The sequence below is a fragment of the Cyprinus carpio genome, chromosome A3, assembly GCF_018340385.1.
Source record: "Cyprinus carpio isolate SPL01 chromosome A3, ASM1834038v1, whole genome shotgun sequence".
Lineage (NCBI taxonomy): Eukaryota > Metazoa > Chordata > Actinopteri > Cypriniformes > Cyprinidae > Cyprinus > Cyprinus carpio.
Genome location: NC_056574.1, coordinates 23,351,808 through 23,598,434, shown reverse-complemented (window position 1 = coordinate 23,598,434; position 246,627 = coordinate 23,351,808). Strand labels below are relative to the sequence as shown.

General features: G+C 37.8%; 7 protein-coding genes, 3 long non-coding RNA genes, 1 other non-coding gene and 1 pseudogene across 23 annotated transcripts; 5 read left to right on the top strand and 7 right to left on the bottom strand.

Annotated features, from left to right (window-relative positions):
- Positions 1–3,974: 3,974 nt before the first annotated feature.
- Positions 3,975–38,620, bottom strand: LOC109080631 (synaptotagmin-C-like). Of its 2 annotated transcripts, none has more exons than XM_042725130.1 (13): positions 38,405–38,620; positions 30,281–30,665; positions 29,745–30,164; positions 21,447–21,851; positions 21,203–21,311; positions 20,506–20,688; positions 16,566–16,692; positions 16,016–16,234; positions 13,079–13,199; positions 12,388–12,559; positions 8,454–8,583; positions 6,605–6,695; positions 3,975–5,843 (listed from the first exon to the last, which is right to left on the bottom strand). In XM_042725130.1, the coding sequence occupies exons 3-12, from the start codon at positions 29,887–29,889 to the stop codon at positions 6,609–6,611; spliced, it is 1,698 nt and encodes a 565-aa protein (XP_042581064.1). In that variant the 5' UTR covers positions 29,890–30,164; positions 30,281–30,665; positions 38,405–38,620; the 3' UTR covers positions 3,975–5,843; positions 6,605–6,608. The 2 variants fall into 2 exon arrangements, with proteins under 2 accessions (XP_042581064.1, XP_042581055.1); XM_042725121.1 differs by having other exon boundaries at positions 30,302–30,665.
- Positions 38,621–62,537: 23,917 nt separating this feature from the next.
- On the bottom strand, positions 62,538–80,431 carry LOC109079759 (annotated as a pseudogene).
- LOC122137514 lies at positions 65,560–66,261 on the top strand. The gene is made up of 3 exons (XR_006154918.1): positions 65,560–65,679; positions 65,857–66,139; positions 66,227–66,261. It is a non-coding gene; the product is annotated as an uncharacterized LOC122137514 (long non-coding RNA).
- Positions 80,432–81,958: 1,527 nt separating the features above from the next.
- LOC109056435 lies at positions 81,959–83,191 on the top strand. The gene is made up of 3 exons (XR_006154912.1): positions 81,959–82,007; positions 82,329–82,361; positions 82,562–83,191. It is a non-coding gene; the product is annotated as an uncharacterized LOC109056435 (long non-coding RNA).
- On the top strand, positions 82,407–82,496 carry LOC122139150. Its single transcript, XR_006156022.1, has one exon. It is a non-coding gene; the product is annotated as a small nucleolar RNA SNORD88 (small nucleolar RNA).
- A 653-nt stretch (positions 83,192–83,844) lies between the features above and the next one.
- Positions 83,845–168,879, bottom strand: LOC109055600 (SH3 and multiple ankyrin repeat domains protein 1-like). 9 transcript variants are annotated; one of them, XR_006154906.1, is made up of 29 exons: positions 168,348–168,873; positions 137,366–137,902; positions 127,923–128,126; positions 126,630–126,701; positions 126,337–126,445; positions 124,436–124,590; positions 124,155–124,322; positions 121,874–121,990; positions 121,480–121,557; positions 120,757–120,823; positions 120,205–120,374; positions 119,434–119,558; positions 119,108–119,256; positions 117,162–117,275; positions 116,648–116,723; positions 100,623–100,705; positions 99,995–100,119; positions 99,716–99,851; positions 99,539–99,619; positions 94,851–94,859; positions 94,550–94,576; positions 94,394–94,450; positions 93,662–93,774; positions 93,344–93,464; positions 88,813–92,377; positions 88,487–88,492; positions 87,463–88,362; positions 86,482–87,184; positions 83,845–84,857 (listed from the first exon to the last, which is right to left on the bottom strand). XR_006154906.1 is itself a non-coding variant. In XM_042725085.1 (29 exons), the coding sequence occupies exons 2-28, from the start codon at positions 137,849–137,851 to the stop codon at positions 86,501–86,503; spliced, it is 7,377 nt and encodes a 2,458-aa protein (XP_042581019.1). In that variant the 5' UTR covers positions 137,852–137,902; positions 168,348–168,879; the 3' UTR covers positions 83,845–84,857; positions 86,482–86,500. The 9 variants fall into 9 exon arrangements, 8 of the variants coding, with proteins under 8 accessions (XP_042581019.1, XP_042580989.1, XP_042580974.1 ...); XM_042725085.1 differs by having other exon boundaries at positions 86,482–86,564; positions 168,348–168,879; XM_042725055.1 differs by having other exon boundaries at positions 83,845–87,184; positions 168,348–168,383; positions 168,552–168,873.
- LOC122137511 lies at positions 111,894–114,394 on the top strand. Its single transcript, XR_006154917.1, has 3 exons — positions 111,894–113,169; positions 113,624–113,703; positions 113,992–114,394. It is a non-coding gene; the product is annotated as an uncharacterized LOC122137511 (long non-coding RNA).
- Positions 168,880–174,455: 5,576 nt separating the features above from the next.
- Positions 174,456–189,700, bottom strand: LOC109060235 (serine-rich adhesin for platelets-like). Of its 4 annotated transcripts, XM_042725016.1 has the most exons (11): positions 189,178–189,700; positions 186,991–187,123; positions 185,085–185,250; positions 184,517–184,626; positions 184,192–184,355; positions 184,067–184,086; positions 182,097–182,233; positions 181,714–181,874; positions 180,757–181,491; positions 180,577–180,681; positions 174,456–180,435 (listed from the first exon to the last, which is right to left on the bottom strand). In XM_042725016.1, the coding sequence occupies exons 2-11, from the start codon at positions 187,101–187,103 to the stop codon at positions 175,955–175,957; spliced, it is 6,192 nt and encodes a 2,063-aa protein (XP_042580950.1). In that variant the 5' UTR covers positions 187,104–187,123; positions 189,178–189,700; the 3' UTR covers positions 174,456–175,954. The 4 variants fall into 4 exon arrangements, with proteins under 4 accessions (XP_042580950.1, XP_042580941.1, XP_042580932.1 ...); XM_042725007.1 differs by having other exon boundaries at positions 180,577–181,491; XM_042724998.1 differs by having other exon boundaries at positions 174,456–180,681; positions 189,178–189,699.
- Positions 189,701–192,971: 3,271 nt separating this feature from the next.
- Positions 192,972–212,430, bottom strand: LOC109055627 (serine/threonine-protein phosphatase alpha-2 isoform-like). Its single transcript, XM_042724982.1, has 7 exons — positions 211,931–212,430; positions 200,753–200,884; positions 200,398–200,628; positions 200,178–200,282; positions 194,654–194,877; positions 194,437–194,571; positions 192,972–193,487 (listed from the first exon to the last, which is right to left on the bottom strand). Exons 1-7 carry the CDS (start codon positions 211,983–211,985, stop codon positions 193,374–193,376), a joined length of 996 nt encoding a protein of 331 aa, XP_042580916.1. The 5' UTR covers positions 211,986–212,430; the 3' UTR covers positions 192,972–193,373.
- Positions 212,431–216,688: 4,258 nt separating this feature from the next.
- LOC109060640 (claudin-4-like) lies at positions 216,689–220,133 on the top strand. The gene is made up of 3 exons (XM_042724972.1): positions 216,689–216,818; positions 218,635–218,767; positions 219,153–220,133. Exons 2-3 carry the CDS (start codon positions 218,636–218,638, stop codon positions 219,654–219,656), a joined length of 636 nt encoding a protein of 211 aa, XP_042580906.1. The 5' UTR covers positions 216,689–216,818; position 218,635; the 3' UTR covers positions 219,657–220,133.
- LOC109060405 (coronin-1C-A-like) lies at positions 220,126–228,158 on the bottom strand. Its single transcript, XM_019077578.2, has 11 exons — positions 228,003–228,158; positions 226,214–226,417; positions 224,045–224,167; positions 223,105–223,234; positions 222,694–222,875; positions 221,986–222,105; positions 221,804–221,908; positions 221,551–221,696; positions 221,386–221,443; positions 220,614–220,829; positions 220,126–220,509 (listed from the first exon to the last, which is right to left on the bottom strand). Exons 2-11 carry the CDS (start codon positions 226,409–226,411, stop codon positions 220,420–220,422), a joined length of 1,368 nt encoding a protein of 455 aa, XP_018933123.1. The 5' UTR covers positions 226,412–226,417; positions 228,003–228,158; the 3' UTR covers positions 220,126–220,419.
- A 4,498-nt stretch (positions 228,159–232,656) lies between these two features.
- On the bottom strand, positions 232,657–244,117 carry LOC109076431 (progestin and adipoQ receptor family member 4-like). Its single transcript, XM_042724960.1, has 3 exons — positions 242,363–244,117; positions 235,124–235,342; positions 232,657–233,763 (listed from the first exon to the last, which is right to left on the bottom strand). The coding sequence occupies exons 1-3, from the start codon at positions 242,526–242,528 to the stop codon at positions 233,330–233,332; spliced, it is 819 nt and encodes a 272-aa protein (XP_042580894.1). The 5' UTR covers positions 242,529–244,117; the 3' UTR covers positions 232,657–233,329.
- Between the last annotated feature and the right edge of the window lie 2,510 nt (positions 244,118–246,627).

Here is a 246,627-nt window from a genome sequence, read left to right as displayed (position 1 = left end):
CCGCCCCAGAGACAGCTTTTGTACCTTTTTGTCTGAGTGGTGTGTAGCTATAACAATCAGCTCTTCTGCATCACTCAGAGCATTTATGCATTCCACTTCAAAATCGCACAAAATGTTGTCTTGTTTCCGGATGTCCGACATTATTCCCAGGAGAGGTGTCCTCCAGGTGGCACTGATTAAAACACGAAGCCTTTACTGGTGCTCTCTGCTGGGAGAAGAGAGCCATCTGGAACTCACACCAGGCGACCAGAGCGTACAGAACACGCCCGTATACAGACCACCACTATCTGGATCACTGGGACTACAATAATGTGCCTCCTAGGTACATTTGTCAGGTCACAGGTGAGATAAAACAGGTGCACGATCACCTACACAACACCAAACACTCCTACATTATTACACTAATATTTTCCCAGAATATTCACGGTTGTCATTACAGAAATGAATCTCGATCTCGAAATGGATGTCTTTCCCTGAGGCTGTGAAAATGAACATTCTCGGTTACAGTCCCAGCTATTAGCAGTAGGCTAATGATAATTGCACAATGCTACTAATTTCAGTCGATCATTTTTTCTTTTCCCATAGTGATAAAAACAGCTCTTCACAACGCCCGCTCCTCAAGTTTTTCTCTTCTGATCTCTCTCTCTTTCTCTATACCATCTCTCTTTCAGCTCAGTGAGCCGGGTGAGATATCTTTCTGACTAAATGATTTTTTTTTTTTGCACTGTGGGAACGTTGCCATGGAGACTGCGGCCCCCCGACCCTCACCCCTCAGCGTGCGCGCGCGCGCGCGCACTCGTGTGTATTGGGGAATGGTTCGTTGTGCTAACTGGCGTGTCTTCACCTCAGCAGCGTCTCCGGCTGACTGCGCTTCTCATGCTGCTCGCACATGGCCGATGTGTTGCTGGTGTCTCGGTGTGCATGTGTACCGGATCGGTCCACCTCTTCCTCTGTTTTCTCTTCGTTCTTGTATTCTCATCATTACAAACCCTGCATGGCCACGGAATCATTTTTAAGGAATGTCCCGGGTTCAATGCAAGCTCAGTCGGCAGCATTTGTGGCATAATGTTTCTTTCATTCATAAATGAAACGGGGCGGGGGATCTTTTTATTATTATTATTATTATTTTAAATAAAGTATAAAGAAATAGGACAGTGAAGGAACTTCTGGGAAGTAATAATTATTTGCAAATAATATTTTGAAATATGGACACGTGCACTTTTATTTGCATGCCTAAAATGTCCAAAACGCAAAGAGTTTATTGTCTCGTAAAAGAACCATACTGTATATGAGAAAAAAAAAAGTTGAGTAGTTCTCATCTGGATAATTTACATCTGGTCGTTTAACATTTCTATCGTAGTTGTCAAATATGAAATGTTTCAACGTTTCTTTCAACATTAAAACTAACGCTTCGCGCTCTGCTTCTGTGAACAGTAAACACTTTGATTTGTTTGGAAGTCACTGGTCAACGCGGCAAAATCTAAGTTTGGAAATCTTTTACTCTCAGGAGAAATGACCAAGTTTCAAGACTTTTTTTTCTCTCAGTTAATGAGAATGCTGACAGGAAGTAGAACGAATTATTATTTCGTGCACTTGATTTACTTTTTCCCTTTTATGTCATGTGCCGAACTCCATAGGCTACTTTTCTGTGTAATGGTAACCTTTTTTTTTTTACTTCTGAAACTGAGAATTTTAACATTTACAGTATGACCCCATTCACGTTTATTGTAAGTGCATCACTGTAACCCAAGACTACATTAATTTTTGAAGTGAACATCATGCCACATATGTCAGTGGAGCTTAACTTGCATTGGACCTGAGTTAAGGAATATTTATTTAATTCCATTCCCATAATAGTTTTTCTCCAGCTATTCTCAAACATTTATCCTCTTACCGCTCTTTTCACATTGTTTGACACGGGCCCTAGGCATAAATTGCTTAGAATATAGTAATATTAGAAGTCATTCATTGATTTTTTTAAAGACTAGTCATTACTTTTTAGAAGTTAGTGCATAAAAAATTGATTGGTCAAATTTAATAATTTTGGCCAGACTAGGTCTTAAGATACCGTTTTAACTTAATGGCTGAGTTGATGAAAATGGCTCCTGTTTTCTTGTCAAGATTTACCCCCTGCTCTTCTCCGTAGCACATTTGTAGTCTTCACCACATGCATAATTCCCTGCACCTGTGTCAGAGAGTGCTGACTCTGGCTGTTCTGCGTGCAGTGAGACTCAGATGAACAGTGCATTAGACTCACGTGAATGAATGAGAAGTCAAGATGGATGTCGAAGAATCAGGCAGTAACAAATTAAACCCTCTAAGATTCACACCACATGGGTGCAATTAACTCCAGGAAGTTGTGTGACCGGAAAAGCCATAAAGATACAACGTGATCTGAAGAACGAGGCTGAGGTGGAGAAAGGCCAGGTTTGATTTATGGATATGACACGTGTGGTTGTGAGTGCGTTAGCGTGCCTACGGAAATACAGAAAAACACAATGCTCCACAAATGCATTTATATAAAGTGGGCCCACAATAAAGAATGGTGAGAATTATGATGGCGAATAAATGAACATAAGTGAACAGCAGGAGGGAGAAGGGAGTGAGACACAAAGTAAGAGGTAGTCAGAATGATCAGGTTGATTCACAACCCATTACATGAACACAAAAAGCTGTATCACACATAACACATTGCAATGATTTTTCATACATGTTTTATTTCAGCCGTCATCACTCCAACCTTAGAATCATCTTCTTATCATTCACATAATCATCCTCCTAAAAGTTGTTTTTTTTTTTTGCTTTTTTTCAGCTGAAATGTTCTCTTGCCCTGACTGCATTTAATTTTTTATCTTTCTCTAAGTCTCAGCTTAATCTGAACATATAAAAAAGTAAACCTTTTCAAAGAAAACTAAAAAAGCAAACAAACAAAGAAAAATATATCCAGAAACTGTAATACCATCTCAAAGAGGATATACAATATTAACAACATTAATCATCAATGCTTCGATGATATAGAACAGGTTGCTAGGTCAACATGTTTGTTATTAGTAGTGTTAGTATCAAGTTCATCGTCAGTTTTTTTTTGTGTGTGTTGAGCATCACTTATTAAATTATCATTGCATCAAGTTGACATCATCCATGTTAATATAAGCATGCAAACACATTTCCTCAGGATCATTCAGAATTGCACTGACATAGAGAGACAGAGGAAAGAGGGGAGACAAACAGAGAGAGAAAAATATGGCCTGGGGTGAACCGAAGAGAAAGCTATATCATATATCGAAAGCTATACTGATGAAGGGGTCAGAGGTCACTCTACAGGGATCGTGCCTCCACAGTGTAAGATCTAAGGCAGCAGAAGAGATGGGCCTGGAGACAGAAGCTGAAGACTGTGGGTCGATACCACATCCACGTGTATGACGGAATCAATGGCCTCTTAGAAAACAACAAGTGCTGATATACGATAACAGACTAAGAACTGAGCACACACCGGCGAGAGAGTGTGTGTGTGCACATCCGAGGCCTGGCATGTGATTAATAATGGAAACAGAGAAAATACGAGCTCAGGGGGGTACAGTGGGAAATAATTATACTGATGCATATTTCAATAACATGAGTGTTAGTGGTAATACAGTATTCCTCCATTGAGGGATATGTGCGGTAGCATTGGCAGTGGTTGAACTGCGATATTAAAGAGACAGTCCATCTAAAATGGAAAAGTGGTTGAACTGCGATATTAAAGAGACAGTCTGTTTTAAATGGATGATTATGGTGTCTTTTATAATCCGTATTTTGATTTCAATTGTGTTTGACTTTATTAGGATTTTGTGAAGAAAATTGATTTTGGGTTCCACAGATGAAAGTCATACAGGTTTGGAATGGCATGAGGATGAGTAAATGACAGATTTTTCATTTCTGGGTGGATTATCCTTTTCATAGAGGCAGTGACCCTGGATATTAAGGGTATGTGAATTGAGTGCTTTGGCCACTATAATATTTCTGACTAGAGAAGCAGTGACCTTAATAAACATATACGGGAAAAAAAGCATCTGAAGTCAGTTTGTAATGTAAAATTATATAAGTAATTTGTGGCCCTAAAACAATAAAAGACATGCCCCCCTCTTTGTCTCTGTTTGCAAGGAATGCTCAGACAGAAAAGATAGTCACATTAAGATAATAAAGAGAGAACCAGTTTGTCTCCCCCGCCCCCCTTTTCTTTTAAAGACAATGGAAAAACTTCCAACATTTTATTCCTCAAAAGCTGTGGCCACCAGGTTTGTCCCCTCGTACACACAGAGCACATTTACAAAAAAAGAAAAGCACACCCAACACGAGAACACAGATCAGGCTAGGGACATGTTTCAGTGACGAGCTGGTTAGGGACACAACAGAGACAGGTCACTATCACATTCGACAGAGAACAACTGAAATGCGCATCTGAGAAACAGACCCTGTCCCTACCAAGTGCAACAGGTCCTACACAAGAAATAGTTTCTCTAAGACACAGGACAGAAGACACTTGATTGTTCAAAATGAGATTTTCTCTGTGCAGGACAAAGGACGGGAAGTGGAGACATACACAGGGTCACGGTGACATATACTGACACACAGGCATACACGCGCACACACAAACCGACGAGCAAATGCGTATCGACACAAAAGAGCACTCCTACAAACACATAGGATACACGGGAGGAAAAAGAGGATGAACGTGTGTGTCTTTCCAAAGCGGTCCTCTTGGCAGAAGGATGATGGAGAGCACACACTTCCTCTTTTGAAATTAAAAATGTCTTAAGAGAAAAAAAAATAAAAAAATCCTGGCGTGGTATAAAAATAAAATACTATGGCCAGATCTTTTCCCCGTAGGATATGTTTCCAGAAAGTGCACACAAATCCAAGGTCCTTCTCAGTTAGGGTCCTCTGGCAATGTTTGAAATCAAGGATAGCTCCCTTTGGAAGAGTTCTCAGTGGGATTCAGTCTGCCAGTGTCCATGTCAGGGAAACATACTCTCCAATCATTTCATTCAGTATCTGGTAGAACAAAAAGAATGGTTGGACTCTAGATATCAAACGAAAAAAGGAAACACTGCTGATCTCAATGAGCTCCAAGCAGAAGGTGATAAAAATGGAAAAGGCAGAGGGACACATTTCAATACTGCACGACACAATTTGGCCAATGTATCCGTCCTAATTTCTCCTTCTCCAGATGGGAAAGGTCATAAAGTAGTCCTCCTCTCCAGAGAAACAGGAAACAGTTGCAAGGATTCTGCATTGGCAGAGAAGACCACTCCAAGAACTTGCAGCTACTTGTCGGACTGAAAACACCTTGTAGAGATTTTCTATAGCTACACACAGACACCCGTACAAACTCACGTACACACATGCGCTCACACATACACAGAAACATTCGTGGTCCATAATCTATCAGGTCTCTCCTGATTATTATTATTATTATTATTATTTTAAGTAATTAAAATCTCATTTTTTGTAGGCTCAGTTTCAAATAACTAAATAAAGATTATCTATTTAAAGTGGGAATGTTTTTTCATATTTCCCCTGAATAAATCATGACATATTTTGACTTTAACATCATTCCTGAAGCAAAACCATCCATGCCAGTTATTTTGTTACGATTTCATGTGTATGTCTGTTTGTGTGTGTGTGATTTGTGTCTGGTCTAGTCTAGTTATTTTTCTATATATTGTGTTGGGTCTGCAGGGTTGATTTAGAGGAAAAGCACTAACACAGGCACATTCTCTTCTCTGGTTCTTTCTTGATAAAGTATTATTCACAGATGAAAAGAAAGAATGTATTTCTGTTGCTAAAAAGATAATGCTGACCTGAGAAAAAGAAACAGAGAGACAGAAAAAAAACACTGTTAACCATATAAACACAAACAGTAAGTTACATAAACACAAAAAGCTTGAGCGAACAGATGGCTGCATTCATAGTGTATGGGAATGACAACCGCATTTAATATCAGATGCGACTGTTAAATAGCTCAGAAAAGCAACTTGATTGGTGTCACATGAACAAATCACTGTTTTGAACAATTTTGTTTAGAAAGTCATGAATAAATATTAAAGATTGTGCCTTTTTAAACACCAGAAAGCACCACAATTAACATGATAAAAACGAGTGATAAAAGAAGTTAATAAAGGAGTCCAACTGAGGAGCAAGTTGATGTGGCAAATATTAATTAATCAATAGTGGCCTCAAATGCTGTTTTAATATTTTTTGTAGACTGCAGAATTTGTGTTGCACTCAGACCTCGAAACAAGCTTATATCTTCAATTCGTCTTTATCTGTGAGTTACCAGAAGAAAAAAAATGGCTTGGAGTCCTGAAAATTTAGGTTATACAATGCAGTTGTTAATAACACAGCTGTGAGAACCTGACCATGTTTAGCACTCGACTCACAGCCATATCCTGCTGCTGTGTAAACATAGCCATTGATGTTTTTTTTTCAATGTGTTAGTTCATGAATGAAACCTGAAGTACTCCAGTGTAACACACTGATGCATTCACCCACACAGACCCAATATGTGAGGAAGTACCCTTCTATTTACAGCATGTGTTTATGTTTATGTGTGGGTACTCACATCTCTACTCAGAGTGAGGGCTGTCCACCACTATGTGTGGCTTAGGGGAGGCTGTGGCACTCTTTGACACGTATGCATTTATGGATTTCTCCTGTGAAACATCAATGAACATACATTATTATTCAGAAGGTGATTTCGTACATATAATAAATGATCAAAGAAATGTATGATTTATTATATTGTATCTTTTCAGTATTAACTGTAACCACAGATATTGTCATCTGGATTACATAATCAGATTCCAAAAAATGTGTACTCGTGACTGAATTATATTACATTTTAAAATGCTCAGATTTCAGTTTTCACTTTTTTATGGATTGCATGATTACATATTATTCATAAATAGCACAAATGATTGATTTTCCTTTTTCAAGTTCCCTTTTCAAAATTCTTACTGTTTGACTATATTCACAATCTAGAATAGCCATGAAAATGTCATGTAAATAAATTAATGATGCATGCTTCTAAATTCAGGGGTTCCAAATTCTGGTCCTGGAGAACACAACACTGCACGTTTTTGAGCAGTGCAAATTAGCATTAACTTGCACATAAGCAGAACTGGTGACAGAAGTAATGGTGCCAATATCAGTAAACTCACTACCATAAACCTTAGTAAATCACCTTGCATGATTTATTTAAATACTCTCCTCCCATAAATTTTGCATCTGAAAGGGAAACTACAAATGCATATGCAACAAGGTTAGCTACAAAAATAACTGTCCACGCATTTTCATTGCTAATGTTTCACTGCGTACCTCTAGTAAACCCTGACAGTAGTTTTTTAAGGCAAAAAAGGGTTTCTGCTGGTGCAAGCTATTAGTAAATCTGTCTCACATACAAAGAAAAAAAAATTGACTCAAAATTTCATGTTTATTTATTTATTAGGTAAGTAGCCATGTAATAGGAAAGATTATGTGCAATCAGTCGCAAAAAAAAAAAAAAAACGCTTCAGGCGTCCTGATCCTGCTGTGGAGATTTAATATGTAATACATTAGCCCTTACATAAAACTCTTATTTTATATAACCACAAGAAAGATAAGTGTTGTACTAATTAAGATTATAAGGTCTATTATAGGACATTATAAATGCATTATCGTGCATTGCAAATACCTTTATTTTAATGCATTATATATTCCCAGAAAGGTTTTCTTTTTCGATTTAGGTTTTCTTTCTTTCTAGATTTTCTTTTAGTCTTTTTTAGCAACATTTTAGTAGCTGATACCAATACTTGTGAAAATCTGGTTTCACAATTTCAATACCACAGCAATATTCAAAGTTTAAATTTTTTCAATAATGTATTAACAAATTAAATGAAAACAAAAGAACGTTGTTATTTTTCAATTAAAGAAGCATTGATGTGAATTATTCAGTCAACGAGTAAGTGGTCTGCCAATGTTTTCTGATTAATGCTGTCAACATAATAGACAGCAGCAACTGTATTAGACTGTATTCACACTACAAGGTCTAATGCACACATCCCTTTTTTCCCCATTTGTTTACATTCACTTAAAACATAACTACATTAACATCTCACCCAGATGGGGATTTTAACTAAAACTGCATTTGACTGTGAAGTGCAAGCACACTTTACAGGGCGTGTGGGCAAATAAAAACCTAAATAAATACTTTTGACAACCATAGTCTTTTTTTAAGACAAGTGAACCTTGAACGGTATATACTTAAAAAGACAGACATGTATCAGGTGTGAAGGTTAAAGGCATTTTAACAAGGACTTGGCTTGTATAGAGCACACTGCCTATACAAAATAACACACAGCACACATTGATTGATTTTCACATGCTCACTCACACACACACACACACACACTCCATGCGGTCACGCTGTCTACCTCCACCAGCTGGTGCCAGTGTTCAATAGGCTTGCGGGGATTCGCCAGCATGGCTGTCCAGTGCTCCCTTCCCGGTCCATCAGCATCACTGCCCACACGGCACATCCCGATCACCTCATTATGACCAATACTGAGAGACAGAGAGAGAGAGAGTGGGAGGGAGAGAGTGAATTAATGCAGTTAGGCTAAGAAATGAAGGAGAACCACAGACCAGTGCATCCATTACAACAAATGGGCAAGAGAGAGAGAATGAAAGATGGCAAAGAGACACAAGAGAACATGAGGAGCTAGAAAGCACAAAGTAACAAGATAAAAAATGAGGCCTATTTGGCATCATATAATTAGAAAGATGCAGACAGGACCTTAGTGTCATATAGCAACCTGCCCATTAAGACACACACACTCAGAAACACTGAGAGTTTCCACACGCAGTCCTTTAATTACACAGACACAGACTGAGAGATCACATAATTACACAGACAAACAGAGAACAGAAGGAGAGAGAGACAGAGGTACATTCCAATTACTGAATTACAGAGATAAACAAAATGAGGCAAGTGCACAGGGAATGGATTCAATGATTTGAGTGAAAATTTGTCACAGGGGGCAGATGGGTAGTCGTTTATGACAGGTCTACTGATTACTGAGATAAAGAAAACATGAGAGAGAAGATTAGAAGAGAGAGAGGTGTCATAATCACTTAATTACTAGAAAAGTGAGTATGAAAAGCTGCTCAAGTGAAGGTGGAATAACAAGCGGGTTCAATAAGTGGAACAGAAATAAATCTTTCCTCCTGCATTTATTGTTGATCAGAGACATGGACAGAAAATAAATGACATTCATGCATGCTGTTCACTGTCAAGCAGTATGAATAGAAAAGAAAAGTACTCCATAGTTTCTGTGTGTCATGTGACAGGCCTGGATTTGTATAAAGACATCAGGGTATAACTTTATAAAGACCTACTTTCATGAGTGTAACTTCTCTATCGCAATAGTGGTGACATACTTAAAGGCAGCGTATGTGATTTGGTTCAAAAACAAATTTCTTTGTCTTTGTAAAATATCTTTGCTGTCAATGAATAAAAGTATAATTTCTTCAAACAAATTGTACTGACCCCCAAAGTTTGAACAGTAGTGCAGATAAATAAAACTGTCCTTTCATATAATTTTAATGAAAACAAAGAGGCACAAATAAATGAGTCACTGATTCACTTGAGCTCCCGAGTCTATTTTTTAAAATTGAAATATTGAGATAAATGCTGCTGTGCACTGTTTGTACACAGTTATATTAATCATTTAGCTTTTAGTATAAATGTATTTGGCTAATTTAATGCTGTCATCCTAATTCAGATCTTAATTTTGTGCCAAATAAATAGCTTGGACAGTTAACAATTGGACAATTAAACTGAATTAACCCCTGTACATACCTTCAATGTAGCTACTTTTTGTAAGCTGCTTGAAGCATAGCTAACTTTTTTTTTTAAATGGTAGCTAGACTGTAGTTTAAAGCAGCTCCACCAACACTGCCACTAAATCAAGTCATGCTCAAAGAAATGAGTGCCACCAAGAGTTATGTCCTGCCTTTATTTTAATAACAATACTGCCAAAATAAATCAGTCAAGCTTTAGTGAAGACTTAAAGTCGTTGTGTTGCAAAAGCCTGAAATCATATGAATTACATCAGTTTTATGAAGTAGTCAGCAAGCCATGAACAACATTTCTTCATCTCAAACAAAAATAACTTGCTTTGCCTGCTCCTGTGTAACGTCATCCACAGTAATGCCAGTTTAAATAGAGAAACACTAAAATATTGCCAAATGGCTTGTTTAGCATGTCAGATACATGTAAGAAATGACTATTATCCAGCCAATAATGCTTCTCAATGGAGCGTTTAGCACAGATGGCATAGATCAAAGCTAAGAGCAATTCATCAGCCGCTATCTGTGGCTCACAGATGAGCTGCTTCATTAGAAGGAGCTGCTGGTGTGCCACGTGCCACTGGGAAGAGATGAAATCATGGAGAGCATAGACAAACATATTTGGGAAACTCGGATGTGGATTTCCTCAGAACTGAAAGCGGTTCTTAAAATAGAATCTGATACACGATTGGTACGCACCTGATTTTGCAAGTCATATTTCGTTCCACAAAAGCACACAAAATATGGCTATAAAAGTGGGATTAGATGACATGACACACCTAGCAGTACATATACTTCATTTTAAAAAAGTAAAAAACAATACAAAAGCTAGACATAAATGCCATTGCGAAGGTCTATCATACTGAAGAGCTGCAAGAAGAGCTCCAAACATACAGAAGAGGTGACTTAAGTTGTGCCCACCAGACAAGAAACACTCGCTGTGTTACAGAGCGTCTCACCACCAGACACCACTTCCATTAGTTTTAAGCCATCATGTATATTCATGAAGTGTCTGTCTTTATGGAAAACAGTGCAGACGTCCACCAGGAGTAGTCTGACACTCAGGCGCATAAGGCCCTATGTTCCGTGGAGCACATACACATACAAATATGGACAACAGGAATTCTAATTCACCAATTAAACAACAAACTCTCTCATTAGTGTCAGTCACACAGATCCTTAAATGCATGAAAAGATCATACTTCATTCAGTTTTCCACTGCTAATTTCTCAACAATGTAGTAAAATGCACTATTCTGGTCTATTCTGAAAAACTGTAATTAAATTAATTGATTCATTGATATTAATTGTAATTTAATATTAAACCTTATACTTCGCTGATGTTGAATGCTTGAATCTGATTGTCTGATGAATGTACTAAGGTGTGCAATTATTTTCAGGGAAACGCATGGCTAAAGTAGTTCCAGGCAGGTTCTGACCGCATTACATGTCCATATCACTTCGCCCAAATGATTTCAGTTACTTCAAAGGTCCTTACAGCATACAACAGCAAAAGAACCAAAACCCACAACATATCATTTAAAAAATGACAAATTATTTCCATGTTTTAACCACAATTTTTTTTTTATTATGTATGAAAAGCACATACTCTATTTCTCCCACTCTCTCTCCCACTCAAACACGCACACACATAGTGTACAGCACTGACACACACTTGCACACATGGAAACATACACGCTGCTCTGACAATTTTATCAGTGAATAGTTTAGCAACCTAAAAGCTACATGTCATTTCTCACCAATAACAGCACTGTTCTTGAAGCAGATAAACTTCAAGTTTTACTTTTAGTAGAGACACTGCTGCCGAACACTGCTGAGAGATGCACAGACTCAGGTAATTCACACACTTAATTTCTCTCTCTATCTCTATCTCTCTCTCTCTCTCTCTCTGTCTCTCTGAAGAGACCCTTCTTCTATATACTGCTGAGAGATGCAGTCTCTCTTTCTCTCTCTCTCTCTCTCTCTCTCTCTCAGCAATCTCTCTCTCTCTCAGTTGTCTCTCTCTCTCTCTCTCTCTTCATATCTGTATCTCTCTTATTATATGTGCTAGTCTGCTCTCAACGATACACTGAATTATTACAAAAAGGTGTAACTGCCAGTACGCTTCGCATTGTGGTTGCATCACCACCTCTGCTGTGCATTATTTTCCAATAATTCAACAATTATTCCTTCCCCAATAATTGCAAACGTATTCTTTCTGACTCCAAACTTCGGAATGGTAACATATATTACACTGGAGAAATATTACAATAGAAAAGTATTTACACAACTGGACTCTGTTGAATATCTCCCACAGAACTTCAATAAATGCTTTATTCTTTCAACAAATGGAAAATCCATGTGTTCCTGAATAGGTTCTGTGAGACATAGCCTGTAAGCATGCCTAAAGTTACAAGTGGGCACTTCCTGTCAAGCCTCATATCCAAGCAGGGAGCTTGATGTGTTGCAGCATGTCTCAGAGCCCATCACAGCATGAAAAAGACAGTCATGATCTTACCAGTCGTAGTCCATGACGGCGATGATGAGCGACACATTGTCAATGTTCTCGTTGGGGATATCAAAGACCAGAGCCTCATTATACGTAGGATTGAGAGTATTCTTCTTTATGGACGTCTTCCTCTTTTTCAGCCTTCGACCTTCACAAACCAGAGATGCCTTTACATATGGATCTGAAAAAAAAGCAAGAACAGAAAATTTGTCAAAGAAATAGCAACGGCAGGACATAACGCATCGATAACATTAAAAATGAATGCTAGTAATGACATCAATAATTATCGTGCTAGCAATAATGATACATTAACATTACTTTTTCATAATGCACCGGGATAGTGCAACATAATCATGTCCTATAAGAGGAATCTTTATTACATTACTTTAAGCCTTGCTGTGATAATTAAATAAGCTAACATTAATTAAAGATGTCGCTTGTTCTTATGACTGTGATGTTGATACCTTTATTTGACTTTTTAGAAGTGCTATTTGATATTCAGAACTTTCAGAACTGATGGTTTTTTGACCTTTAATGTTATTTCATTATTCACATGCTGGATGTGTTACACCAAGGTTATTAATGAGCAGCAGTTTCATCACGTCTCAATGTCAACAATGTCTGAGGCGCTAATGAGGTATCGCTGTTAATTATGAGGGAATTAGAGGAATGGCAGGGGATCACGAGCGGGACCAGGTACCTGAGAAGCCCGTGAGGTCCATGGCTTTCAGATTGGTGGCCTTAATGATGGTGACGGTCAGTCGGCCAGCTGTTGGCAGGTAACACAGTGAGAAGTTCAGCTCGCCCAGATCAGCTTTCTCCTGCAGACACCAAAACACATCGAAAGGTCCAAAATTAACTTTGAAGTTACATTGTGAGTAATGCAAATGGTGAAAGTAATGCACACAAATAAGGAAATTCATGGAAAAAAAATTATTACACCGTCTTTCTTGAAATGTTTTAAAAATGTATTTGCCCTTTTATTAAGACACAAGGATAAACTGAAGGAATTTCTGTGGCTTTTAATGCTTAGTCAAACATTTTTAAAGGATTTCTCTATGTTCAATTCAAACACAGCTCTATAGACAGCATCTCCACAGAATTCGTTTTAACTCGTCCTTGAATTTTTACAAACAAGAAGAAAATCATGTTTACAGTAATGCACTTGCAATGAAAGTCCATGGAACTGCACTTTAATAAACACTAAAAACGCACTTTTTGGGAGTACATCCACAGGTTATGACCATGTAAATCCGATAAACTCCGTCTACAACTTAGCAAGCAAGACAACTGCAAAAAGACTGTTCTGAAGTATATGTGTTAAGATGCTACGCATGTTTTTTCTCTTACACTCGTGGTTGAACTTTTCATCTTTCTCTCAAGTTCTTGTTCTGCCAGACAGAATTAATCATCAGCTATGATGAAAAAAGAACAAGGGTAGGAGAGGTAAACAAAAAGAGCTACAATATTTTATCAAAAACGTCAAGCGTCTGAGATACATCTCCAAGAACTATAGGAGCTGCCAGCTTTGGGTCTGGGTCCGTAAACGTGATATGAATGCAGCGTTATGTTTTTTTGTTGTTGTTGTTACACTCCAGCATTTTAAAAAACGTAATATAACCCAAATATTTATTTTTTTGAACCAGCTGAGTAGGTAAATCTGCTAATGCCACCTAAGCAGCCGATTGGCTGAATCCTGCATTTGAATCCATCATTTCATTTATATCCATTCACATGTCAGACACACAAATGTCAGAAACATACTAAAATCCAGCATGCATCACTGAATACTTTTTAAATTAGTCTTGTCAGACAGAATAGATGGTGCCTAATGTATCTTCTTTCCTTCATTTGACCTAGTCGTGCTGTGGAAAATTTAATCTACCTTATTTAAGCACACAGCAGCTTGTGTTTGATTTGATTTATTCTCTCTGTTCCCCAGAGGTACAAACACATTTTAAAATAACAATATTCTATGATCATGATAAAAATGTTTCTAAAAACTGCTCCATTAAGATGCAGTGGCAATTTCTGAAGTGCTCTTGAAAAAAGCTCCTTTGCACAGTTGACCTTCACTAATTTCATGTCATTTTCTCTGGAAGAACGAGCACATGCATCACTAGATCACCTCACACCTCTGCTACCAACATCCCCAAGGACACATCATCATCATCAACTTAGCATGTAATCACGCATGATTTTCAATTGTGAAAAACGTCTCAAGAATATAAAATAAGGTTTTCAATTCCACCTAAGTGAGACATGCAAGTACCATAAAATATACCACCATTATCAAAAAATCTGTCCTGGCTAAGGTTCTCGTGAAATCTAGCACAATTTCTTGGGTGAAATTCACTAAACCGTGTTTGAGTGCAAAACCTTGCATCTAAAACCACATACCACTTGAAAAACAGTTTTACAGGCACTATAGGCAAAAAAAAGCGTTGAATTTAATTTTAAATGACTTGTTTTAGACCTAACTGATTTAATATATAAAAAATTGTTTTGTTTGTATAAGTGAATGTTTTCAGGCAATATTAAATAATATTTTTGACTTAAATTAAAAAATCATTTAAGTTCATTTAATATTTTTTCAGTGTTGACTCAATAAAGATTTGCTTTATTCTTAAAACTCAGTGTTATTTGTCTTGCGTAATTAAACATTGCATATGTACTGCCCAGGGAAAGCAGGGGATGTAATTTTGTGCATATTTTTATTGATGACAGCAGTAATTTGTCAAATGATGATCAAGTAAAGGAGTAGAGTGTTATATCTTGGCACATATCCAGAAGTTTGGTGTAGTCAAGCGCACTTTGAGCATTTCCTATTGAGGTGTTGGCTTGATGCCGATCTGTTCAATGCGAGTGCTTTGACATTTTGAGCAGTGGTGCTCATAGCAGGCCCAGGTCATGTTGCCGTCCTGTTCCCGTCTCTCATCTCTACTACTGTGTATAGCAATAAATTTAGCAAAAAAAGTGATCACTGTTCAGCATGGCTATTCAGCTCAGGTCCTTGATGGCCACTTTCCTGCAGGGTTTAGATTTAACCACAGTCTAATGCCTATCAACAAGCTTATCAACTGTTCACCCAAAATAGAAATTCTGTCATCATTTATTCACCCAACCTGTATGATTTTCTTTCTTCTGTGGAACACAAACAAATTTTGTCCACATAATGGAAGTCAATGGTCACCAAACAGACCATGATTCTTAAAAATATTTTCTTTTTTGTAGTGTCAAAGAAAGTCAGTCATACCAGTTCAGAACGCTTTTTGGGTGAAGGATTTCTTGAAAATTACACGCAGGTGTGTTTGATTAGTGTTGTAACTCAACTCCCCGGGACAACGGCCCTCCAGGACTGAAGCTGAATAGCCCTGCTGTACGGTCTCAGCATAGTATGTCAGATCGTGACAGTCGAACATCTGTTGTAGTGTAGCGGTCTGCATCCTTCATAACCTAGCACCCAGAACCGGTGTTTGTGGCGTTACCTAATTTGCATAAATCTTTCAGCAAATCACATACTAAAACTCAGACAGCATGTGCAAATACACAACGCTATCAACTACTCACTCTCACCGACTCCCTTTGTATTTAAGGTCTAATGAACCTTTAATATGTGTTTGTGTCATTATCTCACCGTGGTTCCTTCTATGATGTCTCTCCAAACTGGCTTCTCCCCGGTGCCCTCGCTGAAGTCCAGCAGGTTATCCACCACCACTTGACCTATGAGGTCATGTCTGGTGAAACGATCAAAGTCGTAGACGGAGAAGTGGAGCTTGCGCGAGTGCAGCTCCGCCAGGGGCACGCCGAACTGGAACGTCTCATTAAAAACCGGGTTGAGAGTTTTTCTGTGCACCTGCAAACCAGAGCCATGAAAAGACCGAGTGGAAATGAGAGAAAGTGAAGGAAATTAGATAAGCGGAGGAGCTGAGAGGGAAAAGTGAGCGAAGGGAGTGAACAAGAGATTGGTTAACATCAAAACTGCAAATGCATAGAGTTAATTCAAAATCCACTGCCTTATATACATGTATTTTTAGATGAACTAGGGCACTGGGAAAAAAATCACACAGGCAGACTGAGAAACGCAACCAGATCTTAATGAGTCCTAAGAGGGTCTGCCATCTGAACAGTGGATTATTGTAATAGCAGGGAGCTGACTGCTGTCTCGCTAGGATAAAAAAAAGTACCTTGGTCTGAAATTTCTTCTTCCTGTCAGGCAGTAAGTAGATCTTGACATAAGGATCGGAGAAACCATTGGCATCCTTCGCCGGGAGGTCCAGGGCTTTCAGTATCTTAACCACCAGCTGCTCCGTGCTGTAAGAAAGACATGTCAGCGTCACCGTAATTCACTTTGAACTATCTGGAAATTCTTGCGCTCGCTAGCCTGGGTGTGAGTTCATTTCAGCGTCATCTAACCGGCAATGACAAGAGCGTGGGTTTATGTTGAAATAGGCTGACATCCAGGCCAGTATCAGGACAGCACTGCAGCACTGAGTTCAGTGAGGCTCAATGGCTGTCAGGTTCAGGAAAACAGGGGAAAAAAAGGAGGTGCCAATTGTACAACCCAGCTCAATGGCTTGGAATTGACAGATGGACGGAGCCGTACTTGATCTGCGCAAGCTAAATGGATCTTGTAAGGATGTGAATATATGAGATAATACATCCCTGATGTGAATATAAAGACATGAATATTTGATGCGTAATGCAATGACTGTGGCCTCCAACACCGGACTTTATAAATAATCCAGAGCTTATTACGAGGCAAACCATAGGTCATTTCATGGTTAGGCTGCAGCGGGGTTGTTGCGGTCTGGTGCCAAGAACAGCACGACTTTGAACTTCTGAAGCGCGACGCACACCCAGTGTTTGTGCAGATGTAAATAAGAGAGGCGGGGGAAGTTCTGTGGTTGCTAATCAGGCCTTGTTAGAATGTGTCTCTCAGTGTTAACAAATGCGTCACCCTTTCATTAGGACACGCAAACAAATCAACAACACTGGGGGAGGAAAAACACAAGCAGAAATCCAATACGGCCTTAGACTGACATGTCGATCATAAAGAATGTGCAATGACATGGTACAAATCTCAATTAATCAGGATGGAAGCAAATAAGTTAATCATGTGATATTATCATCCAATCTGTAAGTAACAAATGCCATCATTCATTATTGTATAATCATATCAAGACAAGGATTAAAGGGCTATTCACACTGACAGCAATTTTAAGAGATTCATTGACTTGTGCAAATAAACAGCATGTGCAATATAATTGGTCTATAGTTTCATATATATATATATATATATATATATATATATATATATATATATATATTTATATATATATATAAAACGATTCACAGAAAATATTTCCACAAAAATATGAAGCAATGTTTTTAACTTTAATAATAATATGAAATGTTTCTTGTGCAGCAAATCAGCATATTAGAATCATTTATGAAGGATTATGGGACACTGAAGACTAGAGTAATGGCTGCTGAAAATTCAGCTTTGTCATCACATGAACAAATTACATTTTAAAATATATTAAATGACAGGCAGAAGAGTTATGGTAATATGGTCTGATGAGTTGTGTAGATGAAAATAACATTTTAAACATGATTCAGATGCAATTATAAGCACAGAAATAACCAATGCAAGTGCAAATGATTCACCCCTGAAATTGTTAGACAGCGGTCGAGTCGGACTGCCTACTAGCAACCAACAGCACAGAGACTCTAAAATATCCTGCGATTTAATTACTGTCAGCATGTGTGGGCCAAAAGACATAGGCTACTTGCTAAAGTAAAATTACATCATATTGCAAAATTTAAGGTTTGAAAAAAAAAAAATGGCCCAGATGCATTTTGAGCTGTCCAGTCTAATATACAATATACATTATATCAGTTTGGCTGAATTAGAAATGAATCTCACGGCAAGTGGCACGCAGCACAATAGCACACTTTAAATCAGGCTGGTCTTTAGAAATGTATGGTGCCATTAGCACTCAGCTTTATGAAAATATAATTGAAAATGACAGGTTCTGTCTTGCCCACATTAGAGCGAGCATTTAAAGCCAGCCCTTAGCCCCCCCACCCCAGTCATGTGTTCCACCGCACACCGGCTTTTCATTATTCAGTGACAGGCTCCTTGACCCACCCCCCTTGACCCCCACCCCCCCCACCACAATATCACTGCAAAACAAAAATCTCTAACAAAAGTCATGCACATGCTGTCTGAAAGCAGTCGTCCTGAAAACGCAATGATCTCAGTTGGAATCAGACAAATAGACAGATAAATTAAAATAAATCATAAAACAACATTTGGCTCTAACCCTCATAGACAATGGGTTAGAAATAGCTGCTACTCCCTTCGCGTCACATGTGTTATCAGCCTACTGCTGTGCTGATAGAAAGCTACGTCCCACCGGATGCGACTCTGACAGACAGTGTCAACCTACCAGCTATTCCCAAAATGCTTGTACATATTCGTGACATATTCACATTGATATTTTGCAAACGCAACAGCATAGCAGGAGGTGTGATGATGTCAATTAAACACACGGGGATGAGAAACAATCTTGGCCGCTAGTTCTCATGTTTCATGTAAACACTGAGTAACAGTTCCGGTTGCATTTGCTTTAAAAAGAAATCAAAATTCTGTTCATTTACTCACACTAGAGGTGGGTGAAATGATTAAAAAAAATTATATCATGATATGAGTCATTTCATTTCACATTAACAATATATAGTTATTTTTGCCGAAAAAAAGCTTTTTAAAATACCAAAACTTTAGATGACACTGAAATTTCATGATTCTCACAGCAAAAACTAATACTACCGTACCTAATATAAGTAAAAAGTTCTCAAGTTCATGAGACAAGTAAACCTTCAGGACTAAAAAATGGATTAAAGAAACTAATAACAAGCAATAGGACAAAGAAATAGAATTGAACAAAAATACAAATGTGTAAAGTTAATATTTGTGAAAATGGCAATTTGACTTTTGATTTTTGGGTGTATTTGACAATTTAAGTGCAATGAGCAGCCAAAATGACCTTGATTCTGTACCCAGATGCTGTGTGACTGGTGGCTTTATGCATTTATACTGATAGGGCTTAAAAACACATGCAGATCGCAAATGTTTGTGACTGCAACATCATTTGAGTGTAACCGCTAATCCAAAACTGGCTGACAAAGTTCTACCAGTTTATCGTGTCTACCATTATATTACTCATCCCCAGCTCAACTTGATTGTTTCAAACCCTCTTTCTTCCAAACACAAATGATGTTAAGCAGAATGTCTAAGTTGCTCCTTTCCATTCAATGAAAGTGAAGAGTGACTACGGCTGTTCATTAAATGTACAGTAGAAGAGCAGCTTGTAACATTGTGCTAAACATCTCCTTATTTGTTCCACAGAAGAAAGAAAGATTTAAAACGTCAGGTTTAAAAAGGTTTAAAACAACATGAGGCAACAGCAAAACTTTTATTTATAGGTGAACTATACATTTTATTCAAAAGATTTCCATCTCATGGGCACACGCAATCCTGACATACTCACCTTAGAACTCACAGTAGAACAAAATAGACCGATAATACAATGAACAGGGACAGAGGTGTCAAATCATTTATTTGAACTACTCCCTATGTGTAAGGAATGAGATATCAATCTCCACTCACCCATCTTCATCTCTTTTTATCTCCCTCGGCCTACTCTGTAATTCTGCCCATAATACAGTGCTGTGTTATTATGTGTTGACAGGCTGTGCTGTTTAAAGTGGCTGGTCATATATAATTCATGAGTGAAACAGCCTCTCCCTCCTTCATTTCTCAAACATCAGCACTTTCCACCATTCTAATGTCCCTCTGTGTGACGGCAAAATAAAGGACCCAGTCTGACGTGCACAGGCTGCCCACGGCAGGCCTGACTATAACTCATTGTGCTGACTGCTACTCCCCTGCTTCTTTCTCCAGCTCGCCTTTTCAATTGTGAGCCCCGCTGATGCAATCTATTTATAAAACACTGATGTATTGAGAGGCATGGATCCACATTGTGTGACAATCCCATATTACTGTAGATTCTTCCCCGTGGGGAGAGGAGGTAATGGCGGGATGGATTCGAGTGGACTCACTTGAAGGCGTAGCGCAGGAGGAAGCTGATTTTGCCGCAGGTGTCGCCTTGTTTGCCATCCCCCTGGTCTCCCTGGCGCAGCCGGTAAAGTTCTGGTTTGATCTGCCCGATGCTGGTCAGCTGGTCACTCTTCTCCTCACCATGGAAATCTGGGCTGGAAAGCTGGTGAGTCATGGGCTTAGGCCTGGAGAGAGACCAGAGGGTGAACACATTCACACATGCGCATGTATAGCCAAACACAGTGACTGGTAGGGAGAAACTAAACATCTTCAGATGATATTTCACCCCAAAATCAAAAGAAGGCCTATTTGAACCTTTTGGATTTTTTGCATTGCATTTTCGTTTTGATAAAATTCTGATTACTAATTTAAATGAGGGAGAGAGGTAGGTGGAAATGTTGTTGATGAAAAAAATTATTTTTTGTTTTTTTTGATGTCAAGCATTTACTCATTGTGGTATCGTTGCATTGTCTTTAAGTTAAGCTAACTTAAGTAATTCAACCAGTAAGGTTGCTTCAAAGTCATGGTCATGAAAATAAGAAATATTTGAGTCTGTTCTATTTAGACCTTTAAAAAAACCCCACTATATTTTACTTCAATATAACATTCTGCAAGACACAAACCACACACTCACTCCATCATCCTGTAACACACACACATAGAAACCACAGACAGGTACAAGAAGAGAAGGTCACTGACCTGGCGGTGACCTGCTGCTGGGTGTGGGCATTGGGCAGATCTTTCGCAGCTGAGACTCCTTCTGTTGCCGGGGGCAACTCGGGAGATGTCTGGCTCAACTTAAGGTTTGCTGAAAAAGTGAGAAACCATAAGCCATAGATGAAAGGAGTAGTTAAGATAATTGAGTATAATTAACAAAAATCACTGTCTTTAAGGTCTCACAAAGAGTGCTTCTGAGTTTGATACACAGCAGACTTTTGCTCACCAGCATTGTTGGGGTTAGAGTCCATGTCTAGGTAAGAATGCTCCTGCATCTCCTGTGGACCTCCAACCACACCCCCCACTACCAGCCCCCCTCCGCCCTCCACCCCCATTAGGTCGGAGAAATGGGGGTGATGCTGACCATGCTGCGAGAGTGAGGGATACAGCGAGGAAGAAGAGTGAGTATCTTTCCTCTGCAATAAGGGAGGAAGGAGAGAGGCACCCCCTCCACCTCCAACCCCACCCAAACCGGCACCGCCGGGCAGGAGCCCCGACGTCAAGCTCAGACCCCCGCCTTCCTTATCTCTCCACGGCAACCAGCAGAGCTTCCATGAGACGAAGAGAGAGACAGACAGCAGCACGATGCCACAGAACGTTACAATGACGGAGAGCAGACTCACTGAGATCTCTGAAACAGAGAGAGAGGGAGAGGGAGAGGGAGAGGAGAGTTTGATTTATTACAACCTTGAGAAGTAACAAAAATTGCAAGGAATTTAATGATTCTGGTTCAAATTCCAATGAACGCTTCCGGTTCCTTTATAATTACACTAATGATTCTTTTAGGACTTGAATAATTGGTTCTTACTGTATCCAAAACACATTTACTTTATATTAAAAAAAAGTAACGATTATAGTTAAAATTTCAATGAAAGCTTCCGGTTCCTAATATTTACACCAATGATTCTATTAAGACAAAATAACTGGTCCTAACTATATACTAAGCATGTATACTAAATTCTATGTATATATAATATACATACTTATATATACTGTACAGATATACAACCAAAACTCATCTACTAAATCAAAATCAATAACCTAATAAAAAAGTTTTGTTACATAATTTATATTTTGTTAAAGTTCCATTCAAAACAGTTCAGAATATCTATATTTAAACATTAGTTTATTTTAAATACACAAAGTTATACATATTCAATGGATACAAAAAAACACATGCACCAAACTACTGTAATGAGTAAAAAAAACTTCAGAGCAATTTGTAAAAGATATAAGTATATTTATATTTAATTAATATTAGTATTTCAAAATTTCAGATTGTTATACAAAAACAGTCATATATTACATTGATTTAAGTATCACAAGCCTTAAGTAGCCTACACACAGCACTCAGTCATTCTCGGTTCATTTCGAGTTGTGGTTCAGTGATCGATTCAGTCAGTGAGTGAGTCATTAGACTGATTCAAACTGACAACTCACTGTCCGTTCATTATAAAGAACAGATTTTGTGACTAAATTTGTGACTAAATAATTTTGCAATCTTCCTCCCTCATCACATTCAATTCACATTGCAAACTCACAACTCTGCCACAACATTATTTCCTTTCCATAGCGCCGTAGATTCAGCAGCCGTTCAGGAATACATCATCGGCAGATGAATGCAGACATTCAAGAACAATAAATGGAAACGAACATGATGGAAATAAATCGGTTACAGTATTTTTTAAAAAAAATGCAACTAAGTTCTCAGTTCCCAACTCTAGGTAACAAGCTTGATGCATAACACTGAGATATTTGAAAAGAAAAAAATGTGCAAATGAGGTAGCGTTGGCAGACAGATGCTGCGCTTGGGGAATGACTGGGAGAAACTGTAGGAAGTGCAGAGAGAGAGAGACGATCAGAAGGAGAAAAAGGAAAGGAGATGACGCATTGTGCCTGTAAATTACCACCGGCTCTCCCAACATTCACTAGCTCTTATCTGAATACGAAGCCAAGAAAACGATGGATTTATTTCCAAGCAGAAAAAGTGTCAATGCCAATGCCAATTTCCACAAAGATGTCCTCTAAACTGTGATTAAGCCTTATGACTCTGTCTCTCACAGGGTATGAGGTTTCAATCATGCAGCCTTTAATAACAATTTCTAAGCGTGTGCATGAGTGAGTCACTTGAAAAAATTAGACTTTGGCAACTCGGTTTCAGCACCAGGCTGAGTAGAACAGCTACTCTCCAACACACTGGGACAAACAAGTGCCTGCCAATCAAGAAAAACAAAGGGCCTGTCTGTCAGCCTGCCTCTCGAGAGCTCTATTCAGATCCCACACCCACATAGTTCCTCCGCTTACCCTGCACTCACATCACTTCCTCAGACGCAACACCCACCAGCTCTAAAAGCCCCCAGGGTGGTTCTACCTTGAGCTACTCTGTAATATCTATTATGCAAGGAGGTTATATGACTATCAGCTCGCCCTTTATTTTCCTTTCTGTCATGTCGTCTTTCTCAGTTTTTGTTCCACCATATTTGCTTCTGCTCCCAACTACTCTGTTTTAATCCATGCATTGCTCACAAATTTGCAGGTCTCCAAAGAATCAGTCAGGGTTGGGCAAAATTCAGAACTGGATCCCTTTCAGTTTAGAATTTTAATTGAATTGGCTACGTCTTACAGGAAGTTGTAAAGGAATTTTAACTTGAATAACAGGAAGAAAAATTCTTTGGACTGCAGACAGTCATAAAACAGGGATTTCAGTAATCCAACAAAGAAGAAAAAGTTCAATGTCTGAATCATGTGGTTTGGCTCCTCTTTAGAAGCCTTTGGTAAAATTTGAATATTGTGAGAAATTGTGTTCTTCCACCATGCTTCATTACATGGGAGGAGTATATAATACATTAATTATATAACATGTTAAAGAAATAAGGTTATATTCAAACAGTAGAACAAAATGTTAATGTACAAATCTCTCTCTATGTACATGATTTAAAGGTAAATATATAATTGTGGATTGTACTGTACAGTATATTAAAACTGTTTTACTGAATGCATATAATATATAAATCTACCTCCTTAAATTCATCTTTGGTTTTCATCCTGAGCGTTTCAATAAATACACATAAAGCATAATGTTAGTATGGTAAAAAGTATAAAGATTGTATAAAGATTCAAATCTAAATCTAAATTGACAGCTGTCTTTTACAATTTAAAAACCCATGTTTTAGACAGAAACATAAGGTTAAAAATAGTACTTTTTCCTGTTTCACTTTGTTACTGTATGCTTGACAGCATTAATACCCTTCAGCAATAGTGCACATATGGGCCATACTACTGTATAAGCAAACAATTAAGACATTTTGATTTCATTTCTGAAACCTTTGCATGACTGCATACAGACACAATCTCTTCTGAAACATTACAGGAAAGACATTATGCTTTCCATCCTAATCTAGCACCATCTTCATCATTTGTCTCCTTTGCAGTTCTTTCTCCTCCTCCATCTTACTCCTCTTCTCTCAACCCTCTCATCCTCCCTCTTGCTGTTTTCTTCTTCCTTTCGCTGTACTTTCTGTCTCTCTTTGGTGAATAATTCATCAGTCTCTGTATGTCAGTAATCACTACTTGTTCAAAGATATGATCAGAGAGAGAGACAGAGGGAGGAGAGAAGGGACTGATCTGTCAGCTTGAAGAACAAGACGCAGATGGAGAGAGTGAAAAAAAGGTAAATAGGAGGCGAAAACGGAAGTGAGTGGGACAGGAAAGGAGATCAGAGATATGAATGGAGGAAAGAGGGAACTGGAGAGAGAAAGCAGTGAAAATCATAAAGGCGAGCGAGAGGAAGGCGATGGTGATCAAACACTGGTTCTTAATCGGTGAGCTGCAGGTGACCTGAGTTTGTAAAGGATTAAAAAAGAATTAAATAAGCACATTCATAATTCTTGATAAATAATAATAGATTTCATAATAAATTCTAAATGTAGACATTTAAAACATTCAAAATATAAAAGGCAAAATGCACCAACATTAATTACCTAATAATAAACTAAAAACAAAAATTAATTTTGTTAACATTTCTTATATTTCTGTTGTCTCACTTCAGTAACATTGCTACCTGCCATATGCTTATGTACATAAATGTTCGGTCCACTCTATTCAGGTTCATTAGCTACAAGATGTTAATTTTAATGAAATGTGAACAATGGCAAAATTATGGATTGCTAAAAGAGAGGCTGTTTTAAAACAGCCTCAAGTTTCAAGGCTATAAACTAAGAATAATTTATATACTACTTAAAAATGTAGACAGTTGTTGTTTTTCCCCAGACTTCGAGTGTTTGGTAGGCCACAAATTTTGTTTTAATGTGGTCCACCAGCTGAAAACATTTGAGAACCACTGTGATAAAGGATGGAAAAAAAGACCTAACTATGTTTTATGCAATTTCTAGCTGGTCATTAATTGCTCACTAGCTGATGCAAGCTGGTCATCAGCTGGTTGACTAGCGACCATGATCCAAAAACCAACATGACCACTTTGAAACAGGAAACGAGCAGCTTGGACCAGCAAATGACCAGTTTAGACCAGTTAGAAGCCACATATTCACTGCTTTTTCCATCCTTTATCACAGTGGTTCTCAAACTCTGAAACTTCAGTTGGTGGACAGCAGTAAAACAAAAACTGTGTACCACACATCACTACAGCTACCTAAATATTTAAGTAGCATATAAATTATTTTCAGTTTGTAGTCTTGAAACAGCTTCTCTTTTAGCGACCTATAATTTCGCCATTGTTCATGTTTCATTTAAATTAATATCTTGAAGCTAGTGAACATTAATACAGTGAACTAAACTGAACTGAACTGAACATTTACGTTATAAGCATGTTATGCTATTGAAGTCGGACGACAGAACCGCTACCATGTCCCAAACCACAGCTGCCAGTTTTAAGTGGATTTTCCAGCAGGAAGCTGACAAAGAGGAAGAATGAAAAGAAAAAGAAAAAAAAGTACATATCAGAGGAAAGAGGGAGATTGGGAAAGGGGGAGTGGCCAGAAGGGAGCTAACAGATTAGTGTACATGCTGAAGCAGACACATTGGCTGACTGGTCAAGATAACACATTCACTCAACACATCAAAGGTGAGGAAAGAGAGAGATAGCGCCAGAGAGAGGTTAATAAAGTCCGCAAGCATTCCCGTGAGAAAAACAGGCCTGGAAAAAAAGGACAGTGATGGAGAGAGAGAGAGGGAAGGATGGCTGGTGCGAGAGAGGCAGAATTGCAGGAATGAAAGATGTGGAGCCAAACAAATGGACACTGATGGAGAGAGAACTAAACACAGGAAGGGGTTTGGGATTAGAAAGGTTAATGTATCGATCTGCTTGCAAAGAAAAAAGACTGTTTGGAAGCAGTATATTTTGGGAGGGAGTTTGATTTACAAACTCTGGGTTGGCTGAACCAGGAGGATCAGCGTTCTGCCCCACTGCTAAGCTTTCATTTCATCTTGTCTCACAGACTTTTCCACACCATCACCACCTCCTAAAGAGATGGGTAGGGTTGTAGCATTAACTGTGTACTTAATTTGGTTGCATCGTTTCTTCTTAAAGCAAGAGCAGCTAGTAATTTGTTAGCTTTCCATGCAGGATCGTGCAGTTGCATAATGTGACATTAACTTTTATATATCCAATAAACCTTCAAGTTTGTAAACCAGTGTAGTCTTGAATGCAAAATTCTTTTTCTAAACACGCATTTTTATTCTTTTGCCTTACAACTTCTACAATAATAATAAAATTATACATTCCTTGAGTTTCAAAAATATACAAAGACAGGACATAAAATAAATACACATATGAAATATGTATTACATAATGAATATTTAAATATTTTAAATAATAAATGTGTGTGTGTATATATATATATATATATATATATATATATATATATATATATATATATATATATATATATGAGATAGTTCTGTGCTCACCAAGGCTGTATTTATTTGAAGTTAATTGGATTATAAAGGATTAGCAATTAATAGGGTTGAAGTAAATACACTTTTATTCATGTGTTTGAGTATGTTTTTTTTGATTTGTAATAGTCTTATTCTTTCTAATATGCTGTTGTGCTGCTTAATATTTTGTGAAAACTATTAAACATTTTTTTAAATTAAAAAAATACAGAATTTACTTGAAAATTTTTTTTTGTAACAATGTAAAAGTTTTTACTGTGACTTTTGATCAATTTAATGCATCCGTGCTTAAAAGGATATTACCCATAAATTAAAATTCTGTCATCATTTACTCAACCTCATGTTGTACCAAACCTGTCCGAGTTTCTTTCTACTGCTGAACATAAGAAGATATTTTTGAAGAATTATCAGGTGAAGTTGACCAATGATTTCTATAGTATTTTTTTCTATACTATGGAAGTCAATGGCTGTTTGGTTACTAACATTAATATCAAAACATTTTCTTTTGCATTCATTAGAAGAAAGAAAGAAAATTACACAGGTTTAAAACAAATGGAGGGTGAATAAATGAAGACAGAATTTAAATTTTTGCCTGAACTATCCCTTTAAAAAAGTATTTAAAAAATCCTACTGTCCCTGAACTTTTCAATGGTGAGTCATTTACAAAGTATTTTATTGTTACTTTATGCTAAAATTAACTTGACACCCTGCCGCTATAGAGGAGTCAAACGTTAGAGTCACTTTGGGTTTTATCCTGAGCTTGCTATAAATAAATACAAAAAAATAAATACACTTTAATAGAAAATAGAGAGTGGCAAAATGTCTTCGGATAAAGCCGCAAATCCAAATCGAAATGTTCAATCCTGCTTTACAACTGAGCGGTAACTGACCGTAGCATATACAGAGACTCAGGGTTAAAAATAGTCTGTTTCACCTTGTTACACTATGCTTGACAGCATGACTACCCTTCAGCTGTAGTGCACATATGGGCCATACTGTGAGTACAGAAGAGTTTAAAGAGCCTAAGGCAGCTTCCCTTAGTTCTCCACTAATTAATACTACGGTATGCTGCCCGTCCTGCTCAGCTATGCATGTCACTTTTTTGCAATGCATTCAGCAAAACAACATCATGAACCATGTTTCTATTAGCTACGTTAGTGCTTTCCAGCTTTTGATCACCAGGTAAAGGTGTCAGATGTTTTCTTTAGCAGATGGTTTGTATGACTTGAGTTGCTCACTTTGCTTACAAAAGTGAGATTTAGACTATCATTCACACAATTTATTTAAAATCATGTATTATATTGCAGTCCCTTATAAAGTTATCAGCCACTGACATGTTTTTATGCCATTTTTACATGTATTTGGTGCTTGCTGAGTGATCATTTTCCTCTAGCGTTGCATAACTTGGAAATTTGGTATAATATCATTATTTATATTGCGTTCTTCCTTGGACAAATTGCTTGTGTTACACAACTTGTAAGTTGTGGCTAAAAGCCTCTGCTAAATGAATGCAAAAAATAAACGTAATTTTGGACCCCGCTTCTAACATATCTTTCATGATACAAAATGCAGGATTCAATCCAGCACCGCCCTAATAACTAATGACCGACATTTAATGACTGACAAAACCTGTTAATGTAAGCAAATGTCAAGAATCTATTCAAAATGGTTGTATTCATTAGAATAAACATAGATATTTTTAATTGGTGTCCACTGAAGAAATAAAGTCAAACATGTTTGTAAATGATGAAAACAATTTCGCTTTTGGATGAACTATCCTTTTAAGAAATAAAGACAATGATTAGCTTTAACTGACAGACTCCTCCATTTTGGTGATTGTTGGGTGCTTGGAGACCCCAGGAAGGAAAGCCTACGCAGTTTAATTTTTTCCCCTTCTTTTCACAAGGAGCTTAGAGCCATTTCAATTACCTGCAGTTGTGCCATTTCATATTTAAGATAATGCAAGTCCAATTCCATTTCAATCACTGGGCACTTGGGAATTTAAACAATAATGACTAAATCTGTAAACAGGACAGTCTCACTCTGAACACAGCATCCAGCCATAACACCTGTGGTGGGCATGGCATGAATACAAATAAAAATGGCCAGACGCAATTACATGAATGAGCAGCGTTTACCAGAGAGGCTCTTTCCTGGTTTCATGACTCAGTGAGGTGGGATGATGATGAAAATGAACCTTTTAGGCCATTTGTCAGGTCCAAGTCAATATTTTGGTTAGAAGTCAGACTTAAATTATTGCCATTCAAGCTTTGAATAGGCTTTAAAGTGATAGTTCACCCTAAAATTAAAATTCTGTCATCATTTATGACCCGCCCTCCTGTCGTTCCAAACCTGTAAAACTTTCTTCTGTGAAACTGCAGAAGACTTAGCTAGAATATAAGTCATATGGACCACTGTTATGATGCCTTTGAGCTCTTTTTGTAGTCCCCATTCACTGTTACTTCATGGACAAGAGAGCGACTGGCACAATGACCGCTTTTGAGTACCATGGAGAAAATTAGTAAATCAGACTGATTCGTAACAACATGAAAGTGAGTAGAATGCTAATTTTTTGGATCAACCATCCTTTTAACAGGTTGTGCTATGCTCTTACCTGTTTTCAGTTGACCGTTACGTCTTATCAGGTGGATGAACTCCTGACAGCTGGCACTCTGGCTCAGGCCTCCAGACCGGAAGCACAGTTCCTCCACCAGCACCAACGCCTTCTTACAAAGGTCGTCTTCCCAGTCCCCCGACATCCTCCAATCCGCATCGCACACCCACCCTGCACTCAACCAATCGCGGCGCAGCTCTTACCGCCCACACCAACTGGACGGCGCCTGAGCGGAGAGGGTGTGTCTGGCCACTTTCTGCCAATTCAGATGATACAGGAGCTCGTTTTGGATTCTGAAGGACAAAGTTTCGACAAGGAGCCGAGACGGTCTCTTTATGACCATTAATTGAAAGCTTTAACGGTTGCTAAACCCATTGGTAAGTGTGTCACAATCACTCTTTTCAATAATAACATAGGCTCCTGGGGGGGGGGGCAGGAGAGAGGGAAAAAAAGAAGAAATTAGAGCAAGGGAGGAGAAGACAATGCATGCATTCATTATGTAAAATCCATTATTGAATTGAATGTGCTTTGCTCACAAGATGTTTTTGTCCACATACTTGTTATACAGGATGACAACAACATCCCTGAGTCCTTGTCACGGTGAAGAAGGTCAAAACCAATTCAATTCACATAGATATTAAGAATTTGCTCAATGGATAAACAGCGAGACTCTATTTAGGTCTGTTGTTCAGAAAGCATAGCCAAGATTTTGTGGACTATTACTTTCAGCTAAATCATCAGTCAGGGAAGAGGGGAGTGTTTGCAGGCTCAGTCCTTAAAGCAGCATCAGGGCAGGGTTGAATTTGAAATGTATGGTCTATTTCCACTAAGTTTCTCTCTTTGTGTTTCCATTCAAGCCTTACGGCTCATTGTGGTCCATGGCTGTATTTCTGGAATGTTCTACAGGAGCCTTGGACCTGCCTGAAAAGAGAGGGAGAGTGTGTGAGAGACGGAGAGAGAAAGAGAGAGAAAATGAGGAACACATCATTAAAAAAAGTGCTGTAAAAAAATTATGGTTAAATTATCAAGGCAACCCGCTGTGCTTGCAGAGCTCAATAGCATGCAGAGAAGAACCAGTCATTCTGGATATCGGTTTCTTCCAAAAGACAGACAGCTCTCCTTGTACAGTGCATCTTGGGAACGAGGATGTGGTCAACCACAAAACAAGTTTATCTTGTAAGCTGTTGTTGCATGATACTCTGAAGATTAAAGGTGACAAGTAATTTCGATGCTAAACATGTAATGTTAATTTGAGCTGCCCGATAACATTGGCTGAACCAATGATGTAAGGTTTGGGCGGGGCTATATGTTTGGTCAATAATTATTGCAGTCTCTTTTTTGTGATTCTGTTTGATATCTTTAAAGCTAAAGTGTGAAATATCAGCACCACTAGTGTGAGAACTGTATAATAATTAATGCTTTCAAACCATTGGTCTGATTAAATGATAACCCCACCCCAAACTCACACTATTGGTTGTGCTGGTATGTTGTTGAGTCAGGATGACATCCTGTAATAATACCTGTTCACAAATACTAAACTGGGATTAGTTTTAGAATTATTATACTGAATCCAAATAAGTATTGCAGACAAAACATACGCTACTATTTAAAAATTTGGAGTCTGTACGATTTAATTTTTGGAAAGAAGTCTCTTATGCATTTATTTGTTGAGAAATGTGGTAAAATATTGTCAAAAATATTTTTATAATTTGAAATAACTGCTTCTATTTTATTTTATTTTGTACTTAAGTTTATTTAGAAGTATCCTTGCCAAAAAGAACAACAAAAAAAATCAAGAAAGGAAAGCATTTTAACACTGTAATTCAGTTAGACTTCACCTTTATGATTATCACTGAGTCCTGACAGAGTGCAACGCAACAAGATTCTAGTGACAGGCAATTTGTCTGTCCACACCAAATGTGAAAATGGGGCGTGACACAACACAATCACACAACACAGAACAGTTCTCACAGCACACTGCAGATGAAGAGCATTGAAAACACTTAAACAACCCTTTTTTTTCATGCTTTTGAATGGGCAAACTTTGAACCTTCATGTAGAGGATAAATGCACTTAAGGTTCACGTTAAGTAGGTCAATATTCACAACATTTTATTACATCAACACCACAGCACTAGACAGAGTTCATCAATTTGTAATTTCAAGAAGCTTTTCGGTAATGGATTAGAATACAGGTCAGATCTACACTAAGGAGTACAGCTACCAGCACTTTTTCTATAAAGAGGACTTTAATGCTGTGTTACCATAAAGACTGCAGTAATTACATTTTTTGCTATCTAGTTTACAATGATCAAAATGTTATGATTTTTGAATTACAAAGAATCTAAAATACATGTTACAAATCTGTGTTTTCACAATTCAGACAGCATTGAGGAAAACATGTTGTAGTGGATTCATCAGCTGACTCTGAGGGACTGTGTGTGTATAATTTGTCAGCATGAGGATCTATATCTATGAGATTCCTTTGTTCTGTGCTCATTCTGTCTCACAAAACCAGGTCAAAGCTCCACCTTTCATTTGCCTTCTCTTTCGCTCTGTGTCTCAGCTCTCCTCCAAGTGTTTCTTTCCACCCCTCTCGGTCTCTCCGTCTTCATCCCCTTTCTGCATCAACTAAAACGGTGCAAGCCCAGAAGAATTGTGTAAATCTATCAATATGCAAATCGATTCAATGATTGTCTGCTTTCATCAGAGACTTTTTTCAAGCCAGTGAAATCCCTCAAGAAGTCTGATCTGTTTCTCTCTGATGGGACACCTCCTCTTATTGAGCCGATCGTCCATCGATCATTCTGATAGACTATTCTTTCATGCTTTTTGGGTCTGTAAAATGTCATTGGTCTTACATTGTAAGGTGGATGGTTTCTCTCCAGCTAGCTGTGTCTGTTCTATCCATCTTTCCCGTTCAGATCCATCAATCAATCAGTCAAAGCCTTAAGTACAGCTATAAGTCACTCGGGGGCAGCACTCAGGTCAAGATGTTCACCCACACACTCATACAATCCTTGCCTAATCAGCGTGCTCAAGTGGTCCACCAGTCCGGAGTGTCATCTAAAGAAAACCCAAACAGACTGAGGTCCATTTAACTGTCTATTTAAATGAGCCTCAGATTAGTTCAGATTAGCCTTCTTTCTTTAAAAGAAAATACTGAACTCTGAGCGTCGTAACTTTGCAGACATTGTTTATACTCTAACAACAGCAACATTACACACTAACTAAAGTTCAAAAAGTGAAATCATAATCAACTACCCTTTTAAAAATGCTGCTCAATCTGAAAGATGGCTGTCTGGCAGCGAACTCCAGTGTCACTGTTCAGAAATGCCAGGTCGATTGATAATGAAGTTAGAGAGGAACTGAGAGGGGAGAGTGGGTGAAAGAAAGAGGCAATGAAAGAGAAAGCAACAGCAAGACATAAACTACAAGGCTTTAGAACAAAAAGAAGTCTGAAGGGCATATAGCATGTGGCCTTGGAGTCCAGACAGAAAAAGGTTTGTGATGCAAGTGTAAACGTCTAGAGGACAGGCATTTACAAATGATATGCTATAATAAAACTACACCGGCGCTCTGGGGCATTATGGGCTGTGCATATGGAAAAAAAGCCGGAACAGAATAATGTGGCGGTAAAATCCATGCAAGTGACACCGACATGAAACACGCGGACAACAGAACGTGAAACCGGTCTCAGACATTCCATTGACTGCTGCCCAGGTCTCAATCAATATCTCCAGGAAAAGCAATACCCCACAACAGGGACCCCAGAAACCTCTTTGGTCACTGTCCAATCACACGCAAGCCAGACACAATTGCCACAATCTAACCATGTCATAAAGGCCACAAAAGCCCCTGCCAATCACACACTAGAGATGAAAACGTATAATAAAATGCAATGATTATATGGGTATGTACACCGACACAAACAACCAGAAAGGTCAATGTTCAGAGGCATCCATCAAAATGGCCATAATTGCATTGCTATTAAATATGGAAACATTTGAAGGTTGCAGCACTGTTTGGTGTCTAGACAATTCATGCAACACCCAAACGTCAAATTTCAACCAGAAAGCAGAAAGATCAGCTCAACAATAAGTGAATCCAAAGCAGAAGAGATGATCTTAGTTGAGCACTTGATGATGATAAAAATACAAATAAAATCAATAACAACACTTTACATTCCAACTAAAAACCATTTGAAAATGTTCCTTTGTAAATTCAGTTTAATCACAAAATGAACAATAAATTTGAATCAGATTATCATGAAAAAAACAACAACAACAACAACAAAAAAACATCAGACACAGTAGTGTGGACTTCACTGTTAACAAGCAAATGCATAATATTTATATTTTAATTTATTTTATCTTTTTTTAATTAATATTTTATTTTTAAAAAATAATTAAAATTAAAATCAAATAACATTTAAAGGGGTCATGACATGGTTTTTTTTTATTTTATTATTATGGTCCCCTAGGTGCAATTATAGTATTACTATAGTTTAAAAATAAAAAAAAAATTAAAATGTAGTGAATTATGACATTTTCCCACCCTGTTTCTCATCCTTTGATTCAAACAGTCTGTTTTTGGGTTGTTTCTCCTTTAAGAGTTCAGTATTAACGCCCGCTGTTATGATTGGCTAACGACAGTGCCTATATGGATCAATTATTAACGCCCCCAGCCAGAACATTTGCGGATTGAGCGTAACTGTTTAGTAGCGGGTGATGCATTCGAAGCGATGGCTCTTGCAATGATAAAAACTTATATGTTTGAGCACATCTGCGTGCCATTGTAATTTTCCTGTACACAGACCCACTCGCTGTCCGTCGACTGAACACTTGTGAGGCGCGCGGCGTGACAACGATACGAAATGAGTGTAGTTGTCTTGTGCTGGAGGCGGTCATATGCAAATGGTTGGAACGTCACTTCGCACCGTGACGTCACTTCTTACCATGGATCCAGAACGAGCTGTATTATTTTTGATTAAATAAATGGCTCGTTTATAATGGGGAGGACGTCTTAAGCTATGAAACTTGCTGGACGTTTTAATGGTACAAAGACCTCTTATATTTCAAAAGATCAAGGCAAATTTGGTTTCTCATTTCATGACCCCTTTAAAGTTTATAAATGTTAAACATTTTCCAGTACTTCAAAAATAATAATTACAATAATAAAGTGCAAAAGCAAATTTGGTTTATTATATTTATTTATTTATTTTTGTAGATTGTCAATCATTAATAATCACCTTTTTTGACTATTAACACTATAAACAATGCAAGCCTAATAAAAGGTCACAGGAACAGAGGTGCAGCTTTAATTTAAAAGCTGAATGTCCTCTAAAAATGGCACACAAGTCATCATTTCACGTTTATATCAATTCGGACATGACTAAAAGCGATGATGCCCGAGTGGATGAATTTTTTAATTTGTAATTAGTCTATTTCCACCAGTTTGATCCATTCAAGCGTATTTGCAGACGTTTTGGCGGGCATGAGCTTGCGTGACAAATGAGGCCGTCCTACAATATAGCTGCTCCTAATAACCTTTAAATAACTGCAGCCAACATTTGCAAATGTGGGTTGTCGCAAGGCAAGTTACTGACAATGATAATGTTGCTGACTATTCATGCATAAGACACCCGGGATTCACTACACAACTGTCAGGTGTCTAGAGTCGAGATGACTATTTCTGTCAATGGTAAGTTTGTGATAACGTAAGAAAAGTAATTTTAATGTTTTGCCACTTGCTTGAGCAAATTAATATATAAATCTAGAAGTAAATGCAAAAGTAAAAGCATTGAATAATGTGTTGCTTATATTTATTGTGTTTAAACATGTCTGTTAAAGATTGTATTACTGTACTGTGTAAAAAAAATAATAATAATTGCAATGCTGAAAAAGCTATTTCAGTGACAATGTTTGGATTTGAAATCAAAATAATGGATAAATGTTGTGTTTGTGCCTTTGTGGTAAACAGCCAAGGATCAGTAGCGGACTCTTGTGTGGAAGCACAATCCGTGCTGCTTCCCCTCTCGCAAGAGTCACCTAAGAGGGGAACTGCCCCCATTTTCAAAAATGAAATTCAGTCCCTGAATGAATTTCTAAAAATCCTGATTGGAGTATCAATATATATATATATATATATATATATTTCTGAATGAATTTCTAAAAATCCTGATTGGAGTATCAATATATATATATATAGTTATTGATAAATGATAAATGATAAAAAGATAAAAAGAAGCCTTTAAAAAGATCGGTATCGGTGATCGGATCGGCAGATACTGCTTTTTGTGATCGGTGATCAGCAGCTTATTGGCATTGAATGTTTTAGCACCACTAAGATACATTGAGAATAACAAATGTACATTTTAGGCAAATATGAGGCACATTCCACATTCCGTATGTACTAAGCATTTGCAGTTTCCATAATCACCTGTCTCCTTTTGAAGTTTTCCCGCCTTTCCACTTTTCTCAATGGAAACCTGCCTTACAACTTCCCTTATTCCCCTGAAATTGATAGATGTGACTGAGACTAATTGTAAAAGAAAAATGATGGCTAATCCCTTTCTTCTCAACTGAGGCTATGAATTTGAACACTTCTATTGACAAGGGATGTAAATCCATTAAGTATAAGCAATAGGATATGAGAGTAATTTCTTAATTAAGCCGTTGTGGTTTTTCTTTCTCTCCTTCTTTTTATGTTCCCTTTTTTTCTCACACTCACTGTATCACCTCCATGCCTGTGGTCTTATCTGCAATGTCATCGGGAGTCTAATCTGCTTTTGTTTTCTGTAAGACTGTTGCTTTTTTTTTTTTAACCTGTCGGAAGATAACAGTAATTCTCTTTTCCCCTCTGGCTTCAAAACAAAATGTTTCCAGACTTCCTGCAAAGTGGAAATGAATGAATAAATGATAACAACGCTGTTTTAGTAGACTCATGTAGCAATTTCTTTTCATCTCCCTGTCTCCCTCCAATGCCGTCACTCTCTTGCTTTTCTAACCCATCCTACCTCTTTTGTCGCCTGGTACCATGTCACTCCCTTAAATCACTGGAATGCACTGGAAGAGGAAACCAGGCTAAACGGCCATCAGTGCGGTCACAACCTCTGCTTATGAACACTCAGCCAGATCACTGCGTCATCTCATCGTCTTGCTCATATCTGCCATGATACTGTGAGTTCCTGGACACATTCTTCATCCTCTCTGGTTTCCGGCTTATTCACTGGATAATAAACACATATCAAAACTGCCCTGCCATCGGCTGCTGTCATTTACACAACCAGACATCCACCGCTGGCCAAAGACAGGGGTGATATTACATATCCCTGTAAAAAAGATACTTTAGGCCTTTGTGGCCTGTGGCTGCAAGCTGGGGTAGCTTAGAGCATGCTGTCACTGTTTTCAAAAACAGTCTACCATGTACAAAACAGTTGCAAATGGACATTGCAGGTAAAAGTCTGCTTCAAGTTAGCCTCAGGGACAGATGGAATCTGCAGACTTTATCAGCACGGATTTAATGGAATTCTGTGGAACAGGTGATAAAGCACTAGTTGAAAGCATAATCAAATTAGCCCAAGTAATTAATAAACAAATTCACAAGGGGGGTGGGAAGTTTCTAAAATTATTTGAATGACACTCGTCCCAATTCCGAGGACATCTGCAAATTTCATGTGGGCCTGGTTTCCCCCTCCCATCCTCTCTCTCTTCTCCGCTCTGCTGTCCGGGACCTCAGAGTATCTAAATTATCTATAACATCACACAGGAAAACACAGGCAAAAGAAAGAGCAGTGAGTGGTGCGAGGAACCCTGGGATACTGGTGACGCTCTGTGCCAGCCCTTAAGATTCAGCTCCCACACAGATAGAGCGTAGAGGGAAGCTCTCAGCAGCCCAACAGCCAGGCAACGTCATCACCCGCTCCGTCACATTGTGGGGGGAATTAATCGCCCCCTCATATGGCTTTCACCATTGCCGTTATATGCTGTCAGTGAGCGAAGGAGAGGATTCCTGTGACGGTTCCATATGGATGTATTAATATTTGCATAATTATGGTCCTGTGCCTGATAGAAGCCCATGTAAACCTGCCTTTGAAGACTGTGGGGGGGTTGAAGAGGAGGGAAGCAGCTTCATATGTACATTTCACATCCTTTCCTCTTGAATATGCAGATTAAGCATGTAGAGTAGGAAATATGGAAGTTAAGAACAGAATTACATAAGTGACAGTATCTGACTGATAATCCTTCTATGCAATGTTGCACACACACATATATATGCACATCTGAAAATGCGGGGTCACGATGCTCAGCACATATTCATGCATGATTTTGCAGTTGATAAATGAAGATTGCTGAAGCCGCTGATTGGTTTTTGCACGACGATACCGGACAGACGTACAGACCTTTCCAACACATAAACGCGCGCGCACAAATACACAGATATTTTATGGATAACCTGAACACAACAATCCGTAGAGAGTCTGTACCGTTTCAAGCAATGCAGATCTCAAACGGAACGACTGTCTACATCATATCCACACTCTCTCTTCCGAGCTCACATTTATCCAAATATTAATTTTCTCATGCGACGCCTTACAACAGCAACATCATAACATCCGCCCCGCACACCCAAAGACAGATAAAGGCTGAAATACCGCACCTGGGACAGAAGAATACCAAAGGGTAGACCGAGAGGGACAGAGGAGGTGTCTCTCCGCTCCCCTCTTCCTCCTCTCTTTCTGTGTTTTCGCTTGTCTTCACAGCCTCGTTTTTTCTCTCTATTTCACTCTCTGCCCTCCCTCCCTTTTCCCTCCTTCGCCTTGTGCACGGAATACTAAACGAGCCTCGTCTCCGCTCACGGGCTCCAGTGCGCGTGCAGTGCTAAACACATACTGATGTATGAGAGAGAGAGAGAGTGAGAGAGAGAGAGAGAGAGAGAGAGAGAGAGAGAATATTGGGCGGAGGGCTGAGATCTCCCATACTTGTATGAAAAAGTTATTCTTTTATATACAGTTATACAGTGGCGGCTGGTGAAAAATTTTCTAGGTATAGGGCGCAACGTCCAACAGTTTTAACATACATCCCAGTCTGATTCATCCCATCAGTGGCGGCTGGTGAATTTTTTTTCTAGGTAGGGCACTACATCCGAATTGTTAGCGTACATCCCGGTATGATTTTTCCCATTAGGCCTATATAACAAAAGGAGAAGTACTTTAAACATTTTAAATAAAGAGAATTGTTTTACCAAGGTAAAGACTGAGGATGATTCCCACAAAACTATTTTCTGCAAGCTTTTTTTTTTTTCAAGATATATATTTTTTTTAATTTTCATAATTCACAATTTATGTAGGCTATACAGCACAACAGCAAAAACGGTGAGGAAAAAAAATTCTACATTTGTTTAGAGAGCATTTTCTATACATACAGTAGAGAAAAAAACAACAATTTAATATGCAATACCAAACAGGACCACACGGAGACGCAAACAGACCACTACACCAGTCGCCTTAACCTGACTGTACATAGATATATACCGATCCATTTAGAAATATTAAACAGAGCAAAACACAAATTTATAAAGTAAATATAACATTTGTCGAATATGGTGTTCTGAAGGCAGTTCGACATCAACAGTGAACCTCTGTCCGAGTGATTTTTGCCAATATGTAAACGTCACTGACCATTGCAAACTCCGATAAAAACATGCTTCTTCAGCAAGTGTCCATTATGAAACACTTGCCAGACATGTGACCATTACTGAAATGTGCTGGTGCAAAAAGCTTTCGGAGATCGCACAGACACGGTCTGATGTTGCACATTAATAATAATGGACTCACGCGTGTCTAATAATATAGGACTCCTGCATGTCACTGTAATCATCTTTATCTCCATTACAATCGTCATCCATCTAAACTTCACTGGTTATCTTTATTCAGCCCATACAGACTACAGTCATGGCCAAAAGTTTTGACAGTGACATAAATTTAGTGTTTTGCAAAGTTTGCTGCTTCAGTATTTGTAGATTATTTTTTCACGTTTCTATGGTATACTGAAAACCAATGATAAGCATATCATATTTTTTAAAGGCTTTTATTGGCAATATATATATATAGACTCTTGTTCTTCATAACCTCTGCAATTCGCTCTGGCATGCTGGATATTAGTTTCATGGGCCAAATTCTGACTGATGGTGATCCATTCTTGTCTTATTAGTTCTCAGAGTTGATCACAGTTTGTGGGCTTCTGTTTGTCCACTTGCCTTTTGAGGACTGACCACAGATTTTCCTGATGTCCCAAACAGTCAGAAGGGAGCTTCATCAGTGAAGATAACTTTGCACCATTCTTCTGCTGTTCAATCCTTGTACTTTCTGCAGAATTTCAGAATTTTCAGGAGTTTTTCTTGGAGAGAAGTGGCTTCTTTGCTGCCCTTCTTGACACCAGGCCATTGTCCAAAAGTCTTGGCCTCACTGTACGTGCAGATGCTCTCAAACCAACCTGCTGCCATTCCTGAGCATGCTCTGCACTGGTGGTCAGGCATGTGCAAACGGGGGTGCGGTGGGTGCTTGAGAACCTGCCCCTTTTCCCCTTGATGTCCAAAGTGCCCTTTTGTCAAGGCAATTTTTTTTTTTGAAGGCATGCCCAATCTAACTATTAGTCAAATTAATGATTTATAATTTAGCAGTAAATAAAATGATCCACATGATGACCTTTCACCTGACGATCTCATCCGGGACAATCCCTCACGTTCAGACACCTTCAGTAATTTAGCGCACTACCAGATACTCCAATAACGCCCACGGCTGCCGGTAAGTGGAGTTCCCAACGGAGCGGTGTGCTTGTATACTTATATTATTAAGTTATTATTATTTTACAAGAACGAGGTGAAGAGAGCATGCACAGCTGTTGTTTATATTGCTGTGTGTAGCCTGTGGAAGTAAGGTTAGCTGCAGCAAGGGGCTGTATTATTTTAGTTCAATATTTTCCTAATGACAATTTTATGATTGGTTTATAAAGGCTACTACGAACACAATTTTCTCATTTTTATCACAGAATAAGGCAGGAAATATATTTTATAGTTTCTATTCTAAATGATGTCAAATAGTACTGCATTATTCATATAGTTTATTTTTTTAATACCTGGAGATAACATGAAAAACACACATAAACCATATTTTTTCGCAATCATGTGTTTATTGTCTTCAGGTTTCATCAGTAAAAACGTTTCTGCTTTTTATTCAGCTCAGCTACAGTGATTGCCGGATGCTTTTGTGCATGGCTGCGTCCGAAAGCTCTAAAATACTGCCTTCGGAGGCAGCATTCCAAGGCAGGAAGGCATCAAGGTACATCCAAATACAAATTCTGCTTTACTTCCTATTTCCAGAGGTACCTTCTTCTGATCGATTTTTGAAGGCAGCATAGATGTATCCTTCGCTGCCTTTGATATCCCACAAACCTGTGCGTTCCATTCCACGATGGTTGAGCTAAAAAATAAAGATGGTGTCTGAAAGTTGCGTTTGGTGGTCAGTTTGTGTGTAAATGTATATTTCTGACTAACTTTTTGCACTTTTGATGTTATTTCTAGCAAGAAATTAGTATTATAGTAATTAAATAGTTGTTTAGTTATCACCAAAACTCGTTCTGTTTTGTTGTAGATCATTAAACCGTTACACTGCCTCAGAAGTCTGTCCGAAATCAGTTACATGAGGTGCCTTTCGTGCAAAAACGCTGACTGCAAAGTCATTGCCTCATACGACAGCGAGGCAGCAAGTCAGCTGCCTAAGTTTTCGGATGCAGCTTGAGAACAGTCTGGGCGATTCTCTGCCAGAGTGAAATCTGCCAAAAAGGGGTGGTTCTCCACAGAACATAACTTGATGCTGATTAGACTATATATCCAGAGGCAGAACAAGCTGTCTAGAATAGTGACAGCTGTAATAGAAAAAAAATCCTCCCTTTGCACTTGTGAAGAATGAAGAAACTGCCCAGTATAACAAAAGGTAAAGTATAAACACTTGAAACATTTTAAATAAAGATAATTGTATTACCAAGTTCAAGATTAAGTTTGAGGATGATTCTCACAAAAATTATGAAAGAATTCATAATCAGAGTCTGAGAGCCGCTCCCCCTTCGCTACCTAATTAAAGCTGCGACAGTTGAGTTGGACAGTTGGACGGGCAGCTGACGAAACACTACTCATAGGCCTACTGGCCTTATTTATTACTTCACTGTAAATCACAAATATATCACAAAAATGTGTTGTAGTGTTTTGTTTTAAAATACTTTTAGACATATGTTTAGCTAACTGTGCAAAACCTGGAAAGATTGGCCCTCTAAAAATGTAATAAATCAGTACATGTCTAAAGTTCTTATTTCCCTCTAAAATAGTCAACCCCATGAAAATCACACAGATGTGAGATTATCCTGTCAGTCTAATTATATAAATTAGACTGACAGGATAATCTCCTATATTTGGATTCATTAGCTACAACAGTTCCTATGTAATTATTTCAGATAGGATAAAAATGCGGGCTGTATTAATATATCCAACTTATAGCCAAGGGTGCTTTGTGATCAGATCAAAATCAGTTTAGGTACGGCATAACCTGAGCATATGCAAATCACTCTGTGTAAACTGTCCAACATTACAGTCTTCCAGGGGCATTAATATAGACACTACAAATAATCATTACTAAAGGTGCTATAATCCTACTAAGAAATATGAGCATCTGTCAACACACAATGAATACAAATGGCCATAATGCGCTACTAATCGGAGATTATTGAAGTTATCGGGAAAGCCAATCATACTGATCATATGCCGTAATCGAAGATATGATGACAGTATCTCACACATGTACAGCTGCACTGAAAATTCATACAGTGTGAAGCACAGGAAGCCTGTGCCCCGAAATCCTTAGTTTTAACACCATTTAGAACTGCAAATAGTCAATTCACAAGTGCACAACTCTTTTTATATAATAGTAGCAGCTGTTTAGCTGTCATTATAAATCCAGGTAATCAAGGTGTTCCAGAAACACGAATGCCTCCTGATGATTTATGTTCTGTCCTGTAGAGTATTGATGAGGATTCTGTTGAAATAAAGGGTGCATAGAGAAGTAGCCTGAAGCACTGAGTATGATGATTGGGGTATAAATGAGTGTAAACAGCTGCCTCTGCTAACTGTCAGAGCAGTGCACACTGAGAGACAGAGGAAGACAACAGGAGAGGACAGGGCAGAGAGAGACTGAGAGAGCACAGCAGCAAGGCTATCGAGAGAAAAATAGGAAGGGAGATGGAAGACTAAAAGACAGACTGAAAAAGAGAGAGAGAGAGAGAGAGAGAGAGAGAGAGAGAGAGAGGTTAGAGAGAAGAGGAGATCTTAGACAAAAAGGGCTCAGAGAGAGGAAACTGAAAGCTTGGCCTCAGGCGGCAGCCGCTGTCCTTACTGAGGTCGTGTCACTGAGGGAACATGTACTGGCACTGCTCCTGGTTCCCACTAGGAAATTATATTTACACATTCATGCACACAGAAATGTACGTATACTTGGACACTCACACCTTTCTGGCAGAGGAAATGTTACGATTCAGCTGTGGATAGGTTTTTAGTAATGGTGTTGCCCAAAATATTGAGACCATGAAGAGGTGCACAATGTGATTTATACAAGCAGAAAGTGTTCCTGGATATTCTTATTCAGAAATGGGTAAAAAAATTACTGGAACCGAAAGCTTGTCATGACATTCTGTTCCAACTGTTTTTCTATGTGTACTTTCTTCCACCAATGCTGCTCAACAGGGGCACATTTTCAAAGTGTGTGTGTGTAAGCAAAAGCCCCGATATTATTAATATCAGATTCCCAGATATCGGACCACTACTTCAGGCTCACTGTCAGACCACCATCATATATTAAACTTGCCTGATCACTGAACTGGATTAAATCTTATTTAACACAGCCTAATTCAATTTGGTTTCATATACCAAAGGCTATATTTGAGAGTTGGTGGGTTAGCATTTTTGTTAAAATGCGATTTTGAGATTTCTAAATTGCCTTTTAAGCTTTCGAATTTCCACAAACAGATATTGCAATACTGAAAAATTATATTTACCTACAGCTTTACACCACATGAAGCCACCTTTTGGAATAATATAATTATTAAAATAAATAGGTAGAAGCTATTTAAACAAGAATAGTTTGAAAACCAGCTCTGACTAAAATTCAATGACATCAAGGCTGTAATGTGATTGGCACGCATGATCCACCAAGTTGACCGTTATGCTTTCTCCAATTGTAAGTAAAACAGACCCTCTCATCACATTAATGCACTTTCACGCTACAACCTTGTCTTTAAAAGAAACCTTTAATTTTCCCTTATCAAAAGTGCAGGGGTCGATTGCTGTCTTTTCAAAACTGTGGGGGTCGTGACCCCCTGTCCCCGTGTCAATGGCGTGCCTGCTGCTCAACCAGTGTAGTAGGCTATGATTCACCAATGAATACTGTGATGCGTGTAATTTGTGATTCTGACTGTTTTGAGACAGTTTTTTAAATTAATGAATCTAACGATTCATTTACTGACTTAATCATCCTTCAAGTACTAAAGAAAATAATATGATTTTTTAGTTAATTTTTCAAATAATTGTATTAATTGCAAATAATTGACTTAAGCTGGCTGCACACTAGACGATTTTCAAATCTTACCCGATTTTAAAACCACGGGAGACCACAGACAAGAAGACAGTTCAACCGATTTTTAGCTTTATAATCCTCTGAAAGCACACAGTACAGTAGATGAGCCGACCAGACCACGAGACCACACACTTGATGATTGTAGGAACGAGATCAAACGTGACTAGAGAAGAAAAACAAAGAGAGGACAATCATTGTTGTCAGCTGACTCTCCCAGCATGCGTTCTGTTTCACAGTGAAAAACAAAGTATAGAAAATAATATGGATGATGTTCTCTGCTTTCATGGCATTTGTGGCTGCCAGGTTTCATCCGGTAGGTGACGCTTGCTGGCTCTCATTGGCTATCGCGGGTATCACGTCAGAGGCAGCCCGATCAAGAGTTTAAATATCAAATCAAAGCTCCATCTCAGTTGGGAGCAGTTAAATATTCGTAATGACACCACACAATAGAGTATTTTTTGGACAAAAAATTTGCTTGCGACAAGCAGCGAATCAGGCCATAGTCATTCATCTTTAAGCACTATGCCCCTCACCAATACGTCATTTGGAACAACCAAGACATTGTAGTGTAGTGAGGAAAACATTTTGATTGTTTCCCAGTTATTTAACTCAGAAGGTCTTCTAAGTTACGAGGAATTCTTTTGTAAATTTAATTTTCCAGTAACTCCCAAAGAATTCTCCATTGTCATGGATGCTATTCATAAAGGAATATGCTTTTAAGGGACTCTGTAAGATCATCCAGCACTTTATCTATTTCTTTAGACCCATTTGAAATGCCAGTAAGAAAACTATGCTTTTTGTCACATCCTTCATCACGTAACTATAAGATTAGATCGCTTTTTCAAAAGGAGCTTGTAACAACTCCATATGTGATGTCTTATTGGAAGAATGTGGTTGATCATATTGACTGGAAAAAAGTATGGACTCTGTCTTCGAAATACATAATAACTAACAAGGTTAGAGAAATCTCATCCAAACTGTTACACAGATTTTACCCAGCTAAAGTGTTTTTGAAAAGATTTAAGTCAGACATTGATACAAGTTGTTCTTTTGTGGTGACCCTAATGAAACTGATATGCATATAATTTGGGATTGTCCTCACACACAGCTATTTTGGATTGAATGCCCTAATGTTATCAATCACAGTTTGCTCCAGGGATTCTCTCTGCTTTTTAAGGATGTACTGTTTGGCTTCTTTAATATACAAAAAGACAAAATGAATGAATATTTTATTATTAACTTATTATTACTTCTTGCAAAATGTCATATTCAAAGCAGTAAATTTTCTCATCAAAATCCTTTATATATTGTTTTAGAAAAAGAGGTTCAACAATATATCCAAACTATTTTATCTTCCAAAATCTTAATGCTTTTATAACACTTATTTATTTAATCGTTTTAATTTGTTTTGTTAAACCTTTCATTTTGTATTTATTTATTGTTACATACATTTATTTTGAGGCCCCTTTTGTCCATGCACACATCGAGAAATATGTCCATATTATCTTTATATTAGAATTGAAAAACAAAAGGTTCTTTGGCCAGTTGCTGGTCATCAGCCATTTTGGCATGTGAAAGCTGAAGAAGAGCTTTCTTCTGGTCTTCCTCTTTCAGCTGGAGGAACCTCAGCTCTTTCACCAAACCTCTGAAGACACAGAGGTTTTTCTGCAGCCATCCAACTGCAGTGTGCAGGTCTTTTGTTATCCTTGGCTCCTGAATGAGGTACAAACAAATGGAATGAAGTGTTGGAAACACATAATACTAAAAAGTCATGAGCTTTAGTCAGGATGTAGCAAGCATTATCTGCAGATTTCAGTCTGCTGCTCTTCCAGCACTTGCACACAGGGAGGACATGTTTCCTGTGAAAAAAATATAGTAATTTGTAGTCTGCTGGACAGAATAAAACATTAGCGAGAAAATGATTTTCCAAGAGAATGAGGCACCACCATTTTAGTATTAGAGGAAAATAAAATAAGGAAAAGCAAATATTACATCAAAATGAATTAGATCCCAATGATCTTTTTAAACAACACCTTACAGCTGTGAAATCAAAGGTCATCTCAAGGATCATATACAGAGCATACTGAAAAAACAATTTAATACAGAGGTCAAGGAAAGCACTTTTGTTTATCCATTCTATTAAAAACAAAGTTATATGATCTATTTAATCTAATTAATCACAAACTACATTTGGCTGTGAAATAAATAATTTATTTGATTCAACATAAAATTTATTACACGTTTAGGCTACAACGGCCTAACATAAACTATTCAACATAAAAGTAGATAATTTGAGAAACATCTCCATCTTTTCATTCATGCAATGGAAGTTGTTGGTAACCAAAACAGCTTTGTTACCAACAGTCTTCAAAATACCTTCTTTTATGTTCCACAAAAGAAAGTAAGTCATTCAGGTTTGAGTAAATGATGACATAATTATTTTTTGGGGGGTGAATAATCCCTTTAAAGTGTACCCCCCCCCCCCCCCCCCCCCTTAATGAAATAATACTCTAAATAAGAAACTAAAATTTCATTCATTCGATTCGTTCAAACGGCTGATTCATTCAGGAATTCAGTAAACGGTTCACTTTATGAACGGGCTTTTGAATCATTGGTTCAACTGATTCGTTCAAAATGCGGATTCATTCAAAAAAATAACACCGCTGTGTTGCTCTAAGATGCACAACAATTCTGCTGTGGCTTTATAGGTAATATTTTTGTTGGGAAAACAGAGCAAAAATAGACAATACTGTGTTATATTGTATAGTATAACACAATAATATAATTACACAATAATATAGTATATAATACCCAATAATATAATTGTGTTATATTGTAAAATATAACATAATATTAACTTCTTATTTACTGAATTGTTGTGTAAAATCACATTTGGGACTCATGTGATTGCTTTCACTGCTCGTGTGATATCGCTTATAAATAACTCATACAGGAGCATTTTTGCCCTGATATCTTGAATTTCAGGGCATAACTTCATTTATGGAGTTGTTGCCCTGCATCATAACAAAGTTCCTTTCTATAGTCTTTGATCATATTTGATCATTACACACACACACACACACACACACACACATGAAAAACACCTTTTATGAAAAAGCCTTATAAATTTCACCTTGTTTTTGATCAGCTACCTCATCTATCTTTCATCTGATTAAATCGTTATTAAAAAAATGCTGACTTGACATCAACATAGATTAAAACTTTGAAATGATCCAAAACACTATGTGGCACTATGCTTAGTAAGATAACTTTTGCTCCTCCACTTCCGGCTTGATGCTGTGACATAAGGGTTCTGCGGTTCTGCTGGGGATTATTGGGGGGTTAAATCGTCTTGTGTGCGGCCAGCCTTAATTGTTTGATTGCTCAAATTGGTCTCCAACAAATTAATTCTTCATATGTACAATTCATACAAATCAGTCTAATGACTCATTCATTCAATGAACTGTTCTTCAAGTACAAAATTAATTGGTAATGTATTTTAAGTGGGTTCTTTAAATGAGCTATAATAAGTAATTAATTTATGGAATTTATATAAACCAGTCTAATTAGATGTCTAATCAGATGCTTAAGTCAGTTCTTTTTTATTAATTGGCCAAAAAGACTCAGCAAATCATTCCTGAACTTGGAGTTCTGTATATGTATGAAGTTGCTACTCATATGCTGAGGCATCATGCCCATTCAAACCGAGGGCAGATTTTCGAGCCAAGTGGGTTTGGAATGCAGCTTCCAAAAGACAAAAATAGCCGAATAATATTTTTTTATATTTGATACAATCACATGGGTGTGATGTGCGGCACATCACCAGCTGCTAAATTCAAATCTGCATTTGCTGGCTGGTGCTTAGCCAGAGACAGACACGTTTGTACAGTATACAATAAGCAAGTACTGCACATTATAAACAATCACACATGATTCTGTTGAGCTTATGAATGCAATGACCAATCAGAGGCGAGATGAGTCATCGCTGAAACACTGGAGTTTTGTTCAGTGCGCTCGTCGCTGACTGAATTCTGCTCTCTGGTGAAATAATTCTCTCATCAGAAACAACGAAGTGCAGATGTGCGTACGATGTAAGTAAGATATGATCTTATGTAAGTAAGATTTCACAATGTAAACAGCTTCAGTGATTAATGGGAGTTTCTGAGAGTGCTTGAACTCTGGCTAGACTGAAGTCAGTGATAATGTTCTATGATAATGTAAATGTTCCTTGATCTCTTTCTGTACAGGGAAAGTGTTATAATTAGTAGCTATCAATGTTTTTATTAAATTCACGTTAAATACAAAGTCAATCGTATTAAAAATATTTTATGGCATTGCACCCATATCTGGTAGGCCTACTTAAGTAAAAAGACAGGTTTTATGTGTAATTAATAGATTACACCAACATTAGTCTACTTTCCCCATCGCCCGTTATAGATCAACTAACATGATCTATAAAGGTGCAAAATGTATTTACTACACATATTTGATTTTAGTTGGTTGTTTAGTAATTCTTATGGTACTTTTGTTGTCTGTATTTGTATTGATGTGTTTAATGAATTGTTTATAATTCTTACAACTCACATCACTATTCCTGGATCAACATCCATTGTTGCTAATGGAACAAGATTACTGTCAACCAATACAGCCACAACATACCTTTAAAATCCGAGAGCAATAAATGGGTGATGTAGATCCAAGAACATGCCCTACTTGTGTGAATCGTGTTAAGCATGAAGAGCCATCTAACGTGATGTTTAACCTTATTTTTATCTATTTTGTCTCCTGACTCTGTTGACAAAATCTCACACCAGACTTGAGAGATACAGCAAGGTGGCGCACCGTGCAAATAATGATAACATCTCAAGCCTCAGTGCCTAAGTTCACCTCTCATCCGCAACAGTTTGTCTGCCCTCTTTCACTGGATTGCTCCTTTTGGAGTTCTTCATTTTATTTTGTTACCATGACAACTGTCTCTAAGTGAGTCGCCCACATCTCTCATTCCCTTTCCTCTTTCATTTTTTTTTTTTACTTTCCTTGCAGTGACTTTCATCTTTCTGTCTTCTCGACTCATTCCCCTACTCTTTCTTGCACCATCACTGCAACTCTCAGTTTTCCCCTATTCAGACTTACCCCCAATTTTTTTCTCTTTCTCACCACTGTAATATATGGTACAGATTTATGTTCAGTCTTCTTCACTACAGTCTGCTATAAAATATTTATGCTTCATTCCAACATCTCCACCATAGAGTTTCAGTGCTGAGGTGCTTCTGGCTTTTTTTCCCCTTCCTGACATAGTGTCTGTCTAAAACTGCAACCAGGATGACAAAGATCAATAAGCAAAAGATTTAAAAAATCAGTTTGCAACAGATTAAACATCAAATACATCACCTAAATTGACATCAAAACATGAACTATGTCCTATCAAAACAAACATGCAGCAGGGAAAAAGGCTATCTTTGTAAAGTATTTTCTTCATGATTTTACTAATCAGTTAGCTATCCAATCATAACAAGATCAAAAGTAAATGCCCTCCAAGATGTAGATATATAGCAATCCAACATATGTGGTTTGAGTGGAATAAGATGTGACATACTCAAGTTTAAATATATATAGTTTAGGCCACATAAGTAAACTTCACTCATCACAGATGGCAATTTGCAATCTAACAACTTTTATGCACATGAAATATAATTACAATGAAAAAACTAAGGCATGGTTGTTTCAGTAAAATAGATTTTTAGTGTGACAGTTATGCACACACACACACACAAAAACACTGAAAAATAAGGCTTTAGGTCACATACTGTAAGTAAAAATTTACTCATCCCAAGTGGCTTTAAGTCAACAATACAGATTGTTTCAAAGCAGCTTTCCATTACTAAACCAGAGTTACTGTTTTACATTCATCAATTATTTAACTAATTCAATTTCAGCTGTAATGCAGCTCTACAGAAGACAATAGTATCATTATTCAGCTCAATTTACTTCAGTGATGTTTCAATTCAGTTCAATAAATGTGTCAATTTTGCAAGGTTCTTCAAATTTTAAACAAGCTCAATAAAGCAATAGTGTCAGTGTTTGGTTGTCAGTTGATTAAATTTAAAGTCAGTCGATTCAGTGTTTATTCAATTCAGTTTAATAACAGTGTTAATGTTGCAAAGTTAGTGTCATTATTTAGCTCAGTTCGGTTCCAAAGTTCAGTTGATCCAATAGTGTCAGTGTAGTTAAACAGAAAATACTGCTGAACATTATCTGCCTTTTAAACCCCAACTTCACTATCCGGAAGTTTATAAGTGAAGAAACCACACTTGAACAAGCAATCATGAATGAGATGCACTAATGAAGTATTTGCCCTATGGGGCTAAGAAAGCATTTGAACAAAAATGTTGCTGCCTGGCATTAGCATCATCAACATCATCACAATATGGAAGTTTGGAAATGTCGTAAACCGCACTTGAACGGCAGTCATGAATGAGACGGTCATGAATAGAGTAATTGCAAATCTTAGATGTTGAACTAAAAAGTTTACTGCAGAATTTAGCATATAGCCAAGAAATAGTAGATTAAGCTTCTATCCGAGACATTTTTTGGCCAAGTGTAAACTGAACACTCGTATCATATTAGATCTCAGTTGATCGATTAAAGAGCATGAAATGACAGTATAAATGAACCCTATGTTGCAAAGAAGTCATGCCTACCTATGTGAAAAAGAGAGAAAAAAGCATCCCTCAGACTTATTTGTCATGATTATGTCCCTTTCCTTTTAAGCTAAAGAGAAAAGTGATGAATATGAATATTCAATCCTCTGGCATACTTCGTCTCGTGTGTGGCTGTTTGCATGGGAGTAATAGAGTGGCTGAAAAAACAGCGAGTGCACTTCACCTGAAGCAGTCATCTCTTCAGCATCTCTCTTCAAAGCAAATAGTGTTATTCACACATTTCTCACCCCCAGGGACACACTGTGGCAAAGGCAGAGTGGTGGCATAGGGAGGCAACTGCGTTCACATGGGCTGATGTTTTTCACCACTGAATCAAGGGGCTCTATATATCACGCTGCTCTGGCTAAACTGCTCTGCTGTTCAGATGTCCATTTTAAACCTTGATGCATTGCTGACTGTATGGAGTTGGCCAGCATGCCACTAAAGCACTCTGCTTGGAGAGGGGAATTAGAATCGGGAGTTCTCTGCAGGGGTATGAAAGTACATGGAGGAGAGATTTAAAGGTGACACAGGTTAGCAGACACTCAAACACTGCCAAATTCAAATAGATGCAGGAATGATTGAAGAGACAGGCTGTTCTCCATTCTAATCTCTAGTTGCCTATGTTGTGAATCAGTAGATTGTGGACACAAGTTTGCACACTAGAAAGTAGGGATAGGGAAAACTACATATTTTCAAAATAGACTAGTCGGTTAGTTGAGTCAACTCTAAATCATAAGAAGTTCAAAAACAGCCAGACCAAGTGCAGTATAATGGAACAGAATGAAGGGGTCTATTAAACTAGACTATTTTTAACATGACATTTCCATCTGATTGTGTATGGTGCTTTAAAGGGAATAAAATTAACGATGCAACTTTTCTAAGAGGGTTGATGAGAAAACTGTTCAAACAGCTACAGCAAATAAAGCATGCATGTATAAATGAATAAGCAAACAAACAAACATTTACTGTACACGGATGCATTAAACTGATCAAAAGTAACAGTGAAGACATTTATATTTTTGCTAAAGGTTTCTATTTCAAATAAATGCTTTTGAACTTTCTATACATCAAAGAATCCTGAAATAATATCATAGTTTTCACAAAAAAATAGTAAGCAGCACAACTGTTTGCCACATTGGCAGTAATAAGAAATGTTTCTTAAGCACCAGATCAGCATATTAGAATGATTTCTGAAGGATCATGTAACACTGAATACTGGATATAAAGCTTATACTGGATGATTGTCAACCTTTCATGTCATCCTTTTAGCTACGAGGGCCTTGATCTACTAAAGAGTAGAGCACTCATGTCACATGATCTCATTATGATGTAACACATTCAAGTGTATCCAGCATTTTTTTCACCCAAACTGATAAACATAATGACATTCAGATATTAAACTAATATAATACACATAAGACTGCAGAAAATACATAAATGAACAAATAAATCAAAAGATGTATGGGGGGATTTCATCTGTTTAATCTGCTATTTTAATCTCGCAACTCCAATTCTTGTATAATACTGTACCTTTGCAGTTTGCAAGACTGTTTCCATTGGATGCATATAAGGGAATAAATATAAATTCTGCTTATTCTCTGATGATGTGAGAGTCCTTTTCTGTTCCTAATAAGTGCTCCTGATCAGATTGTGTAACCCTGCTGAAAAAGTTGCGACAGATTGTTTGACATTGTCTATCTCGCATGTCGGACTGTGTGATACATAGTAGTCAAGACTTTGGTCACGACTGACAGCACTTACTGACTGTTTTACGGTATTGGCCCACGTCACACATCACTACAATGATAGCAACTCACCTGGGAATTGTATTTCCTCTTCTATCTCTCTCCAGGTGCATTCTGGGAATTTCAATTTCAGTGAACTGGAACCATTTTGACAATGGGACACTCCTAAAAATGGCCATATTAAGATATCCTGAGAAATGCAGAGAAGAGCCTTCCTGTTGAACCTAGTTGTGAGAGAAACAGATAAAAACGAAGGATATAAAAGACAAAAATTTTGAGAAAAAAATCTCAAGGAGGAGGAGGAGGGGGAAGACAGGGTGGTGTGGGACCTGAAGGAATTGAAAAAAAAAATGAAGCAAATGAAAAAAGGCTTTGTTTATTTGTTGTGTCAGGGATGTTTGGTTTCACAAGCTAATGGGAAGCAATTAGACAGCTGCCAATTAAGCATGACCATTAGACTGTGACTGAGAGGATGGGGAAAAGACAGAAATACTGATGAGGGATGGAGCACAGTGACAGGAGACTGCTGGGCTTTAGGGGAGAACAAGGGAAGAAAAAACACAGAGTAATTATTACAGACAGAAACTTCTGGAAACCTAACAAAGCGCTACAGTGTTTATCTCTGTCTGTAAACTAGGAGCCCTCAGGGCCACCTGAATACAAGCACTCTGAGTGCTGTTGGTCAGTCAGTGTTAAACCCATGTGCATGATATCTCCCTTAACATGTTGGAGTTGTGGAAACAGAGCCATTAATGTGGCAAATAAGCTACATGCTCACTCAGCCATTGTGCCCGGCGCTGGGGAGCTCCACTCTTCAGGCAGAACAGTCACACTGTGGAGGAGCAGAAATCTGGAGACAAGTGTGTCTATGTGTGTGTGTTTGTGTACATGTAGTCCAGCAGGGGGTGCTACTCTCAGTTCTTGCTCTGTCTCTGTGAGGGTTCCACTCAGCCATCTGGCTCTCAGCTGAAGAATTGATGCTGAAGTAATGATTAACCTCTACAGCGCTCCAGCTCTCTGCTAATGGAGGCTATTTCTCTCTCTCTCTTGGCCCTTCTCCCTCCTGCTGCTACCTGAGACTGGTCACTCAGAAAGAATGAACTGATGGGTGTCTAGGGGTGTACAACCATAATTATAGGGGAGGCCGGGGCTACTTTTCTTTCAGAGAGGATTTTCCCCCCATACCCAGATGGGGCAAGTTGTCACATGTGTTTTAAATGTATATTTCTGTCAGGACCACTATCGTCAAAGATGACTGACAATTAGCATACAGTTTGGATTGGCGGTATGGCTCTGTTCTGGGCAAGAACTCCTTATGCATCCATGCAGCCAAGCATGGATAAGAGCAGAGCAGGGAGAGCAGCAATAACCCCCCAAAAACAAAACCATATGCTGATATCCCCCAACACAAACTGACAGCGAAAATCTCAAGGCCTTAAGCAACAAGCAAGTAGTCCTTACCCAATGACCCAATGCCAGAAGCCTTAAGAACAAGCATATTACCAATACAACTAGATAGAACAAGCATGACCAATAACCTGACTTCAGCTGAATAATGACAGTTTACCATTTCTCTTTGGAGCTGTGCCACAGCAGAAATGATTCAGAAATGAAGATCGTTATTTCCTGTCTATCACAGCAAAGCTGCTTGAATCTGCTGTATACTGCTATATAATGCTATATAAATAAAGGCTACTTGACTTGATAGGTTAAAGCACAGCATGTTACAGCAACAAGAATGTTGCCAATGACAACACACATTGGCAATATGATCGCATAAACCTAGCACAAGCATTTTACTGAAAATGACTAAATAGGCCCAAGCAACATGGAAAGCCTTAGCAACAAGCATGTTGCAAGTAAACCGAGAGCATTAAAAAGGAACTCAGCTTAGCTTTGTAAAGACATTCAGAGATGAATGGAGAATGAAATATAGCCAGCTGTGAGATGGATGCTTGATCTCTTGATATCCTACTTGATGCGGGAAGTCCATGTCAGTAATGCAGCGATGGAAGAAGCAATGCTAACTCAGCCACTTCCAAATCAGGCTGCTTATGATCAATGCAGTGAATTCACGTGATCAAGTTCACAAACTTTAATGAATCTGAGGTGCAGTCTATGAGGGGAACGAATTCCTCTCACTAAATTCCCAATTGCACAATTCCTAGTGAGATGGTGTTTTGCCTGCCGCATTCACCATTTAATTAGCTATTGAGCAACGCGAAGCTGCTGATAATACTGAAGGACCTTATATATGGATGCTTTGATAGGTGTCGTATCCTTATAAGTATATGTGGATCAGATGAGAGTCAGCTGATACGAACTTGACTAACTTGACCTGCCAGAACTTACACTACACTTGGTATTTAATTCATTAATCACAATATTTGTTGAACAAAAATATTTGCTGATATTTTTGTTACTTTTGACTTTTTTCATGTTTCATCTATCTATCTATCTATCTATACAAACTAACATTCAAAGTTTATCTTTACAAACTTTGCTTTAGTTAAAGTTACAGTAATATCTAGTTAAATTACAGAAATAGATTTTAAAATCTATTTTCTTACATTCAAATATGAATTGCAACTCTGCATTATGTTTGCTACCTTAATTCAAATTCAATTCAAATTACAGTAATTGTAAATAAAAAGGTATTCTTTTTTATTATTGTTATTTTTGAATGGTACACAGCATGGTTCAATGAACTGTATCTTTTTTCTGGGGAAATGAGTGCTGAAATGCGGAATAGCTTTTTCCAAAGCAATAAGGTATGTTCCTACACAGAACTCTTTTTAAAATAAATCTACCCTGAGAAATAATTAAAAAGAGTGCTATGTAGCTCCAGTTTTCCCTATACACATTCACACATACTCACATATGCTTCAGAGCATGCCTATCTAAGCCTTCAGCTTGTTTTAGAACACTGCACACACACACACACACACACACACACACAAAAAGACTATATTAAGTCCCTCTTCTCTGTGGCCAGCCAAACTCTTATTTAATTAGGCTAATTAAGAAGCTAGAATAACCATTTTCCTTATTACTCATAATTGTGTGCAGATAAACAATTGAGCAGACACATGAAGCCAGCACAAGTTCATTTCCCTTAACTGACCCAGTACACACACATTTTCTTGCTGTCTCTCCCACTCGTGCTGTTAGTGTAAAAGATGACTTGAAGCTCCACTTCGTTCCGTCAGAGTTTTTATATGATGTGACACAATAAGCTTCTTAACACATGAGGGTTCTGAAAGTATGGGGAAAACGAAACAACGAGGATGAGTGTCCTATACCAAACTTTCCTCAATTCACAGGCTTTTAGATGTCTACATTTTTAGATATTTAAGAGACCTGCAGGTTGTCTAACAGTATTAACAGTTTCAGTACCAGGTAAAGAGCTTTAGAGATGGTACTGGATGAGATATGAGATACCAGACCATCAACACTGTGCCCTTGAAAAGGGAATGCAGTTACAATAAAAAGAACCCTTGAATGTGTCATAAAATAGACAGTTTGATTAAACACATAACACACAAAAATTAACCATTTTCAAATCATTACTGAAAAAATGAAGTGCATTTTTGTTCAAAGTGGAAAAAGTTTGTGAACCCTTAGATTTAATAACTGGTTGACCCTCAATAACCTCCACAAAATGTTTCTTGTAATTGCTGGTCAGAGGCACAAAGATCAAGAGGAATTTTGTCCCATTCCTCTCTACAAAAGTGTTTAATTTCAACAATATCTTTTGGATGTCAGGTGAGAAATTTTCTCTTGATGTCGTCACAAAGTTTCTGCAGTAGGAAAATTAAACATAAATCTCATAATTTACCCACTTTCATTTTGTTCAAAACCTAACTGCCTTTTTTGTTCAGTGGAACATAAACATTTTTTTTATTAGAAAAAAAAAATAATTTCCAAGCTGCTCCTCTACAACAAAAGTTGATAGCAACAAAAACATAAAAGTACAATATATTCCAAGTTTAAGGTTTCAGATGACACAAGTATTAATAATAAGGATTCAAATGATGTTCATTTTGGGGTGAGGTAACCAATCAGTATTTTCCCAGCCATTCCCAGCTTTATGTCATATGTCAGGTAATAATAAACAACCAGCAAAAAACTCAACATCTATGTGCTGGTCTCTCAGTTTCCTCTGCAACACCATTTATTTGTACCCTAACTGGGCTACATGGGATTAGGCTAAAGTGTGATTGGATGACACATCTAGTGGTCTTATAACTCTCCTCTTTCTCAGCACAGCTCCAGGGTCAGGGTGACTGATTAACCTGTCCTCTTGGTGGAAATTTTCTTTTCTTCGGATGCCAATTTCAGCCTAAAATCTTTTGTATTTGTCTAATAATGGTAGCAGGGGTCAGGGAGCTTTGCTGTACACCAGTGTCGACTGATGTCTTGCTTTAAATTGAAGCTTTTCTTTCAGCATTTCAAAGCTTTCTTATGGTTCTTGTGCATGATTAGTCACTATGCTTTTTTCAGAATACTGTTATAAACATATGCTGTAAGGAAGTGTTATGTACAGCCAGCCGATCATTATCAGAAAATAAACCCAGGCAGGGTGACCTGGTATCACCCTGAAGGGGTTTATTTTGCAATAATGACTAACTGACTTTACATCATCCCACTTATTACATTGCTTCTCACAAAATAAATAAACATTTGGACATGAAATATTGATTTAAGTTGAAATTATTTTATAATCTTATCTGTATATTATTTTAAAGCGTCCACTAATGAAAGCATAGTCCACTACCACGTAAAAAAAATAAATAAAAAAGGCAGCCTAACAACAAGATCAACATTCTCCAACAACATTACAGTCGTATAAAGAGTCTAATGAGGTCATTTTTACTAATCAATAATTGAGACGCAATTACATGTTTGCATGAAACAAAAGAATGTGAGTCCGTGGTTTGACATGAAAGTAGTGCTGGTTTCAGTTACTCAGATTTGCGTATATGAAGTGTTGCCACATATGAGGGAAAATAGAGGACAACAGTCGGGGTCCAGGGAATAAAAATCCTTTTTTTCAACATGGGATCTAATTTTTAACGATAAAAGCATGCTGTGAGCTATAAGGTCGTTAACTGTAATGGTATGCCTTTATTGAAGCTGTCAGTCTGCATTTTCTACCTTTTTTTTTAATAGTGGTGTTTAATAGCATGGGGAAAAAATACTTCTGGAATCAAGACAGCTAAAAAAGTGGATGGGCATAAAATAACAATTAAATACCACAATTAAAGGGGTAGTTTACAAAATAATGAAAATTCCGTCATCATTTACTCATCCTCAAGTTGTTCCAAACCTGTATGAGTTTCTTTCTTCAAAAGAAGGTATTTTAAAGAACTTTGGTAACAAAACAGTTGACGGTAGCCATTGACTTCTAAATATTATGGAAGTCAATGGCTACCATCAACTATATGGTTACCAACATGTCTTCTTTCATGCTCAACAGAAGAAAGAAACTGCGTCCAACAGCTAAAAGACATTCATGCAGGCCAGGAATTACTTGAGGAAATGATGACAGAATCTTAATTTTTGGTTGAACTAATCAGAATCAAGTACTCCAGAGATCAGTGTAATAATCTGCAATTATCGATTATTATTTAGTGACATGTTCCTGTGTAAAATTACACATAGAAACACACTAAAATATCTATTTTAGTTCAAGGGAAAATATAAACTTACACAGAGCTCATCAAACACAGAAGGATATAATCTCCATGTTTCTGGGTGACTGTGTTTCCCTTTGTCGTTCTATTTCTCTCTCTTTCATACACACACACACACACGACAGTGAGGGGGAGCCTGTGAAGGACAGATTGCTGAACTGCTCATATGCTGTGTGCCTCGCTGGAAGAGCGTGAATCACCCCCCACACACACACAGCCTAGCCATACACATTTATGTGGATTTAACACAGACGCATGGAATTAAAATCATCAACATACATCAACGCATGTTTGCACAAAGCATTAGTAGACTTGATTACATGACGATTTAAATAAACATAAATATAGACCTCCACAGTCAAGATGAGAAGCTTCAGAAAACGACGCGCTCCGCACGCGCATAATGATTGGTTCAATTGATTAATCGATTAACTGATTTTTCCGTACATTTCTGTAATTTTTTGTAACATTTTTTGTAACATTTTTACTTGCCTCTGTACAAAAACAAACATTATGATACTGGGTTGCCACTTGATGTCCAATATAAAATCTTGGTCTCGAGGCAAACCCGGTCGAGACCCAGTTGTGTTTGATGTCAGCGTTTATGGGTTTAGCAGTGACAGACCATCAGTTCTCAAAGCTAATTGCTTCATAAATCAACAGCGCCCTCTGCTGTCTCACACCATCTCTTACGCCACAGCAGAATGTAGGCCTTGCTATGTATTTCTATAGAAGTTATATAACAATTACCCAATTGAAATGATAAACAGAGCACATCCGTATTGTGAAATAATCAGCTTATGAGAACATGCTGGCAGGCAAATGATGGAATCTGAGAGGCGCTTGGTGTCCGTTGAAAATAATATTGATATATAAAAGCATTCCAGTCGACCAGCATAGTTCAGTTTGGAATACAGTGTTCTTACGGACAGACAGTAGAACACAGCGTTCACAGCATATATAAATATCTTTATTCTCTTTGCTTAGACTGATTGCCATGTACTGCAGAAATAGTGTCGCTATTCCATTTTGAGTGTGAGATGTTTAGTTCTCGCTGAATAAATATTAATCTTATGACCTTGAATATCATTTAACTTCATGATCTTGGCAGGAATCAGTACATATTAAAGAAATAAACATAAAACATATACAATTATATATATAAACACAAATACATACATACATACATACAGGTGCATCTCAATAAATTAGAATGTCATAGAAAAGTTCATTTATTTCAGTAATTCAACTCAAATTGTAAAACCTGTGTATTGAATAAATTCAATGCACACAGACTGAAGTAGTTTAAGTCTTTGGTTCTTTTAATTGTGATGATTTTGGCTCACATTTAACAAAAACCCACCAATTCACTTCAAATTGTAAAACCTGTGTTTTTTATTAAGACCAGAAAAAAATAAATAAAAAAAAAAACCTTTTTAGTGAATTGTTGGCCTTCTGGAAAGTATGTTCATTTACTGTATATGTACTCAGTACTTGGTAGGGGCAACTGATTTAATACACGAGTTTCACAATTTGAGTTGAATTACTGAAATAAATTAACTTTTCCACAACATTCGAATTTTTTGAGCTGCACCTGTATACATAAATGCTGCTTGCATGACAAGTAACCCATCATTGTGTACAAAAATATCATCACAATAATTGGAAGGTGTATTTTAGCTTTTTTCTTTTTTTATTTTGAAGAAATGTAGATATCTGCATGAAAGCAGTTTTAAAGTTTTTTAATTTATTATTTTAAGATGAATTTATTTTTTTATTTTTTTAAAAATAGCTGCTAGTGTGGTAGTTTAAAATCCTTGAGTGTCCTGTTTGGTGAAAGTACCCAGCCAAGTAGCAAGAGTGCTGCCAGCACTGAGCACAGTGATGGAGGTGCTACATTTGGACAGTCAGTAGGGCGGCAATCATCCCAGCATCTGGGATTTAAGAAATGTGGATAAAAAGAATGATCTAGACCTTTTTTTTTTTAGGCTAATAAGTAGGCTCCCTCCTCATTGCTGTTCTCAGGTATTGACTAGTTTCTGTGACATATGCAGTGAGAGTAAGTATGCACATTTTTTTTGGACGAAATTGGTTGCGTCATTGACCTACTCATAGCTTATGCCAGCTTTACTTAGCCTGAGCATGATTATTTTCCCTGTGAGGAATTATGCAGACAGCCAGCAGAAATCAGCACATTTATGGGCTGTGCTTATTTTTGCAAACGGGAAAGGTTAATGTTGCTCAAAACTGTGGGTAAGGAATTGACCCTAGGAAATCAGGCTCAGAGTGGGAACATTTCTGACTCATGTACTCATGATGCACGATAAGTATGTAGGCCTATGTGAGTGAAAATGTGTGTGACAACCACTCAGGGCAACACACTGAATGATCTGACACTATTAAAAGATGTGCTGCAGGGTCCAGTGGAACTGAAATCCTGAGATATGTGAGCAGGCTGACTCATATATGAGTCCACACACATATAACTTTATCTGTCTATCTATCTACATATCTATTGTTTTATATATATATATATAAATAACTGAGGACATAACATAGACTATTGTTTTCTAATGTTTTAATTTTCAAAGAAAACGTATTTATTACGTGATTTTCTGCAATAACGCATTAAACTGATCAAAAAGCGACAGTTTTGTAATGTTACAAAATATTACTTTTTTTGTTTTCTACACATTATAGAATCCTGGGGGGGAAAAGTATTTAATGTGTTGTAGTTTCCACCAAAATGTTAAAGGGATACTTCATCGCAAAATGAAAATTTTGTCATTATTCACTTACCCCCATGTCGTTCCAATCCGTTAAAGCTTCGTTCGTCTTCGGAACACAATTTAAGATATTTTGGATGAAAACCGGGAGACTTGTGACTGTCCCATAGACTGCCAAATAAATAACAGTGTCAAGGTCCAGGAAAGTATGAAAAGCTTCGTCAGAATAGTCCATCTGCCATCAGTGATTCAACCGTAGCATTATGAAGTGACGAGAATACTTTTTGTACACAAAGAAAACCAAAATAACAACTTTATTCAACAATTCCTCTCCTCTCTGTCTCTTCAAATCAGCGCAGCACCATTTTGACAATTCTGAGCAGTACGCAGGCTGCTTACTCTCTTCTGTGTCAGCCGCGCCACAAGGATATGTTTTTTACGTGTATTTACTCTTTGGTTTGAAAGCAAACAGCGCATCAGTGCAACGCTGCTGACACAGAAGAGCAAAGGTTTGTCAAAATGGCGCTACGCTGATTTGACAGTCTATGGGACAGTCTCAAACCTCCCGGTTTTCATCCAAAATATCTTAAATTGTGTTCCGAAAATGAACAAAGCTTTTATGGGTTTGGAATGACATGGGGGTAAGTGATAAATGACAAAATTTTCATTTTGCGGTGGAGTATCCCTTTAAGCACAACTCTTCTCAACATTGATAATAATTAGAAATGTTTCTTAAGCAGCAAATCAGCATATTGATTCCTGAAGGATCATGTGACACTGAAGACTGGAGTAATGATGCTGAGACTTCAGCTTTGCCATCACAGGTATTAAGTACATTTTATAATATATTAAAATAGAAAAGAGTTATTTTAAATTGCAATAACATTACACTTTTTTATTGCATTTTAAATCATAAGAGACTTCTTTCAAATACAACAAAATACAATAAAAATGTTTAAAATTAAAAAGTTATTGTAAATTGTAATAATATTTTACAATATTACTATTTTTACCGTATTTTTGATCAAATAAATGCAGCCTTGGTGAGCATGAGATTTTTTTTTAAATATTGTCCCCAAATTTTAGCTGAGCATTACACCCCCACACACACCAATATTTATTTACAGCTCCATATATTTGCACCAGCATGTGGCCTCAGGACATGCACAGAGTGAAATATGAACTGCAAAAATAAAATGTCTCTATGTATAATAATGTGTAAGATGATTAATAAGAACAAGACTCACAGTAATAAGTATCCCTTTTAATACTGCTAGCGTTCGCATTAGATTAGTGATGGTGCATAAAATACTGCCCTGATCCAATGTAATTTACTCGCACTCCGGCACAAACAAACATTGTGCTCATTTGCATACATTTTCTTTGGTTAGACTGACATCTTAAAACACAATAGAAATACACAAGAGGGGACCATAATGGGTCCCATGGCTATCACTTTAAAGTGGTGTTGATTAGTACTGCCTCTGTGAATCTAAAATTACTAAATGTGAGACAAGTGACATTTAACAACAAGACCAAAGCGGATGAAATATAGCATATTATCATACAGTACCTATTAACACCTTGCAGCTGTAGATGGAAATCATAACCATCCGGCCCCTTTTACACAGCCATCAGATATAATATAATTCTCGTCAGAAGAAATATGTCATTGATAAAATGGAAATAATCTTTGGTGTGAGACATTGTCATTAAAATACTTTGTAGGTTCATGCAAGCATCAAGTCAATGCAGTTAATTTTCTCTCTATATATATATTAGAGGATCTTGAAACCTATTCGTATTATAACGTATAAAATTCTCTGTATATTTTGACTTAAAGCTACAATGTGACACACAATAAAATTGAATATTACAATGTTCTCAAGTAAGATCGTAGTAAAATAAGCATTTTGTCGTTCTGATCCCAATGCACTTAATTCAACTCTAAACCTGTACCTGTGTACCATCTGTCATCTGTTCAGAGAAAACAAAGCAATCATCAATAAAATGGCTGTGTTGCAGGCTTAAACCTGGGCGCCTGTAGGCATTTATGGATTCCAGAGCTGGAGCTTGATGCTGTCCTGTGGTTTTAAACCACCTCCACGTAGTTAGCAGGATAAAGGCCCTCTTTCCCTCCGTCCATCATGCCTCTGCACCAACCCTGATCATCCTCATCCTCAATCTTCAGAAACTCCTCACCTGAACACACACACACAGAAAGAAAGCGTCAGAGGTGGTACACATATCATACAGACACAAAATATATGAATACACAAACATTAACAAGGGCAACTGACCTGCTTTGAAGGAGAGTTCATCTGTCTCCTGTCCAGCGTAGTCATAGAGAGCTCTGACTCTCACTCCTCCAATCATTACACTGAGATGAGGAGGGAAAACAGACAGTCAGTTAAACAAGCCCCATCTTAAAAATGTTACTGACCACTTCTACCTTAGCAACTGTCATTATCCACTAAGCCTTTGCTCTTTTCTAATGCAAATCTTGTATGTTTGGATAGTTTTGATCAAAACTTTGTGTTGCCTTTTTGTTGGATAATTATGAAAGCCAATTTCTGCCACATAAGAAAAAAATCATTTGTAAATCATAAGAGATAAAAAGTCAAAATGATGACATGCTCATAATTATGAGATAAAAAGTCCAAATTATGAGATTAAAAGTCATAATTATAAACAAATCTTCTAATAATTATGACTTTTCATTTAATAATTTCCAATATGTTAAATTTGGAGTTTTTACTTTTAGTTTCTCATAATTTCAACTTGTTTGTCATAATTATATGAGGTTTTATGTCATATTTCTGATTAACCAAAGCTTTTTTCTTTTCTTGGTCTTCCATTGTAATACATCAAAGAAACTTAACTCCTTATTTGTTTATTTCTTAAATATAAACCTTTTAGGAACCATATAATTTACAAAACTAATCTGTGAAACACTAGACCAAAAGAAGGATAGTAAATGAAGTTAATGAGGACAAGACAATTTTAGGGTCCATTTTTTCCACATTTGACTAAAAAGGATACCAAAAACTATAACATTTCAGACTATTACTGTCCTTGGATAGGTTTAAACAGAATGTAACACGTTGTTGCCAGAGCACTTATAATACACAGAGAAGATAAAAGTTGATTTATTGCCTTTTTCAAATCTTCCTGAGAAGTCATGAAATCTGTGCACTACAATATGTGTCACCTATTATTCTCAAATCATGCAGAAGCATGTAGAACATCGAGCATTAGTAAGAATTTAATGTTATTAACTTAACATCATTTCATTTACATATTGATTCAGATTATTGTACTGTATTGTTGATAGCAATTAAATGATTCACAGAACCATAGTACTATGTTGTAGAAATGTTATCACTTGTAATGTGACATCTGTAAAGTTTTTTCTCTTTCAAGTTGACTGTGATCAACATTTGCCTCAATTCTGATTCACAGTCTCCACAGTCTTACTCACAATACTGCATAAATTATTGATTTTTGTAAAGAAAAACAGCCAGAATGTTCTGCAATGTCACAATTCATTCTAGTATTGAATATAATATTTAATCAGTGTTTGCTTCTGTATTTTACTGAAAATTTTTTACTGAAAACTCATTCCTTGTCAAGTTTGTCTGAGCAATAGTATCCAAGGGGACTGAGCTTTGTAATGGGTCGATACACAGCAGCAAGCAATGACAAGGCCTGAAGTTCGAAAAGGCCTAGTTGAGTTGGTTGTAGAAAAAAAAAAAAAAAAAAAAGATAAAAACACACTAAATGAAACTGGGATCCGCTTGATCTTCAATCATCATCATTATTAGCACAGCAGAAGTCTTCTCTTGCAAATGTTTTTAACACTTTTTCATTTGTTTCACACATTTTTCACACCCTTTTTCAAAACAGTTACCACAGATCTCATTGAAAGGCCCCAAACTCTATTGGATTCACTGTGTTGAACAAAAGAAAAAAATCTATTCACAGCTGATAGAAACTACTTCCATAATTATAAATCTCTATGCACCTGTGTGAAACTCATTTGACACAACTCTTCAATCAGCAATCAGTCCTCATCCATCTATAAAAGATGCCACCTCTGTGTTGCTATTTGCAAGCATGGATCAAATGAGGCCATAGGCATGGAAGGAGAGTAAGAGGCCATGGCAGAGGGGCCCGAGGAAGAGGAGTTTGTATGCGTGGTGGAGGAGCTGCAGCAGCAAGAGGACAAAATCGAGCTCAAGTTTTCAAATGAAATTCGGGTTCGAAATTATTGACCATGTCATCAATCATGGCTTGTCCTTTAGAAAGGCTGGAGAAAGGGTCCAGCCCATTCTGAGTCGGAGCACTGTGGCATCTATTGTCAGGCTTTTTCGGAATGAGAACAGGTAATTCACAGTGTTACTGTAATGTATACCACTGTGTATTTCAGCTTTACTGTATTGCCCTGTTAGCAGAACAAACTGTGTCTACAGTAATGCAGATGTTTTAAATCAAACCCCATTTATGTGACTCTCATACAGTAATGTCAATTTTGACATGCTTTTTTTGCTTTTACTTTATAGAATCCACACATTGCCACACACTGGTGGCAGAGGAAAGATATTTAGTATTGAACAGGAGTCTGCCATTGTAGATATGGTAGTGGCAAACAATGCAATCAGACTGCGTGAAATCCAGGCAGCAGTAATTGCAGATCAGGGAGCATTTAGGAATATAAACAGTGTGAGTTTGGCAACTATAGATCGAGTCCTTAAACGAAACCATGTCAGAATGAAGCAGCTGTACAGAGTTCCATTTCAAAGAAACTCTGACATTGTAAAGGAGGCACGATTCCAGTATGTGCAGGTACAGATTTTTTTTTGTAATACCTTTGTTTACCATAGTTACATGCGACTGGAATAATTTTCTTTATGAATTTGCTCTTTCTCTTAGAGAATAATGGAGCTTGAAGCTGAAGGGGCCACATCACAAATTCATTTTTGTGGATGAAGCCGGCTTCAACCTCTGTAAAGTGAGGCGACGCGGGAGGAACATTATTGGGCAGAGGGCCACTGTCACAGTGCCAGGTCAGAGGGGTGCCAATATCACCATGTGTGCTGCCATCTCCAATGATGGAGTCCTTTGCCACATACCAACTATTGGCCCATACAATACAGAACGCCTCATCACATTTCTTGATGCATTGAAAGACTTACTGATTCCACCCGAAGAGAGAGGGCTGTTGAGGCCTGGCATGACTCTGTATGTCATAATTTGGGACAATGTGGCTTTCCACCACTCTCGCCTTGTGAATGAATGGTTTGCAGCACAGCCTCGTATTATGATACAATTCCTCCCTGCATACTCGCCTTTTCTGAACCCAATCGAGGAGTTCTTCTCTCTGCTTGGAGGTGGAAGGTGTATGATCACCGGCCATATGAGCAGATGCCCCTCCTGGAGGCAATGAATGCTGGTTGCCTGGCAATAGGTGCAGAGGACCTGCCAGGGATGGATACGCCATGCAAGGAGGTATTTCCCTCGGTGCATTGCAGGGGAAAACATTCAATGCGATGTTGATGAGAACCTGTGGCATAAATCGTCAAGAACGAATGGACTAAATGTGAAAGATAAAATGTTATATATCTTTTTTTTTTTTTTTTTTTTTTTTTTTTTTTTTTTAAAGGTATTTATTTCCACCCATAAGTTTCCTTTGGTAGCTTTTTTTTTTTTCCAGTATCCATTTGAGTTTTGTAAAGTATCATATTTCATATTGATGGCTGCATTTTGTATTTTTGTTGTCCATTGTGTAATGATTGATTGAAAGAATAAATTAATTTGACCACAAGTTGTGGTGTTTTGATGGAAATATTTGCTTATGTTTGCATGTTTTTAATGTTTTGTGAGTGTTAGAGCATTTTGCTAACAAAATGAGTCATTTTGGCCATTGAGCTTCAGTTTTATCCTGTGTGTTAACGGTTTTGAAAATGTGATGTCAGAGTGGGCAAATGTATTTAAGCAATCGAGAAAAACTGTAACAGTCAGGCAGCCTAGCGCTGTGAAGCCCCACAGCAAACATCACTGTTTGGGTAGTAACTGACCTTCTCTGTCTCCATCACTACAAAAAAATCTCAAACTTTCTGCTCCACCTCCTTCCTTCCCTTTTTATGCTTCTTGTCTGGAGTCCACTCCTGAAATAGAAAGAGAGCGAGAGACAGAATGAGTGAAGGAGTAAATGTGGGTTTTGGCACAACAGAATACAGTCTATTTGAAGACGTGTCTCTGTGAGATACATAAATATCACGGATAACAACAAAGATGTCACTCTAACACCCTCAAGAATGCATTAACCTCAAAACTTTAGTTTAAAACAAACCTTAAGCCTAAAGTGTTACGGTTTGTTTTTGCTATGGACAATATGAATGTGGCTTACTGCACATTTCTCTTTGTGTATAATCCACCTTATTTTTAATGTAAGAGCAAGTGTGATCATTCCTAACTTTAATGTGCAAGGCGTCTAATTATTTTAGTTGTAAGTTCTGCTGCTTGATATTGCCAACTAATATTTGTTATCATATTATTTTTATTTATTATTTTAACTTAATTACTTATTCTACTTTACTTACAGAAGATAATGAATCTGAAGTCTTGCACATTAACAGAAAATAGCTTACTTCTGTATCTCAAGATAAGGTGGATAAAGCAGGGGAAAAGTCTCGGGGATTTTGTGAAGAAGGATCCAGAATATCAGAGATACGTGAGGTCGGGCTCTTTTAAAACAGGCCATTATGCCACCATCTAGAAACCAACCAGAACACCCTAACAACTGCATCTCAGTACCATGGCAACCACAACACCCTCATGGCAGTGAGTTGTGCACAAGCAATCACCACTCAGATTTTCTTTAGAAAACGTAAAAATTATGTTTTAGCTAATGTTTGTCGATGTAAATGCATTTGCAATATTAACTGTATTTATCTACCTGAAACTGAGGCCAGTCAGTGGGCATTCCTGGCCCGTGTGTATTCTTCCACCAGTGTAAATCTTCCTGCTCGCTGATGGACATCAGAGTGTTATGGAGCTCATTGTACACAGCTTTTATGCTAACAGAGAGAGAGAGAGAGAGAGAGAGAGATAGAGAGAGGAGAGAGAGAGAGAGAGTGAGAGAGAAGCGGAGAGAGAGAGGAGAGGAGAGGGAGAGAGAGAGAGAGAGAGAGAGAGACAGACTGAGAGAGAGAGAGAGAGAGAGAGAGAGAGAGAGAGAGAGAGAGAGAGAGAGAGAGAGAGAGAGAGAGAGAGAGAGAGAGAGGAGAGAGAGAGAGAGATGAGAGAGGGAGAAATGTAGTGAGAGAGAGAGAGAGAGAGGAAGAGAGAGGGGAGAAAAGGATGAGATAGAGAGAGAGGAGGAGAGAGAGAGAGAGAGAGAGAGAGAGAGAGATTGAGAGAGAGAGAGAGAGAGAGAGAGTACGAGAAATGAAATAGACAGAAACTGAGATTTGACTGGTATAACCCTTCTCACACACCTCTCGTTGTTGGTGACATCCAAGTGTCTGTGGATGGACAGGAAAGCCTGTTTGAGGAAGCTTATCCTCTTCCTCTCCTCCTCTTGTGATTGGTCAAAGATAGACTCCATTTCCTCCATGTAGCGTGGAGCATAACGCGTCACTTCCTCAAGAACCTTCTCATAGCGGGCTCGCACCTGCAAACAGGAATTTGCAGCCAGTCAGATGGGTTGTGTTTATGTGCCACTTCAGGCTGAACTGGATATTGAATGCCACTTCAAAACAATTTTGGGGTAACACTTTACAATAAGGGTCCGTTAGTTAATGTATTAATTAGCATGAACAATGCATTTATTACAGTATTCATTAATCTTTGTTAATGTTAGTTTATGAAAATACAGTCGTTCATTGTTAGTTCATGTTGATTCACAGGGCATTAACTAATGTTAACAAGCACAACTTTTGATTTTAATAATGCATTAGTAAATGTTGAAATTAACATATTAAGTAAGGTTAATAAATGCTGTAGAAGTATTGTTCATTCTTAGTTCATGTTAACTAATGTAGTTAACTAATGTTAACTAATGAACCTTCTTGTAAAGTGTTACCCAATTTTGAAGTTGTCCAAGCAGTTTTTTTCCAAACAAAAAAAATGCATGGTTAACTTTTTATAAATAACTATAAAATATATACAGTGCCCTCCACTAATATTGGCATTCTTGGTAAATATGAGCGAAGGTGGCTGTGAAAGATAAATCTTCATCATTTATCTTTTTGATCTTTCATTCAAAAAATTCAAACTTTTCATTGAAGTGAAACAATTGAAAGTGGAGGAAACTCATTTTGAAATAAATGCTTTTCTGCAATGCATATTGGCCACAATTATTGGCACTCCTAGAAATTCTTATGAGTAAAATAATTATTAATAATTTCCATTTATATTTACATTTTAACACACCAGGGATACTAGGGGCATGAAATTGTCCAGCCATGACTTCCTGTTTCACAGGATTATAAATATGAGGAACACAAAGGCCAAATTTCCTTAATCCTCCATCACAAGGAGTAAAACCAAAGAATACAGTTCTGATGTACAGCACAAGATTGTTGAGCTTGACAAAATAGAAAGTGGCTGTAAGAAAATAGCTAAAGCATTGAAAATCCCCATTTTCACCATTCAGGCAATAATTAAAAAGTGAAAGTATAGTGTACCAATTTGTGCTCTGCATTTATCCCATCCAAGTGCACACACACAGCATTGAGTAGTAAACAAACACAGCCCAGAGCAGTGGGCAGCCATTTGTACTGTGGCACCCAGGGAGCATCAGGGGGTTCGGTGCCTTGTTCAAGGGTCTCACCTCAGATGTGGTACTGAAGGTGGAAGAGATTGCTGAGACTCAAACCCACAACCTTTGGTTTACAAGTCTGACTCTCTAACCATTAGGCCACGACTGCCCCACAGCAGTTCCAATCAACTAAAGATGTTACAAATCTGCCTGGAAGAGGAAGTGTCTATACTGTCCTAATGCATGATGAGGAGAAGAGATTTTGTGGTCAAAGACTCTCTGAGGATCACAGCTAGAGAATTGCAGAGATTAGTTGAGTCTTGGTGTCAGAAACAAAATGTATCAAACAGACCCTACATCACCACATGTTGTTCAGGAAGGTTTCAAGAAAAACCCTTCTCACTCATTCAAAAACAAACTCCAGTATATTCAGTTTTCAACTTCAAATAGGGGTGTGTTTTATATTTAGTTGGATGTAAAATAGAGAAGTTTTTTGGCAGCAAACCCACCAGATGGCTTTGGTGCAAACAGGGATAAAAAGTACCCCGGCACTGGCTTCTATAGTGCTGGGATATTTAATGTTGTGGGCCAGAGGTCCTGGACATCTTGTTCAGATACATGTGCATCATCGATTCTATCAAATACTAACAGAAGAAAAAAATCTAAACCTGACTGCCTCTGTTAGAAATCTTACAATGGGCCGTGTTTGGATCTTCCATCAGGACAATGATTCAAAATAAACATCAAAATTAACACAAAAATATCCAGTTCCCCCTGAACTGAATCCTATAGAAAAGGAGTGGGGTGAACTGAAGAGAAGAAGCACCAACATGGAGCTTGGAATCTGAAGGATCTGGAGAGATTCTGTGTGAAGGAATGGTCTCTGCTCTCTTGTCTGGTGTTCTCCAAACTCATTAGGTATGATAGGTGAAGGCTAAGAGCTGTTTTATTGCAAAAAAACAATATTTCACAATATAAATTATTTTACTGTATTTTTAATCAAAAAAACATACAAACAAAAAAAAACATAATGGTCCATCTACCAGATCGGATTTCAACTCGGGTCCTCTTGAATGCCCATCAAAAATGTCACACGACAAATAAGACTAGATTTACACACATTAGGAATTACTAAATTGTAAAAACACAGTGCTGTAGATTAATTCTTGATCATTAATTGTGCAATATATTGCATGATTTCATTGCATCATTAAGCAACCTGCAAATGTAAACAGTTTTTTTTTTTTCTGCTTCTCTTCCTGACTCGGATGATAAAAGACAATTTGAAACCCTCTGCTATTTTCTTTCTCTCTTTCTGATTCTTTCTGATAGTCTCCCCCACACAGCACTCACTTTCTCTGTCTCCTGGTGAGCCAGTTCGGTCTCTTCCTGGATCTTCCTCTGTTTCTCAATGGCAATGTCAGGGTTGCCTTGGGCATGGGTCTCCCGCTCACGAGCCATGTGCTCCTTACGGCAAGCTTTGTGAAATGCTGACTTGGCCTTCTCTAGCTGCCACAAAAAAACACACATCAGATTCAAGTAGGACAGGCGTTAGTGTTACACACTCTATACATTCATTTTCAAAAATTCAACAGTTCATTAAACATTTATCTTGAGACATTTTTTGTCCCTACAATACTGTGTACAGAACAAATAAAATTAGTAAAATTGTGACCCCAGAACTACAACGCTTGCATTACCTTCTTCAGTCTCTTGGTCCAGGGCTTCTGAGCACGTGAGAAACCAGTTTCAAAATCCTGGGACTCTTTGAAACCTCCAAATATCTTCTTATGGAAAGTCTCCTTCTGCCACGTCCGGATGCGATCTCCGTCCTCTGACACCAGAGCACGGCAGATGGAGGAGTGCAGTGAGGAGAAGCGGTCAGCAGAAGAGAGGAAACACTGCCAAGCTTGTAACAGGGAGCCGTAGAGAGGACCTGGACAAAGATGAAGACAAACATATTCATGAAATTAATGAGAGGACCATTTAAGGTCACAAAAAGAAACTTCTTCATCAGATACTAAACTAAAGATGTGGGCATCTCACATAAAACACAAGTCATAGCTCCTTAACTATATGATATTTGTGCAGCTCTCAACAAAAGACTTAGTCTCTTACATTATCTTCAAAATACTACTCATACTAATCTTTTTTCAGTATGCAGTATGAACAATATGCAAAATTTGATGTGCATTTAAAACCAACATTTGCTAAAATGTGGGAAATATTGTATCTCACAATGCAGTTCAAATTTGTTGTTTCATTTCCAGAGTGGCATACAGCATAACATATCACCTGTGATTACTACTTTCTCCTTCTCATTATTTATTTATTATTTGATCATTCTGTCAAAACTGAACTCATTCTCAGACTAAATTTGATTTAATAAAATTCATAATAATAATTTTTATTCCCGAGATGAACTTGAATTGAACAACATAGTGAAGTCACATGACAACATTATAGCATGTGCTTAGCATAGTTCTAAGATTAATTAAATAAACATAAGGTAAACACTGAGGTAAGCATAAGCTCAATAAAATATTTATTGTTATTTACCCCATACTATTTTATAAATATTATGCAGTATACAGTAAGCAATTTGCTTGTATTGTTTGTCAAAAATATCAAAATGCAAATGATAATGCAAAATCATCATCATAACTGAACATGATGAATTAAAATAGTGAGGTCATGTCACAATCATTTAGCATACTAGCATTACTGTAAAGTTGTAAAGTAAATAACAAAACATTTATCATTTACTATTATGCATACTTTTTTAACAACATGCAATATACAGTATATACTGCACAGGATGCAATAAGAAATATGATAGTATGGTGTCCTAAACATTTAACGGTTGATTGAAAATTCAAAATAATAATTTTATATTATTTTATTTTAATGTTATTTTTTAATCATAATAAAATAATCAGGAAACTAACCACTGACTGTTCCTCAACTTGTTGAATTAAATAACAGTCAGGTCATGTTAAAATCATTTAGCATTAATGTTATAAGAAAACAACATATGTAAATGTGACAAATAATTTACAATTATTTACTCTTATGAATGCTATTTTTTTATATAATAAGCAATATACATTTATTTCATAATCTGATTTCCCCCTCCACTTTCCATTGTTTTACTTCAATGATAGGTCAGAATTTTGTGCAATTTTGAATGACAGATCAAAATTTTGCTCATATTTACCAAGGGTGCCAATATCAGTGGAGGGTACTGTATATTAATATAATAAATGAATACAAATGCTGTTATTTAGAACATACTTTTCATTTTCAGTCCTGGAAAAAAAAAGAATAAGCAACACTGTTTTCAAAATCGATAATAATAATAAATTTTTCTTGAGCACCAAATCAGCATGGAATAAACTGCATTTTAAAATATATTAAAATAATAATAAAAAATAATTAACATTTGTAATTGTAACTTACAATTGTAAGTTGTAATAATATTTCACAATATAAATGTTTTTTACTGTATCTTTAATCATATATATATATATATATATATATATATATATATATATATATATATATATATATATATATATATATATATATATATATATATATATATATATATTATTGGTCCATATATCGGATAGGATTTCAGCCAGGTCTTCTTGAATGCCAATCAAAAATGTCACTTTACACGTATTAGGGATTACTAAATTGTTAAAACACAAGTACAGTCTCTGGTTTTTTTCTTTGCATTTTATTGATTGATTATAATATACAGTACTTACTGCACAGTACGCAGGAAGCAGTATGTTTTCTGTTCAGAACATCTTGATCAAAAATGCAGTACTCACTGGCATCCACTAGGGGTTTCCACTTGGTACTCCATTCGCTAAGCTGCTGCGCGTACTGTCTCTCGACCCTGGCCCTCTCTTGGAAACATGCCACTATATCATTACATGCCTGGAAGGCGTCTTCGGTCCTCTTCACTGTCCGGTGGTAATTCCCTGGCTGAGACACAGACAGACAGAGCATGGATGAAACTGTTAATTAAAGGTACATTGTAAAATATAGAGGGAAAAGAAAATGAAAGAATAGCACTTAGCGCTAAAGGTTTGTAGGCTGTTTAAGAGGTCAAGAGTGAGGTATTTACTATACGACAGAGGGAAGATGTCCCTCTTTCCTCTGAGGGACAGGCCTCATTTTTTTTTCCAGCAGGGTCACTGAGTTTGTTTGCTATGGATTGGACAAGTTAGCAGTATCGAGTGAGGTTTGTTTCTAATATAAACATCCAAAGACAACATGTGGTGTGGAAAACCAGAACACAATTCAAACATCTGCGAATAGATGAGTACCAGCGAGTCGAGAGAATTTAGGCCACGGTAAGTGGGACATCACATGGACAGCGCAGTGAAAGGGGTTGATTAACTGTAATAACACAATAAATGAGAGAGAATGAGGGAGGAGGGCGAACATAAAGACATTTCCAGAATGGGTGTCATGTTTGCTGATGTGGAGTGTGTTCTTCCATTTTATTAGCGGCTTTATTAGATGCATCTCTCTCCTCTACATCTTCCTTCTGTGTTATTCTTTGTCACCTCTTCCTCTTTCTCTCTCTCTTAGCTGTGGTTTGCACCACATATTGTCCCCAGTCTGAGAACAAAAGTAAAAACAGCTGAGGAATCTCAACTCCGGCCAAGAGCGGTGCAGCGCAGCACCTGCCAACCAATCAGAGAATCACAGAAATCAAACAAATAACACAATCCCTGTCAAACGGAATAAAACATTCAGCTGGACTCAAAGCTGTACAATATTTAAACAGAACTGTTTTACTGATCAAACAAGCCTATTTAAACCAACCCCATTCAACTCTGGCTGAAACTTTTTTGCATTTCATCACTGCAATGTACAGCCAGTGCTGCGGTTAACCAATCACAGCGTCTAGGATGAACTCAAAAACCCTACAGCGCTCATTTCTGGTCAGCGGCCAGCCAATTAAAAGGTAGGACATGCAACAAAACCCTTGAAGGCTACTGTATAGCAGTGTGGTTGTTGTAAACTGACAGAACATCACTGGTCAGAGCATTTCACCCAAAACTGTAGCACTGGCCCAGCTCCAGATGGGATGGCAACTCAGCAAAAAGAGCTGAGGCTAAAAAGAGAGCTGAGGAGAATCTTAAACAGCTTCATATTGCTCTCAAAGAGCTCTAGATGTCATTGCTAATAACAACAAATCACCACAGGAAACTCTATAAATATTCATCAGATTAAACTCACTTACAATGTATATGTGGGATACAATTACATGCATATTCAGTTACTGTAGATGCAAAACTACTTTTTAGCAATGAATATACATTTTAATGATCATTTGGTACTGTAGATGACTGCAGAGAAGTACTTATAGGCTTATTAGCCATTTCCACTCCCTAATATATATATATATATGTATATATATTCATTCATATATATTCAATTATATTCAATTATATTTAGACATTCATAATGTCTAAATATAATTGAATAAAAAGCATATATATATATATATATATATATATATCTATATATATATATATATATATATATATATATATATATATATATATATATATATATATATATTTGCTTTTTTTTCAATTATATTTAGACATTATGAATGACACTAATAAAAGTAAATTTTATCTGCAGCTCAACTACCTAGACAGCACAAGTACATCTGTAAGATGTCTGCTAAAAATCTGGGAAACATCTGCTGTGTAATTTGATAAACATCTTAGAATAAGATTTAAATGCATTCTAATAAATGTCTATTTGACATCTTACAGGAAACATCTTAGAGACGTTGAGTACATGTGCAATTAGGGTGAGTGCTTTTCTGTCAGGTGCTGGAGCCACCTTCCGTAGAAATTAATGCCACTGCCACCACAAATTTTTAGAAAAGCCACAGCAAAATCAGTCATTTTAGACTGCAAAAATCTGAAAAAAGTCCCGCAAAATCCTGGAGGGACTGCTAAATATAAGTTTGAACATGAGCATGACAGTAAATAGTGCCTATACAGTATGTAACTATATATACAGTATCATCATATAATTACATTATTAGTATCATAAGAACCTATTAGGAATATTTTACCTACTGCACTAATATAAAACAGAAAACTAATGTTCAAAATTTGACACATGAGCAAATACACCTAATTTTTATCCATAAGGTGTTTAAAATTAAGACAGAAAGACTTCTGAACATGCCAAATGTCAAAATACTACAGAATTGCGACAGTCTAAAAAATACTGTGAGTATTACTGAGTACTATTTTCCAACATTTCTAAAGGTATTAAAAGGCAAGGTTGTGCATGATTCCCAGCAGCACTGGAGGGCAGAAAAGCAAACCAAATAGGGAGCTGAGAGACAAAAGCTGAGCTAATTAAAATGGGTGGAGGCACAGTGGATGAAATTTACAGACTGAGATTAAAGAACCATAAAACATGCTGCAGTAGTCTCAAAGAAGTGAAATAGACTTCACTTGAATATTAATCTTCATTTGGTTAATGTAGAGTGTTCCGACACTTTTGTGAAGCGTTCCACTTAATGTCCAAACAAATCTTGTCATCTGTTGTTGCTCCAACTGTTTAGGTGTTAAAACCAAGTCAAGCTACATCGCCCACGTGCATGTCTGCTAACACATACATAACAAAGCAGAAGCAGATGGTATTTTCTAGAGGCCCGTCACCCGTCTGAGTCATTGCTGTCCTTCCTCCCCCTCTCACTTACCATCCAGAAGCTCTGATTGTTGGCATCCTCAGGGCCTGTCTCTGCCGAGAGCGTTGACATGATGAAGTCTGGAATAGAGATTTGACAAACAACATGTTAAGGCATTAAAGGTGTACTCATTTTCCTCATTAAAACAGTTTTACAGAAAAAGTAGTTAATAGTACCTTTGAACAATGTTTAAAATCAGCTATATTCACATGGGATGACCACTGCAGTGTTTTTTTCTACATAGGACGGGTCGCCTTATGGAAGCCGCCATGTTGAGATCACATGACAAGCTCAATGCTACTCACTTCACCTCAGTAACCCCCTGTTATTGGTTACTTCATTTGTGGAATACATTTATCCTTGCTGACTAATAAATATCACATTTCTGCAGTGGCATGATAGCCAAAAAACATTTGTGCATCCACACCACTTGGTGTCAGTATAAGTCCAAAATGTCTGGTGCAACAAACAAAAACAGTTACTGATACATCTTTAGAACAAAATTACTAGTAGTTTTTTCTTCATTTAGCTGGGAGAAATAGAGGTAAGTAGTTGGGCTAGTACTCTCCGTTTGACATGCCAGAGGGACAAATGGCTGGAATTTATTTCTAGCTTGTCTTAACAGGCAGACAATAGTCAGATATGTGTGACAGAGCTGAATCACATACTGTGCCTAAAAACATGCTGGGAAGACCTTGTGTTTTACAAGCTTTCTTCTATTTAAACTAAAGTTTACAAACTGCATCGGGAAGTGCATGGCTCCAACAAACAAGTTTAATGATCTTGAAGTCTAGTTCTTGAAGAAAGGAGGGTAGTTATGTTCAAGGTTTTTTCCAGAGGACAAAAGAGGTTTCTGGATGAAAAATGTATTACTGACTAGTTAAAGGTGCTGTATGTAGGATTGACACCGAGTGGTTGAACTAAGATTGACGACACAAATAGGAACGAGCGCAATTGACGATGAATGGAATGAAATACGCAGTGTTTTCTGCCAACTGGCAACCCGGGTAAACTGGCAGTAGGCGGGTTTCATAAACCAAAACAAAGCTCACATTCCGGCCCGAAACGCACATTTTCAAAAGAGAATAACCGAAGGTAGCATTGTTTTTCAGATAAACAAGTATGTTAACTTGGCATGTTTCTTAAACATCTGCAAACATATTGTGGTATTTTTATGCTTTAGTTGAGTGAAAGTCTTACATACAGCACCTTTAAAGTGTAAAAAATGAAATGGCTCGGAGCAGATGTAAGTGTTGAAGAGGGTTATAGTCAGACAGATGCCTAATACTCTCTCTTAATACTCTCCACTGCTATCTGCCTTTATCTAGAGCTCTGGGCTTTGACATTTGAGCCATCCCAAAATAAACAGGGGTGAAAGTTCACCAACACAAACACACACACACACACACACACACACACACACACACAAATAAACTTCTCTTCTGTAACCACATATTCATGAGCTCTTTGACACAAATGCTTGCAAATACAAGCACATGTGGCCCACACAGGAACATGCTTGAGCTGCCCTGAACACACACATGCCAGAAACACACGCCATTGACAGCACACCATGCATTTGTTTCTGTAAATGCAATAAACCACATTTTGTCACAAGACATGGGGAGAGAACAAGATGACAGAAGGGAAGTGCATGAACAAGCTGTTATTTGTCTTTTCTACTCTCTCTCTCTCTCCCTGGGCCTCAGTGCATTATCCCACATGGTCTCTTCTTATCGCTTTTTCCCACTGCAGGGGTCATGGGTAGAAGAAATCACTTTATATTTGAACTTTAACCCCACTTCCTGTCCCGCCTCTGTTCCTCTCCCTCCAGACAGACTTGTGCTCTCAGAGAATATGAGCAGGGACGAGCTTAAAGGGACATTTCACCCAAAAATTTTAAATTCTGTGTTTAATTTCTTATCCTTTTGTTATTCTAAATCTGTTCGATTTTGTTTTGGGAAAGGAGGCAAAAGCACCATAAATAAATAAATAAACATTTGAATGAATCGTTCATAAATCAGACTGATCCAGTTCTGAAAATTGAGATGTAATGGAAATAATAGATAATTTCTTTCATATTGTGACATACTGTACATCAGAGTGAAACAGATTTTGAAAAAAGAAAAATATATATATGTATAGGGCAGGGACTTGGTTCTATCCAGTGCTTTTTAATTTAATAGAGGCAGATGTAAAGGCAGGTTTTTAGTCAACTGTAAGAAAAAGGCGGGTTTTATGCAGACTCAATGACTGGAGAAATCCGACATATGTCACAAGAGAGAAATCTGTCATTTTCCTGAAAGATTCAGATATGACATTGTAATTAAAAATGATCAAATACATTAATAATAAAAATGTAACATCCATGGATGAATCATACAATATGATGCATTTAGAAAATAAATAAGATTTTCAGTGAATAAATATCTAAATTTCATTCTGTCTTTCACTCAAAACATAAATTCAGAAAATGTATAGAAAATATATTGCACAAGGCAATTTTCTATATTTTTATCAGGCTCTTTTACATCACTTTAGAAGATTACACAATTTCATCTTCATTCACAACTGCATGGGGGGAAAAATCATCTACCTTCATCAAAAGTTCTCCTTTTTTGTTCCAAAGAAGACAGAAAGTTATGTGGGTTTAAAGCAACATGAGAGTGTCTATGTGATAACAGTGTTTTCATTTTTTTCCCCGCTGTTGCCTGTTTGCATTCAACCTTTTGTGTGAGGTTAACCTATAACAGTCTCCAGAAGGGTTTAATCTTCATAACCCATCTCTGTGGGTCACACTGGACCCTCACACAAATGTATGTACTATTAAATAAAAGGATAAACACATCTGCTTGACTTAATTAAATGATCACTGTCTGGGGATAAAAGCAGAAAAACACTATCTAGAACAGCAGGTTATAAAAAACTGGATTTTAGAGAAGACAAATGAACATTCAAAATGGAGATCAAAAACTATTTGAAAGTTTTGAAAGGTCCTGTAACTGGAGAGGAGGGAATGACCCATTTGTCTGAAAATATCATCATGACGTTGCTATGAATCTCTCTCTTCTCTCGTTTTCTCTTTTCTCCCCATTTTCAAAGCCCCTCAAACCCCTACACCCCTCACCCACCCTGGCTCTCTTTTGCTCTCCTCCCCCTGTCCCCGTTTTGAGTGTCACTCAACACACACCCACACACTGAAGAAATATATAGCAACTTATGAATGCATCAGACAGAAATAGTATATGAATTCTGCAGAACTCATCAATTCAGTGTGATCCAACTTGACACAAACACATAATAAATAATAGATAGACAGAGAAAAAATACACAGCAGACTCACCTCTAACTTTTTCAGGGAAAGTTTCCTTTTAGTTTACACTTTCCTTTTTTTGACGCAACAGATCAGCTCTTTTCTGCGGGCTTTTCCACTTCTAAGACCACCATATGGTTATGGTGTGTTCTGGACACACTCTTTCTTCTGCTCTCTGTCTTTGACCCACTGTCAGTGTTTAATGAGGTGGCTTCCTGTCACTTTCTTTCTCTCCTCTCCTCTCCTCCCTCTCTCTAGATCCCCCTTCTTTCCAAAGCAGCTGCGGGCGAACAGACTTTTCGCTCTGTGGATCATACTACATGACAACACTCCTCCCTCTCCCTGTCTCTCTCTCTTTCTCCCTCTCCCTCTCATTTAAGCACAGAGTTGCTCCCCACAGTAATGAAATGAATTCAGTCCAGACAATTAGTTTGGATGTGTTTAATTCTTAAATAACCCTAAAGAGACGCATACCTGTTGCACACTTTTTTACTTACCCACCTAATTAAAGATTTCATGGTAATAAAAATAAGGTTAAAAGAAGGCCTCATTTCATTAACATTAGTTAATGCATTACTGATGTGAAAAAACAATAAGCAATATATTTTACAGCCTTTATTAACGTTTGTTACTGTTAATTAAAAATGTCCATATTAGTTGACAATGCATTAACTAATGTTAACAGATACAACTTTCAATTTTAATAATGGATTAGTAAATGTTGAGAATAAGAAGCTAAGATGAATAAATGCTGTTAAAGTAGGCCTGTTGTTCATTCATGGTTCATGTTAACTAATATAGGTAAGTAATGTTTACAAATGAAACCTTATCATAAAGTGTTACAGATTTCATTTTCTGTGAATTTTTGTCATTTGTAACAACTACATTTATTACTATAACAACTTACCTACCTCATAAGTGCTTAATCTCACAGTTCCCATGGTCTCCAGAGGTCCGCACAGCAGCTGCCTGGCACTGGCACATCCAGTGCTTCTTAGGAGGGGAGATGAGAGAAGACCCTCAGATTTTGTTGAACAAAGGTCTGTGACTCAGTAATACAAGTATGGCAGCTGTTGTACACGCTGACAAGAGCCTATTCCAAATAGCTCGGCATGCATGGTTCAGTTATATTTTTATAATCTCAGCATTAGTAATAGCATTTTGAGAATTAATATAATGAAGCCCCTATGTTCTATCTCTGTGCTATTCTTAAAAGCCAGTGTGTGTCAGGGGTCAACTATCCCACCCTCGCCCCTCTCCACAGAATCACATAATAATAACAATAACAACCTATCATTTCACAATATTTTACATATTTACTGTATTACATTTAGCTGCTAGAAAACAATAAAAAATAAATCTAAAAATAAATTATATGAATAAAATTATATTATTATATTTTAAAGAAAGTTTAAATAAAGTATAGAAATATCTCAAAAGCCTGTATAGTATCTGTAGATCCAGTGATAAAATTCTTGCTTTTAAAGGTCTAAAACCTGTCCCCGTATACAACCAAATACATCTTTAAAAGTATACAACTCTTGATGAGCCAATAAAAATAGTTTAATCTCAAACTTGTAATATAAAATATACTACTCCAAATTCAGCGGAGACAATTTAGAAAAAAAGGTGAATAAAATTAATAATAATAATAATAATAATAATAATAATAATAATAATAATAATAATAATAATAATAATAATACAAATAAACCGTCTAACAACAAAAATAAATATCTATTTTAAACGGCATAGCTCTGTGTGATTGAATTTTGTAAAGGCGCTATTAACGGACGCCTAAAGGCAGGTCCTACTGAGGATATAAAAGCGCGACACTGCGAGTGGACGAGTCCTCAGTCTGCCGCGGTGGGATGTGATGATGAGTGTGTGGGTAAGTGGTTCCTCCCCAACCTCTTCTCTCATTGTTAAGCACGTGTTTAGTGTTTTATCAGGGATTTATGTCGTAATGATCATTAACACAAGACTACTGTAGGTTAATGCACTTTTATTTGGATAAATTGTATAGTCAGTGCTACCGTCACCACGTGGCGTGCCTAGATGTAACGTTACTCCCCAAGTGAGAGGATAGCGTAAGAATTTTATATAAATTTGATTACTGCCTTTAAAGTTGTCTTTAAGATGTGTGTGTGTGTGTGGCGAGTAATTAAAATCTTTTAATGTTAAACTTATGGACATCTTTTTATTTTTGCAGAAGACCCGAGTGTAACGTCACTGCTGTTCAGAGGTGAGATGCAGCCTAATCTCTTTATAATAAACTATGGTTTGTAAAGTGCCTCTGTGATGTTTTAGCACTGGGCTCTGAACTCATGTGAAGATGCAGTGCGGTTCTGCTCCTGACATGGCAGAATCTGAGAAGCGCTGTTGAAGTGGAATCAAAAGCAATTAAATGCGACATGCATAAAACTTTTTTTTTTATGTTTACAGAGTGGAATCTGGCGACATGTGACTGAGCTGTGGACGAGTTTCTGCGAATGCCGTTTAATCTTTAAAAATCTTATTTCCACAATACGAATTCTGGTAATGCTTGTATAAATATAGCTTTTATATTTTTGTTCTACTAGTGTGTTGGCTTTTTTTTTTTAACATTAAATGTGACTTTGAAACCCATCAAGCTTGCTGTCTTCAGATTACTTTATTTGGAAAATGCTGTTAAAGTAGAGCTTCCACGGTCTTCTAAAATGGTTGATTTATAGTTTATGGTACGTTTTAACATTGGGCTTAATCTAAAGAGTAATTGAAGAGTAAAATTGGCTTAAAAAAAAAACCTGGAAAGGTGAACCCTGTTAAACTGAAGTTTTTATATAGGCCACATGGTTTTTCAGATAATCATGGTGACGATCCTGTCCTGGAAGGGGCCACCTTCCTGCAGAGTTTAGCTCTGACCCAAAGTATCACAGCTACTAGCTAATCTGGTTCACCAGGGTTCTGCAAAATACTGCGGTCAGATCTTTTAGGAAGTGTCTTAGATTTGACTTTGTATAGATTTGTTTTGAAGTGTCCATTCATGTAAATAATAAAATAGTTGCCTTTTAGTCTTTTTTTTTTTTTTTTTTTTTTAGTATTACAAAAACAAGGGTTGGAATTGTGGCCCTCAAGGATGCAGGCTTAGAACCCCCCGTTGCAAATTAATTAAAAACCAATTTATTTTGTATAGTGCTTTTCATAATGCAATAGTGCTTCACTGTATGTAGAGAAAAATTGCAGAAAAACACTAGTGGGCACATAATTGGATAACTAACAATCAATGAGTTAAGGAGGAACATGATTGAGCAGCAGGCAGAGCCCATTCTCCTGGCATAGGAGGTCATACAAGGCTTGTAAGTAAAATGTGTAAACATCTTGCTGCCATTAAAAGCTTCGCAAGATATGGCTTATGAAAAAATGAAGAAAATTTGGCTCTTGAGGTAGTACTGAATCGCTTAACATTACTGTTGGAAATGGGCAGGACCTGGAGGATTTGTAGCTTCACTACTCAGGACAAAGCTGGTACAACCATCACAAAAATCATTCAGAAATCTATACACCATTTTAAGAACTGGCAAATTTGTGTAAAATTTGCTGTTATTTTGGCTTATGCATTATATATGCAAACGTGTTGTCAAATATCTTTAGCTTATTAAACATTTATCAGGATGTAAACGAACTGTATAAGGTATATATCCATATACCAAAAAATCAAATGTTATAGTAAACAAACCACAAGCCACTCAGAGTAATTCCTGCATCTTTTATTATAATTCTAATAACCTTAAGTCATTTCTTAAAACATTTGTATTTCATATGTGTATATGAATATGTATAATCGCATACACATATATATTCTGTAAATAACCTCTTATCTGTTCATAGTTCATTTTCTTCAATTTAAAAAAAAAAAAAAAAAAAGATGCTTTCTGCACACCCTGGACAGCTACTGCATCAGTTGCCCCTGTGTGTGATCCATGAACTTGTCTTAGGTCGCACTGCCCAGACCCTTTAATGGCTATGTGATCTTCAATATGTATGTATCCTCAGCATGATTCTGCCTATCTCTGGAGCATGAAAGCATGTCTGAATACTGTTAGAAGCTGTAATAATGACAATCTAAGCTGCAGGAATTGAGGACTGAACAAAGAGTGAAATATTTCCCTCTCCCAAACAGAAAAAGGTAGTTTATTTTTTATGTATTTTATGTTTTATTAGTATTGGAATTTTATTTTTAATTTTTTTTTTTGCATGGTCCAATCCTTCATTCAGCACTCGACTGAAATTGTCAAGGATGTGAGAAGTGTGACTTTTACTCCACCTAGTGGACAATATTGAAAAGTGAGAATATTAACCATTCATCAGGGTACAGTAGCTGCTATTGAAGCAATTTGGTTTGATGAATTTGACTGGAAAGATGAGACAACAGGGAACACAGGATGTGTAGAAAGCATGATTCAATTACACGTTAAACATTTGGAAGACAGAGATTCTTTAAAACTTGGAATCCTTTTTTTCCATCTCAGAATGTTAATTTCTTTCATTGTCCTTACTGTTATCAACATCACTATACTTACCAGTCTTAAACATCAAAAATACAATAAGTTCTTCAATCTTTTTGTCCATTATGGTTGATTAAGGTAAAGCGAGCACTGTGATGAATGATGTGATGAATCCCACACTCATTCTGAGAAGACAAACAGATGCAAGATGGGCAAGGCAGAGGGAGATGAAGGGGGGAATGGTCTTGATGGTCCTGAAAGAGACAGACAGGAAGATAACATTAAGCTGAAGGCATTGATGGTTTGGACTGAAGGTTGACAGCAGATTAAAGGAACATAAAAGAAGAGGAATGGCTCATGAAAAGTGCAATGTGATGATGAGGAGCCCTTTTAATTGATTGAGCAACTATTTGTGATGTGGGAGATGAGGGCTGGAGGTCACTAGATTTACTTATAAATTGTGTAATGGAATATGAATGTAACGTGTATCTACTGCCACAGACAGTAAACTTCTTGATAGTCCTTGCATACAAATTGATGACAATAATTTTGTGTTGGAAGGGGAAAAGAAGGAGCGTGAGGAACAGTGTAAGATATGAGTATCTTGTCTCTAATTTAAGTCCTAGAGGTACCAAAGATCTGAACATGTTGCATGTGATCTCAAAAAAAAAAAAAAGGAATTTCAAGCAGAAACACCTGTTCAGCGTTTGTGCTCACAAACAAACAAGAAACACTGCAGCTTATAGCAATTACAGCAAGGACGATGAAAACAGTGACTGCAATAAATATCATTATCTCTTGTTAAATCAACAACAGAACTCCAGACCCACTTAGAGTTTAAAAACTGTTATAGGAACAATCATCGTATTAAAACAGATATTAGCACATCCTTCACCCATGTCAGAGTGCATGTTCGTCTTGCCTCGCCTCCATAGAAAGAGTGTTTTTTGGAAGGAGAGAGAGAGAGTGACTTGGAAAGAAATACAGGCAGTTTGGATTTCCCTCTCCCTTGTCTCCATATTGTCTCCTCTTTTAAAATGGAGGCTTGATATCGTTGATAGGTTCATTGAAAGTCATCATCTCTATATTTTGAGAGTCTGTGGTAAAAATGTTGATAAATTTTCAGTCTATATATATATATATATATATATATATATATATATATATATATATACTTTTCTTTTTACAATGTTGTATAATCTTCTTTCTTTAAAATAAAATATATATATATTTTTTTTTGCCTTATAGCATTATCTTCATCTTGTATCCATACATTGATATTTCATTGTGTCCCATTATGTGTTATATAAGTAAAAGAGATGAGTATATCGTCATCGACAGATTTTGACGTACATTTATGTATGTTGCTATCAGTAGTCTGAGGATGTACTGAGTGCATGTGTGTGAGTGGTAGAGCGCTTTTGTGGCTGTTATGTTGGTCTGGGCACTTATTTTTGCTACGGGTTTGTAATACAGTGACCAGTCTGTATGTCTTATAATGAAATTATATATATATATATATATATATATATATATATATATATATATATATATATATATATATATATATATATATATATATATATATATATATATATATATATATATATAACTTATATATAACTATATATAACTTCATTATAAGACATGAGAAAGTAAAGAAGTTCTAGTGAAATACAAGATAAGCACAAGCCCCAATCTGGCTTCGGCAAAATAGAATCCCTCCATTGGTGAGGTAAAAACACCTAACAAATCACGGTCATGCCTCTAGTGATAACCTTTCACATTATCAAGTATGCGCACACACACATTCACACACAAACAACAGGAACCCAAGCATAAACACAATCTTACCAAATAAGTGTAAGTTAAACTGACCTCTATTTTAAGGGCTTCCCTAGTCATACCAGACAGGAGGTTTGTCATTACTTGTCCTCCCTGCATTGGTCTCCATGGACCTACTTTAAAAATGAGACCATCAGTAAATATTTGCCGGTAATACAGACTCAGCTCTGAGAAAAAGAGAAAGATAGCAAAGGAGGTTTCAATATCTCTCTTTCTCCCTATCTCTTCCTACAGAAAAACAGGAAATAGCATTTTAATTGTTTCCCTCAAATTATTTGGCTCAGGTATGTAGTATGTTACCTTCTCTTGTTGAACCTGGGTATCCTTATAGAGTTAGATTCCAATATTTGATTCATTTATTTCCATTTTATTCACCTTGTGAGTGCCTGCAAGCTCAAACTAAGTGTGTTCTGTTTAAATGTTGATCTGTACGGATGGGTATGTGGGTGTTCATGTTTTTGTTGACTGAAACACACGTAAGCGCAGGCATGTTCACAGTTCGACAGGCCTTCAATGCTCTCTGTTTCTCCTGTATCTCTCCATCTGTGAGTCGGCAGTTTGATGTTGAAGTCATCTCTTCCTGCATTTTTCTTAATTCAGGGAATAATCTCTGATGGCAGCAGTTGTCAACTCATCTTTCTTGTCCTCTCAACTCCGGTTGGCCTCATCTCTCCTTCTGTCTGTCCGTTCATCTCGGGAGGAGAGGGCAGAAATGGGGAAAGTGCTAGAAGACAGCCTGACGATAGGGGGGAAGGTGGAAAGTATAAGGAAATATTTTTTCTCTCGTTTGCCCGCATCCCCCTTTCTGCTCTCCTTCTCTTGCCCCATGCCATCCTGGACCTCATGCAGTAGTTCAGTCCAAATGTTCCAAGAAGTTAGCGATGAATAGCATATCAATGTTTTACCTCATCTATACTAGCTTTTTTATTCATGCACTACCCCTTTCTCATCCTAATCCCTCTGTCACTGTCCTCCCTTGCGTCTCCTTGCCTCCCCTTCTGTCTCTCCTCTCACCTGTCCATCACTCTCCTGAGCGCTCTCTCTATGTTCATGCGATGGCCAACCCTGGTCACACCCAAGTCCAGGTAGTCGTCCTTGGTTAAAGAGGGCAGGTGCGTGCCATCAATCTCGTTGTCTAGGAAGCGCTCCCTGTGCTCACTCAGGTTCAGGTAGCCCAGCCAATCAGCAACATCGTACTTGGTCCAGTATGGGAGGGGTTTGGAGGCAAAGGGTTTGGTGGGTGAAGGAGGTGGGAGGTGTGGATAACTTAGGCAAGTGGGTGGAGGAATGGGGTGGAGTGGTGGGGATGATGTCCCTGACAGGAAGTGGGTGGGGGACAAGGAGCGAGAAACCATCAGAGAGGAATTTGGAGGTGGAGCCCCCGAGGGGGCAAAGAGAGGGGGAGAGGGGGAGAAGTAGGGGTCCCCAAGAGGATTGGCAGGTGAGGGTGGAGTAATAGAACCACGGAGGTCATACAAGCTGCTGTAGAGGGGCGTGGTGGGGAGAATGGGAAGGGAAGAGGGGCGGGGAGGGCCAAGCTTGGGGCGGTCAGAGGGAGAAATTAATGGGCTGGGTGCTCGTCTGCGCTGAGCGTGATGTGACTCTGCCTTACGTGAATCTCGACTGGGGATAAATTGAAACTCCAGGGCTTTGGTGCGGTAAACAGGCCGGTGTTTGGGTGAGGTGGGGTACGGTGAATATGAAGAGGGTGAAACAGGTGAGTGGGATCGGGGAGGAGGCTGGGATGAGGCAGCAGGGGGCTGAGGTGAAGGAGATCGAGCCCAGTTTGGGTAGAGCGGCTGGGAAGAAGGGGTGGGGGAGGGAGACAAGGCAGGCTGAGAGAGCTGAACAGGAGATGGGGAGCTAGAGCGGACAGAGGGAGGACTCAGTGCACCTGTGGAGTCCTCTGAGAACCTGAAATGAGAGAAAATGCAACACAAATTAAGGCAAAAGAATAAGAGAGGACAAAAAGAGAAAAAAGAGAAAAAAAGAGTTTGACAGTAAAGAGAATGAGAGAGCAGTATATTGCAGCAGTTACCTGTGTCTGATGTGGGACAGACAGATGTACATGGACAGTGCAATAAAAAGCAGAAATCACAAAAGAGAGGAACAGTTTAAACAGACACAGTTGCACAATACACACAGAGTTCATTGGTGTTTGAGACACTGATAATAAAATGGCAGTTACAAAGCTATTTTCACACATTATGTTACTCTGAATATCCCAGGAGTTCATGGCATACCAAATCACACAATGCTTGTGCAGCTTAGAGATTCTCATGCCACATCCCTCCTTTCAAGGCCACCATGCAGACATTTACACAAAATCATGCACATATACCTATACTGATAACACACAAATACCTATGTCTGCTCAGTGATCTCTGAGCTCCCCAGTTCTCTGTTCCTTTGCTCCTCTGTTGTAATTTGGTGCTTAGTTCATTGATGATGCTTGCCTTCATACCGGACATGGGAGGATGTAGTTTACGTGCCTCCACATATGTCCCCCCAGTCTGAACCCCTCCCTCCACTATGGACTGCGCCGCTCCGGCCGACCCATCACCCCACAGCGGTTTTATCTCTGGAGTGCGGGGCCGGTCAAAGTACATTACAGAGGAGCGAGCGATCCCTGGCCCTTCCCTCATTCCATAGCCATCACGGGCATTTACATCCTCCTCCTCTCCATCTTCTGCCTCATCCTCCTCCTCTTCCTCCTCCCTACGACGGTGGTATGCAGGGGGTGCCGTGCTGGTTTGATGTTGAAGATCTCCAGCCCGGCTCCCTTCTCTGTACCTCTGTGTTTTTGGGTAGGTGGATGCAGTGCTTGCAGCTTTGGCATTGTGCATTTCAAAAGTCTGTCCATCAAGATAGCTCATGTAAGACTCTAAAAATTCAGCCCCACTTGTTCTGTCGGCATCTGTTGCCCCAACTCTCTCGCCAGCTCCACCTATGCTACCCATCCCTGCTCTCTCCAACCTTTCTCTGACCCCACTACCACTGCGTGCAAGGATGTTGTCTAAGTGATGGTCGCTGCTGCTTCGGCTATCCAGCTCCTCAATCCCAGAATCCACCACTGTCTCCTGGGACTCGCCACTCTTAGCTGCAGCGGCACTGGGTGGTGGATGATGCTCTGCACTGGGCCGCCTGCTACCCCCTGTAGCTACTGTTGAGACAGTTGCTAAGCGTGTGTGTGGTGTGACCGCAGCAGCAGCAGTAGTAGAAGAGATGACAGTTGTAGAAGCAGTTGTGGAATAGCTTGCGGTCACAGTTGGGGCGCCTCTGAGAGATACAGAAGTTGCTGGGGTGGATGTTGCTGCTGGAGGACCCCGGTAGGCAGGTGGAGCTGGAATAGAGAGAGGAGGTGGTGTGGGAGAAGAGGAGCGTCTGGCTAAATTTGTACTGTTGTATAAGTGCTGTGACTGAGATAGGCCAAACGGTCTATGGTAGGAGGTGGGTGGTGGCGGAGGTGATACAGAAGGAGGTGGAGGCGGCCCAGAAGGCTGCAAGGTGGAGGGGGAGGGAGGGGGTAGTGGGTTGGGGGAAGATGAAGAGGGAGAGGGGGCTGACTGGGTGAGGTTGGCAACCTCACTGTCATAGGAAGTAAGGCTGGAAGTTGTAGAATCTCCTGCCTGCGGTGAGGGCAGGGGTGTATGAGGTGGGAACCCAGTCATAAAGGAGTCTTTTGGAGGGGGAGGAGGTGGTGGGGGAGGTGGTGGTGGAGCATGGAGCTGCTGGCGGGCTGTCACATTGTGAGACAACATTGCAGAATAACCTAAACCACGATCAAAACTATTGGCAAACTCCAGAGGTGGAGGGAGTGGATCAGCAAACACAAACTCATCATCAACATCTACTGAGGGAGCTGGGGGAGGGAGAACCATCAAACCTGTGCCACTTTCACCTTCACCTGCAGCTCCTGTTGAAGGACGTGTAGGGGCTGTTGTTGGAGTTGGAGAAGGTGGTGTCAAGGAAAGGATGTATGCACCAGCCTCACTCTCCATCCTCAAGAACGAGGGGCGTCGAGGCTGCTGGGTTGTTGGCTGTGTGGATTGCTGCTGTAACTGGGTCTGAGCTTTTTCTATCTCTTTTTCCCTCTCTCTTTCTCGTGACCTCTCTCTCTGACGCTCTCGTTCACGCTCCTTGTAGGTGGGCTGATAGTGCTGAGATTGATAGTGGTGTGTGTGGACAGTTTTATCCTCAGAGAAACGAACCCTTAGGCCTTCTCTGGGAGCAGAGGTGCCAGCAACCTCCCTATCTGCACGCTCTCCAACCCCTGCTTCCTCACCCCAGCTGCTTCCTGCTCCACGCAGGATCCTGGGAGATGGAGGCCGAGTGGATGTGGTGGTGGCAGCTAGCGATGAGGAGGTAACAAGGTACGAGGAGGAGCTTGAGGACTGAGCAGCAGAGGAGGTTGCAGAGGAAGACGAGGCCATTGAGTAAGAGATGTGTGAAGTAGGTTGTGCAGTGGATGAGGGAAAGGCCCCAATGTTGGACAACTGACGGCTAAAATGATGTTCAGTGGTCCTCTCCCTGCGTATGCGACCATCATCTTTCAAGGCACGCTCCCGTGCAGCCAATGCCAACCCTAGTGGGGATGAAGGGTCCAGAACTTTTCCCGTTAAGGGGTGTATGAAAGTTGTGGTGGAGGTTTGCTGCTGCTGCTGTTGTCGGCCTCCCGCCCCATAGAAGTCAGCAGGTACAGACTTAGGCTGGTAATCCCCAGGAGGAGCAGGTGAGGAGTACTCCGGCAGGCCAAAGGCAGGAGGCATACTGCGTGTGTGGTGGATAAAAGTATCACCTGAGAACATGCCTTCATCTATAGATTTGGATGGTCGCAGGCGTGGTGAAGGCTGGGAACTCAGCTGCTGCTGGGAAGTCTGGGTCCGTCCTCCCGCTTCTCCTGCTCCACCCAACTCTTCCTCAGCAGAAAGAAAAAAGGAGGCACTCTTCCGTCGTGCTTCATGAAATCGTTCTCGATCCCTGCGAGCTGCCCCTACAATGGCAGCACCAAACTGGCTGGTAAAGTCCAAACTCTCTTGAGTACGAAGTGATGGCAGTGATGGGGGTGGTGGAGCAGGTCTAGATGGAGGGGCTGGCGGTGGAACGGTGGGCGCAGGTGGGGGAACAACAGGTTGGGGTTTAGAACTGTCACTCTCTCCTGGAGGAGCCAGTTCAGCCTCCATGCTGCTGCCTTGGCTACTGCGACCACTGCTGCTGGTGGAAGGGGCTTTAACGATGATTGTTGGGATAGGAATTGAGCTCTTCTCCACTGATCCCTTCCCTTCCAGTGTGCCCTGGCCCTGACGCAAATCCTCTACCTTTGACTGTTTCACCAAGGGCACCTTCCCTCTCCGGGCACCACCTTTTGGCACACCACCTGCCCCTGCTCCTACCCCTATCACACTGCGGTCCACTCTGGAAGGTTGGCTCTGAGTAGTCTGCTGCTGTTGGGGAATAACAGTAGCAACACTAGTGGGTGGGACTGCATTGCTGTAGCCCCTTCTCAGTGCTGAAGCCTTGGCCCCTGCTGCTCCTCCAGCCCCTGCAAGGTCCCCTGTGTACCCAATCACCTTCCTGGAGGCAGTCCTACTTGGCACAGAGGGGTGGGCTTGAGCATGGGAGTAAGGGAGGTCCCCAGTTCCAGACCCAGCAGGTGGTCCAGGGGACCTGTCTCTGGGTCCATGAGTGACATGCACTGACTGCGAGTAGAGCTGAAAATGTGCAGAAGAGGAAGTGGATTGGGACACAGAAACAGACGGCTGCTGGGATGTCTTGCCCCTAAAGCCAAGAGGGGGAGCTGAGGAGAAAGGGGGCTCAGGGGGAGCTGTAGTAGGGGGAGGAGGGATGTCATCTGGCCCAGGTACTGAAAGACTGCGGGCAAACTTCATGGCTGGAGGATGAAGGAGCTGCTTCTCCTCCTCTGGAACACCTGCAGAAAAAGAAAACCAAAAAGAGAGATGAAATATATTTTCAAGGAAATAAATGAAGGGAGTATGTATAGAAAATAGTGTTACAAAACAACAAAGACAAAAGAAAAATATGTTTGAGAGAGAAAGAGAATGTACATCAGCTGTATGTGATGGAAAGATATCTTTATTTCCTAAAAATGAGCAGAGGACAATAAAATGGGATATTGAAATGAGACCATCTTGTAGTATGTCCGTCTGTCTGCTTGTCTGTTTTTACCATAACTCGGCAATCTCTCAGCAGTAACATGTACAAGCCATTCACCTCTCTATTTCTGAAATGCTGTTTTGTGTCAGTGCAGACCGGTTTTAGTTACAGTGTGTTATACAAGCACAAATGCAATACATATACATAAAATTGTCCTGATGAAAAAAAGAAGCGACACAAATACACAACAGCTATATCTCGTGGCATGCAAAATAAACAAATGCTGTTGTTTTTTAATGTAAAAAAAAGTTTCCAATTGTGCAACCCAAGAAAGTGAACATTTTAATATTGAACATTTAAGCACGTTGACATTGCCAGCTTTACATATTTATATGGAACAGAAAACATTTCTTATAATACAGATAGTGTGCTACTGTAATTATCTTGGTGGTTATAAATGGGCTGTAAATGTTATAGTCCAACCAAGAATGAACACTGATGCTGAGCACCAGAAGAAATAAATCTTATTCACCTTTGTTATGGCAACTGGTCTCTCCAGTAACCCAGTCAAACCTCTGACAAGATTCTTATGGACTGCTTCAACAAACTGAAATGTACGGTCTCTATTCTAGAGCAATAAAGCATTACAGATGATAAGCATTAAAGCAAATCCACAGCTGCACTCTTTTGAGTGCTCTAAACGCACGTACCATAGACGTACAGCAGTATGGTTATACAGACAGGTGGGCAGACAGACAGATGGACTAACAGACAGCCTCACCGATGGACTTTTGTCGCAGCATACCGTGCGGGGGGCCATGGCCAGACATAAATTGACCACGGTCATATCCTAACCCTGCCCCAGATGATGTCATCCCCATTCCCACTTGTTCGAAACTTGGCTGCCAAAATACATGGAAAGAAAGACCATTATAAACATTATGCACCAATTTTTAAAATAATTAAATTTGCTAAACAATTTCTGCAAAAAATATAGCTAAGTAAATCCAGAGCACCATCTAATAAATTTCATTTCATAATCATCAGTGGTCTTAGTGATCTTTAATAACTACTTCAATGGTCTCATTCACAAACACACCTCATTATAAAAGCCTCTGCCCCGTTCTCTTTTTACCCCTTGTACCCGGGGCCCTGGGGCCTCATTGGTACTGATAGTCTGCTGTGCTGCTGCTAAAATCTCATCCAGTTTATCTGACATAGAATAAAAGAGAGAGGGAAATAAATAAATCAATTATTACTTAATTAATTTACTAACTATTTATTCTTAGATTGAATTGGAAGGATTTAGCTTGGATTTTAAGGAGATGTTTACCCAACAAATGATAACTCTGTCATCATTGCTCACCCATGTGTCTTTGAAACCCATTCTTTCTTCCATCGAATAAAAGGGATTTATTTATAGCAGAATAACAAATCTACTCTTTTCCATACAATGAAAGTAAATTGTGGTCATGCCTTTCGAGCATGATTTTCAATGAATAATAGAATAAATTTCAGCCTATACTATAGCTTACACAAAACTATCATATGGCTTCAAAAGGCTTGGAATATTGTTCATAAGACTTGGACTAGGACTATTTTATGATGCTTTGTTGTTGTTGCTGTTGTTTTTGTTCCTGCCCATTTTCACTGTATGAAATAGCGTGGCTCAGACATTCTGATAAATATCTCTTTGGTGCTCAGTCATACAATGATGTAGCAGTGAATAACTGATGACAGGCTATTAATTTTTGGGTGAACTGTCCCTTGATTTCTTAACTTTATGTATGACTAGATGACAGTCCTTTTGTATAAAACCAATTACTCTTACTCAAAGCCATCTGATAAACTGTCCTCTTCTTCTCTGTAGCTTGTGAAGACTCGAACTCTGTAACAGATGGACAGATTTAATCCCATAAGAAATATTTGCAGACCCATTAGGTCAAGTGTCTCATACAATACAGACAAAGTGGACAAAGTGCTTTACCTGATTTTTTTTTCCATGGGGCAGAGGCTGTGATCAAGCAAACAGAGAGTCAATGTAAGGTGGAACACCATCAGCTTGTAGTAAAACTGTATGACCTGTTAATGCTGCAATCACATTTCCATCAACTAACAAGTAGCAAGAGATTAAACACTTTTTCATTTAGGTCAAGCACTTCAAACAAATAAACAAACAAACAGAAAAAAACAACACTCATTTCCAAGATGCACACAAAATGCACTCCCAGTCCTATACACATGCAACCTTAGCAAAACACTTGAAGTGAAACAGAAGTGTCTCTTACCTCTGTCCACTGCGTATGGAATGCAAGGAAAGACAGAAAGATTATGGAGGTTATTAGGCAAGTTAGTTAGGGTTTCAATCAATCAACTACAAAACAACCCGTGTGACAAAAGTGTGCAGGAAAGGTTCAAAAAAGCCACAAGTGAGTATGTAGGGATTGTGTATGTTTGTGTAGGTGTTTCTGTAAGCATATTAAGCTGAGGGATTCTAGGGGAATTATAGAAGGGGTTGATCTGCTTGCATGTTAAAAAATTAATCATCTGTCCATTTGTATTCCTAGAGTTGATTTTGTCTTTCTTTTTACATTTAGGTGCTGCTGCCTGTTTTATAAGGTACCAGTGCAGCAAGACATTCATGCTAGAGCAATCTCAGCTATCTTTAGAGCATGGCAGCCAGTGAGGTGGGACACTCCACCAGGTGGAGAGGTGAGTACATCTGAAAAGGTGAGTTCTTCACTCACATAACATAATACCTGCACACATTAAACACCTGAGACACCTGCAGTACACTGAGAAGTTACAACAGTAGCACATTAGAATCACACTGATCAAGTTATAATAACGGAGCATTAGCTTAAACAGCATTAAATGTAACAGCAGACATGCATTACTCTTGTGGCCTACATTAGTCTCCAGACCTCTGGCATTAAGTCTGTTCTACACAGTAGTTTATTCTGGACAAAAACACCCACTTAGACAGAAAGGCACCACTTGGCCAACATGTAAAAAAACAATCACAATTGGCTTTTTATAAAGTGTTAATAGTGTATAATAAAAAATTTTTTATATAATTAAATTTTGTTGATTTGTAGAATGAAATTAAGTTTGAAAATGTTTTTGTTTTATAAAGGTGCATTTACTCGCTGCAACTTATAACATCCAAGTGAAAGATACAACACCAACATGTCAGAAAATTTTTTAATAAAAAAACAGAATCACTAAGGATCACCCCCTCCTAAAAATGACTTGTAAACTCAGTCAGGTGTAGCCAATATAAAGTTGTGGACAGGCTAAAGGCAGGAGATGGATACAAAAAAAATAAAAATAAAAAAAAATAAATCAAAGGCTTTCTCATTGCCTAGAAGCACAGTCTATTATTAAGAAGTGAAAGGTATTTGGTAAAACACAGACCCTCCCTGGATCAGGATGTCCCTCCAAACCGGATGAAAGTCAGGAGGAAACTGCTCAGAGAGGCGACCAAGAGTCCTTCAGCAACTCTGAAGCAGCTGCAGGAATTCATGACAAAGAGTTATCATTGTGTGCATGTGACAGTAATATCACAAATTCTGCACAAATGTGGCTTGTATTGTGGGTTTTATAGAAAAAAGCCACTCCTCAAGAAAGGCCACATGCAGTCACAACTGAGCTTTCCCAAAACATACCTTTTAGATTCTGAGGCAGATGAGACTAAAATTTAATTATTTGTCCTCAACACCAAGCGATATGTCTGACGGAAATCCTATACAGTTTATCATCCAAATAACAGCATTCCTCCAGTAAAGCATGGAGGTGCTAATGTCCTGTTATGAGGGTGTTTCTCTGCAGCAGGGACTGAGAACTTGTCAGGATACAAAGAAAAATGGATGGGGCAAAATACCATCAAATTCTTGAGAACAATCTGCTGGCCTCCGCCAGAAAGTTGTCAGTGGGAAGAAGGATAACCTTCCAACATGACAATGACCCAAAGCACACAGCAAAACTGAGCACACAGTGGTTGAAGGAGAAAAAGGTGACTGTCCTTGCGTGGCCTAGAGCAGACTCAAACCCCACAGAAAATCTGTGGAATGACTCGAAGACTGCAGTCCACAAAGGCTCACCCTCAAATTTACCTGAACTTGAGCAGTTCTGTAAAGAAGAGTGGTCAAATATTGCAAAGTCTAGATGTGCAAAGTTAGTAGAGACAGAGACAGAGGCAGCTGGGTAAATGAGTAAATACAGCTGGATAAAATAAAACTGTGTCCGACTTCATTTCAGGCTGCAATGCAACAAAATGTGATTATTTTAAAGGGGTGATTCTTTCACTGTATATTTAGGGGTGGGTAAATCAGATTTGTTTTCATAGAAAAAAAAGCCTATTTATTAATAAGTAACAATTTGGCATCCTGTGATTGTTTGTGATCATTATATTTTGTTGACATTACCTTTTTAAAAAATTTGGGTCAGTAAGATTAAAAAAACAAATGTTTTTGTAAGAGGACTCGTACGCTCACCAAGACTGCATTTATTTGATCTGAAATACAGTAAAAACAGTACTATTGTGATTTTTTTTTTTGGATTAAAATAACAGGTTTATATTTTAATATATTTAATTTATAAATGTCATGTATGAAGGCAGAATTTTTAGCAGAAATCAATCCAGTGTCACATGATCATTACAGAAATCATTCTAATATGCTGCTTTAATAAACTTTTCGTATTATTACCAATGTTAAAAACTGCTTAATATTTTTGTGGGAAATGGAACACATTTTTTCAGGATTCTATAATAAATTGAAAACTCAAAAGAACAGCATTTATTTGAAAAAGGAAGTCACAATGTAACAATATAAAGATCTTTACAGTCCCTTTTGATGAATTTTGATCACATTTTGACCGCTGTGATATTACTGACCCCAAACTTTGAATAATAGTGTATACTGTATATATATTGGCCTCTTTTACTTATCATAACAGTATCAATATGACAGCTGATATATTGTCCCTCTGTACTGAATATACAGTTGTGCACGTATGTCCTGTTTACATGGTACTAAGTGCTTAGAATAAACTATGAATATCTTGTAAAAATTAAATACTTGGCAAACTGGTTACATCTAGCTTGCTTAGAAGTGTTCGTTGTAAACATGACTATGTTTATGATGTACTATATTTAAAACCTGTTCCCGATTTTCACCAGAACCTGCGTAGAAGCCTGCCAATTTGATTGAGTGCTATAACAAGTACTCACTATTACTGAACTGCATTACCCTCACATTAACCCTGACTACTGAATTATGGGAACTGGGCTGAGGAGAGAATTGAGCATTTACAGTAGCCACTAGGTTCTGTGAGCTCTGAGAATATTGCTTGGGCTGAAGAGAAGGGAGAAGGGAAAACATGCCTCAGTGGACTACAAGATGTGATTTTGACTAATAAGCTGTGTTTGTCTTGGTGGTGGGCAGTTGAAATGATCTCGTCTGATCCTCTCAATGTTATATAAGCCCGATTGGTAAACTAAATGATTGTCAGTGATGGTGACACCTTGAGCAAGCACACACTGTGCCTCTCTAGCAATGCCCACTGCCCGCTGCATTACTACAGCAACACGCGCTGCACTCAGAAACCTGTTTCTCTGAGAGCTAGAGATGTGTGACTACAAGGAGGGTGGTTTAGATTGAGATTTAGAGTTAAAGCTAAGAGGGGTTGCAGGTGTAGGATTGAGGGATAAGGTGGAAGCTGGGGGGATATAAGGGTTGGGTGGGGACAGTTTTTAGGGGGTTACCTGTAGTGGGGGTGCTGGTAGTGACAGTGTGGAACTTCTGAAAGAACAGTGAAAGAACATTCTTAATGCTGTCTCTCTCGCTCTCTTTCTTTCAAACTATTCTATTTGGCTCTTTCATCCTCTCTTGGACTTCTCTCTTCACTGTCTTCTCTCTCATCTTACTCTCTTTCTCGCTCTCTCTAAATCTTCTGGTTCTGTCCTCTAGTGCAGTGATTCCCAGCTGAGGATGTGTAAACCCAGGGGTTACATAAGCAGGGAGTGCTTAAAAGATTTTGTTTTTTTGCTAAACCCATAAGACAGAAATTACACCTTAAAAATATTAGGGGTGATAATAGATTAAAATATTTGTTTACAATTATTTATCATGATTTGTTTTGTACTATTTGTATGTAATAATACTATATACACTACTGTTCAAAATGTTTTTTTTATTTTTTATAATTTGATACTTTCATTCAGCAAGGATGCATTACATTGATCAAAAATGACAGTAAGACATAAATACCATTACAAGTGATTTCTATTTAAAAAAAATAAAAAACAGTTTTTTTAAACTTTCTATTAATAAGAGCCCTGATAAAATGACATTTATTAAGCCACACAAATATTAAGCAGCACAACACTGTGCTAGATTTCTTAACTTAATGTATGACTAGATGTATGACAGTGAAACTTTTTCAACATTGATAATAATAAGAAATGTTTCTTGCAGCAAATCAGTATATCAGAAAGATTTCTAAAGGATCATGTGACACTGAAAACTGGAGTAATGGCTTCTGAAGACTGGAGTAAAATTCAGCTTTGCTAAATTAGATTTTTAAATATACTGAGAAAACAGCTATTTTAAATTGTTATAATATTTTACAATATTACTGTTTTTGCTGTATTTTGCTCAAATAAATGCAGCCTTGGTAAGCATATGACACTTCTTTAAAAAATATTTAAAGAGTCTTAATGAGCCCAAACTTCTGAACAGTAGGGTATGTACTACATAAAAACACCTGACAGAGGCAGATTCTGTGTCACTTGGTAGAATGATAATTGTAAATGATATCCAGCATAATATGAATTCAAGTGAAACATTTCTGGTTTGTGTTGATTAAGGGATAATTGAGTCGTAGTGAGGGGGCTGTAAGGGTCAAAAAGGTTGGGAAACACTGCACTAGCTTTTCCTCCCATTCTTCTATCCTCCCATTTCCCACATCTTACCCATCTCTTCCAGTTCTGATGTCATGGATTTGGAACGCAGAGCGATAGCTGGTGTGCTCAGCCTTTTACTCTGCTGTGGGACTGTGTGGAGAGAGAGAGAGAGAGAGAGTCACTGGTGTCATGATCATCATGTGATGCTTCACTGTTGTCTCTGCTGTGTGAATTTGTTTTTCTTACTTTTCTTTCTGACCCCTTCCTCCATATCAGGGTTTCGGGTAACCATGACAACCTTGACCATGAGGCTGTTGCCGCCTTGTCTGATCATATTGACCACCTGCCTGTGTCCCACCTTAACCACATTCTGACCATTCACCTGGAAAAGAGATAGAAACAATATACAGAAAGATACAGAAAGGGAAAGTGAGATCTTGAGTAATGAGGACAGTTCTTGAGAGACTTCAAGTAATTATAAAAAGGGAAGGACAGAATATAAGTTCCATGATGTTCTGCAGACACCTCGATAAGGAAGTCTCCCATTCGCAGACCAGCTCTCCAAGCCACGCCTCCCTCGTCGACAGACTCAAGGTACTGCAGTGCTGGAAAAGCTGGGGTGGGAGTGAACTCTTCTATAGGGGTCTGAGCTACAAAAAGAGGACATTTATATAATCAGTGCAGCATGCATGTCCAGAATGTTCTATTGAAGTTTACAACACATGGACAATTATGAGAAAGCACAAAAAAAAAGTGATAAAAGATTAGTGCTAAAAGATAAATGTTCTCATTTCGGAATGCACCAGTATAAATGTGTGTGTAACAGATAAAGAGCATGAGTGAATGTGCCCTCTTATGCAGTGTGTGAATTATTTAAAAAATTTCGGGGGGTCGATTTATTAAAAGCATTTTTTGTCAGTAGTTTTTGGGGCACAGTCATTTTTGGGTAATGTCACACAACTTTAGCCATCAGCTTTAAAGACATTAAATATGTTTTAAACAAAATCGAAAGTTTTTTGTGATATATTTGTGATAATCCTGTTAATGAGTGTCTATTCACATAATGACAAATCTGCCATCTAACTTTGATGCTTATTAAAATGGTGAAACATATATTTATATGTAAAAATGATATATTGCACCCTGCTCTTACCCTTGGCTCCTCTCAGCACAAAGCCAAAACCTTCATTGTCTTTTTTCTGCAGGAGGACTGTCTTCTCCTTGATTATGTAGTCACTGAAGGAAGGAAAGAAGGATGCAATGAAAGAAAGAATAGAGAGATTAGAGGATAGAAAAGGCAGATAAAAGAGGACAGAAGACACGCACTCCACTGCATCAGGAAAACTCTTAAATCCTATTGAAAAAAAAAAAAGCTACTGAGTGAAGGGGTTGGGGTAGGTCAGAGGCCAGAGAAAAGCGGAGTACAGTGTATGAACGCATACATTACAGCACAGCCTATACTGATTTTTTAAAGGTGAAGTGTGCCATTTTTCAGTGCTAAAAATTCTTCTATGCCAATTTAATGTGCTTTTTAACAGTAGGGAGGCACAGATCTCACATATGAATGAAAAAATATATACTTACTGTATCTTTATTTTATTTTGTGACTGCAACGTTGCTTCTATAAGCTGATTTTTGCATTTAATAAAACTACACGCTGAAATTGCACTAAAAAAAATCAACCAATGTCAACCAAGAATCAACCAAAATGAACACTTTTCAGCAGGAATACATACATTTTTACAAAAGATTTCCATTTCAAATAAATGGTGTTCTTTTGAGTTTTCTATTAATCAAAAAAAATCTAACCCACCCAAAATGAATGGTAGTGTAAGTTTTACACATATATTATATAAGTAAGCCATTTGTTGGTTGGCGTACACTTCCTGTTCCTATAATACTGAAAACTGTCCCACTAATGGTTTCCTTTCACAGTAGAGCCCATCTGACTGACACCACAGCTTTGTTTACAATACTCTGGCATCCACGATCTTTCGTCAACAAGTGCACTGCAGTTCAGAACACAATATCCCCATCCTTCAGCTCTGTGTTGAGGAGACTTAACCAACTGTATCCTTTCACTGCCCAAGGACCAGAAGGGAGAGACTAGGGGTATGGACCGAGTCACAATATTGTGCCAAACTTGAATGTAGCTCTAAGGTCACACAGCAGAAGACAGGCAGGAAAAGTCCATCCACTGCAGTAACACAATCAAGTTGTCCTGTAGTTAGGAAAAAGAGACTGCAGATCTTCTATGTGATGTTTGTATGTGTAATGGGCACTGTAAGTGAGATGTTGGCGGTTGCCCGAGCAACGGCCAGAACTGGATATAAGAACTAGCCAGACCAATATGTAGACATGCACAGTGTGTGATACAGTACACACACTTGGCAACCATATTGAACTGAATTAGTCATTCAGCATTCCAATGTTCACCTCGAAGGGATCTCAATAAAACACCCCAGCATAATGTTTTCAAAATCAAACCAGTGTAAGCTGGGCCAAGTACATAGCTGGCCACAGCAAGAATATAAAAAAAAATGGCAAAAGCCTGATTATGTCTGAGATCACGTCTATATTAAGGCAAAGGTCTGTTTGCTTGGAATAGTAAAAGGTGGAGCAATCCAATCTCAATCCATCTTTCAGAGGCTTGCAGAGACACTGAACATTTGACACAGAATCCACAGAGATCTTGTGAGATCTATACAGTACATCAATCTTTTGCATACAAAAATCTCACTGGATTATTACAATTAACAACAAAAGGAATGTTTGGAAATGTAAACTGATATTTCCGACTGACATGCAACAGAAAAAGATAGAAATAACTGACTTGAAACCGTTTTTTGTTGGTGAAAATACTAATGGCCTAAGACTTTTGCACAGTAGTGTGTGTCTTTTACACATTGTAGTATATATTGTTGTATTAATAGTTTGATTAGTGTGATGTGTAAACTTCAAAAACCAACACACTTTATGCACTCAACTGTTGCAGTTTTCATTATATAGAATATAGAGCCGTTTGTCAGACTTCAAAATTGGAAGATTAAAAAAAAAAAATCATACACTAGACAGCTGAGTACATAGTATAAGTGCACTGTGTATAGTATGTCATTTGGACACAACTCATATGTTTATGCTTCTTAATGAGTGTATACGGAACTCCAGAATGATTCATGAGCAGTTGAAATGATTTACAGTTCCTTCAGTCATTATATCACTCACTGTCATTCAGTCACTGCTCTGATATATTTGTGAGTGTCTGAAGTCAGTAGACAGTTATGCTGATACTTAGATGGTATAGGTTTCAGCGAGTTAGATGAGTCAGTTACTGTGTTAGTGAGTCAGTGTGGTTGTTTGTCCAACAGTGTCTCTGCCAGTCCATGAGTCATATGGCCAGTGATTTCATGAATCATGTGCAGCAGCTCTGATAAACGCCATCAGAAATGCTGCCTTCGTGCTATAAAGCTCCAAACCCAAACGCTGTAGGTGTGCATGTACAGCCCAAAGCCATGTGTCTTATTTCATCCAGGATGAAGTGCTTTGGGGAATCTTAATGTGTCAGTGGCATTAAGGCAGGGTTTGACTCTAAGGTCAGTGTAAGAGAGATTCAGGCCAGTGTTGTGTTTGTGATGTTAATTGTTGTACAAGTGCAATTTGCAGTTGTGCAAGTGGAAAACAATCAAGCAAGACTCACACACAGACTCACAACCGAACCCGCATACTGTATATTAATAAGTGCACTACACGTGTGAGTGTATTAAACTATAACACTCTCCTAGCATGCCCTTGGCTGCCCTTGGGTTGAAAATCATGATAATTAAGAGCCTGAAATGTGGTGTAGGATTTCAGGTATGGCACTTTAGTTTAGTGAGCCTTAGTGTTGGGAGATATGCTCTATAGTCATATCGTCCTATCAGAATATGAGATAGGGCTGGGCAATATGGCCAAAAGTCTCTGTATTTTCTAGTTGAATTGCGACATATATTATATATCTCAGTATTTTCCACATTTTGATATTTGAATGAAAAAAAATATTTGTATTCATTTGAATTTTTTTTATTTTACATCCTGCCCAATGTTTTCCAGTGAAACAATGTTCATATTAAAAGCTATTAAAACAAATATAGTGAATGTAACCATGTACTTTATGCTATATAATAGCCTATATGCATACAAAGGGTTAAAATCACATTACATTCTAACATTGCAACATTACAATTTAAAAACAAACATAATGCTTCTTAAGGCAGAACTTAAATTCAATAAAAAATAATTAATGAATAAAATAAAAAAGCACACACTAATTGTATTAGTATTTTGATTATCCAATTACAATATTCTAACTTTACAGTTAGGCTGCTGCTATCGTAAGAATACACATACTTGTAGGTTTAAAATTCTACATATGGCACATTTATTATTCAACAAGAAATATTTTAGCAAAATGTATATTTTACTGTAATTATTATTTTTTTATTATTGCGTTATTATTTCACTGCGTAACTCTGATTGGCGCGCATGCCCGTGGCCGCGCTCGTTCACTAAAATCTGTAAAGTTTGGCAGAGAATCGCATGCAGGAGGCTCATCCACTCCTGAGGACTTTCAAACATTTAAAGATGGAGAATATACCTGTGAAATGTAAGTTTAGCACTGAGGAAAACAGCAGATCTCAAACGCATTAAACAGCGCACGTACACACAATGTACATAGCCTACATATCGTTAGTAAAAAATATATCGATATACCGCCCAGATTATTTAATGATTCACTTTCTTAGTTTCATAGGCGAAGAGTGAACCAACTCCAGGGTAAGGCTAAAAGCAGCCTAATGTTAGTGTAATCTACTGAATATTGTTGCACATTAGCCTATATCTTTTTAGTCAAGTAGCATATGGATGTCATATAATAAAATATTTGTATTATGACTGAATTAGTATTTAACATGATAACAATTTAATAAAACGTCGCAAGTTACTACTAGTTATTAATGTTACCAATGCTTATATTATGTCGTTATAATAAGTGAAGCTATCTACACTGTATGATGAATAAATCTCGTATACTTACATCGTACATCTGCACTTTGTTGTTTATAACGAGAGAATTCGCGAGGGAGCAGAATTCAGTCAGCAAGCGAGCACACTCGACATCAAAACCTTGGGTTTTCAGTGATGACTCATCTGAACGCCTCTGATTGGCCATTGCATTCATAAGCTCAACAGAATCGTGTGTGATTGGTTATAATGCTCTACAGCAACACTGTTAAAACGTGTATAAAGAAATATGATGGAACAAATAAGCCATAATATTAATTAGATATAAAAAAAAAATACTAGCCTGATAATAATAATCATAATAATCATCATAATAATAATACATTGTCTTAATATCATCAAATGTATCAGCCATAAGTGATCTATCGACAATACACGATACTATCTATCGGCACAACCCCAGTGAACCTGCAAACATTTATACAGGTAATATACAGGTGCATCTCAATAAATTAGAATGTCGTGGAAAAGTTCATTTATTTCAGTAATTCAACTCAAATTTTGAAACTCGTGTATTAAATAAATTCAATGCACACAGACTGAAGTAGTTTAAGTCTTTGGTTCTTTTATTTGTGATGATTTTGGCTCACATTTAACAAAAACCCACCAATTCACTATCTCAACAAATTAGAATACTTCATAAGACCAATAAAAAAAAAATTGTGAAATGTTGGCCTTTTGGAAAGTATGTTAATTTACTGTACATGTACTCAATACTTGGTAGGGGCTCCTTTTGCTTTAATTAATCAGTTTGTGGCACTGCTGAGGTGGTATGGAAGCCCAGGTTTCTTTGACAGTGGCCTTCAGCTCATCTGCATTTTTTGGTCTCTTGTTTCTCATTTTCCTCTTGACAATACCCCGCAGATTCTCTATGGGGTGTAGGTCTGGTGAGTTTGCTGGCCAGTCAATCACACCAGCACTATGGTCATTTAACCAACTTTTGGTGCTTTTGGCAGTGTGGGCAAATGAAATCAGCATCTTCAAAAAGCTGGTCAGCAGAAGGAAGCATGAAGTGCTCCAAAATTTCTTGGTAAACGGGTGCAGTGACTTTAGTTTTCAAAAAACACAATGGACTAACACCAGCAGATGACATTGCACCCCAAATCATCACAGACTGTGGAAACTTAACACTGGACTTCAAGTAACTTGTGCTATGAGCTTCTCCAACCTTCCTCCAGACTCTAGGACCTTAGTTTCCAAATGAAATACAAAACTTGCTCTCATCTGAAAAGAGGACTTTGGACCACTGGGCAACAGTCCAGTTCTTCTTCTCCTTAGCCCAGGTAGGACGCCTCTGATGTTGTATGTGGTTCAGGAGTAGCTTAACAAGAGGAATACGACAACTGTAGGCAAGTTCTGTGGCTCTTAATGCTCAAAAAAGTTCACTCAATTTCTTGAATCGATTTTGCTTGACAATCCTCATAAGGCTTCAGTTCTCTCTGTTGGTTGTGCATCTTTTTCTTCCACACTTTTTCCTTCCACTCAACTTTCTGTTAACATGCTTGGGAACAGCACTCTGTGAACAGCCAGCTTCTTTGGCAATGAATGTTTGTGGCTTACCCTCCTTGTGAAGGGTGTCAATGATTGTCTTTTGGACAACTGATAGATCAGCAGTCTTCCCCATGATTGTGTAGCCTAGTGAACCAAACTGAGAGACCATTTTGAAGGCTCAGGAAACCTTTGCAGGTGTTTTGAGTTGATTAGCTGATTTGCATGTCACCATATAATAATTTGTTGAGATAGTGAATTGGTGGTTTTTTGTTAAATGTGAGCCAAAATCATCACAATTAAAAGAACAAAAGACTTAAACTACTTCAGTCTGTGTGCATTGAATTTATTTAATACACGAGTTTCGCAGTTTGAGTTGAATTACTGAAATAAATGAACTTTTCCATGACATTCTAATTTTTGGATTCATCCTGTATATATGCAATATCTTTATGGGCTATGTTGAAAAAAAAATATTTGTTTTGCCAAGTAAAAGTGTCACTTTGAAGCCATAGTATCTGTGTTGCCAGTTTGGTTGCACTCTAAGTCTGTGTGAGTGCTTGTGTGTGTCAGGTGCCAGTCAGGTGCTAGTGAGATATTGTTTCAACTGTACCATACTGTACCCACATGCTGATAGTCACACTGTACACAGGCTCAGCCCTCAACCCACTCCATCTGTTCATTTCTCTCTCTCTTTTTCTCCTCTCTCGTTCCTTGAATGCTTACAAGCTCCAGTCTCCATCTAAAAGCCAAATGTAAAAGCTTTTATTTGAACCTCTTAGAGAACAGGGACCCGAGGCCAGGGGGTCGCTCATATCTCCCTGTGAACTCTATCAGTAACTCCTCTGTGCGTCACCTCCTACCCTGCTTTCTATCTCAGTCCTCTCTTCTCTCCAACAGTCCGTCCGCACTCCTCCTCACATATCTTCCATCGCGCCTGCACAGAGGGATGCCAACGGTGGCCATTCTCCATTTCACCCACTCATCCCTGCCCAGATCGAAAACAAGCCAGGAATGAATTGATGTGCAGAAAGTGATAGTCTCGCTTCAAGTTGGCACTCCCTATTTAAAGTTACAGACATCTCACACATTATGAGCATTAGGTTAATCCTATATATACAGTGATACAGACAGTTTATAGAGTAGCCGCATCCGTAACTACTGTGCATGCGGTGAATCCTACGCAATCTCAATATACAAATATTAAAACATTACACAATCTTCATAGTGACCAACCAACACCCAGCCATATTGCAGGGACTATAACATGCCAAAGTTGTATTTGTCAAACTTGATGTGAGTTTCCGGTCTAATAACAGCCAACACATGATAACATCACTGCACATCGCACAAAAACACTGTACTAGATCAGCACCACATCAAACTGAGCACATTCCACAATAAAAGCAGCAGGGGTTACGTGAAACCAGCACAAGTGTCCCCTTGTGAGTGATCATTCTTAATTTCTTGAATGTACACATGCAAATCATGCATACGGTGTGTATGATCACACACACACCCAACAGAAGAACCCAAAAGCATCAATCCCGTCCAGTGAAGCAAACTCCTCTAAATCAGCAGCTAAGAGAGCCCAACACATTCTCTCTCCGTCCCACACACACATACACATGCTCACACACGCAGTAACACACACCGGTTTAGCATTCTGTCCATCAAAGCAGCGGTGTATCTGGCTGGAGGCAGACATTGTATTCTGCGGCCGTTAACAGAGACAGAAGCTGCAATTCACACAGACACACACACGCATGTAGCAGTGGAGACGCGCTACGCTGGCTAATGCACGAGTGAGCGCTCACTCTTCTGCACATAGACACGCACACGTTCGTACGCGTGTATTGCAACACATCCCTGCCTGTCGATCCACTCCATCACTCCGGCTCATTCCTTGCACACATGCAGCGCTCTCTCTAGCCCACCTCCCTCCCTCCCTACCAACCGTGAGAAAAACATGAAAACAGCCAGTACCTGTAAATGAACCAGACGCTGCGATTCATAGGGCCTAGCGACGGCCAGGATGACGAGAGGGAGAGGGAGAGAGAGAGATCCTCCTCTCCGCATCCTCCCATCGCCATTTCCCCCCCCTCCTCCTCCTCCTCCACCTCCTCCTCCTACTGCTGCTCCTCTTCCAGCCAGAGAACAGCAAGCGAGAGCCGTGCAAGGGGAGGAGAGGAGGAGAGAGAGACGGAGAGAGTGAGAACGAGGGCCTATCTCTCCCAACCCTTTCATACTTAAGACGGAGAAAGGGAGCGAGAGAGAGAGAGAGAGCGATGGTTCACTGTGACTGCGACAGAGGAGGAGGGAGAGCTTGCAAGGCAAGGAGAAAGAAAGGGAGGGAGGGTGAGATAGAGGGACAGAGAGAGAATGTGTGGTTGGAAGACATGGTTTAGCATGGAAGAGGAGAGAACTGATGTAATTTGATGAAGGGAGAGAGGGAGAGGGGCTTGAGGTGACTGAGTTTGTTTGCTGATTAGCTAATGCATGCATTGAATGTAAAGGACGCAGAGAGGCCATTCACACAGGAAGCGTTTTAGCATTTTAATAAAGCTAGGAATGAATGGCAGGTGTCTTGAGACACGTTGTTACAGCATTTAAACTGTTTTAACACATCATTCCAGCTCAAAAACCCAACAGTGCACTCATGGCGAGAGACACTTAAAAAAATCAGCAAGACGCACCGTAATGGTCACAAGCATTTATCTAGGGCCTGTTTAGTTAGAAAAAAAAAAACAGCACATGGCTAATGTGTGCATATGCACACCTGCTGCAGAATACTGTAGGAGATCAAAACATTGGGAAGGTGCAATTGAAATGCCAAACACCAGTTTCACTGTCACACACTCTCTGTCGCTCTTTACTCCTCCCTCTCATGTATACATCTGCCTCTTCTTCTCTTCTTCAGCAGCCATGTGAGTTGAACAGAGCGATGTTTCTATGACTGCCTCCACTAGTCACTGTTTTCCCATTCATAAAACTGGCAGCAGCATTTGAGAGGTAGAGAGAGACATGGAACAAACGAGAGAGAGAGAGATAGAGCACTCTCTAGTGCTTTTGTCAGGTAGCCGTAGAGCACTACAGCTCTGAACCACCGTCCGCCTGTTACATCAATATCACCAGCTACTGAATGAACATTTGTCTTTTATTGCTACACATTTTTCAATGCTGTTGCCTGTGGTCAACCTTATTCACAATCTTTGGATTCATTGTATACTGATTGACATATAAAACAGCAGTCTGAGGGAATGTGATATCTGGATTTTCGGTCATTTTGAAAATTTTGTACATACAAATACAATAGTCAAGACAGCAGAAGTGTGACTTTACTGACCTTAATCATGGAACAAACACTAGGATAAATATTTTTTTAGTATTAGCCATATTAAGAATGATAAGACATGCTAACTTTACTCAATTCAGTGGTTAGCTGCTTTTTATTACTATATGTGCATCTAGCATTGTTTTTCCCCCTACTGTTACGACCAAACCCCATCCCTTTTTCAGCCTGCAATCCACTAGTTGAGAACAACTGATCTAAACCAGTAGCTACACTACTATTCAAAAGTTTGGGATTAGTAAGCTTTTTCTTTTCTTTTTTTTTTTTTTAAGAACTCCGTTATGCTTACTTAGACTGCATTTATTTGTATTAATATTACAGTTAAACAGTAATATTAAATAAAAGTATTACAATTTGAAATAACTTTTTGATTTTAATATTTTTTAATATGTAATTTATTCTGGTGATGGCAAAATTGAATTTTCAGCATTATTCTTCCAGTATTCAGTGTCACATGATCCTTCAGAAATCATTCTAATATGTTGAAACATTTCTTACTATTATCAATGTTAAAAGCAGCAATATTTCTGTGAAAACTGTGATTTATTTTTAAACATAATTTGTTTGTAAAATTTTAAATGACTTTACTGTCACTTTTCCTTGCTGAATTAATTTATTTAAAAAAATCTTACTGACCACAAACTTTTGAATGGTAGCGTTATATTCCTAGTATACAGTATTTACAGTGTACAGTATTTTTATGGAAAAACAAAGTATACTTGTCAGAAATATCACCTTTAAGTTTTTCTTTGTCCTAGTAATCACATTGTCTCTTGCTTTCAAACCAGTTCTTAAATAATACCTTTGCAAACACAATGTAATTACATTGGATAACATTTAGATAAAACATTTTTATTCAGTTTGAAAGAGATGAAGACCATATTCCTTAGTAAAAAAAAAAAAAAAATGTTTAAAATTTTTTTTAAACTTATCTTCTAATGGACTAAGGGACACAAAACTCGTGGGGTCTTAAAAATTTACTGCAAAAAACATCCTAGTAATATGACTAAATTTGCATTCCATAATGTATTTTAAAAGTATTAATAAAAAAAGTTACTGTAAAACCTTCAAAAATGTAAGGGATATTGTCTAATTAAGTTAACTTTAAAATGCATAAAACAACACAATAAGTATTTTGTGCAGTGTTAAGTATGACTGATTTATAATTAATAATTGAATAAAATAATATACGTAATTACATAAAATTAATTAGCTGTAAAAAAGTAATTGGCGTGTTAATGAGCTCAATGTTTGTAATGGTCTAAGAGTCTCTGCATGTTAATCAGACTAATAAGCAGACCATGGGTCAGTGACATTAGCCACCATGCTCCGTGTACCATTGGTACATGTTTGAGTAATCACTGTCACACAAGCAATAAGAGTGAGAGAGATTAATATAAATCTCACTAGCCACTGGACAGAGCCGAGCGGATCTGTTTACTCACACGACCGACTGATAGTGCAGCTATCGGGAGTGTATGTGGGTATTGCTCTTGTCTGCGGTGTATTTTTCATCCTCCTCCGAACCTGTTGCTCTGTTCCTGTCTCTGGACCATGGCAGATGCATACACTTCCACACCCATCTGCTTCCTTTTCTGCCTTCTGTCCATCTGACCTTTGTTCCTTCCTCTTCCTCTGCTTGTCCTCCCACACCTATCACACTCTGTCCCTCTCTGACCTTTATTTTTTTCTGTCCTCTCTTATTATCATAGTTCTACACTGACACTGCCTCTTATTTCTGCAATGACCTTGAGTAGAGGCTGAAAACCACTAAAATCATGCTGCCTTTTGTCAAAGGGATAGTTTACCCAAAATTACAATTTTGTCATCACTTACTTACACTCATATGAGTTTTTTTTTTTTTTTTTTTTTGGGAAACAAAATGTCCAAGCTGTACTTTTCCTTACAAGCACTTAGCACTTTTTCCTTACTTAGCAAGAGTTTCAGTAAATCACAACTTTGAATTTGAATCATGACAAATCTTCACACAAATCTTATCATATGGCTTTCAATGAAGAAAATAGTGCACAAGTTGTAAATAATATTGTTTTGGTAATTTATGGAGCTTGACAGACCCTAGACCAGTGGTTCTCAACCTCAAAAAAATATTTCAAGAGCCTACACTCCTAGTTTCAGTAAATTAAATTGTAATTAATTGATTTAATAAGCTTTGAATGTTCTGAGAGGTTTAATAAGAGTTGTTCTTCAGGGTTATCACTCTTTTTAACCAATGCATTTTCATGACATTTCTAGTTGTTCATGATTTACTGAATAAATAAATAAATAAATAAATAAATAAATAAATAAATAAATAAATAAATAAATATTTATATTAATAATTGTTTTGTCCTTATTTAAATAGTTTTAAGTTCTCCTGAAGCCCCCTTAGAGGGTTTCTGATGCTATTTGAGAACCACTGCCCTACACTGGAAATAAAAAGGTAAATTAACTGGTCTATTCTAAATGAACTTGTTTTAGGTCCAAAATATTATTTAATAGCACTGAATCAACCAAAATATATTAAACTAATTTTAATGGGTAGAAACAGCTCTTTAAGGTAACAATTGCAGTTTACCACATTTTACAGTAGAGTCTCCTTTAATCTAAAAAAAGCGAGCAGCTTGGTCATTCAGCTAATCTTCTCATAGGGTTTTGGAACAAAATGATGACTCTTTAGGTTGAACTATCCCTTTAAAAACAAGCACACAAATGTACCCACCAGAAGGAGGTAGAGAGAGACCCCTCCCCCTCCCCCTGTCACCTCCCTCTTCTTTAACAATGTCTGTAAACAAAGCAGAACCTATGAATGGAGGTGGAGAGTGAGTGAGGGAATCGAAAAAGAGGGAAACGTAGCCACGCATCTCTCAGGAGAAACACAGTCAGAGATGAGAGAACTGAGAAGAGAAAGACATGGACAAGAAGAGGAAGAGAGCTAAATCGGAAAGAAAAAAAAAAGAACTCACATCATCTCTGTCAAAGCCTCTTTCGTTGGATGTCGATGTTGGTCCCTGCTGCCCTCCCCCTCCGTCTCCCTCTGCCTCCTTCGCTCTCTACGGCATTGCTGGATCCACAATCTACTGCCTTATTCTCTTTCTACAACTCTCACACTCTTTCTGTCCTCCAGCATGGTAGACTACACCACACCGGTGTTCATTCAGAGTATGTGTGTGTTGAAGAGAGTGAGAGAGAGAGGAGAGGAGAAAGAGCAAGAGCGAGTAAAAGAGAGGGAGAATCAGCAGGAAGAGAGGGGGTAAGGAAGTGTGGATAGTGGCAGAAGGCATATTTGTGCCTGTACAGTACAGTATGTATTTGTACACGTGTTCCCATATCTGTATCGATGCCAGAAAACCTGCTGGCACGTTTTCAGTGAAAGACTGCGCAGCCGTGTTTGTGAGGACTCTTTCGGTGAACTTTTACCTGAATAAACTGTACGTCCTTGACCCTATTACACAGATCACTGGCCTATAAAGAGATCACGTGTGCTGGGAAGGGAAAAAGAGACTGCTGCAGGGTGCTCAGGGACAGGGACGCTGGAATTGTGACACAGTTGAGCTCGCACAGACCAAAGGAAGACAAGGAGCAGAGAAGGATGATGGAGACAGAGGAAGTTGCTATTAAAATGACTCTGCGAGGGAAGGACAATGACGGAGGTGGTGAAGCGATGGCAGAAAGGACACAGTGATATGTGGGGTTCTGGAAACGTGGAGCTGAGATGAGAACAGAAGAGCTGAGAGGCTGGAGAAACAATAGAGACAGCTTGATGAACAGAAAGAAAGAATGTTTTTATAGCATTTTAATCTAGGTTAATATAATCTTACAAATATATTTTTTGATTGTTATTTGATGTTCATTAATAAAACATTAAGTACAAATTTATAGAGCTCAAAAATTTATTAATGTAATTTTGAATATGTAGAATTATATATACTAGATTTATGCATGTATATATTTATATATATATATATATATATGTGTATGTGTGTGTGTGTGTGTGTGTGTTTCATCTATCTATCTATCTGTCTATCAGTAGACACTAAAATGCAAAATGCATGATGAAAAAAAGTTCACTACTACACTAACATAACATGTTTCAAACTGTATAAAGTTTTTTTTTTTCCTTTGGTCATGTTAATAGCTGCAAGATGCTTCTGTATCCATTTATTCATCCATGTATTCATCTCTTTCTTTCTCTCTCTCTCTCTCTCTCTCTCTCTCTCTCTCTCTCTCTCTCTCTCTCTCTCTCCCTTCCTCTTTAGTGCCCTTCATAGTCTGACCTCCAGATGGAGTCACCACAGGGGTGGGAGGGTGATGGAGAGAATATGAAAGAGTGCAGGGGGTGAGTAAAATGGGAGGAATTAAAAGAGAGAGAGGGAGCGCAAGGGAGAGTTTGAGCGGGACGAGGGGGTGACAAAGCCAAAAATAGAGGGGTGAAAAAATTATTAGAAACTGAAAACACAGTAAAAAGTATCCATTTGTGTGTTTGTTAGTGTATTTCTACATGTGCGTGAATGGGAGCAAGCGAGTGTGACCAGCAAGATTCAGACTATAAATTAAAAAATATGATTTATAATGAGTATATTTGTATGTAAATAATTTGCTAGGCTTGTATTATGTTGTCTTGCAGGCTGCTGGGATGAGATGAGTGTGAGCTCTCTCTGTGACTGGGACAGAATGACATCACATGAGGCAGTTTTATGTTTACTGTGAGGTGCTAATGAAAAGAGCACAGCAGTGTTAATTTACCAGCACGCGACAGACTGAGAGAGAGTGAGTCAGATTACAACATTGCCACCAAAAACAGATATTACAGTCTTGCGCAAAGTGCTTCATTTTATGGGGCTGTCACTTAAATTCAAAGGGGCTGGGACAATATTTTAAGCCCTACCCTTCTCCCTAAGGCCCAGTGAGTAGACTACACCATAGAGGACCTCAGTAGCTCCCCACGTTTCCCCAAGCCCCTGAAAATGGTCCTGGGTAGACAACACATTTTATGTGAACCATCCTACAAAAGTAGATTACATGGATGCATGAGAGATGCATGGCAGTGGAATGAAAAATAAAGGTTTTTAACTTGCACTGTATTGTTAGATGTGACAAAGGACACATCTAACAATAGTGCTGTGGTCAAACACGTTCCCCTAGTGCATGTTCACAGAGAAAAACATTCCAATATGGAAAAGCAGCATACTGAAATGCAAAAATGTGTTTTAATTTTAAATTAATGGCACCTTACCCTATCAAAAAATAAATTAACAAATAAAAAAAAAAGTAATAAAAAAAAACTCTTCTTTACAATCATTTTTTAAATAATTTTTCAGTCTTAGAATAAATCTTAGTTATATTTAGAAAAATATTAAGTGTTTATTGGAAAACAACTAAAACAAACAAACAAAAAGACTGAAAGCCTTAAAAAATATATAAAATTAATTATGAAATGGATCATAAAGGGACAGTCACATAAAGAGAAATAAACCTTCTGTTATGGAACATAAAAGAAGATATTTTGACTCTTTTTTTTTTTTTTTTTTCCATACAGTGAAAGTGAAAAGCTATCAAAACCGGTTACCAAAATGTTCTCTGTTTTGTTTTCCGCAGAACAATGAAAGTCATATAGTTTGTAACAAAATAAGAGTAAATGATGACAGAATTTTCATTTTTGGTTGAACTGTCCCTTTAAGTTAATTACTGTATAGTAGTCTAACGTACATCTATTACAGGAACAGTTCCCTAGAGCAACCTGGCAGGACAGGGCGGTATGTTGAGTTTGTACAATATATCAATATTATTTTTATCAATATGAGGCAATACCATTTATATTGATATACTTTGCTGCAGTTTGAAAAGAGCGCATCTGAAAAATAGCGGAGGACACAGTGTGAGCTGTTCTGGGTAATCCAGTTAAGTGCATAATCCAGTTTGTCCTAAACATGAGACATGCTTTATATTAAGGGCTTTAAAGGGTCATATGATGCGATTTCAAGTTTCCCTTTCTCTTTGGAGTGTAACAAGCTGTTCGTGAATAGATAAGAGCCCTAAAGTTGCAAAGACTAAACTCTCAAACCCAAAGAGATAGTCTTTTTAAAAGTTAAGACTCGTCCACGCCCTCCTAAAACGCCTCGTTTAAACACGCCCCCACATGTCTACATCACAATGTGGGAAGATTTGCATAACGCCGCCCAAATGTTCAAGTAACTTTGATTCTCGCCGTTGTCGTTTCGATACGCAGCGCAAATGCGTAAAAACACAGTATGAGTCATTATAATCAGTAATTACTGTATGTCCCCACTGGATGCCTCGTTTGTAAAGAGTTTTATTGTTTTTGTCTTGTAGCACCGGCGTTCTGACCGGGACACGCATCACAGTATGTTAAGGGGCATAACATTTCCGTCACATGCTTGAGGCATTCGGCCAATCACATTGCACTGGATAGCTGGCCAATTAGAGCACTTCATCGTTTCAGACCGATGAGCCTTGTAAAAAAAACTATGCGTTTCAGAAAGGCAGGACCTAGAGGAGAAACAATAATGTACAGTATGTGGAAAATAATGTGTTTTTTGAACCTTAAAGCTCCAATATGTAGGAATTTTGTAATAAAATTTCCGAAAATAACTTGCACAGTGTGATATATTTCCTCTAGTTGTGTACTTACAATATCTCAAAAGTCTCCAAAGATTTTTTTATTTCAGAGAAATTCCGATTTTAAAGAACTGGCCGTCCCGGAAAAAATATGTCGCCTCTCAGTGACGCAATGTCCGCTCTATACTTTTTTTTCCATATTGAGATGCATAAATCACACACTGGTATCTCCATCTCCATGCCCCTCAGTCTATCACTAGAAAAGGTGCCAAGGCCTCCTCAGGTGAGTCACTGCAGCATTTCAGAAGAACCGACAAAAAACTCTCCACGTGCTGAAAGAAACTCAGTCTAACCCACGAGACATGCAAGTAGATGATAAAGAACGCAAATCTCTTGACAGTTTCTGACAGTTGTGAGAAAAGTATCTGTATAGGAAGAAATATGTATCTTGAAAAAAATGAGCATTTTCGATGTTTCTTAACTACCTTAACCAGCAAGAATTCCTTTGACCGCAATTTTTGTTGTCAAATTTGTTTTAGCTTTAATTTTTGTATTTCATGCTTTAGTGAGTATTTTACACTGGTCCCCTAGCTAAATCAGCACCAAACCAGCATAAACAAACTCTAAACTGGTCTTCTTAGCAGAAAGTCTTTCATTACAACATATCAGCAATGCACATCCATAAATTCTAAAAGTGTTCTTACCTGGGTGCGTCAAAGCTGTCGTAGGATCCAACAGTGTAATGTCGGAAGAGTCGCTTGGCTCTATCACTGCGGCTCTCTGAAAGACGCACACACAACCGCATCCACATCATCATGAGGTTGGGTGTGTGAGGGTGCAACTACAGCATGACAAGAAAATACATGTCTGACTTGAAGTTTCCCACTCTGACAGAGGGTGGTGGCCCAAACCACAGTGAGTTTAGCCAGCGTGAAATGGAACAATCGGTCTCTCTCACACTCCAGTAGTGCTGTAAACTATTAATAGTCATCATAGCTGCTCTCCCTCACCAAGTCTGACATCACAACATCACAGAGATGCTGTGGCAGTCCGACTGTCCTACACCTTCATCTGGAACTATCAAAATGACAGCTTCTAGTTTAGTGTGGATGTCTTTGATACTTATTACATGTGTAATGTTTGTGTTTGTTTGTGTGTGTGTGTGTGTTTGTGTGTGTTTGTGTGAGAGAGAGAGAGAGAGAGAGAGAGGAATCTCACCTGAACGAGGCTCCAGGCTCCGGAGAGCCACCTCCTCTACGCAGTCAGAGGGGAACCAGCCCGTGCGCCCTCGAATCGTCCCCTCCCAGTAGCCTCCTTCACCCACACTCAACACTGAGAGAATCAAGAGAGAAAAACAACAGTGTGTGTGTGTGTGAGCAGTAAACATATGAAGAGTGTACAGCAACAAAAACACACCATATAGACCAGAAGCGTCATGACCAGACACATTTATGAGCCAAGTGGATTTTGAACTACCATCTCTTATATTTAAGCTCCACGAGTATGGAAGGTAAAAAAGTGTTTGTTTAAAATACTGTGGCAGAAATCAGTCATTATGTCTGCATTTGTTATGTCCAATCGAGTTCTTCAAGTCTTTCCACTGATTACTTGAAATTGCATGACTTGACATTTTCCAGTCTTGTACTGAACACAGAAGAAGACATTTTGAAGAATGTGGGTAACCAAACAGTTGCTCATCCCCATTGACTTTGATAGTAAAAAAAAAACATATGTGGAAGTCACTGGGGACCAGCAACTATTTGGTTATCCACATTTTTCAAAATAACTCTTATGTTCAACAGAAGATAGAAACTCATTCAGGTTTAAAACAACTTGAAAATAATGACAGAATTTTCATTTTTGGGCGAACTATACCTTCAATGTTAATAAAACAACAAAACACAAAGAGAAAAATCACTAACTGCTATTGACTGAAGAACTTTGATACAGTTGCTCTAATAAGAATCTGTGTATCATATATACAGTAAAGTTTATATAGTGTTTTATTCTTATATTTATTCATTATTATGTGTATTTATATTGTGTATCTTAGTTCTTATTTTTAATAAAAAAAGAAAAAAAATTAAAGATTTTTTATGGTGCTGCTTTTTTATGGTGCAGACTCCTCATCCCAGAATGCCTCAGGAAACACTGCCCTGCACATATCTGCTTTATATAACAAGGTATAACTTCTGATCTGATCCTGCCACAAAAAAAAAAAAAGTCAATCCAAATAATAAAATATCATGTTGAAAATATCTATCTTACACCAGCATGAATTTTCGGGCTGGCTATACTTATACCTATAGACTATTGTTCAAAAGTTTGGGGTCAGTAAAATGTTTTTCATGTTTTTAAAAGAAGTCTTGTATGCTAACCAAAGCTGCATTTATTGCATCAAAAATACAGTTAAAAAAAATTATTCAATAACATTTAAAATAACTTTTGCTTTGCTTTGATGAATAGAAAGTTAGAACAACATTTATTTGAAATGGAAATCATTTGCAACACTTTATATGTCTTTAGTGTTGCTTTTAATCAATTTTAATCAGGCCTGGAAATTACTTAATATTTCCAGTTTTTCATGACCATGGGACCCCTGTATAAATTGTAAGGAAATATATATATTTCTATAATATATTTACTATGTGGGCCCCCTGCACACTTAAATAATTAACCATCAAAACTGTTTATGTTTTTCTGTGGTATCATCTTATCATCCCTGGTACCCCTTAAAAAACATAGGTGCATGACGCCCCTAATACACACACACAACACCCTCTCAGACACACACAAACAAATTTAATCCCAAATTGCATGCAAAATCACTATCACTTAGGAGTTTACATGATGAAACATGCATATATGCAAGCTATGGTGACAGATCTAAACATGGACTGTAGAATCACACACACATACACACACTCGCATGCACGTTGACATTCCTCGCAAACAGACATATACTGACATACCAACACATATCACCAGAATACATACACAGACAACGTTTATCCACACCTGTGAAAAACATACAGAAACAAACACACATTTAATGGTATTCTTGCTGACATATATACACACACGTTCACACAACGCACATCATTGTTCCTGTCCACACACAGATACACACACACACACACACACACACACGCACATCTATTCACCTTTGACTTTGTCTCCCTTGTTGAAGCTGATCTCGCGGTCCCCCTGGGCAGAGTGCGAGCGGGTGGCCACAAACACACGGCCAGGCACGGCACTGTAGAGACGCCGCCGCTGCCCGCTTGCTGTGCCCTGACTACTGATAGAGCCCGCTCTGTACAAAGGCACACGAATCCGACAACAGGGTTAACATTCATTTATGAACATTTATTACTGGTTCTACTTATTCAGGTGCCCGTCTTCATTGGATGTGTATATTGATGGTGATATAGGCATAGAGTTTGCTGAATGACAAGTTATAACCTTGTTCTTTCTACTCTCTCTTTCTCACCCTTGTCTTCCCCGTGTTTGCCGGCTCCGATCGTCTCGGTCACCTGTTCGGCCACGGGACGGGGAACGGGTTCGTGCTCCACGGGGACTGCTAGAGCTACGCAAGGTGCCACCATGCTTTAGACCCTGACAGATACACAAAAACACAATGAGTAACAATGAAATTAGAACATAAATATGAAGAATAACAATTAAAGTTTGTGTCAAACTGAAGGGTCAAAGTTATCATGGCTGGTTAGCATGGCCCAGTTAGTCTCTTTACTCCCATGCTAATGGACAGCTTTTATGAATTCAAATTTTAAATTTATAATTTTCACATTTTACATATTTTTGTATTTAATTAGTATTTATTTAAAAATTGTTTAAACAATATTATTATTAAAAAGTCTGGGGTCAGTAAGTTTTTTCAAGGAAAATATACTTACCAATGTTGCATTCATTTGATCAAAAATACAGTAATTATTGTGAAATATTATTACAATTTAAAATAACTTTTTTCTATTTTAATACATTTTCAAATGTAATTTATTCCTGTGATGGCAAAGCAGAATTTTCATCAGCCATTGATCATTCACGAACTGTTTTGGAGCTTAAGAAATATTTCTTATTATTATCTTACTATTTTTGTGAAATATTTTCACTTTCACTTTGAGCAATTTAATGCATCCTTGCTAAATATAAAAGTATTTTATATATATATAAATTTTGAATGGTAGCATTTGCTCACATATAAATAAAATTTTAGAAAAAAAAAATTATAATAATAATTTACCTGCACGGAGACCAGGCTTGATCCAGCAGCGTTGGGAAAAGCAATCCAGTCTGGCACATTCATGCTGTTGTCACTGTTGGCCCGCAAGAAGGGATGAGGATGGGGCAATCCAAGAGTACGAGAACTCTCCATCCTCTGGGGGGCATACTTTGGAGACTCCACAAAGGGAACTGACATCAAATCAGGAGAGAAACAGTAATACAGAGAGAGAACAGATGCCGAGAGAGACAGAAATATGCTCTAATTGCCCAATAATGTCCTGCAAAATTCACTTCACAGGATATTTAGCCATCTTAAGTGTAAAATCGTACACTGCACATGTGGTCTGTACTCCATGATGTTGCAAAGCATTACAAATGAATTGAACTTCAACAGATCTTCTGCTGAGTGTCTAGGGAGCAGGGAACTGTGTTAGGGACTATGTGAATCGCAAGAAAGCTAAAGAGAGATGAAAGTATCAAGCTCCAAATGTCACACATTTTGAACAGCAAATAAATTATCTCACACAGAATAAAAATACCGGCACAACCAAAATAAACTTCTGCTCCTTACCTACGTCTGATTCACGATGGTTTTTAATGATTTCTCCCAGCTCAAAATGGCCAGACATCACAGCCACCTAGAAAAGAAGTTCACACACACTTAATATTTGCATCTGTGAATGACGCACAGGGCTTGGGAATAACACAATATTAAACACACACAGGCATTAACTTCCTTTTATATTAAACACAAACGCATGATCACAGTCACAGCTAAAACTCTTTCGGCTCGCTGCAGCTTCACACCATCTGGGACTCGCAAGGCATGCAAAAACAATAACATACTACAAGCTACAAAACAGCAGTGTGTTATTTCTGTATCATTAGCATCAACAGACTAAAGTGCAAAAATAAAAAAATGTTTACAATCACAACAAAACACTGATAACTATCAAGAATCACGCCATTTTTATATGATTACAAAGATCATCAGTTTTTTTTCTGGTTTTGACATCAGAGATGTGTACAGCAGAATCATGACATTTACATAATTTTAGACATTATAATTATTAATAAACTTATAGTCATCACTGCATATTAAACTGAGACCGGAGGTAGCATTTTAAGATCCAAAAATTACATTCTTCACCTTTAAATTAACTACATACATAAGGTTGGAAGAGGGTTTGTACTAGAATTTAATTTTCTTTAATTACTTGATTTAACCTGTTAATAATATGCAGAGCATTCAAAAACAAACTGAAATAACAATCTGCAAGTGTCTCATTATTACCTGGAAGGAGGTCTGCCCGCTGTTATTCTTTGTGTCCTTATTGGCTCCTCGATACAACAGAATGCGGGCACAACTCTCCTAAATGGTGAAATTAGACAATAGCAGCCTGAAGACATTGAAGCCATCTGATGCTGGCCAAAATATAACAAGCATTATACATCATTCAACTTTAGTACCCTGGTAAATAAACCACTTGTACACAAAATAATGAAATCTTCACAGGGATTTTTAAAGCATCACTGCAAAGACCATGCAGGTGAAGAGCATGGCAATGCTTGACCAGCACCAAACCAGCATTAGTCAGCACAAACCCGAAAATTCATGCTGGTGTAAGATAGATATTTTCAACAAGATATTTTTTTTTTTTTTTGGGGGGCAGAATCAGAAGTTATACCTTGTTATATAAAGCAGATATGTGCAGGGCAGTGTTTCCTGAGGCATTCTGGGATGAGGAGTCTGCACCATAAAAAAGCAGGTGCTCTAAGTGTTGAGAGTTCCCATTTTGACAAGCCTGAAGAAAGAGAGAGAGAGAGGAGAGAAAGGGGGAAAAGGGATGGACAAAGAAGGAGCGGAGAGGATATGAGAGGAGGAAAGAAAAAAGAGAAGTGGATAGAAAGAGCAGAAACAGTCATTTGACACGAGGAAGGGAAAGGAGGGAGAGAATAATAGATTTTCTACATTGTCAGAACAGACACCTTTGCTAATTAACACCACAGTGAATGTGAGAGTGAGAGGAAGAGAAAGAAAGAATCAAAATAGATATGGAAATGCACATATGCATAGAGAGAGAAGAAGGACTGAGCAGGGATTCCCAACTGGTGGTTCTTGGAAGAACCTCAAGATTGTCATGGATTCTTGAACTTCTCTCGATTGCCTTTATGTTTGTAACTTCTGTTTGCTACTTGTTAAGCTTGGATGATAATTAAATTTTACCATAAAAGACTGCAAATGACTTTATTTTTGTTAAGCATTCCACCAGGCTTTTAAGTTTTTTTTTTTAGTCAAATTACCTGCAAGGACTTTCTCTGAGAAAGGCATTAAAGCTTTTTAAGGTAATTTATTAAAGGGATTAGAAATGTAGTAAGTCTGTTTTTCAACCACAATTTGACTGTTTTTAGTTTAAAAGTAATAATACCCATTTTAATAATATTACTGAAATGCTAAATGATATCTAGCATAATCTGAGTTACTGATTGAGGTACAGTGTGCAAAGGCGCAAAATAATACCTCAAAAGTATGTTTTTTTTTTCCCTCAATGTTTTTTAATGAAGTTTCTTATACTTACCAAGGCTACATTTTATTTTATTCAAAAATACAGTGTAATGTTTGTTCTATGAAACATGATTTCAAATTTAATACATGTATATTTTATTTTATTACTGTATATGCTGATTTAGTCCTTATTAAACATTTGTTAATATTACCACAGTTTAACTAGTATTTAACAGTTGGGCTGCTTAATATTTTTGTGTAAAAGGTGATATTATACATACATATTTTAGGATTCTTTGATAAATAGAAAGTTCAAGAGAACAGCATTTAGTTGAACTTTTGTTTGAATTTTTGTAACAATGTAATGGCATTCCTGTCACTTTTGATCAATTTAATGCATTCTTGTAGAATAAAAAATATTCATTTCTTTATTTAAAAAAACAAACAAACATACTGTAAAATTACTGTAATGGTACCGTATGTATCCAAAATATAAAGACATAAAAGCATAAAGTGTAAATAATATGCAGGTATATTCAGGGTATCAGTGCTTTCCATGACTCATGAATGAATGGTTCACAGCGGGGTACAAAAGACCTACTGTAGGGTTGGACGATAAAACGATAATGATAATTTTCCTCGATAAAATGATAACATGATTTCGATAAATGTTAATGCTCATGAACAAATGAAAGCGCGTGACTCATTTGAATCGTGCCACACTGAGCATTTATCCACTCGGCTCAAAGTTCAAGCAGCAGATGCATTTAATCGCTGTCTGATAAGTCTTTGTCACACGACTCTAAACAGCGCTGTGAGATCCAGTGTGAAGTACTTGAATTCAGCAAAAAACACAAATGAATGTGATTTAAACTAGTTTAAAGGAGAACAACGAGACACTCAGAAGACTTTTCAATCAACAAATCACCATCGTTTACCATGGATTCACTCTAGTAACACTAACGGCAACATAGTATTTTGACAGAAATGTGAGATATTCATAAAGAATTTTACTATATTATTAATGCAGATATGTATTAAATGTATTAAAGGAGTAATGGAATATAATTACAGTATTTTATTGTAGTTAAGCTATAGTGTTTGTGCATTTATACTAAAAGTATTTAGACTACAAATACCTAGAAACCATATACAGTAGATACATTTTTACCATAGTACCATGGTTTTAACTGTGGTTATCTTGATCTAAATGTATGCTACTATGGAAGACCAATGGTTTCTATTATGATATTTATTTTGTTAGGGGAAAATGACTGGAAAAGTGTAAATAATTCAAAAACTGATATTAATTATAAACTTATTGTCACCTATATATATATAATAACACTAGACAATTGTGACACATCGATTTTATCAGTTACACATTAATTATTCAGGTGTTTTCTGTATATGCCACACACACTGTTCTTCTCAGGATTTTTTTTTTTTTTTTTTTTTTGTACCTGATGGGTTTCGTCCCAGCCATTCTCATCACGGAGTCCCAGCTTGGCTCTGTGGAAGAGGAGGGTCTCGCAGCAGGAGGTGTCGCCCCCTATAAGCACAGTGTGGTAAAGTGGTGTCAACCCACGGCTGTCTTTATAATCAGGAGATGCCCCCAAAGACAACAGCGACTAAAAAAAAAAACAGAAGATGATTAGATTTAAATATAAATTTTTAATTACAAGCATAATTTCATCGTAATCATGGTTCTGAGCTGCTGTCTGTGGTTTTGTGTATGTGTTACCAGTAGGGCAGTGTGTGCATGTGCTCTGACAGCCTTGTGGAGTGGGGTCAAGCCATCCTTTGCCCTAAAGTCAATGTGTGCTCCCCCCATCACCAGCACCCTGATGATCTCCCCTCCACCCGGCTCCGTCTGTACAGCCAGAGTGAGTGGAGTCTCTGTCACACACACACACACACACACACACACACACACACACACACACACACACACACACTAGTTATTATACTAGGCGAATGGAATACAATCAATGTGGTACATTATTCATATATATGTATATATGATTTTTCTAAACAGTCTTGGCATCAACCCAAGTTCGTCAGCATGTTGATGTGATGATGAACAAATTGTTCTTTTGAGTCTGATATTTCTAATGAATCAACTAATCCAGCCCACGAAGATTTACAAATCAGACTGATCCAGATCCCAAATACCAAATATTCAGATGTGTGCTGCACATTTTATGGAGGACGAGGACAGTTCTTGAACCAGTAGCCTACAATGCTGGTGTCTGTTTCTATAAAGTGGGGCAATAACAACTTTGCAAGGACAGTCTGGCACTTCTGACTCACAGTCTGTAAGTACGTTTTCATATTTAAAGGATTTGCCACTGATGATTCAAATGCAAGTTTTAAGCAGTGTAGAGTAGCACTTGTTGTTTGTCGTTTCTCCGATCACAAATGCAGACGTGGTTTGATGTTTACGTGGCATAATACTCAATGCATAAAAAGACAGTGTAAGTCATTATAATCAGTAATTATGTCCCCACTGGATGCAACAAATACCTTGTTTGTAATGGGTTTTATTGGTTTTGTCTGGTCGTGCTGTTACACGCGGCATCACAGTATGTTAAGGGGCATAACATTTCCGTCACATGCTTGAGGCATTCGGCCAATCACAGCACACCTCGCTTTTCAGAACGATGAGCTTTGAAAAAATTTGACGCGATTCAGAAAGGCGGGGCATAGAGGAGAAACAATAATGTACAATAATGTACAAAAATAATGTTTTTTTTTTTTTTTTAATTAAACCGCATAAACACATTTCATTACACCAAATACACAAAATAATGTACACCCTATTCACCTAGGGTGTGTCTTGCCTTACACAGGGTTTGTGTGAGGAAATGTGTTAATTTTTTTTATGTTATTTTTGTTTTTGGCTGAACTATGCCTTTCATTGTAACAGCATATTTTTCTCAGATCAGCCTCCTAGTGATTGCAAATGGCGCAGCAGTTCTCACTCCCCATTAGCAGGGTCTGCTTTGAGAAGTGACTGTAAGTCTGGCAAACACAACATCAACGCTGTGACAACGCAGACGATGCAAACTGTGAACAACACTCAAGGGTAGCCATCTTGCAAGTCAAATGAATGCTAATATTACTCTGCATTGTCATCTTGTCCATAAAATGACTTTCACGGCATGTCTGACCACGTCTCCAGCTCACCAAATGCTCACCAAAGTGCTAAAAACTTGAATTAATATGCCATAAAAGATGCTGCCCTGTTACAAATACATTCAAATTATTCAGTGTTTTTTTCTCTGTTGACACGCATTGAAATGAACCGTTGAGCTGCAGTAATTGTTTCATCTCATTAAGCAGCCCAAAAGTAGAAATTGGGTTTAGGAGGCAGCCACTGTGTCTAACGTTAACTTTATGCATTTGTTCCATAATTTAAACTCCAAATGACTTTTGTTAGAAACTGCACGGATCGTTTGAGAAGATGCAAATGGCCATTCCAGTAAACGCTCATTGAATATTCATGCAGCCCTATTTCCATATGCGTATAGCATGTGCGTGGGCCAGTTTATGCTCTGCTGGCAGTAATTCATTATTCAGCTCACTAATGGGAAGTTCATTAACTCTCACAGGAAGGGAACAGTGCAGTGTCTGACACCTCACCTCCTGTCTCAGGGTCGTGGTAGTTGGGGTCAAGTCCTTTGTCTACAAGTTTGGCTACCTTTTCCACAGCCCCGGCCTGGATGTAGTCCATGAACTTCTTCAGACTGGCCTATTGGGGGAGACACATACAACTTATGGCTCACAGCCATGCTATGCAGTGCATGCCCTGAGGACAAGCTACCTATTGTATTTAACATACACACGTAATGACGAAAATAGTAGCACACCTTGAAAGTTCACTTTATATTTCTGTTTTTGGAAAAGAATAAGATGATTTCTGTGATGACGCCTACCTTTGTGTGTAGTTTGGCCAGATGTTTTTCATCTAGATTTGTCTGTTTGTACACCCTGGTTTTGTAGCGGAACTGTGTAAAATAAATCATCCAAAATCAGTGTAAGACAGATAACTGAGAGCCGTCAAAGAAACTTCCATCAGTTTGTGGAAGAAAAAAAGAAATGTTTACATTAATGTAAGGAGGACTAATTTTATATAAGGAGTGTGTTTGGTCTTTTCTTAAAACCCTTACAGGAATTTTTCAGTATAAAGTGTCTTGTGATCAGTAAAGTTGTCTAAAACTGTTCTGGCAAGACTACTTTTCTTAACTTCTGTTCGTGGCACAATTCTTTTATGGCCACATCCTTTCAGAGTATGGTTGTGTTGATAAATGTTAACTAAAAACAAAACTATTAAAATAGTTTTATCCATATTATTTTTTATTTTAAATTACCTACATCTATTATATTTCGATTACCTAACTATCTTTAATATAGTTACAGGTAATTTAAATAAAGCTGAAATAAAACAAAATATTAATATTAATAATAAACACTTAAACTTAAAAACAAAAACCTTAATGACAGTTTTAGAACGGAAACAAGTATATGTAAGCTGAAGTATTAAAATTACTAAAAATAAAATGAAAATACAGTTTACTAAAGTAAATATATTGTAATAAAATATTAATAAATACTATAACAGTATATAAGTATTATAAGTAAGATTTCAATCAAAAAAACATCTCGAGGTATGAAAGTATCAAGCACTGTAACTGAACACAGCAGAAATGCTGAGAAGCACAAGCTTAATTTAAATGAATTACAGATTACAGAATTATGATTGTAACAGTTTAATAGCCTAAATTAAGCTGTTACAATTATATTCTCTAATTGTTAATAAATGAATAAACAGAAGGCATTGGTAGTAGTACTTGGTTTCAGACTGATACAAAATAATATTGCCCACCCTTATTATCAACTTCAGATGAGAAGGGCTTTTTGTGAATTAATTAGACTTTGAGTTAAGTATAATATTAATTGCCCTGTGCTCTACAAATAATAAAAAAACATTTTAATTTTTTTCATTTTAAGACATTCTCCAATAAACCATATCAGGGTTATTAGGAATTATAATTACCAGAGAAGCCGCTTAAAGAATTATTATCACCAAGGCAACAAACAATTTGAAGCATCAGTTTCCTAGCACCACCATTCGCATTCAATTATAGAAGATAAAAAAAAGAAGAAGAAGAAAAAAAAGAGTAAATGAAAAATGCTTAAAATGAAGAGGAGAATAAAAGGAAGGGAACCTCCAGATAGGGTACTCCTTTCTCAAAGGATTGTGGGTATTCGCGGAGCGGCCTCTCTTCCTCCAGGAACTTGGCATCGTGCCCATCAGTAGCAGGTTGGAAAAGGCCATAGTTTAATACATCCCGTAGAGATTCAGTGAGACTACACAGCACCTGCTGCTTTGCCTTCCATACGGTTGCATCAGGGTTGAACCTCAGACACTTCTATAGAGACAGAGAGAAAAAAAAATGGCTGTTAGATAAACAAAATGATTCAACAAAAAATGCTTTGATTATTTGTTTCTTATTGTATAAAATTATTATATTATTTAAATATTAGCTATATTGTGATAGTACATTTCAAATATCTATATTTCTAATATTTATTTATTTATTTATTTATATTATAGCCACTAACATTCAAAGTTTTGGGGTTGGTAAGATTTTTTAATGTTCTTGAAAGAAGTTTGAAAGAAGTGTTTTCTGCTCACAGAGGCTGCATTTAGTCAATAATAAATACAGTAAAACTAGTAATATTGTGAAGTTAAAATAACGGTTTTCTATTTTAATCTTGGGATTCAATCCTGGGATGGTAAAGCATATAACATATAACTATATATGGTTAATTTAATTTTATTCATTAATAATAACTACCAAACAATTACTATAAATTACTATTTATCCCTATTGACCCTAAAAAGAAAAGAAAAATGCAGTTCTGACCGATGTGCACTAGAGGGAGACATTGTGATTCACTGAGGTGAAACATCACCCCTTGTCGGATTAGTAGACCCCGCCTGACCAGCAACTGTCCATCAGCTTCATTAACAGATATAATTTGAGTCTTTGGTCACCCTGGTAGTGCAAAATGGCAATGCCAATTGATTAATTAGCCTTCAGTAATACCTCTAACCCAAAGCCTGCTCAGGTACTGTAATAGATGCTTAGGAAGGTCAGGAATTGCAGTGTGATTTATGACACACCCCACTCTGCAAGTACTGCCTGGTTCCTGCCATGACATTGCCTGAGACTCCATGCAGCCTACAAGCTTGAGCACAAGCTCCAGGCTAAGGGACATGGTAGCTTCGAGCTGCTCAGGCTGGATTTTGGGACAGCAGCGCTGTTCCAGGAACTGTGAAAATGGGACATCCCTGCAGCGGAGTGCTGGAAAGAAATCCCCTCCCCTGACCTTGAGGAGTTGCTGTGATTGGTCCGTGGTTGTGTTTAGTGGTTAAGTCCGAAACGTTCAATTTCCTGCTCTCTTTACCACTGTCCTCTTGTATGTGTGTGTGTGTACATGCAGTGACACAGAGAAGTGTGAAATTTCTTCCTCCCTCTGTTATTCAGTCTCTCACTTTGCACACAGCCAATCCCCATCACCATGGCAACCAGTTCATTAGTGGAGCAAGCTGCAGGTTGCCATAGAAACATCTCAGCAGTCCCTTGGTGCGCTATGGTATGGTGTACGTGTTTCACTGTGATCTTACGGAGTGCATGTGCACTGGAGGGAGTTCTGCGCGAGAGACAGGTCATAGGTGTAGTGCACAACTTCACAGACAATTTGGAATATCAAGACGTGTGGAGATCACACGTATTTCAGTGTGTGCAAGTCAAACATCTTGCATATGCAAGGATATGCAGAATAGCTCACCCAAAAATAAAAATTTCATCATCTTTTATACATGCCTCACACCTTTTGAAACCCGTATGATTTTTTTTTTTTTTTTTTTTTAATAATTTTTCTGTGGAAGACAAAAGATGTTTATAGCAGAACATCCAAGCTGCTTTTTCCAGTATAGTGAAAGTGGATGGTGACCACAGCTGTCAAGGAAACAATATCAGTAAATGGCTTCAGAAGACATGGAATTTCCTATGGACCATTGTTATGGTGCTTTTTTTTAATTTATTTTTTTATTTTGGAGCTGGATAGCCTCTGGTTCACATCTACTTTCACTCTATGGAAAAGAGCAGTGTGAACATTCTTCAAAACATCCCCTTGTTAGTTCCACTGATGAATAAAAACCATACAGGATTGAATCGATATTAGGTTAGTAAAAAATGAATGCAAATGATTAAAATGAAAGAGTTTTCTTTTTCGGCAGATGTAGACGTAAGTTCACTTGCACCCATGTGATTACAATAATTTTGTTTTAGAATGATAATCAACCTGGAAAATGATTTATTATAATGATATCTAATTCTACTAATTTGCCGTCCTGTGCTGTTTTCAAAGCACTGAAGAACAATTTATAGATTCAAGTTCTAAACAGATAATTCTAAACAGATAATTAAGCAAAATGCACCTAAATGCCTTTGTGTGTACTGTATCTCCTGGTCTAATTGCTTTATTGATAAAGATTCTGTTTAAGAGCTAAATCTGTCTCTGGGGGTGGGAAGGGTTGGAAGAAGTTGTGCATACACATATGTGAACAAATCAGATTTTTTTGCACTTCTGACTGACAGACCAACAAACAAGTCAGATAAAAATCCAGCTAGAATAGGCTCATGTTAACATAGATTTGCTAACATGACCATTACAAAAATTCACACAGTTGAGTTTAGTTGTCCCACATTACCAAATGTTCTAGATTAGCCTGATGCAAACTACATTATTGATTCAGAGGGCTGGGATCCCTGCAGAATGCGTATAATATACAGAAAAATGCCACATTTTGCTAATATAACACATAAGGACAAAATATTGGCAAACCAATATTTTTACTTTACTCTGGATATGTTTGAACTATTACAGACATCCAATGTATAGTTGTAGATAAAAGTATGTGAATGTAGATGTACCATGGGTTAAATGGCTTGTACAATTTGATCTCAACAACAATGGACAAACATAGTCTGCTTTAACAATGAACACACAAAAAATGTATTTGTTTTCATGCTTTCCTGGAACATATAAACTTTCACAGTGCAGGACGGAAAAAGAATAGTTGGATTTAATAGTTGACTCTTTTTTTAAAGTTGACTTTATTTTTGTGTCTTTATTCTGTAATCATTTTAAATAACAGACAGAAAGTAACTGAGCTAATCATGGAGAGAGCACTTTTTCAGTAAATTAGCATGAAAATCATTGCTGAAATGGTCTTATATATGCAAGCGTTACGTGGTGTTGTAGTCTTACTAAAGTGTTTACTCATGTTTGACTGGTACAGTGTTTCGTGTAACCATTCATGTCTCTCTCTCTCATTGCAGCAGCTCCCTCAGGCCCGTTTCTGCAGGGCAAGAGCAGGGGGGATTAGTAGATTTTAATGAGATCTATAGGGAAATAACCTTCACTGCCTCCTCCTACTCCTCTCTCTCTCTCTCTCTCTCTCTCTCTCCATCATTGCCATTTTCATGACCACTCCTGTCAAGTATTCACTATTACACATACTTCTCATTTTCAACAATTTTCCTCTTCCACTGGCAAAAAAAAAAAAAAATCTTAATATTTTTGGCATTGTGGCAAAAGCATAAATCAAACCAAATGTTCATACTTTGAGGTTCATACTTAAGTTAAAAAATAAAATAGATAGATAAATAAATAAAAACGGCCAGTGGAGTGAGACAAACAAATATAAGATTTTTTTTATTTTATTTTTTAAGAAATTAACACTTATTCAGCAAGAAGGCATTAAATAGATCAAAAGTGATAGTAAATACTTACATTGTTACAAAAGATTTCAATTTTGAATAAATTGTGTTCTTTTGAACTCTCTATTTATTCAGATACCTGGGGAAAAAAAATTATCTTACAAAAATATTAAGCAGCACAACGGTTTTAAATAATTATACTAATAAAGAAATGTTTACTGAACACCAAATCATCATATTAGAATGATTTCAGAAGAATCATGTGACACTGAAGACTGCAGTAATGGCTGCTGAAAATTCAGCTCAGCCTTTGCAGAGAAAAAAAAAAACCTTTTAAAATATATTAAAATAAACCGGTTATTTGAAATTGTAATAATATGTCACAATATTTCCGTTTTTACTGTATTTTTATCTAATAATTGCAGCCTTGGTGAGCAGAAGACAGCGCTTAAAAAAAATAGATTTTTTTTTTCCTGTTTAGCAATACTTTCCCTCCCTGACTTGTCCAATCCTCTTTCCATCCCCTTCACACTCTTTCTCTTTTCTTTTAGAAAATTGTTGGTTTTGCTATTTAGCCAATGTCATGTTAAAGTGCCCCTATAATGGTTAATGAAAGGTTCATATTTTGGTTTGCACAGGTTGCAAAGTCAAAAAACACTTTGATTGTCTTATAATATGCATTTATTTTTACCTTACTTGCTCAAGGACTCCCAAACGATTCGCTCAATGATTAATTTTTCCAAACCCCTCCTTTCCTTGACGCTAATCTGCGGTGATTGGTCTGATTGGTCTCATTTTAATTTCATCTTGCCTGTAATGGCTGATAAAGCAGCGTTTGTGAGCAGTGCTGCTTTGTGTACAGCGTTACCATGGAAACAGCTATTTTACTGCTCCAAAAGCGGCACCTAGTGGCAAAGAATGAATTTACATTTTCATTCAAACCAATGCGAAAAGAGCAACAAGCTGATGGGCAATATGCTAATGTTTCATGTTGACATCAACATGAAACGGCTTGGGATTCTTTCTAAAAACGACTCGTTTCAATGATTCAGAGTCGACTCTTTCTTTTGAGAGATAATAACTTCATACACGGTGCACTTTCAGATTTAGAACTTTGCAGGATGTGTTCATTCACTTAGAGCTGTGTTACACACTGCATGAAAAGTAATTTTCAAAAATCAATAATAGGGGCACTTTAATCATTTAGCATACAGTTCCTATACAGTTTGTGGTAATACTAATAATGTTTGATTTCAAGTACATTGATAATTATGATAAACAATTCTAGTTCTGTTTTGGGTCGCCGCTTGATGTCCAATGGCAAATCTGCATCCAAAAGCGTTTAATGCATTACAGGGTAAGTGGGCATTCCTGCAGCCCTACATTTGATCGGTTGTGTTTGCACACCTACTGTCTCTCCTCGAACTCATTAAACCACAATTATCGAGCAATTGCAGTTTATTGAGGGTGAATTAGCTGGTATGTAGAGCAGGCCTAATGTACTGGGATTACGCAGACATATTACTCCACACAGAAAAAGCAGAGAGAGAGAGACTCATAAAAGGACATGGTTCAAGGCAAAACAGAAATCACGAAGACATAGGAGAGAAAGACATGAAAGAGAATCTGAAAGTCAGACGAACCTTATTGTAGGTATTTTAAATACAATAACATTGACAGCTTTCCACACCTGACTGCCTTCTTTAATGTATACAGAGAATTAATGACCAACTAGTTGCAATGTAACAAAATATATTTTATTCCATGTTGTGACATATGTCCAAGTGAAACAAATTATTGAAAAAGAAAAAAAAAAAGGGGAAAGGACTTTGTTCAGTACATTGGTTTCATTTGGATGGAGAGTGATCTGAATGTGAGGTCACTTGTAGAAAATGGGCAGTGTTTAAGCAGACTAAATGATTGGATGAGACTGGCATCATCAGAGAGATGACTGACTTTTTATTGGAAGACTGAGTTATAACACTCTGATGAAGAATTACAATGTCAAAACAATTACAAAAAATTAAACATGCATGGATGAATCATTCATAATAACATCAACTACATAAAAGAATAAAGAAAAGATAGAATGAATTTTAATTTTCTTCAAATATAATTCAAATAATGTTTAACAGAATTACTGTTAAAAGTTGGTTGCAGAATTTGACTCTTTTGACTAAAATGTCTACATCATTTTTGCATAGGCAGGTGTTGCAGATGGGCTAAAATCACAAGCAAAACATTTGGCAGAGTGTTTTGATCCAGCTCAGATCCCCTCCAGGTGTTTCACTGCCATCCTGTTTCATCTATCAACCAATCTTACACTAATTACAATTTGCTAGTGGCTTGTTGGACTTAATGGGCAGTTTTGGATAACTCAAACAAAGAAAATACCACTCATTGTCCCTTCTTCCACTCGCACACAAACATCCCCCTCACGAACACACACACTAATGCACATTTGCACACCTTCATTCATTATACAATCCCACATTAGAAGAGTAAAAAAGCAAGAGCAGATACAATTTGATCTTTAAGAAACACTGAGAATAAAAAGAGAAAGATAATGTAAAACTTTCTTTATGCTCCCTCATCAGGCATCTCCAAATCCAGTGTTTGAGTAACACCCATTCTAGAAAAATGCCTCCATCTGGTCAATATTTGAATGCAGATATCCCACAATTCTGTGCGTGTGGTCTGCCAGTTTTGACTGAATGATTGAAACAAATTAATCTGTAGATGGCAAGATAATTTTTATAGGGGGAAAAAACAATTAGTTAAATTCTAAATTACCTAGAAAGTCTCTAAAATATTTGCTTGGTTATTTTGAACAGCTCACAATAACTATTTATATTATGTATAAATCATTGTTGATCTTGTTAACTAAAACTATTCGAACATTTAAATATAATAAAATATAAATATAAGATAAAAAATTTTTTTTGCCTGAAAGTTTAATAGACAACTGAATCTGAAAACTAAATATAATACTGAAATAATTAACATGATTTAATTACAAAATTTACAATTAAAACTATGCATTAATGTAAAAAAAAAACTACTAATAAAATGTGTTAAACATGACATAACAAAATTACTAAAATTTAAACTAAAATTAAAATGAACACTAAAAATATAAACATAAAAGCCAATTCAAAATATTAATGAAAACTATAATAGTATATATATACAATATTAAAATAACACTGGTATAAATGATATTACGGTGCCTTAGAACAGCGGTTCTCAATTCCAATCCTCACTACCCCCTGCTCTGCATATTTTGCATGTCTCTCTTTGTTAACACACCTGATTCAGATAATCAGCTTGTTAGAAGTGAGCTCCGAGCATTAAGTGTCTGCCGATTGACATGGTCCCTACACAGTGTTCATTGCTCCCTACTCCCTGAGCAGGAGAAATCTGTTTACCTCACTTCGGAGCGTTCATTCACGGATTTGTGCTGCGCAACGTCTTCACACACGGACAAGTGTGACATCATGTACCTCGGTAAATAAATACAATTTAAATTCACGTCTTGCACACTTCTATACACTTTGAATGGAACATATGCATTCGCTTTGAACTGGAATCATGATGGAATATCCTGTGATGTCCACTTCACAGGGCACTTACGTTTGAATAGAACAAATGTCTGAAGCGATAAGAGAGACATACAAAATGTGCAGAACAGGGGGTCGCGAGGACTGGAATTGAGAAATGCTGCCTTAGAAGGCAATCAAAACGCTCTGTTGAGTAACTGGTCAACTGGGCAGCGAGGCAGCAAAACTGCCTTTAGTTTGACTTCACTGAAAAAACACTCTGGGCCCAGGTCTACCATTTTAAATCAATTATCAAGCATAATCATATTATTCATGAATCATTAATCTCCTGCCACCGCCCACAGCAATAGGACGGGCCAGGGAGAATGATGGGAAAGTAAACCTCAGTACTGTCATTCAAAGGAATGAAGAACAGCTATAGACACATACTGTAGAGTACTAGATACTGTCGTATGTTTCTAGTTTGGGAGGAAGCAGCGCCGTCGTTTCCATCCCTTTCGGCAAACATGTCCATAGTGGCTTTAATAAAAAGTGCCTGCTTTAATTTGTGGTGTACAATAAACGGATTACAGCACTGGTGATTTCATTCCTGAAACCACTGAACCTCTTAATCAATCTTGTGAAAAAGAGCTTCACTTGAACACCATCACACACTTTTTACTGGGCTACTTTAAACCCACACCCCCCCCCACTCCTCCCTTGTTTTCTCTCCACTGAAAATGGTTGAGGGCACCTTGAGTCTGTTTTTATTTGAAAGTCATACAGTAGAGTCCCTGAACTTACTTTGATTTTTTTTTCCTTTCTTTTTCTTGTCTCACTCTCTTTTGCTATATCTGGAAAAAACAACATTTTGCAGACGTTTGCACATCTGTTTCGAGGAGACGTTTGGATAAAATCTACTTACACACACATATACGCGCACACACACTCGTGCAAGCACACACAGACTGTATGAGTGTACTCTGGAGGACAGTTTCAGCAGATCCAGCCAGAATCAGCCCATATTTAAACAGAGATTCCTGACTGAGCAATCAAAATCCTGTAAAACCATATACCATATCAAGAGATGTGTGAAATGTAATATAGTTTAAACGTTCAAAGTAATAGGACATGTCAATGATTTGTTTGAAACTCTTTCTGATAATAATGAGTCTTGAATAAGTAAAGTGACCAGTGGATCACTAAGCCACAAACTACATTTATACTACCATTCTAAAGTTTGTGACAGGCAAAATGTTTTTGAAAGGGGTCTCTTATTCTTATCCAGGTTGCATTAATTTGATCAAGTAACAACAACTGTGAACTATTATTACAACTAAAAGAATACAGTATTTTAACTCTATTTTTATATATTTTCAAATGCAATTTATTCTTGTGTTGGAAAAGCTGAATTTTCAGCATCATTACTCCAGTCTTCAGGGTCACATGATTGTGAAATAATTTTAATCTGCTGATTTGATATCCAAGAAGTAACATTTCTCATTGTTATCAATGTTGAAAACATTTGTGCCGTTTAATTTCTTTCTTTCTATCTTTCTTTTTTTTGTGTGGAAACCACGATACATTTTTTCATTACTCTTTCCTGAACTTATATTGCACAACAACTCTCATTTTTTGGAGTATGCGCTGAGTTGCTGAGACCAACTGTAGATACAATCACATCATGTACAGTAGGTCTGTTAGTCCGATTTTGCAAAAACAAGAATGGTGAAAACCAAAAAAGAATTACTGCCTTAGACCGACTGAAACCCAACTTTTGAAATGCATGTAAACAAACTTATTGAAAGTGCTAATGACACTTTCTGCTTTGTGGTGTGTTTGTTGAGTTTATGGTCCACCTACTGGCAACTTGGTGTGGTCTGGGATCTATTTCAAAGTATATTCATATTTTGTATATGTATAAAGTTCTACTAGGGAGGAAAGTGTAAGTATAGCAGGTCTTTTGTGCAGCAGAGGTCTTGTGTATTGACAGAGATGGTGTCTGGCCCTTTTGAAGGGAGAGCAAGTTCTGACCTGCCATAGCAGAACACATACTCCAGACTGTCTGAGATGGCAATGGAAGTTTGAGAACAGCTTTTCCAAGTCTGTGTAATTCATTCGTGGCCCCTTTTTTAGATTTGTATACTTGTCATAAACTTGTATCACTCCCAGTATTCGCCTAATTGATTTTTTGAACGGTGTTTGGCGGCGCTCTGACTGCCTGGTTAATATGTATGCTGTGGGCACAACCGGGCATGGTTAGCAAAAGACGGATGTTGCATAGCGTATGAGTGGGTAATTGGAAAACAGGTGTGGGTTTGTGTGTGTGTGACTAACCGTCTGTTTGATATCAGGAATGCCAATCCGAAAGACCATCATAGCTATGTGCGTGTCATCAGGTGCGTTGCTTGAGCTTCGCTCTCGTAGCTTCCGCTGCTGTTGCTGATTAGTCTGTGATTGGTGGGTGGGTCCAGGGTTGGACGAATATGGGTTGGCCGTATGGCCTGGGTTGCCGGGGCGTAGCGGTCTGTCTCCTGGAAGTCGTCCAGCCATTGTGCCTTTTTGCCTGTGCCCCTCTTCCCTGCCTCCTCTCGAACGCCCTGGTCCTCGCCTGACGTCATCTTCATCGTCTACATCCTCTTCATCATCCAACTCCAGCTCTCCATTCGCCTCCTCGCCTTCCTCATCCATGCCATCATCATCCATTTCCTCTTCCTCCTCCTCTTCCTCTTCCTCTTCCGCCCCTGGATAAAGGTGTTTACTGTTTCCCAGCATCCTTTGCTGCTCCTCGTCGCTGGAGAGGGGGCTGAGCGGCATCGTCATGGCGACAGGGAGAGTGGCACCAGCGGCAACGGCATCATCCCCAGAGACACACTGTGAAAAGAGAAGAGGAGTGTAAGCATGAGAAATAGCGAGAGGTGAATGATGAGAGGAGGAGAGGGCAGACTGAGAGAACAGAAGTATAGGAGTTTGAGAGAATATAAAATAACAAACAATCCCACATCACTCCATCACTCAGCAGCTCACACATAGTCGCAACAGGCCATCCATGCAAGACGTTCTTGCATTCGTGCCATTTTTAAACACACACTAGAGTGACATCTTTGACAGTCACAACATGTCTCGCTGTTTTTTAAGCATCTCGCGATACAAGCATAATGTTTGAAACTCAGTGGAATGAAACAGAATCAAGATGAACTTCTTTTAACTTAACACAGTGTATCAAAAACATGGCACTCATTGTAGGGGACTTCAGTGAGACATGTCGCAGTGGTTAAATACATCCACTTAATGCATGTTCACAAAGAAAAACACTAAAAAACAGATGCAAGAATGCATCCAGTGTGAAGTCACTTAAAGGAAATGTTCTCCCAAAAATTCAAATTAATTAAAAATCATCATCACCCTGTGCACCAGCTTCACAGTTTAGTTCAGTTACCAACTTACTTTAAGAAACATTTAAAACTAGCAAAAAAAAACAAAAAACTGTATATTTCTGATTTACCTGATGAACTGCTTAAATATTGTTTTTTACGGTTTACTTTTTTTTTTACAATTATATGCAGATTTGTTTTCATTTTAAATCTTGCGCTCAAATAACACACACAAAAAATATATATAACTGAGATTTACCTTTTATTGCTTAAATATTGTTTTTCACCAAAACAAGAGTGCTTAGAAAATGATGACTGAGGTGCATAAACTTTTTTTGCTGATGCTCTTGGGAGCCTTATTAAACATGAAAGTGAATAATGACGCACTGCCATGTAAAAAAGTTTTTGGCAAACTTTTCCTTTAAGAACAGATCAAATTGTCAAGACATTAACATTATGTTCCAATTCCACTGCACACTGTCTAGCTAGTTATGAACGCAAGAACAGTCTCCGTGGGAACGGCCCCTCGGCAAGAAGCCAATTCTCATTCACAGATTACCCCCTACCCCCATGTCCCACTTGCCCTTATGCAAAACGAACACACTCCTTATAATGACTAGAGTGAATTGTCAGTGTACAGACCCTCATGCACTGCTTGTATTACAGTAGAAAGAAAATGTTTGGTTTCCACTGGCTCTGTCTCTCTCTTGTATTACAGCACAGATGGGACTCTTCCTGTAGTCCCTGTGCACACACAAACAGCACTCAACACAGTGTTGTAACTCCTCATATGTCCCAGATCAGTAACAAAACCACTGTAGCCCAGCACTCTCAGGCACTAAGAGTGTCTCTCCTTCAAATAGACCTCTTCAAAATAGGATTACTGTGTTTAGCAGAGGGAACAAAATACTTCTCTGTAGTGCCACTCACACCCAGCTGCTGTGTGGCTCAGATGCTGCACCCATACTTCAGATGTGGAGGATATCTTATGACAATGTGTCTTGTTCTTGTGCAAATCAGCTGTCAAATCTGAAAGTCTTCACTATTAGCCATAAAATCAAATCCTTCACTCCATACACAGACGCTAGAGTGTCTTTTTGATGCCAAGAACACTCAAATATGATCATGGGTGTAGAATGTGCAGAGTTTTCAAGGGCCAGTGTGAATAAATCTAGATTTAAATTCAAAGAGACAAGATAGACTATGCATGACCTGCAGTTTTATTTGTATCCAAAATGAAGTGTTGTAAACATTATGGAGCGCTAAACACTCTCATGCAGTGTATGTTTCATTCATACTCAATGCTGGAGGGCCTCCTGTGCTGAAAGTTTAAAATGCACTCAGAGGTAATAACTTATAACATGCCATGAAATCACCAAAAGGCATCCAGTGATCGCTGTAGCCAAAGCAATCTCTGCTGTAACAGAGCTGAATAAAAATAACATTTTGACTTATGAAACGTGAAGACAATAAACACTATTTTTCAAGTAATTTCCAGGTAAAAAAAAAAGCATCTGAATAATGCAGTGCTAACTGACAAAGCATTTATTAAATATATCTTTTGCTTTATCCTGTGATAAAAATGGAAAAAGTGTTTGTAGTAAACAAATCATAAAATTGACATTAGGAAAAAATATTATAAAAAAAGAATGCAAATTATTGGTTATTGTCCAGCAGTGTATTTGATTTCTTAGAATTCCCTCATGGCACCCCAGCTTGAAAACCCCTGCCATAGTCCAACAGCCTGAGATCACAAGTGGCAATTCTTCTATTTTGCATCTTTCTACTTTTTTACTTTAATATAATTACCAGCAATTATCAACCATTATCTTTTTCATTTCTCATTTATGCCATATATTGTATTGCATGTTTGCCATCCCCTTAACTGAGTTTTCATTAGAAACACTGTTTTACCTCAGTGAGACAGGAAGCAATTGAAGCACTGAACAAGACATCATTGCTTGCCCGCCACCAGGGTTATTGACTCTGTACTGAAGGGCAGCTGGTGTTAATGTCTCTGCAGACACTTAATTCAGAAGCTGTTCCTGAGGGTTCTGCAACATAATTCTTTTGTTTCACATGCCCATATCCTCAGCACAGAAGCAAATTATTCAAAACAATAGGAAAATTGCCCTAGAACATCTTAGCTGCATGAAGAATTTCAGTCATTCAGTTAAAAAAACACCATGTAAAATATACAGAGAGTGGCGCTATCAAAGTTGACAATGTGCCAAATACAATTACACACAATTTGCATCTTCAACAAAGCACACAAATCATAATAGCTGTGAGCATGTGGATTTGTTGTGAAGTGCCCCACAAAGAGTGAGGGCAAACTAGACTTCTTCAAAGAGTATCTTAGTACTGTCTTAAGGACTTCCCTTTAAGTTCAATGCAAAATTCTGACCCTCAGGTTGTTGATCATCAGTCATTTAAAGCTTAAATGTTTTTATGAACAGAAAAGTCAACTGTGTGTGGGTCTGTGTGTGTGTGTGTGTGTGTGTGTGTGTGTGTGTGTGTGTGTGTGTGTTGTGCAATTACAAAGCAGATTGTTATTTATTTTCTCAGAGGTTCATGTGTGCTTATGCTGCGTTCCAGAAGAGGTCGGAAATGGGAAAGTTTAAATGTCCCACTTCAAACCTCAGTGAGTTCCAGTCAATCACACGTCACATTAATATATGACCTCATGATATCATCATGACACAACGACAGCATTTTGAAAAAAAAAATCACATAAAATGCTGCTGTTCATTTTGAAAACCGCTGACGAAAAGCAAAAATTAAAGTATTATTTTACAAGTTTAAAGTGTAATGTTTTTAAATTTGACATAAGGTAGCTGCACACTATGCTCATTGGAAGCAGTGATGTCAAATGATGCATCTCACTGAAGTCGGGGTTGATTGATCTGCCCCGAGTTAACAGGTTGGATGTCCAACTTTCAAGCAGTGTTCTAGACGTTATTTCCAAATAGGAGGTGGGAAAAAAAATCTGAATTTCGAGTTGTCTGGAAAAGCAGCATTATGCATAAGCATGATTAAATTTTCTGCTATTCAAGTTTTCTGCTATTTATGTAGTCTGAAAAGGCGCTTGCATTGAAAAGTCACAGAGAAACTGTATCTGAAGTAGTATGTTCCATTTGGTTGTTGTCAAAAAGACCAACAGCACAATTGTGTGATATTTCTTTACGCTATAGTTTGATAAACAAGAAATGAACATTGTGCAACTAACATTTTAGACATAGTATATTAGTATATTGCCAATGACTTGGTCCATTATTGCTCTGCCAATGAAAATACTCCCAAAGGAAGCCACAACAGAACAAACATTGCGCATCTCCAAACAACACACAGTAGTCGTGATTTTCAAATAAATACATTTTGAATGAATCAACTGGATAAACGAGTCAACACGACTCTTAATAAACATTACCTATCGCCACCTACTGGTACAGCAATGCAACATGATTAGAAGTCAATGGCCGAATATGCTCACACTGAGTACATACTCTACCGGTCCAAACTTAAATTATTTGGAATCAAGTTTGGAATAATCAATGCTGCATTTGTTTGATCACATACAGTAAAAATCAATATTGTGATATATTCTAACCATTTTAAATAACTCTTTTGTTTTTAAATATATATTCAGCTGCCATTACTCCAGTTTTCAGTGTCATGTGATCCTTGTATTAAAGAATTCTCTTTCAAAAACATTTTTAAAAAATGTATGATTCCAAAGCATGTTGCATCGCTACGCTAGTAGGCAACAACTAATTTATTTGTCTATTATTAGTTGTTGATTCATTTACTTTATCGATTAGTTCAAAAATAACAATTCATATATATTGGGGTACTACCTTGGTGCTAGTCTCCTAAATATTTTAATAAACTTTTAAAGTCTACTTTAAAGAAATAGTGTTAAAGATGTTTATAAGATGTCACGGAAAATTTCACAACATGTGGGATTCGTTTCAGAGAACTTATGCCAATGCGATTGGTTTACGTGGCACATGTGGCTTTCAAAAATGATACCGATGCAAAGGTAGACATCTCCTTTTTAATTAGGGTAATCACATCCCCACCGCAGAATGACAGCACAGACCAATGGACTGACATGAACAGTGAAAAGTCGTGCTGTTGGACGAAATATCAGCACTAAATAGACTGGAACTAACTGCTGTATAATAAAGTATATATAGCAGTAAACCTCCTCAAAGCAGCCTTAACTTGGTTAAGTAAAGACGTATTTACAGTGAATAGTGACTGCATAAAACAGATAATACAAAAACTGAGAAGAGTTATGGAACTTTGATACATGATGACCAGTCCGACCCGATATGACAATGAGTGAGGGACAGAAAGAGGAGGAACAGCTATAAGTAATGGAGAAGATATGGATAATACCAGAGCGATGAAAAAGGGTGAAAAACTGACAGAAAATATGTGATGGGAACATTAAATGGCTGTAAAAGAAATAATATGACTGTCGGAGAAAATAAATGACAATGGCTGAGAGAAGTGGAGTGGGAAGAGAGGGTAATATGAAAGAAATACAATAAATGAAGCACAAAGCCCTCTTATTTACAACGAAGATCAAACTAACGCCCCTTTGGCAAGCTCAGTGAAATTGTGCTTTCTTACAGTCCTTCTTTATCATTACAGGTACCCTAAAACCATGAAACAGAACCACAAATGGTGTGCAGTTTTGGCGGAAACACTGACCATATTCATGCTACTGGTCACCCAGAGTATCCCTGTTCAACAGAGCAATGAAACCGTCAAAAATAACATGATTTAGGGAGTCTTGACAGTACTGAGAGTAAGTTACAGAGGAAGCTGAAAAGAGAAAGAGGAGAAACAAACAGCAACCTTCAGCTGAGGTAGAGCAGCTAGCAGAATCTGAAAAGATGGATAAGGACAAAAGGAAAGAGTAAAATAAAACTGGCTGAAGAACAAAGTATTTTTTTTTCTGCTGACTAATCACAGATGAGGGGGTTGGAGATGAGGGGAGGGGAAGCGGGAGGGAGCTGAGATAGAGGGCAAAAGGAGAAGGGTGGAGAGAGCTGGGGTGAGAGACTGAATGAAAGACAGAAAGAGAGGAAGGCCAGGATGGTGATAGAGAGGGATTAGTCTCGGCAGGTTCTGGATCCAGGGAAGAGGAACATGGGCACAGCGGGAAGAGAGAAATGTGAATTGAACAGATAGATTAAAAAGCAGAACACTGAGGATCTGATCTCACATGTGGGAAGAGGTGCATGATGGCAGGGAAATATGTAAGAGAGAGTCAAAATAGAGAAAATTATGAACAAAAAAGAACTAAAGAGACTTTAAAGGGAGAGTTCATTTAAAAAAATCAGAATTTTGTTATCATTTACTAAACCTTATGTCGCTTCAAACCTGTATGGCTTTCTTTCTTCAAAACGAGATGATTTAAAAACTGTTCATGCTGCTCTTTTCAACTTACTGAAAATGAAGGTCTGTAAAGCTCTAAAACTGACAAAAAAGTGCCTTAAAATGATCAGAAATGTAGTTCAGATGACTCTTGTGCTATATTTTAAATCTTTGAAACTATAGGATAGGTTTGTATGAGGAACAGACCAGAATTAAATCTTTATTCATTGTTAAATTTCACATTCCATGAGGCATCAATCTACCCTGCAATTATATCCAGAAGAAGCATAATAAAAGAAATACTATCATATTACAAATATTTTTTGTCTTTTTCATTGCTTGACAACCCCTGGTTACTATGAACGCTACAATGGTTTTGGAGCAACATTGAGGAAAGTAATTTTACATTTCTGAGTGAACTTTTTTCTGTTTTGATGAAACGGAAGTAGCGACTGATCTTTTTATCTGTATTGTGATGTACAGAATCTGAAACAGAAACAGATTATCAAAAAAAAAAAAAAAACGTGTGAGACAAGGACTTCCTCCATTCTATGAATCAGTGGTTAATTTGATTTTGAGATGTGGGCACTGCACCCAAAAATGAATGTGAGTTTATGGACGACTGGAAGAAAGAGGTGAGCGGAGAAGTCTGAAGAGTAAACTCACATTTCACAAGAAGATAGAGTTATGATATTTTGACAAAAAATTACAAGATCAAAATAAAATGAAAACATTAAAAATATGCATGGATGTTTTGTTCACAATAAAATAATTTTTGATACTCCTCATTTTTGCATAAAATATGCTACATGTGGGTTTGGAGTGATGTGGAGGTGAGTAAGTAGATTTTTTATTTTTAACTTTTCCTTTAAGGACATAGTTGGATAGGACATGAAGAATGTAAGAGCACACAATGAACTGAGCAAATCTCAATTAATCATCAGCCCAGGGGGAGAGATGAATCAAGACAAAGGAAGTGATTGATGAACTCTGTAGGCCAAGAAGGAAACACAGAGCGATAACAAGTGCAAGATAACAGTATCTCTCCTCATCTCTTTCTTTTTTGTTATCCTCAAATGGGTCCCTTCTCTCATTTACTCTGTCCAAGCAAACTTCCACTTTTGTATTTCTACAAAATTTTAATGAGCTTCAAGTCGGTGCCTTTTGAGCGATTACTCAGTATCAAGGTTTTTGAAGTTTGATGGGGCACCTCAGGTTGCATCACACTGTGTCTTTTTTACAGACCAGTCTTGCCTTGTTTTGTTATTTTGAGTTTGTTTGCCTTTCAGTTTTGATCGCTGAATGTAACCCAGTCAGGGTTGTGATTTTTTTCCCACATGCAATTACATTTCATCAGCATACAATGGTTTTTAAACCACAGTTCTTATGAAAATGTAAAATACTTTAAATCAACATAAAACACATGTTAGAGCAACAATAACTCCCCTAAATGTTGCCCTACTAGCCTAACAGATTTGTCTGGACAAAGGATTTCTGAGCTCCCAGGATGCATTGTAGGATGAATAAATTATGCGGTTACATTTGTTGGATTAATGTGTTGCTGATAGCTGATTTATTTTGTTGTTCTTGTCATAATGTGATGTTCAGAGCTCACCTTTTTTACACTATTTGTCTCACCATTTTAGACCTTAGTGCCATATGAATGTTTTAGAAAGGAATGAAAATGAGGCCGTGAGAGATTACAGTGCATTCAGTGGATTGTACTGTTATTTAACAACAACATTCAGTAGACAAAGCTTTGTGAAAATGACAGGATCAAGGACCTTTATACAATATGTGCCACTGCAAAGAATGTAAATCTAAAGAATGTAAATCTATCCTTTACAGCCTCATTTTCATCCATGTTAAAATCCATAAGGCGTCTAACCTGATTAAGGTCTGTTGAGGTTTGAGAAGTTTGAGACCTTCACCTTGCAAGATCTTAATGACTGCAGTAATGATTGCAGCGTTCATGTTAAAGTGATAGTCCACCCAAAAATGAAAATTCTTTAAGAATGATATTAAACCATTAACATGTGTTGTTTTTTTGGACAAGACATCTAGTTACATTGACAAGAATTTATTGACAAAACAAAACATTTACAGTAATGAATGAGTAAATTCGGGTCAATCACAAAGATGTGTTACTGAAAGCTTTTTCAAACTTCAATGCAACATATTGCTTTTTATTGTTGTTTTTTTATTTTAAATTATTGTTTGTTTGTTTGTTTTTTACAGTGTTGAAACTTTGTGAAACAGCAATTATCTCCCAATAAAATACACAGACATTTCTAAAAGTCTGCGTGAACCCTGCTGAAAAAAACAAAAAAACAGCTTAGGCTTGTTTGCTGGTCTCCCAGCTGTTGGCTGGGTTCAGAGCACTTTTGAGAACATTTCAGCTGGTCAAGTTGGGAGACCGGCTTAAACCAGCTTACAGAGATTGTTACGCCCCTTGGACACACCTGTCAATCATCAGCTCTTGTAGTTTATCTTTATTCACCAAGCACAATCATCATATAGATACAACCAAAACTGGTCATTTCTCTCCGTAAAGACCTCCTTTGAGTTTTCAACTGGAAAATCCGAATAGTCCTTCCGCCATCCCTAAAATGGCTTCTCTCTCTTATCACTCTCTGTCATTTGCACACTCTCAGGTGTTCTGCCCTCTCTCTCTTTCACCCTCACTTTAATGTAGGACAAAGCATCTATATAGATAGATATTTTCAGTATCTCGGCCCCCAGGACATTATACTGGGAAACTTCCAAGGAACAGACCGCCCCACTTTTACACCATGAAACTGGAACGGCCAATTTCTCTCTGATACATACACACAAACGCATAGGTATTTGTCTATCCACAGTGTGCGAGGGACAGAATTACTGAGGTGAGTGCAGAATTACTCACTTCTGGCTCTTTTGACCTCACAATCTTGTGTGTCAGAGCACATGTCAATCAACCAACTAAGGCACAATCTCAGCCCCTCAGAGAGTTTCAGTCCTCAGAGAGCTATTTTGCAGTCTCCTTCACATAATGGAAGCAAGTCATTCTAATTCCCTCTCTCCATCAGCCATCTTTACACGGGAGCATATAAAACAATAACCAACGCACCATATTTCATGATGTGGGTAATAACAGTGACCTACTTCCGAAGCTCTATTTCCTGCCATTTTTTTCTTAATTTGAAGTGTTGGGAATTTCCAATTATGTCACTGAATCAAATACTCATCATGACACGAGCACATCAAAAGACACCATACAAGGTCACATTTGTATAGAAAGATATTCCCACAGCAAAAGAGCAAAAAACTGAGCCAAATGCTCAAATCTCTACTGTGTACTCTAAGATTCTGGTCTGGTTATATAACAGAAATCATATTAGAGAGCTGAAAACAGCTGTACTTCCACATACACGCACCTTAGGGGAAGCTACAAATCAAACTCCCCCTCTGAGTCGACAACTCTCCACCATGGGGCTAATTAAGATCTTAGATCCCGCTCAGACTGTCTTCTCCAAAATGGCTTTCATTTTCAAAAGACGTTCAGAAAATATTACAAGATCTGTAAAATATCTCAGACAGAGCAGAGAATATAACTCACTCAACCACAGCGACCCTCTCTCATTCTGACATTTCAAACAGATTTTTTTTTTTTACTTAAATGTCAGTAAACCAGGGTTGTGTAACATTTACAACTGATGGATGGATGGATGGATGGATGGATGGATGGATGGATGGATGGATGGATGGATGGATAGATAGATAGATAGATAGATAGATAGATAGATAGATAGATAGATAGATAGATAGATAGATAGATAGATAGATAGATAGATAGATAGATAGATAGATAGATAGATAGATAGATAGATAGATATTTAAAAATCTTACCAACCCCAAACCTTTGAATGATAGTGTATATATTAACTTTAGGCACCAAGGGCAGAAGAACACTTATTCTCCCTGAATACATTAGTGTGTTAATTTACTGTGTGCAATTCAGAAACTTCCTCCTTTTGTCATTCAAATCCAAATTCCAATTCAACTTATAAACTGATAAGGAGCCTGTTCTTTAATTCCGTACTGTACTCTGTCAAAAGACGCTGTTTTGAGTCAGAATCTCACAATTTTGAATGAGCTCACACCCTTAAATATACTCACGTATGAGATTAGTAAAATTGTGGCGTGTCAAGCGGATTGAAAAGAAAGAAGAAAGAGAGCTTGCAAAAAGAAGATTTCAAGGGCCACTAGTCTCTTGAAACACCTCAGCATCATGCCTTCATTAAAGCGGAGTGATTTCATATTCTATTCACACAGTCAACATCAATCAGCTGTGACCTGTGGTTTTATAAGGAGAGCGTGAGATTCTCACGCAGAGCAGCGGCCCACATACCGAGCGTTTATGAGTGTGTTATAAGAGAGAGAGAATAAGCGAGCATGTATGAAAAGAGAAAAAGCGTGTGAGGGGGGGAAAGTCACCATGTCTTGTCAACAACAGAAATGATAGCAAGCAACTTCCACCTTTCCTTTGCTCGCGTGTGACAGTGATGTCACCTCATGGCCTGTTCATCAACCAGACATTCGACACATGACAGTGTCGTATTTCATTTGGGCACAAATCTGGCTCGACGTGCGCAGTGATAATGTCATAACAAGAAAACAGCTCTAGCCTGACCACCTCTGAGAGGCCGAACAATGCCTCGCTAGCCTGCGTTTTCTGGCTAGACTGATAAGAGCACAGACATCTCAATGGGAAAGAGCTTGCCGAAACACTCCTGAATGGAAGCACATAAAGAGGTTACACATTAGAGAGGAGCGCTGCAGGGGGAGAGAATGTGTGGGCTCTGGGTTTGATGCTTGGGTTTTTCATGCTTAAAAATGATTGGAGACACCATGCACGATGGCACAAACGCAGGACGGATCATCCCACTATGAACGAGACATATTGATGTCATGCTGCTTTTAGTTTCTTTTATAAGATGGAAGAAGATAGAAGATAGTCAAAACTGTAGCATTAAAGATACAGTTCAGTTCCAGTTTCCAGTGTTTTTATTGTAAATTAAAACTAAAAACATTAAACAGTTTCTGGTAATTGAAATAATAAATATTAGACGTTCCAGCTAATAAATAGATATTAGATGGAAATAAATATTTGATTTTAGCTGACACAAACTTAAATGAAAATAAGAATTAAGAATATTGACAACTAACTGAAATAAGTTTAATTTGAAGTACTTGAATTACAAAAACTAAAACTGAAACAAAAATGAAATCTATATTGAAATGCTTAAATCTAACAAATTGTCAAAAACATAACAAAATTACTAAAACTCAAACTAAAATGAAAATTTAAAACTAAAAGCTAATTCAAAATATTAATGGATACTATATCAGTATATAAATTATACCAGAATAACACTGACTGCTCCAAACCTGTATGACCTGTCCTGTATTTATCACAAAAGAATGAAAGTCAGTGGTTTCCAATAGTGTTTGGACCACATTGAATTTCACTGTATGGAAAAAACAGAGTTGAAAAATATCGAAATATCATTTTGTTTTGCACAGTAGGGTAAAAAAAAAATCATGCAGGTTTGGATAATTAAATGATGACAGCATTTTTATTTTTGAGTGAACTATCCCTTTAATAACCTCTAGTCCAATCAATCTAATCCAGTTTGTCTCATGAATATGTAATGAGTTAGGTGGCAGTGTGGGAGGTACCATGCATAAATAAATTAAGTTTCTATTTGGCTTTAGCAAAGCAAACAGACAAAATGACTGCATTAAAACTTACTTGTTAAATAACACGACTGCGTTACACAATCAAACTGCCTCCTCTTATTTGTCAATAAACTCTCCTGGCCTTTCTTTTTCTTGCCTGTAGGTATGAAAAGACACCCTCAAGTGAACTTTCACAGAACAGGATGCTTTGGATCTGTGCGGTCCACAAAGGCTTCACTGACTCAGCTGTTTTGTGGTCAGCGTAGGTTTTCTAAGCTAATGCACTGAGGTTTGTGTTAAAAACAGAGCTAATGGACACAGATTATACACTACAACTACGAAGAACTTAAGCTATCATAAAAGCTAACCAAAGGATCACACACATCATATGGTCACAATAAATCAACACTACAAAGTGAAAAAAAGCAGTTTTCTTATGGGGGTTTTGGCTATTACAAATTAAAGCTCAGACAGCTATATAAAAAAAAAAACAACAAAAAAAAACAATAGTAGTCTTGACAGTCTGAGGTAAACCAAAGAGAAAAATAAATCTCTGAAAAGACAAAAAAAAAAAAAAAAGGAGTGGAATCAACCTCAAAATCCTTTACACGCACAAACTGCTGCATTATTGAGGTGTTTCCCACAAATCTCTTAAACGCTAGCTGAAGATGTGATTGTGTGTATTGTATCTCTTTTTTTCATTAACACTGATATTTTAATCATTTCTGTGCGATAGCTCTCTAAACTGAGGAGATAAATCTCTTGTTTGATCTTGAGGTGGAGTATATTTGGTTTAGAAATAAATGTGTTTGAGAGTATTAAAACAAAACTGAAAAATCCTCTCAGGCTGCAGTTGGTTTGCAAGGAAAACACAACTCACAATACTGAGAATAAATAGTCCAAACTGATTTTACCTCAAACTAAACCTCCACAAAAATATGATGACATACTTGGGTAAATCATAGCTGTATTAACATGTCAAATAAAGCTGGTTTACTGTGTTTGAGACAGTGCTGTGTGGTGATGTGTTATCACTGTGGCCTGAGGGCTTCCTCCAACTGACAGAATTGCAATATTTCAGGCTGCGGTTTCCTGACAGGCCACACTGCTTTTTGCCAAGGCTCCCTCAGGTGCAAGCCAAGCTGACTTGGCATTTTGTGACGGACATATTTTGCGATGATACAGCCGTCAGAGGGATTTGAATGGGCAAACACTGGATTAAAATGTCTCTGTGTGTCTGTTTCAGAGAGATGGCTGAGAGGAAGGGCGGGACAAAGCTGGATCAGTGGAGCTTGCACTCCGACAAGTACAAGCTCTCTCTTCCTCTGCGAAAGTGCAATTCACACACGCACTCCAGATGTCAAAATTCCACTCCACAAACATAGGTCAAACTGAGCAGTGATATGGTAAGGGAAAAAATGGGAAAGATTATGATACTTTCCACGAATACACTTTAAAGCAGTGTAAAGCAGTAGAGGTACAAATCCCACACTATAAAATATGTTTTTTTTTTGTGTGTTTGTTTTTTTTTTTTTTTTTTTTTTTTTTTGTGTGTGTGTGTGTGTGTGTGTGTGTGTGTGTGTGTGTGTGTGTGTAAATAAAACGTATTAAAAATATTTTTGAAGTATGTTTCACAATAAAATAATGTTTTCGTCTTTTTACTTGAAAAATTTCACATTTAACTTAATTTTTTATTTTCTCTGTATTGTATTTTAAATTGTTAATTAATTAACAGTTTCTGAGTGAGAAAAACAATTTTGTTGCATCCCACCTTAGAAGTACTCACATTGCTGACTGCATCATACAACTAATACACCATTTTCATAACTTTTACATTAATTGAATAATCAAATAAATACTCCATTCCTTGTAGTAAAACTAAATATAAACATCAAATACTCATCCCTGTTAGTGCATGATTTTCCCACATTACAAAAAAACCATTCCTTAAACTTGTGACACTCAAGAAATATATTTAACATTTGAACCCTTTCTACAGCATGATTATAAGACATGTAAATAATATTATTTCATTTTCTAAATTTTTGCAGATATTGTAGTATTGAATGCATAACTTGTAACATTTTAATTATTTATTTTAATTTTATTTATTTTTTATTATTAAACTAATTAATTTAATATAAATATTGTCAACTTAAACATGTACATTTAATTTGAATATAGAAGATATTTAAGCACCCTTTCTTCATTGAACATTTGTTGAAAATGCCTTATTTTGTAGGAAAGTGCCTTGACACACACAAACATGCTCTGACCCACTGAGCCATCCATTAAAACTGCTGTCACTTTCTAATATTAAAATCTCTGAACCAGCCAGTGTCACACATGTCTTCCTCACTGGGATTTGACAGATTGAGTTGCAGTATCAAAATGACAACCATTCATTTAAAACCACCCCATTTGGGTATTGTAAACTGACAATATGAATGACAGAAAGGACTATGATACAAGCAACTACCAAACTCTTCAGTGTATTTTCATTGTATCCTCTGTTGCTTATTCCTCCACTATTTAATTCCACCATATGCTCTTTATGTACCATAATTTAAAATATTTTTTTCAATTTCTTAATATTGTGCATTTTGTCATTTGTCACCTTTGTTCTTTTGTTGCATCATCTGAGCATAAAGTACTCTGAAGAAGTGACATATTGGTTAAATGATAGTATCCTGACATTTAGAAGGCAATGTCAGTATTACAGCTGGAGCTGATGTCACTGATATTAGAGCGCTCTCCATGAGTTGTAAATTGGTATTTAAAGGAGTTCAGCGGGCAGCTTTCTAACCACCTTCACCTTGATCAATAAAGCATATTCCTGCCGGCCCTCAAAATGACATGACCATCATCAAACATCAATGGCACATTAAAAGTATAATCTGACAGATGTTCTGGCATGCTGTCTTGGTTAGATTCCCACTGTATTATATATTCTGGATGCCACGGAACACTGAAAAGTCAATGTACATTCTTCCAAAAGGGTTATTTGCAGTGTAGAAGAACCATTTTGGCTTCCTCAAACAACATTAAGTGAAAAGTTCTTAAAAGAACCACAGTTTTCTTAGTGTGAAGAACACTGAAGCACATTTTTTTCCACTGTAAAAAACCTTTTGTGGAATGGAAAAGTTCCATGGGTGTTAAAGGGGTCATGAACTGCCTTTTCCTTTTTTTTTTTTTTTTTTTTTTGTACTGTTCTCTGAGGTCCACTTATAATGTTATCAAGACATTTACATAAAAAAAAATCATATTTAGAAGTAATACCCCCTCATCTTTGACCCCCTCTTATCTGAATGCTCTGTTTGAATATGTGTGGTGGATTGTAGACTCAGAAGTAAACGCCCACTACTCTGGCTGTGTGTTTGACAGCCTACATCCTCACAGATGGACGCTTCTGTGATTTAGGTTAAAAATGCATAAATACTCAGAACATATCAAACCAATAACAGACAAAACAATAGTGACCATGTAATAAAAATAGTTATTCACTCTTGTGTGGTGCGACATTACTGTCGGATCCAATATAGTGGCATAGCATTGTTTTTTAGTTTCAATCTTTCTGAAAACCTACGTCGAATTGTGCCATGTTTATAAACAAATCCACGGTAAAAGTTTATCATTTGGTTTCTCTGTAAACCTGCATTTGCCTCTCTCATTATTTACTTACTACAGGCACAAATCAGTGGGCGGGGCTTAACAGGCAGTGATGTCGAAGCAGGTGTTGATCTTCTCCTGTGGACACGGTGTTTGGCTACACTATTACATCATAAAGTGGCATAAAGTGCTATTTTTGGCAGATTGGCTTCCATATAAGCAGTTTTTAGACTAATGAGAAAGTTCTGAGTTCTGGAACATACATGATATTTTTATAGCACAATGAGCTCTTATATGTCAACAGATTGAGGGAATTTTGATTTTTCAGTTCATGACCCCTTTAAATGTTCTACATGGATCCACAGATGCCAATAAAGAACCTTTATTTGTGAGCACATTAAAAACCCTTCATTTCACAAATTCCCAGTGCATTGAAAATCATTAGCTTAGCATCTATGCATAAATAAAGAGTTAAACATAAAGAGAGATGACAGTGGCTTTTATCTCAGCTATATGTTTTTTACATGCAGTAATTGTTATTCATTAACATACACTAACTACTGCCTCTAAAAGCTTCTGCCTTTGAGAGTTAATGACAGAAGCCTTGATATTCTCATTAATTTTAGTGGAGAGTGTCAGATGGGAAACAGAGAGAAGAGTGTCAAGAAGCTGAAGATTAAGTTTGACTTTGTATGTTCAAACTGTGGAAGAAAGGGGAAAACCAAAACACAAGGAATTGTCTTTATATCATTCTAATCTATTCTATATAGGCCAATCAATATGGCAACACTTCAAACAGCACTTCTCACCCCCTCCCTCTCCTCCAGGCCCCTTGGCTTCGACAATACATGTATACGCTTCACCTCCTAATTGTGTTTGCATTTTAAATTATTCAAAGCAATAAAAAGAACAGAAAAGACACTTAGGATTCCTCCAGCTTCCACATGAGTCCAAATCCACATCTGTCACGCAAAACTGAGCATTCTGCTTGAGGAAATGTAGGGATGCGCACTCCCAGGACAAGGATAAATGATGCATATGACTGAAATGATAAAGTGCCATTTCATGACAGGGCTATTTGATTACATCTAAAGAGATGCATAAAGAAACATCTGCAACCTGTGTCAAAAATTTTCCAAGAATGGCAGGCATGATCACTTTTAATTTTAAGAGTACTTACGCTGTGAGCAGGCTTGGGATTTAGCGTATCAATTTGAGGAGGTGCAGTACAAATCACGAAGAACAATGATGTATCTGATTCTCCTGACTGTATTGTGAACATATTTAGTGTAACTTAATAAATCATATTACCAATTCTGCAAAATCAATTTCCAATAATCTCTTTTGATGGAGACACAACTCAAGTGATGCTTGTTCTTCGCTATAATCTCTAAGACTGTGATCAGTGAGGTTGCTGCAGTCAATGGTCCATAACTGATTTGAAAATAAAGCAATAATCTGGCAATAATGCGTTTGAGGGATGTAAATGAAATCAATCCTGTCTAGTGTGAAGGCTTTCTGCTTTCAGATGTTAATGTGATGATCATGGCCATCATTACGTAGTCTTCTTTCGTAATTATCAAAGCTCTGGAGAATCGGCGCCCTGTAAGACATAGAAGCGACCACCTGGACAGAGACTGAAGAGCCAACAGCAGTGACCTTATGTTGAAAGGAAGCCATACATAAATCTTAAGCCTTGATAATAAGGGAAAAATATTTTCAGCCATTGTGTCTGTGAGAAAAGCTTATACTGGGTTTAATACAAGTTCTCAATCAACAATACAATCAGAATTATAGTGAGAGTGACTTACAATGAAAGTGAATGGGGCCAATTTGTAAGTGATAAATTATCAATGCCACAAGTTAATATGATTTTATTATCAAATATTGCTTACTAACCTTTACTGCAAAGTTAAATTGAACTACACAACTTTGTTGCCATGACAACACCTAAGACATAAAAATGAGAACAACGTTACAGCTGAAACAATGCGTGGTAAACCGGAAATTTATTTTTGTGGTAATCAACATTATGCCAAGTGCTGTCAATAGCGCCACAAACTTCTGTATTGTGTAAAACAGGTCACACTTCTTTTTGTTCTTACTAACATTAAGATATTAAAAAACAATAAAATGGCTACAACAAAAAGAAATAGGCAGGTTAGCTAATTGCCTTAAAAGTCCATAGATATTACTGTCAGTTCATACTGCTATTAACACATTCTCTTAAAAGTGGAATTGATGAGACTGGTTTTCTGATTTGGTCATGTGCCATATTCCCCATTGAGCTTGTACTGAACCCAAAAATATTTATTTAACTGTTTGGACAGAACTTCAGACACAAGATAAGAAAATATGTTTTCAGCTAAATGTAGCACTGAAAGTTGCAAATTTATGTTTGTTTGTGTGCGTCAAAGTCTGCCAGTATACATGCACACCTCCAGGGCCCCACCACCCACTATTTCTGCAGCTGTTAGTCATGGCAATTGCCGTCCACTCACACCGGCCTCGCAGGCAAGCAGGCGGGCAGCTGAGTAGTTAGGGAGGTTCTGTCATATATCATTCCCCATTCACAGTGCTGCCACCCTCCACTGTTACTATAAATACAACCAGCAGCGCCTCCATTATTGATGCACACAGCCACTCCAACCAATCACACCAATCTATCCTGAATCCATCATTGCAAGGCACAACCTCAAGATGCCTGCTTGCCTGGTTGACCCACCCACAGCATTCTGAATAAGACCTGAAGAGGATCAAAACCGGGATCCTTGTGTGGATGAGAGTCTGGCTCGTTCATCATAATCTCTTATAAATGGGATGAACGGATGATTGAGCACATAGTGAGGGCAATATAACTGCTCTGACACACCGGAGGACACACCATCCTATTGCAGCAATATGAGAGAGTATTACAGTACAGTATTTTTTATCTTTTTGACCTCTTTTTTTTTTTTAAATATTATGATTTCATCTGGTTAGTCTCTGGTTAGATTAAAATCTCAATGTTTTTGACAGCAGCACAAAACATTACAACAATAAGAGCAACAAAAACAAAGGATAATGTGTAAAGAAATGTGACTAACTACAGTCGTGGCCAAAAGTTTTGAGAATTACATAAATATTAGTTTTCAAAAAGTTTGCTGCTAAACTGCTTTTAGATCTTTGTTTCAGTTGTTTCTGTGATGTACTGAAATATAATTACAAGCACTTCATACGTTTCAAAGGCTTTTTATCGACAATTACATGACATTTATGCAAAGAGTCAGTATTTGCAGTGTTGGCCCTTCTTTTTCAGGACCTCTGCAATTCGACTGGGCATGCTCTCAATCAACTTCTGGGCCAATTCCTGACTGATAGCAACCCATTCTTTCATAATAACTTCTTGGAGTTTGTCAGAATTAGTGGGTTTTTGTTTGTCCACCCGCCTCTTGAGGATTGACCACAAGTTCTCAATGGGATTAAGATCTGGGGAGTTTCCAGGCCATGGACCCAAAATTTCAACATTCTGGTCCCCGAGCCACTTAGTTATCACTTTTGCCTTATGGCACGGTGCTCCATCGTGCTGGAAAATGCATTGTTCTTCACCAAACTGTTGTTTGGTTGTTGGAAGAAGTTGCTGTTGGAGGGTGTTTTGGTACCATTCTTTATTCATGGCTGTGTTTTTGGGCAGAACTGTGAGTGAGCCCACTCCCTTGGATGAGAAGCAACCCCACACATGAATGGTGTCAGGATGCTTTACTGTTGGCATGACACAGGACTGATGGTAGCGCTCACCTTTTCTTCTCCGGACAAGCCTTTTTCCAGATGCCCCAAACAATCGGAAAGGGGCTTCATCGGAGAATATGACTTTTGCCCCAGTCCTCAGCGGTCCATTCACTATACTTTCTGCAGAAGATCAATCTGTCCCTGATGTTTTTTTTTTTGGAGAGAAGTGGCTTCTTTGCTGCCCTTCTTGACACCAGGCCATCTTCCAAAAGTCTTCGCCTCACTGTGCGTGCAGATGCGCTCACACCTGCCTGCTGCCATTCCTGAGCAAGCTCTGCACTGGTGGCACTCCGATCCCGCAGCTGAATCCTCTTTAGGAGACGATCCTGGCGCTTGCTGGACTTTCTTGGACGCCCTGAAGCCTTCTTTACAAGAATTGAACCTCTTTCCTTGAAGTTCTTGATGAACCTATAAATTGTTGATTTAGGTGCAATCTTAGTAGCCACAATATCCTTGCCTGTGAAGCCATTTTTATGCAACGCAATGATGGCTGCACGCGTTTCTTTGCAGGTCACCATGGTTAACAATGGAAGAACAATGATTTCAAGCATCACCCTCCTTTTAACATGTCAAGTCTGCCATTCTGACCCAATCAGCCTGACATAATGATCTCCAGCCTTGTGCTCGTCAATATTCTCACCTGAGTTAACAAGATGATTACTGAAATGATCTCAGCAGGTCCTTTAATGACAGCAATGAAATGCAGTGGAAAGGTTTTTTTTTGGGATTAAGTTAATTTTCATGGCAAAGAAGGACTATGCAATTCATCTGATCACTCTTCATAACATCCTGGAGTATATGCAAATTGCTATTATAAAAACTTAAGCAGCAACTTTTCCAATTTCCAATATTTATGTAATTCTCAAATCTTTTGGCCACGACTGTACACAAAATGCTAAAATGACTGCTAAAAAAATCTTTGACCTGAGTCCTGCAACCATTTAAAGGCACTAGAGTTTTCAATTTCTGAATCTTCTGAAGTGTTTGAAGTTTAAAAAGTGATTAGGACCAGATTCTGAGCAGTCTGCAGCCATATTAAAACTGAAGTTGTCTGAGGTCATTTTCACTATACAGTTGATAACTGATGTCCACAGTGTGATACGAGAGACATCAAAGTAGTGCCGGTTACTTACTTAGATGAGTGGGGAATAGAAAATGGCAAATAATATGATATACCTGACAGATATTTGTTGTGACTGACCACGTATTCCAGAGAGCTGCTTAATAATAATATACATCATGACACTCTTCACTCACATGTGCCCATTATTGCAACTGATGGTTGACAAATATATGATTTACATAATAAATCTGCAGATATCAGCAGGTAGGTCATTGCCACATGTTCATAAAAATGTGTGTAAAATATGACTCAAAACTAGTGTTTGTTCAAACTTGATGCAAGTGCACAGATGGGCTCTTGTTTTCTTATAATTTATGCTGTCACATATTGCTCACATCTCTTCAGGCTTATAGCTATAGGCTTGAACACACACCTGTTTCAGAGAAAGAAGAACTGTTCTGAATCTGTTTTGGTTTTTCTCTCCTCTTTCTCTCCTACATTCCTCATGTACGAAAAAAAAAAAAAAAAAGCCAACACCAGTGGTCCTTGTATTCACCACCTTGTATTTTCTGCTTAAAACGCACATATCAGCACTGTTCCCATGCACAGTCCTGGAAAACTTGAAAATTTCAAAAGTGGCATTTTGAGGTCATTGAAAATGTTCTAAAGTCAATATACATTTTTCAGCCCTGTATCAAGTCCAGCAACTTCCAAAACACTTATCCAAAACTTGGCTAATCAAATATACTAAATATACAAAGTTCTGAGCCTATACAGAAATATTTGTTGTGGATTTCAAGTGATACTTCACAAAAACGTAAATTCTGTCATTATTTACTCACCCTCCACTTGTTCCAAACCTGTATGAGTTCCTTACTTTTGCTGAACACAAAGAAGACACTTTGAAGAATGTTGGTAAACAAACAGTTGATGGTAATCATTGACTTCCATGGGATTTTTCCCCCCAAACTACGGATGTCAATCGCTACCATTAACTGCCTGGTTACCAACATTCTTCAAAGTGTCTTCTTTTGTGTTCATACAGGTTTGGAAGAACTTAAGGGTGAGTAAATGATGACAGAATTTACACTTTTGGGTGACTTTTCCCTTTAAGAACCCAGGAAATGCTAAAAATGAACAAAACAAACAAATAAAAATTAGAGGTAAAAATATAAATAAGCATTAACAAATGTAAACAATTACACAAAATAACAGGTGACTTCACTGACATTTCCATGTCAACTCACAGCCACAACATTAACCTAAAAAAGGACATGACTGACGAGGAGGATGGCTCTAAAAGCCTATTGATCAAGTTGTTGACTTGAGCTGACACTGCCACCGCAGCTAAGCTGAAGTTTGATTGATGGTCTGTGTGCGGCTGACACTGATAAACTGAGCCAAAACAGTCAGCATATGAGGAGGTACATTTGCAAGTTTAGCACAGCTGCTGCAACAGGCATCTAGCGCTGTGAGCTGAAGTATGTGGCTATTAGACCTGCAATAGATGAACAGAGAGTGAAAGATAGCAGGCATACATAGCTGGCCTCAAACAAGCTATTCATCTACCAATGCAATGGATCACACACAGAGTTAATCGGCTCAGCGCAACTCTAAAACACACTCCTAATAAACAATCCGGATGCTGTTATTTGCCTTAATGGAATTCAGTCTTTGAGCATCTGCAGTGGTGAGCCATAGCCATTTTTGCACACTGATATTCTCATCAGAAGCGTCGGCTGTGTTATACAACTGAAGAAAAGCAAGCATGGCTGGATTACTACAGGTTTTGTATGCAACTATGATTCTGCAAACAATGTGATTTTATGCAGAAGTATTCATGAGTAACAGATTGTCTCCCCTGTCTTCATTAAGCAGGTCTCAGCAGCATAATCCCTTTGAATGAAGATGAGCGCTTCTTAGCCACACACTAACATGCTGTAGCTCATTCTTCATTGCAGTTTTGATCAGCTAACACAAAAAGACAAGTTAAACATGTTTGTTTGTCCATTTGCCTGACATGGTTCACTGATAAGACTGAATGATATTACGAATACTGAGAAGGGTGTGTGGTGAAATATCTGCACCCTTAAAAGGCTTTAGAGGCGGCTAATATCAGTTAAAAAAAATCAGTCAGTGATTGTATGTTTACACATCAGTGGTTCTCAAGATTCTGTATGTTTTAGGAGCTGGATGTTTTCAAGTCTCCCAAGTTTTTAAGTGAATTTTACAGTAGTTCTTGATTTACTTGATAAGGATTCAGATTTTTAAACATATTTCTTAAATATTTTAAAGGGTGAAAAAAAAAAACTTTCCATTTTTAGTAGTGGGCTGCGGGCATATAGAGCAGAGACTTTGTGATGACAAAAAGCCCAAAATATGATGATCCCTGAGTGTGATAAAAATCTATTAATTAATTAAAATTGTTTTTTCAAAAAATTATTTAAAAAAACTAGGCTTATTTGATTTTATATTATTATTATAGGAAATTTCATGCATCCATTATTCAACTCATTCCAGTTTGCAAATTTGAATATTTTCCATACATACGATATATGTCTTGTAGGACGGATACATTTTTAGTTTTACTATTATTATAAAACAACATCTCTCGATAAAACCAAAATTATTACTATTAATCTTGTGAATACCTACCGTCTTTTAAAAGTAAGAATATACAGAAATGTAAATATATATTTTTTTCTCTGTGAAATTTCAAAACAGACACCCTAGCATACCTCAGTTTGAAAACCCCTGATATATGAGCACTATCACATTTGAAGACGTGAGATATGGTTGTATATTGGCACGCCTGTGATTAGTTCATAGACTCGACTGCCGTAGGTAATCACAGCGTGCCGATGTACAGCCATATCTCACGTCTACGTGTGAGTGTGATATTGCATTTATACAACAGTTCGATGGCACGAGTGTGTAAATATAAAAGGAAAACAACAACGGTGTGTCTTTTAAAACCCTCTTTTGTGCAGAACTACTTCCTTCCACCATGGATTTCAAATCTCAAGGTCTGTTATAAATTCGAAAATGTCACTTTAGAACTAGTAACAAAGGAAAGTTGAGTTGCTTCATTAAAAGTATGACTGTATGAAAACTCACTGTATTATGTAGAGTTGAGATTTAGGAGCTGGACTGATTACCTGCATCTGATACAGCAATCAATCTCATATTCACAATTAAACCTTAGTTTTGAATGTCTGCTGAGGAAAGTCATATCTTTGTTGTACTGTCCTTTCATCTGTTAAGGGTGATTTCCGATGACAGCGCTGCTCACTGCATTTGTTGGCTGCGTCTTACAAGCTGTTATTAAAAGTAAAAATAACTTCCGTTTCAGTCTCTTTCAATATAAAAGTCTTTACCGCTGACTCGTAAAACTCTCGAACACACACAGTTTCCAAATACTAAATACTACTATGTATATAACATATTATTTATTGAATAATAAACAACAACAGCCACCATAAAAGTTGCTAGACAATTCAGTTTAAAGTACAAAGGCAGTGCTTTGACAGCACTGAAGTTACATAAAATATAATGAAATGATATTTTGCCCTCAGCTAAAACTATTTGCTCTGGAACAAATAATAGATTAATTAATAATAAATTAATTCTAAACAAGTACGTTATCACCTAAAAACTCTTAAAACTGTGTTTCGTGACAGAAAAACAGTATTATTTTTTAATTATTTTGTTTGTTTTTTTGACGGCAACATAATAAAATGTTGTTGCTGATGCACGCTTTTGTTGCCCTAACTTAACTTCCGGTAAACTTCCAAATATAATTGATAACAACAGCTAAGTCCCTCTAGAATAGATTATTTTTGATAACAGGCTAAATATGTTTGCAGGAGGTGCTTTAAAGCGGGAGAAGCAGAGGTTTGAGAACCACTGCTGTACACAAAGCAGCACTGAGCTTGCAAGCCCTGCTTTATCAGGCATATAACATGCAAGATGAAATGAAAATAACATCGAAAATTTCCTTCCTTCAGAAATACAGTGATATTAAAATACCCGCGCCTCGTTTTGATTTTTAAACGTGCAGTACGTGCTCATGTTTATTCAACGAAGCCTTTTGGAAAATGGGTCAGTGGATATCGTGGCGGGTCACCACAAATTAATAAATGTATGGGAAACACAGCACAACAACCTGAGCCCAACTGCATTACTCATCACTTTAACTTTAACTGCGTTTGTAGCCGGCGCCATAGCCAGACTGATAAACAAACACAGACCGGAAGTTAACTTCAGGCCAGGTGCGTGCGCTCCATGAAATGGTCTAAAGTGGATTTGGGCATCCGGTATGACACTCGCTGTGAGAAATACGGCAAGCAGAGTGATACAAATGGTGAAATGGTTGGAGGACTTTGGTTATTTCTATAATATTGCACTTTTAACAGCCAGTCAGATTCGAGGACCAGAAAGAACTGTTGTATAAGAGTAATCTTACTGAACCTGAACATCAACACTTAATTAATGTGCATAAGCAGCTAAAAGTCCATAGAAAAGTCAATATGGGGCGTAATGCACTGCCATGGCAGTTTTAAACTGCTGTTCTGCGCCAACTGGTCTAAAAATAGCTATACTTTGATGATGCACTGGTGACTGCTGAGAAAATTCATGCCCCACTCCCCCTCATTTACTGCATCCCTATTTCCCTCTCAGTGGTGCAATTAGCACTATTACACTGGGATCTGCTCCACAGAAGTGCAGGAGACTTCATCCAATCACTCAGAACAGTTGGCATGAATGAGTGTTTCCTCATGCACAGAGCGGGAAGGAAGGGGGATGCCAGCATGCAACTGCATTACTGCAACTGTATTTCTCTTGAATTTTTATAGTGAAGCAAAGGAACAGAGAGTGATGCCATCCTCTTGAGATTCAACAAAAGGGTTCTGTTCTACTTGAGCATACACATGCTCAACCACTGCTGTGAGAAACACCCCAATGCCCTGTGCTCACACCAATGCCGGCATCATCTCACGCTGACTCTGCTCGAGTTTCCAAAGTGCTAGACTATTCTCAGCAGCAGGACTTGTGTTTGGGTCTTTCATCAGTCACAAGGGGGAACAGCTCTGTCAGTGCAAGGGGGCTTTGGCACGACACTCCAGTTCTGCCAAAGCCAGAAACGACCAGAGTGCATGACACCTTTTCTTATATAACACTTCAACAGTCAAAAACCACTGGTCAACATCAACCTCCCCTCCTGAAAAGACCATCTTAAAACAACGTATTATTGGTTTGGTGCCTATACAGGTGGTGGACCAGCAATGTCATGCTATTTACCTGCAAATAATGCTGGTCAACAAGCATTGACTTTTTGGTGAAGATAATTGACCCAGGATGTTTTCATGGTCGAGATTAAAAAAATACAAATAAAAACCTGGTGGGTACACCAACAAAGCACCATCCACTTCTGAGGAACAGAAGCCACAACATATAATGCAAATAATCTGTCATAATTTGTTCATCCTTCTGCCGTTTCAAACCCTTCCCTTCACACAAAGGAAGATATGTTGAAAAACATTGGGTTCCAAACAACACTGGACCCCACTGAATTTAATTTTATGGTCAAAATAAAGGAAGAAATAAAGCCATGCAGGTTTATGCCATGCCATGTCATGAGGGTGAATAAATTTAAGGGACCATTATCAGAGTTGAAGTATATTTGCAAAAATTTAACTGATGCAATTTAAGAAGCAATAAAGTGTTTATACAATGTTTTAAAAAGACATTGTTTTAGTCTGACAGATGATTAACTTTGAATGTGCATGTAAATGTACTTGCACTGATCTTGGCAATTTCTTTCAATCCACAGTGAGATGTATGTGATAAAAACTTCAAACTACTGCTACTAAACAAAACTAAAGCTTCATGCTTAAGGAAGATCCAGCTGTACTCTGTTTTCGGGTGATTCCTCAGAGCAGCGGTGGATCTACTCTCTCCTTAAGCCCGCAGGTGGCCTCAAAAACTTTGCCGTTGTTATGACAATCAGTGTGCACATTTCACAGTACAGCCTGTGTGTGACACAAAATGTGTCAGTGGAAAAACTCTTGTCTACGGCACACACACACACACAAAAAGCATTTTAATGTAAATAAAATAAAAGAAAATAAACACATCTGTAAGCCAAGCAAAGTGCTTCTACTTTGTTAAAGAAAGAGTCTCAGTCAGCTGTCAGTGAGAACAAGTTACATAAAAGTAAAAATGTAACAACTTTTTATAAAAGTAACGTAACATTGTCATGCATTAGTTTCACAAGTAACTTCCCCCAACACTAGTCATCAACCCTTACGCCAAAGAGAGACACGCAGAGCAAAAGAGGGATAAACAGATGGAAAGTGGAAAAAAGAGAGTTTGGGGAGGTGAGAGATAAAGGACAGAGCTGAAGTAGGCCAGAGCGCTAGGGAGACCGTCTGTCCCAGATCAGTCCTTTACTGCGAGCAGAGTGAGAGAAGGAGAAAAAACGTGAGCGGAAGTGCGTAAAATGATTGGGCTAAATCCCGAAAACTCTAATTATCCCTCCAATAGCCTATACAGTAAATATTAGAGGAAGGAGAGATTCACCATCTTCAACTGTTGGGCAAACACACTGAGAGGAAAAAAAGGACGAGAGGGCAAGAAAAGCTCACAGGGGACAAAGAAGTAAAGTGCATAAAGAGTGGACGAGGAGGAGGGGAAGTGGACGGGAACAGCCAAGAAGTCAGGATGGAACAGAGAACAAACATCACCTAATAGAAGTTGAGTAAAATGAACAGGAATGAAACAGTGAGCACTATATCAAGCCTCCATGCTGGCCAAATTGTCAGATCCATGTTGGCCAGGTAGCACCCACCGCCTGCTTTCAATAGCTTAGACAGGCAAATGTATTATTAGAACATGCTCAGGATGGAAATATTTATTGAATGGCACATTTGTATCTACTCATTTCACAGGACAATGTGAGAAGAACATCAGACTATGCTGATTACAATTGTTCTGAGGTGTGTTTCCCAGAAGCAACGCAAGTTCTGTTGTTCAGTGGAAATGCACCAATGTGTGGTAGTTGTCAGGTTGTCCACACCTGCTGTAGATCTTTATTTCAGTGTGTGATCATTTATCTAAGCCAGCTGAAATGGTGTGAGCTGTTACTATGTTAAGATGACAACATTTCTCCTCATCCACTGTTACAAGTGTGAGGATGCGTCGCAGGAGATCTTTCTGCGGAGCATAATGAGAGAAAAGTGTTGAGAGTGGTGGTACTCACACATACCAGCACCATCTCTAAATGGAGAAGTGGAAGAGGCAATAAATACAAATATCAAATAACTGGAAAGAAATACTTTCACTCTTCACTAGGGATGGGTCAGGGTAGTTGACGCTGCTCTCACTTATCTGCAGTATGTGACTTTTATAATGTTGCAAATGATTTTTATTTTTTAAATCAAATAAATGCTTTTCTTTTCAACTTTAAAGTCGTCAATCAATCCTGAAAAATAGGTATAATGGTTTCCACAAAATTAGCACAAAAGTAGCACTTCGGTTTTAAAGACTGATAATAAGAAATGTTTCTTGAGCAGCAAAAAGGTAATATATCATTTCTGAAGGATCATGTAACACTGAAGACTAGAGTAATGGTTGCTGAGAATTCAGCTTTACCATCACATGACTAAGTATGTAATAATATTATATATCACAATAAATAAGTGGTTTTGCACAACCCTGGATACATCCATGTGTATGCATGATATGCATGGGGCAAAACGTGTATGTGTGCATTTAAAGGGTAAAATGGAGAGAGTGTGACAGTTGTGACAGCGTGTGACTGAGGAAGAAATGTTTAATTACATGCAATGCTGGAAACACAATTCTGCCCCAATATCTGTGCCAGGAAAAAAGGTTTGTTTGAAAGGTTTTGTTTCTCTTATTCTATTGATAAATAATTTGTATTATATATTTTTTTAATGCTGTTACGCATATATTTAATAACATTTTGTTTGTAAGGAAAGAATCTCCCTTTTAGTCTTTACAACTATACATATTTCCTTCCATTTTTTAATCAGTAATTGTCGTTATTTCAAGTTTTAAGCATAATAACCAAATTTAGTGAATTATGCTTCAGTGATTTATGCTTCGTAAACAAAAAAAAATACATCCTCAAAAAACAAGTTTTATTAGTTTTAATAAAATGTTATTGTTTTACTGGGAAATATGTATTTAACAATTTTTCAAAATATTGTACTTATTCTCAGCATAAAGAACTCTTGCCATACATGTCCTTCATTTTTAACAGCTGTTTGAGGTAATTAGCCACAGATCTTCATTTCTCGTTGGCTTCATTACTTATTATTTTTCCCTCCCCCGCATTGTTTCTCTCTTTCTCTCTCAATCTCACAATAAGTGGCTAGAAATACATATATCATGTAATTATGGGTGACCGCAGCAAAGACCTGCAACAATATCAGAGGAGAATATACGCGGAAAAACAAAGGCTTCTAATAATACAGTGGTTCTCCCAACACTGCACATTTCAGATGCCTCCCTATTCAAACACACCTTATTCAACTCATCAGCTCATTAGTGAAGACACCAAGACCTCAAATGTGTGTCAGATAAAAGAGACACCAAAAGCGTGCAGTGTTGGCGGTTCTCCAGGACCAGGATTGGGAACCACTGTAATAATAGATTCAGCAGATAATGGCAGGGCACAGTCCCAAACCAAATCAACACACCCATCCCTGTGTAACAGCACATGCAGACACACTGCCACGGTCTCAAGATCTCTTCACATGATCCATGCAGAGGGGAGAATGTTTGCTTGTCGGTTCACCTGTGTGCCACTTCTAGACTGTGTGGTGTGGAGTTTGCTGTCTACTTAAAGGGCATTCAGTGGGTTGTCTGAGCACCAGTGTTTATCTGTGGGCGAAGAAGAATTTGTAATGAATGGTGTGATAATGGCAATCACCTGAAAAGTACCTAGCCTTCTTATATTCACAACTTTTTATAATTAATATTAATCTGGGATAAATAGCATATGCCAGATAAACATAATATAAAAATAATACACTCAAAATGAAAAATCTGCCATAATTTTCTCATCCTCACATTGTTCCAAACCAGTACTATTTTTTGTTTCTTCCATGAAAAGCAAAAGGACAAATCTTTTAAGACTGTTTTCTATGTTTATTGCCACATGGAAAAGCATAAGGCCTAAAAAAAAGAACACAAAAAGGGGTCCATATGACTGTCAGAAGTGCAATATTCTGGATCAATTGAAGTTAAAACTGTGCAACAAAAATATAAAAGAACTTAAGCTGTTATTCACTGAAAATAATGACGTTTGCGCCAGCTCTCTTTGGCGTGTTTGTGGATTTGTGAACACGTCAAGTCAGATCTTTTTTAATGAATCTGAACTGATTTGCGCACAAAGATATTAATAACCTAAATTTCGGTCTGTTCTAGCAAAGCTTTTGCATGGCTTCATAAGACTTGGAAAACAGTGCACTAGTCGTATGGACCACATTTATGATACTCTAATGGTGCTTTTTTGAATCTGCAGTTCACTGTAATTGCATGGAAAAGAGCGTCCGCCATAATATTCAATATTTCACCCTTTGTGCTCCATACAATAAAGACAATCATAAAAATTTTAAACGACATGAGAGTGAATAATTGATGAAAGAAATTTCCCTTTAACAGCAAATTCTTCTTACGAGAAAAAAGACAAAAGGCAGTGAACAGAAAAGAAAACTGATGTGGCATTTAAGAGATGCAATCATATGAGAGAGCTGCCATGCTTTTAGATCAGTCTGTTAGCACTGCTCAGTAAGTCTGCATGCATGCCAATGTATGTGGGTGGGTGTGTTTCAGGGAGTGACAGGATACTGCATATCAGGCTTCTCCCTTTAAAATACAGAGGAGAAAAAACATATTACACTCTGTGCCAGGAACTGATTTGTATCACTTGTCATTTTTATCAATATGATGATCTTTTTCTGCGCCAAACTCTTTCTAACGAAGACATACAAATATATATCCAGTAAAACTTACAACCTGCTGATGCAGTATTCAGCTATTCTTTCTGCGCTTCATGCACCTCCTGTTTTAAGTGAGCCTGCAGCCAAACTACAGATAATAAGAAACACCAGCCCAGTCTGATCTCCTCACATCATTCACTCAGTATAGCAGATACAGCGCATGCACAGGTCGCCTCTGTTTCCCAATAGCTTATATTTCCAGATTTGAATGGTTCAACTGTGAATGGCAAACCACCAGCCAGCGTCTACTCTTACAACCCCTTTCAGGATCCATTCATCGCTCATCCTCCGTACATTTTCACCAGCCTCCCGTTCCATGCATCCCCCCGGCACAGGCGTAAGGAGAAATAAGCCCCACTTACTGTCTTGCTGTGGTTGCCGCTATTTGTAGATCCTTCCTTTGTAAATGGAGAGAATGACAGCAGTTATAAAAGAAGGGGAAAATCCAGCAGCTGGTAAAAAACGGGGGGGAAATACAGCAATGACAAAAAGAGAAGGAGAGGAGAGAGAGAAGGCAGATAAAACAAAAAAAAGAAAGAAAAATGAAATGAAGGAAAATAAATCACCGTGGCAACAATTAGGCCTTTGGAAATTACATTTTAGAGCGTGTCCTGTGAGCCGGTGAGCGCTGGGAGCCAATGCCTATCCTCAGCGGGCAGACACCGCTCCAGAAGCCGTGCAATAGTAACACTTCTATTTCCTCGGATCTGACAATCGTTCTCACCCTCTCTCTCTCCCTCCTCCCTCCTTTTCTCCCTGCCACGTTCAAACAGCCCCGATCGCTCGTTCTCTTTCAGCTGGTTGGTTGGCTTCGTTCCTCTCTCATCCTCTTGTTTCCCTCCCTCCATACCTGCCTCTCTCTCTCTCTCTCAATCGCTTTCGCCCCTCCCCCTCTCCTCCACCGTCTTCCCCATCAAAACCCAGATACAAGGCAGACCCCTCCTTCCCGCTCTTCTTCTCCCCAGCTTTCTTTGATGTTGTGAGGAGTTCTGGCTGAGGATGAGGAGGAGATGTCTTTGACAGACTATGGCAGTTCCTGAGGACGGCATGAAAGAAGGAGAGAGATGAAATGAAAACAAAGCACTAATGTGAACTCGGGCTAAATTCGTTACAAGGAAGACAAAACTAAGCAATTCACGGCATTGGATGAAGAATACTGAGGCAGACATGGTAATAGCAGTTTTATGAGCGAGCACACCTTTAGATGCAGTCCGCTGAAGAAACGTTGGCTCTGCTGCAAAGGCCAACTGTGTTAAAACATGAATTGAGAGTTGGAATAAAACTCTGCAGTGCACCGGCCCTCCAGGGACTGAGTTTGACACCCCTGCTTTGGATACTAATATATGTATCTTTAGAGCAGGGTTATTCAAATCTTACCCTCGAGGGCCAGTGCACAGCAGCGTTTAGCTCCAACCCTGATCAAACACACCTGAGCATGCTAATCAGTGTCTTCAGGATCATAAGAAAATCACAGGTAGGTGAGTTTGATCAGGGTTGGAGCTAAACTCTGCAGTGCACTGGCCCTCGAGGGCAAGATTTGAATAACCCTGCTTTAGCGGGAGGCAGACACACTCTGTCAGTTTAAATCTAGATTAGAGACCCATCTCTTTAACCTGGCATACACATAACACACAATCATTTTTCTATAATTCATATCCATTAAAGGATTGTTAGGCTGCATTAATTAGGTCAACCGGAACCGGGAACACTTCCCATAACACCCGGTGTACTTGCATCTACGCTAATATTAGTCGGTTTAATTTTTATTCCAAGGTCACCACCTAGCCACCCAGATCCAGTCCGTAATGCAGATCAGATGGTCACTGCGGTCACTTTGATCCAGTTCGTATTCAGTCCAGATGATTGATCAGCACCTAGAGATGACCTCTACAGCCCTGAATGTCAGCAGAGACCATGTCAACTAGACAAATCCTAGAAACAGATCCCATCGGCACAAGACCACGAGTCCTCTGCTCAATCTGACATGTGCTGCAGCCTGGAATTAAACCACACCATGCTACTTTGTCTGGCCAGAGGAGAACTGGCACCGGGACTGAGCCTGTTTCTCCCAAGGTTTTTTTCTCCGTTTCTGTCACCGATGGGAGTTTTGGTTTCTTGCCACTGTCGCCTTTGGCTTGCTTAGTTGGGGACACAATTTCTGTCAACATTGACTTGACTGCACAGACACTATTGGGAGAGAACTGAACTGAGCTGGACGATGACATCACTGAATCAACAATGAACTGACTTTAACTGATAAACTGACTGTTTTCTATTGTGCTCTTGCATTATCAGCACATGTTTTTCCTGTTTGACACTGTAAAGCTGCTTTGACACAATCTGTATTGTATAAAGGTGACTTGCCTTGACTTTAAGGTACAAATATTGAACCTTTAGGTAAATATATGTGTAAATAGATAAAAAGAGTGAGTAGCATCAATGTATTTTACATGAAGTCTGTCACAGGGTGCTCCAAACTATATCACTTGCCATTTAATAGACCCCTAGACACCCCACTGTAGCAGAATCAATCACCAGGTAGCAAGACCAGGTAGCAAGATCTCAAATATGTTTCCTGTGACCACTTGTGATCGGATTTCAAAGGAAAGGGTCTCTGAATACATATATTAGTTGGTACGTCAGTTGAGTGCATGGTACACTGAGTACACAGTTGAGTGCACTGCATGTTGATAAAAGGCAAGAAAAGGAAAGAAAAGGTTGGTGATGTTAAGGCACAAAAGGAAGGAGCAGCATTTACACTACAAATGCAACTTGATTTTGTCGGAAACATTTTCTGTAATTACCATTGTTTGGAATGAATATGATCGCCTCACCTAAATTTGGATATCACCCAAGGATATCAGTGAATTTTGTTTGGCATTCAGAACTGAATTATGAATGCTTTTTAAATCCCAAATTCTGTTCCAGAATGCGAATTGAACTAGAATAACTAGAATAAAGGTGAGCAAATAGGAAATAGGACTAATTGAAAGGCACATTTTTTAATTTACGAGTAGAAATAAATTAAGAGAATATACATTTAAGAATACACCAGGTACTCAAAAATGCCACAGGTTCTCAAGAATGGGTGAAAATACATAATTTATCATACACATTTCAGTATTTAATTTTAAGTATTATAGATTTTCAATATTAAAAATCTTAACAGAGGGGCTATTTCTTAAAAAAAGTGCTGGTTCCCTATTAATTAACAGAAATAAATTCATTTAATATAACCTCAACAAGTGAAAAAAAAAAAAAAAAAAATCAAAGGTTTTAAACACTTTACAAACACATGGATTAGGGTGGAAGAACAATTAATTTTCCACAATTCCATGAATTTCTCAGAATTGAAATTCAGCTTCATAACATTCAAGTTCCGTTTCCTGTAGAATGGCGTTAATTCAACTCAAATTTCAACTCATCACTTGAAACGGGGCCAATTTTTCGGTTCTGAGTTTTGTCCAATCCTGATGTCAATATCAAGTTTACATGTGCGTGTGACTGGCTGGCTCCATATTCATCTTGTGCTCAGTATGGAATTTGTGTTGTCACCTGTGAAGATTTACGATTATGTGTGCATTAGAGATCTAATTTACAGCATGCGAGACAATCCACAATCCATGCATGACTAAAAAAATCAATGTGTGATACAAGACAGACTATAAAGTTGTTTGAAATCGAACCAGAAGAGTATACCTCAACAATACTCAGTGACAATGCTGCTCTAAGATTTGTTGCAGTAGTGCAATATACACGAGTCATTTCTGCACCTGCTATTGTCAAAAACATTTCTCCACTGAAAAGTCTTGCCTTCATAGCTCCATCACTTCTTCTCATGTCTCCTGCTTCTTGGGCAAATATTTCTCAGGAATCACTTTATGGTTCTTTCTTACCAGTCGTGCTTTTAACTCCCTTGCTTCCATCCCTCACCATTTTCACCCAGTCGTTATCAAGCTTTCATCACTTCTACCATTTACTTTGCTTTATAGCACTAGGTGCTGTCTCTGAAACTCCCCTGTACATCTTTCCTTACTCATCCATTATCTCTCCACGAGCAGATTCTTTCAACCCATCTTTTTCTTTGAGATTCATAGCACATCCTTATCTCCCTTTTCCTTCATTGCACAACTGTTTCTGAGAATTCTGTTATTGTTGTACTCTAGTGACTTTACCATTTTAGTCTGTCACATCCAAGCTCTTAAATAAAAAATAAAATAAATAAATAATAAAAAAAAAACACTTACACTAACACTAAAACCACTTCCAAACCACATCCAAAAGGCTTTAGTTAATATAATTGCGTTTACATATTATATTAATACAAACTGTCTTTGATAATAATATCTTCAGTAGACATGCTAAAAACCACTGGCAAAAGACAGTAATTGAGACAGCTTACAAATACCTAAATGTCACAGGGCAGGTAATTCAGTGTACAATTGTCTGCTAAATTAGCATTCAGACATTGTGGAACTGAACGTTCAGTTAAGGAAAGAATTCATCACTCACTTCTGGATCGATTTCAATCTCTACAGGCACTAATACTGTATGGCAGATTGTCAGCTTTGCCTGTTTCAAATCTAAAGGGGTGAAAGTGCCTCCTCCTCTCTACTGTCCTAATCTATTACCCATCCATTTCCACCCTCTGTGGATATGACAACAAGCTTTAAGGCTGCTTCGGGTCTCAGTAAACAGCGCCAAATGCACGGCTCTCTTAGGGAGGTCACTGGTTCTTCATTTAGAGCTGGTGTTATACTTTTAGTACCTTTACAGTCAGAAACATCATATAATATTCTGGAGAGGCTGTTGAAACCGATTGTTGAACTGCAGCATTATGAACTTAAAATTAGACAAAGAGGCAAAAAACAGAGGGGGAAAAAAACAAAGACTTCTAGCAGAAAATATGGAGCTCTTAAATAAAAAAAGGAATGCGATTCTGATAATTGATTAATTACAAAATATAAATCACGTAACAATTATTAAGAAACAACTTTTAATGGATCTATTTTAAAGATTTCATTTGCCAGAACAAGCATGATACAAGGATGGAGAGATATGGTTGGAGTTACCATGAGTTAACAGATGGAAAGGTTCATTTTTCCATTTTAAACTGTAAATGTTTAGTAACATTACGTGTACAGGAAGGTGGGAGGGAGGAAGGATGGTTGGGTGTAGGAAAGGATTGCTGAATAATTCAAAAAGAGAAGAAAGCACAGATGAATCAAACGGGTTAGTGCCTGTCTCGCATTGAAGCACTATAAAATGGAGGATGCTACTGTACATCTATTTTGTGGCAAAAATCCGGCTGTAATATCTGTCAGTGAGCAAGGCAGTGTCTTCAAAAGAAGCAAAACCTTGGGTCACCAGATCTGAGTCAACAGCTTGAATTGCATGTAGAGGTCTTTCATCACCTGCTTTAACCGTAAACTGGAGACCGGGTTTATAAATTAAGTCTGTGCTAAGGAAGTCATAGTGATACAGCAATGTTTTTGGGTCCTACAGTGTTTTCCGCAGTGCCTCTTTCTCTGCCTCACTTTCTATCCACTGACTTGCTGCCTGTGTCCTCGTTATGAAAAAAGCTGTTCTACTTGGCTTCAGAGTTAACCCTCTGCTCACTGTTCAGAGAAAAGAAAATGGGTCATGAATGGGGAAAGGGGATGAACAGGCAATAAGAAAAAGAAAGAAACTGGACAAAGGGTTAAAAGAAGGATTGAGGGATGAGGAAGAACCAGAAGTACTGTAACACAGCTTGCTGGGTGAAAGAATGGCATGTATAGAAATTAATAAACAAATAAGTTCCAAAGGTAGGAGTCAAAGGTAAAGCGCCAAAATGGAATGTTGACAGCCAAAAAGCTTGGAGGAAAAAAAACATCAAAACGTTGAGATGTAAGCTATAAAAGGAAAGCAGAAAAATAAAGTGGATATTAAAAAAAAATGCATGTAAAGACAGTGCAAACAAACAGAATAAGATGAAAAGAAGGGAGGCAACAAAGAGGCTCAGCGACAGGTTAAATCTGAATGAGCTGCAATGACTGATAAAAGACAGTGCTTAAGATAAAGATGCATTATGGGTGGAACACCTCAAATGTGCAAACATGTACATTATACTTATGCATTTGTACATGTTTGCGATTAGATGATATGCATATTATATTTGTTCCCTTCTCCCTTCCATGGATAATAATTTATATAGTCTTTGCAGCAATTAGGCCAAATCAGACACTGCACAAAATACCTGCAAGACCCGAAACCTTGAAGAAATACCTGGTAGTGCTCTTTGAGAACACAGATGAATGAATATGATGTCTCCTAATAAAACTTTACAAGGCCTAATCAATATATTTATAATATAGCACAATAATATATCAACAAGAATTCAAAAAGAAATGCCCTTTCCAAAAGAAATATTATTTTCAAGGAGAAAGATAGATATGTCAGCATGCTAAAATACAATGAACAGTTTCATTTAAAATCATTTCATTTTAATTGCCTTAATTTCATTTTTTACAATTTTACAGCTGAACATTACAATTTAAAATTTATATCAAATGTCCTAAGTAACAAACAGGATGGCCATACAAGACATACCGGAAAAAAATACATCTGAATTGTAGATATATATAAAAAAAAAAACTGTAATATACATTAAGTTCAGTACAATCAAAAAATTAAGTTATATTGAAGCACCATGTTAAGAACATATTAAAATAAATATAATTAATACACTGGCTTTTTATAGACCAAGGCAAGGCTTCACACAACTACATCAAACATGTAGGACAGCCCAGGGCTCTCTCAGGTCTGCAACTGTTAAAAATGAGAAGAAACCAATAAACGCATTCCATATCTGACATGTACTGGGGAGGTCATAAAAAATATGACAATTAAAAATATACAATTGAAGATGGTGTCAGGCTTTGTGTCTTGGTGACCTACAGGACTACAGTACAGTACATTATAGTAACAAAATTCTATAAAATGTTAAGTGAGTCTGATTAAGGATCGGCTCCAAAGGGCACTAAACATCTCTCTAGAGTAATACAAGTGGTAACTAATTAATTATGCATTGGCCCAAAGTACCAAAGCAATACCCAATATGATACAAAACCCCATGAATCTGATATAGACAAATGCTTGGTGTTAAAAAAAAAAGGGCATCCAATGCCAAAACACATTTGTGCTTGCAAAGTGTGTGATTTGTGTGTAAAAGATGGGATGCTATTCAAATAAATGACATCACAGATGGTAAAGATGCTAAAATTTCTGTGATTTGAATGCATTTAATGTAGCAGCTGCTACAGTTCTTTTATGACATGCAGGAATCCCCTAAACCAAATACAGGACACCTGAGAGCTGCTTAAAGTATGTATCATATGTTGCACAAATATTTGTGCAGTCAGTGGTGCACACTCTCATTCAACTTGAAAGATGGGCATTTAAACACCCCTAAATTAAAAGCACATGATCCCTGCTCTGGTCCTTCATGTGCTAACCCACTAAGCTGTGCAAGTTGCCAGCCAAGCTTATTTTTCTCACATACGATCAGTCACATGTTCTTTTAAGAACTGCAATCTAGACCGCTAACTCTGAACTGAAAAGGCTAGGAGGAAATAGAGAGAATTTCCACATTGCGGAGAACAACATCCCCATCATGTGTCAAGTCTTATGTATTACAGGACCACCAGAATATCTATATTCCTCTGTTAATACAGAAACCACTAGCATGAAAATAATTTTATCTTCTATAATAAGGTACTAAACAAAATCCACCATGTAGCATACAAATAATTAGGCAAGTGTGCTAATAAAAATATGTCTTTAAATATTTCAAGAAAACTCTGTTTTGATGCTGAGAACAGGACATTTTACATAAATCATAAATTTAGTTTTCAGTGTAATGAAAACAAAAAGAACATCTTACATTGAAGTTGTTTTAAATAAATAAAGTCTCAGCATATTAACAACATTAATCAGTATACTGTAGGTCCAGATCCACTGTACCATCAGTCACCACGAGCCTAAGTCTCTTAGGCTTGCGATCTGTTATGGGGGTGCTTTGCGAGTGGGAGGTGGAGAAGTGTAGAGAATTACATGGGTGAGTTCCAGTCCCCTGATGCTGCTGATCCTTACCGACTTGGCCCCCGTGGACTTTAGACCCTGCAAACCTACTCGCAGAGGGAGAAGGTGAGAAGTTTGAGGGACCACACGCTTCTACAACCAGCCTTCCTTGAGTTCCCGAAGGCTCCATGAGACAATGGTAAGTGTAATTTGCAGGTCCTGAACCAGTATAATTCAAGCTTTCACCATCTCCACTATACCCTAGAGTCACAGAATGATCTCCAGTAAAGTTCACTACGTACGACTGGTGAGGAGGTTGACCGTGTTCAAAGGTGGTTGACTGAGTTTTATTTAAAGGGACCTCAGGGACTGAGGATGCTCTGTATCCCAGATGAGGACTGCTGTGCTGCGACGCAGGAGGTGAAAGAGAGGAGCTGAAGTTGAAATCAGAAGAATCACAGTGAGAAATGTTTGAACACATCTGATTCTTATTGGGCTGGATAGAAGACACTCCAGAAAGTTGAGTGTTTTGAGTGGGAGCCACAACAGCATGGGGTTTTTCCAATTTGTAGAGTTTGCTTTGTGTTGTACTGTAACATTGAGAACCTTGAGCTGAGGAAAATAAATACGTGGAGGGCAGGGATGGAGCTTTATCATTCCTTGAGATCTGGGGCTTTATGTTCTTGAAGATGTTTGCTGTGGTTTTGCTAGAGCTGATGAAGTAAACAGGGTGAATGCGTTCACCTTGCTGACCAGGATTAGCAGGGTACTGTTTGGACTGGATGTTCTTTGGGGTTTTTTGCAGATTTTCAGCCAATCTTGAGAACTCAGCATTAGGATATCTAGCAGAAGACTCTTTTCCACTGTGAGAACTTGATGGACCCGGACAAGCATAGATGCTTTCCATGTTGTTGTGAGATTTCGAGCTGCCTGCAGCCACAGAAATTCGACTAGCATTCTGGCCTTCCAAGGCTTTCGAGACATTCTTGGGGGTTGGACAAAAAGGAAACTTCTTGTCATTGCTACTAAAAAGTGCATTACCAGAATTGAATGCACCTGGATAATCAGCAAGTGAGGTTGGCTTATTTCCTACGTGAAGTGAATGGAAGGGTGTAACAAGGTTACTGTGAGGTCCGGCACCATGCAGACTTTGTGTTGGCTGATTTCGAAAGAAAGATTCAGATTTAGCTTTTGAGCTATGCAAGTTGAGAGGTCCATGAATTTTGTCTTTAACGTCAATTTTAGCAAGGTATGACTCTGAGGACTTTGTGTTAACAATGGAATCAAGGAAGTTAAACTTTTTATTCTGAGGATGAATTCGCACAGTTGGGTGCCCAGGTTGTTTAGCACTTGTAGATGCATTGTTAAACATTGTTAAGTCTCTGGGAAGAAACTGTGTAGCTGAATCTTCCTGGACCTGGAGTTCTATGGGAGTTTTGGACAACTCGCCATCAGACAAGTACAGATCTTTCTCAGAGTCTTGAAGAGGAGCAGAACTCGTGGCTGTATTACACAGCTTATCTTTGAAGAACAGCTGAGATGCACCAATAGATGAGGATGTATCAGACTGAGCAAACACAATATCCGGGAAACTTAGCTCCTCATCACTACTGAAGTTACTCACTGGGCTTGGCGATCCTAGGTAAGGGGTCTCCGGATTCCATGCATCAGTGGGACTTTGGGAGAAGGGGCTGCTGAAGGACCCGGTGTTATGTGGTTCACCAGGACAGTAATCTATTAAAGAGCTTGCCAAGTTGTTTTGTGCAGGCATCTGATCGTAGCTTTCGAGATTTAAACATGGAAAGTCAAGCACATCTTCAGAATAGTTACTAAAGCTGCACTCCGAAGTAAAGGGAGAAATGGATGGAGACTGAATCTGAGAGGAGGTTACACTGGTGTTAGTGGGCACACTTTTCTCACATACCTGTGACTGACTCAGTGCCTGGAGTTTTGACAGACTTTTATTAATCTGAAACAAATTTTGGCTCAAGCAAATGTCATCACTTTCTTTGTTGTCAGTTCTAATAACTCCAGTCTTAAAAATATTGAAAGTGTCTGACACATGCTCCCTTACATTCTCTTTTGCTTGAATACTCCCACTGACATTACTAACTCCTGCTAGCCCATCATAACAGGGAGAGTAAAGTGACAAAGGTGAAAGGGATATTGATAAGGGTGAAGTCTCAAAACTCAGTGGATCTCTGGAGGTCTCTGTCCCCTTGGTACAACTACGCCCCAACATCAGTTGCTGGCATTGAGACGGGTTTTCCTCTTTAACTTTGCAAAGAGGCATCTGTTCTACAATTGCTGCTGTAGAGAAGACAGACGTTAATTTCTTTGGCTCCTTGTGCAAAGTATCAGTGCTCCCATCTTCATTGTGAGCTTCTTTCCACTCCACCTCCCACTTGCCTTCAGCTCTCCTGCACAATCTAATCAGAGGTAACGGTTTAATGTCATCAATGTCCGCCTCAATTTTTGGACTAGATGATTTTTGTTGTAGCTGCTTGTCAGTAACATCACTACTGTCTTGAACAATTTCGTTTGGTGTACTACCATTCTTGTTAATGTGAACAGCTAATACGTTTTGTTGTCTTTTACATGGCTTCGCTGCACATTCTTTTCTGCAATGTTCTAGGACATCTTGAACTGCTTTGGTGGCTTTCTCTAAACCTACGCCATTATCGGCCTCCCCATGACCACGAATCCTCTCCATTTCTGCATTTAAAATCGAGACAGTATCCAAAATGGCACTAAAAGGGTCAACTAAAGACAAGCATTGCTGTGGGCTTGACTTGTCCACAAGACTTTTTGCCTCATCCGTACACTCCATTGCCCACTCCTTTCCCCTTTTCCTCTTAAGGCGGATTCTAACGTTTAACCTCTGCTCTTCCTCCGTCTTATCCAAATCATTTGAGGTAGACAACTCATCTATAATGGCATGTTCAATATTATCCGTGATCTCACAGTCCCCTGGTCCTTTATTTCCTCCTCCTAATCCTTTGTCACTTTTCGCTTGGTTCTCCTCTTCCATATTGCATTTGACTGCTTCTGTATTTTTGGATGTTTCACTCTTAGGGTCATTGATTGTCCTCTCACAAACATGTACTTTACTCATGCTATATCTGTATTCAGGAACTCTGACATTGTTTTTCCCTGGTCCACAATGAGCACTCTGAATACCTTTACAGTATTGTTTAGCCGAAGACTTTATCAACTTGGATGAGCCACGCTTTTTGGACCCAATGCCAACATTGTCTTTGAGAGTTAAACTTGATTCTGGTATTGAACATTTCATTAATGTTGAATCCACACAGCTGCTTTCGCTTGGCTTAGGTAACAGATTGTCCGAGTTGGGCTCTATGCCTTTACTGCCGTCAGTACAAGGTGTTGCAGGTACATTAACATCCTGTTCTGGGTCTGTATCAAGCGATTCTCGAAATGCCCGTTTCTTCAGGGGAATGCTGCTCTGGGGACTATGATCCAGAGAAACCATGCACGTGGATGAGGGTTCTGAGGAAATCAAATCGCTTTCTGACTGTTTCTTTTGAGTATCTTCATGTATATTTTGCTGATCAGCTGCCGTGAGTCCTTGATTAGGGTGCTCATTTTTGTTATTAAGTGCATCATGCTTGTCCTTTGTCTCTTTATTGTCAGCAAGTAATAGTGTCTTCATATTATCAGCTTCTCCTATACCACTATAACTGCACGGAGGTTGATGGTCATTAGTATCTTGTTGAGTAAACTTGCAACTTAAACTCTTTCTAATATCTGTCAGCAGTACCCTTGCCTCTTTAACAACAATGGTCCTGCTACCAAAATGTGTGGTTAACACTTTCTTTTCCAAGTAATTTCCTTCCACAATTACTTCTTCCTGGTTCTTGATGCCGCTTTCTTTATCTTGCACCTTAGGTACGCTCTCAGCATGTTTTTGTTTCTTATCCTTGACTGCTCCTTTCTGTTTTTTTACAGCATCTTCAGAAATTTTGGGAATTGTGACTTCAACAGATGTGACCGTTACAACTTTATCATCTTGCTTACCTTCAATTTCATACTCACTGTGGCTATCCTTACCATACACATCCACAAGTTCTTTCACAACAGGTTGTGTGACTGGATTTTTCGAAGTCTCTAAATCACATGTTACTTTTAAGTACTTATCTGCACTCTCCATATTCACTGGTGTGAAATACAACTCCTTCACCCCTTTCTTACCTTGACTATTGCTTTCTTTGCTCCCATTAAATTTTGTGGTCTGCTGTACTGATGCTGCTGCTGGTGTTGTAACCTTGTCTGTTGTACTGTCTGCCTCCCTCTGACCTGTACTTTCAACCTCTGGCTTTCCTGGGATAGCCACCCTGACCAGACTGACTCTGAGGTAACGATTTAACCCTGAGAGGAGAGAGACAGGACTATTAAGAGATGCTGAAGACAAGGAGGGTGTAACGTTTACAGCACTAGAAGAGACAGACTGCCTGTGGTTTTGCTTGTTGTCCCCTGAGGTCTCTGAAGCTACACAAGAACTAACATCACCTGCCCTAGGAGCAATGGAACCGCTGATGTGTTTCCCGTTACCAGCCACTTCCCTGAGGCAATCCCTAAAGACTCTCTGCTGCGTCTCTCTGATCACCATGCTTTCTGTTTGTGATAATTTGTCACTGTTAGTTCCAGTGTCTCCATCAATGTGTACACATTTATCAGTACATGGTTTACCTGGAGAGATTAAAACAGGGTTAGTATTGTCCTTGGACTCAACCTCACTTCCTTTTTGCCGCTTCCCATCTTGTGCCTGTGAGTCAGAGCATTCATTTTGCCCTGTAGGGAGTTTAGAGTTCGATTTGATCAGTCTGGTCCTCCTTTTGTTGAATCTGGAAAGTTTAGATCGACTCCTTGCTTGGAGCCTGCTCAGACGACTACGAAGAATATTCCTGGTCCTTGAGGAAATGCCCTGGTGGACAATTCTGACAGATGATGCATCAATGTTACGTTCCTTGGCCTTCATGCTGTCTCTATCATGTGCACTGGAAACACATCCAAGAGTAAAGGGTTTAAATCGAATGACAGGGTCTTCATTTAACATTTCTCCATCCTCATCTTTTGTCTCCTCCGGTCCATTTATGTTAGCACTACTGAGTGGTGGAGAGACAGATTTGCTGTTCCTTGTGGTCCTCTCTGGTTTTGGTCGCTCTTTCTCAATTAGATATAGCAGGGCCCTTTCTTTGCTCAAAGGGTCTTTGCAGCTTAATAGGAAATTTGTGCTGTGCTGATAGAGGCTGATGCTCAGCTCCTTTAGCTCCAGGTGAGGCAAAGAGGACAAGAGGTTTTGTGTTCTCTTTTCCACCTGTTTGCATTGCTCCTCCCTCCTCCACCTATCAGTCTTTCTCATCTTGCTCAAAACAAGGGCGTTCCTCTTTGTCCGTTGGGAAAATGTATTCCTCGTTGGCAAGGCTGACAAGAGAATGAGACAAGAAGAATAGACAGCCAGAGTTAAGTGATCGTCAGTAATGAAATTATAATAATACAGGGTTTTTTTTTTTTTTTTTTTTTTAACCACTTAATTGCATAGGATGCTTAACATCCTTTGTCATTTTAAATTCAGAACATACACATTTTACTCCAGGACACAAGTAATAAGAAAATAACTAAATATGAATGGTAAAACAAGCATACCTGAGTTTGATACAGTGAGAAATGGCTTTGGGTTGCCATTTCCCCTATTCCTGTTAAGCCTTAGGTCGGTCTCTCTGAACTCATATTTTTGTCCTGAAGGATCCACGGAGCAAGCCACATCTGGTGACTGGTCTCTCTTCTTAAATGATCCCTCTCCTCTCCTGCACAGATTGGATAATTAGAGTTGTGATAAAAGCAGATTTAAAAGGCTTTTAAATGTATTTCTGTCATTAGAAACCTAATTGACATTAAACCCTAATACAGTTCAGACCAATTACAAGCATCCATTGAGATAATTGTGCATTACAGATGCACTATAACAGATTACACTATAATATCCAAAGCAAATGGCCTTGAAGCAGTATTAATGTATATTCTCTCACCTCTCACATGTGCAACATTCACACATTTCATTATTCTCCCCAAAAAAGCTGTCCCCATAGTAACAGGTAATCTCCTCCCCCGGCGAGATGGGCCGCACCACTTTTACACAAGCTCCATTCTTATCTCCAGGGACAAACTAATAAGAGGAACAGAAACAGTATGAGCAAATTACTTTTCAGTATACACTGTTTGACTATAATCCATTTAGTCATATGCCAGAAAACAAGTGAAAACAAATTAAGGAAATATAATAAAAAAAAAATTAAAAGGTTGTTGCCCTGTTGGGACTAAAGTCAGATAAAATAAATAAAAATATATATATATATTTTTAACTATCAAATGGATAATACACACTGAAAGTGAAACATTTGCACATTTTAAAATAATAGTACTGCATGTCATGTTATATGTGCTTTAACATTAATTTACATATAAACTATGGTTCAAAAGTTTGAAGTCAGTATGATATTGAAATGAAGTCACCCAGACTGTATTCGAACAAAAATACAGTAAAACAGTAACACTGAAGTATTATTACAATTTAAAAAAAATATTCTATTTTAATCAATTTTAAAAAGTATTTTTTCCTGACATTACTCCAGTCTTCAGAGTCATATTATCCCACAGAAATCATTATATTATGCTGAATTGGTGCTGTCACTTTTATCAATTTGACGCATCTTTGGTAAATAAAAATGTTAATTTCTTTAAAAATGAAAATAAAAATAGCTTACTGACTCCAAATCTTTGAACAGTTGCATATTTTTTCTCTATATGCGTCTGTGTATTTACATTTAGGAATACAATGACCAAGACTTAGAAAAACAGATATTCGTTAAAAATAATAATATTAAATACACAGAGAGAGAAATCACATATACATCAGATACAAATAGTTAAAATATGATATTAAAAATATGAGCTAGGTTTAAATGTTTATTTATTTATATGTAAAAACAATCGACAGTGTTTGAAATGATCTGTCATTACCACAACCTGATTAGAATATATGTGCTTATGCATAAAAGAAAACAGACACAGGAGAAATGTTCATCTCTGCAAAAGTGCCCTTTAGCAGTATACTTTTTTTCTCTTCCCTTTAAAACAAAACAGCACATTGTCTTAAGTTTATCCTACCACATGTCTCAGAGAACAAACGCCAATTTCCAAGTAATCACTTCTGCTTGCATCATCACTGCTAGGGTTGTCATGATGCCAAAAGTTCACTAATTCATACCAATAACAGTGAAATGTCATAATTCTTAAAATTTTGATACCATAGCAAAAACTGTTTTATTGAACACACTTCTTACTATTTAAATGAATAAAACAATAGTAAAAAATAGTCTTCAAGTGTTTTTCAATTAATCAAGACAAGAAACTACATGAACAATAAAAACAAAGACAAGAAACAAAACTAAGTGTTCTTAAAAGGCTTATTAAAGCCACTAAAGCGACCCACACAAGCAGTAAACGGTTGTCATCTTTATCTGGTTAATCTGTTTGATAATTATTAAAGAGATAACAGACAGTGACGGGTCTATTAGGCTGCATTTCACCACTTGCACAGATCTACTGTGATGTACCAGATTCTTGTCAATATAAGATGGGGATTTGACCAAGAAGTGCATCACACACACAGATACGCGATACCAAATACCCTAAGCACATCTCAACATCCATGCATCAGTCGACTGCACGCAGATGTCAAATCGGTAATTTATACTAAAGAAAAACTGGTATAGTTTTATACATTATAGAGTGAATACAAACATGAAAACTGAAAGCAAAACTCCTTAAATCACTTCTATCAGATCTAGCAAGACCTAGTTAAACAAACTTTACAGACAAGTCTATCAAATCAATTGTATATAATTGTACATCTAAGCTGCAAGATACCCTACAGATATACAGGGTCTTTGAAAAGAAGATTCCCCACTAAAACGAAACTAATAATTTAGTATCTTACCTTACAGTTGGGTCTGCAGTCTTCTCCCAACAATAAAAAAAGAATAAAAAGAAATGCACAATTACTACAAAACGTATTTTGAAAAAGAATATTACTGATCAGTACATGCATATGGGCTCTCTCACCATGATTGATGAAGGCAGCCGGCCCCAACCAAAGCTGAGCACATCTCTTGCGCATAGAGTACATGACACTGAAGTCATTCACTCCTGCTCTGAGCACCGCACTATCCTCAGGGCTCAGCTCAGCTATACAGCCCTGCAGTACCTCCACCCGTTCTCCCACAAGCCTGGATAATTCAACATTTTTATATCCTTAAATATGGTGGTTAACAGAATTGAAAAAGCAGACCAGTTTATTGTGTGTTAGGATTAAATAATTAACATATAGTTAAAACACAGATTTTTAAATTCATGATTTAAAAAAGAAAAACAAAACCGTGATTCTAACCAGTGTCGGGTGGATGTGATTTTGGCTCCATTCGTTTCAGAAGAATAGCGGTTACATGGCTCAATGTTCACTCCACTGTCCAACAGAAATGCTGTCATATAGCGATACATCTAAAGAAAACAGATGAGCAAGTTCAAATACATTATTTATATTACTTGAATAAAAGCAAAGTGATACGCTGTGCTTGTCTTTAATAAAAGTAAAAGATGAACTTCGACCATTTAAGCATTTTCAGTTCATGAAACAGTCTCGGGATTGGTGTAATAAAGATTTCAATTGATCACAAAAATCAGTATTTTCCCTTCCCTTGTCTATATAAGGCAAACCATTTTTTTGGTCTAGTAGAGTCCTTATGTGTGCAGAGAGACTGTACTCATCAAGAAGGCAAACAACTGATCTAGCAAAGACAAACATTCTGAAAAAAGGCAAACCATCATTACTACACTAGGCACAACGACAGCTACTCATTCAAAACAATTCAAGCATTCTTACATTCCTCTTTGGTGATGATTACACGTTTACAATCTGCAAAAAATGGACATTCAGCAATTCTGGATATGATACTCACATGCTGCTTTAACAACTCCTGTCGGTGTGAACCCAGCCCGGTGAAATAGCCACTGACCCATTCCCCATCCAACAGGGCATCAAAGGTGGCCTGGAAGTCATGTGTGCGTTTGAAGCGCAGAAGTGTCCCTCTGAGGTAACCCCATCGCCGGATCTCAGGGGGAGGACTTCATTCACATAATGAAAGAAATAAAAGAAAAATGACAAATTATGAATTGAATAAATCATTTGCACTACTGTTCAAAAGTCTGGGGTCAATAAGAATTTTTTTTTCTTTTCAGAAATTAATACATTTATTTAAGCAATATCACATAAAACTGAACAAAAGTGACAGTATAGACATTTATACTGTTACAAACAATTTATTTAAATTTAATGCTGTTCTTCTGAACTTTCTATTCATCTAAGAGTCCTGGGGGAAAAAGTGGTTTCCATGTTTTTTAACATAAATAATAATAACAGTAGAAGCAGAAATAATAATGATAGTTATTATTATTATTATAAAATGTTTATAAAGCAGCAAATCAGCATATGAATGATATCTGAATGATCATGTGACATTGGAGACTGGAGTAATAGCTGATGAAATATCAGCTTTGCCATTATAGGAATAAAGGACATTTTTAAATTTATTCTAAAATTATATACACATTTAAAAATTTTGAATGGTAATAATTTTTCATAAGCATTTCACAGGTGAAATGCACAGGTGTTTTTTTATGAATGTATCTTTGAAGAGAACCGACCGTCTTCAGAACAGCTTTGATGTCATTTCATCTTTCTTATAATGTCTGATAAAGTAGCGTTCGTGAGCTCAACGCTGCTTTGATTACAGCCGTTACCGGAGATTAGAGATTAGAGATTAGAGATTAGAGAGAGAGAGAGAGAGAGAGAGAGAGAGAGAGAGAGAGAGAGAGAGAGAGAGAGAGAGAGAGAGAGAGAGAGAGAGAGAGATTGGCCCACCCAGTGAGAAGTTGGTAATTTTTCAAATCGATGTAATTTATTAAACAATAATAATAATAATAATAATAATAATAATTAAAGTCTTATTTCACTGTAACTTTATACATATTATACAAGTGAGTTTTCATGGTCAATTACAGGCAGTCTCCTTATTTTCCCTCTTCTTATAGGCCAGCGGTTCTCAATTCCAGTCCTCACGACACCCTGCTCTGCATGTTTTGCATGTCTCTCTTTGTTAACACACCTGATTCAGATAATCAGCTTGTTAGAAGTGAGTTCCGTGCATGAACTGTGTTCCTATTAACATTGTCCCTACACAGTGTTCATTGCTCCCTACTCCCTGAGCAGGGGAAATCTGTTGAATAATGTGCAAGTATATTTTAAAATTAACAATGTTAATCAATGCTTTAGAAGTATTGGTCATTGAACCCTCGTGCTGCATTTTCTGTTGCCAATCTGACATGCAGTTTTCATATGCTACACTTTATGTAGGCCCACCCACCTAAACATTTCTGGCTTCGCCCCTGATAAAGTGTAAGTCTGTGGGAAACAATCTAACATTACTGGGTTTTTTTTTTGTTGTTTGTTTGTTTTTTTATAAAAAATAAAGCAGACTTGGTGAGCATAAGAAACTTCTTTTAAAAACATGAACCTCAAAAACGGACCATGAACTTTTGAAGCAATGCCTGTTTCACATTGCTATACAAAAGAATATTACATTGCCACTATCAGAATATGAAGGGAAAAAAAAATTATATATATATATATATATATATATATATATATATATATATATATATATATATATATATATATATATATTATATATATATATATATTATATCTAATATATATATATATATATAAATTCTTTAAATACTGTACATAAAAATTGTTGATCATGCATAAAGCAGTAGCACAATAAAATCAAGTATAATAAGTACCTTATGTTCATCTTATGGGTGCTAAACCCCAGTAAGGGATCCAGCACCAGACTTGTGGCCAGATCATCTGTCTCACAAAGCTCTCTCACACTCATTCTATAAGATCCCTCCATGGTCGCCCACCATCAACATGCTGGAACAAAATGAAGCTGGTGAGTTACACATTCAAACAGCTGCAAGTCACACTACACAAGCATAATAGAGAAGAACCACAGCAATTATAACCACAGATTTCTAAAAATATAACCTTCATCTTACAGCCAAAGACACCTATGTAAAGAGGTGTCCAAAACGTCTGAGAGCGCTAGTGAAAATACTTGTGTTTTGTTAACTAAAAATTCATTATAATGTGTGAAAAGTTAAGTTTTCCCCAAATGGCAGCAGTGGCCAAGCTGCACAAATGTTCTCCAGTATGATTTGAGATGATCCAAAGAATAAATTAATCACGCTGTTACAGGAATGTTCTATCTATCTATCTATATATAGAATGAAGCATTTTGGATTTAGTGAATGCATACACTTAAGTTGACAAAGAAGTGTTACTCAGAATTAAGACAATAGTAGAGAGAACCTAAAAATCTGAATGCACCGGATTTGGTCCACAATTACTTTACAGTGTGTAAACAGCAGAAGAAAAGCAACAACAACAAAAAAAAAACTCTGACCAAGCAAAAACATACCACTTATTTCCTCAAGAAGACATTTTGAAACCGTGAGCCAATGCTGAACAAGTGCCATCAATCTAGCCTATTTATTACAGAAGATATTTAGTGCATGCCCAAATGCTTTGGATGGATTTTGTCTTCTCGATTAAAAAAAAAAAAAAAAAAAAAAAAAAAAAAAAAAAAAAAAAAAAAAAAGGTAACAGTAAACATATAAAGCAAACTGTTACATTACTCGGTTTACACAGAACCTAAATGTACATTTTTGACAGTAACCAACCAACTCCCAAACTGCTATTTATGTTGATCTCTCGAACTTGTGTGTATTCTATCATTTCAATCAGGTTCAATCTCTTTAGGGGAATTTAAGTTGTTATCCATCTCCTTTTATAAAACCTGATTTAAACATTTCGCTTAAAGATATATTTCTTTACTTTTCTGGCAGTGACCATGCTATTGATCTTGTTGTTCATTTTTTTTGTGTGTGTTATATTGTAAATGTTTTATTCACAAAAACAAATCTCTCAAAACTTTGCCTAGATTTGGTGTGTTTCTTGCTGAGATTTCCCTTACTGTAAAATCGCTTAAGCTCATTGATAACAATAAGAACAAAAAAAAAATATATATAGATTTTTTTTTTTTTTCTCAGATTGGGGTGTCTTTTTTCCCCCTTTCTCTTTCCCTTTAATTTTATGTTATTGTACTTCAATGCAATGCTGTTTGTTTTCTTGCAATAAAAAAAAAGAATATATTTAGTGTTCATTGCAGCTGCTTTACCCGATTTAGAGGCGTTGTTGTACATTGCATTGTGTCTGTTTGGTATTGTGTATTATTATAACCCTGTTGATTTTTGCTGCCGTCTTGCAAGCAAACATCCTCCTCTCGGGGATTAATAAACGTATAATCCTCCTCTCCACCGACAGGTCAAGAGTCGCACTACAGAGCAGCTATTCAGTCAGAAAACACTTCAGCACTTGAGTTGTAATCGAGTTCGAGCGTGAAATAAGAGCTCCGGGAATGCGTGTAAACAGCAGCTCAGAAAGACCTCTGGACTGTCGACTCGAGCTGAGATCACAGGCACAGCGGCGAAAATAAAATACTATAAAACTTACAGGGACACTCAAAGGGTTAATAAAATAAGATAAGATACAGTAAATATTACAAGCCGCATGGTCTCACAGAGACACCTTCATCTGTCGTCAAGCAGCATTGATCGTACCAATTAGTAGTTACTAAACGACATACCTGACTAGAGGTCAAAGGATAATTGATTTGGTCAATTCATAACTGCTGGTTATTAACGGTCAGAGCCGCAAGGGGCCATATATCACTGTCAGAAGAGCCGAGTTAACGGACTTCAGCCCAAACCAAAGGGGTCCAGTTAGCTCCCTGAACAACATAAGCCGACCATCACAGTCCAAACGGAATCTTTAAACATGATACATTTCATTTTGAATAAAAAATGGTTTGCAAAAGCAAGCGCTAGCGTATCTATGTTGTATAATAAACGGAAGAGTGTATTTACCTGACGGGCTTTCTTCAAATTTCTGCTCGATTTGTCCGTGGTGAAATTCGTCTGTAGGCTAGCAGGCTAGCTTTCCCTGTTGGCTACGAGTGCTGCTGCCATCTGCTCCTGGTATTCCCATATTCCATGCTTTTTACGTTTCTGCTGCAGATACTTGATTGTGCCCCAAAAGATTGACCGTCGAGTTGAGATGATTCGGGTATGACACTAACATTAATTTTTCTAGACTGCGTTTGTTTTCGAACGTTGAAGTCTCGTCCTGGAGGTAAATTCAACCAATCCTTGACATCCACGGTCGCGCTCCTATTGGTTAGTGTGAAGAGTGGCCGGGATCTCGGCGTTATTCCTCTCATCTTATTGGCTGGCCAAGTTACACGGCGTTGCGATTGGCCTATGGGAGTGCAGATGTAGAAAGTATCACGCGCTTCTACTAATCAATGAAAGAGAAAGCAGCCCTTTCCCCGCCTCATCTCGTTAACTGTGTCCTGTTGACCTCCTGGAGTTATGCAATATGATAGTAGGCTGTTAATTGGGCAAAATGCATGTTTAATGGGATTAAAGGGATAGTTGATATTAATTACTCACCCTCATGTCGTTCTAAATCCGTTAGATCCTCGTTCATCTTTGGAACACAAATTAAGATATTTTTGATGAAATTTGAGAGCTTTCTGACCCTGCTTAGACAGCAAGGGAACCACCAAGTTCAAGACCCAGAAACGTAGTAAGGACTTTGTTAAAATAGTTCATGTTACATCAGTGGTTCAACCATAGTTTTATGAAGCTACAGGAATCTTTTTTTGTGCAAATTAACGACTTAATTCAATTTCTTCTCTTCTGTCAGTGTTCGACATTCTTGAGAGTACCACGCATGCGTGTGGTGCTGAAGAGAAGAAATTGTTGAATGAAGTTGTTATTTTTTGTTTACTTTGCGCACAAAAACTATTCTTGTAGCTTCATAACATTACTGTTGAACATTGATGTCACATGGACTATTTTAACTTTGTCTTTACTACGTTTCTGGGCCTTGAAAGTGGTAGCTGCCTGCAGGGTCAGAAAGCTCTCGATTTCATCAAAAATATCTTCATTTGTCTTTAGAATGACATGAGGGTGAGTAATTAATGACAATTTTCATTTTTGTATGAACTATCCCTTTAAGTCTTTCTGTTTATACTCAGCTGTTTAAATAATTTAATTACCCTCACTGTTCTTTGTACTGCTTAAATGTCATATTTAAATATCTTTGTGCTGTTTGTTGTGTTGCACATTGTTTCAAAGCAGTAATGATTGGTTTTAAATCTAAAAAAAATTTAAATCCTAAATATCTAAATTAAGATTTCTAATCATTTATCCAATGTATGAATAAACTATATATATATATATATATATATATATATATATATAAAAAAAACTTAATATAAATATTAAACTTCTAAATCTTTCCCAATGGGTTTTCCAGGCCTGGAAGTCATATTTTAAGGCTAGGTGTTGTTTTTATCTAATCGTTTTCAGCAGTGATTCCAGTAATTCATAAATTGCATGATTTTAGTATTTATAATCTTCATACTATATCATCTGAAAAAAAATAAAATAAAATCTGATTTGTCGTCTTAGTCAATTAGTTGAATATATTTTACTAAAAGACACCCTACTTAAAAGTGGAAAATCTCATAATATACTACCATATCCAGTTATTAAAAATATAGAATTAATTTTGAAACAACCAGTACAAATACAGTGTTTTATTTTTGTTTCCGTTAGTTGAGAAACAGGATTTATCATTGCAAATCAAATTGCACTGGAGGAAAAAAAAATATCTTAAAACAATTAAAAAAAAAAAAAAAAAAAAAAAACTCTAATTGGCTTGTTTCTCATAATGATACAGTTGAAATAATGTACTACAGTGCATTAAGAAAAAAACATCCCTGATTGCTTTATAAGAGAAAGCAGGAAGAAAATCACATCATCTAAATAGCCTGCTTTCTGTCAGTAAAACAAATAAAAGTACAATGATATATTAATAAACAACAACAGCTCTATTACTATAAAGTCTTAATCTTAGTGTTGCTGTAAAGCAAATATGATGTGCACAAATATAGCCTTGCTGAGGAGATCAGAGATAATAAAAAGGCCATCAACCAAAGGAACTACATCAACTTTTTGCCTTTTAATTGCACATATACTCAGTTCAAAGCACCCCCCCCCCACCAAAAAAAAAAAAAAAAAACACCATATAAGAGCTATCAGAAAAGAGTGATATGATTATATTATGGCATTTATGATATATTTTCAAGTGTGTAGGAGTGCAATCACTACAGATATTACTCAGATTTTTCAGTGTTAGTCTCCTATACTGACAAAAAAAAAAAAAAAAAAAAAAAGAAAAAAAAAACCAAAACCTTGACCTGAGGCCCTCAATTATGGGATCTCTTTGAGCGTCTAAAGCATAGTTAACTTTTTTCTCAAAAACTTAGTCACCATATAGCATATTACATATATTGTAATCATTTTCACAAATGTTAAAAGACATGATTTAAGCTACAAAATCAAAGGATGAGCTGCTTGATTTAAACCATTTTGGATGTCACTACTCTGCTTTAAATTACAAAACTTCATCTCAGGACACATAAAGCAGGGCACTACAGGAACTCAGTGTGTCTTTGAGCCAGCAGAGGACACTAGTGTATTGCTTTGCAGTATTCATACCCCTTACAAACACATTAAAGTACTAGTGAATTAGAGTTTTGTGAAATGCACCATCTGCTGGAACATCAGTGATTCAAGTTGGTGTGGCAAGCAGAAGAATTATTTAATCCTAATTACAGTAGCAACTCTGAGATTTAAATGGATCAAATTTTAAATCATGCCTGGCAACTCAAAACAGGTTGAAATGGAGGGAGGGGAATGAAAAGGACAACAAATCTCTAGAAGAAAGAGACAAGTTGAGCTCAGCAAGAGCAAATCAAGATCTAGTGCTAAAACCCAGATAATGTTAACCAGTAAAGGGTGAAAAGAGAAGGACAGACAGAACAATAGGTCAGATAAGAGTAATTATGTTTAATTAATTAAAAGGTTAATGGAAAAAAGCATAACTGGAAGGCAAAGGGAAGGAGACAGAGTTGAGAAGAAGGACACAGAGAGAAAGAGGCAGCAAGCAAGTTGGAGACAAACAGAAAATGATTAGGTGCACAATCTCAGTCCTTCTCAGCAAATGTCAACTTTGGTCAACCCTGAAAGACTACATTCAGTCCTCTTGAGTCAAAATAGAGAAGAAAAAACAGGAAAGACTGACACCAGTAAACACCTGAGGAAGAGTCGTAACTTGGGAGAACTGGAGACAGTAAGATAGATAGTACAGGATGTTTAAATAAAGTTCTCTTTATTGATAATTGTCTTTCAAAAAAGACACTAAAAAAAAACACATAGTAAGCAAAGAATTTCAAAGCTTTAGCTGTGATCCATCTACAAAAAAAAGTAAAAAGTTCCAACATGATTGTTTGTTTTAAATCACTGGATCTCTAAATGGAAATTATGCACCCGTGACAATCTCTCTCTACCTCACGTTTTCTCTGCACATCCATTCTCCCTGCGTGTGTGTGCGTGTGTGTGTGTGTATATATATATATATATATATATATATATATATATATATATATATATATACACATACATACACAAATATACAATATATATATTTTTATATTTTAATAAGTATGGATATATAAATATATAATTATAAATATAATTATTATATAATAAAAATGTTATGTGTGTGGGGGTTTTTTTTGTATTCTCGACCCACACCCTTTTGACCCCCTCTGTCTGTCTCAATCTTCCCCAGAGCCTGGCTGGGCGTTTACACGGAGGCTTCGTCAGTTGCTCCCTGACAGAGAGACAGGTGGAGAGATGGGGGCAATGAGCGGTGGGGGTGGGGGGGGGGGGTGGAAAAACAAATACAAAGAGCGTAACAACCATAACCGACGCTCACACACGCAGTCTCATATATAAACACACATTTGTAAAGTAACATGAGAAAAAAAAAATAAAAAGACAGACAGAGAGCGAGAGAAAAGGACTTCAACCCTGGGTACTGTTTTGCTTTACAGCCGTTTGGAAACGGAAAGAGAGAAGGGAGGTAGAGAAAGAGAGTGGAGTCAGAACAGGGAATTTCGGGAGAGAGGATGTTCATCCAGCGGGTGTTATTTCTTGGCTTTTCCACCCTTGGCTGAATTTCGCGGCGGGGTGACTGGGCGTCCTGAGCCCATTCCACCTCCTCCACCGTAGTATAGCTTCTTATCGGCTGGCTTAAGGATCTGAGAGAAAGAGGACGAGAGTAAGCAACAGCACACAACAGCAAAATGACTTCCAAATATAGACATGTCCGCCCACAGAGAGAGAGCACTTCAATACATATAGAGAGCAAAGCAGAAGCTTCGTTTCAAAACCTAGCGAGGGACCATCCTAGCCGTCATGGAACCTCACAACTGACCAATTTAAAATGAAGCACTCGACTCACAACTGACAACATATGCTAATGTGAAACGGTTGAAAACGTAAAATTCAAGAATAAACAAACAAAAATATTTTTTGTTCATGTTTTTTTTTTTTTTACTCTTTATAAAACACTTCAGTAGCGGATAATTAAAAATGTAAAATAATTACTAAAAAAAAAATTCTACAAAACTGCATTTTTCCTTGCCTCATCCACCTTCTCAGGACTTTTTTTCCCCACATTAAGCTCTATTGCAGTATATTTTTGGGTTTCTTACACAGCAAGTTTTTTTTAACCATTGTTTGGCAAATTTTCACAGGCAAAATCTAATTAATTCAAGGGAAATTCCCAAATTATTTCCTTAGATGTCGCAACAAAAGATTTCCCTCAAATTACAAAATGTAATTAATTAAAAACTTTGTTACAATATAGACAGGTTTTTGTTCCTATGAAATGTTACAACACATTTAGAATGAGTAATCTTACAAGGCAGCATGATTAAGGTGCTTAGCTTTTTTTTATTTGTAATGAGAGTAAGCCCATGATGACTTTTAAAAGCATCTGTAGGCAGCATACTAGCTTTCTGGAACGGAACAATAGAGTCACTGTAGAGAACACACCTTCAGAAGATGATTTCATGCAAATCTAGAGAGGAAGTTGGCCAGACCTATTACATCTAAGTATATTTTATGCATTTGCAGAGGAACAGAAAAGCCTTGTAATAAGGTAAAGGCAAAAGAGAGGGAGGAAAATGACAGCTCTTCTCTTACCTGGAAGGAACACATGAGTGTCTCATCCACACTCATCATGGCCCCGGCGTTATCAAACTCGCCACAGTAGTTAGGAGCGGAGAACAGGGTGACTAACTGTCTCTTCGCAAAAAACTCATAACCGTCCTCCACCACCTGCACAAGAAGATAACGTCACATCTTTTAATGCTGCAATGCTTTGTGGAGACATTCCTACCACCGCAGAGCATATACCAACCTGATGTGCCCTGCATATTAGGTCCATGTCATGTTTGTGAAGGAATTTGGCCACTATGTCTGCGCCAAAGGTGAAGGACACGCCGCGGTCATTCTCTCCCCAACCCAGCACGTCCTTGTCGGGGTCGGCCCAAAGCAGGTCACACAGCAGCCCCTGGTCAGGTACATCCGTGGGCCGCATGACACGCCGCACCTGCTCCATTGACTGCAGGTCTGGAGAGAGGCCTGGAGCACAAAACAATTCATTATGTTTCACAGTGCACTTCCAGGGACAAACTTTTTTTTTTTTTTTTTTTTTTAAATTTTGCAAGCAGCATCCAGACACGGTGAGCTGCAAAACAGCACAAGAAATGGCACCACATCTGTAACCAGAACATCATTACTAACAAGAGGTCTTGGATCAGCATGAAATGTATTGACTTAAAGATGCCTGTAAAAACAAAAAAAATATATAAATAAAACTTGTTTTTAAGTTTTAAAATGTTTTATAATAAAGAAAAGGTTTATTACAAAAATGGAGCAAAAATATTTAATGGTTTTATTGTTAATTTAAAATGTATGGGACTTCCTTCTCCGTGCCCCTGGGAGTACGGTCCCACATATGGGATTTAGAACATTCGGTGACGTCACATAACTGCCAAATTCAAACTGCGTTTTCGCGCGTTGGCTGGCGCTGAGCCAGAGACAGACGTGCACTGCTCTTGTCATATCACTATGCAGTGTTCTTAACCACATAATGCATATTTTAAATTTCAGACAATTACATACACATACGTACTAATAAAACAATACATTTGAAAAATATACACATGTCTATGGAAGCAACAATAACAATCCATTCAAATTTAATTTGCAGATGTGTTTTATTCATATCAGATACATATACTGTAAGTAATTATAAAGTTCACTCTATTCTTCACCCAGATCAGCCGCCACTTATTACTTGTATTTCAGGAGAAATTGATGAATTCACGTGCTGTAAATCCGACTGACAGGACTCTCTGAACCGCAGCGCGAACAAACACGGCAGCGCCCATGTCACATTACAGATCACGATCATTTAGAAAGGTTTTGAAAATGACCAAACACACTTATTTACACATATTTGTGAATCGGAATATCAGACTGTTCATGCCATGGTATGCAAGTTTGTGAATATTTTAAATAAAAAAGGAAAAACTAACTAGAATCGATCCATCTGTCATACTGTGTTTTCGTGGCTGCGCTCTCACGTGACGAGCCTGACGTGTCGCCATGGAAACAGTAAGGGGAAACGTTCTAAAATAACAGTCGACTTTAAAAAAAAAACTCACTCTGGGGGGACCGCTAGAACATTTTAAACTCACCACTGAAAAGGTTCATATAAAATAGTGTTAATATTTCTTGCTTCAATACATGTCTGAAAATGTTTGTTGTTCAATAAGTCAAATGTTAATTTAGGAGATTCATTAAAAGAAAAAAAGGTTAATTTTTTGTGAATCAGACTACACTAAATTTCCTGCATTGTTTCTGAGTGCAGACAGTAAAGACAGCTCAATTCAGTTCAGACTGCACATTCAAAACTAAAATATTTCTTCTGCTGTGGCATTGCAGGAAATGCTGGTTATCGGTCTCCTTTCCCCTACTATATGCATTCATGACATCAGTCAGCAGTTTTAGTGAACACTAGGGGTGTAACGATATTCAAACCCAACCGAAAAACCGCGATACTCCAGCCATGGTACTCTCATGGCATACCTGGATACTCTCTTGGCCTACCCCGCCTCTTGCTGAGACACTTCAAATGTGTACGGCCATGATGGTTTTCAATAGGGCTAGGTATTGAGTTCGATGCTACTGAGTATCGAATAATATCTTGTCGCTTGGTACCGTATTTCAATACCTAAGGGGTTAATCTAGTCAAAGTAAGCGAGCCAATAAGCACGCAGCATATTTTGTGTGCCTAAATCAGTGATTGGCTCTGGTGAGGCATCAAGGAAAACACACTGTAGCATCATGCTACATAAGACAATTTCTAAAAATTATACTACGCTTTTACTCAAAACTCACTTTAAACCACCATCGAGTGTTTGTAATAACCTCCAATTGCGATCTAATAAGGGTTTTGGTTATATAATGTTGCAGAAATATGTTATTTGTAGCCTTTTATATCATTTATAGCATTATATATAGCAGGGGTGGCGAACTCCGAGACCGCAGCCTTGCAGAGTTCAGCTCCAACCCTAATTAAAACTCACCTGCCTGTAGCTTTCTAGTAACCTTTTAGACCTTGATTAGCTGTAACACGTTTGTCACCTGAGACTGGGCGGGTTATGAAGACGTAATATGAAAGACATGAGCAGCGAATGAGCTTTATCGGAGTCAGAACAGTGATCGCAGAAGAGGAAACAGGCAGACAGCGCTAGAAGCAGCTAATGCTCATCAGATCGCATAAACCAGTGGAAAATAAATAGAAATGATGATTCCACCTAACCTATGCTTTTTAAAATTAAAACACACATAGTATAAATGTAGCCTAGGGACATTAGTCCTGAGGACATCATCAGTGAAGAGAGGGCTTGTCTGTCTCCTGAAAAGGCAGACATGCTCATTTTTTTTTTAAAGAACTGCTTAGAGATTTAAAGATCTTAAGTATGCAGCAAACAGTTCATTTTGCACTGAAAACTATTTGAACTTTATTACAACTATTTGCATTGATTTATTGTGTTGGTTGCATTTTGTTCCTTTGTGCAGTGGCCCAGGAGTCTTTGAATCTGTAAAAACCTCAAGTGAAAAAAAAAAAAGTTTAATGGAGGTAATGTAATCTTGTTAAAATGGATTTCATAAAATTGGTATGATATATATATATTTGTTTTTATATATATAAATATATAAATATAAATAATTCAGGAACCGGTATCGAAGACAAGGTATCGCTATCGGAATTTTTTGAATGATACCCACCCAGCCCAAGTTCTGAATTGCTTGAATCACTATGAAAAGTAAGGATGCACCGAAATTAAAATTCTTGGCTGAAGCTGAACAAAATGAAACTCTGGGCCGAAAGCCAAAGGCTGAATACCGAACACATTCTGCCAGTTTTTTTTCACCATTGCATAAATTAAATAGCCAAAAGTGTGCTTTACTATTTTGTCTTGAAAAAAATAAAATCTATTACAAAACAATAATTTAAAAATATTTAACACTGAACATTTTTTTTATATTCTAGCAGACTATAGATTATACCAACAAAGCACAATTTAACTTCAAATTAATACTAATTTACTAAGTTAGTAAAATAATATTTTTTGGCCATCAGACCCCCTTCTTGAATAAGGCATCTATTTTTTAAATGAAAGCAGCATTGATGAGCAGAAGAAACTTCTTTTAAAACATTAGAAAATATAACAGATCCCACTTTGAACACTATGTGTGAATGTTATAATAAATGTATAAATAGAGCTGCTGTAATTATTATTATTTTTGTCTTATTTTATTTTACAGAACAACAGTAAAATTACAATACTAACGTTTATTAATGTTGACGAGTTCTTGCCTTTTCTCAACTTTTATTTTGGCGGAAATGCGCAGGAAGACCTCAGTGCTTCTTTTTTGTTTTGACGACAGCAGATTTATAAATGACTTTCACTACAAATATGTCACACGTATTTGTCACATGCCTTGTAAAAATTCATTAAAATGTGACTGAGCAACTGACGAGTAACACTGGTTCAGCACAGATTTTCCTCGCGCTTTGGACTTTGAACCCTGGTTAACAAGCAGATAGCACCGCGAGTTTGTGCAGCACTGTCAGGATACATGCAATTCGAGTGTGAAAACAACTTTCTGCAGTTTATTTACTAATTGTTTAAGGCCATTTCACGATTTCAATCATCATATAGTAACCAGCAACAATCACCCCTTCCTCTTCTGATCGAAGACATGCGATGCAGTACTCAACAGTCTCTCGCTGACGGTGCTTGTAATGATTTTTGCGTCTTTCTCGGACAGTTTTAAATGCTTCCAAACAAATCTGTCATATAGGTTACATTAAATTATAATGAGAACACGACTATAAAAGAATATGCCATGTTTCAGCGCGTTATGGAAAAAATGCATCCTCAGAGTTGTATCTTCATGACTAGCACAGCGAAGTTCACTTGTGCAACCACTCACAGCCTTTTGTGGAACTGCAAGTTGCAACATGTATATATATATATAGAGAGGAGGGGGGAGAGAGAGAGAGAGAGAGAGAGTGAGAGAGAGAATACATTATTTCTCATATAAGATGATTTTGGTTGAGTTACACTGCAGTAAAGTGCTACATTGTATCTCTACTACGGTGATTATCTCTTCAAGAAGCAGAATATTATTAACTATGAATGGAACTGTCATATACATGACATTATGAAAACACTATTATAATAAAACGCTGTGAATGTTAAGAGTTTAGTTGCTGTTTTGCTGTGGGATTGCGGGCACTGAGTGTAATTCTACACATTCCCGCAGGTTTAATGTGATTATAAAGTGGGAAATTCCCACAAACATTTATGCACTATAGCATGTTGTAGGGGTGGGCGATATGACCAAAATCTTATTTCATGGTATGAGAAATTTTAAATCTTCGATACAGCTATTTTTATTATTTTTTATAAAAAAGTAAAAAGAAGCAAATTACAAAACGCAATTGAACAAATAATTTTTTTTTTATTCAGCTATAGTAGGTTTATTTAACATGTAGTAAGAAATATTACAAATATACAGAAGTTGAATAATTTGTGTAAATAAAACACTGCATAGTCACTCACAGTATCAATCAAACACGAACTTATTAAAGATCCAAACATGATTCAGTTAAGTGCAGTGAGTGATTAACAGGTATTAATAATGACAGACAGCAGCAGGTAAATTAGGCTGCTGTCCCTTTAAGACCAAATGCACAGATGCAATATACTGAAACATCTGGTTTTCATTTGTTTTACATTTGTTTAACATATAATCAACTGTGTTTTTATGTGAATACTCCAGATGAGGGGCATTTTGACATAACTGTGTGCGTATTTGACCATTCAAGGACGAAAGATCTGTTTTCATGATCGCATGTGGTCTGAAATAACCTCAGCATTTTTATGAGCACTCCTTCTGGACCTTCATGTTTACAGCAGTCCACATGTACTGCATTTCATTCGCTAACCAGAGCAATTATTTTAAGGATATGATGACTGATTGTATCACTAAAAAAAAAAAAAAAAAAAAAAAAAATCAATTACGGTTCATTTCCAGAGTAGATTACTCCCACGTCTTCTGTAAAACACACTACAGTTCAAATTAAGTGTACGCTAAACCCTGTCTTTTTACAAGGACTCTAGTAAGTCCCCTGGTGTGTCCCTGAATTTGTGAAAGAACCAAGCTTTATGGTCTCCCAGTGATATGGCTATGAACAGCTATATTTTAACTTGTCCAGGGAAATTGCAAAGTCAATAGAGGGGTTATGATAGAACATTAAAATTGCCATGGGGACAGAAAACCTTTGCCTGCACACTTACCTCCATGGCAACAGAAGATCTTCTCATCTACAATGGCAGCCACAGGTAAACAGTTGAAACAGTCTGTGAAAGTTTTCCACAGCTTAATGTTATACCGTCGCTTACCTGAAGAGAAAAACCCTTATTAGCATTCAAAACTATGAAATGTGTATATGGAAAGGTGTCAAAAGTGGTAATGTAGATGTTAGAGATAAAATTCAGTTTTTATACTAATACTAACACTCATCATAGAAGCCATATATACGGTTGATAGAGGCGCATTCATGGTTGCCACGCAGCAGGAAGAAGTTTTCAGGATATTTGACTTTGTAGGCCAACAGGAGGCAGATGGTCTCTAGAGATTGTTTCCCTCGGTCCACATAGTCCCCCAGGAACAAGTAGTTGCTCTCAGGAGGAAAGCCGCCATACTCAAAGAGACGAAGAAGGTCATAATACTGACCATGAACATCACCTGCACAGAAAGAAAAAAAATTAATTTAAATTTATTATAGAATGCTCCACAAATTGGGATATGAATTCTTTTTATCTTCCAGGTTTCTATGAAGGTGGGAACCCTGCAGGACAAACAGACTTACCGCAGATTTTAAGCGGTGCTTCTAGCTCCAGTAGAATTGGCTGGCTGAGGAAAATTTCCCGAGATTTGAGACAGAGGCCACGGATTTCACTCTCTGTCAGCTGTACGTTCTTGCCTGGCCTGGAGCCCTTAACTGAAAAAACAAACAAACACAAGGGACAAACTGAGAATAGCAGGAAATAAGCCAAACTAAAAAGCAAGTGTGCCAGATTAGACCAGGCTCTCAGAAGAGAAGTGCTTTAAAAAACTAGAAGATGATAAACTCAACTCAAGAGGCTCTCTGAAATGATGGGAAGTACAGACTAGCAACACACAGACGTCAGTGCACTTAAATACCATATCATGTGTCTCTACTCAAGCACACACCCCAACTGCATTTGAGTCAAACGCATTTACAGAATTTAGCAGGTTTAAGCTAGGGATGTGCGGGTCTAGTCGACTAGTCAACTAAACGGTACAGCTCCTACTAGTCGACACTGAAAACAATAGTCGATTACACAAAAGAAAAAAAACAACAACATGATTATTCAAATTACCATCATTTTATGTTACTATCAAATTCCCATTGTTACATTTAAAATAATTTAAATAAGTTAAAATAAAACATTTGAAAAATAATACATTATTTTTTAAAGTGTTTCGGCATGTAAACTACATTTTTTACCTCAGGCCTTGCATGAGTTTTCTTCGTGTCAGTTGTGGCAAACTCAAAAGTGACCACGCAACAGACGAGCAAGGTGTGGGATTATTCTGAATTAGAAGAAAACTGAAAAGTTTTGTGTGAACTGTGTGATGTCAAATTGGCTTACAATAACGCTACTGGAGCGATGCATTAATCATGGTCATTACAGACACATAGGTGTTAGCTTAAAGACTAGCCAAAGCCAGCCAATGTCATTCACTACAGCCCACTGCCGCTGCGATCCCGTCCGCGCGGTCTATTCCTCGAAGACCCACTTCGGCAGTGCTGCATGATGTCCAGGTGCTTTACGAAATTCTGTTTGCTTGCTTTTCATTATCTATATGTTTTTTCAAATGCAGGAATGTTTCCATCACCCTGTTTTAATGCGCATTTTGAAGTATCGAACAAGAAAGAGTGATGGAAACAGCACATTTCGAATAAAAATCCCTTAAATTGCAAAAAAAGTTTTTATGCTCGCTTGAGGTGGACTTGTGCCAAAAAGCATTAATGCAAATAATGGGAGATGGAAATGCATTTTGCAAATAAATTCCTCTAAGCGCATATAATATTTGACTTTGCGCTATGAGGCAGGATAACTCGACTAGCAGCGGACTGCATGATCTCGTTCCACAGCATGTGAAATGTTGTTATGGTTGTTCTGAAATGCCTGAGCAAAGTCTGTCATCCAAGTATTTCTGTATAACGTCATACACGACTGCATTTCCAAATAGCAGCATGCATTTGCCTCCCAAAGCAATGACATCATTAATTGTGTTTTGTCTGCTCGCTCTGAGGCGCAAGTAATTTATCATCTGAAAAATATTATATTTAGTTCTCCTAGTTTTCTTACTGATATTTAGTGCCAGTTTAACATGAAGTGATGATTTTGTTCTTTTTGATGCGCTGAAATGGAAACAGTGCTTGTTCGCAAATGTTTTATGTGATATTCCAATTTTGCACACAAGTTAAATTCACAACTTCGGATGGAAACCCTAATCGCCTCAGGTCCTGTCTTTCTTTTTGTTCATTTTGTTTTTAGATGATATAGCCTACATGACAAAGTAGCTACATTTTTAAAAGCCATTTTAATGCTATTCCTTGATAAAATTCCCTATTGTTTTTGTCTTGTGTTTTGTTTTGTTGTGTTGCTTTATTTGTATGTGGATGATTATTTCTGTCTGTTGATTGATTTTTCATTGTTTTGCATTTCCCCAGCTGATTTTAATAAATAAGCATTGGCTGACGTTGAGTATGTTCTTTTTTCTTTTTTTTTTTCTTTTTAACAACCGCCTAAAATTAAATGATAACGCGAGGCAAGAGTACGGCATAATTGTGACCTACTTTTAGCGGAATTCATTGAGGGATTTGTCAGTGTGATTCATAGATTAAGTATTTCAAATGTAGGCTATTATATACACGTACGCACAAGTTTTTTTTTTTTTTTTAACCATCTTTTGGGGGTTTCTTGCTTTTAGACTAGTCAGATACAAAACTTCCGTTTAAACGACAGTCAAATTAGTCATCGCGCACATCCCTAGTTTAAGCATTTCTAAGCATTTGTCAAATGCACAAAAGCACAACCACAAATATGGCTTTAAATAACCAGAATACAGTGTAAAGAGATCTCCTCTGATTGACTTCTGACCAGTTTTGAAGATCATGTGCAACTGAACTTCAGATACAATCAAGTATTCTTGACAAACAACCAAACACAGGTCAACAGATTCTGTACTCATCCTTGCAGTCTCTTAAAAAAAAAAAAAAAAAAAACACACAAGTTGAGCTCCAATGAGATTTGCTGCAGCACAGTAAAGCCCCTTTCACACTGCATGCTGGACCCGGAAAATTGCCGGAACATTGCCGGGTCGCCTTCTGTGTGAACGCAAACACGTGCCGGGATTGATTCCGGGATTGATCCCGGGTTGGGAACCTAGTGACATTGCTGAAACTGAGATCGTTCTCCAGCTTAAGTGAAAGTTAACGTGCCTAGCGTTTTCGACTCGTACATTACACGGCACACCCTGATATTACGTGTCTTCACGGCACCTTTACAGGTTGTGTGTGAACGCACGCACAGATTCCAAGTAATCACTGGGAGTGTGAAAGGGGCAAAATCTAGCGACCCGGGAACAATTGCCAGGACACATTACCCGTGTATTTGCCGGAATCGCAGTGTGAAAGGGACTTTTCAGAAGGCTTGCAGGGTCTAAACAGACTGTCATCTCACACAACGCAGACCTCTGGTATTATTCAAACATGCCCTTTTAGACTGTGTGCATGACATGCTGTTCAGGGGGTTTAGCTGGCAGCGGCAGATGAAAGAAAGAGCACAGGATGTATCTGGAGAGGAGAAATACTGCATTCTCTTTGGACAGGGCTGTAAATGACGTATCTGAGGTCACACCGGCCATTCATCAGAAGTGACATATCCGTGTAAGGGATGTTCGGAAAGGAAAGATAAAAGACCCAGAGGCAGCCCCGCAGTTGTATTCAAGCAGTTGCTGGGTTTTAAATATACATTTCACATGGCTGGCTTCAGGCAAGGATTACAGTACTGAGCATATCCTGGTGACTCACATAATCGGGCAGTTATGCAAGGATTATTTGAGAGAGATGGCTTATTTGTGCAAAGTCACAAAATCGATCCAACCAGCCTACACCTCTAAATAAATGTTTAAAGCATGAAGTTTCACACAGATTAACCAAGGACACAAATAGTCAGCACGGGAAAAAAAAGTTATGACATCACAATGCCCACTTCAAACAAACCGAACAATGCTACTGCCAAAACCATTTCACAAAGCAGGACAAAAGGCTGGAAAGGAGAGCATGCTTCTTTGCATCTAGCCATCTCTGCTAATTTAAATCAGCGGCACCGAACATGTCTCATTTAACATGAATGTCCACAGAGAGAAACAGCTGCCTGCCTGAATGTTCAACCACCCTGAATACACAATTTTGCACAGCTGTTTATGGACATTTACAGCACAGTCCTTCACAGTGCAGAAAACAAAATACATGTATGCAGTTTGTCATGTTACCAAAATGTCCGAACCTGATACCACTGAAACTTCATAATTCTTAATATCAATTTTCATACGGAAGCAACAACTGGAATATTTTTAACATACTAATATAGTAGTGAACACTCATTCAATTAAAATGTGAAATATCAATAAATATTGAGAACTTAAACTACAGCAATCACTATTCACCAAGGCAGGAAATTATCAAGTTGTGTATTTGCTCATTCATGCATGTACATTACTATTCAAAAGTTCAGGATCAGTTTGAGTAAGAAATTCACACTTTTATTCAGCAGGGATGCATTAAATTGGTCAAAAGCAATAGTAAAGGCATTTATAATGTTACAAAAGACCTCCAATTCAAATAAATGCTGTTCTTTTGAACTTTATATTCATCAAAGAATCCTGAAAAATGCATCACAGTTTACACAAATTAAGTTATCAGTTATCACCATTAATAAGAAGAAATGTTTTTTGAGCAATAAATCAGCTTATCAGAATGATTTCTAAAGGATCATGTGACACTGAAGACTGGAGTAATGATGCTAAAAAAAAAAAATCAGCTTTGCCATCACAGGAATAAAACATTAAGATACAGGCCTATTAAAATAGAAAAAAAAAGTCATTAAAACTGCAACATTTCCGTTTTACTGTATTTTATTTTTTTTTTACATCTCAAACAGCATTGGTGAGCATGAGGATTTTTTTCCTCAAACTTTTAACCAAAATCTCACAGAATATAAACTTTTTAATAATAGTGCAACTGTATTGCATAAGCATGTAAGCAAATATTCATGTGACGGCACTCTGAATCTATACTTACGATCCTGCAGAAAAACAATATTTTGTATTGTAAATGGTGCTGGAAAGTATTGTTACCTATCCTTTATTTCAATGTAGACTTAGTGCTGGATTAACTGGTATGTTTGACATCCAGCTGTATATTTATGTTGCCTCAGGTTTATTATTTGTGCACACTGATGATAATGGATAATTGTATGGTTGCTACCGCGCTGTCACGAACAGTCTATGTTTGCATCCAAGTCACCTGGGAAGCTACATTTCACTTTCTGCCTTGCCCTATAAAAGGAAAGACAATAAACCGAATTTGACTTCCTTATTGTGGACCAACCACTTCGCTTTTTTGATAACTGATAACTGACATGAAATACCACAACTTTGTTTTAATAGAGGACTTTTTAACAAACAAATCAGATAACGCACACCAAAGGTGTAGGCACCAGTTAGGTGGGGTCACTAACAAGACGACCGTTAAGGTCTCAGGCAGCAGATCTGAGGGCTGGACGGTGACCGGAAGCCTGTCGGCTCAGCCAGTGAAAAGTGGCTATAAATAGGATCCTGCTGCTCGTCACTTTAAACCCAGATTAAGGCCGGCTAATGCCCTAACAGCACTTGCTCTAAAGTTAGTCACAGGGCCAATAAGCATCACACAGCTTAGACCCAACACAAGGGTGGGGGTGGACCTATGACAAACAAGCAAATAACCCACTCAAACGATAACCAGTAGGTGTGCAAAGTTAGGTGTGCTTAATTCCATAAATAAGTATAAATAAAAGTAGTGCAAGGAACAGTTCAACCGCCCACAAAAATGGGGGTGTACTTGGTTGATAAACAATCAAATAAACCACTTGAACTGTAGCTAGTAGGTGTGTTAAGCTTCTCAAACATCAAAAAGAACGCAGTGCAGAGAACAACAACGGCAATTAATCAAGTTTATCTAGAAGTATGTATCTTGCTGTGTTAGGGCTGTGCAATTAATCGCATTCGATTGTCATTCGCATTTCGTCAGTAAAGCCGGTCCCATGATTAGTAGTAAACCACCATCACCTGCTTTCAGATTGAGCGACTCTCACTACACAGAGCCGTAGTTCACTGACAGTTAGGCAAAATGTGAGCTGTGTCATGCTATTGTGATATACATGAAATGTCATGCCAACAGTCCAGCAGTTTGGAATGCACATGCTCATCACAGACAACCATGTGTTTTCCTTTAAATGCGTCAGGTTCTCAGAGGTGACTTAAATCCAATAAAGGCAATGAGATAGAGGGACAATCTGAGGAGAAGAAAATAACTACTTATTTACGTGACACCTCAACAAAACAACAAATGTTAGCAGAATGTTAGCTGGGCACACATAGTACTAGTAAAAAAAAAAAAAACTTCAGTGTGCAAAAGTTTCCTTTATGTCACCTGCAATCAGTACAATTTTCTGTTGGTTGACCATGAGGCTTCAGGCACAACAGTGCTGCAGTACAGAACAGCATGAACCGAAAGGATCTAGATTTAAAAGCTGGACTCTCTAAACATTCTACAGAACAAGCGTTGGGATCCGGGTAACAAAAAGGGTACTGCCTGTTAGAAGACGCACCGCTGTGTTAATTAACATAAGGGATTAAGTTATGTAACTTCATGTAATTATTACTAACCTACAGGTAAACCTACAGGTTACCTACTTGGTAAACAGGACACTCAGATTCTGATTCATTCAACGTACTGCACTTGCAGAGCCGGCCCAAGGCATAAGTGAATGAAGCAGCTGCTTAGGCTCCCCCGTGGCCACCAGGGGCCCCCCAAGAGTACATGACATGACAGCTTGATTTTTTTTTTTTGGTGATATATTGTGTCAATGTTCAATGGTTATCAAACAAAAACAAAATATTAAATAATCTATATGCATCATCTTATTTTTCCACAGCGACGCATCATGCACAAATCAGATCAGAGGCGTTTACTGTGTAGTCAGAACCCACTCTGAACTAACTTTTTTCACAAGTTTACAGAGTTCTACACACTCGCAGACCTTCCCAATATAACAAGAAAAACGGTTTCTCATAATCCATTTAAAATTTGAAGAAAAGTTTTGTTTGTCAACATATACGGTTTCAGGAATGACAAACACGAGAGTTAAAAAAAAATGAGTGAATCAGCTAAATTGTTCTGTGCGTCATTGCTATGATTGACAGTTTTGATAGTGATAAATATCTTCGCAATAGCTAGAACAAACTATCTGACAAGCCGATGTCAAAATAGAGCTGTGCATTAAGTGATGCAGAGTAAATTCAGAGTAACAAACCTACAGCAGCGACAAGTCTGTGTTGGCTGAATATATTAAGCAGCTTCTACCAGTTAAAGAAAAATTACTTGATGCATCTATTTAATTATTATACCATTATAAAATATAGGCTTTAAAATATTTTAAGTGTTTAAAAAAAAAAAATTACACTTTAGACAAACAGTGGGTAAAGGGCAGTGTGTAATTTTTTATTTTATATATATATATTTTATTAATTTTTTCTACCATGTATCTCACTCCAGCCAGGCAACCAATACTGGCAACCCTGGTATATTATAATATAACATTTTACTAGCCAGTTTTAGATTAAAGTTTTTGTTTTCTGTGTAAAAATAACATTCCTGGGACCTGGGTATATATTTTTGTAATAAAAATTCTATTCCATAAAATTGGTACTGATAACAGCATAACATTATTTACCTTAGCCTACCTTTGGGGTCTTTGCTATTATATTCAAATCATTATGCCTCAGTTAGCCAATTATAGATTAAGAGTTGTTGTTTTTTTATGTACAAATGGCTTGCTGCTGTGTATGATAATTTATGTTGTTAAAATAACATTATGTTCTGTAAATGCGTTGTCCGCTGGTCTATTTAGCTACATTTCAGTACACCACATTAAGTATGACACTTAGTACCCACTTTGAATGTTAAAGTGCAAATGAACACCTCACCACTCTTGTGGGTTTGCTACTGATATATGAGGTAAGCAACACCGCTACAACAAATAAAACTGATAATGGGTGTGTCAGATTTATAGTGTGCGAATAATCAAGCATGGACAATAATCAGACGTATTGGCAGCACCACAGGGCCCCCAAATAAAATTCTGCTTAGGGCCCCATAAAGGCTTGGGTTGGCCTTGTGCACCTGTGTCTTGTTTGTAGGGGTGCTCCGATCAGGATTTTTGAGGCCGATCACCGATCGCTGATCACAGAAAGCAGTATCTGCTGATCCAATCACCGATACCGACCTTTTTAAAGCCTTTCTTTTTATTATGTAGAATTATTTATAGTGATGATCCAATCAAGAATTTTAAGAATTTATTCAGGGCCTGAATTTTATTTTTGAAAATTAATTCCTCATTTAGGTGACTCTTGTGAGATGATTTATTTATTTATTTGAGGGGTGGAGGGGGCCATTTTTTCAAAGGTATTTTTTTTTTCAAATATATGTTTTTTTATGAACTGTATTTTTGTTTTTTCAATGTTTTTTTTGTTTTACAATTGTTTACGGTGAGGTAGCCTTATTTTGTGAGCTGTATGTGAGGTTCACACATAATCTGTTTGCAGTGCGTATGTAGTCCATGTGTGGTACAGAAGCAGCACGGACTGTGCTTTCACACAGGAGTCCGCTCCTGATCCATGGCTGTTTACCCCAAACACAACATTTATCCATTATTTTGATTTTAAATCCAAATATTGTTGCTTAAAATGCTGTTTCAACATTGTGATTCTTTTTTTACACAGTACAGTAATACAATCTTTCATCAATCCTGCAGTTCATAAAGAACTTTAAAATTACTGCCTTGTTTATAAAGTGCTCTTTTCCTTTAAACCTAGCCAAAAAACCATAGCCTATGTGTTGGCTGTGAAATACAGTAGACTTTAATTACATGCATTTATGGTGTAATTCCTACATTTTGGTGTCAATGCATATTCATATTTACCGCAAACAATGCGCTGTTACTAGAATTCAACGCGTGCAGCGCAGCAAAAAAATAGAGTCGGTGAGGAAACGATCTCTGCACTGCTGCAGACGCACCGCTCCTAAACGTACTGCCAGACTGCAACCGTGTGTGCAGTGTGAACGCTTCAATCCATTAACATGAGCGCAGAAAAAATACGCACCACATACACACTGCAAACGGAGTAATGTGAACTCGGCATTATAATGTGTGTGTGCTGCAAGTGTGCATGAGAGCACTGTCTTCAGGAAAGCACGTGAGAGTTGAAAGGTTTAAACACTGGCAAGAATTAAAAAGAAAAAAATGCAATTTATAAACTTTAATGACAATTCCTGTGTCGACTGTGCAGCATGCAGCTCACTTATAGTGCAAACGCAATGTGATTTGACACCATTTGCATTTTGAGAGAGAGAGAGAGAGAGCACACTGTGATTCATTCACGCTGTTTGTGAAATTATGTCTCACAGAAACTTTTTCAAATTACTTTATCAGTTATTTAATGAAGAAATATGAATTGTACTCCACCTGAAGGATTATAATTATTTCACCCGCGCCAGACAGAGACTGAGACGTTAAACCTCTCATGGCAGGCGCATCATCAGCTTGAGATCGGTTTTATGAGATCTGCCTTTTTAGAGACTGCCGATCAATCATCCCAAAGCGATTACTGGCCGATTGTGATTGGTAGCCGATCAATCGGAGCACCCCTACTTGACTGCAACCCGCCTGCACACAGAGACTAACCATAACTGCCAAGTCAGAGTAGTGCACCTTTTCCCACCCTAAAAATATAAAAAGGAAGTAAAAATATCTACATAATATCTTTATCTGTGTAAATTGAAGAGCTGCAACTAATAAATAAGATCCTCAGGAGAATCAGGACTTTGGATGGAGGCATCAAGCACTGAGGGAAAAAAGGACAGCAGGATTACATAAGGAGATATAAATACAACTATTATCAGGCTTGCTTTTTCAGAAAAAAATAGGTTTACACAGCTATGTAGTCAACAGGTACCAAAGTCAAAAGGTAAAAGGTCCAGTGTATGTGGAAATCCCTTTTCTTTGTGTGACAATATTTAAAAAGTGTGCGTCTCGTTCCCTTTACTTACACATGATAAATACTGGGAAAAAGACATTCAATTTCTTGCCAAGTAAATAAAGTCTAAATTCTGTTCAGCAGTTCAAATGACCCACCAGCATCAGTAATTACCCTGTCTGAACCTCACATCTACTCATGACCAAGGCCCACGCAACATTTAAATACATGTAATTTTGTGAAATGGATTAAAGCATAAAGCCAAAAATATTCATTAAACTAATACACAAGTGGTGAAGCTTTGTATACATTTTCTGAATGACAAACTCTGCGGAAACTACAAGGGCTTCTATGGGCTCAGATGCAGAATGGGGCTGTGGGCACAACTTCCTTTGCTACGGAAACAGCTGGAAAGACGGTACATAGTTTAGAAGGCCTAAAGCATTCCTGTTATGCAACACGCACGCATGCATGATGTGATTCAGATATCTGATAACTGCTTGCTTACTTTTATTAAGCCCATCTGTGCTATGATTCGCGATGATTACCCTCAGTAGACACTAATAAGCATAAAGTACAAAAGACAAATCCTGTGCAAAAACCTGTTTCCAGTGTCTCATGAGGCTATATCCTTACTTGTTCCAAATTTTAAGCATTTATTAAAACAACTATGCTGTATATTTCATATTTTAATATCTGTAAATAGTATATTTCCACTTAGTAGACTTCAAATTGTAACTCATATTACAGAAAAATGACTCTTCTTGAAGGACATTAGAGTGATAAAAGGGCTTCCAGAACGATGAAACTCTGTGGCACCATCTAATATGATGTTACTCTGTAAATTAGCCTGGATCTACCCTGTCTACAAGACTATGCAATTAAATCTTTGCAGTTAAGTCTCTAAACAGGCAATAAAACCCAACCCAGTAATCATCATCAACCATACAAGCAACAGCACTCTCAGGAAATCCTAAAGACTAAAGCATTTACAATCAGTGCAACTCTAAATCGCTAAATGTTCATTTTTATGCACAGAAATGTTATTTTCATATAGCAGAAGTGTTTAAATTCAGACTCTCCTCAGCAGCTTTGCTAATAATCCCGGTTTATTCAATGTTGTGAGGGCCTCTTTTGTGAAGATCACTTGGTACTGCACTTCCACTAACTACATCCTCATTAGTAGAATAATCCTATCGCTGCCGGTTTTAATTAGGCACAGGACTTCCCCTGCTAAAATGGAAGGTAACCAAACAGCAACTGTGAACTGGACAGAGACAGAAATGAAAATCACTTAAAGCACACTAGTAGCCATTGAATGAAATACTGGCCGAGTTTCCGCTCATGACCTCAAAATAATGAGAATATGAACAAAGAGAGCATGCAGTTGTCAACTGTATCTGGTTTTGTTATGATAGCTATGTGACTCTGGCTGTAAAATTCCCAGGCAGTGTTTTAGTAAATTAGTGTAACTGGTTGGCTAGCAACTGCTAATCCGCTCCACTTCCCCGGCTCTTTTCAGGACACGAAATATGCTCGCAATTAGTCTATAACACATGCAACACAAACACTTAAATACAAGTATTTGTTGGTTTCGCATATTTCATTTTAGAAAAGCAGTTAATAATTAAAAGATGTGCAGAGAAGCTCTCACCTTCCAGGAGACGCTGTATTATGGAGTCAATGTTTAATTTGTCCGGCTCCGCCATTTTAGTGGATTTTGTCGGGTTTATTCAAACAGATCGAGTCCGCCGTTTTCTGTTGTCTTGGTGATTGGTCAGAAAATAAGGCCCCAATCCGAACAAGCAAAGCGTATAAAAGATATCGTTATGGGAATGTGGATTTACTGGCTATATTTCCTTTGTCGTTTGGTTGATCGCTAGCTGCTAACACTGTTAGCCTGATGGCGCTAGCTATTGCCTACCCGCATTTAAACACCAGGAAACGGTTAATACGGTACAAAAACTCCCATATATATACCCCTTCGCCTCTTATTTCGATTCTCGTTATGTCCCACGAGCATCCAAAATATTCAAACTGCCCCTATTTTCCGTATCCTCACAACCCCCTTTCTCTCATCGTCTACGGAACTTTAAAAAAGACCGTGTTGTTGAAGAGCGAAATCAGCGGAGGTTGATAGGACCCGCCTCCGCTCGTGAATGCAGGGAGATGATTGGCTTACATCTCACATTTGAACCGACGGTGTGGCCACTCATTGGCTAGTCTTCACGCACATCTCTTTTCCTAAGCCATGACGTCAATGAGGTGAAAAATGGAGAGAGCGGGTGAGGGGGATGTTCACGTACTATGAAATTGTTGGCGCTTATAATGTACTTTAGGTATAGGGACTATATCAGTATTATAAATAATAGCTCAAGGCCACATTATTATACCGAGGCGCTCACGTTAACATGAACTGTTTGGCAGGTTTTTTCCATATTTTCCTTACAGGGAAATTTTCTAACACACCAGCGCCCTCTATAGAGGTCACGAAACATCGCACCTTCCCTTTCTTGAGAGAGTTTCCCTGCCCTTACAAGCACACATATGCGCGATATTACTGTAAAGTAGCCTAGGGCTGCACGATTATGACAAAAATCGTAATTGTCGATTATTCCCTTGAAATTGTAATTGCGATTATTAATTATGTTAGCACAATTTACATTGAATGATGTTTATACCATTTGATGCAACTGCATGCCGTATTTTTATATGAAAATAAACAAGCTGAAAACATTATAACTGAAAAACTTTTAGTGCTTTTGACTTGCTTGATCTATCCACTGCTTTTGACACGGTTAACCACCAGATCCTCCTGTCAACCCTACTGACAAAGGCCATCTCAGGAACCGCACTCCAGTGGTTTGAGTCTTACCTATCAGATAGGTCCTTCAAAGTATCTTGGAGAGGTGAGGTGTCCAAGTCGCAACATCTAACTACTGGGGTGCCTCAGGGCTCGGTTCTTGGACCACTTATCTTCTCTGTCTACATGGCATCATTAGGTTCTGTCATTCAGAAACATGGCTTTTCATACCATTGCTATGCTGATGACACTCAGCTCTACCTCCCATTCCATCCTGATGATCCATCAGTAGCTGCTCGCATCTCAGCTTGTCTAACAGACATTTCTTGCTGGATGAAGGACCATCACCTTCAACTCAACCTTGCCAAGACAGATCTGCTTGTGGTTGCAGCAAACCCATCGTTTCATCACAATTTCACCATCAAGTTAGGCACATCAACCATAACTCCTTCAATAACAGCCAGAAACCTTGGAGTTATGATTGATGATCAGCTAACTTTCTCAGACCACATTGCTAAAACTGTCCGGTCCTGCAGATTTGCTTTATTCAACATTAAGAAGATCAGGCCCTTTCTTTCGGAACATGCTGCACAACTCCCTGTTCAAGCTCTTGTTCTGTCCAGGCTAGACTATTGCAACGCTCTCTTGGCAGGTCTTCCAGCCAGTTCTATCAAACCTTTACAATTAATCCAGAACGCTGGCAGCAAGATAAATTTTTAATGAGCCAAAAAGAATACACATCACACCTCTGTTTAACAATTTGCACTGGCTACCAATAGCTGCTCGCATAAAATTCAAGGCATTGATGTTTGCATACAAAACCACCACTGGCTCTGCACCCCTTTACCTAAATTCATTACTTCAGACTTATGTGCCCTTTAGAAGCTTGCGTTCTGCAAGTGAACATCGCTTGATTGTGCCATCCCAAAGAAGCACAAAGTCACTTTTACGGACTTTTAAATTAAATGTTCCCTCCTGGTGGAATGACCTGCCAGAGTAAATAAGGGAAGCTGTGTAATTTGTGTTATTAAAGAATAGTATTAAATAAAATTTACACCATCTTTATTTGACCCTCTAACTTTTTCACTCACTTTTTTTTTTATTTTATTAATTTTTATTTTAAAAAATCTAACTACCTTTATAATCTTTTTGTATTCTATCTATTTTCTTTTCATTTATTATATTATTATAAAAACTAGCTTGCTCTATTCTTTTTCTATTCTATCTGTTTTCTTTTTATTTATTATATTATTTAAAAGCCCTTGCTACGTATACTGTGTTTAGGCTAACTGAGACTTGTTATAGCTCTTATATATCATTGCTCTTTTGTTGTTTTTGATTGCTTCCATTGTCCTCATTTGTAAGTCGCTTTGGATAAAAGCGTCTGCTAAATGACTAAATGTAAATGTAATGTAAATGCTTTTCAGTAGTATTAAGCCTCAGATGTCATTAAACATCGGATTGGTTTCTTCTTTAAATTATAAAAAAAGTAAAAATATGTATTAGTCTATAATGTTATACTAAAACTAAAATTAAAAAAATGGGGAAAACGATTAAGATAACATGTAGAAAGAAAAAAAACTCATAAGCAAGCAGAATACGTGGACTTTAAACGATTAATTGCCGCTTTGAACGATTATGTAATTGTGGCATCTAATTGCGATTAGAAATTCAATTAAAGGGATAGTTCACCCAAAAATGAAAATTATGTCATTAATGACACCCTCATGTCGTTCCAAACCCGTGAGACCTCCGTTCATCTTCGGAACACAGTATAAGATATTTTAGATTTAGTCCGAGAGCTTTCAGTCCCTCCATTGAGAATGTATGTACGGTATACTGTCCACGTCCAGAAAGGTAATATAAACATCTTCAAAGTAGTCCATGTGACATCAGAGGGTCCGTTAGAATTTTTTGAAGCATCGAAAATACATTTTGGTCCAAAAATATCAAAAACTACGACTTTATTCAGCATTGACTTCTCTCCCGGGTCTGTTATGAGCGCGCCGTTCACAGCACATCCGGTTCGCGAACGAATCACTCGATGTAACCGGATCTTCTTGAACCAGTTCACCAAATCGAACTGAATCGTTTTAAACGGTTCGCGTCAACAATAAGCATTAATCCACAAATGACTTAAGCTGTTAACTTTTTTAACATGGCTGACACTCCCTCTGAGTTCAAATAAACCAATTATCCCGGAGTAATTCATTTACTCAAACAGTACACTGACTGAACCGAGCCAGATAACGAACGAAACATTGACTCGTTCTCGAGTCAAGAACCGGTTGCATCGGTTTTCGGATCACCGGTAGTGATGGGAAGTTCTGTTCTTTTCCGCGAACCGGTTCTTTTGGACAGTTTGATTCAATAAACCGGTTGCCGAAAACGGTTCACCAGTTATTTTGCACTCGACGTAATGACTTCATTGGCGATGATTGCCCTTGATTCAAGCCTTCGGTTTACCCGCGCTCATAACATTAGCACAGAATCGGTTCAGAATCAATCACCAAAAGAACCAGCTCGGTTCAGACGCGCTGTGTGTCAGTCTGAATCACGCATGCGCAGTTTCATCAGCTCCTCGGTTCTCGAATCGCACGCGTCCGACAGAAACGGTTCATTGTTAATAACTGCCAGGTAAATTACCACGGTGCTGAACTGACAAGCTTGTAATGATGTATTGGCTTTACATGCCTGCCAGCATCAGAAGTGCATATAGTGTATTACTTATCAGTGCCTCATCAGCAATATTTTAAGTTCACAAAAAAAACTGATGACAGCAAGACCAGAGTCATCTCATGATCTTTCTGAAACCCTTGCTTCTTCTGGCTCTATTTTTGTTTCTTAAAACCCCTAGTAAAAAAAAAAAAAAAAAATCTTTTGCCATTATTTTCATACTAAGTATACTTCAAATTCATTTACTGACATATCACTTAAGACTTACTGATATAAAATTATAATTAAACTTTATTTGGAGTATTTCTTTATTGCACAATGCACATTTCTTAATATTACGCCTCAAATATGTTTTATATATAATTATTAATAAGTATTGAATGAATTCTGTATGATATTTAAAGTGTACCTGTAGTTCTACTTTTGCGCTAAGCCCACAAACTCTAACTTGTGACAGTATCTGTTCGTCATCTGTGGTTTCAACGGTTACTGGGCAAAGCTTCTGAGGAAAGCATATGAGGTTGTTTTTAAGATTTCATAATGATAAGACAGAAGTTTGAGAGACTTTATCATCCATAGTATCGTGATGTTCGATCTCCACTAACGAATGTTTCCATCCAGTAATGGAATGGCAATGTGATGTAGGCCTATGTGTTGATAATATCAGTGTACATGTATGAATACCATTCATTTTAAACACATCAAAAAATAAATAAATAAATAAATATAAAAATTCAAAACTAGTTTATCACCTATTTTAATTCTTTATAACACTTTTTTTAACAAAGAAAAATATAAAAGACAGACCTTCTCCATTTAAAACTTTGAGGGTGAAATAGAAAGGGGTAATGAACGCAGCAGGGAGAAAAAGAACAAGTCCAGTCTGGCCTTTTCCACTCTAACCCGCCTCTGTCATTTCTACCCCACCCATTGCATTCCTCTACAAAAGCATCCTCATATCACACCATCTTCTTCAGAGGTGACCGTTTGGTAAGGTGGGAAACTAACTTGAAGAAAAAGAAAAAAGACTACGTCCAGAAACAAGAGTAAACTACAACAAAAGGTAAAGTTTTCCTCTTTGCAAAAATTTGTGGATTAAAACAAACAGTGAGGTTACATTAAAAAAAAAAAAAAACTTTGTAAAATGTTAAATGATTTTTCTTAAAAAAAAATCATATAAATCAAACTAAAAATATATTTCATATGAAATTAAAAAAGTAAATAAGTAGAATAAAAACTAGAAAAAGTAAATAAATCAACAATTAATCAATAATAAATCAAAATCAATTAAACATGTTCAGCTTATTACATAAGCTTAAAGGGTGGTGCCTCTTTGTTTTGGGATGTCTAATAAGTATTTTGAGGAAGACTTAGCAGTTATCCACGATTATATGGATGTAAACCTTATTAATTGTTATGTTTATGACATCGTGTTAGCTTTTTACTTTTTAAAACATTTCTTGAAACACGTCATAATATAAAGTGTTGGGTTTCACTACGGACTTCTATCTTTTTGTTAATATTGTTTGAAAATAACTGACCTGGATCCTGGACATCATAGCACATATGCAGACATAAAAAGCAAAATTCCTCACTCATTCATGAATAGCTCAGTTAAGAGCAGAATTATCATTGCGTAGGCAGAAAGAATACAGTTTTGAAGGAGCCGGACAGCATGTTAATCGAGCTGCTGAATGATTCACCGTCAACTATAAACAGCAACAATTACCGTTATTCATTTTGCTGGTGCCCACGCACCACCTGGTCACCTTCTCTAGCTCCTCACCAATCCGTTGCGCTTTGTTAGTGCTGTGTAGGAAGACAATGCAGTGAATGGGGTCTTAAGTGCAGTCCATACATTCTAACAGTAGTTTTATGAATCAGCCAAGAGCAAACCCTGAGGAGTTATAAGAGAAGTTCAGTGAGATTGACATGAATAAAAAGCCAAAGGCATTAGGAGGCGAGTGGGTAAAAAAACGAGCAGTTCACTGAAAAAGTGTTCAGTGTTTTTTCCTACATCTGAAATGAAAGAATAGTTTGTTTGTTTGTTTATTTTCAGCATCTATGTCTATATTCATGGCGAGAACTTAATCCATACACAAGTCTTATCTTTACACACACGTCCAGGGACAATTTAGAATGTTCAATTAACTTAACCAGCAGTGGGGGGAAACCAGAGCACCTGGCGTAAACCCACGCAGACACAGGGAGAACATGCAAACTCCACACAGAGAGGCCTCCTGTCCTTGCTGGGGCTCGAACTGGGGACCCTGTGAGACCCAGTACTAACCACTGAGCCACTGTGCCACCCCGAAATGAAGAAAAAAAACAGAATAGATTAAATAGAATAGAATAGAATAGAATAGAATAGAATAGAAAAAAAAACAGAACATGCAGTACCTGAGACCCCTCTCAGGGTGTGGCTGTTACGAAACAAATGTAGCTAAAAGCAGATTTTAGGACCTGTTGAGACTTGATGCTTGCTACATGATATGGGTTTTCTCAGAGATGTTGTTTTTTTCTGCTATAGCTCTGAAACACAAATTCCTGTATGGGCCTGTCTAAAGGGAGGACCCGTTGAGTTTATGTGGAAACGCATAAGCACTAGACTAGAACATGTCTTACAAAATATACTACTTACTAATGACTCAAACCGGAAGGATTTAAAACCACTTCACCACTGCTTTTCCCATTTTTGTTTGTTTTTCTTTTAGTTTTAACCACTGATATATGATTCTCTATTATGGATCAGTGGTTTTAACCCCATTTCCAAACTGAGAGCAGAGCATCAATAATGTTTTGTGCAAATGATGTATCAACATTAAATCTGCTATTATTAGGCTATTATTATTATTTAATCTTCCTTATTCCTCTTTCAGAATGGGTTCATCAGGTGTACAGATCGTGTGCATGGCACTGGGAATTTTAGGTCTCATTGCAGCGGTCGTGACCATTGCTGTTCCAAGATGGAAGGTTTCTGCTTTTATTGGTCAGAACATTATCACTGCACAGGTAAACAATTGCTGCAATTTCAAAATTCAGTTCAAAGAATAAATGCATGTGTGTGTGTGTGTGTGTGTGTGTGTGTGTGTAAAGGCCTATAACTTAATCAAAATTTACTCATTTCCAAAACTGCAAAGTAGCTCTTTGACAGAATGTCTGAGGATTAGGTCCCGTCAAGCTATAAAAATGACACACACACATAAAAAAAAAAAAAAAAAAAAACATGGTCCATAATGAAACCATATATTTTAAATCTCATGAAACAGCTGTATATGAGGAACAGATTTAAATTTAAGTCATTATTTACTAAATATGATTTGACAGCTGTCGAAAGGATAATGATTGGACCATATGGTTGGGAAGGTACATTTCGTATTTCTCCTATGCCACACAGGTTCAAGAAGAGGGCTTGTGGATGGAGTGCGTGGTTCAGAGCACCGGACAGCAGCAGTGTAAAGCCTACGACTCACTGCTCATCCTGAGCTCTGACATTCAGGCGGCCCGTGCCATGACTATCATCAGCTGTATGCTCACTGTCCTGTCCCTGCTCATTCTGTGCGCCGGCGCCGACTTCACCACCTGCATCGAAAACGAAGAAGTCAAACCCAAAGTGAGCCTGGTGTCCGCTATTGGGCTGATCCTCGCCGGCTTGTTGCTGATCATCCCCGTCAGCTGGGCTGCTAATAATATCGTGCGCGATTTCAACAACCCACTGATACCCCAGTCTAACAAGAGAGAGCTGGGTGCCTGTATCTTTGTGGGCTGGGGAGGGGGAGTCCTGCTCCTGCTGGCCGGAGGCTTGCTGTGCTGCTTCAGCAGACCCCGCTCCGGAGGATCCAGCGGAACCGCCAAATACTACAGCAACAGCGCCTCTGCACCAAGCAAGAATTACGTGTAGATAAAATGGGTTAAACTACGGAGTAATCACAGAAATTGAAGCGGTAGTATGTGAATATATGTCTATGTTAGCAAGTAGTCTTTATAGTCGGTAGGTCTTTAAGCTTTTTAATTAGTTTTACGTAGTTTAAGGTGTACTGATGCAATTTCTTAATTAAAGCGGCTATAATAAACAATGCACTTGTTTATTCAGATTCAGGGATGGGCCGAGCTTGTGTCCGATATACTTTCAAGTCATTTGTATTTTTTAAAGAACTTTTTAGGATACAGTAATCTATACTAATCTGTACAATTGCGATATGTTTTGTGTGTGTGTGTGTGTGTGTGTGTGTGTGTGTGTGTGTGTGTGTGTGTGTGTGTGTATTAGGTCATAATCATTTCTATTGCCTTTTATTTTCAACAAAACTGATTTCAGACAATTGTGTGTGTAGAATGAACAATGAGTTTTTGACACATAAATAAATCTTTGCTAAAATTACACTGGAAAAATTTTATTTCAAACCCTATAAAGCATATATTAAAATGGCCTTCAAAACAAATCTGGTTTAAAAATTCTTTAAAAAAAAAAAAGTGAAATCCCTGAAGATCGAATTTTGGTCTGAAATGGACTGCAAAATGCTATCCCATGAAGACTTTTCACATCATTTTACAAAATGTTCTTTCCAATATGCACCTTCTCCGATTTCATTATTTGCATATCTTGTACATGTCCATTTGCATTTTTCTTTTAAATCTTCTCTCATTCTACTGGGGTCTCGCTTCAGCTACTTGCTCTCCAGTTCGTCCACTCGCTTGGTCAGCTGCTCAACCATCTCTCTCAGCTCCTTCACCTCCTTCTGCAAGGCCTGCACGTCCTGTATATGAAATAAAATGAACAATTACATAATACTTCACAATTCACTGTGATAGAGGTTAAATAAAACACATTAAAGGCAGAGGATTCCCTTAGTTCTCTTACCACACTGTCAGACTGTCGGTAGCTTGAGGAAGATGAAGTGGTGGCCATCAAGCTCTTGATGACTTTGAACTCTTTATTTTTGGTGGTGGCCACAAAACCATCTTTCAAGGAGATCAGGATGGGTTCCCCATTTTTACCAGCAAACCAATCATCTGCCTCCACAGATGGCTCTGGACCAATCGTGTCAGGGTAAAGGTCTTCTTGAAACAAGTCAGACTAAAGCAAAGAAAAGATCATGCCGGATTAAGACAGTGGAACAAATAAGCAGCACTTAATCAACCCTGTGGCATTAATAAACTACAATCCAAAAATGCTGGGCTATGTACAGTTTTGAAAGAAGTCTAATACACTGACCAAGTTTGCATTTATTTGATTAAAAACACAGTTAAACAGTAATAATGTCAAATATTATTCCAGTTTAAAAGAACACTTTTATATTTTTAATCTATTTTACAGTGTAATTTATTCCTGTGATGCTAAAGCTGATTTTTTCAGCATCATTACTCCAGTCTTTAGTGTCACATGATCCTTCAGAAATTATTCTAATATGATGATTTGCAGCTCAAAAAACTTTTCTTAGTATTATCAATCTTAAAAACAGTTTTGCAGCTTAATATGTTTGTGGAAGATGTGATACTTGATGAATAGAAGTTGAAGCCAACAGTATTTATTTGAAATAGAAATCTGTTAGTTTGTTTAAAAAAAAAAAAAACTCTTTCTGACCACAGACCTTTGAAAACAATTAAGCTGATTTTGACTCGGACAAACTTACCTTACGAGGCACAGTCATTACAATAGGTTCACACTTTCTCTCGTGGAGTTTATAGAACCTAAAATAAATATGCAATAATCCATAATTTAAAATGCTGACCTTTTGTATGTCTGTGAGAGAAAGCAAGTACACTATAAGCCTGGATGAAAGGCTGGATGTGTTTACCTTGCAATCTCACACTTGTTGACTTCCAGGCCTCTCTTAGGCATGTAGCCCATGCCCTTCTGACTCTCTTTACTGCTGTACATGGAGAGATAGTGAACGTATGGGGCCTCGTCCGTCACCTCAAAGTATCTGATGCTGCTGTCACCCTGTCAAACCATATACACTGGTTAAAACATCCAACTTCATTAACAGACAGCTCTTCATGGTAATACAATCTTGGTTCAAAACTTGAATGCCTTTCTTATTTTCTTACCTTGCCACAAAGGTAGACTACACCAGTGTCAGGGTCAAAGAAAGGTAACAGCACCCCACTGCTGGTGTCCAGCTCCTGCAGGTTCAAGGGCTCACTGAAGTTGTTCTGCAACCACAAACACACTTTTAGTCACTTGCTTGTAAAACTGAAAAGAGAGCCTCTGACGCACACGATGTACTCACAGGATCCCATAGCGCCACCTGACGCTCACTCATGCGGCTGAAACCGGTGGTCAGGATCTTCCCATCAGACACAAACACAGCTCTAACTGGCCTGGAGCCCTCATGAGGCTTGTCCTTCTCCTGAACACACATATACACAGAAAGAGGTCATATGAGCAGCGACGAATCAAGTGACAGTAAATGAGCTGGCAGAAAGGAACATATAAGAAAGATTAAAAAAAACTGTTCACAACTTTAATTAAATGCTTTCACTGAACTTAACATGTTAAAATTAAGTCACATTTACTGTTTTTAGTGAATTTTCACCAGCAAAATCCAATCATTTAAAAAGGAATCTGCATAATTTGGAATTTTGCTCAGATTTTGCTCTGTGATTCATATATCAACAAAATGTTGTTATTGTGACCGCATCTTAATAAAACATAAAAGGTTTCCTGTTCTTTACAGTGGCTTTAAAAGATACCATATTGTATGCTCCATCTAAAGTTTTCTGAATACTCACATGATCATTCAAAAAAATTAAATGCCTTAAAATTGCCTCAAAATTACATGAAACCCAACAATCAACTAACTGATCTTTTAAGTACAGCAACAATGTGGCGAACAGTAATCATTGCAACCATATTAATTATTTATGCCCCATGCATTCTTTTTCCAGCATTATTCACATTATTTTATAATTTTATTACAGTGAATTCATGCACGCACACAGATGACGGAGCCCTTGCGGGGGTCTATCACTCGTAATTTCTTGTCCTTGCAGGAAGTGAGGATCTGAGAGCCGTTTCTGTTCCAGCAGGCACTGTAGATCAGATCAGTGTGCATTGAGTCAATGCGCACCACTGCCTCTCCACGAGCCACATTCCACAGGATGACCACGTTATCACAGCCTGCATACAGAAAACAAGAGAGAAAGAGAGAGGGAGGACAAGGTAAATGAAGTAGATAGGGAGACAGAGGGGTTGAAAATGGATGAAAGAAGTGTGTGTGAAAAATCAGCAGAGGGCGCCATCATTTCATTTCAACTGCCTCTATATTGCATGAATGAGTGTATGCATTTATAGGTGTAGTTCTAGCCTGCACATTTGGCTATTGAGTGGGTGGCTGATGTTGGTTTACCTGCACTCATTAGCACATTGTGGGCAGTGGGGTGCCAGCTGAGGATGCCCACACGTTTAGAGTGACCTTCCAGCTTCACAACTGGGTCCTTCAGTGGTGAAATGAGACCCCCATCTGGAATCTCCCAGATCTATTACATAACAACATTGACCTTATGTTATAATAAGTAGTATGAGCTAAACTTGCCACAGTTTTATATTTTTCACACCAGTATGGTAGCTGTGTACAAATGGTAATATTCCGATATTATTGATGGTTGTATCGTACACAGCAAAAATTACCCCTTAGCACCACCTGGCATACAACGCTAGGTGGTGCTAAGGGGTCATTTTTGCTGTGCAATTGGGGTTCTCAAGGGATTCAGAGGGGTCCCCAAACTTTTTTGCATGCTCACGGTTCTCTGATGTTGGTTAATGGTTACATGGCAAGCAAGTAAATATAAAACATTCATCTATTTTTAAGCGTTTTATTTCCGTTGTTTTAAACTATTTATATTGAGAACTGCAATATTATTTATTAATTATTTATTACTAAAAACGAATTATTTTGTGTTATATTTTCATTAGATTTATTTGTTTTTTGTATATATATATATATATATATATATATATATATATATCTATATATATATATATATATATATATATATATATATATATTAAAATAAAGGAAGTTAAACTATTCATATTTACACACTTAAAACATGTTTCTAATGTATGAAAAGTACCTGGTAAATATGAAAGTGTTCACATGAGCATTATTTAAGGCTATTCTATTCGTTATAGGATATAGGAACTGTTCTAGAAAAGTAAATTTCATTAATAATTTTCAACCGGCAAAAAAAATCATACCAGCATCATACTAGCAAACCTAATATGACTTGTTTTGTACACATAATTGTATCATTAAAGTAATTCATTTATTATTGATTAATACTCACCATGACACTACAGTCTTCAGAGCCACTGGCAATGATGTTGTCATTATGTGGGCAAAATTCAATGTCCAATACGGGCCCAGTGTGACCACAGACAGTGGGCAGGGACATGTCAATGCGACCCGTCTAAAACACAAATCAAAGGGAAGAATGGGTTATTAAGGAAAACATTGGTCTGAAGGAGTGGTAAACACAAACATACCCAAATAAACCCATTCACAAGACATTCAAATGACTAAATATAGAATGTCAACTCAAAATCTCTATTGCTCTGACAGACAGAGCAGAAAGAGCAGGAGAGCTCTAAGACAGATGGGGGGGGGGGGCGCTGTGTCAGTTGATCTCAATTTTACAGCTATGCCTTCAATTATGCCTAATAACTACTAACCCGTTTAGAGAGGACCGCACAGTGCAGGATTTCCAATCATGCACACAGAGAGCACATTCACTCTGCCAAAATTGCATTGTTAAATGTGAGTGTTGTGTGCAAGTCCATGCACAGAATTCTTCTATTAATTGTTAGTGTTATTATTATTATTATTATTACTATTACTATAAAGTTAAGGGCTGCAATAAGTTGACTGGCATTGTTGTTGTTAACTTAAACCAATAACTTAACTATTTAAAACCAGCCTAATATGAAAAACAAAAATTTGAAATGTTGCCTGGGCAACTAACTGAAAGAAAATAAGTTGAAGTACTAAAATTACTAAAAGTGAAATAAAGATTTTTTTTTTATTTCGAGATACATTTTTATATAAAGTAATTAATAAATTAAAACTAAATAGAAATAAAAACTAATAAAAAAACGAATTTTTTAAAACTTGAATTAAAATTCAAATGAAAACTAAAAATATAAAATTAAAGCTAATTCAAAATATGAATAAATACTCTAAAAGTATATAATTACTATTAAAATAATATTAGTCTAAAGATAATTTAACCATTGTCAGAACAAGTGACTGGTGACTTAAGTTCTTAAGTTCAATTAGATATTTACATCAAATTCATCTTTTCCAAAAGAGTCTTTCTTCTGGTACAATGGGGTCCAAATGTCTGAGACCAATAGTTTTACATTAATATCTAATTTAATACATAAATACAAATTACAAATTATATTATCAGCATGTCAACTTGAGTTAAAAGTTTACTTGAAAAAATGAATGTCAGTATTTCTATAGTGTTTTGCACCCCCTTAATGTCACTTGTGAACTCCACAAGTTTGTGCAAAACCAGATGATCATGTCATCAGTCTCAAAACTGAGCCTTCACAACTTCTTCAAGCCACCCGAACAAAATAAAAGGGCTTGACTTGAATTCTCCTGTTCACTGGGAAACAATGGCTGCCATTGAGCAAAGCACAGAGTGTAAGATGCACAGCAGATCTAAACTGACAGAACTCCCACTCATCCTCTAGTATAAGGAGTGCAGAGAGAGCAACATATAGAAACAGAAGACCAGAGATGATGGACAGAGAAGATGAAAAACAACAAAAACAAATGAAATGGCATATGAAATGAATTGTACAACCCAGAAAAAAAAGAAGAAGAAAAAGAGGAAGGGAGGGAAGTGTTTCCACCAGCTTTCTGTTAGAGATGCAAAACACCCTCTGCTAATTTTCGAAAGGCATTTCGAAAACATAGCACTTTTCAGTCATAAAGCTTTATGAAGTAAAAAGTACATTTTCAAATTTTTAAACCAAGCCCAGGAAGCACACGAAGAAAGCAGCCACGTCAAACCTAAGTGGCAGCTGTCCTTTTCTCATAGTTTTTGTCACTCACTCAATCTGCAAAATGTCACCACATCCTGTGCAGAGCTCACAGCAGCGCACTCCAAATATGGCAAAAACAAAATGCAAGAGAGCATAAAGAGAAGGGATGATCGTTCTGGTGACACGTACATACGAAACTCAACCTTGAACTTCCTTATTTAGACAAACATAGCATGGGCATGTCTACAGTTCAAAATTCAAAGGCCTCGGAAGCCCATTTGAAGCAGGTAACAGGTTACAGTTGGACCTAAAACTATCAGTCTGGACTATCAAGTCCTAAATCAGTCCAACTATACATACAATACCGCACTTCATCCAGGGTTTGTTTTATAAAGACTTTATTTGAATTCATTAAAGAATTAATTAGAGTTTAATTAGTCTAAAAAGCTATCTGGATGCACCTTGCTCAGGGGCAGGACAATGAAGGCTCCTCCACCGCTGGCATCCACAATCATGGCCACAAACTTGGGGTTGACCGAGCAGAAGTTGCTGTCCCAGGTCATCTGGGAGATCCTAATGTCATCATAGCACTGGTCGGCCTTCAACGCCTGGCCAAAAACATGGCGGAACTTACTGGTCCTGACCACCTTCCTAGACATGATGACCTGAGGAAAGACAGAGAAGCAAGAGACACAGACATGGAGAGAGAGAATGCATACACATTAGAAACAACTGGAAAAATCGTTAAGTTTATGCATCTTCATATAAGCTACATGATTATATATTGATTGAATTGAACCTTTTTTTTTAAGATTTAGCTATTTGTGATTTGCAGTGAATCTGACTCTCAAGTTGTATTATACATTTAATACCCAATTTCTCTTGAATTTGAATGAATTCATGTAAATGAATAGTTACAGCTAAGAGACCAAAAGAGTGAAAACTAAAGAGAATGAATCTGTTCAACGTCTTTTTCAGCTTTCTATGTTTAAAACTGCATTTAGGCAATAAGCTCAAAGAAAGAGGAAGGAAAAAGTAAACTAGCATGAAGTGACTGAAAAGGAAATGCTCGGCTACTTCTTCAAGTCTGATGCCACTTTGCCTGCATGTTTTAGTAATAAAGCATTTTGCTTTATGTCCCCTTCTCATCTATTTCGCTCTCTGTTGCCCACTTCTTTCCGTTCTCATAGCCATATCAAATGCAGTCTTGTGCATATGCTTAATTAGTTGACTAACAATCATCACTCTCATTTGCAATGCATCACTGATGCACTGTATCCTCACAGCGCTCAGTAAAATAAACTAAAAAATGAAAGGTGCATTACAGCATTAAATAGACTCAGTGAGGAAACTGTCGTAATTGGACTTACACCACAGCAACTGTGGGAGCGCAGGAGATGTGCAGAACTGCAGTTACACCACATCCTTCCACACACACATGTAAAACACAGTTACTTCTACCTGCTTCCAAGATACTGCTAAATGTTTTCATCATTTAAATCCTGCTAATGTATCACAATGATTAGTATATTCAAAGTGGAAGGAAAAGGTGTAATTGACTGCAGGTTGTACAAAACCTGTGACTTTTTTTCTTCTTTGGAACACAAATGGAAATGTTGAGCAGATTGTGAGGGATTGAACTTCACTCAGTCACCATTCATTTTCATTCATGTGTTTTTTCATCCAGTGAAAGTGAATGTGAGAGATTCATTCAGCCTAACATCTTTTGTGTTAACCGGAAGAAAGTAAGTCAGGCAGGTTTGGAACCTCATGAAGGCGAGTAAGCATAATGACAGAATTCTAAGTTTTATTATTATTAGCCTACTACTATCATGGTGGCTTGAAATACTTGTTTACAGTTCTTTATCATTTCTAACAAAAGCTTAAGATATGAGAGCAAATATAGGCCGCACTATTTCTATGCAATAATATGCAGGACCCATCTTTATCAAGGAAATACAGTTTAGTTCTCTTACTAAACTTCCTCAAATATTTAACGTGCCTTGCCACAGTTCTGAAAGGCAGCTCGACAAATTTAGCAATGACAAAATAATAATAATATAATAAACAAAACCTGGATCTCTAAACAGCGTTTTAGGCAGTATAGAAGCGTTTAGGCGCGCCCAGTATGCAGTCTAGTTAGTCAGCTTACTAGGTCTTGAGAAGCAGATAAAAGTGCAAAATTATGACCGTTTCCATTAACACTGGACAGGAGCACAACACACAACATGATGGGACGGGGGACTGTACCTGAGAACTGTGGCTTGGGAGGGACTCTGGCTCCTGAGGCGAGAGGATGAGACGCGGGACTCTGACAGATGGAGAGAAGTGGGTGAACGCCAGCAGCTGCGGCCAGAGCTCACTCTGAATCAAGGAGGAAGTGAGAGTTTGAGATGGAGATGAGAAAGGGAGGTGTCCTCGCTTTATGTTTCCGTTTAAAGTGATTTACGTTGCACGAAGCTGCACCTCGCTTGATCTCACACTTTATCGTGGTCATAAGCAACACAAACGTGGCGTGCTCTAGCATAAAGTTTGCGGTTTGGCCGACGTGTTTATCTTAATGTTATCTCTCTATTGAACTTTCCTGTGTTTTCACTAAAATTTCCTACGCTTTATTTTGTTACAATAGTCACTACAACTAAAACACTGTTACTAAAACAGTGAAATTCAGCATTAAAGTAAATGCCTTTTATGCATTAAAGTAAATTTACCATGACAATCATATTTTCCGCCAAAATGTCGTAATTAATGCAGTTATTGTGGCAATTTGGTAATGATATTAGCCATTTTTTGGCATCCCAGTTAAATATTGTGAAAGCTATTTACACTGTTTGAAAGAGAATTTATTATGTTTTGTCATATTTTTGTATTGTAACTAGCTTAAGTCATATAAAGTAAATAAACTATTATATATATATATATATTTCACTTTTACTTTCAGTTGAACTCTGATCATATAAATTAATTTTAACATTTAAATTAAAATTTTCCAAGGGGAAAAAAGTTATAAGGGTTAGGGTTAATTTCTCAAAAGTGACAAATTTAATAAATAGAACGATATAATAATATATTAATATATATATTTTTAAACTTGACACCCACAGTCACACAAGCACTTCACCACACCGGTAGGAATAAATAGGCAAACATGAATTACCTTAAGTGGAGGTCAAAATATAGAAGCAGGCGCATATCCTGTTTGCAGAAACAGTCATATTACAAATCATTTAGAAAATAAAGAAAGGCAAAAGAGACGATTTAAAAATATAAACCTCAATTTATTGCACAATCGCTGCAGGAGACCATGGGGTTTGGAAGATCTGTCTTGTGTGAACAAATGTAACTGTGGACACACAAATAGACTGAGAGAGAAATATAGGCCCATAAAACAAACCAACAGAGACACACGCTTGTAGATAAAACCATTTACAACAAGAAACATTTATGGAAAACTAAATTTATAGTACATTTTGAAATGAGTTTAGGACACATAATAAAACAACAAAAAAGAAAAAATATACATGGCCAATAGGGATCAGTGCGTGACCTGTGAATGGCTTCATCCAGAAGGTCAGCATGGTTTAACTGAACATCATTTATGTTGTTACCCACTTAGTGTCAATAGAGCACAGTGGCCACCAGATGGTGCCAAACAACCAAATTCAACAAAGACACACAAGCAGGAGTGAAAAAAAAAGAAAAAAAAAAAAAACCCCAACAGATCTTTCAGAGACTTACTGTCTTCCTGTGTGCATTAGTATTCTCAGCCTTTGAACCTAAATTAAGATTATCATTGATAGTGGTAACCCATCTCAGATTAATAGTAATTATAACAATATATCCATTATCATAATAATGCGAAATGTAACTAATGATAATTATTCATTAACAGGCTATCCAGCACCTGCATACTAAGAAAACAAAGTTATTGTAGTTTCATACATCATGTCATAATTTTTTTTTTTTTACCACAGGACATTAGAATATACAGACAGGAAAACATCCATGAGAATATCGTCCTTGTTCCTCCTCTAAAACATGGGTTATGATGCAAATTCATTTCCTTGAGGGCTCAATGTAACATGCTCTTCACATTCTCACATCACCTAACTAACTACATGAATAAACACATTCTTGATCAGCATTTTTGGACACATTCGGCCCCACAAAGGCAATATGCATCTTGAAAGACGCACAGTCCAAATGCCTGATGACTGACAAGCCATCGTGACCTTTGCCCTTAAAAACATACAACTGTCATCTTTTACTTTTCTTTTTCAGTTAGTCCTCGATTTTAACCAGAACAAGCAAAGAAGACATAACAGGATGAAAAGAAAACTGGCCCGAAATCAGTTGTTGAGGTCACTCAGTACAAGTGAGCACTGACAGGGCACCCTGAGAAGAGGAAACCCCAGGATGGCATGGTCTGAGCAAAACATGTTGGTGTGAACACACAGATCTATTTCTTTTCAGGACTGGTAAAACATCTTGTTTTTGGAATTGACATGTACAAACATGTTTGTGTGTGTGTATATATATATATGTACATATTTCGATTATGCATAGTTATCCAGTGGGTTTCAGAGGTAATAACATATCAGGACCCCAAACCAAAACATCTGTATGCCTCTCTGTACTTTTCATAATGTAAAAAAGAGATTTCGCTAACCGAACTATATTACAATTCCTTCTAAACAGTTTAAAAACCAAAGACCATGTTAATGACATTATGACATCATAGTAGTACAGACATATTAACCCTACTAAATAATCTAATGGCACTGTTAACTTTCCTGCCAGGCCTGTCATTGTGATGTCACAATTTTAGCTTTTTACAGTTATTGAATAATCAAATCACTGCTGCCTTTGAAATGAAATCGGACAATCCATATCGAGTGTCACTCTCTGAGATGAAATATATTAACATTCAATATATTTTCTTATAACATTGTTGCTCTATATATTAATATGAATATATAAAAATGTTAGTATGTATGCCACTTGCATTTTATGCATATACAGTCTACATACAGGTATTTACGTTACCTATATGGACTTTAAAGTTCTTAATTGGTTTTCACTTTGATCCAAAGCCCTTTTGGTAAAAAAAAATAAACAGTGCAGTTAATTACTTGATATGGTTGTATTGCCTCTGGGCTGCTCTCTTGATTTCATTCCATTTCTAAAGACAGATATATTTGATGCATTAGCTCTGTTACTGCACATTAAGCACATGTGTCAGTGGTTGCATTGCACAAGCATTAGAAATCGCATGTTGTGGTTTAAGGGGATTGGTTTACTAGAATTTACATGCACCACTTGATTTCAGAGTCTAATGTTTGTCATTAAAGGGGTTGGGGTAAACCTTCCCTGTTCTGAGGGACTTGGGCTTTGTTTTTAAAACCACCCGGCACCCTGGTCTTCTAAGATCAGGATCGTCGGGCTCCACACCTGAGGCCCTGAAACATCTAATTTGGCATTGAGTATGTGTGTACATCTGAGCAACATTCTACCTAACATGCACTGATTCTACACTAATAGGTCTGATCTCTGCTATAGGATATCAGAGTACTCTGCTTGTTTAAAGATATGTGATCCCCAACTGGTTAAAATAATATATATAAAAAAATAACAAAAAAATAAAAACAGTAGTAGTAGCATTCAAATAAATCATCTTCAAACATTGTCAAATGTTAAAACATCATCTTAAATATAATAAATATAATAAATATAATGCCAATGATACGGAGTGAAGGTCATTGAAATGAATGGCAGGCCTCACTTATGTATATTCTAAAAGCTACATTGTGATAGTGTCAGTGAATCTATCATATCTTGTTGTTTGTTTGTCAGTTCTTTAAAACTAGTGAGGTTGGAAGGGTAAAAAGAGTCATCCTTGGTTTGTTCCGCTCAGTAGTGCATAAGTGTGATAAGGTAACCAATCCAAATGTGCAAAACTACATGATGCAGCCCATTTGGAACAATGTGAACATCTCCATAGTGCAATCTGCATTAAGAACTGGTTTAGTTTACATCAATCACATTCTAAAGTAGATATAAAGGTGACCGACTGTGAACCTAAAGTCTTTTGGCAACTTTTCTTAAACCAAGGGGGCCATTATGAATTATATCCAATCAAGTTCATCCCATTACTAGAGATTTAGATAATCTGTATATATAGCATTAATTTGGTCTAATATTCATCTGCCACATCTGAGGAGCGGGAACATCAGGTGCGCAGTGGGCGAGGATGGCCAGCAGAGAATTAAAGCCTTTGTGCAAACAGCACACCATTAAGAAAATAATTTGCCTTGTCTTGAATCCAAGGGTACATATATAATTGAGGTTAAAGGTCAGAAAGAAATTAAATCTAATTTAGAGCAGTACAAAATCCAATCTTTCAAACTACAGATTAGGATATTAAAACCATACAAGGCTGAACTTACTGTTCAGCAGCACAGCAGAGAAAATATCTTCTGCAGGTACCGTAAAATGTTTCCCAAGTATTATTAAAGTCACAAAAACGGCATCGAATAAATATCCCTTAGATGCTAACAAACATGATCAAAGTCACAGAGGGCACTAAGAAATAAAATAGGCACTCAGCAACTTTAACCACCCAGTAAACGTTTAAAGGTGAAGGCAACAGACCAAGGATTGACCCCTTCACCCTTCACTTACAGATATAAGGGTGAGATTGTGAAAAATGTGGACCTGAACACAGGGAGACGACACACAAAAAAAGAGTGTGATAAAACAAGTAAAGTCAACTCAAGTATTTCCAGTAAATGTTGCTGTGAGACTGGGCATACAGTACGTGTGTGTGTGTGTGTGTGTGTGTGTGTGTGTGTGTGTGTGTGTGTGTGTTTGTGTGTGTATTTGAAACCGAATAGAGACACAGAATCTGCAATAGCTGAAATAAGTTTAAAGTTGGTGGTGCATACATCATTTCTGCACCGGTGGTCTTTCTTTGTATCACCAGCAAAATTGAGAAGAGACAAACCATAATTAGTTTTCACATAAGCCATGCTATTTTGTGCAACAAGTTTTAGATTATGTGATATGTTAAATCTTGCTTTTCGAGAGCCAGTCATTTGAGGGATCAATCATGTCTTTCACTGTTCAGCTACAACTAAATTTAGAGGTTATAAATGCTTTAAACGCTGGTGAACATATGACATCAAATAATGTCAGACCCCATATGTGTGTGTGTGTGTATGTGTGTGTGCGCCTATAAAATGTGTAGGTCTCAAACCAAAAAAAAAATTAGCTTTGTTTGAGCTAGCAGGTCTAAACAGTGCCATGCACAGACAATGTTTATGCAAACGCGGATATGTACATTCTGGCTACTGACGGCACAAACAAGCATGTGTTTCAAAGCTGGCACTGGTGTCTCCTAAAAAACATGTAAAACACTTCTTATAGACTTTCGTGCACACAATTATATACAAAGCACAACAGCCTCACCCCACCCCAAACCATTCTTTGCCCAATTACGTCACATAACCAAACATGGCATTACTAAAAGAGGTCCTCACGCCCTATTACCCATGATTCCAGACTAACAGGGGCCACTGTCAGTCTGAGGGACAGTGATACGTGTTGATCCATAGTAAGTCGTCCAGCACCCCCCAGTGTAGGTACAGTATGGACACTACCACCAGCACATGCATAATCTGATGGCTGTTGCACCAGTAGTCAAAGAGGCCCGGGCGGAACCGCTCGGGGATTCGTGTGATATTGATGACACCCCCCAACACCGCTAGTGCATCCATGGTGAAAAAATGACGCAGTGAGGTGGGACTCCCTCCGCCCACACCTATCCAGCGCAGAAGGAAAAACGAGAAGCGGAAAAGTGCCTGCCAGGTGAAGGAACGCAGACGGCGCACTCTGCTGCGTGCTGTGATGGCACAGTAGATGGCGTAACTGGAGAGCAGGATGTACATCAGCAGAGCCACTGTGCGGGTGAAGGGGTAGCAGAGAAGAGTGCTGTACACGATGGGCAGAGCTCCTGTGAACCAAAACACAGTGTTACTATGATGAAAAGCTTTTGTGGCCTAATATGCAACTGTACAGCTCATATCTTTCAAGAATGTTTGGTGAGCGGGTACAAAATACTAAAAAAAAAAAGGGTAGATTGCTTTACGGTAGCAACAAATGTGTGTGTACATCTATCCACTGTAATCACTTCAGTGATATATTGTATATCTATCCACTGTAATCACTTCAGTGATATAATTACAACAGTCACTTACACAAAACCTACATATAATTGCTGGTTGATAGCACGCATTGCTTACCACTGTATATATGTGATTCAGCCTACTTAAAACCACAATAAAAACTACAATATATTCAGAGGGGATGTCCATCCAAGCACAAACTTCTGGGAATGTCCTTTACTTTTTCACAGTAAACTGTAAGCTATAATTGTAATAACTATGTTACTGCAAACATGTGCATTTTCTTCAAGACTTTAATCATAAATTATATTATATTCTGTACTTCAAAAAAAAAAAAAACACTAAAGCAAAAATATATAATGTGCTGTTAAATGTATTTATTAATATAAACAAATATGTTTTGACTGTCTAATTTTTAGATTCTATCAATTAACATTAACATATTTACAAGAATACCATATTTTGCAATGAGAAAGTATAAATCCTAGAATATTAGAACATTATCACAATAAGTAAATTTTCCTACTGTAATTACCACTATCCTCAAAACCATTTGTCTCATCAAGCATAATTCACTTTTACAATAAATCAAATTAGTCAAAATGTCCTTTTTTGACATTCTACAAAACGTTCCTTTGTTTTCCAAATAAATGGTGGATAATTATAAAAACTAAGAAAAAGCACTTTAACATTACAAATGAGATCTGTATCAAACAAACCAAGCAAGAGACAATGGAAGTGCTGTGAAAGCCTTGTCACTGCTGCTTTACATGTGAACAGAGAAGACTGTCATGTTGCACTTTAATGGATTCAAGTCCTTATCTCTTTTGCTTCTTTATTTCCATTGATACAACACTGCTTTCTTGTACAACACTTCTCCTTTGGCAAAATGTTGCAACAGCCTAAACCATGACTACATATATAAGGGAAACACATTTTTTATTTATTCATTGGGCTGCTGTGACACAGGTCTCTAATGCAATATAGCCTGTTTTAGTGTGCACTGCTAAAATTATGTGATGACATGTCACTTTATCAGGTGACCTCATTAGGTATATCAAAAATATCAAATGTGGGGTGTCCGGAGAAAAAAATCCCTGAATCAACGAAGGAAACCAGAGCAGAATCGAAAAGATGTACTGAGAGATACTGTGATGGATTGATCTGACACCAGTTTTAGATGCTGACCTAGCGTGTTGATCATGCAGATTCCACACATATCTAGCGTGAGCAGGGTTTTGTAGACGGGCTCGCCGCCCTCATGGTTCATGAAGAGGTGGTAGACCACTGAGCCCAGCTGTGGTGACAGGCAGGCTAGTAAGTGCACCACGCCAAGCCACATCACGCTGATCTGTGACCAAGGGATGTTGAGCGGGAGAAGCACCAGGAAACAGAGCAGAGGGATTCCTGAGTGGAGACAAAGAAACAATGAGACAAAGAGGCTCGGGAGAGTCATTGTATACAGAAGACGCAGTTGAAGTGCTGTTGAAACACACAAGGCCTGTGAAGAGAATGAGAAGGTCGTTATTTGGCATTATGCTCAGACAGGCCCTGCTGTGTTTTATTGTGTCCCTTGAGTTGAATGCTGCATCCTAAACATGGATTTATGGAGGCCCAGGGACGGCCCGGCACAATGAGGGTCTCAGTGGCTTTGCTGTGCTAATTATAGCAGCAGCTGCCAAAATGCAAACTACACACTAAAACAAAGATCTTTAAAAGTCTTTAGCATTAAATAACAGTCAGTGGCTTTTTAGAGATGGGCATTTTTCAAAAATACTGTGTTCAAATATTTGGCCTCATTACAAAAACTAATATTTGTTTAACGAGAAACACATTATTTTTTAATGATCAAGTTTTTGTCACCATTTCTGAACAAGCTTATGATTAGGCATTATGCACAACAATGTTCTACAACAACATTATGTTATATCTCAAGGTTTTCTTTTAATTGAAAATGTTTGCAAACAAAAAATACAAAAAGAACAAAAGCATTCAAGCTCAAGCAGAGCAGACGGAAAAAATACAGCAGACCGTGTCAATTACCGTACAGAACATACTATTGAGTCGGCCTATGTTTATCATCTTTATATTTTTTTTCCTCACATCATGTTAATGTTGAAAAAACAATACACATGCCCGGGTGAAAGTTAGCTCCTCAGTCTGATAACAATAAGAACACGCGCCACGCAGACGTTCCAGACACACAAAGATAACGGTGTGCTAAGCCAAGTTTCTTACAGCACTGTGTGTTTTCTGTTCTTAAAGCACTCTCCCTCAAGGAAACTTAAAGAAATATGTCTCAAGATCAATTCACTATCAGATAAGCTCTCTTCTCGGCTCACTCCGGGCACAGCTGCAATGGACTGCAGTGATGGATAGTTTCATCTTTAATCAGTCAATTGGTGCGTTTGGATTTCATGTGATTTCTCATTGTCGTGATGATATTATGATAACTCAATTTCACTTGATTCATTTGATCAAAAGTAATTCCATATTCATTTTGATCAAAGTGATTCCAAACTTCGCGAGGCAGACGATGACATTCTGTGTAACAATCAACTTGTTAACACGCTCCACAACGCATTTTTAGTTATTATAACTGACTTTTCGTTTGCGTACTTAGGATTTATCATGGATTCCCTGCATTTATGGCCAGCAAAGCAAAATGTAGTAAAATTCAAAAAGTGTTTTTATTTTTCGAATAATAATTACAGATCGAATATTTGACTTTTTGTGCACACCCCTACTTTTTACTAGTGGCTAATAGCTCTCGATGGCGTCGCACACGGCTGCTTCAGTGCTTGGCTCTCCAGTGTTTGTACTGTTTTTGTTTGTTTTTCCTGTTTTTTGTTTAACAAACACGATCAGTTTCACCAGGGAAGAACTGCTGAACATTCGGCAGAACACACCACAAGATCTTTTAACGGATTTCAATTATTCAGACGTTTTACTGAACGTTGTTGTCGGCGGAGCAGCAGCGCTGATCAAACGCTACAGGACGCGCAGGCAGGGAAAGCGAGCTGGAGCGCTTGTCAGACTCAGGAAGCGCGGATTTCAAACGCCGTTGCCTAGGATCCATCTGGCAAATCTCTGCTCTCTACCCAACAAAACGGACGAACTCCTTCTGCTCTCTCAGACAAATAAGGATTTCTCTGCTGCCTGGCCAATCTCTCCTGTGAACTGCCAAAATACAGACAGCATGTTACATGTCCCACCAGAGACAGTAACATATTGGATCACTGTTACACCACGATAAAGGATGCATATCACTCTGTTCCACAAGCAGCTATGGGGCTGTCTGATCACTGTCTGGTTCATCTTATACCAACCTACAGGCAGAAACTTAAATCTGCTAAACCTGTAGTAAGGACTGTGAAGAGATGGACCAACGAAACAGAGCAGGATTTACAAGCTTGTTTTGACCTCACTGATTGGAGTGTTTTTGAAGCTGCTACCACAGATCTGGACGAACTCACAGAGACTGTGATATCCTATATTAGTTTTTGTGAGGATATATGCATTCCTACCAGGACTTATTTAACATTCAACAATGATAAGCCATGGTTTACAGCAAAACTCAGACATCTTCGTCAGGCCAAAGAGGATGCCTCCTACAGAAATGGGGACAGAGTCTTGTACAATCAGGCCAGGAACACACTGAACAAAGAGATAAGAGCGGCTAAAAAGACCTACGCTAAAAACTTGGAAGACCAGTTTACTTCCAATGACTCAACTTCAGTGTGGAGAGGACCGAGAGCCATCACTAACTACAAGACACCATCCCCTCTGCACTGAGGCTAGTCAACGACTTGCTAACGACCTGAATGAGTTTTATTGTAGATTTGAAACCCCCACACCCATTCTGATCATCTCTCTACACAACCTTTAACACCTCCTGCAATCCCCCTCTCCACACCTCCTGCTCTTCAAATCTGTGAAGATGATGTGCGCCAGGTCTTCAGGAAGAACAAAAGAAAAAAAGCACCAGGCCCAGATGGCGTTACACCTGCCTGTCTGAAAACCTGTGCTGACCAGCTGGCCCCCATCTTTTCACAGATCTTCAACAGATCTCTGGAGTTGTGTGAAGTGCCTTCCTGCTTCAAACGCTCCACCATCATCTCCGTTCCAAAGAAACCCAAGATTACAGGACTTAACGACTACAGACCTGTGGCTCTAACATCTGTCGTCATGAAGTCGTTTGAAAATCTGGTTCTGGCTTATCTGAAGGACATCACTGGACCCTTACTGGACCCCCTGCAGTTTGCTTACCGAGCAAACAGGTCCGTGGATGATGCAATCAACATGGGATTGCACTTTCTCCTGCAACATCTGGACAAAACAGGGACTTATGTGAGGATCCTGTTTGTGGACTTTAGTTCGGCTTTCAACACCATCATCCCAACAGCCCTCCAGACCAAACTGACCCAGCTCTCTGTTCCTAGCGCTATCTGTCAGTGGATCACCAGCTTTCTGACAGATAGGTAACAGCTAGTGAGACTGGGGGAATTCATGTCAAACAGCCACTCCACCAACACTGGTGCCCCTCAGGGATGTGTTCTCTCTCCACTGCTCTTCTCGCTGTACACCAACGACTGCACCTCTAAAGACCCTTCTGTCAAGCTCCTGACGTTTGCAGATGACACTACAGTCATCGGCCTCATCCAGGATGGTGACGAGTCTGCTTACAGACAAGAGGTTGAGCAGCTGGCTGTCTGGTGCAGTCTTGGGACGTCAGAAAAAACCTGGAGCTGACCAGTCGCATCATCAAAACAGTGGAGATGATCGTGGACCATCTTCAGAAGAAACCCCCATGCACTCCATTGTGGAAAAAGGCCCAACAAAGTTGTACTGTACGTCCCCCAGTCACCATCACCATCAGAAAATCACTCTGGATCCCTCACATCCAAGTTACCCCATCTTTGAACTTTTGCCATCTGGCCGGCACTTCAGAGCTGCAAATCCCAGGACAGTCAGGCACAAGAACAGTTTAATTTCTTTGCCAATCTCACCCCAGGCAAATCTACCTCATGAACAGTCAGGCAATCTACCTCATGAACAGTTAAATGTTCCCCACTTATGCAATAAAAATGTGCAATATCCTTATATTTGTTACCCCTTCATCCTAGTACATCCCTGCATCTTACTCAATCCTATTCCATTATCATTTATAGCACAATTGTTTATACACTTATTTATCTTTTTTTTTTTTTTTTTGCCTGTGTGTTGTTGTCTCTGTGTACTGGAAGCTTATGTCACTAAAACAAATTCCTTGTATGCGCAAGCATACTTGGCAATAAAGCCCTTTCTGATTCTGATTCTGGCTCAAAGAAGTACATGAAAAGACTGTTGGACAATCTTCTTGTTTGTGAAACTCTTTTTCTCTCTAAGCCCCTCTCATTTAGGCAGCGTTTGTTGATTTATACTAGTTATTTAAAAGCACCAATGCCTTCTAGCACATCTGTTTTGAGTGAGTTATCTCTGTTGCCTTAACACTCGCTCTGATAAAGACTCTATTGATAGAGAACATGCACTTTATACCCTAGAAATCTTTATGCATTTGAACAGCACAAATGTGTTAAAAAAATGGCAAAAAATGATAATTAATACTTAGATCCAAACATAGAAATTGTAGTTTATGTAAGCTGATTTCCACCACATAAGACAAAATAATGCTTTGGTAAATTATGACACACAAATCATAATTATGACCAGAGACGGAAAGTCATAACCATGATGTAAAAATTCTAATTTTTTGTCATAATTTTTACTTTTCATATCCTGAATATGACTTTGTCATAATTTCAACTTGACATAATAAATTTTTTTCAATCTAATGATCATCTTTTAACAAAGCATGAGTTCACCCAAAAACTGGGATTCTATCATCATTTCTTACCCTTATGTCATCCCAAACCTGTATGATGTTTTTAATGTTGGGTCCCGCTTAAATTTATTGTGTGGACAATAAAAAAAGAGAGACATTTCTTAAAATAACTTATTTTGTGTTTCGCACAGCATGGGTATACATTTTTCTTCATTTCTAAGTAAGCTGCGCCTTGACCAATTCTGTGGTGTAAGTGCAAGTGTCAGTCAATTAATGCAGAAGTCTGCAGTCAGATCATAGCCGATTAGTGGCCGTACAAACAGCATGTGGTTTAAAGAAACCCACAGAAAAACATACAAAGACATCAGCTAAAGTAGTCAGACCAGAAACAGATTAGTGATGATTAAATGTCATAGTCAAGTTTTAAGAAGAGGCTGAAAAGAGCAGTTTCAAACAGCAGATGTTACAGGTGGATATGAACAACATCAAATGTTGCTCTGAAGACATGGCGTGCAAACACGGGATACAATTGTGCATACATATAATGCAAAGTCAAACACAAATACTTGAACACAAAGCAAACACAGTGAAGGAGCATGAACCTCAGCAGCGTTCAAATGCAAGAATGGAAATCGCCCTATGTAAAAACCAAAAAACAAAGTGACAATATACACAACAGATTCTACAGTCTTTATTGTCACCTTGTTTTACAAACTCCCAAAGGATGTATTTTTACCAATCCAAATAGTACACATACATTTAGTTTAGTTTATTTATTTATAAAGAATTTATATTTAATTTATACAGAATAAATGCCTCTTTATTTCAGCTTAGAAAAAGACAACCAGGTGCAGCTCCCTACAGCAAAGTCATCTTTCGTGTCAGGTTAAGCTGTGTCATTTATTTCAAATCTCTAATTTCTGCTTACTTGACTACAGTAGGCCAGAACACTCTCATATATACTCTGAACCACAGCGTTGGCTTGAGAACACACTTTGAGAGTGCAGTTCACAGATGCAGTGTTCTTCTTAGGTTTTCAGCAGTGCACATCAGTGTGAAGGTCCTTGCACACAGAGTCCAAGATTTTCATATGCGTATGCATATTTTCATATTCATCATCCTAAAAATTAGTCACACACAGAAACCTTGCAGGTCCTTCCACACTGTAGGTCCTTGCATATCGAGTCTGAGATTCTCGTCTGAAACTTTCGTCCGTCATAAAAAAATCCAGATTGGGTTAAATTTTCTGTTTTTTTTTTATTTTATGTTTTTGTTGGTGAATTTTTTTTGATGATGAATATTATAAAAACACATACAAAAATTTCAGACTGAGTATGTCATTTAGTATTAAACCAATATAATGTAGTACCAACAAATTTTTACCAGTCCACATGGCAGTTTCTTGGAAGGAAAGGGTAAGACAGTACACCTGCAGGCAACCACATGACCCAGCTTGATGGTTCTACACAGGACTGCAATTTAGCCTACATGTTTATTGTTTATGAGTGGAAATTCCTTCGGAGTTGACCTTTATGCCTGATTTTACATTTTTTATATTTCCTCTTGGCAACTATTGCACTGAAATGCTTATCTAGATACTGCTCACTGCATCTGTGATATTTTACTTAAGACAGCTCCTTTTGTTATTGACAAACAATTCATTATGTATAGCAAACTGCAGTACATAGTGACATACACAGCAACAGAGTGGGATGGAGAGTTTAGTAAAAGATGCAGAGTAGCTGTATAATAATATAAATGGATAGTTTTTTAAAAAAAAAAAAAAGGATGATTCTGTGATCATAATTTAATAATCCTCATGTAGCAGCCCTGTAAGACTTACTTTCTTTGCAGAAAATAAAAAGGAGATATTTTGAAGAATCTATTGTCTTTTCCATTCAATGGTAAAAAAAAGGACACAAATTCACTGCAATTTAATCACAACATTAATCCACAAGACTCATACACTACTTTTCAAGTCTTTCAATTTCATGAAAGCAGTAGCAAAGTTGCTTAATGAGCAAATAGTTCATTTCAGTTCACATATCACTACGCCACACTTAAGGCTTTTTAAGGCTTGACAATGAATGGGGAAGATGTCGCTGCATGAAAGAGACTGGACAACTTCAAAATTTCTCCTTTCTGTTCCCCAGAAGAAAGTCATATGTGTTTAGACCAATATGAGTGTAAATAAATTGTTTTTTTTTTTTTTTTTTTTTGGGAGAGGTGTGGACTATCCCATTTACATAGTTTTATGAAAGAGCTAGTAAGTTAAAACACAGTGCTCAATAAGGAAATATTAACCATTTCCTGTGTCTGGTGGTATAGCTACACTGATCATTTAAATGGGGTTTAGACTATAGCTATAAATGGTAATACATATGCAAATACTGGTAAGACCTAAGTAGCCAGGATGGGCAAAACTCATAAGGACATGACTGAATTAATGCAATTTATTAATAATGATTTATTATAATAATTATAAATGAATAAAAAGTAAAACAATGACACCAAAAGTGAAGCAGGTGACATGTAACAAAAGCACATAAAGAGAGAGGGCACTGTCCGCTTCCTCTTTTGAAGCAGTAGGCTCTCTCACTCACCGTGTGTGTAGATGTTCCCCAGCTCATTGTGCAGATAGAAGAGACTCTTGATACACTCCTGGACGGAGGAGATGGGTCTGTAGCCAGTCAGGACATATTTATTGAACTGTAAATGTGGAGGAGAGTTTGCCCAGTCCAGCAGTCTGGGGCCGTTTAAAAATGCCATAGCAACCAGAAACAGTCACGACGACGACGCTAAAATAACTAAGCTATACATCTAACGTACACTTACACGCACAACACAGACTAAAAAAAAAAGATTCGACACCCTAGACATTAGTCAGAGAAGTCCAGCCCGGTCATGTGCAGCCAGCTACATGGCTAACAGACCTGCTGCTCTTTAGCCGAAAGAATTTTAAAAAGCAACTTTTGCCTCAGCGACGTTTTGTTTTGGAACGCTGGCGGTGGCGGCGTCATCCGCACGGGTTGACGTAGAAATTCCAGGCTGCTTTCATAGTGAGCTTCGCTGATACATAGTGCTGCATGTAACATTTAAACAAAGTGCGGTCACACCCTGCTCCAGCCTTTCAAACAAACCCCACCAGCTTCTGTCAGCTCGACTTCAGAGGCGACCCGAGGAGAGGTGGTTTTCGTTTGCTGCTCATCAAACAGCCGCCGGGTAATAATTTCACCATCGGGAACAGCAAGGGGTTTCGTGAACGCGGAGCCGTGTGCTCGGTTCAGGGTAACTTCCTCATATTCCCGTAGAGTGAATCATCACCATCATCATCTGTCCGTCCGGAGCTTCGGCATCCACTTTGATTTAAGTTTTACCAGCGCTCTGTGAGACCCGTATGATTGCAAGAACCTGATACAAAAGACCCATTTACAAGACCTGAACGAAGCAGGTGTATTTTTTGGGTAAACGAATACCAGTAACGTTATGCGTTTAATATAGTGATGATAGGACAATATTGCTTGGCACAGACCATAAGTAGTCACTCACTAATATGACAGGGGGTTAATATTAAAATATTCAGCTGATGTAAAAAAGCACGCGAGTTTGATATGCTCTATTATCAAATTCTCATAGATAAATCAAGTTTTCCCCCAGAATATCAAGCCTCTCCTGGCATCTGCTCCTTATCAGCGACGAGCACTGTTATCCAATAAGGATGTGCACCGTGCAAAGAAAAAGTGCACACGCTTATCACGTGCTTTGCTTTTTCATTTTAACAATAACAATATTTCGATATCAAACGCACTCACTGTCTCACACTACCCGGATAGCTCGCGAGCTAACGGGTTAGCTGCCGTCACCTTGATTGCGCTGACTGCAAGAACACTCGAGCTTCACAGTCAGTGTCTTAGCAGCGGTTAAACATCACAACCGGTTTTCCCAAACAGCGGCACACGCATTCCTGCGACCCCCCCTACTCCGACTAATATATCCATCCGTAGGCTCGGCATCTGTCATCCAGCGAACGGAGGAATGTACGCGGTGGTCAGCGCAGCTCACAGGAACACGTCTCCCCTATGTTGCCAAGTGATGTTGCTGCTAGCTTGCAGTGATTTCAGCCAGCAGAGTTTTAAACGAGCGCTTTGGTGAGTGATCCGTTTCTGAGAAGCGGCTAAGCCAAAAAAGGTTAATATCCCCCACATTCAGCGGCGCATTTCTCACGTGCTGACTGATACCGGTGTGCGGGAGCATGCGGCTGGTGGAGGGGCGCAGCGCCCCGGCCTTCACTTCTTACCGTGCGCTTATGCTGCAGCGCTCTAATCCAGGCTGGACCAAATGGGACGAGCCGGGGGTGGCGCGAGGACAGGATGGATTTAATTTGTGCCTTTAAGATATTTTTTACTTTTATATATATATAGAGAGAGAGAGCCTATATATAAAATGTATATCAAGATGACATAAAAAAAATAGTCTATTTGACACTCATTGTGTCTTACATTGATAGTATTTTTTATAATGATAGCTCAAAAGTAGCGATGTCCGATTTTGAACGAGTCCGATCTTTTCAATGAATTTGTTGAATAAAACCGATTCGAACTAAATGATTCGCTTACGAATCGTACTGAATCAGTCCGAGTGAATCTTACTGAGTCATTTGTCCGAGAATCGTCTCTTGTCCAATTCCTTATGAGCCGATTTGGATTGTACCGAGTATCTGATTTGTGACGTACAGGATATGTTTACAGTTGAATGACAGTTAAGGCCTACTGTACATTTTATTAAAATTCAGACAGGATAGTAGCCTAGTAGCAATTTATTGTAAATGCAAATTATATTTAGATTCTTAAATTTTGGTTAAAAGCGCTGATCATAGCTGCAGCTAAATTGGGACACATGAAATTAATACCAACATTAATTAAAACAAAATTGAAAAAGCGTAGGCCTAATAAACAGCAATTTATACATATATATAGGCCTACCCTTACGAAAAAGAAGTTTATGTGTGCTATTTGTATACTTCTTTTAAACTAAAAATAGGAAAGTATGCTTTTCGTTTACTTTTTATGTACTTCTCAGAAATGGGCTTTATATACTTCTCAGAAATATACTTAAAATGACATTTAAGTATTCTTGACTTAAACTTACAAAAAGTCTAAATATATTTGATCTATACTTGTGCTGCTAGAATCCGTGTTTTCATTGTTATGTGGTAGAGGGCGCTAGTACACATTTTCTGTACAGAATTTCCAAAAAAGCACAAGTGAAGTCAAGTCAAGTCAAGTCACCTTTATTTATAAAGCGCTTTAAACAAAAAAGATTGCGTCAAAGCAACTGAAGAACATTAATAAGGAAAACAGTGTGTCAATAATGCAAAATGACAGTTAAAGGCAGTTCATCATTGAATTCAGTGGTGTCATCATGCAGCTCTGTTCAGTTTAATTAGTATCTGTGCAATAATTTGCAATCAAGTCAACGATATCGCTGTAAATGAAGTGTCCCCAACTAAGCAAGCCAGAGGCGACAGTGTCAAGGAACCAAATTCCATCGGTGACAGAATGGAGAAAAAAACCTTGGGAGAAACCAGGCTCAGTCGGGGGGCCAGTTCTCCTCTGACCAGACGAAACCAGCAGTTCAATTCCAGGCTGCAGCAAAGTCAGATTGTGCAGAAGAATCATCTGTTTCCTGTGGTCTTGTCCCGGTGGTCGTATGAGACAAGGTCTTTACAGGGGATCTGTCTCTGGGGCTCTAGTTGTCCTGGTCTTCGCTGTCTTTCAGGGCTGTAGAGGTCCTTTCTAGGTGCTGATCCACCATCTGGGCTGGATACATACTGGATCCGGGTGACTGCAGTGACCCTCTGACTTGGATACAGACTGGATCTGGTGGCTACAGTGACCTCGGAATAAGAGAGAAACAGACTAATATGAGCGTAGATGCCATTCTTCTAACGATGCTTTAGTGAAAGGAAGTCTGACTAATTTTCTGCATATCGGTTTTTTTGAACTGTTAATATCAAAGAACTGGTTAAAATCAGCGATTAATTTACGTCATCATTATGTGGTTTCTGGTGTCCCTGCAAGTTATAAATTTCAACAGCTAAAGCTACCCTTAGCAAAAAGAAGTATACTTCAAGTTTATTAAGTATACTTAAGTAAAGTTCAAGTATATATTCAAGTATACTTTATGTAGCAAGTATACAAATATCAGTGTTCTACTAGTATACTTGTAAGTGTACTGTTTCAATACTCCTTGGGACTAAATTGGCCCACTTTCTAGTATATAAAAGTATACTTTTAATTATACTTTAAGTATAACAGTAGCAAACTTTGAGTACACAACTAGTTTACCTCTATGTTTGTAGTTTGTACTGCAATTATACTAAAAGTGAATTTATAGGTATACTGATAGTTTACTAATTAAATACTTTGTACACTTTGAAGTATAGTCTCAGTAAACTACTAGTGAAGAAGAAAAAGAAACAACAGATACTAACACATGTAACGCGATCATCTGACATGAAACAGCATCAAAACTGTAATGTTATGGAATAAAATGTTGACCGATGAAGAGGTAATAATTTCAGTCAAGCTTTGAGGTGTTGATCGACTCCATCTACGTTTTGATTATCATTCTGAATCCAATTCATAGTCTTTTTTCAGCTTTTTGTTCAAAGTGTTGTTTCTTTATTTTTTATGACACTTATCCACATTAAAGTGTTTAAAAAAAGAATGCATGAAGCTAGAATAAAATGTTTTTGTTTACAAGCAGATACCCTGTTCTTTCTTTGGATGTTTTGTATGTTCAGATATTCATTTAACAAAATATATACAAATTAAAACTTAATAGGGACATAGTAGTACTTAAAGTA

Excerpts from the sequence above, each read along its gene's own strand:
- LOC109080631 (XM_042725130.1), bottom strand. The coding sequence starts at position 29,889 with ATGTCGGGGGACTGGGAAGACGACCTTTGTAAGAAGGCGTTGGTGCTG. Across the intron at positions 16,693-20,505 it reads CTCCTGCGCTACGCCTTCAA|CACGGAGCAGCTGGTGGTTA; the intron begins GTGAGTCCACTC and ends TCTTTCTTACAG. Across the intron at positions 8,584-12,387 it reads GCCGTCATGGACTACGACTG|TATTGGTCATAATGAGGTGA; the intron begins GTAAGATCATGA and ends TCTGTCTCTCAG.
- LOC109060235 (XM_042724993.1), bottom strand. The coding sequence starts at position 187,103 with ATGGAGGGATCTTATAGAATGAGTGTGAGAGAGCTTTGTGAGACAGAT. Across the intron at positions 185,251-186,990 it reads ACCCATAAGATGAACATAAG|TCCTCCCCCTGAGATCCGGC; the intron begins GTACTTATTATA and ends ATGTGAATGAAG. Across the intron at positions 184,087-184,191 it reads GGCTGCCTTCATCAATCATG|ACTGCAGACCCAACTGTAAG; the intron begins GTGAGAGAGCCC and ends TGTTGGGAGAAG.
- LOC109055600 (XM_042725055.1), bottom strand. The coding sequence starts at position 137,851 with ATGACGATGCCGCTCAGCCCCCTCTCCAGCGACGAGGAGCAGCAAAGG. Across the intron at positions 119,559-120,204 it reads CAAGCCTGGTCTCCGTGCAG|GGTCTAAAGCATGGTGGCAC; the intron begins GTAAATTATTAT and ends TGTATCTGTCAG. Across the intron at positions 100,120-100,622 it reads TGTGCTGAGAGGAGCCAAGG|CTCAGACCCCTATAGAAGAG; the intron begins GTAAGAGCAGGG and ends CTCTTTTTGTAG.
- LOC109060640 (XM_042724972.1), top strand. The coding sequence starts at position 218,636 with ATGGGTTCATCAGGTGTACAGATCGTGTGCATGGCACTGGGAATTTTA. Across the intron at positions 218,768-219,152 it reads AGAACATTATCACTGCACAG|GTTCAAGAAGAGGGCTTGTG; the intron begins GTAAACAATTGC and ends TATGCCACACAG.
- LOC109055627 (XM_042724982.1), bottom strand. The coding sequence starts at position 211,985 with ATGGCGGAGCCGGACAAATTAAACATTGACTCCATAATACAGCGTCTC. Across the intron at positions 200,885-211,930 it reads AATACAGCGTCTCCTGGAAG|TTAAGGGCTCCAGGCCAGGC; the intron begins GTGAGAGCTTCT and ends TTGTTTTTTCAG. Across the intron at positions 193,488-194,436 it reads CACTCATGTGTTCCTTCCAG|ATCCTTAAGCCAGCCGATAA; the intron begins GTAAGAGAAGAG and ends TCTTTCTCTCAG.
- LOC109060405 (XM_019077578.2), bottom strand. The coding sequence starts at position 226,411 with ATGTCTAGGAAGGTGGTCAGGACCAGTAAGTTCCGCCATGTTTTTGGC. Across the intron at positions 224,168-226,213 it reads TTGTCCTGCCCCTGAGCAAG|ACGGGTCGCATTGACATGTC; the intron begins GTGCATCCAGAT and ends TTTGTGTTTTAG. Across the intron at positions 222,106-222,693 it reads GCAAGGGCTCCGTCATCTGT|GAGAAGGACAAGCCTCATGA; the intron begins GTGCGTGCATGA and ends ATGTGTGTTCAG.
- LOC109076431 (XM_042724960.1), bottom strand. The coding sequence starts at position 242,528 with ATGGCATTTTTAAACGGCCCCAGACTGCTGGACTGGGCAAACTCTCCT. Across the intron at positions 235,343-242,362 it reads GGGGAACATCTACACACACG|GAATCCCTCTGCTCTGTTTC; the intron begins GTGAGTGAGAGA and ends GTCTCCACTCAG. Across the intron at positions 233,764-235,123 it reads CTGCATGATCAACACGCTAG|GAGCTCTGCCCATCGTGTAC; the intron begins GTCAGCATCTAA and ends TTTGGTTCACAG.